We start from the raw sequence: 288,358 nt of genomic DNA on the forward strand, positions 1-288,358 counted from the left end.
TCCCTTGTTTATCCTCATCTATTTCTATTACCAAATCTCTTTCTCATTTTGCTATATACATTGGCTTTGTGTGTGTGACTAACTCAGTGAGAATCTTATAAACCTTAGCTGTGCCCCGTTTCCCTTCTCCACGTGCATCCAACAACCTCTCAAACGAGTTCCCATCCCTTCTCATTCTCAAAGGTTTCGGAAGACTTCCAACAAAGTGCTCTAATTGGTGATATCTCCATTCATCTATTTTAATAAAAATTTCTCCCTTGTCTTTTTTCAAATCCTTAAGTGTTCTCAACTGCTGTCCATCCATAACATCTTTCAGTTGAATATCCTCTTTTTTAAACCATTTTCCTATACTCTCCTCCCTACCTGGGGGAAAAAAATCTGTGTTCCTAAGTGATATTAATTGTGAATTGAAATCCCATTTCATATATTTGTGCAAATTATCCCACACCTTTAAAACATTTAATGTGAAAACACTCGTGGAATCTTTTAAACCTCTATATTTTGCTGGGACCCATATACTTTTACTCAGGGTAGTTCCGCTTAATTCATTCTCAATCCCAACCCATCTTTTCCCCTCCGGGTTATGTGTCCAGTCATATGTTCTCGCTAGGATTACAGCTCTATAGTATCTCTTAATGTCAGGCAGTCCCAAGCCTCCCTTCTCCTTATTTCTACTCAGCAGGTCATATGATAATCTAGGTTTTTTGTTTTTCCATATATATCTTGTTAGCATCTTTTTTATTACTTTAAAGAATACATCCGGGATTTTAACTGGGACCATCTGAAATTTATATAACATTTTTGGTACAATTACCATTTTTATCAGATTTATACGCCCTATCCAAGACGGGTTACCTCTTCCCAATTTCCTCAGTTCCTCCTTAATCTCATTTAAGAGTGGGATATAATTTAGTTTATATAAGTTCGTAAGTGAGGCAGATAATTTAACCCCTAAATACTTTATCTCTCTGTTTTTCCATATAAAAGGGAATTCTTTTTGTATTTTTTCTTTTTCGCTAGTTGGGAGATTAACGTTTAAAATCTCAGTTTTTGATGGATTAATTTTCAGGTTTGATAACTCCCCATATTCCTTTAAGCTCTTCATTAAGTTGGGAAGTGTTATCCTCGGATTTCTTACATAAAACAACAGGTCATCTGCAAAAGCTGCTACTTTATGATCTTCCCCTCCTATCTGCACCCCTGTTATATCTATATTTTTCCTAATTGTTGCCAGCAAGGGTTCCAGCGACAGCACATACAACAATGGGGACAGTGGACATCCTTGTCTAGTTCCATTTGACATTCCTATAGTTTCTGACCTCTCCCCATTAACCACAATGACCGCGGAAGGTTCTCTGTACAACTTTCCTATCCACTCCCTCATTCTTGCTCCCACACCTAAAGTCTCCAGAGTATCTATCATAAAGCTCCAGTTAACTCTATCAAATGCTTTTTCAGCATCTATCGAAAGCACCACTACCGGCATCTTCCCCTTCTAGGCCTTCTGGATAAGCAACAGAGTTCTTAGACCGTTGTCTCTACCCTCTCTCCCTGGCACAAATCCCACCTGATCAGCGTGGATCCAATCTGGCATTAGGTCTTTTAATCTATTTGCTAGGACCTTTGCATATAACTTTGTGTCGATGTTCAAAAGTGATATTGGTCTATAACTTGAGCATTGAGAAGCATCCTTCCCCTCCTTTTGGATTAATACCACATGGGCCTGCAAAGATTCCCGCCTCATCTCCATCTCCCCTCCCAGGGCATTCATATATTTCTCCATTTTTGGTAGTAACAAGTCACCATATTTTTTATAGTACCTCACTGTATAACCATCTGGGCCTGGGCTCTTCCCATTTATGGTACTTTTTAATGCACTTTTTATTTCTTCCTGCGTGATTTCCATATCTAGGGAATTCAATAGATCCTCACTCAGCTTCGGTAGTCCTGCATTTTTAAAATACACTCTTCTTTTTTCTCTACTCTCTTTACCACTTATTTTTACTAGGTCTTGGGAGGCAATATTATACAACTTACTATAGTATTCTTTGAACACCCTAGTAATCTCTTTGGTAGAATAAACCAGTTTTCCTTTAGGATTTCTTATTTTTTCTATATAATTCCTGTTTTTCTTTTTTCTCAAGGCTCTCATTAAATATTTACCTGGTCTATCTGCCCATCTATATCTCTCACTAGCAACTTTATTAAAGACTCTTCTCTTCTCCTCCTCCAACAGTAACCCCAGTTCTTCTCTCTTTTTTACTACCTTCTGTCTTATCTCTTCTGTTCTTTTACTTTTATGTACCTGCTCCAAATCACTTATTTCTTTTAACAGCCCAGTAAGTTTCTCTCTTCTTTCCCTTTTCTTTTTTGCCCCAATCGCAATCAATATATCTCTTATGTAGGCCTTATGGGTCTCCCACACTGTGGCCACCGACACCTCCCCTGTCTCATTCTCCTGAAAAAATCTTTCGATTTCTTCTCTAATTTTCCGATCCACTTCCTGATCTAGAAGGAGGGCCTCATTCAACTTCCATCCTATCCCTCCGGGCGAACATCTCCCCCACCTCACTTTCAATGAAACAGGAGCATGATCAGAGAGAGACATCGCTTCTATTTCTATTTTGTCCACCCTTTCTGTAAGTTGATGGTCAACTAGTATGTAGTCCAATCTGGAATACATCCCGTGGGCATTGGAGAAGTATGTATAGTCTCTCTCTTTTCCATGTGTCACTCTCCAAATGTCCACTAATTGACATTCATGTATCACACCCTTCAGAGTTTTCAAAGCTCTACTTCCCTCTCTCTGCACAGATGATGTCGTGTCCTAAATGGGCAGTGCTCTTGAGGACACCAGCTGGCATCCCCTTGTTTAACACCCATGCTGATTATAGAGCATCAAAGGGGTAGCAAAGCACACAGGTTCCCAAGATCCCAGAGTGTCTGTACTCACAATGCCCAAGGGTAGTATGGTAGCCTCCTTCCAATATTCCAAGTGATGCCTTCCAGTGATCCCAGACAGATCTTTGGTAGACAGCTCCCTTCAGCTAGCTTACTGAAGAACCGGGTCACTCTATTACTTCAGGCCCTCTAGTCGCCCACCTGAAAACTCATAACAGCAGGTGCCTGGGGGACAGTGTGCCTTCCCCCCAGGTTGGTGCAATCCTCTTCAGGAAAGACCCACGGCTCAGTATACCCAAAAAATAAATACCTTCTTCGAGCATTCTTCAGGGCAGCACTCCCTGGGAGTGGCTGGAGTGGCATTAATATCCATACTGTGTTCTGCATGAGTTTCACCTATACATCCAGAGCCTTCGTAGGTTACATGGATACAGCGGAAGTCACAGGCAGAACTAGCAGCACTTGAACACACCGAGCAAGCACTACTAACAATTGCAGCCCTCTGTTAAACAGAAAGTCTAATTAGGTTTTCCTAACAGTTCTCTTGTTCAGCAGAGGAACCAACTATAATCAACTAGTGGGGTGCTGCATACATCTGTTGTATTACTTGAATAAAAGGATCTATAAAGGTAATGCAAAAGGCTGTGCGTCCTCTTCCTTTGTCTTTTCAACATTTTAATTTGGGCTCCGCTAGTCCCAAGAGGGCTGCAAAGTGAATACCAGGGGTGGACTGACTATTTGGAAACTCGGGCACTGCCTGAGGACCCGGGGTCAGTAGGGGGCCCCATGAGATGCTCCTGGTACCTTTTTCGTAGGCTTTTTTTGAGTTTGGGCAAGGACACAGGGGCCCCATGATCCCCTATTGCCCGGGGGCCCCATGAGTTGTCAGTCCGCCCCTGGTGAATACATATATACTGCAGCATCACTTCTGAGCACAGGAGATTGTTTTTTTTTCACCTAATGACACTTCCAGTCCCTGGTTGGCTACACTTCCACCCTCCACTGTATTTATGGAGATAGCCATGGTTGTCACCCTAGGCTTGATTTCAAACATGTCTTCCTTTATTCATCTCCATTACACAAGTATTTTCTAAACAATAAAGGAAAAATAATGCAACCACCACATCTAAGGACGGGTAAGCTAAACTATGTAAAAATCTTTGGTTTTTTTCTTAGTTATTCTTTAGCAGATATACTTTACAAGAAATGCTAAAAATATACTCTAAACAATAAATATTACTTCAATTTTTATGGAAAAGCAGTAATGTAAAGAAAAGCCAATAGAACAAAAAAGTGACATCTTAAAATTAAAACAATACTAGTATTAATGGAAAAAATAGCAGCAAAAAATAATAAAAGTTCCTAATGAATTAAGATTAAGACTATAACAATTGAGTACTGTTTGTGATACTTTTTTAATTTGCACTAACATACAATTTTGAGGACAAGCTTTCGGGGTATGTCCCCTTCTTCAATCACCTCAAGCGATTAAGACTGTGAAATTTCTGCAGAAAAAAATAAAAAGATCAAGAGAAGACCATTTTTCAACTAGTTGAAACTGCTATCAGAAGAAGGAATTACCAAATTAAAATCTAAGTTTAGTAAAAATAAAAATGGTATAATAAATAAATTGAAAGTACAAGAAGACCAAAATTCAAAACTATTAATATTCTTGGAGGATGATGGGTTCAATCTGTGTGGGAAATGTTATTTACCTTTTAGCCTAGTTGTATGGAGCCAGCACTGTCATGTTCCTCTGTCCTTACTTCCTCAGCCCTAATGTCTTGTCTGAAAATTCTGAATAATATCTGTGACCAGATTCTGATAAATAACAGAAGAAGCAAGGGAAGCAGATTGCCAGAGGAACTATGTGGCCAATAACTAGCGTATTAAGTAATAATGGTTATTATTATCTTTGTTACAAAGTAAATAAAAAAATTAGTAACATTAAAATATATAAAATAAAATGACTATTAGACATAAGCCTATAAAAAGTCTCTAGTTCATTTGTATCCTAAATTTTAGTAACCTCAGTTTATAACTCAATTATTTAATTAATGTATACACAAAATATATTGCTTAAAGCTCACACTGCACGTAGTCAACTGTTTATTTTGTCTAGGGGTGAGAAGAAAGCCATTACTCATCAGATCCTTCGTTCCACCTGAAAACAGCGCTCCCTTATGATCCAGTGGTGGATTGTTCTTGTCTATGGAGCCTGCTCTGGGCTTGATGACATCAGGAACAGTCCACAACTCAAGACCGCTCTAGCACAGGGGTCATCTTTAATGTTGATTGGACTCTGGGCAAACATTTTCTTGGGCCCCTCCACCTCCCTCCCTCTGCTCACATGCAATTTCACTCTCAAGTTGATCTAAGACATACAATAAATAGCAGCTACACTCAAAATCAGTTTACTGCAGCAGATCAAGCAGTGGTTTTGATTGCTTTCCAGGGGTTACAGCACATCGTTACAGCTCATTAACTGGTTGCTAGAGTTTACAGCACATATTATGGCTCACTGATTAGTTGCTAGAGGTTACAACACATCATTTCTTGTTGTTGATTGGTTGCTATAGGTTACTGCACATCATTACTGCTCACCCAGCTAGGGCTGCAGGTGTAATCAGTGGCAGTGCTGTGTGGGGGGGGGGATGTGTGGCAGTGCTGGGGGGCGGGATCAATAACACTCACTATCTGTCACCTGTCAGTCAGTGTCCACCCTGCATGTGAGTGTGGGGGGAGGGGGGTAAGAGAGAGGGGGAGTGTGAAAGAGAGAGGTGAGAAAGGGGGGATGAGAGAGAAGGGGGTGATAGAGGGGGGATGAGAGAGAGGGAGCTGGACAGTGAGAGAAGGAGGAGAGAGAGGTGAGGTTAAAGAGAGGGAAATGAGAAAGAGAGAAAGGGATTGAAAAAGAGAGAGAGGTGAGAGAGAGAGAAAGAAAGGGAAATAGAGGGTGAAAGAGAGAGGGAAGGGAGGAGCAGGGAGGTAGGGAGAGAGAGGGGGAGTGAGAAAGAGAGAGGAGCAAGGGGGGTGTAAGAGAGAGGGGGTTATGAGAGCGGGGGTGAGAGAGAGGGAGTAGGGAAGGGAAGGGAGGTAGGGAGAGAGAGGGGGTGGGGGTTGAAGAGAGAGGGAGTGAGAAAGAGAGAGGGGTAAGAGAGAGAAAGAGAAAGGAGGGAGGGAGAGAGACGGGTGTGGGGATGACAGAAAGGGGGAGTGAGAAAGAGAGAGGGTTGAGAGGGGGGATGAGAAAGAGAGGGGGGAGAGAAGGGGGATGAGAGAGGGGGGGTGAGAGATGGGGGTGAGAGAGAGGGAGTGGGGTGAGAGAGGGGGGAGAGAGGGGGATGGGAGAGAGAGGTGGGGTGAGAGACGGGGGAGTGAGAAACAGAGGGGGGTGAGAAACGGGGGGGGGTGAGAAAGAGAGTGGGGTGAGAGAGAGAGAAGGGGAGAGAGAGAGAAAGGAGGGAGGGAGGGAGGGAGGGAGGGAGAGAGAGGGGTGGTTGAGTGATAAAAGGAGAGGGGTGAGAGAGGGGGGTGAGAGAGAGGGGAGTGATAGGGGGGGAGAGATAGGGGGAGTGAGGTGAGAGAAGAAGGAGAGAGAGGGGATGGGAGAGAGGTTGGGTGAGAGAGAGAGGGGAGTGATGGGGGGAGAGATAGAGGGAGTGGGGTGAGAGAAGAAGGAGAGAGGGGATGGGAGAGAGGTTGGGTGAGAGAGAGAGGGGAGTGAGAAAGCGGGGGAGCGAGAAAGAGAGAAGGGTTTGAGAGAGAGAGAGAAGGGGTGAGAGAGAGAAAGGGAGGAGGGGGAGGGAGGTAGCGAGAGGGGGGATGACAGAGAGGGGGAGTGGGAAAAAAAGAGGGGTGAGAGAGGGGGGGTGAAAGAGAGAGAGGGGGGGATGAGAGAGAGGAGGTGGATGAAAGATAGGGAATGGGGTGAGGGAGGGGGGAGTGAGAGAGAGAAGGGGTGAAAGAGGGGGTTGTGAGAGAGGAGAGTGGGGAGAGAGGGGTTTGGGGGGGTGATAGAGAGGGGGGTGAGAGGGAGAAGGGGTGAGAGAGAGAGAGGGGGATGAGAGAGAGGGAGTGGGGTGGGAGAGAGAGGGGGTGAGGGAGAGAAGGGGGATGGGAGACAGAAAGGGGGGTGAGAGACCCCTATACCTGCCCCTGTCTGCAGTCCCTTCTGTGCCCCCCTGTCCCAGTCCCAGTCTGTGGGTAGATGAGTGTTATTCCCTAGTATCTACCTCCTGCTCGCCCTTATCCTCTGTACAGGGCCACCGGTCAGCCTCTCCTCCTGTTGATGTGAAAGCTGGGAGTGGAGAGGAGGTTGAATTAGGAGTCCAGTCTTTGGGAGGTGCCAGGGATGCTGTGCCTGCTGCTGCTCACCTCAGTCAGGGAGGTGGTGAAGGTCTTCTGCCCCCCGGGCTCTCGGTCCTAGCCACCCTTTTGCTACTAGCCTTCCCCGCGGCCTCTGTCTCCGGGGCCGCCCGATCGCCTTGTGGATCAAGGTGCTATCATCCTGCCTGCACCCTGAGGATGCCGCCATCGGCACCAGATTAAGCTGCCCTGCTTCCCGCCACCACTGGATTCTCCATGAGAAGGGGCTCAAGGAGCAGCTGCTTTGGGCCCCACAATAATGACTGGGGCCAGGGCAGCTGCTTCTTTTGCCCCTCGTTAAAGATGGCCCTGGTGCCAAGCCAGTCTTATGCTGGGAGGATTGGAGGATCAGGTAAGTATATCTTCTCTCTCCAGTTCCCTAGACAAAAACAAGTAGTTAACTCTTGTGGTGGGCGCACAGCCTGTAAAAACTGAAAAAAAAATTTTGCCCGGAGTTGGGCTTTAAAGGACAACTTAACTTTTCATTCTTTAACATTTTCCTCCATTAGTGTAAGCCATGAAGCTAAATATTTACCTTTAGCTCTGATTTGTAGAACTTCGCTAAATGGACCTTTCCTGCGGTCCACAACCTGTGCATGAAAAAAATCCAGGCTGTGCCCTGCACATACTACACATGGGTGCTTCAATGTCATTCATTCCAGGCCAATCTATACTCATAGCGGCCCCAGCCAACCAGAGTATGACTGAGCTGGGACTTTCTTGGTCACACATAGTAAAGATCTCCAGAACTTCTGCTGTGTTGGTTACACTAAAGTGGAAAATTTAGATGACAAGTTTACTAAAAGAGAAGTTATACTTTGATAAACTTGGACAAAGAACAGTACGCCATAGCAGCTAGATTTGACTTTTACAACCTCGAGGCGATCACTGATTTGCCCATTGCCCATAGATGTTTTAAAAAATAAACCCAATTCTGTTTCAGTTTTGGTGATTTAGTGTGACCAATGTGTACACTGAGCCAGAGCCATTTTTTTGGCCGGGAATGTAGTGCCCATTCCGTGAATTGAGAATTGACGAAGAGGTTTCCGTCCTCATACTGAGAGCCTGTGACTTGCAGCAGCCAAGTTTGCTCATTAGAATGAAAAAGTCCTTTCGAAAAGCCTTAGTGAAAAAGGCATATAAAAATGGATTGGCACACGAATTAATTGGATAAAACAGAACTAACAGGATCTTGGAATTGGACACTGTTATTAAGGGAACCTTCAGGGATGCAGATATGGCAAAGAATGAAATGGGTGCAGTGCACAGAAAATTGGTGAATATCAGAACCGCCATTCTTAAGGCCGTTTTCGTGTCGCTGTGGGAGGAGACAATGTCAGGATTGCGTACAGTGATATATATATGTGCATAGCAAACACAGATAGCAACAAATGCCAAAACATTAAGCACTAGAATAAAAATGATATAAGCCTGTGAAGGCAAAGATTCAATGTCCATAGGCAAACAAATGCTAACTTTCATGTAGCTGCTTATGCCAACAATTGGTAATAGGGCCACCACGATTGCGAAGATCCAACCGGAAATCATGATGATGAAAGCATGTCTTAACCTAACTTTACGTTGGAGTTGCATCGCGTAGGTTATGGTATGCCACCGCTCAAGGGTAATGGCTGTCAGTGTGTAGACCGAAAGTTCGCTGGCAAACACAGTAAAAAATCCTGCTGCATGGCAGCCCGCTCCCGTTTGCCACTCAATAGCATAATTATAATATTGGCTTTTTGTTTTGATGTCCACAGAAGCAATCAGCAGGAGGTAGATGCCCATGCAGAAGTCTGCAAAGGCCAGATTGCACATTAGAAACTTGGGAACACTGAATTTGGACTTGCTAGTTATCAATATTATAAGCACCACTGCATTCCCACTTATGGCCAGAATGCTGATACACCACATCAGAATACGGAGAAAGTCATAGCCCATGATGTCTTCGCATGGATTGAATTCATCTGGTTTTGGGAAACACATGACGTTCTGCACATCAAAACAGAAATAGTAGTCAAAGTCATCGTGCTCGAAGCTTAGGCCACTGCTCATGTGGTAATCCATCTGTGCGGATCTTTTGTTGATAGGCTTTGAATCTCCATTTAGAAAAAAATTGCTTCTGTTGCACAAAGGATGCACATCCATGCTACAGAAATAACAAAGTGTACAATAAATAAATATACCACAAAATGTGAATTCTCATTGCTTACAGTTGTGACCAAAATTATTCAACCCCCACTGAAATTGAGTGTTTTGGCCAGTTTGACATTGCTTTTGATCATTCAGTCATCTTGCTTACATTTACATTAAAGAGGCACTTGTAGGTCAGACAAATATAACATAACAGTTATAATGAAATAACCACAAATGTCTTTTCTGTGCTCACAGCATTATCAGTTTTATTCAACCCCCAAGTGACATTCAATCTTAGTACTTAGTACAGCATCCTTTTACAGTTATAACAGCTTTTAAACGTGAAGCATAGCTTGACACAAGTGTCTTGCAGCGATCTACGGGTATCTTCGCCCATTCTTCATGGGCAAAGGCCTCCAGTTCAGTCACATTCTTAGGCTTGCGCACTGCAACTGCTTTCTTTAAGTCCCACCAGAGGTTCTCAATCGGATTTAAGTCTGGTGACTGCGATGGCCACTCCAAAATGTTCCAGCCTTTCCTCTGCAACCATGCTCTAGTGGACTTGGAGGTATGCTTGGGATCATTGTCCTGTTGAAAGGTCCAACGTCTCCCAAGCCTCAGGTGTGTGACGGACTGCATCACGTTTCCATCCAATATCTCCTGGTACTGAAGAGAATTCATGGTACCTTGCACACGCTGAAGCTTCCCTGTACCTGCAGAAGCAAAACAGCCCCAAAGCATGATTGACCCTCCACCATGCTTCACAGTAGGCAAGGTGTTCTTTTCATCATAGGCCTTGTTCTTCCTCCTCCAAACATAGCGTTGATCCATGGGCCCAAACAGTTCTAATTTTGTTTCATCAGTCCACAGAACACTATCCCACAACTTTTGTGGTTTGTCCACATGGCTTTTGGCATACTGCAGTCGACTCTTCTTATTCTTTGGAGACAGCAAGGGGGTACGCCTGGGAGTTCTGGCACGGAGGCCTTCATTACGCAGTGTGCGTCTTATTGTCTGGGCTGAAACTTCTGTACCCACATCTGACAAATCTTTTCTCAGTTCCTCAGCAGTCACACGGGGACTTCTCTCCACTCTACGCTTCAGGTAGCGCACAGCAGTCGAAGTCAGCATCTTCTTTCTGCCACGACCAGGTAGCGTTTCAACAGTGCCCTTTGCCTTGAATTTGCGAATGATGCTTCCTAAGGTGTCTCTTGGTATGTTTAACATCTTTGCAATCTTCTTATAGCCATTGCCCTTCCTGTGAAGAGAAATCACCTCTTCTCTTGTCTTCCTGGACCATTCTCTTGCCTTCACCATGTTTGTAACCACACCAGTAAATGTCTAGAAGGAGCTGAGTATCACAGTCATTTTAAAGCTGCCTAATTGGTGCTTATTATGCTTGATTGCTGCTCGGTGACATCCACAGGTGTTTTCAATACCTGATGGAAAGCACCTGTATGAACCTCTGTTCTTCAGAGTGGTAGTCTTTAAGGGGTTGAATAATTGTGGCAATGAAGAAACCACATAAGAACCATTTACTACTGTATTACATAAACAATTGATGTCATTTTAGTTGCATTTGGGTAGTTACAACGTCCTTGTAGGATTTGATTCTGAATACAATTCCAAATGTACACTATAGTCCCTAAACCCCTTTACAGCATTGGGGGTTGAATAATTTTGGTCACAACTGTATGTATAGCCAAAAGTTCTTTTAAGACAAGTTTTTTTTTATTGATGTCCATGCCTACACTAGTTGGATTCACCCTTTCTAATTGTCTTGGTGACCATTGTTTTGCCACAACGCAACGCTAACGTTTCAGTGTGAACAGCACTGTGTGCTGCCATGTGCAGAATTTTCATAGGCGTTTGAGAAGCGTTAAAAACGCTTCCCAAACGCCTGTCTGACGCCTCCTTATAAAGCTAGTGTGAACTGAACCTTATTCTTACTACTTTGTCCTTCACGTAACATCATTTTAAGGATGCAGCGCATTCAAAATTACAGCCCACTATGTGAATTTATGATATATTTATATATATGAAGCATGCATATATATAATATATGTAATATACGTAATATATATATTAGAAATAAGAAATGCACACCAGGGGCATACTGACAATTTGGAAACTAGGGCACTGCCCGAGGGCCCGGGGTCAGTAGCGGGCCCCATGAGATGCCCATGGTACCTTTTTTTTAGGCTTTTTTGAGTTTGGGCAAGGACACAGGGGCCCCATGATCCCCTATTGCCCGGGGGCCCCATGAGTTTTCAGTCCGCCCCTGATGCACACTCTGTGTGTTACTGGTGCTGGTAAAAACCTTTTTGAATTAGGAGTAAATTCACTTTTTTTGTGTTCTTTTTACAAACACAAATTTTACTTGATTTAATGAAGAGGCCCATATAGCTGTTCTTTTAAAGGAAACATAATAAAATAATATAAATAATTTAACCACTTTTAATATTACCAATACCTTTCTCTGCTTTACTGAAAACAATTTACATGAACGTGTCGTATGGTAAGAGCTACACTCTGTACACAGATGCTGTTCCTCTAATGGTGGGAGAATGTCACATTTTGTACTTTATATACTTAGCATGCTGTGTCAAGACAAATGGTATGAAAGTTCTGATTATGTAATTTTTGAGACCTCAGGTGAATGCCATTCCTATTTAACAGGCAGTTTATTTTAATTGCCTTTTCCTGGGACCATGTGCTCACAATCAATACTACACTGGAAGGCTGCTGGTCATATTATTAGGTTAATGACATAGGAGATAGAAGTTAGAATTTTAATCTTTAGGAATACATAACTCCATGTTGGTATTGTATGCAATATATAGCTGGGGGTGAGGAGAGGTTGTAGTCCTCTAGTGTCACGGCACTTTTTGTCTTAGTGAACACTGTGAAAAAAAATATTTTTCAAAAATTCTATAGGTTAATGTCCTATATATATATATACACACACACTATGGGGTTGATTTACTAAAGCTGGAGAGTGTAAAATCTGGTGCAGCTCTGCATAGAAACCAATCAACTTCCAGGTTTTATTGCCAAAGCTTAATTGAACAAGCTGAAGTTAGAAGCTGGCTACCATGCTCAGCTGACCTAGAATTTACACTCTCCAGTTTTAGTAAATCAACCCACTATATCTATATTGTATTTCTGTTCAAAGTGATTTTAAAGGTAATTTTTTTAAAATAACTAATATGTCTATACTTACCTGCTCTTTGTAAAGGTTTTGCACCCTGATCATCTTCTGGGGTCCCCCGCTGGCGTTCCTGGCTCCTCCTTCCATCTAAGTGCCCCATAGCAAGCTGCTTTCTATAGAGACACTCATGTAGGCACAATCCTGAGCCAGGCTCTGTGCATCCTTTGTCCTTTGTAATTGACAGCAGCAGGAGGCAATGGCTCCTGCTGCTGCCTCTGTGTCCAGAGAGGAGAGAAGAGAGGAGAGAGCCACTGCTTCTGGGCACAGTGTTGTATCAAGATCAGGCTCCAGTATGCATCTGGGGGGGTGGGGGTAGCTGAACACAGAAGGTTTTTTTTACACAGGATGCATTAGGTTAAAAATATAACACTTTTGCCTTTGCAACCACTTTTTTGTATTCTGTTTATTTTGCTTTCCTTTGCTCATCTCTCTCCCCCTCATCAACACACCAATTATGTTTATAACCCCTTGGCGCCTTCGCCTCTCAGCCCATTAAGGGGTTTGTGACGCCAGGAGGTTGGGCAGGGTTTAGGGTCATGTGACTGCCGTGATTGGCTATCACGGCAGTCACATGATCGGAAAGGTCCTGATCCCAAGTACCTTTCCATAAGGTGCCAGTAAAATGTGTCGGGAACGTGCAGAAATGCTCTCAATACGTGTGTTCACTTTGGGTACGCAAATATGCGGCCTCTTGGCATCAAGGCCCAGCTGCCAAGAGGCCTCATATTTTGGTACCGTCCACGCGAACAGATTAAAAAACCTTTATGTACCTTAAGACCCTGTGTTTTTATTACTGCATCTCTGTGCTTCTCTAAGCAATGCAGGCAGATCATAGCTGGTGGGAGGGGCTGGCCAGGTGCTGTACATAGCTTCATGAAAACATCAGAACCCTGTGCAAGAACTTCTCTCAAGAGCCCTCAGCTCTGATGCAAGCAGTAAGCTAACTCTTTGTGGGGGAAATTAAATATCAAAATGTCCTGGGTGAGTGTCAGTCTAGAGAAGCAAACATTCCTGTATATACATGCATGTCATATCACCCATCCTGCACCTTCACCTCTCTCACCTGATCCTGGATGAGATCCTAAATCGCAAATTCATAAGCAAAAAATGGCCAGCATACCAAAAATATTTAGGCTAGGTTCACATATGTGCGGGTGGTGCCGCTGCCGATCCACACAAAAAGCAGTGCAGCCGCACCACCCGCACAGAAGAATGTGGACCTGCCGCCCGCACTGGAAATCGCAACTGTACAGGGAACCGAGGTTCCCGTGCGGGCTGCGGTTTCCAAACAAGTGCAGGGACTTCTTCCCTGCATGTCCCAGGGCATGGGAGTCCATTCAAATGAATGGGCTCCTGTGCCTGTGCAAAACGCGGCCCGCGCAGCCGTATAAATGTGAACCCGGGGGTTAAAATGGTTGAGATGGGTTTTTTTTTCACCTTAATGCATTCTATGCATTAATGTAAAAATCCTCCAGCATGTGCCCCCCCCTCCCAAATACTTACCTGAGCCAGATCTTGCTCCACGAAAGCAGCTGCTTTCCAGCTCATTCCTCTGTCATTTGATAAAGAAGCAGTAACAGGAGCTATTGGCTCCCGCTGCTGTCAATCACAGCCAGTGAGGAAAGAGCAGGAAGCGCGCTCTATGTGTTAATGAACACACAGAGCCCGGCCCGTTTGCAAGCATACATGGCTCTGAGGAAGAGGTTGTGTCCTCGAAACGCGTTAGCCAGTTGGTCATCCAGGGTTCAATCGTATGGACTCAGATGTTGTTTGGATCATACATCTTGTTTAGTTTGACATACCTGTGTTATTATGTCCATTGTGAGTATGAAACCTATTTTTTTTCTTTAATAAATTATTTTAAACGATAATGCACTAGGTCGGTGCGCCCTTTTTCTGTTTCTCCATTTGTATCCAGTGTATTCGGACCACCCCGGTCTGTTAAGGGCAGCAAGCAGTGCATATCCCAGAAAATTCCAGAACATTCCTATTGGGTCTACTGAGTCCTTTCCTAGCGCAGGAGTAAAGTGTTTGTTGTGTTACATAGCAAGCAGCTTGCTGTAGGGGCCCTTGGCAGGGGGGGAGGGGCCAAGAGCGCCAGTGGGGAACCCAAGAAGAAAAGGATTGTGGATGCTCAGTACAAAACATAGGGCACATACCTTTTATGTTTCTTCCAGTTTTCAAAGGCACAGCAGTGGCTTGGATACGTAAGATTGGCCTCAATAAGACCAGACAGCCTTTCTAAAGGAGGGAGCTTCTTCAGGTTATAAGCGTGGTTAGCGATAAGTTTCTTCATATGTTCCAGGCCTTGTTTGGGCAGAGAGCTGATCTGGGTTTTTGAAATATCCCTGTTTGTAAAAAATAAAAAAAACAAATACAAGAGGATATGGCAAAGATTACACGGAATAGCAGGTTCTGGATCTAAAGAAAATACAATGGAAGATTGAATGTGTGAGATAACTGGTTTGGAAGGGCCTATAGGAGCTCAATATGATAACGAACATGAAAAACAAAATACATGTTCCGTGCTGTGTGTTCCACTGTCAAGGAGTGCCAGTGATGAAGGAAATGGTGGGAGTACAAATGAGTTATAGAATAGTAAGAAGAGATGTTATAGAGAGGTATTGGGGTACAAAACACTCCCAAGCTGTATTACAATAATGGTTAAATTATTAGAATCCTCTAGATTAGGTTTACTCAACCTTACTACCCCGGAAGAATCCATAAACCAATTATAAGGTCTCATGGAACCCCTGCTAATACCAATTCAGTGGGGTAAGTGGAAAAAATGCCCCTTATAATAGTGATCAGTGGGAAGAATACTCCTTACATTTGTAGGGAATTGCTGCCCTCTACTGTATGTTTTTCTACTGTTGTTTGTTAATTACCACAGAGTTGGTTGGTTATAGACAGGTACTTCTTGTCCCTGCTAGCTCAGTCAGAAACTCCAAAAGAAGGAGGAAGAGAAAGAAAGCGAGAGAGAGTAACTGAGCCACATGACCTTACACACACAGAAGTGGCTGCTGCTGTATTTCATTCAGACCAGAAGCAGAGACTATTAGGCAAGTATTTCTTTGTTCTAAGAGTTTAAAGGAGAAAGAGCTTTGGGTCACAGGAGTGTACTTAGTTTTTCACTCCTGCGATTCAGATTCAGTCGGACGAGGGCTAAAGCCCGCTGATATCACAGAGCCGGTTCAGGCTCTGCAGGAATCCCGGGAATAATATTGGGATTCACCCAGAAGCCTGAGTATTGAACCAACTGCTCCCAACCTCTTCACAGCCTGGTGCTCCAGTGAGTCCTGGAGGGTTAGAGCACAGAGTTGGTGACTAACAGTCACTACTCTCTGCTCAGTGAAGACCGAAAACTTAGCGATTAGCAGACATGTGATCGCTCAGTTTGTGGTCTTAGAGCTGGCTGGGGACAGCTGCAGCATCAGATCAATGCTGCAGCCATGTAGGTCAGTATGAATGTTTTCTTTTTTTTTTAATCCCATACTTCTCTTTTAACTGCAGCTAACTGTAGGTTCTTGAATGTGTATCTGAATCTTTGTGACAGACCTATGTCCATCCTATTGTTATTATCTCACATGCACATTGCCAGATAGCTAGGTCTGTGCTACTGTATGTGTGTAGTGGTCACCTGCTAGTATACTAATAGGTGGACCTGTTCATTGCAATAGAGTTTATATGTCACTTTTGTTGTTTTAGTTAACCCCATTCCTTCTGTTCTGTGATTTGAAAGCTAATTTTAGCTCAGGGCTCAATAAATAGCATAGACTAGAGCCGGGTAAGGCATCTGACGGCTATTTGGTAGTTAAAGGTCTGGTTGCATGACAGATTAGAAGCAACTAGGGACTTATGCAGGCCATAGATGGGTCGAAAATCGGCCGATTTTTCTTTTAAAAAAACGAACAATCGGTCGTTCAAGTGGCCGACGTTACCACCAATGGTAAAAAAAATCGGCCGATTTTCATGCCGTCTACAGCCGGCAAAAAGTGTCCCTGCAGAGAGCTCCGCTATTTCTGACAGTTCTCTGACAGTTCCTTCACATTTACAGCGGTTGAAACATTGTATCTATTTGTTTCCATTTAGGATACAGATGTTTTTATTTGGAAACAAATAGATACAATGTTTCAACCGCTGTAAATGTGAAGGAACTGTCAGAGAACTGTCAGAAATAGCGGAGCTCTCTGCAGAGACACTTTTTGCTGGACTGGAATTCTTCTTATTTTCATCCTACTTCTTCTTCTTCTTCTTCTTCATCCTCATCCTCATCCTCTTCTTCTTCATCATCCTCATCCTCTTCTTCTTCTTCATCCTCATCCTCTTCTTCTTTTTCATCCTCATCCTCGTCTTCATCCTCATCCTCTTCTTCTTCTTCCTCATCCTCTTCTTCTTCTTCATCCTCATCCTCTTCTTCTTCTTCTTCATCCTCATCCTCTTCTTCTTCTTCTTCTTCTTCTTCCTCATCCTCTTCTTCTTCTTCTTCTTCTTCTTCTTCATCCTCTTCTTCTTCTTCTTCTTCTTCTTCTTCATCCTCATCCTCTTCTTCTTCTTCATCCTCATCCTCTTCTTCATCCTCATCCTCTTCTTCTTCTTCTTCTTCTTCTTCATCTTCTTCCTCATCCTCTTCTTCTTCTTCTTCTTCTTCTTCATCCTCTTCTTCTTCTTCTTCTTCTTCTTCTTCATCCTCTTCTTCTTCTTCTTCTTCTTCTTCATCCTCATCCTCTTCTTCTTCTTCATACTCATCCTCTTCTTCTTCTTCATCCTCATCCTCTTCTTCATCCTCATCCTCTTCTTCTTCCTCATCCTCTTCTTCTTCTTCTTCTTCTTCTTCTTCTTCTTCTTCATCCTCATCCTCTTCTTCTTCATCATCCTCATCCTCTTCTTCTTCTTCATCCTCATCCTCTTCTTCATCCTCATCCTCTTCTTCTTCTTCATCCTCATCCTCTTCTTCTTCTTCTTCTTCTTCATCCTCATCCTCTTCTTCTTCTTCTTCTTCATCCTCTTCTTCTTCTTCTTCTTCATCCTCTTCTTCTTCTTCTTCTTCATCCTCTTCTTCTTCTTCTTCTTCTTCTTCATCCTCATCCTCTTCTTCTTCTTCTTCATCTTCTTCTTCATCCTCATCCTCTTCTTCTTCTTCATCATCTTCTTCTTCTTCATCCTCATCCTCTTCTTCTTCTTCTTCTTCTTCTTCATCTTCTTCTTCATCTTCTTCTTCATCCTCATCCTCATCCTCTTCTTCTTCTTCTTCTTCCTCATCCTCTTCTTCTTCCTCATCCTCTTCTTCATCCTCATCTTCTTCTTCTTCCTCATCCTCTTCTTCTTCTTCTTCTTCATCCTCATCCTCTTCTTCTTCATCATCCTCATCCTCTTCTTCTTCATCCTCATCCTCTTCTTCATCTTCTTCTTCTTCTTCTTCATCCTCATCCTCTTCTTATTCTTCTTCATCTTCTTCTTCATCTTCTTCTTCTTCCTCATCCTCTTCTTCTTCTTCTTCCTCATCCTCTTCTTCTTCCTCATCCTCTTCTTCATCCTCATCCTCATCTTCTTCTTCTTCCTTATCCTCTTCTTCTTCATCCTCATCCTCTTCTTCTTCATCATCCTCATCCTCTTCTTCTTCATCCTCATCCTCTTCTTCTTCTTCCTCATCCTCTTCTTCATCCTCATCTTCTTCTTCCTCTTCTTCATCCTCTTCTTCATCCTCTTCCTCTTCTTCTTTTTCTTCTTTTTGTCTTCCTCTTGCAGGTCACTGCTCATGCGCAGATTTTTTATCGGTAAAAAATCGGCCGATTGGCCCATTTATGCCGCAAAAATCGGCCGATCGGCCGATTTTTTTCCAACTTTACCAAAAAAAAAACCGGCCAAAATCCCGAAAAACGGCCGACCAAATCGCCCACTAACGATCCGAAAATCGTCCGATTTTATTTTCGGCCGACAAATCGGCCGATTTTCGACCCATCTATGGCCTGCATAAGGCACAGAGTAGATAGGCTAACTCTGTGTTCCAGTACCACATCACAGTTGCTACCTCTGAGAAGCTGTGTTCCAGGCTGGTTGGACAATGGTTTGATTATCCCCCTCACCGTTCATCTCGTCTTCAAGTTTCCAACACGGTCATCTTCAGGGACCCCTGCAACTGAACTCTGCTGATCATTCATGTGGAGGCCAGCAGTAGGATTCATCCATCCATGCTATTGGATGAGGATGGAGGAATCTGTTAGATTTCCTTTGTTCAGCCTGCAGCCTGAAGGGACAAAATCTAACAGTGCGTGGGCAGCTTTAGTCACTTTGCCCATTCAGGTTCCCTTGTAAGTAGACTCTTTCTCCCACTGCTACTCACATTTTGTCAGGAACATCATGTGAAACGTCATGCCAGTCATCAGATTCATGCGCATAAATGTGCACACGTTTTCAGGCATAGTGCAACAATGTGTGTGAGATCACACATAGGAAGGCATGCACAGCAGCATGCACATAGACGCACAGGCACATTCACTACAGATACTGCACCTAGTGGCCTATTAAAACCTGGGCCCTGTATGAGATCATTGCTGAATGGTCTCTCAGCTTGAGTTCCTGTTATCCCAGATCCTGAACCTGCTTGACGCTATTATTGACTTCCTGCTTCTGGATAATCCTTTCCTGTCTAAATTTGCTGTCTAACTTTCCTCTACCTGGTTCGATTGCGTAGACTGGCGCTTTCTCCGTCTTACCTTGGAACACATTGGTTTGGGCTCGCGGACCCTCACTTGGTTCATGTCCCTCTGCTCCCACCCCTCGGCATCTGTCCTGGTTAACAGTGCGATTTCCTCATCCTTTCCCACATTGAATGGGACCAGACAAGGATGTCTCTTCTCGCCTCTTCTCTTTGTTTTAGTAATGGAACATCTTGCACGAGCCATACGAGCTAACGACTCTATATTGGGCATACATACTCCCTAAGCGCACCACAAATTATCCTTATACGCCGACGACCTGCTAGTTTACATTCAACAACCACTTGTCTCCCTCCCCAGTCTTTTCAACGAATTCTGTAGATTTGGTTCCTTCAGTAACTTAATATCTCTAAAATGGAGGTCCTCAATATTTCTCTACCTGCTCATGTACTGGCAAACCTTCAGCCTAATTTTTCCTTTCAATGGCGACCTAAGGCCATCCCATATCTGGGGGTCCTGATTTCGGCTGATCTTACTGCTTTATATTCTCTCAATTATTTACCCTTATTTTCACGTATTCAAAAAGAATTGCTACATGGGGCACTTCAGCCCTTCCCTGGTTCGGCTGTATCAACACCCTCAAAATGGATACCTTACCTAAGCTATTATACGTTTTTCAGAAGATACCAATCACTGTCCCTAAGAGTGTTTTCCTCTCTTTACGCTCCCTTTCAATTTGATTTATTTGGCACTGTGGGTTTTCTAGGTTAAAGCATAGGTTACTTACTTACCCGAAACCTGAGGGCGGAGTGGGTTTGCTGGACTTTGAGCTTTATTACAGAGCTGCATTGCTGGCCTGGATGCTCGATTGGTTTCCTAGACCTTTTCATAAAGCCTCTTGTATGATTGAACAAGATCTTTCTCAGGTTGATCTTTGGGCTTTACCATGGGGGTACTCTCGGGGCTATCAGCATTTTTCAGCCTTGTCTCCCTTGACCTTAGCTGTGCTACGGCTGTGGTATAAATGAGGCATAATTGCTCTCTTATCTTCCAATATCTCTCCTTTGTCATCCCTATTTGATAACCCCACTCTTCCCCAAGGGTTGGGCTCCTCTATTATTGGACCCTTTACGCGTGTGTCCTGGCTTGTAGCTCGGGACTTTATTTGCCCCCAGTCGGGTCTTCCGCTCCTTCAAGGTGGGTCTAGGGACTGGCTGACCACTCTACACCTATCTTCATTTTGCAAGCACTTACACTCTTCCTCCAACATCCATCATCCACTTTCTACGATTGAACGGCTGTGCTCCCTCCCTGAACCGCCGACACATGTCCTTGCCTCTCTCTCGCTCCATAATGCTCTTTATTCTGAACTCCCTTCCTACACTACGGCTTGGGCTCGAGACCTAGGTAGGGAGGTGTCGGAGGAGGATTGGTCCATGTTGTTCCACTTTACTCATAATCTATTTCTTGCTACCCACAAGAAAATAATTTAAGCTCCTTTTGGATTGTAATTGAATGCAACCCTTTTGGCGGCAGGTCTTTGCTGTATATAACGAGATCTATGGGGAGTCCTTGGCCCCTTCGCCGGAAATTGCTCTTCTTTCTATATTACCGGGCTCACAGGCTTCACAGAAGAAAAGTCTGCTGCGTTTCTTACTGTCTGGAGCCCGCCAATTAATACCTCTCTTTTGGAAATCGGCTGCCCCCCCTCCCGATGTGAGTCTCTGTGCTTAATGATACCATGCATAAGGAGGAAATGCTGGCGTTTACTAATGATACCTATGATAAACATAAGCTGTTGTGGTCGGTCTGGCTTCATTTCTCCTTCTCTACGTCTCTCCGTGATATGTGCGCCCCTGCTGCGCTCTAGTGGAGTTATGCCTGGTCCCCCCGACTCAATCTCATTTTGGATTATCCGCTGGTTGGACCCCGTGGCGCACGCTGTGCTGTGTGCGGCAGGGTTGCTTTCATTTACCCACATAGATCGTAACCACCTCTCTGATGTTTTTCTTTTGTTTACCGTATATACTCGAGTATAAGCCGAGTTTTTCAGCACATTTTTTGTGCTGAAAAACGGCCCCCTCGGCTTATACTCGAGTCAACGTCTGCAGATGTCAGGGGGGGCGCGAGGCTCCGTCAAGGGGGGCGCGTACAGGGGTGGGCAGAGGGCTGCTGTCTCTTACCTGGCTCCCACGATGATCCATCCAGGAAGCGCTGCTCCTTCCGTCACTCCGACCACTCCCTCACTCCTGCCGCTCGGCTCCGCCTCCTCACCGGTGATTGGCCGCCAGAACTGTAGCTCAGGAAAGGTACACAGACGGCCAATCACGGGCAAGGAGGCGGAGCCGAGCGGACCCGCGAAAATCGAGTGAGGGAAAAGCCGGTAAGTGTGCAGTGCAGAGGTGCTGCTGCAACCACATATGCTGGCTGCAGCAGCACCATACTGCAACAGGGGTCAGCAAGTGTCATTGGTGTCAGTGGGAGGAATAGGGCCGCATCATTGGTGTCACTGATACTAATGATGAGGCATTATTCCTCCCACTGACACCGATGATGGGGCACTATTCCTCCCACTGACTCCAATGATGGGGCACTATTCCTCCCAGTGATACCAATGATGGGGCACTATTCCTCCCACTGATACCAATGATGGGGCACTATTCCTCCCACTGACACCAATGATGGGGCACTATTCCTCCCACTGATACTAATGATGGGGCACTATTCCTCCCACTGATACCAATGATGGGGCACTATTCCTCCCACTGATACCAATGATGGGGCACTATTCCTCCCACTGACACCAATGATGGGGCACTATTCCTCCCACTGATACTAATGATGGGGCACTATTCCTCCCACTGATACTAATGATGGGGCACTATTCCTCCCACTGATACCAATGATGGGGCACTATTCCTCCCACTGATACCAATGATGGGGCACTATTCCTCCCACTGACACCAATGATGGAGCACTATTCCTCCCACTGATACTAATGATGGGGCTTATACTCGAGTCAATAGTTTTTCCCAGTTTTTTGTGGTAAAATTAGGTACCTCGGCTTATATTCGGGTCGGCTTATACTCGAGTATATACGGTATATACTTGTACTTGTTTTTTTTATACTTCCTATGCTCTGTTTGTTAAATTTACGTAAAATAATAAAGACAAATTTGCCTTTAACTTTCTTCGGCCTGGACTCTTGAGCAACATTTTGCCTATTGATTCTGTACCTTGCTACCTGCACGTTTCCAACCTCTGCTTGCCCCTGACCTTGATCTTGCTTATGACTTGGTGCCTTCCTGCTCGTCTGTTACTGAACTTGACTTGTGACCCGGCTCTGATCTCTACTAGACTTGGTGTATTCGGAGTACCCTCACCGACGTGCTTCTGCTTATTTAGCACCAACGATCCAATGTTCAAGTCTTTGGTTCCAGCTTTGTGGTACCTGAGCCATTTCGTTGCCTTTGAAGCCCCTGTCCCAACTTTCAGGGGTGCTCAAACAGGAACTGTGCAAGAACCCATGCTTATACCAGTATATGCAAACACGGTATTCCCAATGCACACATTCCTGTAAAATGGCTGTGGGTGTAATTGGGTGCTGTAGCAACTACCGGCTGCAAAGAGAAAAGTATGTCACCAGTACACCAAGGATCTTCAGAATGGTGTACTGGCGACAAGCTTTATTCAGTGATCACATCTTAAATACAGAGGCAACTTTCATAGCCACACAGAACCCCTTCATCAGGCATGAAGGGGTCTTCCTTGGCTCTGAAACGTTGCTTCTGTATTTAACCTGTTGGCGCTGACTGTACACAAATATGCAGCCTTTTGGCGGCTGGGCCTTGATACCGAGAGCTATTTGTGATCGGGAGCTTTCCAATCATGTGACCGTTGTGACAGCCAATCACAGGGGTCACATGACCCTAAAACCCGTCCCACCTTCTGGCATAAAAAAACCCTTAAAGGGCCAGGAGGTGCCGGCGCCAAGGGGTTAATATATGATCTCTGAATAAAATTTTGCAGCACTGCAGCAAGAGTAAAAATTTACACTATGGGAAGCTCTACTTTTGTCTTTTACTGAGATATTGGCTTACACCTTAACCGTACACCTGGAGAGGATATCGCCACCAATACGCATACCCCAGAGAGGGAGGTCGTTGCAGGAAGAGGTATTCTGTGACAGAGGAACCATATACATGGAGGATCCAGTTTTGTGATCCCAAAAGTGTTTTGACCCCTGTGGGTCGAAGCAATGAGGTGAGAGGCCAATCTAGCCACTTACGGATAATCATCTGTGGTCACCCACATTCACTATCCATGAGCACGAGTGTACATCTTGATTTTGGATTGCATGGTGTTGTTAGAACCATTTTGGACTCTTGTTTTTCACATTTATTTTTTCGTTTTGTATTTTGTGTCATGTGTTTTGTTGCATGCTGTATGTTAGATTAGATTACACAGAGATTTTTCACTATTGCATATATATATATATATATATATATATATATATATATATATTTTATATGTATCTGATGTATACACCTTTATATAGAAACACTATCTAGAGTTTTGAGTCTATAATATTTTTGCATTATTTATGCACATCAGGCTTTACAAAAAATATTCACTTGCATGTTTATGCATTTGTTCTTAAATTGAGTCCAATTCTTTGGACGTTTCACTCTTAAATCCTTATCTGGACTATTATTCACCATCACCGTTTAATCCTGTTTAGGATTAACTCATTCTTGTTACTTACCTGTTGTAAATATTTATTACCATTTATGTGATTGTGTATTTGTCACTTCTTATTCACCTTTGGATCCAGTCAGGATCAGATCACGGTCATATATTTTTAAGACCCCATGTGGATCTAATCAATTATTTTCCTTTGCACATTGTGACACTTTATATATATGTTTCTATTTTTTATGCAAATATTAGTATAATAGGTGACTTGATGGTTTGTGAGTAGCGCTGCATCATTTTTCTCATTGCATTTATTTGATCATTGGTATATGATTGGATGTTAACAGCTTCTTTTTGTTTTTTTTTATCATATTGAAGGTAGAAGCGCAGGAGGTTCACACCATTATTATTTAGCAGTTTATATTTACTAAAATAATTGCATTTCCATGTTGTGTGTACTGTGGGAGACCGGATATAGTGAATGCGGGGTCCTGGGAGACCAGATATAGTGAATGCAGGGTCCGGGGAGACCAGATATAGTGAATGCAGGGTCTGGGGAGACCATATATAGTGAATGCAGGGTCTGGGGAGACCAGATATAGTGAATGCAGGGTCCGGGGAGACCGGATATAGTGAATGCAGGGTCCGGGGAGACCAGATATAGTGAATTCGGGGTTCAGGGAGACCAGATATAGTGAATGCAGGGTCCGAGGAGACCAGATATAGTGAATTCAGGGTTCGGGGAGACCAGATATAGTGAATGCAGGGTCCGGAGAGGCCAGATATAGTGAATGCAGGGTCCGGAGAGGCCAGATATTGTGACTGCAGGGTCCAGGGAGACCAGATACAGGGATTTCAGGGTCCTGTGAGACTGGATATAGTGAATGTAGGGTCTAGGGAGACCGGATATAGTGAATGCAGGGTCTGGGGAGACCAGATACAGGGATTGCAGGGTCCTGTGAGACTGGATACAGGGATTGCAGGGTCCTGTGAGACTGGATATAGTGAATGTAGGGTCTAGGGAGACCGGATATAGTGAATGCAGGGTCTGGGGAGACCAGATATAGGGATTGCAGGGTCCGGGGAGACCGGATATAGTGAATGCAGGGTCCAGGGAGACCAGATATGGTGAATGCAGGGTCCTGGGAGACCGGATATAGTGAATGCAGGGTTTGGGGAGACCAGATATAGTGAATGCAGGGTTCGGGGAGACCAGATATAGTGAATGCGGGGTCCTGGGAGACCAGATATAATGAATGCGGGGTCCTGGGAGACCGGATATAGTGAATGGAGGGTCCGGGGAGACCGGATATAGTGAATGCAGGGTCCGGGAAGACCAGATATAGTGATTGCAGGGTCCGGGGAGACCGGATATAGTGAATGCATGGTCTGTGGAGACCAGATATAGTGAATGCAGGGTCCGGGGAGACCAGATATAGTGAATGCAGGGTCCGGGGAGACCAGATATAGTGAATGCAGGGTCCGGGGAGAGTAGATATAGTGAATGCAGGGTCCGGGGAGACCAGATATAGTGAATGCAGGGTCTGGGGAGACCAGATATAGTGAATGCAGGGTCTGGGGCGAGTAGATATAGTGAATGCAGGGTCCGGGGAGACCAGATATAGTGAATGCAGGGTCCGGGAGGACCAGATATAGTGAATGCAGGGTCCGGGGAGAGTAGATATAGTGAATGCGGGGTCTGGGGAGACCAGATATAGTGAATGCAGGGTCCTGGGAGACCAGATATAGTGAATGCAGGGTCCTGGGAGACCAGATATAGTGAATGTAGGGTCTGGGGAGACCAGATATAGTGAATGCAGGGTCCGGGGAGACCGGATATAGTGAATGCAGGGTCTGGGGAGACCAGATATAAAGTACAAGACTTCAATTGGAAAATAAGGAATTGTCCAAATCGATAAAAAGCAGGAGGTGATATTTGTATTCTCAGTGAAGTATGTCTGTATGAACTTCTATGACATTACCACATAATATAATACAAAGAAGCTATATGGTGGTGGTTTCATAAATAGTTTTTTTTTTTTTTTTTTAATTTCCTTGATGTATTCTTTGGTCTATGACGTTGATTGCCTTAAGAGTCACTCCTTGACTTAAATGTTCAATTTGCGTGTCTTTTATTAATTTTAATGAAATGCTTCTAAAAGGAGTAACGTATCATCTTTCATGCTAAAGCAAATTAAAATATAAAGCGAATTGTTAATTAAAAAATATAATAAAATCTACTGGAGTAAAGGAAACCCATAGCAGCCCACAGAGGTAACATTTGTTCTGAATAAAGCAATTTCAACATGTTCCCATGGAAATTACTGAACCATTCCATTTTTTTCAAAACCTGGTTCTGCTTCATTTTTCTCCTGTTTTGCTACTAAACACTTTACACAGTTCAAAGGCAAACCATATGTGTTAGAAACTCTAGACAACTAGAAAAAATGCAAAAAAAAAGGTTTGTGACTTTTTTTCTCAACTGTAAACTCTAAAAAAAACAATATTGGTGTCAACAGAAAATGAAAAAGGACAATAATGCAGTTTTAATCATTTTAAATATGTCTTTAAAAAGCCCAATTTAAATCCTGAATATGTTTATCCTCTGACTATAATCAGTGACTATCACTGCTGTGACTTTGCATGCGACTTTGCATTATATAAAGTCGCATGACAATTGAAAATCAATTTATTTCAATTGCAGCCATTCAGATCAATGCGATTCATGTTGCAGCGACTTTTAAAAAAGAGCTTTACTAATTTGATGCAACTTTCATGTGACTTGAGTGCTCTAGACTCCTCGAGTTGCATGACAGTGACAAGCAAGTCGCACTGGAAATTGCACAACAATGGGGTCACAGCTGTTCAGGGGCGGACTGACAACTCATGGGGCCCCCTGGGCAATAGGGGATCATGGGGCCCCTGTATCCTTGCCCAAACTGAACAAAGCCTATGAAAAAGGTACCAGGGGCATCTCATGGGGCCCCCTCCTGACCCGGGCCCTCGGGCAGTGCCCGAGTTTCCAAATGGTCAGTCCGCCCCTGCAGCTGTGTGAACTGAGCCTAATGCTATAACTTGTTTATCAACCTAAATAATTAAAACAGAACTGAACCCTCCTTTCCTTTACAGCCAAGGAAGTTGCCATTTTAGGGGGTTATTTACTAAAAGTGGAGAGTGCAAAATCTGGTGCAGCTCTGCATAGAAACCAATCAGCTTCCAGGATTTATTGTCAAAGCTTAATTGAACAAGCTGAAGTTAGAAGCTGATTGGCTACCATGCACAGCTGCACCAGATTCGGAGTGCACCAGTTTTAGTAAATCTCCCCCAGAGTCTCTTTTTGATCTGCAATTGCCATGATGCTGCATATGTAATAATAAACTTTATTTTATATAGTACCTTTAACCACTTGCCCTCCAGAGGATTTACCCCCCTTCCTGACCAGGCCATTTTTTTTTTTGCGATACAGCACTGCATTAATTTAACTGACAATTGTGCAGTCATGCAGCGCTGCACCCAAATGAAATTTATGTCCTTTTTTCCCCACAAATAGAGCTTTCTTTTGGTGGTATTTGATTGCCTGTGTGTTTTTTATTTTTTGAGCTATAAACAAAAAAATACCGACAATTTTGAAAAAAACAATATTTTTTACTTTTTGCTATTAAACATGTCCAGTAAAAAATTTTAAAAATATAATTTCGGCATAAATTTAGGCCAAAATGTATTCTGCAACATGTCTTTGCTAAAAAAATATCCAAGTAGGTGTAAATTAATTGGTTTACGTGAAAGTTATAGCGTTTACAAATGGCGGTATATAGACTGGAATATATTTTTTTAATTTTTTTATTTTAGTACTGGCACCGATCAGCGGGACTCTGACACTGAGGGGAACTGACTAACTGTCACTGACATCCCCATTGACACCAATACAGTGATCAGTGCTAATAAAAAGCACTGACACTGTACTAATGGCACTGGGCAGGAAGGGGTTTTACCGCTTCCCAACTGCACTATAGTAAAAGTACTGCTACAGGGCGGCAGGGCTGCGCAAAATAACGTATGTATACATGATTTTGTATGTTGGGGTAGGGGGCGCGCGTGCCACAGATGTTGATCACGGGTCCCAGCCGGACATTCCCCACCGGCACCCGGCGATCTCCGATCAATGCTGACAAAGGAGAGGTCTGTATGTAAACAATACAGATCTCTCCCCTGTCAGTACCAGCACGCTACTTTGTATTGCTCTGCATAGCAGAGCAATACAAAGCAGCATGATTACACAGTGAAAGAAACACACAGACAAAATAGTAAAACAGCACACAGTTAACACTTTACAAAAAAACACAAGAAATACGCAGGATAAAATAAAAAGGACAATTACATGAAAGGGTGTCTAAAGAAAAAAGTTGTTCTATTTGATTTGGATGTGTTTAGAGAAGATGACTCTCTGATGTTCTTTGGAAGTGATTTCCAGAGTTTTGGAGCATAGCATATATATATATATATATATATATATATATATATATATATACGTGATTTTGCGCACCTGTGCCACCCTGTAGCAGTACTACTGCTATAGGGCGGACGGGAAGAGTTTAAGGAAGAGTGTCTAGATGGAAGCCTCTCCTCAATGCAAAACACACCAAAACTTGCTTCGAGTTTGCAAAAATAACAATTCAATTAAACAAATGTAGTATCAGGCTGCAACATAATAAAAATGAAAAATGTGAGGAGGGTTTGAATATTTTACGAATGCACTGTATGTATATATATATATATATATATATATATATATATATATATATATACACACATTGCTTTGTACCGAAAAAAAGTAGTGCATGCCATTTTTTAGTGCCAGGCAAATGCAGAGTAATGCAATGCGCTGATGAGAACTGCTTTCATAGAGAACCATTATTTTTTATTGCCATGCATCAGGAATGCATTCAATAATGCACCCCAGCACATGTCTGGTGTGGTGCCTTTAGGCTGCTCACAGATTCATAGTTTTTTTCATTCAAACAAATTAGAAGAATGAATTCCTCCATCCACGCAAGAAAGGTGGATGGAGGAATCTGTCACACTGTGCCATGTATTCTGACTCCATTATTGTCAGAATATACTGATCTGCAGCTGCAGCCGTCGACCGACAAACATTTTCCAACATTCTTGCTCGCCATAAGTCAATCATCAGAGGGCCATAGATAGATTGAAATTTGACTGGTCTCTGCTGAACTGGATGAATATTGATCCATCTATGGTCAGCTTTAGACGCTCCATCAAGTTTCATTTAGAGACAGATTGTCTAAAAGGAAGCACACTCAGGTGAGCTGTCTTAAAGTGTTACTAAACCCAGGACCCTGCATTCACTATATCTGATCTCCCCAGACCCTGCATTCACTATATCTGATCTCCCCAGACCCTGCATTCACTATATCTGATCTCCCCGGACCCTGCATTCACTATATCTGATCTCCCCGGACCCTGCATTCACTATATCCGGTCTCCCCAGACCCTGCATTCACTATATCTGATCTCCCCGGACCCTGCATTCACTATATCTGGTCTGCCCGGATCCTGCATTCACTATATCTGGTCTCCCCGGACCCTGCATTCACTATATCTGGTCTCTCCGGACCCTGCATTCACTATATCTGGTCTCCCCAGACCCTGCATTCACTATATCTGGTCTGCCCAGACCCTGCATTCACTATATCTGGTCTGCCCAGACCCTGCATTCACTATATCTGGTCTCCCCGGACCCTGCATTCACTATATCTGGTCTCCTAGGACCTTGCATCCACTATATCTGGTCTCCCAGGACCCTGCATTCACTATATCTGGTCTCCCCGGACCCTGCATTCACTATATCTGGTCTCCCCGGACCCTGCATTCACTATATCTGGTCTCCCCGGACCCTGCATTCACTATATCTGGTCTCCCCGGACCCTGCATTCACTATATCTGGTCTGCCCAGACCCTCCATTCACTATATCTGGTCTCCCCGGACCCTGCATTTACTATATCTGGTCTGCCCAGACCCTGCATTCACTATATCCGGTCTCCCAGGACCCTGCATTCACTATATCCGGTCTCCCAGGACCCTGCATTCACTATATCTGGTTTCCCCGGACCCTGCATTCACTATATCTGGTCTCCCCTGACCCTGCATTCACTATATCTGGTCTCCCAGGACCCTGCATTCACTATATCTGGTCTCCCCGGACCCTGCATTCACTATATCTGGTCTCCCAGGACCCTGCATTCACTATATCTGGTCTCCCCGGGCCTTGCATTCACTATATCTGGTCTCCCACAGTACACACAACATGGGAATGCAAGTATTTTTGTAAATAAAAAACTGCTAAATATCTTTTCTCAGCAGGAAATATAGCAGTCTTGTGACTTTTATCAGTGTTCAGCCTAGCACATGTTAAAGCTTGTAGGAAGAGTTTTCATTCTGCTCTAGGAGGATGCAGAACCCCTGACCTCTGTCTGGACAGTGCTGATTGGCCATGTTGATCACATGCACACTCTCAAGAAAAAAAACCCTCTCTAGCAATACAAACCTAACTGAGCATGTGCAGAGTGACTCCACACCTTATGTCTTATCAGGAGACAAGAGGGGGGCACTAGAAGAAGGAGAGGATCAGAGAAAGACAGGATCAAACGGCCTTTTTACACAATGCAGAGGATTAAGCTCTTAGGTTCCATAGTGAGTATATCAAGCTTCATTTCTGCATATACAAACTGGTTTTACTGTTGTGGGTTTAGTAACACTTTAAGAGGATGGATGAAGAACCCCTGACCTCTGTCGGGACAGTGCTGATTGGCCCTGTGTTGATCACATGCACACTCTCAAGAAAAAAACCCTCTCTAGCAATACAAACCAAACTGAGCATGTGCAGAGTGACTCCACACTATATGTCTTATCAGGAGACAAGAGGGGGGCACTAGAAGATGGGGAGGATCAGAGAAAGACAGGATCAAATGGCCTTTTTACACAATGCAGAGGATTAACCCCTTAGGTTCTATAGTGAGTATATCAAGCTTCCTTTCTGCATATACAGACTGATTTTACTGTTGTGGGTTTAGTAACACTTTAAGAATGCATATTTCTCTGGGGATCCATTGTCATATGTGCATATAGAAGAAATACAAAATAGATATAGCATCGGTTTCAAAATGTATAACTTAAAAAAAATGAAATAAACTTCATCCAAAATTGTTAGATTCCCTTTAACTCCCCAACAGGGGTGGACTGACAACTCATGGGGCCCCCGGGCAATAGGGGATCATGGGGCCCCTGTGTCCTTGCCCAAACTCAAAAAATCCTATGAAAAAGGTACCAGGGGCATCTCATGGGGCCCCCTACTGACCCCGGGCCCTCGGGCACTGCCCGAGTTTCCAAATGGTCAGCCCGCCCCTGCTCCCCAACATCTACAAACAACATTCATTTTGGGTGGAGTGAACCTTTAACGCCCCCCCAGTTACAGAGGTTGTCCAAAGAAATGCTGCTTATACCTTGCCAGCATATGATGCAATTCAGTAATCTGGAGTGAATTATGTTAGTAAATGGGTGTCTTACAATTGCAAACTAAACTTCTGTAACTCAGATATTGATTTGTTCTTTCTCATAGATCTTAGCTGCAGACAAAACAAAAGATTTCACAAGTTTAATTTAAACCTCATCAAGGAAAGTTATAACTTACAGCACTTCAGGTCCACTGGCTCCATGGAAAACAAGATCGGGTAACGTTGTTAGCTTCTGATTGCCACTGAGGACTCTATTAGATAAGAATTCAAGAAATGAATATTATACAATGGAAACACGCAGCAGATCAGAAGGACTCCGAAACTCACAATTCATGTACATTTGTTCCATTGAAAGCATGGTTCTCTATTTCTTCTATGTCGTTCTGCACAAGCCATCTAGAGGGAAAAAAAAAGTAAATCATATTCATCTGAAATATTGATGTTCCTAGTAAAGTACATATGAGCTCAGAGCAAGGAAAATAGTGGAGGAAATTTGTGGAGGAAAATTGTGGTTCTCTTAAAGTGACACTAAAGCATGTCCTTATTCTCCAAAAATAATCCATACACATCCACAACATGGCCCTGTCATTTATTTGTAAGGAAATCGTTTCTTACTGTGGTTTTCTGCTCCCAAGCCTCTCATTTCTCTGCTCACTACCGTTTGTATGGCAGGAGCAGCGCACAATAGTCATGTGTACTGTTCTATGCACACTACAAATTCAATAGTCCATCTCAGGAGCAAGCAGGAAAGGGAGCTAAGTTCCTACATACAGTGGGGCCGTGGGGAATTATTGTAGCCATACTCTAGTAGAAATGTTCCCTTCCCCTTCCATCTACCTATCCTGCCAACCTGCATAAAAAAGATGTGCATACTCAGAGAATAGGTGCAGGAACTCCCTCTTTCTGATTCTCCGCCCCCTTGTCTCCACTCCCTACACTCCTCTGAGCACCGTCCCTTTTTTCCACCTCCGAGCACCATCCCTTGGTGCCACCCCCTACTCACCTCCCAGTACCACCCCATTTGGAGAATACAGAGCCATGTATCATTTTGTGGTGCTAAGTAATTTGTATGGAATTTGTTAATGATAACAAGAAAAGCAGTAAAATAAATCCCCTGCAGCCAGCAACAATAGATTCCTCCCCAGCAACAATAGATAAACATTAGGGATTAGGGAGGAGCTACAGCGTTGTGACGTCAGGCCGCCGGCACCGCATGTTTCCCCGTGGCCATCTTTGAAATCATCAGATGGTCAGTGTTTTTGTTGCCCTCACTTTTTGTGCTGTACATTTGGAATAAACACCTCCCGTTTAAAAGATAATACACTATCTGGCCTCCTCTTTTTGGGGCTCCTTGGGAGCTTTTAACACCCACAGAGTGGCAGTACCAAGTGTGGCAGTGGATACCGGACAGTGAGTGGCACCTGACCAGACCAGACTATAAAGGGACCTCCAGTTTTCTAAGATTGGTATTTCTAAATGCGCAGTCCGATTGCGTATCTGGTGAGTGCGCAATCCTATCATATGAATTACATCACCAGGGGCGGACTGACAACTCATGGGGCCCCCGGGCAATAGGGGATCATGGGGCCCCTGTGTCCTTGCCCAAACTCAAAAAAGCCTATGAAAAAGGTACCAGGGCATCTCATGGGGCCCCTTACTGACCCTGGGCCCTCGGGAAGTGCCCGAGTTTCCAAATGGTCAGTCCGCCCCTTTACATCACCATAATACCGGATCAGATCACTGGATTTTGAAGATCATCACGATCTTTCATGCACCTTAATTGTGGACTATTGTTTGGTTAATACGTCTGGCACCTTGCACTTTATTGGTCACCATTAAGTGATACAGTTATCACTTTGCATTTCACTTTATCTAGATACAAGCACTTTGTCACTGGATTTCCATGCTCATCTATGATGCGTTTTTATGATGCGTATATGTAATATTATTTATGAAACTGACACGTTTGCATATCACTACGTCACTTTATTTTAGTGTGCTTCTGTTATGTGATAAAAATGCAAATATTTGTTTTTTTTATTCATATTGATATTTTAGCGCTACACCCTGCTTTTACTATTTCATTTGGAGGTTTTATATGGTACCTTTTGGTGTTTAGCAGCTATTTTAGGCTTTAAGCGCTCGCCTGCTCTTTTGTTTACTATAACAATAGATACCCCACACCAGAAACAAAAGATCCCCCACACAACAGCAATGGACCACCTAGAAGGAAACTTCACCCCCAGTAAAAAAATATCTACCCCTGCACCATTAGAACCCCCTTTCCCCAGCAGCAACAACAGATCTCCCAGCAGCCAGCAACCTCTCCCTCAACAGTAGATCCATACCAGCAACATAAGACCCCACTCCCCCCAGCAACAATAGATCTCCGGCCGGCAACAATAGACCCTCACACAAAAACAGTGATAATAGATGCTCCAGCAGCTAGCGTCAATAGATCCTCTAGTACACCCCACATCCCTTGCCATTACATATATTCAGTGCTTGAGGTGACAGATCTGCGTTCCCCCGTGTTCCCACTGACAAAAATCCCTGTGCATACCTATCTATTTTTAAGTTGCTCAATCCAGCCGCTCCTTCCCTGTGTCAGTCAGCAACCAGCTGCTGCAGGGGAGAGAAGGGAGCACCGACAATGGCTTGGCTATGGAGGTTGGTGGTAGCTGGAGTTGCAGGATGTTGTAACTGAACTGGATTAAAAATAGGTAAGCAGGATAGGTTGGGGGGTGGATTTTTAAGAATAGGCTTTTCTTCTCCTTTAGGAATTTTTTTTTTTAACCAAAATAATTTAGTGTCACTTTAAAGTAGCATTTAGTTTTCATTTTGGATAAAGTAAGGGAGGGTTATAACCCCTGTCAGATTTTTTTTTTTGCTATGTGCAGACCATTGGGGAGATTTCCCTTCACTTCCTGTCTCATAGGGTCACCAGGATCACCAGAACTAGTGTCTCCATTGAACGTTTCCCCCTCTATTCCTGTTCTGGTGACAACCCTAAAATGTGGATTTTTTTTCACTCTTAGGGAAAAATTTACCAGGACAAATAGAGAGGGCAAAGCTCCCTAACAGGGGCACAGACCTCACTAAGAGCCTGACAGGTGTCCTAACCCCTCTCCACAGTATCCTCTCTATATGGAGAGGGGTTAGTTATATTTTAAAGGACAGCTGTACCTTTCAACTTTTCCTAACTCTTTCCCCCAACCCCTTATGATCTCAATTCTGCTAAGACTCCCACTCACTCACCCAACCAACCAACCAGCAAACAGCTTACTTATCTTAGTTCCAGAGCCATGGTCTCCTATGTTCATCCACGTCTTCCTTTGGCTATGGACAGGTCCTGAATGCTGAAGAAATAGGTGCCACAAAATGACACGGTGCAGGCCTCTGCAATATTTCTGCAGTAAGTCCAGGCCACTGTGATGATGTGTCTCTAGGGGGCGGGTCCCTGACAGTCTGGGCTCACAGGAAATGGGTTGAATGATGTTGGCCAAGGGACGACCCCAGAAATAGGGTGAGTATTGCAGCAACAGATACATTTGTATACTGATGTGCAATAAATAAAAAAAAAATGAAGCTACACTTTATACTTACAATCGGACACTTTCGTTACTCAGTCCAGAAAATGCATTTCTCTTGATCTTCTTTATGTTGATATTGTCTTGGATATCCCTGAAACATGTTGCAAATGTTACTATAGAAATAAACAGTGTCTATTTCCAGTGCAGTTATTGGAAAGTAACAAACATGTTATGCTTGTGTAGCACCCTTCTAGTTTAGCTAGAGGAAGCTAGATCCTAATTGTTAGACAGGAGCTGTAACAGCTCAGGAGTAATAGCCAGTGGGATCAAATTGTGGTCAGGGCTGAGAGGCTCTACAGGTCAGCCCCTCTGGAATTTCCCCCTGCTCTGAGGCTTTCAGAGGAGGGCCTTGGAGGCAGTGGGTGGATCTGAGGAGTGGCTGGCTGCACTCTTGAGGGATCTCAGCCAATCCCCAACAGAAGGCGTGGCAAGGGGCTGGGGCTCCCTTAAAAGTACAGGAGTCTGCTCAGTGGCAGGGAGTCTGGTGGAAGAAGAAGAGGCGTGTGGAGAAGAAGATGTAAGGTTGGAGGAAGGAGGCTGCCAGGAGGCCTAGTGGGATGGGGCCTGCCTGTGAGCCTGGTGCTGGAGAGAAGGAAAACTTGGAGCTCACTGGCCCCTTGAGAGAGGACCACCTGTATGGCATGGGATACCAAGCTGATAGGACTGGTAGCAGCAGCCAGCCACCAGCAAGTGGTACAGGAGAGGTTCTAAAGGGAGTACACCTGCACTCCCTGGGCAGATAGGGGAAGGAGCACTTGCTCTGGTGGGAAATCAGATTGGCCCCTACTAGTGACTGTTCACCTCAAATAAAGAAGCAGGAGACATATCCCCTGCACAGGAAGAAAGTCTCTAGATTGTTGGGTGAAGAGGAGTTTATCTAGGGTCTGGGGTAGTACAATTAGGAGCTGCTGACTAGCACTCCAACAGAGACTGCATCAGAGAAAGAGAAGCTTGTGAATAGTTCAGGAAATTGTCCTCAGTTATCAGTTCCCTTTGGCATCCTATACCCCCCTTACCCCATCCAAGATATTATCCCCTCAATAGAATAACAAAACCAACACTCAAGCACTGATTTATGACTCTAAGTGCAAGCTTGTATGGAAAATGCTGAATGCTTGGCTGTGCAGGACTATAGGGGGACCCAGATTCATCAGCAATCCCTAAGGGGGTAGTGCTACACTATCTATCTATCTATCTATCTATCTATCTATCTATCTATCTATCTATCTATCTATCTATCTATCCATCTATCCAATCTAATCAATCTACAGTATATTTGAGCATCATAAGCATAAACGTAGTAATTGAGGCCATGTGATCTAAGAAGCTGGCCAAGTGGAAACATGTTAATGCTAAAATGCAAGGGACTCAAGGCTGAGCCCTGACGAACATTGTACTTGAACCAAAGGTCATTAGTGACTTTGACTAAGTTTTTTTCAACCAGATTAAAGGGGTTCAAACAGATGATTTAAAGTCAGATGATTTTGTAACTGAGACATTACAGCCTCTTCAAAGATCTTGGCAAGGAAGGTTAAGTTAGGGTGAAAGTTGTTTAAGTTGTCCAGAGCCATGTTGGGTTTTTTTAGGTACCAGGGCGATGGCAGCAGATTTGAGGATTGTTGGTACAAAACCAGTGCTAAGGGAGTCATTTATGATATTGAGAATAATGGGGCATAGAGAACTGAAACAGGATTTAAATAAAAGTGTGGGGATAGGATCAAATATGCAGGTGGAAGATTTAATTTTAGAGACCAATTTAATCAGAGATGCCGAGTCAAGTAGAGAGAAGCAGAAGAGAGAAGAACTGCGCATCAGAATGGGGAAGAAAGGTGATTTAAGTGTCTTTGAACATGGCTTGGTTGTTGGTACCAGATGAGCTGGTTTGAGTATTTACAAAAATGCTGATCTACTGGGATTTTCACAAACAACCATCTCTAGGGTTTTCCAGGGAATGGTCCAAAAAAGAAAAAATATCCAGTGAATGGCAGATGTGTGGACAAAATGCCTTGTTGATGTTAGAGGCCAGAGGAGAATGGGTTTGAGATGATGGAAAAGCAACAGTAACTCATGTCAATATGGACCAAAATCACTGAGGAAAGTTTCCAACACCTTGTTGAATCTATGCCATGTGGAATTAAGACAGTTCTAAAGGCAAAAGGGGGTCCAACCCGGTACTAGCAAGGTGTACCTAATAAAGTGGCCGGTGAGTGTATCTAATCAAACAAATGTATCTGAAAAACAGCACAAGCCTAAATAGTAGAATGAAATTATTATATAGGATTTATATAGCGCCAACAATTTGCTCAGCGCTTTACAATATATAAAAGGACTCTTAAACTATGACCCCTTAGTGAATCCGTCACACAAAAACAAGCTATAGGATGCAGGGGTCAGTGAGGCTCTTGTACATTTTTGGTAATGTGTAAAACGTAGATGGATAGTCCACCTTGATGAACTCAAAACTATCTTTATTAATGATACCTCAGCTAAATGCTTTACTAATGATGTTCAAAAATTGCTGGAATGATGTCACCGAGTTATCTATGGATCAGTGCCAATCCCAACTACTTAAGATTTTACAGCACACATTTTGACAGTTGACTAATGGTTACACCATTATTGTGATTACTTTTTATATACGTTTTCTTAGATGGTGATTCATCCTCCCCTTCTCTTTGGATAATGTTAATCGTCTTCCTTGTGTGGAACACTTAATTTTGTATCCAAAATATTTCTCTATAGATTTATGTAGAAGGGTATATATACACTATATTGCCAAAAGTATTGGGGCGTCTGACTTTACACGCACATGAACTTTAATGGCATCCCAATCTTAGTCCTTAGAATTCAGTATTGAGTTGGCCCCGCCCTTTGCAGCTATAACAGCTTCAACTCTTCTGGGAAGGCTGTCCATAAGGTTTAGGAGGGTTTCTTTGGGACCATTCTTCAAGAAGCGCATTTGTGAGGTCGGGCACTGATGTCGGACGAATAGGCCTAGCTCGCAGTCTCTGCTCTAATTCATCCTGAAGGTGTTCCATTGGGTTGAGGTCAGGACTTTGTGCAGACCAGTCAAGTTCCTCCACTCGAAATTCTCTCCTCCATGTCTTTATGGACCTTGCTTTGTGCACTGGTGCGCAGTCATGTGGGAACAGGAAGGGGACCATCCCCAAACTGTTCCCACAAAGTTGGGAGCATGAAATTGTCCAAAATGTCTTGGTATGCTGACGCCTTAAGAGTTCCCTTCACTGGAACTAGGGGGCCAAGCCCAACCCCTGAAAAACAACCCCACACCATAATCCCCCCTCCACCAAACTTTACACTTGGCACAATGCAGTCAGGCAAGTACCGTTCTCCTGGCAACTTCCAAATACAGACAAGTCCATTGGATTGACAGACAGAATGTGATTGGTCACTCCAGAGAACACATCTCCACTGCTCTAGACTCCAGTGGTGGCGTGCTTTACACCACGGCATCCGACGCTTTGCATTGCACTTGGTGATGTGAGGCTTGGATGCAGCTGCTCGGCCATGGAAACCCATTCCATGAAGCTCTCTATGCACTGTTGTGCTAATCTGAAGGCCACGTGAAATTTGGAGGTCTTTCGCTATTGACTCTGCAGACAGTTGGCGACTTCTGCGTACTATGCGCTTCAGCATGCTCTGACCCCATTCTGTCATTTTACGTGGCCTACTACTTCGTTGCTGAGTTGCTGTTGTTCCCAGTTGCTTCCACTTTGTTATAATCCCACTAACAGATGACCGTGGAATTTTTGGCACCAAGAAAATGTCACGGATGGACTTATTACACAGGTGACAACCTATCACGGGACCACGCTTGAATTCACTGAGCTCCTAAGAGCGACCCATTCTTTCACAAATGTTTGTAGAAGCAGTCAGCATGCCTAGGTGATGATTATATACACCTGTGGCCATGGAGGTGATTGGAACACCTGAATCCAATGATTTGAAAGACAGGCCCCAATAGTTTTGGCAATATAGTGTATATCATATTGAGTATGTTGGCTTGATGCTGGATGGCTGACTGGGAATTCTCTGCCCTTAGAAGGCATGGTCGAGCTGCAGTGGTGTCACCCATCTATGGCTTGCCTTCGGTGTGCACCCCCCCCCCCTCTTTTTTGATGCCCTTCTTTCCATTGAGGAGCTCTGCATATCAATTTCTGGCATCTCTTTGATAACTTTTAAACAGTAATATGGTCCCGTCTTGTATGTTAGGATCTATTATATATATATTTTTAAAAATATATATTTTTTAAATAAATTCATCTGATTATTTTTTACATATAAAAAAATAATTTTAACATATATTTTACATATATTTGTAAATGCATTCCAAAATGTAGATTTGTATTTTTAAAGACATACAGTATATTTGAAATGTATTTTTAAAAATATTTCTGAAATATTTTGTAATAAAAACGCATTTCAACATGCAGTATATATATATATATATATATATAAATATATATATATATATATATATATATATATATACTTTTTTTTTTTTTTTTAAATAGTAATTCAAATATATGGCAATATATTTGGGAAGAATATTTTTAAAATATATTCCAAATATATTTTTCTTCTATGTGGGTATCTATCTAATTTGTTAGTCTACTTATCTGCATTTATCTTGGAATCAATCAGAGACTGCATCAGAGAAAGAGAAGCTTGTGAATAGTTCAGGAAATTGTCCTCAGTTATCAGTTCCCTTTGGCATCCTATACCCCCCTTACCCCATCCAAGTTATAATCCCCTCAATAAACTAACAAAACCAACACTCAAGGACTGATTTATGACTCTAAATGCAAGCTTGTATGGAAAATGCTGAATGTTTGGCTGTGCAGGACTATAGGGGGACCCAGATTCATCAGCAATCCCTAAGGGGGTAGTGTTACACTATCTATCTATCTATCTATCTATCTATCTATCTATCTATCTATTTCATATCTATCTATCTCATATCTATCTATCTATCTATCTATCTATCTATCTATCTATCTATCTATCTCATATCTATCTATCTATCTCATATCTATCTATCTCATATCTATCTATCTATCTATCTATCTATCTATCTATCTATCTATCTATCTATCTATCTATCTATCTCATATCTATCTATCTATCTCATATCTATCTATCTATCTATCTATCTATCTATCTATCTATCTATCTATCTATCTATCTATCTATCTATCTATCTCATATCTATCTATCTATCTATCTATCTATCTATCTCATATCTATCTATCTATCTATCTATCTATCTATCTATCTATCTATCTATCTATCTATCTCATATCTATCTATCTATCTATCTATCTATCTATCTATCTATCTATCTCATATCTATCTATCTATCTATCTATCTATCTATCTAGCCATTATAATGCCTCCTGACCTTTCCGTTTGTCCACCCCCACACCTATCCGTTCATTGTATGTCCTCTACATTATATTATTAAAGAGCTGAGGCAGAAGTTTTACTTTTTCTTAAACTCCATGCTCTGCCATTCTTCCCAATTTTCTGACATGATTAAATATTTAGCAAAAGTGCTTAAAACTTACAGAAATACTATTTCCAGAGACTGTATCCTGGAAACCGCAGGGATAATATGTATTCCGGTGTTGTATATAAACCTAAAAGGAACAGATAAAATTGAAAATGAAGTTTCCGAAGAATCCTCCTAAATGCAGCTCATCACTTAATAAGTAAGTATCCTGGCTAAAATGCAATTAAACTGCACAAGCAGTATTTTCTTGATAGGTGGCTTAATGATGAAGTATTAGAGGGTTGCTGATCTTGCTGTATTAGAGGGATCTGCACGGAGAAGGTTATAATGAAATACCCTGAACTCCCTCCTATAATAAGAGTATTACATTTTGGAAAATACCCCAGGTGTTATAATTACAGTATCCATAGGATGGCTGTTAAATTCACAATGTCATCAACTAAATAATTCCCCTCTAGACAACATTAGGAGAATATATACTTTATACTCTCAATTTTCAGTGCGGTAATATCTGTGTATTAATTTGGGCACTGTGGACTCCGCATGAATTATTTAGGAATGAAAAGGCTGAAGCGGCTTGTGCCTTGTGTATTTGGGTTCTTAAGAAACAATTAGTCAGCGTGTGTTTTGAATACCTTAGCCAGGGAGCGATTACACCTAAAATACATAACTTGGTTTCTATAGCATAGCCTGACAACTGGTTATCAATGAACTTCTCTTACTCTAGGTTCACAATTCTGCATATTGCACTTAATGCTCTTTTCCAGCATGGTTTGCGGTGAGTTTTGTGTTTTTGAACACGCATTTTTTACATGGTTTTGATGTATTTTTCTTTTTTTTTTGCCAATAGAAAGTATTGACTTTGATACAAATTTGATGCAACTTTGGATGGATGTGACTTGGATGTGACTTGGATGAGATTTTGGATGGGTGCAACTTGGATGCGACTTTGGATGGGTGTGACTAGGATGTGACTTTGATGCGACTTTGGACAGGTGTGACTATTAGCAAAAAAAAAGTTGCATCAAAGTGCACTCAACCAAAGTTGCATCAAAGTGCACTCAACCAAAGTTGCATCAAAGTGCACTCAACCAAAGTTGCATCAAAGTGCACTCAACCAAAGTTGCATCAAACTCAATTTTTTCCTATTGGCATAAAATGCATAATGAATCAAAGGTGTACTACATGTGATCAGCTGTGTCCTACGGACACAGCTGATCACGTGATGTGGTAAAGTGACACACTGATCACTGGGAAATACAATTTGTAGCTGCTGCACTTTCCTCACGCTGTCACAGCGTGTTATCAGAGGAGGGATCAGCACCGATCATCAGGGCACTGATGATCAGTTCCCTGATGATTGGTGCCCAGCAGTGCAACCCAGCAGTGCCACCCACAAGTGCACAGCAGTGCCACCCACCTGTGCCCATCAGTGTCCCCCAGTGGCCAGCAGTGCCCATCAGTGCCGCCCAGCAGTGCCACCCATCAGTGCCCAACAGTGCCGCCAGTCAGTGTCATCAATCAGTGCCCATCAGTGCCGCCTATCAGTGCCCATCAGTGCCGCCTATCAGTGCCCATCAGTGCCCATCATCAGTGCCGACTCATCAGAGCCAGCTCATCAGTGCCACCTATCAGTGCCCATCAGTGCTGCCTATCCGTGCTTCCTCATCAGTGCCTCCTATCAGTGCCCATCAGTGCTGCCTATCTGTGCTTCCTCATCAGTGCCTCCTAGCAGTGCCCATCAGTGCTGCCTATCTGTGCCACCTCATCAGTGCCTCCGATCAGTGCCCATCAGTGCAGCCTCATCAATGCACATCAGTGAAGGAGAAAAATTACCTGTTTGCAAAATTTTATAATAGAAACAAAGAAAAACTTTTTTTTTGTTTGCTCTTTTTTTGTTTATAGCGCAAAAAATAAAACCCCCAGCGGCGAGTAAATACCACCAAAAGAAAGCTCTATTTGTGTGAAAAAAATTATAAAAATATCATATGGGTACAATTAGGCATGACCGCACAATTGTCATTCAAAGTGCATCAGCGCTGAAAGCTGAAGATTGACCTGGGCAAGAAGGGGGTATAAGTGCCCGGTAGGCAAGTGGTTAAATAAAAAAATGCACCTTGTTGCATTTCAGAAAGTCCTTGACTCTATGAAAAATTCATAGATGTGAATGTGTCCCATAGGAAACCTTTTTAAAAGGACTGTAGTGCATTTCTACAAAATGCACTAAAAATGCATTGGTGTGCACCTTGTGGTCTATTAAAAACATCATTAAAGTCTTTTAGTTTTATCTGTTAGATAAGTGCAAATAAATTCCCGTTGATCCTGCCAGAAATCCAGTGAGTTCATAACTTCCTGTGCTCTCTGTCTCTGCTGCATTAAAATCTCAAGCAATGTGATCAGCCCTGTCCGGTAAGCCTTCAAGTGGTATTAAAACCAAAAGCAAACATTATTTATATTGCAACTTACCATTTCTTGGCTACATTCATTTTCTTCTTTAGGCTTTCTTTCTTCCATCTAGTGATCTGGCCAGTAAGTCTGTTGTTTTAAAAAAAACAAGCTCGACAGCAGAATGTAGCATGTATGTATGTTTGCTGTAACTGATTACAAAGTGTTACCTGGAGTTTAGCTTCAAGATGTTAGTGTATTTAAATCTGCTAGTACAGTTAACACTCCCCTCCTTTCAAACTGACAATGCTTCTGTCTGCTGTGCCTGTGCTCCTTCATCCAAAGTGGAGGTACTCAACTACAGGACGTGTGTTACTGGCTAGATCACCGGGTGAAAATACGGAAAAAAGCCTAAGAAAAGAAAACTAATGCAGCCACCACATCTAATGGTCGGTAAACTACAAAATATTACATTTTTGTTTTTGGGTTTAGTACCACTTTTAGCCTGCAGATGCCACTGCATCCTTTTAAAACTGTCAAATACAATTACAGTGTTAAAAAATTAATTAAATTATTACATTAACCACTTGCCCCCCATAAGATTTACCCCCCTTCCTGACCAGGCCATTGTTTGCGTTACGTAAACTGACAATTGCGCGTTCATGCAACGCTGCACCCAAATTAAATTTATGTCACTTTGTTCCCACAAATAGAGCTTTCTTATTTGGTCGCCTCTGCATTTTTTTGCAATTTTGAAAAAAAAAATATATTTTTGACTTTTTGCTATAAAACATATATACAATGCATATACAAAATATATATATGCTGCCTCTTGAAATGCATTTTTATATAAATATAAAAATATTCAATATATTTCTTTTACAAAGAATTTTATTATAGAATAGGAAACAGCAGAAAATCAGTCAAGAACATATGCAATGACCAGCAAAAATATGGCCTACAGAAGATGTGATGGAAAATACAGAATATGTACTGATGAGAAAACATGAAAATAAACTGCGTACATAAGTGCCATACAGGAAAAAAAATAAAACAATAGATTGCAAAAATGATAGACATTTAGAGACTAATAATATAATAAATTCTCAGGAAAAATTGTTGCAAAATCAACATACAGAATGCGAAATGAATAGGAGAAAGAGCCTCCAAAGAGGTACTTAACACGCAGGGCTCTCATAGGAGTCCAGCACATGGGCGCAGTATGCTGGTACGGGACTCAGAACAGGGATCACAATCAGCACAACTAACCTGAAGAGGACAGATTACACAAGAGAAAAGAAAGGAGCGAAGAGAAAGGAGACAAACATACACACACACACACACACAAAAAAAATATGGGGGGACTCCAGGGGGACCGCGGCAGAGAAAATAAAAAAATAAAATATAAAAATAAGCTGATATATAAGTTTTATATCGACAAGAGGGACTGGTCGACTAAAATATTCAATAGATTTCAATAAATAAATAAATAAATATATATATATATATATACTGTATATATATATATATATATATATATATATATATTTATTTATTTATTCAAATATATTGAATATGGCCAAAATTGTAGTATTTCAAATATATGGCAATATATTTGGGAGGAATATTTTTAAAATATATTTCAAATATATTTTTCTTCCATGTGGGTTAAAACTGCACCACAAACGCCTATAATGAAGTTTAATGGTATTAATGCTCCGCAAATGCCTCGCAACCATCTCGCTAACGCCCTGCAAACGCCTACTAGGCGTTTGAGGAGCGTCACCATAGACTTGAATGTGAGGCTTCAATTCCTCCTGATTTGACATGAGGAGTCCATTTTGCAGCGCCACTAACTCTTCAGTGTGAACAGCACTATGTGCTGCCATGTGTAGAATTTTCATAGGCATTTGAGAAGTGTTAAAAAACTCCAAATGCCTGTCTAACGCCTGCTAATAAAGCTAGTGTGAACTTACAAGTTATATAGTTATTAGTGTAGCACTATCTTCTAGAGCGCCTTTCTCAACCTTCTCAGCACAGACAAACCCTCAAACTAAGTTTCCAGTCTCAGGGAACCCCTGCTAAAAATTGCTATACACTGGGCAGTTTGTGATGTCAGAACTCCACCCCCTGCCTGCTTAAGGGGAAAAACAACATTTGATCTGTGTGTTATAGGAGGCTGTAGAGAAGAGAGGGTGGTACTGAAGAATTGAATAAAGTGGCTCTGAATTGGTATTGATTAAAGTGTCAAGATAAACAGGTACAACTTATGTAGGAGGATTTGTTTCATCTATGTGTATAACTTGAGATTAGATATGTAAGGGTTTACAACAAAAGTGGTTATTAACCCTTACATATACCCAGTGAAGTGACTGGCCTCAGGTAATACAGAGATGAAACTAATCCTTCTACATAAGTTGTACCTGTTTATCTTGACCATAGTTACATAGTTAGTCTGCCTGAAAAAAGACAAAAGTCCATCCAGTTCAACCATTAAAAAAAAAAAGTTATAATCCTACACCTACAGTTAATCCAGAGGAAGGCAAAAAAACCAGCAAAGCATGATCCAATTTGCTCCTGCAGGGGAAAAAATTCCTTCCTGATCCCCCGAGAGGCAATCGGATATTCCCTGGATCAACTTTACCTATAAATGTTAGTATCCAGTTATATTCTGTGTATCTAGGAAAGAATCCAGGCCTTTTTTAAAGCAATCCACTGAGCTGGCCAGAACCAACTCTTGAGAGAGTCTATTCCACATTTTCACAGCTGTTACTGTGAAGAAACCTTTCCGTGTTTGGAGATTATAGCTACACTTTAATCGATACCACTTCAGAGACACTTTAATCAATTCTTCAGTACCACTTTAGTCAATTCTGATTGGTTGCAAGGACAGCGAGCCTTTTTCTAATAAACCCGAGGAGGACTAAGTCATCATTATTTATTATTACTCCTAATTAGCTGTCAATAGGCAGTTTCTGTCTAGCGCTGGAACCCTCCGCTGCTCCTGCCTCTAAGCCTTTTGTTCCAATAACAAAAAATGCAAAGTGGTTTAAATGCTTCTCTCTGTCAGGATGAATACCATGAACATTAATCTGATTTAATAATTATTTGCAGCGGTAGTGCCAAGTTGGCTTCGTTTGTTCAGCTATTTTTGGAGATGACTCCTCGCGTCTCACAGAAGGAATGGAATCTTCCTTCCTCTGCACAGTACCGGCCTGTCTGTCAAGGATGGATTGCGAAGTTCAAGTTTTCATTATTAATATCTTTTCTGCAGAGGCCTCTGGCTAAACTCTTACCCCCTGAGTTATGGGACACAAAATATATATACAGAATTTTGTAATCTCGGGCTATAAATCTGTTTTATTCATTTTTATATTCTAGGGATTTTATTTAAAGGGTAATTCCAACCAAAGAGAATGCTCATATTTCTATTTTGAGAGGAGGGAAATGAGATTCAGCCCCTTCAGAGCAGAACCCAAGAATGCTGTATCATTTAAACCTCATTTAGATGTGCAGTGGGGGGGGGTAAAAATGCATAGTTAAGATGAGTACCGGTATATCTTTCTATAGTGTGCACATGCTTCAGTCCAAAGCACGTAGTGTGATTTCTGTCTCCTCTCTGTTATCTGCATATTGTTATCTGTTATCTTTGTTGTCACTTTTGATAGGTTATCTTCACACCACAGAATCTCAGGATTCTCTCCACCTAGGTCTCAGATTACACCCAGCTCCCTGCTTTATATTGTGCAGTGTGTGACATCAGATCTCCATCCCCTGCCTGCTATCTTCACACCACAGAATCTCAGGATTATCTCCACCTCGGTCTCAGATTACACTCAGCTCCCTGCTTTATATTGTGCAGTGCGTGACATCAGATCTCCATCCCCTGCCTGCTATCTTCACACCACAGAATCTCAGGATTCTCTCCTCCTAGGTCTCAGATTACACCCAGCTCCCTGCTTTATATTGTGCAGTGTGCCGGGGCGGACTGACCATTCGAACACTCGGGCACTGCCCGTGGGCCCGGGGTCAGTAGGGGGCCCCATGAAATGCCCCTGGTACCTTTTATAAGCTTTTTTTGAGTGTGGGCAAGGCATAGGGGCACCATGATCCCCTATTGCCCGGGGGCCCCATGAGTTGTCAGTCCGCCCCTGGCAGTGTGTGACATCAGATCTCCATCCCCTGCCTGCTATCTTCACACCACAGAATCTCAGGATTCTCTCCTCCTAGGTCTCAGATTACACCCAGCTCCCTGCTTTATATTGTGCAGTGTGTGACATCAGATCTCCATCCCCTGCCTGCTATCTTCACACCACAGAATCTCAGGATTCTCTCCTCCTAGGTCTCAGATTACACCCAGCTCCCTGCTTTATATTGTGCAGTGTGTGACATCAGATCTCCATCCCCTGCCTGCTATCTTCACACCACAGAATCTCAGGATTCTCTCCTCCTAGGTCTCAGATTACACTTAGCTCCCTGCTTTATGTTGTGCAGTGTGTGACAGCAGATCTCCATCCCCTGCCTGCTATCTTCACACCACAGAATCTCAGGATTCTCTCCACCTAGGTCTCAGATTACACCCAGCTCCCTGCTTTATATTGTGCAGTGCGTGACATCAGATCTCCATCCCCTGCCTGCTATCTTTACACCACAGAATCTCAGGATTCTCTCCTCCTAGGTCTCAGATTACACCCAGCTCCCTGCTTTATATTGTGCAGTGTGCCGGGGCGGACTGACCATTCAAACACTCAGGCACTGCCCGTGGGCCCGGGGTCAGTAGGGGGCCCCATGAAATGCCCCTGGTACCTTTTATAAGCTTTTTTTGAGTGTGGGCAAGGCATAGGGGCCCCATGATCCCCTATTGCCCGGGGGCCCCATGAGTTGTCAGTTCGCCCCTGGCAGTGTGTGACATCAGATCTCCATCCCCTGCCTGCTATCTTCACACCACAGAATCTCAGGATTCTCTCCTCCTAGGTCTCAAATTACACCCAGCTCCCTGCTTTATATTGTGCAGCGTGTGACATCAGATCTCCATCCCCTGCCTGCTATCTTCACACCACAGAATCTCAGGATTCTCTCCTCCTAGGTCTCAGATTACACTTAGCTCCCTGCTTTATATTGTGCAGTGCGTGACATCAGATCTCCATCCCCTGCCTGCTATCTTCACACCACAGAATCTCAGGATTCTCTCCTCCTAGGTCTCAGATTACACCCAGCTCCCTGCTTTATATTGTGCAGTGTGCCGGGGCGGACTGACCATTCGAACACTCGGGCACTGCCCGTGGGCCCGGGGTCAGTAGGGGGCCCCATGAAATGCCCCTGGTACCTTTTATAAGCTTTTTTTGAGTGTGGGCAAGGCATAGGGGCACCATGATCCCCTATTGCCCGGGGGCCCCATGAGTTGTCAGTCCGCCCCTGGCAGTGTGTGACATCAGATCTCCATCCCCTGCCTGCTATCTTCACACCACAGAATCTCAGGATTCTCTCCTCCTAGGTCTCAGATTACACCCAGCTCCCTGCTTTATATTGTGCAGTGTGTGACATCAGATCTCCATCCCCTGCCTGCTATCTTCACACCACAGAATCTCAGGATTCTCTCCTCCTAGGTCTCAGATTACACTTAGCTCCCTGCTTTATGTTGTGCAGTGTGTGACAGCAGATCTCCATCCCCTGCCTGCTATCTTCACACCACAGAATCTCAGGATTCTCTCCACCTAGGTCTCAGATTACACCCAGCTCCCTGCTTTATATTGTGCAGTGCGTGACATCAGATCTCCATCCCCTGCCTGCTATCTTTACACCACAGAATCTCAGGATTCTCTCCTCCTAGGTCTCAGATTACACCCAGCTCCCTGCTTTATATTGTGCAGTGTGCCGGGGCGGACTGACCATTCGAACACTCAGGCACTGCCCGTGGGCCCGGGGTCAGTAGGGGGCCCCATGAAATGCCCCTGGTACCTTTTATAAGCTTTTTTTGAGTGTGGGCAAGGCATAGGGGCCCCATGATCCCCTATTGCCCGGGGGCCCCATGAGTTGTCAGTCCGCCCCTGGCAGTGTGTGACATCAGATCTCCATCCCCTGCCTGCTATCTTCACACCACAGAATCTCAGGATTCTCTCCTCCTAGGTCTCAAATTACACCCAGCTCCCTGCTTTATATTGTGCAGTGTGTGACATCAGATCTCCATCCCCTGCCTGCTATCTTCACACCACAGAATCTCAGGATTCTCTCCTCCTAGGTCTCAGATTACACTTAGCTCCCTGCTTTATGTTGTGCAGTGTGTGACATCAGATCTCCATCCCCTGCCTAATATCTTCACACCACAGAATCTCAGGATTCTCTCCACCTAGGTCTCAGATTACACTCAGCTCTTTGCTTTATATTGTGCAGTGCGTGACATCAGATCTCCATCCCCTGCCTGCTATCTTCACACCACAGAATCTCAGGATTCTCTCCACCTAGGTCTCAGATTACACCCAGCTCCCTGCTTTATATTGTGCAGTGCGTGACATCAGATCTCCATCCCCTGCCTGCTATCTTTACACCACAGAATCTCAGGATTCTCTCCTCCTAGGTCTAAGATTACACCCAGCTCCCTGCTTTATATTGTGCAGTGTGCCGGGGCGGACTGACCATTCGAACACTCAGGCACTGCCCGTGGGTCCGGGGTCAGTAGGGGGCCCCATGAAATGCCCCTGGTACCTTTTATAAGCTTTTTTTGAGTGTGGGCAAGGCATAGGGGCCCCATGATCCCCTATTGCCCGGGGGCCCCATGAGTTGTCAGTCCGCCCCTGGCAGTGTGTGACATCAGATCTCCATCCCCTGCCTGCTATCTTCGCACCACAGAATCTCAGGATTCTCTCCACCTAGGTCTTAGATTACACTCAGCTCCCTGCTTTATATTGTGCAGTGCGTGACATCAGATCTCCATCCCCTGCCTGCTATCTTCACACCACAGAATCTCAGGATTCTCTCCACCTAGGTCTCAGATTACACCCAGCTCCCTGCTTTATATTGTGCAGTGTGCAGGGGCGGACTGACCATTCGAACACTCGGGCACTGCCCGAGGGCCCGGGATCAGTAGGGGGCCCCATGAAATGCCCCTGGTCCCTTTTATAAGCTTTTTTTGAGTGTGGGCAAGGCATAGGGGCCCCATGATCCCCTATTGCCCGGAAGCCCCATGAGTTGTCAGTCCGCCCCTGGCAGTGTGTGACATCAGATCTCCATCCCCTGCCTGCTATCTTCACACCACAGAATCTCAGGATTCTCTCCACCTAGGTCTCAGATTACACTCAGCTCCCTGCTTTATGTTGTGCAGTGCGTGACATCAGATCTCCATCCCCTGCCTGCTATCTTCACACCACAGAATCTCAGGATTCTCTCCACCTAGGTCTCAGATTACACTCAGCTCCCTGCTTTATGTTGTGCAGTGCGTGACATCAGATCTCCGTCCTCTGCCTGCTGGAAGTGAGAAATAACCTTTTATCTGTGTTTTAGAAGGCTGTAGAGAAGAAAACCTTACACGTAAACAAGTACAACTTATGTAGGGGGATTTGTTTAATCTCTGTGTATCAGTTGGGGGGGTAAAAAAAATGCACGTTTGACCCACGCCCCCAACTGCCCCACTAAAGTATAAGTAAAGTCTTTTTTTTTAACTTGTACCTACAGGTGGCTTATAATAAGGCTTACCTGTAGGTAGCGTGAATCTCCTAAACTTTCACTGTTTAGGAGATATTCACACTGCATGCAGCCGGTGACGTCATACCTGTGCCATCCCTTCAGAGCTCCATGCCGCAGCCATCACTCCTGCGTGCATGCACGGAAGTGACGTCATCGCGGCTCAGCCAGTCAAGTGGCCAGAGCCCGGGTACCCGGACCAGGTGAAGACGGAAGCCCTGTCAGCGGTGACAGTGTTCTAAGGTAAGTAATTCACAATGTGGTAAGTACTTCATAATGTGCTCCTATGTGATGCATACCAGCACATTATGCCATCCCATCCCATCTGTACAAAGGGGACAACCCCTTTGTTTCTTCTCCCTGCTTTGCAGGGAGAAGAAACAAAATGGTCCTTCATAAAAAGCAGCATACACTCTCCGGCCACTTTATTAGGTACACCTTGCTAGTTGCGGGTTGGATCCCCTTTTGCCTTCAGAACTGCCTTCATTCTTTGTGGCATAGACTCAACAAGGTGTTGGAAACATTCCTCAGAGATTTTGGTCCATATTGACATGAGTAATTTTTGCCTTTCTATCATCTCGAACCAGTCTGCCCATTCTCCTCTGACCTCTGACATCAACACGACATTTTCCTCCACACAACTACCTCTCACTGGAAATTTTCGGACCATTCTCTGTAAACCCTAGAGATGGTTGTGCATGAAAATCCCAGTAGATCAGCAGTTTTTGAAATATTCAGACCAGTCCGTCTGGCACCAACAATCATGTCACATTCAAAGTCACTTAAATCCCTTTACTTCCCCATTCTGATGCTTGATTTGAACTTCAGCAAGTCGTCTTCACCACGTCTAGATGCCTAAATGTACTGAGTTGCTTCCATGTGAATGCCTGATTATCAACTTGTGTTTCCAAGCAATTGGATCTAATAAAGTGGCCGGTGAGTATACGTGCTGTGTGTTGTATAGTACAGGGGATGATGCTTGTTTGATAGGGCATCAGCAGTCAGGTGTTACCTAGTGCAGGATGATGATGGGCACCACAGTAGCTAAATGGTTAGCACTTCCACCTGGCAGTACTAGGGTTGTTGGTTTGAATCCCAACCATGGCACCACCTGCCTGGAGTTTGCATGTTCTCCCTGTGCCTGTGTGGGTTTCCTCTGGGTACTCTGGTTTCCTCCCACACTCCAAAGACATGCTGGTAGGTTAATTGGATCCTGTCTAAAAAAAAAAATTGGCCTGCGAATGTGAGTTAGGGACCTTCGATTGTATACCCCTTGAGGGTTAGGGAGTGATGTGAATGTATAATATATATGTAAAGTGCTGCGTTAAGTGACAGTGCTATATAAATAACTAAAAAATAAATAAATAATGTCTAAATAAAGCTGTGCTCATGGATTGGCTATTTAACCCTGAACACACACACACACAGTTGATCCAGGGGATATCCGATTGCCTCTCGGGGGATCAGGAAGGAGTTCTTTTCCACTGCAGGAGCAAATTGGATCATGCTTTGCTGGGTTGTTTGTCTTCCTCTGGGTCAACTGTGGGTATAGGGTTATAACTTTTTTTTTTTTTGTTTTTTAATGGTCAAATTGGATGGACCTTTGTCTTTTTTCAGCCAGATTAACTATGTACCTACACCTGAATGGTTTGACTTGAGTCTGTAACCCGTCCACACCAACCTTCATATCAAGAGATGACAAGCAGAGCGGAGCATCATCCCCACTCCAGATACCTCTGCTTATGGCTGATAGCACTGCCTACATTTATGCAATTTAAAACCATGCAGAGATTATGTATATAGTGTGGCAGACAGACCATCATTGAGCAGTAATCTCACAGTACAGGCATAATATGATTTTATAGAAGCTGACATATATGCGCTATGATGTCCCCCACAATGCTGTGCCCTATAAGCAGATACCTGGACTACCATATCATTACTGTAACAGTAAGTCCACCACTACATCTGGGGGAGAAATCCTTGTCACTTGCAGCATCTGTTACTAAATATATTCAAAACCAGGGTGCATAAAAATCTATGATTTAAAAAAAAAAAAAAAATCTGATTTTTTTTATTTTTACCAAATTTATTTTAATAAAATGCTTTTTGAGTAAAAATCTATCTAAAGGTAGTTTTCTATTTAAGATACATTAATAATTTAGTTTGTTATTATTATATGAAATGGAGCTTAGTTACGTAGCATGAGGCTGTATATTCTGCAATATTTACAATTTTGGTAAACTCATTCAATGAATCCAAGCTCTGCAAGCTGAGATAACATGCACTGCATTGATGCATTCACACAATATCACAGTAACCATGAGAAAAAAACATGAAATTAAAGAATTTGAGTCGTTCTCCAACTATGTATAATATACCTATTGACCTAAAATTGGTTCCGATATCGCTGTTTTACTAACATGACAGATTATTATCCTAAAAAGGAAACCTTCATTTGATTTGCAAATATTAAAGATTCTACCAGCAAGAATGAGTTTGATTCCTTACATTTACCCCCGGTTCACATCTGTGCTGGTGGTGCCGTTGCGGATCCACAGGGAAATCTGTGCAGCCATACCACCCGCACAGAGAATTGCGGACCCGCGGGCGGGTGCCATTAGTTCTAATGGCATGCCGCCCACACTTGAAACCACAACCGTACTGGGAACCGAGGTTCCTGTGCGGGCTGCGTCTTCCAAAGAAGTGCAGGGACTTCTTCCCTGCGTGTCACGGGGCACGGGAGTCCATTCAAATGAATGGGCTCTTGTGCCTGAGCAAAACGCGACCCGCATGGCCGCATAGATGTGAACCGGGGGTTAAAGAGCACCTGTCATTTTAGATCCATCATGGCATTTTAGATCCACCTGATGCCGCCACGTCCCTCACCTCGCTGTGTCACTAGCCGTCGAAATTAAAGTGAAAGGGACTGTCAGTGAGTCAACAGCAGGTCAGAGGAGGAGATGACAGTTGCTCTTTAAAAATTATGATTTAAATCTAGCCTTTTCCCTAGTGATTTCAATCAAATCCACCCTGTTCAAAACTGTAAAACAAAAATAACAATTTCAGCAAAGACTGCATTTATTTAACCACTTGCAGACCAGCAACGTATCCGTACTTTGAATGGTTATACTGGGACGATGCCTGCTGCAGTTAGGGAACAGCAAAAGGCAACTTCCACTGGAACACACACAGCTCAACAAAGAGCCAACTGAAAGCCAGTGATAGTGTGGTCATTTAAATAAAGGTTTATTGTAGAACAATGAAGACTGGTATAGCTGACACTTGTCTTCCTGAATAATAAACTTTATTGAACGAGTAAAATGTGCATATAAAATGGCTTACGTGTTTCAGCAATAAGACTTAGTCATTGCCAATTGTAGAACAGAGCCAGTCATCTGAGTAAAAATGTGATAGGAAAAACTCACTGAGAGAGCCGGGATCATGCAGCTGCGTGACATCAGCACTGAGACTCCGCCCTGACTAGTTTCGTCCAAATGGATATTTTCAAGGGGTCCTGTGGCCTTAGGTTTGAATATATCAAACTTTGTTTGCCAGATGCCACACGTGTTATCACAGCGCAGATTCATCACAATACGCATGTTAGAACATGTCAGGACACGCTTGAGTGTGAATGGCTGTGTGACTCACCATCATAGGGCAATGCTGCAGGCATTCCAGGAATTAAATTGTCACACCTCGTAACGGCAATTGGAATTAGAGTAAATATACACACCCGTCATTCTTTATTCAATTCCCTTAAAAACACTTCAATTACAAGAGCTGCTCCACAATTTTTTTACCATGGAAGTTCTGGATGGGGCCATAGAGTGAAGGCTCCGTGTCACCCTTGGTGCCCTCATGTCTATCTGGCATAAAGGCTCCATGTCACCCTTGGTGCCCTCATGTCTATCTGGCATAAAGGCTCCATGTCACCCTTGGTGCCCTCATGTCTATCTGGTATAAAGGCTCCATGTCACCCTTGGTGCCCTCATGTCTATCTGGCATAAAGGCTCCATGTAACCCTTGGTGCCCTCATGTCTATCTGGTATAAAGGCTCCATGTCACCCTTGGTGCCCTCATGTCTATCTGGCATAAAGGCTCCATGTCACCCTTGGTGCCCTCATGTCTATCTGGCATAAAGGCTCCATGTCACCCTTGGTGCCCTCATGTCTATCTGGCATAAAGGCTCCATGTCACCCTTGGTGCCCTCATGTCTATCTGGTATAAAGGCTCCATGTCACCCTTGGTGCCCTCATGTCTATCTGGTATAAAGGCTCCATGTCACCCTTGGTGCCCTCATGTCTATCTGGCATAAAGGCTCCATGTCACCCTTGGTGCCCTCATGTCTATCTGGTATAAAGGCTCCATGTCACCCTTGGTGCCCTCATGTCTATCTGGCACAGTAATTAGGTTAGTAACTGCTGAATTGCTGAACTTCTTATTTCTGGCAATACTCCTAGCAGTGTGTTGTGTCCTAATAAACTCTTGCTTTCAAATTTTATGCAGATGACACAATTTAAGATATTCAACTATAAAACAAGCGCCTTTCCTTTCCCTGAATGAAGTCTATTGATACAGTTCCAGGAAACGAACATATGTTGTTGCTTGTTGCCCGGATCAAACTTGGCTAGAGGCAATGTTGGGCTACATCTGCACCTCAAGAAAATATTTATTATTGACGTTGACAGCGTCCACGAAGGAAATGTGAGCGATGCAGCAGATGCCAAGATACAGCCCTGTAATTGCTGCATGCTAGCAATCTCCCTATTAATGCCGAAACATGCAATGAATAATTTCATACTGTATCAAAATGTATCGTGACTTTCCAATCTGCAAACAAGGCAAACAGACATCTTCATTTGTGCCCGTCTGCCAACACGGTTTCTTAACACGTGATTCACAGATAAAGAAGAAAACATTCTTTTCATGCTGTAAATGTCTCACGTTGGGATTATTTCTTACCATAGAAAAATATGAAAATAGGCAAAAAATAGTAAAGTATATTGTATATAAATCCAATATATAAAATTTAATGTCAAATTTAGCACACTACTGAATTTTTTTTAAAGTGGTTGTAAACCTCAGAAGTGAAATATGAACAAGGCATATCCCTCTATAGTGTGTACTTGTCTAAATCCAGAGCACTAAGTGTCATTTCTGTCTGCTGCTTAGTTCCTCTGCTATCAGCATGAATCACTTCTGAAAAGTTTTCTTGACTCCAAGAGAAAAAAGGTGACAGGGAAGGGAGCTCCAACAAACAGCCTGTGATTGACAGCTTCAGCTCTGTTCCTGTGAGCTGTGTGAAGGAAGGTGTGTCCATTCTCTAAAATCAGCTCTCAGAGCTCTCCTCAGTGAGCTCTGCACTCTGTCATTTCAGCTCTCTGCCCCCCTGTTTTTGGAAAGCTTAGGAAAGCTGTATACATTCTGGACTTTGAATGGATGTATAGAAGACTGAAGATAAACAAGTACAACTTATGTTGGAGGATTTGTTTCATTTCTGTGTATCACTTGATACAGTCACTTCACTGGTTACATGTAAGGGTTTACAACCACTTTAAGTCATTTTCAAACCTTTTAAATCTGAAGCGTCCATTCAAATAATCCCTGGTGATACTGCCATGAAGGACCTTGTCCAGGCACTTCCTGTTATAGGGTGACAACACTTTGACCCTGTTTCCCAGTTGTGCTTCTGCATTGCCACACAAGCTTCCAATGGAGATTATAGGTGGCTTTTCCAACACAGTACACAGTAATTGACCCCCACTTGTCACCATATGGAAACTTGCCCTGAGAAATGCCATGCACTAATCATTGGAGTGTATGTACGAAGACATGAAGACGCTACAGGCGATCAGCAGCACTTAGGTGCAAAAAAACAGAATTTTATATAAAACAAGGTGTGGCACTCTCCTAGTCAGCTAGAGGGAGCTAGATCACAAATTGTTAGACAGGGGCTAAGTAGCAGGCCAGAGCGGGGTCAAATTGTGGTCAAAGCTGAAGACTCTGCAGATCATTTCTCTGAGACTTCCCCCTGTACTAGAACTTTGGAGAGAGTTCTGGAAGCAGTGAGGGGAGGTAAGGTGTGGCTGATCTGCACTTTTGAGGGATCCTGGCCAATCCCCAACAGGAGGCTTGACATGGGGTCAGGGCAGCCCGTAAAAGTGACAGAGCCTGCTCAGCAGCAGGAAAGTTTGGGTGGAAGATGGAGAAGTGCAGCTGGAGACCAGGAGCCTGGGAGGGAGCCCAGATGGGAAGGGGCTCACCTACAGGCAGGGAAGCTGAAAAGGAGGAAAGCTCAGGACTTCACCAGTCCCCAGAGCGAGGACCACCTATGCAGCAGGAAAGGATCGGGCTAGCAAGAAGGCCTGGTAGCGGCCACCGACTCATCAGCAACATGGGAGAAGGACTGAGTAAGTAGACCTGCACCCCCTGGGCCAGTAAGGGGAAGGAGCACTTCTGTGGTACTACAGGAGATGCTGGCTAGCTCTCCAGAAGATAATTTTTGCTGTAATGACATGTAAATACACTGCTCAAAAAAATGAAAGGAACACTTTTTAATCAAAATATAGCATCAAGTCAATGAAACTCCTGGGATATTGATCTGGTCAGTTAAGTAGCAGAGGGAGTTTTTAATCAGTTTTAGCTGCTTTGGTGTTAATGAAATTAACAACAGGTATACTAGATGGTCAACAATGAGATGACTCCCAAAAACAGGAATGGTTTTACAGGTGGAGGCCACTGACATTTTTTTCCCTACTCATCTTTTCTGCCAGTTTTTCACTAGTTTTGCATCTGGCTAGGGTCAGTGTCACTACTGGTAGCAGGAGGCGATCCTCCAGGATGGCACATCAATAATTGCCATTGCCAGAAGGTTTGCTGTGTCTCCCAGCACAGTCTCAAGAGCATGGAGGAGATTCCAGGAGACAGATAGTTACTCTATGAGAGCTGGACAGGGCCGTAGAAGGTCCTTAACCCATCATGGTCTGGGGAGGCATATCCATGGAGGGACGCACAAACCTCTACAGGCTAGACAATGGCACCCTGACTACCATTAGGCATCAGGATGAAATCCTTGGACCCATTGTCAGACCCTACGCTGGTGCAGTAGGTCCCAGGTTCCTCCTGGTGCACGACAATGCCCAGCCTCATGTGCAGAGAGTATGCAGGCAGATCCCGGAGGATGAAGGAATTTATATCATTGATGCCCCCCACGCTCATCTGACGTAAATCCAATAGAACACCTCTGGGATATCATGTTTCAGTACATCTGATGATGCCAGGTTGCACCTCAGACTGTCCAGGAGCTCAGTGATGCCCTGGTCCAGATCTAGGAGGAAATACAACAGGACACCATCCGTCATCTTATTAGGAGCATGCCCTGATGTTGTCAGGCATGCATACAACCACGTGGGGGCCATACAAACTATTGAGTACCATTTTGAGTTGCTGCAATGAAATTTCAGCAAAATGGACTAGCCTGTTGCATCATTTTTTCACTTTGATATTCGGGGTGTCTTTGAATTCAGTCCTCTGTAGGTTTATAATTTTCAGTAACAAGAAAAAGAGAGGAAGGCGCCTCTAAGTGCAGTATTAACAATTTATTAGTAGACAATGGAAAATTTGCACTTACAAGATAAACGGTTAAAAAGACTCATCGTGTGGTAATTGGATCCAGGTGGGACATCCAGCCGTCCAGCAGCAAGCTATTCCTATAGGATCAGGAAGTAGAGTCCAGGATGTGCCTGTGCATCAAAAATGAATGCATTTTGGAGCATGCTCAATAGGCTCCTTCTTCAGAGGTCTGAAGAAGGAGCCTATTGAGCATGCTCTGAAATGCATTACCGCCCCTTTCACCTGCTACATCTGACTCTGCTCTCCAAGCTTCATTTTTGATGCACAGGCACATCCTGGACTCTACTTCCTGATCCTATAGGCATAGCTTGCTGCTGGACGGCTGGATGTCCCACCTGGATCCAATTACCACACGATGAGTCTTTTTAACCGTTTATCTTGTAAGTGCAAATTTTCCATTGTCTACTAATAAATTGTTAATACTGCACTTAGAGGCGCCTTCCTCTCTTTTTCTTGTTACTGCATTAGAGCCTTGCTTCCACTCTAAGAAGAGCTGCCTCAGTATTACTGCTCCCATCCATCCATCCCTGATATCCATCTGGCACCTTTATCTTACAGCTACAAAGGCTGGGCTCCAACAAGCGCGCCCTATATAATATACATTTTATAATTTTCATTACCCAATCCATATCAGTGAAGATATCCAGCATGATATTTTTTCCCATTGAGATCTGATGTGTTTTCAAAGTGTTCCTTTAATTTTTTTGAGCAGTGTAGTTTCAAGAAAGTTTGTTCTTACCCTATCCAAGTTCTGATTCCCCTAATAAAATCCCAGACAAACAAGCTACTTTCTCCTGAATGCAAGTCTGTTTGGAAAATGCATATTGCTTGGCTGTGTAGGAATATAGGGGGACCCAAAATTTTAGCGACTCCTAAGGGGGTAGTGCTACAAAGGCAACTGTTTATGATCTGCAGCACAGTGGCTAAATGGTTAGCACTTCCACCTGGCAGTACTAGAGTCATTGGTTTGAATCCAAACCATGGCACCACCTGCCTGGAGTTTGCATGTTGTGCCTGTGTGTGCTTCCTCCAAGTACTCCGATTTCCTCTCACACTCCAAACACATGCTGGTAGGTTAATCCTGTCCAAATTGGCCCCAATATTTGTATGTAAGTTAGGGACCTTAGATTGTACGCCCTTTGAGGGTTAGGGACCGATGTGAATATACAATATTTAAAGCCTGCGTAAGTTGACCTCGCTATAAAAGTACCTGTAATAAATAAATATACAAGACTTTAGCAAATTATGATATTTAACCACTTCATACCGAACACATTTATCCCCTTCCTGCCCAGGTCAATTTTCAGATTTCTGCGCGCTCACATTTTGAGTGACAATTACTCCGTCATGCAACACTGTACCGCAATGCATTTTTAAAACACTTTCTTTGAGACAGATAGAACTTTGTTTTGGTGGTATTCAATCACCACTGGGTTTTTCTTTTTGCTATATAAACAAAAAAATACAGAAATGTTTAAATAAAACATGTTTTTCTTAGTTTCTATTATAAAATTTTGCAAATAAATAATCTTTCTTCATTAATTTAGGCCAAAATGTATGCTGCTACATTCCATTGGTAAAAATAACCCAAACCAGTGTTTATTATTTAGTCTGTTGAAAGTTATAGAGTCTGCAAACTATGAGATATATATCTGAAAATTGATCAATCCTGATGTACTGATGGCCGATCTAATTTCTTGAGTCCCTAAAATGCCAGGACAGTACAAATACCCCCCCCCCAAATGACCCCTTTTTGGAAAATAGACAATCCAAGGTATTTAGTAAGAGTCATGGTGAACACAGGGGGTTACAGATCATATGCTGCATACCCCCTAGAGCGCACACAAGGCAAGCAAATGAGAAGACATCATATGACCTCCTACAGTAACAGTGCTTGCACCCGGCCATTTTTTACAATATGTTGGGTGGGAGGCGATTCAATTTGACTTACATCTGCTTTAACAACATTACAGCCCAAAGATGCCCCAGTGCGTGTGTTTACATTGATGTGTGTATGTATGTAGAACTGAGAAAGGGGGGTTCACTCAATATTGTGTGTGTGTTTGTGTGTGTGTGTGTGTGTGTGTGGGGGGGGGGGGGCGCTAGGTGCTTGGGAGAAACTTTTTTTTTTTTACACTTTTTTTTATTTCACTAAAGCTTATTATTTATCACATAGGGGACCAACCAAAAGTCATTTTATGTGATAATATCTTTCTATGACAGGTTCTTTATATGGGACATCATGGGTCTTTTAGACCCCTAATGAGTCACCTGCCCTTCACTAAAGCTTAAGGAGCCCAGGTCGTGCTCTACTAGCTTCATCCCTGCCACTGTGACTGCGGAAAGTCACTTCCAGGTTCCTAATAGGTAGGGACGACCAGTGAATAGGCGTTCACTGGTCTCTTTCCCTTCCACCTAGCAGCACTTGCCATGCCATTTCCACGCCTGTAGATTGGAGCATGAAGCTTGGGAAACATAGCGGGAGCACGCATGGGGGGGTGAACGTACTGGGGGGGTGTAAATGTGACTGCTTCCACCTGGCAGCTGATAGTTAACCTATCAGATTTAAACATGGAGTTACTGTAACTGGTAAATGGGAATCCCGGTAGCATTACTGACCAAATATGGTCACGTCCATAGTCATGTCCATATTTGGCCATTGACATCACCTTGCAGACCCTGACCTTTTGTCTTAGTTTTCATGGACCAGCAGCTCTTGGGATCGGATCATGTCAGTGGACAAAAACCTGTTACTATATACAGGTATGATATTCGGCTCTTGTCAAACAGACTAGGAGTTGAGCATTTGGACAAAAGACCGAACAAGCAAAAACAGTCCAAACCTGTGTTTGGGCCAAACCAGGAGCTCATCCCTAGTGGAGACCCTTGTTCTGGTGATAGTTGTCTAACAGGATTATTCTCACATTACAGAGATATAAACTCACTTTCTGTTGTGTCTCTGGGACAGGAAATAAAGGAGTATTTCTGAAGCAGGACACAAACAGTAAAAATAAAACTGACAGAGAGCTATAGACACATTTTAAACTTGTAAGGTAAAACAAAGAGGGTTTCCATAATGACTAGAAAATCAATTTACAGGTGCACTGATTAGTTTTATTGGTTAGTTAGCAAGTGCAAAAGTTTATATTGCTTACAGATATTTCAGCATTGGAAGATTCCAGAAAGCATTTTGGTCAATATATTCAAGGCTGTTTGCTTTTTCAATTCTTCTGCAAGTAAGACAGAATACAGAGAGATTAATAAAACCACAGTTAGAATAAATATATGTACATTTAGAAATAGATTAAACATTCATATTGACACAAGATTCCATTTACTAATACATGTAGTAGAAAGAAAGGTACCTTGCAGATAAAGAACTTGCAGTACTCAAAAGTGTGTTAAACAGAACAGGCTTCTGTAAAACTTAACATTTTTGTTAGTACAAACATTCAAGTGTACCTGTGCTGATCTCATCCAAAAGCAGGCACCTCTGGGGTCAGCTTTGTACTTAAATTCCTTAGTAGACCCTACAACAAGGAAGCTCCACTCTACAGAGTCAATGTCCTGCCCTGTTCCTCTCCAACCTCTATTGCCTCCCTATTTCCACATCACTATGATGACTACCTCACTGACCAATAATGAATTATTGAAGGCATCAATTTCCAGGGTTACAGGGCCAACTAGGAGAAAGTTATCTCTGTCTAAGGTCACCAGACGTTGCCCACCACTTGATGCCATTGTCTGCTTAGAAATCCAGAAGAGGTTTGTTTCTAGACAAAGTTCTCTACAATTTAACTAAGGCTTGGTTCATACCTACAGGTACTACCAAACACGCATGAGTTTCTGTGTATTTTCAGCGTGTTCCAGTGCAGCAAGTGTAGCTAAACCCATTTATTTCAATGGGATGCCTACATGTGAAAAATACAGAAAAGAAATTGTAATGGCTAGGCGACTGGGTCAGAGCAACTCTACAACTGCAGCTCTTATAGGATGTTCCTGGTCTGCAGTGGCCAGGACCTACAAAAAGTGGTCCAAGGAAGGAGTCATGGGTGGCCAACACTCATTGATACATGTGGTGACTGAAGGTTGGCCTGTGTAGTGTGATCCAATAGATGAGCTACTGTAGCTCAAGTTCCTCAAAGAGTTAATGTTGGTTCCAATACAAAGGTGTCAGAATACACAGTGCATCACAGTTTGTTGTGTATGGAGCTGCGTTGCCGCAGCCCGGTCAGGGTACTCATGCTGACATGTGTCCACAGACAAAAATATCTACAATGGGCACATGAGCATCAAAATTAAAAGACGGAGCAATGGAAGAAGGTAGTCTGATCTGATGAATCACAATTTCTTTTACATCATGTGGATGGCTGGGTGCATGTGCATCACTTACCTGGGGAAGAGAATGCACCAGGATGAGTGAAGGGTAGAAGGCAAGCCAGAGGAGGCAGTGTGATGGTTTGGGCAATGTTCTGCTGGGAAAAGCTGGTCATGCCATTTATGTGGATGTTACTTTGACACGAACCACCTACCTAAACATTGTTGCTGACCTAGTACACCCTTTCATGGAAATGGTGTTCCCTGATCGCAGTGGCCTCTTTCAGCAGAACAATGTACCCTACCACACTGCAAAAATGGTTCAAGAATGGTTGAGGAACACAACAATGAGTTTGAGGTGCTGACTTGGCCACCAATTTCTTAAGATATCAATCCGATCGAGCATCTGTGGGATGTGCTGGAGAACCAAGTTCAATCCATGGAGACCCTACCTCACAATTTTTCATGGGTGGCCAAGACTCATTGAAACAAGTGGGGATTGAAGGCTGGCCTGTGTAGTCCGATCCAATAGAAGAGCTACTGTAGCTCAAATTGCTGATAACGGTAATGCTGGTTCTGATAGAAAGGTGTCAGAACATACAGTGCATCACAGTTTGTTGTGTATGTGGCTGTGTAGCCATCAGGGTACCCATACTGACCCATGTCCACAGCCAAAATCACCTATAATGAGCATGTGAGCATCAGACCATGGAGCAAGGAAGAAGGTGGCCTTGTCTGGAGAGTTCATGAATGGTTTGAGGAACACAACAACAAGGTTGAGGTGTTGACTTGGCCTCCATATTCTCCAGATCTCAATCCAACTGAGCATCTGTGGGATGTGTTGGAAAAACAAGTCTGACCCATTAAGAACCCACCTCACAACTTACAGGACTTAAAGGATCTGCTACTGACGGCTTGGTACTAGATACCACAGCATACCTTCATATGTTTATTGGAGCCTATGCCCCGACAGGCCTGGGCTGTTTTAGTGGCATTTAAGGGGGATCTAAGCAGTTTTACAAACCATTGATTTGTATTTCTGTCCATTCAGCTCATAAGGTTTACAGAGTTCTGCTGCACAGCAGACAGGCAAAACATTATTTTTCTCTGCTGCAGTTAAGTAACCCTTACAGATCTTTTTGCTCCCTAACCCCAAGTTATGAACAGGCAGAGAAAAGAAAAGCAGAAGACTAATGAGCTCATCACTCTGCTCTCTCCTCCTGCCTGCATGTTTTCAGTTACCACATGAGCACTGCAGCATATATGACTGGATCAATGTTCTGCTTCTTCCTCTCCCAGTATGAGCTTTGCTGTATAGGGACTGCAATTTGCTAAAATCTCTTTACATTTGGGTGCTTTAAAAAAATACATTTAGTAATGTTTAAAATTGTGACTAAACCCACAAGAGTAAAACCAGTCTGTAGATGCAGGAAAGCATGAGTGTTATAGTCACTGTGGAACCTAAGGGGTTAATCCTCCGCATTGTGTAAAAAGGCTGTTTGTTCCTGTCTTCTTCAATCCTCCGCTTCCTCTTCTGTCCCCAATCTATCTGCTGATAGAACAGAGCTCTAGGAGTCACTCTGCATATGCTCAGTTTAGTGTGTATTGGTAGAGAGTTTTTTTTTTCATTTGAAGGGTGCATGTGATCAGCACAGGGCCAATCAGCACTGTCCAGACACAGGGTCAGGGGTAATGCAGCCTCATAGGAAAGTCAGAGGAAAATGAAAACTCCTCCTACAAGATTATACAGTGCTCAGATGGACACTGATAGAAGTCTCAAGACTGCTATACACTGCTGAGGAGAAATGGTATTTAGCAGTTTATACTGTATTTACTAAAGTAATTACATTTTCATATTCTGTGAACTGTGGCAGACCAGATATAGCGAATGCAGGATTTAGTAACACTTTAATGCAGAGCTGCATTAATTTCCATCTTTTACGTATGCCTGGAGTTAAAAGGATCAGTAAATCCAGAGATAGACACCCACCGGCCACTTTATTAGGTACACCTTGCTAGTACCGGGTTGGACCCCCTTTTGCCTTCAGAACTGCCTTAATTCCGTAGCATAGATTCAACAAGGTGTTGGAAACATTCCTCAGAGATTTTGGTCCATATTGCCATGAGTTACTGTTGTCTTTCTATCATCTCGAACCAGTCTGCCCATTCTCCTCTGACCTCTGACATCAAAAAAGCATTTTCGTCCACACAACTGCCGTTCACTGGATATTTTCTCTTTTTCGGACCATTCTCTGTAACCCTAGAGACAGTTTGTGTGTGAAAATCCCAGTAGATCAGCAGTTTTTGAAATACTCAGACCAGCCCATCTGGCACCAATAACCATGCCACGTTCAAAGTCCCTTAAATCCCTTTTCTTCCTCATTCTGATGCTCAGTTTGAACTTCAGCAAGTCGTCTTCACCACGTCTAGATGCCTAAATGCATTGAGTTGCTGCCATGTGATTGGCTGATTAGCAATTTGTATTACCGAGCAATTGAACAGGTGTACAGAATAAAGTGGCCGGTGAGTGTACACAGCTGAATTTATATGGAAATCTTGTCTTTTCCTTTAGACCTCTAGCTTGATCTCGCCCTTTCATTCCTTCTAAACCTCCCTATTGGTCAATGAGGCCACCTAGCACATTAAAGGACCAATCAGTAAGGTGGGGCTGGGTTTGTTTTGAAGAGGAAAAGTTGACAATTGCATATCAATTAAGTTTGTTATACATGTGGAACTAATGTGTGTGTTTTTTTTTTTTTTTGGCATGCATTCCTCATGTACTCAGTTGAATTGACTGCTGTTTTGACAGATACACCAAAGAATAGAACATTGGCTTTTGATGGAAAAGCTGGCATGCCACCCTGGAAGCTTCATAGGTGATGGGACAGACAAGCAAAAAGCATTCCTTTGTCACCAGACACATCCTTCAAGAGTCACAGAATGCACTCTGGACCCGCTCACATTGGCGTTCAGCAAAAGATGTGAATTCATGCGAGTTGGCAAACACCTCTTTTTTTTCCGATCACAGCAGTTCACATTAATGCATATGTGATTTAGGCTCTATTGCTGCATATTTTGTATTCCAGTGAATTAAATAAGTTCTTTCAAATCATTAGCACATTGCTTTTACATTGGACGAGTCCTAAAACCTTTATAATGAAAAAAAAAATTAAAAAACAATAACATCTACCCTTTCCTAAAACCCCTTTTGCAGACTGAAATAAACATATCAAGAGAAAACATTTTTTGCAACTAAATAAAAATGCATAAAATGACAGCAAAATCAAGTTAAAAGCTAACTCAGCTATTGTAACCTTCTCTGGCACTGATCCATGAAGAGGAGAAAGGCTTTAATGGAACCGTTTGGATGAGATCCCAATGAATGGTGCAAGTGTCAAGACTCAAGGAGCCTGATGTATCATTCTTGTTTATATGAGTCTGTAAAAGCTTTATTAGTGAAAACACAGCCTTAATAGATCCCATTGGGCCCTATTTAGTTTAAAAGTTGTCAGAGGCTGACCTCTCGGTCATGTAACTTTGTTCATTAGCAAAATGATATGCAGACCTAAGAAATACTTCATAATAAATACTTATTCATACACTTCTTATGTAAGCTTGGTGATTCAACACTGTCTCCATGAGTGCTTAGTGATTGGAAAATACTGTAAGTAGGGGCAATGAAGACCAGACCATATACATTGATTGAGCAATTTATTAGGAACGCGTGTGTACCTATTAATTTTGTTACCTAATCATGTGTTGGTTTGAAATGCATTAGGCTGGGTTCACCTATAGTGGTTCTGCAAGAAGGTCCCTGCTCCATTTTTGAAATTGCAGCCTGCACATCAACCGCAAGTGCTGTGTGGTTCCCAATGCGGTGATTTCCAGTGCATGCTGGTGCCATTAGGATTAATAGCAACCACAGGCATCTTTCTGTGCGGATGGTTGTGGCTGCGGGAACAGTCCCTCAGCAGCAATCACCTGTAAAGATGTGTACTTAGACTTAAATCAGTCACTTACATAGGAGGAGAAGAAGATACACCGCTTTCACCACCTGTGCAGTCCTGTGTGTAGAGGATGGTCTCAGCCATCACGCCAGCCACTCCACTGACGCATTTCGCCTGCCCACCTGGGGCTTGATTACAGAGGGACTGCGCAGGTGGTGAGAGCGGTGTCTCTTCTCCTATGTAAGCGACTGGACTGACACTTGGATATCGCTCCCCTGTATTTGCCGGTGAGGTAATTTCTCTGACACTCAGCTTCTGAGCGGCGCCATGACGTCTTATGCTTAAATCAGCGTTTCTCAACCAGGGCTCCATGGAGGAACTCCAGGGTTCCGCAAGAAGTCCCCAGGGGTTCCAACGCAAACCAACATTATCACAGATGTATACCGCCTACTGTTGTTTCTAGTGTTGTTCGTAATGCGCGCTGACAGTCAGTAGCATCAGCACTCATTGATACCCAATGCCTTCTCTATAGTTGTCAGAAAAGTTAGAGGGTAGGGCCAGGAGTTGTGCAGAGTGTGGGAGCAGATGAAGGAGATGACAGCTTTCTGTGACAGCACAGATCACAGAATGGGAGCACGTGGCTTGCATTGGGTGGTGAAATCCTACAGCTGGGGAGACTCAAGGGGTGGTGGAGGGAGGCGGGCAGAGATCCACTAGCCTCTGGGGCACATGGCTGGATCCGGAGGTGAGATCCCGTTACAGCCGCGGTATTGCAGAGTGTGGGAGGGAGGAAGCAGGGAGCCTCCAGAGCATGTGGGTATAAGGGAGGTGAGATGTTCTTAGAGATGCATAGTGCTGGAGGAGAGGCAGAAGGTGACATCCAGTGTATGACAGCAGTGATGCAGAACGCAGAGGGAGGGAGCACATCGCTGGATCAGGCTGAATGCAGCAGGATGTGAGATGATACTAGCTTTCTGTTATTATGCCATAAATGTACGTAAAGCAATTATGATCTCACCTCCTGCTACATTCAGTTTCATCCAGCCACATGTTCCCACTCTCTGCTGCCCCTCTGCATTCAGCACTGCCATACACTGGATGGTACCTCCTCATCCAGCCATGTACTTCATCTACAGCTCACTGATCAGATCCAATGTTCCATGAGCTATAGATCTGAAAACATTTTCCAGGGGTTCCCCGAGATCTCAAACTTTTTGCAAAAGTTTCCTCAAAGGCAAAAAGGTTGAAAAACACTGCCTTAAATCATGCAGATACAGGTCTGTAATTTCAGTTCATGATGACATCAAAGACCATAAAGACCCCTTTCACACAGGGTAGAATCTGCTTTGCTCAGTGGAGGATCTGTCTGCTGAATCCCCTGCTTAGCAGAGCAGAGCAGACGGATGACAGGTCCATGTTTGCTCCACTTATGCAGAGCAGACACAGATACAGCAGACTCTGCTCTCTGGGAGATTGGGTGTAGAAGGACTGGCTGTCTGTTTACACCTGACTGCCCTCCAATCCACCTAGACATAGAGGGGAACAGATCCCTTTCTGTTTCTTTTTAGCGGATCATATCAGATTGGAGGTAGGTACAAGTCCATTTATCCCTGCTGATCCATAGGAATACATGGACCATCCGATCAGGTCCACCTGAAAAATTGACAAGTGGACCTGAGCAGATCACCTATGCTATTGGAGAAAACAATGTGATCTCAGTGATTTTGACTGTAGCATGATGGTTGTTGCTAAATAGCCTGGTTTGAGTATTTCTGTACCTGCTGATCTCCTGGACATTTTACACACAACACTTTCTCAACCATTTTACTCCAGAGGAACCTTTGAAATAGTTTATGGGTCTCAGGAAATCCCTGCTAAAATAATTTCATTGGAGGTCATTGGGAAAATGTTCCTTATATTGATGGTCAATGGGAAGAATGCCACCCTTACCGACAGCTAAAAAAGATCATTGATGTCACTTTTTTACTCCAGAGGAATCCCTAAAATAATTTTCAAGTCTCGGGGAACCCTCAATAAAACCATTTCATTGGGGTTTAATGGCAAAAATGCCCCTTACAGTGGTGGTCAGAATGCCACCTTTACAGATAGCTAAAAAAATAGTTGGTGTGCTGGCTTTGCCAAGTGGCACTGATCCTGCAACTATGCAGGTGCCATCAAATGGAAGGTCAATCAATCAAAGCTCAAGTAACCTCTGGAGGAACCCTAGGGTTCTAGGGAATCCTGGTTGTGAACAGCTGCTCTAGAGTTTATTCAGAATGATGTGAAAAACAAAAAACATTTAGTGAGCATCAGTTGTGCAGCTTGAAATGCCTCGTTGATAAGAGATGTCAGTGGAGAATGCCCAGCTTGGTTCCAGATGGCAGAAAGGCTGTAGTAACTCAAATAACCACACTTGTGGGGAGCAGAAAAAACATCTCAGAATGCACAACTTGCTGACCTTGAAGATGATGGGTGATGACAGACCTTGCTTGATTCCACCTCTGCTAGACAAACGTAGATAGTGTTTGTAAAATCAAAATTTTATATAAGTAATTTAGAAAGCAAAGCTGGGTAGAAATTAGCCCTGAACCACATAGAACACAAGTGTCAAACACAGGTTGAATTCAGCCCACCAGGCCATGTTATATGGCCTTTGCATCTCTCCTGTAGCTGCAGCACCCCCTCATCTCCACCACCACACGTCTCAGCAGTTGGCAGCAGAGAGGACTCCTCCACCAGATCCTGTGCTTCTTCATGCAGCCACAAAGAGGCTTACCTCTGCCACATCTCAGCAGTGTGCAGAAAGAGGAGGACAGAACTCTTCCTGCAAATCCTGTGCCTCTCTATGCAGCCGCAGCACCCCCTTGTCTCCGCCTCCCCTGGTCTTAGCATTTAGCAGACTCCGGCAGCTGACTCAAACCCTCCTCTGGTCCTCTTCCAGACTCTACACTTTCTCTTTCACAGCTCCACCACCAGATTCTTCCCAGCAGCAGCACAAAGTAAAGGGGGGAGGGTGCACTGTGATCAGGGGCGGACTGACAACTCATGGGGCCCCCGGGCAATAGGGGATCATGGGGCCCCTGTGTCCTTGCCCAAACTCAAAAAAGCCTATGAAAAAGGTACCAGAGGCATCTCATGGGTCCCCTACTGACTCCGGGCCCTCGAGTAGTGCCCGAGTTTCCAAATGGTCAGTCCGCCCCTGACTGTGATGTAAGGGAGGGTGGGGGACTCTTGACCTCTGATGGTACAGGACTTTAAAGGTGCTCAAATACTTATTATAATATTATAATATTTTTTTGGACTTATGGGACTTTGTGCTGATGGAAGGGCTATACCAGTCATGAAATTTTATTATGGTGGGAGGGGGGCTCTTGACATCTGATATAAGTGTGGGGGGGTGTGTGCTCTGGTCATCTAGTATTACAGATACAACCAGCCCTTTGAGGATACCCATAATGCAGATGCAGCTCACAATGAAGTTGAGTTTGACACCCATGACATCGGGGCTTGATGTATTGCCATATAAAAAATAACGGTTGAATTTGGAACTCCTCTAGTTTGTAAAAAATCTTTCATCACTTGGTTATTTAAACAAGACCAAACAAGAGGTTTCCTGGGTTCATTCAGAACAGTTCTCCATTTCTAACAGACAATCAGTTAATATGTCATATCTTATTAAATATTTCAGTTACTTACATTTCCTGCAGTTGAGGGTTGTTTGAGAATACGTTGGCCTCTATTGATTTCAAGTCATAATTTTCAGATATCTCTCTGTATAAAAATGTACGGCAGGCAACTTAAACAATGATTTTTAAACAGACTGAAAAATAATTTCATAATTTAAACAAAGATTCTCTACTGACTCAGCTAACACATGTATATACCATGATTCTACGATCAAAATTTAAAATCCTATATTCATTTCCACATTGTATTTCAATTATTTCTAGCCTGCTCCTATTAACATGAATGATCTTGAAGTTTGTAAACTTACATTGTGAAGATCCCACATATTTACAGCTCTGACTTTTGTGACCCGTAGTCACTATACCCTGTGAGTAGGCACTGCTGTGTCACACATTTCACAGAGTCTGGCTTCTGAACTACAGAGGAGCTGAGAGGAGGAGTTTTAGAAGGTGGAGTCAGGACAGGAGTCCCTGCTTGCAGACAGCAAGGTACCATGGGACATGTAGTCATTAGAAATGGAAAGTAAACAGCAGAGGAGAAGGTGCAAAGCTAGCGGAGAATTCAGGAAATTGAGGAAAGAGATGGCCAGCAGACAGGCAGCACTCACTGCAAAGTATATGAAGTGAACTCTGTATTTCCAAACAGGAAGCAATCATACACTTCTTTTTTAACTCCCTTTCCTGTTCCTACAATTCACCAATTTTTTCTTTAAAAAGTCCTCCAAGGCTGTGTTTTTTGCACCCGAATCACTTCGGTTCCTCCATACCTCCAGTCAGTTTTCTTGCCAGTCCACTTTGTAACCTCAGCATGACCTTGGATTCTTCAGGGCCCTTCTGATGGGAAGCCAAGAGGAAAGGTTCACATCACCAAGTAGTGATGTGGGCTCCCAAAGAGAATCCTCTCATTCCATAGTCCAGAAGGCATGACTCTGGATGGAAGGAGTCATGTGACCACAGATTCAAGTAAGTAGTTGAAACTTTTAATGTAGTTTTCTTTTTTTAATAGCTGAACTCCAGGAATTCAGCTATTTTGTAAACACTACAGGCATACCATGACTTAAGTCCAGTGAGGTGGACTTATCAACATCTACATCTACTATCCACATCTGACAGGTTTATTGTTCTCCAAGAAGATAACTTCTGGAGCTCTGTGGCTGCTCACTGTGGTCTCAGTTCCTTCAAGTTTAGAGTGGCTGGAATTGCTATGCCCACCCCACCACTCCTTCCCATTCAGAGAAGCCTTTGTATTATGTGAATTCACTCACAAAATACAAAGGCTTCTGTGAATGGGCAGCAGAGGAGGGGAGAGGGCATAGCTTCTCTGTGTGCTTCTTTCCTCTTACAGTCAGAGTGTATCCTCCAGGATTGCAATATGTCTCTCACATATATGTAATAGAGATAAGTCCCAGAGGTGACATGCACCTAATTAGAAATAACTCATAGTGTGCCTACACTTCTTGCAATGTTGCTGAATTCCTGGAATTCTGCTTTAAATAATTGTGTGACAAGACAGAGAAGGGAAAATATATCAAATTTTGGTGGGGGGGGGGAGAGATGGTGGTTGGCAAAGATAAGCTTTAAAGCTGAAGTATAACCTACTTTTTCTGGTTGCTCCTTACTCCCGTCGTTAACAAGCTAATGGCACCTTTCTGCTTTCCATGTTTACCTTAATTTAAACTTTGTGATACCATCACTGAGTCTCTTCAATGCAATGCAGGCAGATCATGACTGGCGGAGGGGGGGGGGGGGGGGTGGCTGTCAAGGTGTTACCTGAATACATCATAGCACCCTGCTTCCATACTTTGAAGGTGTTATGCAATTATCAAAGTGCCTTAATGGATGGATATCAGTCTGCAAGACTGATCAGTCTGCAAGATCAGTCTGCAAGACTGCACATTCATAGACCTTGCCAAAACAAGTTCATGGCCTTGCCATGGCCTGCAAATTCATGGCCTTGCCAAAACAAGTTGCAGAATATATAATCCAGTTAAAGTACGCTTTCTCAACCTTTTTTTACCATGGAGGGACCCTTAAAATAATAGTCATGTCTCCGAGAACACTTGTTAAAATTATATCTACAGCTTAATGCCATACCCCATTGTGGATCTATGAGACAAACGTTTCTTCGCACTGGTGGTCATTGAGAAAAATGCCATAAGAACAATACATATTACAATGGTAGCCAGTGTAGAGCCACCATATATTGGGGACAGTGGACAGAATTCCCTTTACATTGATGGTCGGTGGTGAAAAATCTTCACCTTTCCTTTGTATGCATTCCTATGCTGAATGCCCACATGTAATGCTTCCATGGTGTAAAGAACTGAAATTCAGTGAATGAAAAGGGTGGACCAGGGACAATCAGACTGGAGAGTAAAGTTAATCCGGCCAGGAAATGAGTCGGGTTTTGACTAGTCGCAGCTTCTAATGCACACTGCAAGAAGCTCACAGTGTGCAGTTAAATTAGAGTATGAAATTTCACTACAAAAGAAGAGCCTTTAAAACTGTGTAAGACTGAAGACAAGCTTGGAGTTCAGCTTTAAGACCATCTGATACAAGATACCAGATGGGAAGCTACTGCATAAAGATTGGGTTGTGAAATGTGTCCCACACAAGTCTGAACATCCAGTTTGTTCTACTTGCTGTATATTTGTATCTGTATATATGTTATATAAATCAGCCGCAACTTTGCAGAACAGCAACCTTTCAGCTCTATGACATCGTAATATAGTCTGTAGGCAAAAATACCACCAACGTATTTTCCATCGAGCAAATGACAAACATTGTATTTATCACATAAACTGGCAGGTGTTGACATTTCTGTGAAATATTACACTTTGCCTCATTACTAAGGGTTTCTGTACAGCACAGATTTCTTTTTCTTATCACCCACAGATACTTTCGTGAAGAAAAACTAAAGTTTATTCTTTTTAACTTAAATGACTTTAAACTTTCAAGTAGGTGTGCCACTGACACAGTCATTAGTGTCATGAGTTTAGACAGCCGGTGAAATCATTTGTGGCTGTTTCTGGAAGGACCTTTAGCCAAAAGTGATTATTTTTGACAATTACATTATTTTATTTTACAATATTTGTGAAATCTACAGATGGAAATGTACAAATTGAAGCTGAACTCCAGGCAAATAGCTGTTGAGTTTGACACGTGCCAGCTGTTTTACCTGCCAAAGGATTCGTAAATCTGCACAGCCAGGTTTTTGAACCAAGGACTGGGTGTTCTGGGGAGGAAAGTGCCCAAAATAGAACATATATAGTCTAGATTTATTTATATTCGGACTCTTGAATCATAAAGATCCAACACATTTCAAGGGTAGCAACTTTCAGTCATGTCTTAAGCTGTGTAGATGGAGTAATTACCCTATAGGAAGCTCACCCAAGAGTGGTGGCCAAAGGTTGACTCTTTGCTTGCGTAGAGACTTGGTGTGCTAGGAGGAAAGCACCATAAACAGAACATATACAGTCCAAAATTAATCATGTTCAGTCTATTGTATCATAAACATCCAAAATAATTTAAGGGTAGCAATTTTCAGTCAGAACTTAAGTTGTAGACATTTTTTTCTTCTAGACAGCACAACCAAAAGTGGTGGCCAAAGGTCGGCTTTTTGCTTGAGTGGAGACTTTGTGTGCAAGGAGGAAAGCACCAAAAACAGAACATATACAGTCATAATAAATTTACTTTACACTCTTGTATTATAAACATCCAACAAGTTTCAAGGACAGGAATGTTTACTCAGGTCTTAAGCTATGCAGACAGAATTATTTCCTAATAGACAGCTCACCCAAGAGTGGTGGCCAAAGGTTGGCTCTTAGCTTGAGTAGGAGGAAAGCACCAACAACAGAACATATACAGTCCCAATTAATTAACGTCAAACTGTTGTATAATAAACATCCAACATACTGTATTTCAAGGAATTTTCTGTCAGTTCTTAAGCTCTAAGGTCTTAAGGTCTCCATGTAGATAGAGTTATTTCCCTATAGGAAGCTCACTCAAAAATGGTGGCCAAAGGTTGGCTCTTTGCTTGAGTAAAGACTTGGTGTGCAAGGAGGAAAGCACAAAAAACAAAACATATACAGTCCCAATTAATTAACTTCAAACTCTTGTATCATAAACATCCAACATGAAGTGTTTCAAGGGTAGGAATTTTCAGTCAGGCCTTAAGCTCTAAGGTCTTAAGGTCTCCATGTAAATGGAGTTATTTCCTTATAGGAAGCTCACCCAAGAGTGGTGGCTTGCTCTTTACTTGAGTAGAAACTTAGTGCACAAAAACGAAAGCACCAAAAAACCGAACATATACTGTTCCAATTAAATAAATTCAGACCCCTGTATCATAAACATCCAACACACTTCAGGAGTAGGAACTATCAGTTAGGTCTTGCTTGAGGTGATTGTAGCTGTATTATTGCACAAGAAAAAGAAACAATTGAGTACTCTCCACTCTCTGCACTAACATACAATTTTTAAGGACAAGCTTTTGCGATATGTTCCCGTCTTCAAGGTCCAAGCAGTACCAATACTGCTAAAACTTTGTGTATTAGTACTACATGGACCTTGAATAAGGGGACATGTCTAGAAAGTTTGTCCTGAAATATATCACGGACAGTACTCAATTGTTTCAGTTAGGTCTCAAGCTGTGTAGATGGAATTATTCCCATATAGGCAGCTCACCCAAGTATGGTGGCCAAAGGTCGGCTCTTTGCTTGAGTAGAGACATGGTATGCAAGGAGGTAAGTGCCAAAACACAGCATACAGTATACAGTCCAGATTAATGAAATTCAAAGTGTTGCATCATAAACATCCAAGGTGTTTCAAGAGTAGGATTTTTCAGTCAGGTCTTTGTATATGGAGATATTTTCTTATAGGCCACCCAAGAGTGGTGGCCAAAGGTTGACTCTTTGCTTGAGTAGAGACTTAGTGTGAAAGAAAGAAAGCACCAAAAACAGAACATATACAGTCCTGATTATTACATTCAAAGGATTGTATCATTAACATCCAACATGTTTCAAGGGTAGGAATTTTCAGTCATTGGCTTAAGGTGTGTGGATGGAGTTATTTCCCTATAGACATCTCCCATGAGAGTGGTGGACAAAGGTTGGCTCTTTGCTTGAGTAGAGACTTGAAGGTGGATTTACTAAAATATTTGAGAATGTTCACACAATAATATATGTGAAGATACACTTTAATTATTCAGGCATGTGAAAAGAAATTCCATCTTTACTTGTTTTATCTACACATGAATGGATAATTGATATGAATCTCCACACATATTGTGTGGGCATTCCCAAATCATTTAGTAAAAAAGCCTCTTCTTTTGCAAGGAGGAACCCATCAAAAATAGAATATATGCAGTCCAGATAAATTAAATTCAGACTCTAGTAGCATACACAACCAGCGCGTTTCAAGGTTAGACATTTCTAGTCAGGTCTTGGACTGTGTAGATGGAGTTATTTTGTATAGGTAGCTTACCCAAGGGTGGTGGTCGAAGGTCAACTCTTTGCTTAAGTAGGGACTTGGTGTGAAAGGAGGAAAGCACCAAAAGCAGAATGTGCACAGTCCAGATTAATTATATTCGGACTCTTGTATCATAAAATTCCAACACATTTCTGGACTGCAAAGGGTCCCCCTTCATCAATGCTTGGTACAAATGAACAAAGTGTGTAATGCACTGATAAAATTGGAGAGATGTTGAGGAGTAATTAGTCTGATTAAGCACTTAAGCAGCGCTTAAGTGCTTAATCAGCAACTGGGGCAATTATAATAATTACCCCTTAGGATTCCTTCAATTTTGTATGTCCATTACACACTTTGCTCAACAATACCAAGCCCTGATAAAGGGGGAACCTTTAAATTCCACAAAACATGTTGTATTTTAATGATAAAAGAGTCAGTATGAAACTAAATTTGGATTTTATGGGGGAGATTTACTAAAACTGGAAAGTGGAAAATCTGGTACACCTCTACATAGAAGCCAATCAGCTTCCAGGTTTTATTGTCCAAGCTAATTGATGCTGACAATAGAAGCTGATTGGCTACCATGCACAGCTTCACCAGATTCTGAGTGCTTCAGTTTTAGTAAATCCCCCCCTATATGGTCTGCTTTTGGTACTTTTCTCCTTGCACACCAAGTCCCCACTCAAGCAAAGAGTTGACCTGAGAACCTGAGTGAAAATACCTACTTAAGAGATCCAGCACTCTGCACCTTTTTTCAGCTTCCAAGGATTTTGAACCAGACATTATATCCAAATCTGTAACCTCCTTGTTTTTTTTAAAGGATTGTTCAAACAGTGTGATGTCATTATTTACTTAAATTTTTTTGTGAAGGAGTAGGGCTGCATCACCCCTAACTCACTCACATGGGGAATCCTAAAGGTGTCTTCCAGTTCCATCCACAGACCCCCAGAACCACTGGGCTAGGGTGGTGGGAAGTCCAATTCCTCATCAACATGGGGACAAGGAGCTTTGTCAGGGGATCCTCCTTGGCAAGGTAGCCCCTCATGTTGAGGACATGCGACCTAGTATAATTCAAGAGTGGGGGACTGAATGCTCACCGCCCTTTTTTTTGGGGGGGGGGGGGGGCTTTTTTTCTTGTTGTTTGCATGAGGCTCTTCCTTTAAATTCACACCAGACCCAAAAGGTCTATCATGACATTTGGGAGGAGGAACCCAATGTTTTTTTTGCGTGGGGTCCTCTTTGATATTCTTAACCAGACCTTCCTCATGTATAAGGGTCTGGTATGTATTTAAGGGGATTTTGTTTGTGTCAGTTCCTCCATTAACATATCTACAGTATCTTATCTAGGATAATAGTTTGGTATACATGAAGGGCATTTATGGCCATTTTGTTTACAACTAAAATGAAGCAGCTGGGAACGGTCATTTGCCAGCAAATTAAACAGTATTTTCTTTCTTTGTAAATGTCTGCTTTTCTGAAGTAGGCTGAATACACAGGCAGGTAAGGGCACCTCGCAGGCATGATGTTTTAAGGACATTTTCAATTTTAATTTTGACCTTAAAGCATTTGTAAAATTGCTGCTGTAAGCTAAATTGATTTTTTTTTCTTTTGTCAGTTCCCCATGCCATTCGTTTGACAATCATTTGCCTATTAGCCTAGAAAATGCCCCTTACCTTTTTAACATTTGGCTCCCATTGACTTTAATGGGATTCAGGTTCTGCACCCAAACTTTAGTCATGTTCTGCAAATCTGCCTCGAATGGGAAACCAGGTACAGTATATTTGGCACAGCAAGTGCACTGTTGTTTTTCAGGATAAATTCAAAATAAAGGGTCACTTTTCAGGGTATTCTAGCAAAATTTCTAAATGTTCCATATAAGATGTCTATAAGAAGATACATAAAGCATATCCTAATTTTTTTTAGTTCAGATCAACTTTTAAGCCACCATACATGAGTAGAAAAGCACTGCGTGTTCCCAGTCTTTTATTCTCACTTGTGCCTTAATTTTCCCACATATGGAGACCATATCAGTGGACAGCAGGAGATCGCTGTTGTTTCCAATTGGATGAATATAACCTTTTCAGGAAATATTTTACATAATTATGATGTATATATTTGCAAAGGACAACGAACACCTATTATGTGTATGATGGATTGTTGGTTTAGTATTCTTGCTTTTGGCTATTAGACTTATTGTTGGCAGTATTTAAGATTTATTTCATGAGTGATCATGCTTGATATGTGTATATTTAATCATGTCCTTAGAAAGGGTCCCTGTTGAAGTTCTTGTGTATTTTTAGGCAAATTAGATCATTTATTTCATATAACTTTTTGACTGCTTTTATTGCAGTTATTCAGGTGTTCTTAATAATTGTTTGTTGTTGCCCTTGAAGTTGAACACTTCCTTGATGATCTTTAGTTGTTGTGTAGTGATATAAAAAAAGTCCAAGTTTCGAACTTTTAAGACAGAAACAATTGAGTACTGTCCATGATACTTTTTTTATTTGCACTAACATACAATTTTGAGGACAAGCTTTCGGGGTATGTCCCCTTCTTCATGTCCCCTTCTTCAAGCGATCAAGAGCACTGTATCAGTAAGTTTCTGTGATAGTGCCAAAAAGGTAATGACCGTATGAAATAAAAATATCTTCAGGATGGAATCTGCCTTGGCATTGTGGATCATCGACTGCAGGAAGAACAACATCCCTTTGGACGGTAACCTCATCCATGAGTAAGCACGGAAATTGTACCAGCAGTTCACTACAGGAGACAATGCAGTAGGTACCGAAGAACCGCAACCAGGACCATCAACAGCACAGGAGCGTGAAGATTTTCAAGCCAGTAAGGGATGGTTTGATCATTTTCATAAATGATTCGATTTGAAAAATGTTTCTTTACATGGAGAGGCAGCATCTACTGACAAAGAAGCCGCAGAGAAGTATCCCGAGACCTTCAGGCACATCATAAAGGAAAAGGGATACAAGCCCGAACAAGTTTTCAACATGGATGAGACTGGCTTAGTCTGGAAGAAGATGCTGTCCAGAACTTACATCATGAAGGATGAAGCCAAAGCTACAAGGTTTAGGGCACAGAAGGACAGAGTGAAGCTCATTATGTGTGGCAATGCTGCTGGTTACATGATCAAACCAGGCCTCAACTACAAAGCAGCGAACCCTAAGGCCCTCAAAAACAAAACTAAAAACCTTCTGTCTCTCTACGGTATGCCCATCCCTAAGGCCTGGATGACCAATGTCCTAGCTTCAAACTGGTTTCACGAGTGCTTCATCCCTGAAGCCAAGGAATACCTCCATGACTTAGGTATGGACTTCAAGCTGTTGCTCACTATGGATAATACATGTATATACAGTATATATATATCTATCTATATATAGATATATATATATATATATATAGTGCATTCAGACTCAATTCACTTCTCAATTTTGGTATGTTGCAGCTTTATAATACAATTGTTTAATTCCATTCTTTTCTCCTTAATCTACACTCAGTACTCCATAATGACAAGGCAAAAACAGAATTTTCGAAGTATTTGAAAAAGAAAAAACTGAAATATCACATTGGCATAAGTATTTAAACCCTTTGCAATAACACTTGAAATTTAGCTCAGATGCCTCCTATTTCTTTTGATCATTGCTGAGAAATTTCTACACCTTGAATGGAGTCCACCAAGGGTAAATACCTGCAGACACATTCAGTTCTGTGGGAATTGTAGTATGGATAGAGAGGAGCATGTGACCTGAAATAACGGCACTGCTTGCTCTACACTAGTACAGTGAGGTGCATCAGTGGAGGGTAGGGAGCATGTACTGTATAGGACAAAAAAACGAAGCCTGAAAACAATGGTAAGAAACTTAAAAAAAATAGAACCATGGTATACTTGTTATTTTAGAACAATTGATATAAACAAAAATCTGAGTTTAATGTCACTTTAAACCTTTCATGCACAGAGGCCATTGATGCCTTGATGCCTCATTCACATTTATCACCATCAACACGTATTGGTCAGCCTAAAGCATATCTAAACCCAAGCATAAAACTGTAATATACTGCAGCTTGCTAGTCCTTAGATGTGGCATCTGCATTGCTTTCTTTTTTTGCCTTTTTTTGCCTTTTGTTTTTCACCCCTTCCTTTTCCTCTGGCAATCCTGTAAACACGCTTCTTGTGCTTGGATGTCACTCACTCCCCTGTATCGATAGAAGAAACCAGGCTGCTCTCCTGATTTGGACTGTCAACATGGCCTTATCTCTTCATCTCCATTTCATATGAAAGGTAGACGGGATATTGGTAGTTTACAGAAAATAGCTTTGAAAGAAAATAAGTTCAGCTCACAGGACAAGGACATTGCAATTCTGGTAACAATTTTATTCTAGGGTTTGGCTATCCTTTAACCACTTTATGCCAGTCGTACACATATATGAGGCCTCTCAGTGGGTGGGCCTTAATGCTGGGTGGCTGCATATATGCGGCCATGTATAAACACCTTACCGTGCTGAGACCACACTCCCAGCACGATAGCCGACAGGGAACGGTACGCATCTGATGCATACTTGCCATTGGGAGTTTTCTGATCATGTGACAGCCAATCATAGTGACCACATGACTTGAATGCCCTCCACCCACTGGAATCTAGAAGCTCTTAAAGGGCTAGGAGGCATCAGTGCGAAGGAGCTGTGTAGGGATAAATATGATCCTTGCTGAAGCACATATATAGAATGTTATAAGATGGCTGCATACTTCGTTTTGACTATGTTTTATAACTTCATATATTGTAAGTTGTTTATTGCAAAACATATATCTTGATTGGAAGTGTGCCATTGTGTGTGTTGATCTAAAAAAGGCATAATGTCCACTTTGGACCTTCCAGGGTGATCTGTTTCTGTTTGATAAGAAGAGCTATATAAGCAGGGAAGGACTCTATGAAAAGTGGAATGCAGGAAGGATGGACACTGTATTCCACATATACATATATGCTCAATAAATATAATTCGGAGCCTTATCTCGTCTGAAGGTAAGTATTCAAGTTTCCTTTAAAATAGAGGAACTTCCCTGTGGGGGCATGTTTTGTCGCCTCTGTTTTATACAGCTTAAAACTAATAAAAACTATTGAAATACAAAATAGAGGAACTTGAACAGGAGGCTCTATCCTCCCTACACATGGTAATGATAACTCAATAACTAATTTGTCTGCCTCAATCATTTTCATCCATATTTTTAAGGAGACTTATACAATATAAAAAAACAAAAAAATACACAAAAAAACTCCACAAGCTTTGTTTATTAAATAGGCTGACAAACATGCAAAATGTTAAATACAAAATAATTGTAAATTTTATATATATATATATATATATATATATATATATATATGTATTTTTTTTTATTCATTTATATATTATTAATATTAAAACAGTATCTGAACTATTAAATAGATGTCCCTGCAGATGAACACTCCAGCTTTCACTTTTGTCAATGAAGCCTCCAGCCATCTGGTGATCACAGCTGACAGCGATCACGTGATCGGAAACGCTCTGATTGGTTCCCCATCATCAGTAGGGAAGGGACAGCCAGGATTGAGAGCAAGCAGCCAAATGCCGATGAACACTAATGCAAAAAATGCTAAAAAAAGCTTAATGTGACTTTACACAGCTAGGAAAGGAAAGAGTGCACCCGCTGGTTCTAAAATGGGGGATGACCAAGAGAGTGGAGGAACTCCAATTTACTTCTTATCTTCAGCGCATTCCAATTGATTTAGTCCTCATGCACACTGGACATTTTTACAGCGGCTGTTTTTGACTTTTGGCATTTTTTTCTACAGCCAGTAAATTCCCCAGCATGGTATCCTATGTGTCCATACACACATAGGCTTTAATCAGCATTTTTTGGCAGGAGCGTTTTCTGGCTGGAATAAAAAACCCAGAACTAGAGGATTTCAAGAGGAGTTTTTTAGCTGTAAAAATGCTCTAATGCTGATAAAAGCTGAAAACACCAATAGAAGCTGAAAAACGCTAAAAAACTTGGCTATCTGGTGTTTATGAGTGTTTTTAAGCCTGAAGATTTTGTGAGAGCATAACTGCTAAAAAATGCAAATGCTGAAATCACTAAAAAAAGCTGAAAAAAGCTAATGCAAAAAAGCTAAAAGATAAAAACAAAACTCACGTTTTTATTGCAGCATTCTATAGCTAACACTACTGGCATTTTTTATAACGTCCAGTGTGCATGAGGCCTTAAGGTGAGAGTTCTGTGAGCACTGAGGTGGCACAATCTGCATGTTTTGCAGCACTCTAATGCAGGCCATAGACGGGTTGAAAACCGGCCGTTTAAAAAAAAAAAAAAAACGGTTGTTCAATAGGTCGATGTTACCACCAATGGTAAAAAAAAACAGCCGATTTTCGTCCCGGCTCCGCTATTATATTTGACATGAAAAAGTATTGCGGTTGCAACAATGTATCCATTTGTATCCATTTTGGATACAGATGTTTTTATTCGGATACAAATAGATACATTGTTGCAACCGCAATACTTTTCATATAAAATATAATAGCGGACTGGAATTCTTCTGTTTCTTCTTTTTCTTTTTCTTTCTCTTTTTCTTCCTCTTCTTTTTCTTCTTCTTTTTCTCCTTCTTCTTTTCTTCTTCTTTTTCTTCTTCTTCTTCTCTCTTCTTTTCTTCTTTTTCTTCTTCTTCTTCTTCTTGCAGGTCATGGCTCATGCGCAGATTTTTTATCGGTAAAACGATCGGCCGATTTGCCCATCATTGCCGGCAAAATTGGCTGATTTTTTTCCAACTTTACCAATTAAAAAATGTGCCAAAACCCCGAAAAACGGCCGACCAATTAACCCACTAACAGTGTGAAAATCTGCCCTTTTTTTTTTCAGCGGACGAATCGGCCGATTTTCGACCCGTCTATGACCTGCATAAGAGATGGTATTGGTTATATGAGCACGTGAGAAATCCTATGGAGTTGTGAAGGAAATTGATGTAAAGTTATATCCACAATTCACCGTTCTAACTCATATTCACATGGACTTGTTTTTATGCACGTTTTTATGTATATTTGATGTTTTCATACTTAATTGTTTGATGGTTTGGTATGTATATTTTACATTAGCAGTGCAGAATTAAGTTATTATTTACTTGCTGTTTGTATACAGATTGCAGGTGGGAAGGGGTTAATTAAATGTAATCCTTTACGCTTCTCAGATTTATTCTATAACTATTAGTTTAAAAGGGAAACAATCAATGGTTTGTTTTCGATAAACATTATGCTTTATTTTCAACTAAGAAATATTAGAACAAAGTTATGAGACTGAATAAAAAGAAAATAAATCAGCAATTTATGTTTCCACTTGTCTGATTATAAAATGTAGCCTCGCTCCATAGTTCTTGGTCCTTCAGAACACTAACAAGCATTGCCATAGTAACATTCTCTGCAATTAGTTTGCAGCTAGTGCCAGTCCATAAGGTCAGCATTCAAATAGAAGAAAATAGTTTGAAATCAATTCTTGTTGTTCTAACAAGAAATGTAGCAGGTGGGCCCGAGAATTAAAGTGTATCTGAAGACAAAACTTTTATTTTAGTTTTACAGATAGTGGTGAGAGGTTAGGACCCCTGTAAAGTTTTTTCTGGCTGTCTGTGACCCCACTACGAAGATAAACTCTTTTTATTTGTCCTAATAATAGTTATCATTGTGTCATCATTACTACATCTTCAGTTTCTGGCTTTCTACTGGCATCTTCTCCAACCCTCTAAAACAGCAGTCTCCTAATTGCGGCCTGGATGCAGCTCTTTGCTTGCCTTTTTTGGTCCTTTGGAGCACTTCTGCTCCCAATGATATGAGGCACTATTCCTCCCATTGACACTATCAATGGGGCACTGTTCATTCCACTGACACCAATGGTTGGTCACTATTCCTCCCACTGACACCCATGGTAGGGAATAATTTCTCCCAGTAACACCATGAATAGGTGCTGTTCTTCTCATTGACACTGACAATGGGTCACTATTCCTCCCACTGACACTGATGATGGGGCACTAATTCTTCAACTGACACCAACGATGGGGCACTATTCCTCCCGCTTACACTGGCAATGAGGTACTATTTCCCCCCCCCCACTTACACTGGCGATAGGGCACTATTCCTCCCACTGACAGATGATGGGGCACTATTCCTCCCACTGACAGATGATGGGGCACTATTCCTCCCACTGACACCCATGGTAGGGCATTATTCCTCCCAGTAACACCAATGATAGGTGCTGTTCTTCTCATTGGCACTGACAATGGGTCACTATTCCTTCCACTGACACTAACGACGGGGCACTATTCCTCCCACTTACACTGGTGATAAGGCACTATTCCTCCCACTGACAAATGATGGGGCACTACTCCTCCCACTGACACCCATGGTAGGGCATTATTCCTCCCAGTAACACCAATAATAGGTGCTGTTCTCATTGGCACTGACAATGGGTCACTATTCCTTCCACTGACACCAACGACGGTACACTATTCCTCCCACTTACACTAGTGATAGGGCACTATTCCTCCCACTAACACAGATGATGGGGCACTATTCCTCCCACTGCAGTATTTCTGCCACTGACCATCAAGTCTGAGGTGTTTTTTACTCCAATAACACTGAGGCATTTTTTACTCCCACTGACCAGTCCAGCCCTCCTAAATTCTGAAGGACAGTAAACTGACCTTTCTATAGAAAGTTTGGAAACCCCTGTTCTAAAACGTGCACTGATCATTCCCATTCTTAAACAGCCATTGCTAGAAACCACCAGTCTGAACAACCTAAGGAAACATCTCCTGTTGTGCCTACTGACCATTAAGTAAAGGGAAATGTCCCCAATGGGGCACAGAAAAGAAAAAAAAAACCTGACTGGGGTTTGCAAATCCCTACTTCATCCAAAATGAAAAGAAAAGTTTTGTGTTTAGTTATCCTTTAATTTTACATGATAGTGAATAGTTTTTTGTATTGTAATTACATTGGCAGATACAACCACTAGCAACAGGGAGCAAGTATCTATATTTATATTGTGCATACCGTATGTCATTGACTGACTGATGTATGAATAGAGGGGTATCTTCAATCAGGGCTAATGGTCTACCAAATCATTATTATTACTAGCCCTGTCATCTGAACCGCTCCCATGTGTCATTGACTGATTTATTAGTCATTATTAGTAGTTTTATGCCTGACGAGTATCTCCAACCAAGGTCTTTAACCCAACATGTCAATATTTGTACTGGCCCAGGAGGCAAATGCCCTTCTTCCCAGTCCTGAATCATTCCTACGTGTCACTGACTGATTTATGTCTGAATGGAGGAGAATCTCAATCAAGGCCTTCAACCTAACATGTCAATATTTTTACTGGCCCAAAAGGCAAATGCCCCATTCCCAGTCCTGAATCACTATCACATGCCACAGACTGTTTTATGCCTGTATAGATGAGTATCTCCAATCGAGGCCACCATCCCAACATGTCATTATTGGACTATCCTAGGAGGCAAATGGCCTCTTTCCCAGTCCTGAATCACTCCCACATGTCACAGACTCTTTTATGCCTGAGAAGATGAGTATATCCAACCAAGGCCTTTAACCCAACATGTCTTTATTAGTACTGGTGCAGGAGGCAAATGCAATCCTAAATCATTCCCACACGTCAAATGCTGTTTTATGCCTGAATAGACGACTATGTCTAACCAAGACCAACAGCAAAACATGTCATTATTAGTATTGGTCCAGGAGGCAAATGCCCTCCTTCCCAGTCCTGAATCATTCAAAGACTGGTGTAGGCCTGAATAAATGAGAATATCCAACCAAGGTCACCAACCTAACATGCCATTATTAGAACTGGCTCAGAAGGCAAATGCCATCCTTCCCAGTCCTGAATCATTCCCACGTGTCAAAGACTGTTTTATGCCTGAATAGATGAGTATCTCTAACTAAGGCCACCAACCTAACATGTCATTATTAGAACTGGTCCAGAAGGAAAATGCCCTCTTCCCCAGTCCTGAATCACTCCCACGTGTCATAGACTGTTTCATGCCTGAATAGCCGAGCATCTTCAACCAAGGCCAACTACCCAACATGTCATTATTAGTACTGGCCAAGAAGGTAAATTCCTCCTTTTTCAGTCCTGAATCACTCCCACATGTCACAGGTTGTTTTATGTCTGAAAAGATGAGTATATCCAACCAAGGCCTTCAACCCAACATGTCTTTATTAGTACTGGCCCAGTAGGCAAATGCCCTCTTCCCCAGTCCTGAATCACTCCCACGTGTCACAGACTGTTTTATACCTGAATAGACGAGTATCTTCAACCAAGGCCAACAACCCAACATGTCTTTATTAGTACTGGCCAAGAAGGAAATTCCTCCTTTTCCAGTCCTGAATCACTGCTACCTGTCAAAGACTGTTTCATGCCTGAATAGATGGGTATCTCCAACCATACATAGATGAGTATCTCCAACCAAGGCCTTCAACTCAATACTTATTTAATAGTATTGACCCAGGAGGCAAATGCTCTCCTTCCCAGCACTGAATCACTCCCACGTGTCACAGACTGTTTTATGCCTGAATAGATTAGTATCTCCAACCAAGGTCTTCAACCCAACATGTCATTATTAGTACTCGCCCAGGAGTCAAATGCCCTCCTTCCCAGTCCTGAATCATTTGAAAAGAGTGATGTTGCGCCTTCCTCTCAATAAATAAATACATGCATTTCATATACCATATGTGAGTATTTCACTTTTCAGTATAATATAATAAACATAAATCTAAACAAATATCCTACACTATAACAGCGTAAACCTAGTTTAACACGTCCTTTATGAATAAATGAAAGTAATCAGTCTCTTCCAATATCATATTGATCTCGTGACTTCAACGGTGTGTGCAATTTTCTCCACTTGAAACTATACAGTACCTCCTATGTTCAATCCACACCATGCAAGTTGTATCCAAAACCATTCACCACTGTGCTCACCTCCAAATGTGGACCTGTCCACTGGCAGGTCATATGCACCTTTTTTCCTTGTGTGGGGTTCTCTTGATGATTCCCCTTTCCGACTCCTGCTGCTTCTGGGTTTGGAGTTTATGCCTCCGCTGATTTAAAGTCCCTCTGGGATATGGTTCTATCCAGGGGCGGACTGACCATTTGGAAACTCGGGTACTGCCCGAGGGCCCGGGGTCAGTAGGGGGCCCCATGAGATGCCCCTGGTACCTTTTTCATAGGCTTTTTTGAGTTTGGCAAGGACACAGGGGCCCCATGATCCCCTATTGCCCGGGGGCCAATGAATTGTCAGTCCACCCCTGGTTCTATCTCTACAATAAGCTCATGCAAAACATGGAATTCCCATAGTGTAGTATGTAAAAAAGTTGTATTTATTAGATAAACATTATACTCACATTTAGGTAGGAGCAGGGCCAAGGCTCCCACGTCCTTCCGGTTTCAGCTCTCTGACACCCGGCTCCTCCTACACACGTATCATTACACCACGGGACTTCCTCCTGGGCCAGTACTCATAATGACATGTTAGGTTATTGGCCTTGGTTAGAGATACTCGTCTATTCAGGCATAAAACATTATTTAACTCGTGGGAATGATTCAGGACTGGGAAGGAGGGCATATTCTTCCCAGGCAAGTACTAATCAGGGGCGGACTGACCATTTTAGCACTAGGGCACTGCCCGAGGGCCCAGGGTCAGTAGGGGGCCCCATGAAATGCCCCTGGTACATTTTATGGGCTTTTTTGGATGTGCTTTGAGTGTGGGCAAAGACACAGGGGCCCCATGATCCCCTATTGCCTGGGGGCCCCATGAGTTGTCAGTCCGCCCCTGGTACTAATTATTAATATTTTTAATATTACTTTCATTCATTAGTACTGGCCTAGGAGGAAAATGCTCCCCTTCCCGCCACCCCAGTCCTTCCCTGCATCATTCTGGTCTATCACTTTATGCAATGTACATTCCATCTACCTCTTCTTGTGCCATACTGGTCCAATTAAAAGCACAGAGAAAATGCTAGCATCCAGTTATGTGAAAAAAGCTCTATTTTTTCTCCTTTCAATAAATTTCTATTGAAAAATGTTTGGTTTTAGAAGATACAATTACAACCGCTATCGTGTGTACAGGAAATGGTGTAACATCAAGAGTCAACAGATCGAAAGCGGTCATGCACAAAATAACAGAACTGTAACAAGTGACAACGTAGATGGTGTGTCAAGAAGTACATTGACCATATTGTATCAATGAATCAGTGAAATGAACCCGAATGGATAGTTAAAATTTAACACAGGTGAATTTAATGTTTTTTTCTTGTAAACCTCCCCTTCTTATCTGTCAGAATGTCGGCAGTCAGAGTCTTTCTATCTTACACATTGTCATCCAGCTAACAAAGTAAAATTAATACAGACTTATTTTTAGAAATATATAACAGTTTCTTCTATTCAGTGTATACAGAAATTGTCAATTAGAACGGATGACACCTAATCATCTTATAAACAGATATGGGTTCATTCAGCAAGGTATGGAAAGAGCAAGGATGAGATGATTTGTTTAAGATGAATTCTAGGCAAACATATAAATGCACTTTTTGAATACAAACACCGATCAGCCATAAAATTCTGACCACTGACATGTAAAGTGAATAACATTGGTTGTCTCATTACAATGCCATCTGAAAGTGGGTGAGATATATTAAGCAGCAAGTGAACATGTTGTCCCTGAGGTTGATGAGTTGAATGCAGAAAAAAAACGGGCATGGGTAAGGATTAGAGGGACTTTGGCAAGGGCCAAATCGTAGTGGCTAGATGATTGGGTAAGAGAAGCTCCAAATCTGGAGCTCTTGTGGGATGTTTCTGGGCTTCAGTGGTCAGGATCAATCAAAAGGGGCCCAGGGAAAGAAAAACCGATGACAGGGTCATGGGTGGCCAAGGCTCTATGAAACATGCGGGGAGTGAAGGCTGGTCTGTGTAGTCCGATCCAATAGAAGAGCTACTGTAGCTCAAATTGCTGATAAAGTTAATGCTGGTTCTGATAGAAAGGTGTCAGAACATACATTGCATCACAGTTTGTTGTGTATGGGGCTGTGTAGCCATCAGGGTACCCATGATGACCCATGTCCACAGCCAAAATCACCTACAATGAGCATGTGAGCATCAGAAATGGACCATGGAGCAAGGAAGAAGGTGGCCTGGTCTGGTGTTTTCAACAATGGCTTGAGGAACACAGCAACGAGGCTGAGGTGTTGACTTGGCCTTCAAATTCTACAGATCTCAATCCAATTGAGAATCTGTGGGATGTGTTGGAAAAACAAGTCTGATCCATTAAGAACCTACCTCACAACTGACAGGACTTAAAGGATCTGCTATTGATGGCTTGGTGGCAGATACCACAGCATACCTTCAGAGATCTAGTGGAGTTCATGCCTCGACAAGTCAAGGCTGTTTTGGTGGCAAAAGGGGGATCTACTCATTATTAGGTGGATGGTCATGTTATGGTGGGTGTCAAAATATTATGGCTAATCAATGTGTGTGCAAATTTTAAATGCCAGAGTATCTGTAATTCCACTGGTGTGGTTAGCTGCTGATTTACAAGCCAGAGGCTTTTTACTCAGTGACTATGCTTAAAGACATGTCCCCTGTAATGTCACTATTCCGTGCTGTAGCCTAGTGGTCTCCAAACTGTGACCCGGGGGCTGGATGTGGCCCTATGCTTGCCTTTATCTGGCCCTTGGGACACTATTCCACCAACCCAACTGCCACCAATGATGGAGTACCATTCACCCTACTGACACCATCAATGGGGCATTATGCTTCTCATTGATATCAACAATAGAGCACTATTCTTCTTACTGATATTGACAATGAGGCACTATTCCTCCATTTGAAATCAATGATGGGGCACTGATGGAGGGGCATATTCTACTCCCACTAAGTTTCTGAAGGACAGTAAATTGGCCCTTTGCTTAGAAAGCTTGAAGACCCCTGCTGTAGTCCAAGAGGATACAGAAGATTCTAGGGTGGCACCATTGTCACCTTAAAGTTGAATTCTGTCCAGTTATAATAGGCACAAGGTAATTCAGTTCTGTAATCATTATTGCATAATTTCACCTTTTAGACAAAAATAATAAATACACATTTTTTTGCAGGTAAAAAAATGTGCATTTATTATTTTTGTCTACGGAAGCCTGGAAAGCATTACACTAGCAATCAGTAGATCCACGCTGTTTCCAAATTTGACAGATAGTACGGGGAGACTTCTCCCTGTACTACCTCTCGGGGGGGGGGGGGGCAGCGGCTATGGGAATATGTTACATGTTCCACCCTGACAACGGGTGGAACATGTAACATATTCCCAAAGGTGAACTTATCCTTTATCCATGTATAAATAAAAGTCAGTTTGACAAATTACTTGAGACCTACACTCACCGGCCACTTTATTAGGTACACCTGTTCAATTGCTTGGTAACACAAATTGCTAATCAGCCAATCACATGGCAGTAACTCAATGCATTTAGGCATCTAGACGTGGTGAAGACGACTTGCTGAAGTTCAAACCGAGCATCAGAATGGGGAAAAAGTGGATTTAAGTGACTTTGAATGTTGCATGCTTGTTGATGCCAGATGGGCTGGTCTGAGTATTTCAAAAACTGCTGATCTACTGGGATTTTCACGCACAACCATCTCTAGGGTTTACAAAAATATCTAGTGAGCGGCAGTTATGTGGATGAAAATGCCTTGCTGATGTCAGAGGAGAATGGGCCGACTGCAACATTCAGATGGAAGGGTCAGAATTTGGCAGAAACAACATGAAAGCATGGATCCATCCTGCCTTGTATCAATGGGTCAGGCTGGTGGTGGTGTAATGGAGTGGGGGAGATTTCTCGGCACTAGCAAGGTGTACCTAATAAAGTGGACATTAAGTGTAGTTACCCTTTAATATAGCTAAATCATTTCTCTTTTGAGGCTGCCACAGGGGCAGACTGACAACACATGGGGCCCCCAGGCAATAGGGGATCATGGGGCCCCTGTGTCCTTGCCCAAACTCAAAAAAGCCTATGAAAAAGGTACCAGGGGCATCTCATGGGGCCCCCTACTGACCCCCGGCCCTTGGGCAGTGCCCGAGTTTCCAAATGGTCAGTCCGCCCCTGGGCTGCAATATATATATTTTACAGATAGTTCTACATAGCATTCCAAGTGTGGACACTAAACCATTTGGAATGCTGTGTAGAACTAAAATGTGCAGTATTGGTTATAGTGGGGTCCAATTTGAGCCAGGGTCCTGTGGCATGTGGCAGCCAATCCCATTTCTGATATATACTGTATATATAAAATAAAAAATCTAAAAACAAAAATGTTATATAATATATATATATATATTTATCTTTTCTTCTTCTTTTTTTTTTTTTTACAAAAATACAAACCTCCTAGCCACAAAAACTGATCAGGTACATTTCATTTATGTCTGACTAACAAATAGTACTTGTGACTAACAACACACGGAAGGGAGAGACACATGAAATAGATGAAATAGACTGCAAAGAGCCTGACTCATCTTCAATTAGCTTTCAAAGCACAAACGTTAGCTGAACCTTTGTCTTCATAAATCCTATAAAGTCACTGGCTGTTTTGGAGATATTTAGGCATTTAAGCTTTTACATGTGAATTATTCCCTTCAGCGGATGGAGAAAATGACATCTAAAGCAAGGTGGGTTGTAATAACAAAAAATAATTATTTCGGTAATAGTTAAGGATGTGTAATAAATATTAAAAGATATAAAGAAACCTGGAAAGGTGACAATAGGAATGTTTAATACCAGAGTAAAGAGTAATTGTGTGCAGCTATGCAAAGTAACCAATCAGAAACCAGCTTTCAATTGGTTTGTCGAACCAAGATTAATGAAGGCAGTTGGGGGGAGATGGGGGTTAGGAAGGGGCGGACTGACCATTTGGAAACTGGGGCACTGCCTGAGGGCCCGGGGTCAGTAGGGGGCCCCATGAGATGCCCCTGGTACCTTTTTCATAGGCTTTTTTGAGTTTGGTCAAGGACACAGGGGCCACATGATCCCCTATTGCCTGGGGGCCCATGAGTTGTCAGTCCGCCCCTGGGGTTAGGTCTTCTAATGGGCCAGTACAAGTACATAGGGACTGCAAAGGCTACATTGTAAGGTTAATCATCCCTAGTTCAAAGAACGTGTGTCAATTTAAGACTATGGCAAAGACTGTTCAGTTGGTCTTTGAAGCAGTATTAAACACAAAAAGAAACATTTAATACATCACAGCTTACCAATTCTTAGATGTGACGGCTGTATTAGTTTTCTTTTTTTAGGGCTCGCTCACACTTGACTAATTTCTAACGTTTGCCAAATGCCCCTATAGCATTTGACAGGCATTAGACAGGCATTTGGGAAACTCCTCAAACGCTCCCCAAACACTCCCCAAATGTTCTATGAGCGTTTTTGCGGCATTTGATAAGCATTATCAAACGCCTCAATAACGCTCATAGGGCGTTTGGGGGGTGTTTGGGGAGCATTTGAGGAGCGTTAAAAATGCCTCAAAAACGCTCATAGGGCATTTGGGGAGCATTTGAGGAGCGTTAAAAACACCTGTATAACGCCTGTCAAATGCTATAGGGGCGTTTGGCAAACATTAGAAATTAGTCAAGCCCTAAAAAAAGAAATCTAATGCAGCCGTCACATCTAAGAATTGGTAAGCTGCGATATAATATTTATTTGATTTATTTATTTCAGGTACTTATATAGCCATGTCAATTTATGCAGCGCTTTACATATATACAGTGGGGCAAAAAAGTATTTAGTCAGCCACCAATTGTGCAAGTTCTCCCACTTAAAAAGATGAGAGAGGCCTGTAATTGGCATCATATGTAATCTTGCTTGTTTGTAGGTGACCAAATACTTATTTTCCACCATAATTTGCAAATAAATTCTTTCGAAATCAGCCAATGTGATTTTCTGGATTTTTTTTCTCATTTTGTCTCTCATAGTTGAGGTCTACCTATGATGCCAATTACAGGCCTCTCTCATCTTTGTAAGTGGGAGAACTTGCACAATTGGTAGCTGACTAAATACTTTTTTGCCCCACTGTATATTGTACATTTACATCAGTCCCTAACCCTCAAGGGGTGTACAATCTAAGGTCCCTAACTCACATTCATACATACACATACTAGGGACAATTTAGACAGGAGCCAATTAACCTGCCAGCATGTCTTTGGAGAGTGGGAGGAAAGCGGGGCACCCGAAGGAAACCCACGCAGGCACAGGGAGAACATGCAAACTCTAGGTAGGAAGTGCCGTGGTTGGGATTTGAACCAACGACCCTAGTACTGCCAGGCGGAAGTGCTAACCATTTAGCCTACTGTAATATAAATGTTTCTTTTTGGGTTTAATACTGCTGCAAAGACCAACTGAATTCACAGAAATAGATATTATTAATAGATAGATATTAAGTGTTAAAACTGCACCACAAATGCCTACAATGAAGTTTAATGGTATTAACGCTCCTCAAACATCTCGCAACCGCACCACAAATGCCCCACAAATGCCTTCTAGGTATTTGAGGAGCATCACCATAGACTTGAATGGGAGGCTTCAACTCCCAACATGAGATGTCAATTTTGCTGCGGCGTGCCGCTAACGCTTCAGTGTGAACAGCACTGCTGCCATTTGTAGAATTTTCATAGGTGTTTGAGGAGCGTTAAAAACGCTTTCCAAATGCCTTCCTAATGCCTGCTGACAAAGCTAGTGTGACCTTACCCTTTAGGCTTTCTTTCTTCTGGTTTCATCTGGTGATCTTGCCAGTTATGCCCATACACGCGATAAGAAAATCGTACGAAAAATTTTGCTGAACAGCTGATCGAACAATTTTCTCTTTGTTGATGAGCAGGATGTTTTAACTGATAATGATATTGTGAACGAAAAAATCCAGTTGAACAATAGTGAAAAATGTTGTCGTTTCACATATGAACGACCGATTTTGTATGCGGTGGTATGACGGTCGTACGAAAAAAATCTATCAAGCGCTATCACGCATGAATGGAAACAGAAGATGACTCGGATGTTTATGTCCAAGGAATCTTCATAAACACGAACAAAAATCCAAATGTTAAAAGTAGATTGTCCTAATGAGATAATGAAATTCTGCAGATTATATTTTATGTATCACTATTTATGTATATAGGTCATGTAATAAACGATATTATACTCATTGCTGGTAATCGTTGTGTATATCGCTCATTCTGGCCGGAAGGGCGTGGCTACAAGGTCACATGCACACCGCATCACTTCCACTTGTATAGAAGACGTCAACACTACGTATTGCCTGACTAATTATTTTTTTAGATTGGTTAATGTGGGCCACGATTTCGACCAATGAACAAACGCCTCTCGGTCGTCGGATGACCAATCGGTCGATTTTCTAATCGTGTATTCCCACCTTAAGTCTGTTGTTTTTCAAAAAAACAAGCTCTCTTCCAGATGTAACAGATTACAGGGAAGAGCCCAATCATTTAACACTGACAGTGCTAACAATGATCAGTTTTTATTTATTCATGCAAAACCTTTAACCCGAGAGGAAAAAAAACATTTTCTGTAATTGATTATAAAGTGTGAACTGGAGTTCAGCTTCAATTTGTTAGTGTATTTAAATCTGCTAGTGCACCTAACACTCTCCTCCCCCAGACTGACAAAGCTACTGTCCAAAGGTGGCCCCCGTGCTCCTTCATCCGGAGTAGGGGCACGCTAATACAGGAGGTGTGCTACTGGCAAGATCACCTGGTGAAAACTAAAAAAATAAAGCTAATGCAGCTGAAAAAAAGGGCTAGTGAGCTGCAATACGGTACATTTTTAGTTTTGTTTTAAATACCGCTTTAAAGTGACACTTAATCTTGTGTAATTTTGATGGAGTGAACACCATGATTTGCTTTTCTCAGTGGATATTCCCATCCCATCTGGTGTTCATTGGACCCTTCACTGGATCCTTTAGTAGTTCATTCACAGAGTAGCATAGCTCCAACTTCTTTCCCTAGCCTGGTACCCATTGGATGCCCATGGTATCCAATGGGCATTCCACTTTTATTGGGTTGCAGAGAGTTCAGGGGATTATGGGGTAAGATTGATTTATGCCAGATATTAAAGTAGAATTATGGGCTAAATACAAAAAAAATGTAATGTAGCAGCACTGGTTAAAGTAGAACTAAACTGTATCTGCGCTCCACAAACTGAAAACACAATTTAATTAATTTTTTATATTCAAAGAAAACCCACCCACCTATCCATGTCCCCATACTTTATTTTGTTTTTTGTTGGAAAATTACTTTGAACCCTTCCCCCCGTCATTTCTGAGCGTGCTCTTCTTGAATAAGGGTAGATGATTCATGTAGCTTTTACTTCTTGGAAGCCATCTGCGCTTAGCTAAGGTGTGCAGGCCTATGTACAAATCAAGCCTTACATCAATGTCAATATTAGATATTCTGTATATAGTCCTACAGAACATACAGTGCACAATTCATGTGCTTTTCTGCTTTACTGCAACCAGGAAACAGGAAACTATTCAGAGAAAAGACATACAGAATACAGATGCAGCTACAAACATATAAACACTGCCATCTATTGGTTGACGATTATATCTCTACTGATTACTGAAGTAGTTGTGGCACAAAATACATGAACACTGTATTCCAACATCTCAACTCAACAACTACTCCTTATATTAGTTCCATTTTGGATCTCAATTCCATAAATCAGTTTCTTGTAAGCAGTTTTGCCAAAGCATCTGCAATCATGGTATTAGTTTCACAATACGTAAGCACAATTGAATTTTGTTCAACCAGATCACAAATGTAATGATGTCTGATGTCAATACTGTATGCTTTGGTCATGCATTGATCTTCTCATTGGTGGCAAGTTTAATACATCCTTGATTGTCCTCATATAAGATTGTAGGTTGGGACAATGGCTCTCCAAGATCTTCAAGCAAATGACATAACCCCACATCTTCTTGACTGGCATAGGCAGTAGAAATGTATTCTACCTCTGTAGTAGACTAAGCAACTGAGATCTGCTTCTTAATGGACCAAGATATAGAACTGTGTCCTAATTTGATCAAGTAAACACTTGTAGATTTGTAAATGCTTAGGTCACCTGCCCAATAAGAGTCCACATAACCTATGAGGTTCAAACCACCAACTGCAGACAGCTTCAGACTCAAGACTTTCATTTGTTGAGATATCTCATGACTCTCTTTATTGGTTAGGTCACCTGCCCAATAAGAGTCCACATAACCTATGAGGTTCAAATCACCAACTGCAGACAACTTCAGACTCAAGTCTTTCATTTGTTGAGATATCTCATGACTCTCTTTATTGGTTAGGTCACCTGTCCAATCAGAGTCCACATATCCTATGAGGTTCAAATCACCAACTGCAGACAGCTTCAGACTCAAGTCTTTCATTTGTTGAGCTATCTCATGACTCTCTTTATTGGTTATGTCACCTGTCCAATAGGAGTCCACATAACCTATGAGGTTCAAATCACCAACTGCAGACAACTTCAGACTCAACTCTTTCATTTGTTGAGATATCTCATGACTCTCTTTATTGGTTAGGTCACCTGTCTAATAAGAGTCCACATATCCTATGAGGTTCAAATCACCAACTGCAGACAGCTTCAGACTCAAGTCTTTCATTTGTTGAGATATCACATGGCTCTCTTTATTGATGTCCAGTTTTATTTTTACGTGGTTCACTCATGCAACTACAAAGAAGAGACCTGGCAGCTGCGATGCCTGGACATGTAGTGGTTGCAATATAGCAAAGCCCCCACTGCTTGTCTGTACTGATCATCAGGAAGAAGAAGATCCTCATTCCATTTTTAGATATGCTATGTCCATGAGAGTACTTGCTTCTTTGGCTTCAGTCATGCCTAACTGGTGAAGCACTGCCTCAATTTTAGATTTCTGATTTAACAGGAATCTGTCATCTTCTGTATGGTAATTCCTAGGTAATATGTCACATCCCCAAGACCTCTAGTCTCAAAATGCTGGTTAACCTTCCTGGCGGTATTCCCGAGTGTAGCTCGGGGTAAAGTTTCAGTACCACAAGCGGTAACCCCGAGCTACACTCGGGCTTACCATGCGCCGCTGCTCCGGGATCTCTCTTACACTTACCTTGTCCTGCGCTCCCGCAATGTCCCCCCTGCAGTGTCCCCGGTAATGTCCTCTGGCGGATGCCAGCATCTGTCATCTGGGTTCCGTCCCCTGCGATGTCGGGACATACGGGGGATGGAACGGCGGGAAATTTGAAAATGACAAAAAGTAACATTCACTAAATACACTAAAATCACATAGTATAACATTCCTGTATCAAACCATTTCACATACATTTTGTCCCGAGTGCTTTGTCCGGCGCCCTGCCTGCATTTTTACCGTTGTTTCTGCCTGAAAACTGAGAAACGTCCATGGCGTCCAAAAAGCGTCCCTTTAGGTCAAAAGCGGTTTTAGACCGGCTAGAGAACAGCGATAGTGAATGAGAACCACTTGCAGAATTGAGTGATAATGATTCGTGGGGGAAATTCATCATCAGACACTGAAAACGATTTTGCGACTTTGCTCAGTGATGTGCGAACTTGGCGCTATATTTCAAATTTCAGTGTTTTTGGTTTGATTTTATTATTGAATTAAATTTATTATTATTATATTATTATTTTTTATGATTATTTATTAAATTATAATTTATGATTTCGTGTTTCAAGTTTTATCCTACCCGAGATGTTTACTAGACTCTTGTTCGGACAGATTTCAGGGAGTTATTCCTAAAAATTACAGCCTACAATATAAAACGCGAAATTTCCATGCAAAATAATGGTACCGCTTTCAGCAGCAAAAATCTGAAATAATCATACCGCCAGGGAGGTTAAGCACTACAGTCAACTTTGCAACCTCCTCATCCTTTTTGTGAGCAACAATTAAGTCATCCACATAGAGTAAAATGTACATATATTCAGAATCTACACATTTTGAGTATAAACATGGGTCAGCTCTGCTTCTTATGAATCCTTCATCTAGCAAGACTTTGTTTATTTTTTAATTCCATGCTTGAGTTGATAGCTTGAGTCCGTATTTCTGCAACTTGCACACAAGATGCTTTTCTCCTTTTTTACGTATCCTTCTGGCTGTGTCATATATACAGTATTTCTGCTTCAATGTCACCATTAAGAAAGGATGTTGTGATATCATGGTGCTTCACAACCATTTTCTGAGAAGACGCCACTGTCAACAGTAGTCTGAAAGCACTTTGTTTTAGAACTGGAAACTTTATTCAGAATATAGAGTATATCTCTACTGAATACTGGTGTAGTTGTTGCACAGAATATATGAAAACTGTATTCCAACAGGCAAACACCTGTAAAATCTGTACAAAGGTAGGATCAGAATTCAGAGTTGCTGGTCCTCCTTCCAAAAGTCACATTTTTAGTTTTGGGTTTTATACCACTTTAAATTGCCTCAAAACAAGTTTTTGTATAAGAATTAATTATGAGCCAAAGATGGAGTTTCCTTTTCTCTTTGAGTGATGCTGCCAGGGGCGGACTGACCATTTGGAAACTGGGGTACTGCCTGAGGGCCCGGGGTCAGTAGGGGGCCCCATGAGATGCCCCTGGTACCTTTTTCATGGGCTTTTTTGAGTTTGGGCAAGGACACAGGGGCCCCATGATCCTCTATTGCCCGGGGGCCCCATGAGTTGTCAGTCCGCCCCTGGATGCTGCATAATGTAATTTTTTCTTGTCAGGGACCAGATAACAGCACTATGTTCTGGCCATTAAAAGCTCCAACTTCACTGTAGATCTGTATGTAGCAAGGAGGAAAAAAGAGCAAGCTTCAAGGTCTCTCTCACAGCCATGACTGACCGCAGGAATAAAACAGCAAAAGGAGAAGTTGTGTGTTCTTAGCATGATGCTAGTTGATAAAAATGTATCATATAAAGGAACTCTCATGAATTACAGGGATTTGTGGGATTGATTCTACACTGGTAGAAAATCATTTTACTTTTACGTTTCATCAAATGGGTTTTATATTATATACAATTATCTGAAATAAACTGATTGTGCTTGCATTTTATAGCATAACATGAAAAAAGGAAACGGAGAAGATGATCAGTTGACTCAAGCAACACAAATTCATTTTTTTAGGTCCATAAGCCAAAGAGCAGTAAACCTCAGCAACCATCCAGCGTTCATTATGACCAGGGGTCTCCAAATTCTCTAAACAAAGGGCCAGCTTACTGTCCCTCAGATTCTGGGGTGGGTGGGGGGGGTGTAGACTGTGGCCAATTGGAGTAGAAATTGTCTTGGTGTCAGTGGGAGGAATAGTGCCTGTTAGGGATCCGGGTATGACCAGAAATGTGTGGACTGACACAGGGAAGTAGCAGGCTTCAGGAACACAGGCGTAGTCAGGCTGGAGAGGTGGAATGGTCAGGCAGGCTGTAAGGTACTGTCAAGTGCCGCCTGGCAGTGTCTCTAGCAGCCCACAGCACGGATTTCCTCAGGGCGCGGGGTCTAAGTCCCAGCCTGCTATTCACCAGGGCCCCTGATGGTGGGGATGGACTTGGTGCAGACTGGAACCAGGTTGGGACCCCTGAGTGTGTCTGCCTGTGGTAGAGAGTACTGGCAGGGGAGTGCAGGAACAGAGTCTGATGGGAAGAGGCAGGCAGACTTACTAAAGGTGATCCGTGCGGGATGGATGGATCGTCGGGTGAAGTAAGCGTAGTCAGACAGGCCGGGTCTCGTGCGGGCAGCGTGGTACAGGAGGAGCAAGCAGATAATGGTTGGGGTCACAAGCCAGGTTCAGCAGGTAGCGGGTAGCGCGGTACCAAGGATCAGGCAGAAGGATGGTCAGGCAAGCCAGGGGTTCAACAGGAGACGGTCAGCAGAGGTCAGGATCAAAGCAGGGTCAGTAACGAGGCAGGAACACAGGATACCAGGTACAGGGGCTCATGGGAAACATACACCAAGGCCCTGATCACAGGCCTGGTCATTCCTTAAATACACCTCCTGCAATCAGCTTCAGGTGTTGGCTGACTGCAGGAGTGAGCTTCTGGCTGCTGAGAGCACCCGCTGGTCACTGCAGCCCACACGGCAGGCGAGTCCCACCACCAGTGCTGAGTACATTCCTGACAGTGCCCCATCTTTGGTATTAGGGGGAGAAATAATGCCTCATCATTGGTGTCAGTCTCGTATCAGTGGGAGGAATAGCGAGCGGAATAAAAGCAAGCAAATGGTCACAGTTTGGAGATCACTAATTTAGACTGATAAAAGCTGATGGCTGATTGCAGTGAATTAGTAAATGCCACTTCTCTTTGAGATACCATGATATTTCAATCCAATTTGCAGCTAAGTTGTTATTTAACAAAAATATACCCTGAATTAGTTAAAGTGGTTGTGAACCTTTAAATATACCCAGTGAAGTGACTGGCCTCAGATGATACACAGAGATGAACCAAATCCTTCTATGTGAGGTGTACCTGTTTATCTGCAGCCCTCTCTCCTCTACAGCCTTCTAAAACACCTACCAATGGCTATTTCTGAACTCCAGAAGGCAGGGGGTGTGGATCTGATGTCACAGAGTGCAAAACACAGGGCTGAATGTAATCTGAGACCTAAGTGGAGGGAATGGACTTAACCCCCTCTACACAGTCTCATAGGTAAACTTCCACAGCTGTCAATCACAGGCCGTGTGCAGGAGCTCTCTTCCCCTGTCCCCCTGATTCCTTGGAATTGGCATTACTTGTCAGAAGTGCCTCATGTAGATAGCAAAGGAATGAGAGAGGAGACAGAAATCACACTAGTTGCTTTGGATTGAGGCAAGTGTACACTATAGAATGATATGCTTTGTTCATTTCTCATTTCTGAGATTTACAACTATTAAAAAAAAAAACAGCTTAGGTGGCATCACTCTCTTTCATTCAAAGTTGTCTCTCGCAGTACCTCATCTTCAGCACAAGATGTCCTCAGTCCTGGTAGACTGAGGACTTTACTGTGATTGCAAGGCAACATAAGCCCTCCCCCTGAGGAGCTGTCACCATAGTGCACTTCATTTACAATGCAAAGAACTGCCCAGTCCAAAGAAGAGATGAAGCGCAAGAGTAAGCTGATACATTTATTTATTTCAGTTACTTGTATAGAGCCTTCAATTTACACAGTGCTTTACATTTAAATTGTACATTCACATCAGTCCCTAACCCTCAAGGGGTGTACAATCTAAGGTCCCTAACTTACATTCATACATATACTAGGGACAATTTAGACAGGAGCCAATTAACCTACCAGCTTGTCTTTGGAGTGTGGGAGGAAACTGGAGTACCCAGAGGAAACCCACACAGTCACAGGGAGAACAAGCAAACTCCAGGCAGGTGGTGCCGGGGTTGGGATTCGAACCAGTGACTCTAGTACTGGCAGGCGAAAGTGCTCACCATTTAGCCACTGTGCTGCCTGATACATTCTTGTACACTCTGCCTGCTCTGTACTTTTATCAGTTGCATTGTTCCCAGCTCTTTCTTTGGACTACAGAGCACTTCCCTCCTATGTTGTGTATAGGAGGAAAGGGGAGTGTTCTGTAGTCTTAACCTCCCTAGCGGTATTCCCGAGTGTAGCTCGGGGTAAAATGTCTATACCAAAAGCGCTATCCCCGAGCTACACTCGGGCTTACCATGCAGCGCTGCATAGGGAGTCCCTGCAGCACTTACCTTGTCCTTGGCTCCCGCGATGTGTCCCCTGCAGCGTCCCCGGCCGATGCTGGCATCCGCCTCCTGTGTTCTGGTCCCTGTGACGTCGGGACGTACAGGCTCCGCCGCCGCCGCCGGCGGGAAATTTGAAAATTTAAAAAAAATTTCATTTTTTTCAAAACGATTTTACATAGTAAAACATTGCTGTTTCAACCCATTTCACATACATTTTGTCCCTAGTGCTTTGTCCTGCGCCCTGTCTGCATTTTGATTGTTCTTTCTGCCTGGAAACGTAGAAAAGTCCATGGCGTCCAAAAAGTGTCCCTTTAGGTCAAAAGCGGGTTTAGATCAGCTAGAGAACAGCGATAGTAAATCAGAACCACTTGCAGAATTGAGTGATAATGATTCGTGGGGGAAATTCCTCATCAGACACTGAAAACGATTTTGCGACTTTGCTCAGCAATGTGCGAACTTGGTGCTATATTTCAAATTTCAGTGTTTTGGTTTAATTATATTATTGAATTAAATGTATGATTTAGAATCTTGTTCGGACAGATTTCAGTGAGTTATTCCTAAAAATTACAGCCTACAATAAAAAAACTACATATTTCCATGCAAAATAATGGTACCGCTTTCAGCACCAAAAATATGAAATAATCATACCGCCAGGGAGGTTAAAGTGGTTGGAAACTCTTACACACACCCAGTGAAGTGACTGGCCTCAGGTGATACACAGAGATGAAAAAGGTCCTTCTATATACCATGTACTGTTTATATGCTGCCACCTCTCCTTTACATCAATTGAAAGTACAGAACTTACACAGCATTTTTCACAGCTTCCAGAAGTAAAAAGAGAAAACGGAAGCGCCAGCTAAGTGCAGTATTAACATCAACAGTTTATGCTTAGGGATTAAAAACACTCACAAAATGTGACGTATACAAATTGCTCATCATAATGTCGGGAGCATCAGCCCCTCATCTCTGTCCTGCAGGCACAGCCAGAGGATCCTGTCAGCTGTAGATGGTAAATAAGTGCATTGATGCCTTGTGAAGACCAGGAAGCCCAGGCACCCAGCATGGAACGTACGGGTAATGTGACGTCACCAAGAGAGAGAAAAGACTGGAAGGGAGATAAGCAAAGCTAATGGCTCCTTCTACAAGCCTCTGTTATATAATGACTATGAATTATTGAATTTTATGGAATGTTTAGGTCAGCTGTTTTTTACTCCCAATACTACCCAGTGTATTTATGTGCAAAGCAGTCACTCTTCTCCATGCTCCAGAATACTCAGTTTCTAGAAGGCAGGGGGTGGGGACATCACACACTGCATAGCATACAGCAGAGAGCTGAGTGTAATATGAGACCTGAGTAGAGGGAATGGACACACCCACCTCTACACAGTCTCACAGGGAAATATGCACAGCTGAGGCTGTTAATCATCTGTTATTGCTAGAAGGTTGCTGGCCATCTCCCTGGATTGCTTGGTGTTGGCATAGACTGTCAGAAATGATTCATGCAGATAGCAGAGGAATGAGAGAGGAGACAGAAATCACACCAGGTGCTTTGGGTTGTGGCAAGTACACACTAAAGAAGGATATGCTTTGTTCATTTTTCATTTCAAATGTTTACAACCACTTTTATACATTTCCTGTCCTAGGATCACGACACTGCTCCTCCACAGATACAGTATGATGATGCTTTGTCACACAAGGAGAGGAAGTGCATTACTGGCAGGATCACCAGGTGAAAATAAAGAAAACTTTATATAAAGCTGAAATACACTATATTGCCAAAAATATTAGGATGCCTGCCTTTACGCGCACATGGACTTTAATGGCATCCCAGTCTTAGTCCGTAGGGTTCAATATTGAGTTAGCCTTCCCTTTGCAGCTATAACAGCTTCAACTCTTCTGGGAAGGCCGTCCCCAAGGTTTAGGAGGGTGTCTATGGGAAGGTTTGACCATTCTTCCAGAAGCACATTTGTGAGGTCAGGCACTGATGTCGGACAAGAAGGCCTGGCTTGCAGTCTCCACTCTAATTCATCCCAAAGGTGGTCTATCGGGTTGAGGTCAGGACTCTGTGCAGACCAGTCAAGTTCTCAGTCAAGGCTGTCAAGGCAAGTTCAGTGAAGGCTGAAATTGCTGCTCGGCCATGGAAACCCATTCCATGAAGCTCTCTACGCACTGTTGTTGTGCTAATCTGAAGACCACACAAAGTTTTGAGGTCTTTAGCTATTGACTCTGCAGACAGTTTCCGACTTCTGTCATTTTACATGGCCTACCACTTCATGGCTGAGTTGCTGTTGTTCCCAGTTGCTTCCATTTTGTTATAATACCACTAACAATTGACCATGGAATATTTAGTAGCCAGGAAATTTCCCGGATGGACTTATTGCACAGATGGCAACCTATCACGGTAATCACTGAGCTCTTAAGAGCGACCCATTCTTTCAAAAATGTTTGTAGAAGCAGTCTGCATGCCTAGGTGCTTGATTTTATACACTTGTGGCCGTAGAGGTGATTGGAACACCTGAATTCAATTTATTATTTATAAATCAATAAATATTAGTATCCAATGCTTTTGGCAATATAGTGTATATTACATTTTTGTTCCAGGGTTTAGACATGCTTTAAAAAAAATTCTATTGAGTACTCCACAGCCACCAATCAGATGCAGCCTTTCAGACCCTGACAGTGTTTTCTACTCTTGTTCTCTCCGTTGTCCATACTCCCGAGAGATCCTGCCACAAACCCTTACCAGCTGTATGTGGGTTCATTTGTGGTGCCTGCACTAGTAATATATAATCACACATACTGTATCTCCAGTTCATTCAATCCTAACTACCTCTAATAAAAAGAAATTGTTTTACCAAAGCCTAGAATATCAGTGCAGAAATCTTTTGTAAATTTGTTTATAAAGCTCACTCAGACACATTTGTGGTTTATGACAATTGACGCAGACACAGATTCCGCTTATAACTTGGAAACGAATTGAGTGTTTTATTAGACCCACTTGGCTGCTAATCTGATTTAATGTGGTTTATATTTTGTGATGTATCAAAGCAGAGAAGGAGGTTTTCTTTCACAGTAAAATCAACATTATAAAGATCTACATTACGAGCGATGGAATAATTATATTAGACAATGATTGTACTTCCTTTTATTTATATCTCTGTTACTATCTACTTTGATGGTCTAATTTCCAATATTATGAAGGAATGATTGCCCTGTACTTCCTGTCTTGCTGATACCCTTAACTGGGACAGAAGGTAGGGGAAATCATCCTAATGAAGACACTGCAGTAAAGACCTGAGAGGGGTCCTTACACTTCCTTCAGAGGCGTAACTAGAACCTTCCAGGCCATAGTTTAAGAAACCATGAAGGTCCCCTCTAGCCCATCCCAAGGCCCTTCCCACTGATCCCGGGACCTTTCCATTGATCCTGTTCTCTTTCCATCAATCCCATGGCTCTTTGCATTGGCCCCGGGGCCCTTCCCTCCAAGCCTGGGGACCTTCCTACTGATCCCAGGGCCCTTTACTCCCATCATGAGGTCGTTTATTACAGTCTCAGAGTCGGACCCTTTCAAATGTTCTGCAGTGGGCTCCCTTCCTGCTGTCTTGGGATCTCTCCCTAGGGTGGCAGAACGCCTAGGCCAGGTCGCAAGTGTGACCTTTGTGACCCTGGTAGTTCCGCCATTGACTTCACTACTGGATCTGAAACTAAAAAGAAGCTTTGGCTTAGAATGTATCTAAACCCTAAAACAAAAATGTTATCTATAGCAACCTATCAGTTATTAAAGATGATCTCATGGCTTTTGCTAGAATTACTGTAGGTTTTATACATGTAACCAGGTGCTTGGATACGAACGGAGAGTGAGAAGAACACTGGCTGCAGCTGCGCATTGTAGTTGCTGCCCTGCGGTGCTGAGCTCATTAACAGCTATATCAGCAAGAGGAGGAAGCTGCTGAGCAGGAAGAGTTCAATAGACTTAGGGCTCATGTACACGGGGCGTTTGAAAAACGCTTCTGAACGATGGAAACTGACTACTGGAAAATGTAGGTTAAAAATGTCAGTTTAGCTGCATTTGCATACCGCATTTAGCAGCATTTGCGTTTAGAAGCGTTTTTAAAAGATAACCTCAGGAGACCTTCCAAAATGCCCAGAATGCACTAAAAAATAGTAAAAAGTTAACTATTTCAGACATTTTGAGAGGAATAGAGAGAGCAGAAGCAGAGAGAGCAGTATGTGTTGAGATGACCTGTCTTTTCTGGTTGTATTCACTATGGATCCCATCATGAGCATAGTGCGGCACACTCTACCATTTTTCCTTCATATAAAACCTGGAACTGACTGCACTGGTGTACCGGGTTCATTTGAATTCATGCAAAACGTTTTGCATTCATTTCTGATGATGAAAAAAGGCTCTGGACAGCTCTGGATATGGAACAGTTAAAAAATTCTTCTAAACTCAAACTCTTATAAATGTTAACCGCGTTTATAAGCATTTGCAAGCATTTGCCGTTTGAAACGCTAGTAAACTCTACTACTGAACGTTTGGTGCGTTCAAAAAAATGACTGTAAACTCAACTGCCTGTAAACGACGATGTGTACATGGACACATAGGAAAACATTAGGGAGAGTTCAGGGGCTGCTGAAAAAAATGCTGAACAGCTCCTGAACGTCAGTTTAGGAGCTGCAGTGTACATGAGCGGCTAGTCAGGTAGCACTGCACTGTGGGAACTGTAGTCCAGAGTAGAGAGACTCTACTGTAATCAAGAGCTTTTGAACTGCATTTCGCAGAGAGAGACTGCCTGGAAGAGGGGAAAGAACAGTTTCTCAGGCTGTACAGAACACAGCATCCTCCTGCAATGAGGGAGACCGAAGAATGCACATCACTGTCCAGTGTGCACCACCACTGCTGCACAATGGCGGCCCACCTGAGCAGGATCCAGAGAGATGAGTTCCATTGGCTTCAGTATTTTGAATCTCTGGGCTGGAACTAGTATACAGACCCAAAGTCCTTATCTGAACATTTATTCTGGGTCACTTACTCAAAGTACTAAAAAAAAGGACCTGCATGATAGCCAGGCAGCTAGCATCTTCAGCATCTTCTGGCAACACCTGTGTTTCTCTTATGATAGGTTTTCTTTAACGGTAGAATTGAGCTGAACATTGATACTCTGAACATACCGCTCACTGCGTTTGCATATTTAATGTGAAGGTGAACCACTTGCTGGTTTGTAGAACCTTTTGCACACCAACTGTCATCACTCACTAATAACAACAATGTACAGAAAGTTGGCAAAGCTCTCCGAGAACAATATTAGCACATTTGTAAGGCAAGAAAAACAATATGAAAGTAACTAGATAAGTAGGAAGGTCAGCATCACATTAGAAGCTTAATAAGGACATATTTTAGGCTAGAACAAAGAAAAGAGAAAATGAGGGAACCAGAGCAGTATGGTTTGATTAAAAAAATAGCCGGGGATAAGATTTTTAAATATATGACATCCTTGGTGATAAACCTGGCCTAAGACAAACCACAATTATGTAAAAAAACCTATTATCCCAAAACCTAGGTTTGGACCTATAATGGACTGGAATTGTAGATGGACCAGCAGGCTTGCAGGTAAAATATATATCTTTGTGTATTATTATTATTATTATTATACAGTATTTATAAAGCGCCAATAGTTCGCTCAGCGCTGTACATTACAAAGGGAGACAGAACATGTGACAGAACAATACCAATACAATGCAAAACATGAGGGGATCGAGGGCCCTGCTCTTTCGAGCTTACAATCTAGGAGGGAGGGGGTGGTGGCACAGGAGGAGATAGCTGTGGGGGATGGAGTGGTAGGAAGAGTGGAGGAGGGAGGCAAGTTAGCAGGGGGTGGGGTAGGCTTCCCTGAAGAGATGGGTTTTCAGGGTGCGCCTAAAGGAGAGGAGAGTAGGTGATAATCTGATGGGTTGGGGCAGGGAGTTCCAGAGGATGGGTGACACCCTGGAGAAGTCCTGGAGGCGGGCATGGGAGGAGGAGACCAGGGAACTAGAGAGAAGGAGGTCTTGTGAGGAGCGGAGTGTGCGTGCTGGGCGGTACTTGGATATTAGGTCAGTGATGTAGTTCGGGGCAGTATGTGTAGCATCACCTCACCCATGAAAGGCAGTTAGGGACACCCAGGTGGCTTGGTGAGCTAACATTTCAATACTGGGTTGGATCCTTAAAGGGTTCCTAAACCCAGGACCCTGTATTCACTATATCTGGTTTCCCCGGACCCTGCATTCACTATATCTGGTCTCCAAGGGCCCTGCATTCACTGTATCTGCTCTCCCCGGACCCTGCATTCACTATATCTGGTCTCCCCGGACCCTGCATTCACTATATCTGGTCTCCCTGGACCCTGTATTCACTATATCTGGTTTCCCCGGACCCTGCATTCACTATATGTGGTCTTCCAGGGCCCTGCATTCACTGTATCTGCTCTCCCCGGACCCTGCATTCACTATATCTGGTCTCCCCGGACCCTGCATTCACTATATCTGGTCTCCCCGGACCCCGCATTCACTATATCTGGTCTCCCCGGACCCTGCATTCACTATAACCGCTCTCCCCGGACCCTGCATTCCCTATATCTGGTCTCCCCGGACCCTGCATTCACTATATCTGGTCTCCCTGGACCCCGCATTCACTATATCTGGTCTCCCCGGACCCTGTATTCACTATATCTGCTCTCCCCGGACCCTGCATTCACTATATCTGCTCTTCCCGGACCCTGCATTCACTATATCTGGTCTCCCAGGACCCTGCATTCACTATATCTGTTCTCCCCGGACCCTGCATTCACTATATCTGGTCTTCCAGGACCCTGCATTAACTATAACTGGTCTCCCCGGACCCTGCATTCACTATATCCGGTCTCCCCGGACCCTGCATTCACTATATCTGCTCTCCCCGGACCCTGCATTCACTATATCTGGTCTCCCCGGACCCTGCATTCACTATATCTGCTCTCCCCCGACCCTGCATTCACTATATCTGGTCTCCCCGGACCCTGCATTCACTATATCTGGTCTCCCCAGACCCTGCATTCACTATATCTGGTGTCCAACAGTACACACAACAGGGAAATGCAATTATTTTTGAAAATATAAACTGCTAAATACCTTTTCTCATCAACAGTTAGAGCAGTCTTGAGAATTCTATCAGTGTTCAGCAGAGCACTGGTTAAAGCTTGTAGAAGGAGTTTTCTTTGTGCTCTAGGAGGATGCAGAACCCCTGAACTCTGTCTAGACAGTGCTGATTGGCCCTGTGCTGATCACATGCACTATCCCAAGAAAAAAAAAATTCTCTAGCAATACACACTAGACTGAGCATGTGCATGTGGCTACGGGTTCAGTCTGTCTTATCAGTTGGACATCTAAACAGGAGGAGCGGCAGAGAAGACAGGATCAAATGACCTTTTTACACAATGTGGATGATTAACCCCTTAGGTTCCACGGTGAGTACAACAAGCATGCTTTACTGCATATACAGACTGATTTTACTGTTGTGAGTTTAGTAACACTTTAAATTATCAACCCTGCAGAATCAACTACTTTAAAGGGCTACCACAGAAGTCATAACAGTGTAGATTCAACAAGGGAAATTTATTATTTTTAACTAAAGAAAAAGAAAAAAACAAGTAAAAAAATGTATGCAATCATCTGCCTAAAAATATCTTTTTATTGCAGCTTTCACTTTAAAAAGACCAAACACACATTAAAGACATATAGTTATACCCATAAAAAAACTCCCTCGTACAGATCCATAATTATGAAGTGCATGTGAACATCCCAGACAAAGAATGTAAATAAATGTATGATTCATAAAATAAATACATACAGTATTATCATGTTATTTATAAATCAAAGGATGTACTGGCTACATAAAATATATAGGGATAGCAGTGCTTTGTTATATTGAAAAAGTTCCTTTAGTCGTATAAACAGAAGGTACCATATACACTATATTGCCAAAAGTATTGGGACGCCTGCCTTTACACGCACATGAACTTTAATGGCATCCCAGTCTTAGTCCGTAGGGTTTAATATTGAGTTGGCCCCGCCCTTTGCAGCTATAACAGCTTCACCTCTTCTGGGAAGGCTGCCTACAAGGTTTAGGAGGGAGTCTATGGGAGTGTTTGACCATTCTCCCAGAAGCACATTTATGATTTCAGGCACTGATGTCGGACGAGAAGGCCTGGCTCGCAGTCTCCACTCTAATTCACCCCAAAAGTGTTCTATCAGGTTTAGGTCAGGACAGTCAAGTTCCTCGCTCATCCATGTCTTTATGGACCTTGCTTTGTGCACTGGTGCGCAGTCATGTTGGGACAGGAAGGGGTCATCCCCAAACTCTTCCCACAAAGTTGGGAGCATGAAATTATCCAAAATATCTTGGTATATTGACACCTTAAAAGTTCCCTTCACTGGAATTAACGGGCCAAGCCCAACCCCTGAAAAACAACCCCATACCATAATCCCCCCTCCACCAAACTTTACACTTGGCACAATGCAGTCAGGCAAGTACCGTTCTCCTGGCAACCACCAAACCCAGACACGACCATCAGATTGCCAGACAGAGAAGCGTGATTAGTCACTCCAGAGAACACGTCTCCGCTGCTCAACACCACTGAATCCAACACTTTGCATTGCACTTGGTGATGTAAGGCTTGGATGCAGCTACTCGGCCATGGAAACACATTCCATGAAGCTCTCTATGCAAAGTTTAGAGGTCTTTAGCTATTGACTCTGCAGACGGCTGGTGACTTCTGTGCACTGTCCGCTTCAGCATGCGCTGACCCCGCTCTGGCATTTTACGTGGCCTATCACTTGGTAACTGAGTTGCTGTTGTTCCCAGTTGCTTCCACTTTCTTATAATACCACTAACAGTTGACCATGGAATATTTAGCACCAAGGAAATTTCACGGATGGACTTATTGCACAGGTGGCAACCAATCACAGTACCACGCTTGAATTCACTGAGCTTCTGAGAGTGACCCATTCTTTCACAAATGTTTGTAGAAGTAGTCTGCATGCCTAGGCACTTGATTTTATACATCTGTGGCCATGGAGGTGATTGGAATACCTGAATCCAATGGTTTGGAGGACTGGCCCAATACTTTTGGCAATATAGTTTATCTTGCACTGAATGTTCATAGCCAAAGATGGTTCGATCACAGAGATATGTAAACTAATTCAACAACAAGATTCATTGAAGAGCTGCAGCTTGAATAGGTCTCAGGATGTCCAAGTTGGTCAATATCAGGACCTTAAGGGCTCATTAAGGTTGTTATAAACTGCTCTAGATCATCATTCATAGCATGCAAATATGTAGTGATCAATGTAAGCAACCTCAGGAGCACACATTAGATCCACTTGTCATATAGTTCCAAAATCATAATCACTATTTAGATAATGAAAGTTCAGAATGTTGGAGTAATGCCAAATGGTAATGGTAATTCCAAAGTATGAACTATACTTTTCTCATGAGTTCCTGGCACTTCAAGTATTCAAAAGTCTCCAGGTGAAGAGGTGCATCCTCTGAAGAAGTTGGGATACCAACAACACTGGTCAGGCTTGCATTTTCTCCATCAGCAATCCTAATGGCAGTACCTTCTTGGCTGTTTGGATGAAAGAACTCTTGGTTCTATATTATGAATGAAGGCCTTTCCATCTAAAGTTCTATACCAGTAAGTGGACTTTGGCTTTCTTATATGGTCATCTATGCAACTGGGCTCTTATCTCTACTGTGTAGTCAGTACATGTGGTGTCTCGGTGGTCCCCCTAGAGATTTATATGTGGATACTTATCCCTTACTACAGATTACAGGTTAAGTCTGCCTGGAGATTTTTGAATACTTGAAATGTCAAGAGCTCCTGAGAGATGTATGTATAGTGTTCATGCGTTGGCTTTACCACCCCAACATGTTGAACTTTCATTATCTACTTAGTGATTACAAGTGGATCTAACGTGTGCTCTTGAGTCTGCTTACATTGATCACTACATATTTACGTGCTGTGAATGATGATCTTCAGCAGTATATGACAACTTCAATGAGCACTTAATTCCCTGTTATTGACTCACTTGGAAATCCTGGGACCTCTCCAACCTGCAGCTCTTCAATGGATCTTGTTGATGACCTAGTTTACAAATCTCTGTTACTGAATCATCTATTGCTGTTACCATTCACTGCCAGATATTTGGTGCCTTCTATTTATAGGAGGCAGTTTTGCATTATAAGAAAGTGCCGCTATCACTTTATATTCTGCGTAGCCAGTACATCCTTTGATTTATGATTTACAGGATATATGTATTTAAAATGTTACCAAACCCACAACAATATAATCAGTCTGTATATGCAGTAACGCATTCTTCATATACCTAAGGGGTTATTCCTCCGCATTGTGTAAAAATTCTGTTTGATCATGTCTTCTCTGATCCTCTCCTTCTTCCAGTGCCCCCCTCATTTATCCTGATAAGACATATTGTGTGAAGACACTTTGCACATGCTCAGTTTAGTGTGTACTGCTAGAGAGGTTTGTTTTTTTCCTGGGGGAGTGCATGTGATCAGTACAGCCAATCAGCACTGTCCATATAGAGGGTCAGAGGTTCTGCATCCTCCTAGAGCAGAAAGAAAACTCCTCCTACAAGCTTTAACTAGTGCTCTGCTGAAAACTGATAGAATTATTAACACTGCTCCAACTGCTGATGAGAAAAGGTATTTAGCAGTCTTTATTGACTAAAATATTTGCATTTCCATGTTGAGTGTACTGTGGGAGACAAGATATAGTGCATTCAGGGTCCTGGGTTTAGTAACACTTTAATTCATAAATCATAACTGGGATGTTCACATGCATCTATTAATTATGATCAGTTACGGGGGGAACGTTGTTTTTAATGTGCATTTGTTTGCTCTTTTTAAATTGTAAGCTATATTAATAATATGTTTATTATTTCATATACAGTATATATATATATATATATATATATATACACATACACACACACACATACTCACTGGCCACTTTATTAGGCACATCTGTTCAATTGCTTGGTAACACAAATTGCTAATCAGCCAATCACATGGCTGCAACTCAATGCACCCGACTTGCTGAAGTTCAAATCGAGCATCCGAATGGGGAAATAAAATAATTTAAGTGACTTTGAACATGTAATGGTTGTTGGTGCCAGACGGGCTGGTCTGAGTATTTCAAAAACTGCTGTTCTACTGGGATTTTCATACACAACCATCTCAAGGGTTTACAGAGAATAGTCCGAAAAAGAGAAAATATCCAGTGAGCGGCAGTTGTGTGGAAGAAAATGCCTTGTTGATGTCAGAGGTCAGAGGAGAATGGGCAGACTGGTTGCTTCAACATTCAGATGGTAGGGTCAGAATTTGGAGTAAACATCATGAAAGCATGGATCCATCCTGCCTGGTGGTGGTGGTGTAATGGGGTGGGGGATATTTTCTTGGCACTAGCAAGGTGTACCTAATAAAGTGGCCAGTGACTCTGTGTGTGTATGTATATATATATATATATATATATATATATATATATATTCTATATTCCTACATGTAGCTTACTGGTAACTATCTGCAGTAACTTTAAGTGAAATGTTAAGCCTAATGGTTAGATTAGAAAGACAATGGCGGCCCATATAGGAATAGTGACAGTGCCTCCTAACAGCCCTGCCTTCCCCCCCAAGGTATATTAACCCATCGATTTTCTCCAATGTAGGGGGATTTCTGGATATAGGGGAGCTATCCCCCCCCCCCCAAGTTACAGTACAAGGAATTAGTCTGACTAGTGCAAAGGTTCCACATCCCTAATAATGTTACAAAGAATAAGGAATGTGGATATTCATCAGACTTTTGTATACAAACCCCCAATGAGTTTCGATTTCAATAAATCTTCATCAAGTAGGACAGTGGTTGATATAGAAACTAATACATCATCAACTAAGAAGTCAAGTAGTGAGATGTGTCCAAATGTCTTCAATCACCCCCACATGGCCACTTTATTAAGGGTGCTCTGTAATTTAATAGCTTGAAGAAGAAAGTTCTTTGATGGGTCTTCTGACTAATGTCCATATGTTAGCTCCATAATCCATCTAGCCCTTTGGGGTTGCCTCTTTTGTTGTTGTCTTGGAAGTCTGTTGGATATCTTATTGGCTGCCTTTTTCTTGTATTTTGGCGGTCAAAGCATAGGCCCTCTTTATGCTTGTCCCCTGATTAGTCTCACCTATCTTTGGAAACTTTCTCCCTTGCCTTATTCATTTGGATTCCCATAGGGATCCTTAGCACCCTTTGTGCTCTTCTGGTGATTGAGGATATTTGGACACATCTCACTACTTGGCTGATTTAGTTGATGATGTATTAGCTTCTATAAGAACTACCATCCCACCCTAATGGATATTTGGTGAAATCAAAGCATGTTGGGATTCACATACAAAATTGTGGCGAATATAATAGCCTATGTATTAATAATTAAGGTGGTCTTTATGCATTGGGTAACATCAAGCTATTCATCAGGTGCATTGTTTTTATTGAGTGTCTTTTTATCTGATGATTAATAAAGTATTTTTCTATTTTTAATATAATTGGTGATTTCATTGGTACCTGAAACATCCTAGTCGAGATTTCTTACTCTTTGCCCCATGTGACAGTACTTGAGCCTCAGCAGCCAATAACTAGAATTGAACATTTTCGCAGAGGGGAAGAGTGACAAAATCCACCCTAAATAAGTTCTAGTTTCATATGTGTTGGAGCTTACATGATTGGATGATATTAATGTTCCCCTTTCCACCCCAAGACTGTTTAGATGTAATAGTTGGCTGCTCAGGGTCAAGCACTGTCACATGGGGAGACCACATGCTCCCCTATATTCAGAGCACCCCCTCCACTGGAGCAAAGAAGCAAAGCAAAGAAGACCCAAATCCAATCACTGTCCAAATTTTGCAGACTTCAGCTCTGGAACATCTCCAAGATAGGCCCGTTTTTAACCACCAAAACCACTAAGCAACTTATTCACTCCCTGGTTATCTCTCATCTTGACTATTGTAACTCCCTCCTCATTGGCCTGCCTAATTGCAGACTATCCCCTCTTCAGTCTATCATGAATGCAGCTGCCATACTCATCCACCTTACCAATCGTTCCATATCTGCCACCCTTCTCTGCCAATCCCTCCACTGGCTTCCCATTGCCTAACAAATAAAATTCAAAACATTAACAATAACATATAAAGCCACTTATAACTCTACCTCCAATGACATCACCAATATTGTCTCCAAATATCACCCAAACTGTCCTCTCTGCTCCTCGCACGACCTCCTGCTCTGCAGCTCCCTTGTCTCCTCCTCCCATGCATGTCTCCAGGACTTCTCCAGAGCCTCACCCATCCTCTGGAACTCTCTACCCCAATCTGTTTGACTATTGCCTACTCTGCCCACTTTTAGGCATTCTCTGAAAACCTATCTCTTCACGGAAGCCTATCCTGTCTTCAGCTAATAACCGAATCCTATATTTCTCCTATCCATTCATCCCCCACAGTTATTATTATGTACCACCAGCCTCTACCTTTTAGATTGTAAGCTCCAAGGACCAGGGCCCTCCTAACCCTCTTGTATTAAACTGTATTGTTGCTGTGTTGTCTCCCTTTATATTGTAAAGCACTGAGCAAACTGTTGATGCTATATAAATCCTGTATAATACTAGGGGGATTATACCTTGCTGAAACAGGAGGTTGCACCTATGCCCCAACTGAATGGGCAGGTAAAGATGTTTTGTGTTATGGGTAAAGTGTAAAGGTTAAGTTAAGGGTTACGTAATAATATGCTTGTTCAATAAATTTATTTTTTGGCCAAGAGATTGGGATTTGGTAAACATTATTTAAACAAAATATGAAGTTCAGTCACTATATGATCACTTACCATCAAAAATTAATATAATGAATTATACTTTATTAAATTAAATTATAGAACCTATCATTGATCAATTGTTTATTTTTGCACGTGTGCATTACCTCTATTTCGATAATAGAGGACTATATGACTTCTGGAACAGGTGTATCCTGTAGACTCAAATTTTAAGATAATCAGATTTTTGCTACCTAAAAAATAGCTAGCTTTAAATACGTACATATTTGTAAGCTCTTCAAATCCAGAGAAGACACCGGTAGGGATAACTGTAATTCTTGTGTAGACGATTCTTCTGTAGGAAATAAAAATGAAAGAAAGGAAGGCTTATGAAATCAGTGGTAAAAAAGGAAATAATATTTTTCCAATGCTCAGGTTTGATTTACACGGACATACAGTATGTGTATTTTCTGCATGGAATGCAGGTTTTTGCTGGTAGAGCTAGCAGAAGATCCTGCATAACATACATGCCTAAAATATTTGTGTTCAGGTGCAATTAGATGCATACAACTCTCCTAATGAGTCTGTCAGGCTCCGCCCAACGGGATCTCTAGTGGTCCACAGCACGGGGTTTCCCAGGACGCGGAGTCTAAGTCCCAATCTGCCTTTTCACCAGGCCCCCTGATGGTGGGGATGGACTTGGTGCTAGACTGGAACCAGGTCGCACCCCTGGGCACCCCCGGCGGTGGCAGAGGGGTCCCGCTGAGGGTATGTGCCCGGGATGAGCCTGCTGTGAAGGGGATGACAGGTCCGATCCGAGCGGATGGATGGGATGACAGATCTTGATCCGAGCGGGATGGACGGATGACAGATCCCGATCCGAGCGGGATGGATGGCTGACAGCTAGGAGTGAGCAAGGTCAGACTAGCCGGGTCGGTATCGTGCGGGCAGCGTGGTACAGGGGGAGTAAGCGGAGAATGGTCGGGGTCACAAGCCAGGTTCAGCAGGTAGCGGGCAGCGCGGTACCGAGGGTCAGGCAGAAGGATGGTCAGGGACGAGCCGGGGTCAGAGCAGGAGAGGGTCAGCATAAGTCAGAACAGGCAGAGTTTGGCAACAAGGAAGCGTACTTACAGGATCAGGAACAAGACCTTGCGGCAACCTGGAGATGCACAGGGCAGCTTTAAATAGAGCGCCCTGTTCTCCCATTGGTGCGGCCGCGATAGCTACTGCGCATGCGCGGCCGCTGCCGCGATCGCCAAGGACTCTGCGCTCGCCGGCTGGGACGGATCGGCCGTCTGCACATGCGCGCACCGCCGAGGACCCGGGATCCCTGACAGAATCTATATGAGTATACACATGTAAAATGAGCAGATATGCTCTATCTTGGATGCCGCTGTCTCCTCCTTCTCTTTTTATGCTGCTAATCATGATGTACATTTTCATTTGTAGGCACATTGATTCCTATAGTGCTACATTTGGATGCATAGAAAACTATAGGTTGCATGCATCCAAATGTGGTGTTTATGACACTTGTGTGAATGATCCCTAAAAGAACAGCTTAGCAAGTGTAAATTTCTCAATATCCTAGTACAGAAACAGTTGAGTACTGTCCGTGATACTTTTTTTATTTGCACTAACATACAATTTTGAGGACTAGCTTTCGGGGAATGTCCCCTTCTTCAGGTCTAAGCAGTACTGAACACAAAGATTTAGCAGAATGTTAGAAAAGATGTAGGGGATGGGAAAAAAAACAGAGATAAGACACAGCAAAAGCAAAGTCTGGAGGGGGGGGGGGTGGAAGACAACACTCACAGAGGCAGTCATGCTTGAGCTGATAGTCATAAAACTGTTGGATAATGATTGAGGAATCCCATGTCCAAATTCAGGCCATTATCTCTTGTGTTAAGTAGAATTATCATTCTTAGTTCGAGGTGATTGTAGCCGTATTAGTGCATTTGGGACAGAAACAATTGAGTACTGTCCGTGATACTTTTAATGTATCTTATCTGTAGCCTTTTTTTTTTTCCCAATCCCTTCTAACATTCTGCTTAAACTTTGTGATTTGTAATAGTACTGTTTGGACTTTGAAGAAGGGGACACTCCCCGACAGCTTGTCCTCAAAATTGTATGTTAGTGCAAATAAAAAAAGTATCACGGACAGTACTCAATTGTTTCATTCTTAGTTCAAAAGTTTTTCTTTCCTGAATGGATTTGAAATTTCCTTTAAGAACTAAAATATTGAGGTCTCCCAAAGTGTGGTCTGGTTGTGCGAAATGGTGTCCCACAGGTGTGCAAAAGTCATCTTCTTTATGTTCCTTGATGGTATGTCTGTGCAAATTCATCCTTGTTTACAACTTCTGTCCTGTTTCACCAACATAAGATCCTTTGTTACATTTTCTGCACTGGATAAGGTACACAACATTACTGGAGGTGCAGCTGTATGATCCGGAGATATTGAAGTGTCTGACACTTTTTGATGGATTGATTTGGTTGCAGTTTGCAGTGTTTCTTATTGCAGGGTTTGCTTCCATTATTTGTGACATCATAATCAGAAGGAAGTTTCCTACTGATTAGTTTATTTCTGAGGTTGGGGGGTTGTCTGAAAGCTAGTATTGGTGGTTGCTGGAATATTTCTTTCAGAGTTCCATCCTCTGTTATGATGGGTTGTAAATCTTTGATTATTTTTCTTATTCCCTCTAGTGCTGGGTTGTATGTGGTTACTAGAGGTATACGGTTGTTTGTTTTTTCTCCTTGTACTGAAGCAGATTTTCTCTTCGGGTTCTCAAGGCTGTGTTTATGTTGGTGTTGATAGTTTTGTCCTTGTAACCTTTCTTATGGAAGGCGTCTGCCAGTGTCTCGAGATGTTTATCTCTGTCTCTTGGGTCAGAACATATTCGGTGGTATCTAATGGCCTGACTGTGTATGATGGCACGTTTCATGTGTTGGGGGTGGAAGCTAGAACTGTGGAGCTAGTTGCATCTGTCAGTGGGTTTCCTGTATATTGAGGTGTGAAGCGTATCATCCCTTATGTATACTGTGTTGTCTAGGAAGTTGACGTGTGTGTTTGAGTATTCCATTTTTACTTTGATTGATGGATGAAAAGTGTTGATCAATGAGTAAAACTGTTTTAGTTATTCTTCACCTTCTGTCCATATGAAGAAAATATCATCAATATAGCGATAGTATCTGTATGGTTTTTGTTCCATGCTGTTCAGGAATTTTTCCTCCAGGTCAGCCATAAATAAATTGGCATATTGGGGTGCCATTTTACTTCCCCTCGCAGTGCCCATACATTGAAGATAGATGTCTTTATTGAAAGTAAAGTAGTTGTGTGTAAGTATGAATTCAATGATCTGTGTAACATCCTCAGCAGTGTATGTGTGGTTTGGTAAGGATGATATGGATCTGTGACATGCAGCTAATCCATCCTTGTGAGGGATATTACTATACAGGGATACTACATCCATAGTCACTAGAAGTGTATTAGATGGTAATTGCTGTATGTTGTTGATCTTGTTCAGAAAGTCAGTTGTGTCTTGCAGGAAACTAGCAGTATTCTTGACTAACGTCAAGAATAATATCCTAATATCCTAGTATAATATAATATCCAGTGAAATGCAAATAGTTGGTGGTCTGAAAGTGAGAATACAACAGAAAATCCATTGCTGAATGCATGCAAGTAGGTCAAAAGATATCGGCTTTAAAATGGTTGTAAAGCTAGGTTTTTTTTATCTTAATGCATTGTATGCATTAAGGTAAAAAACCTTCTGTGGTCTGCTAATGGTGAGTGATTCACAAAGTTGGAAAACAGTGACACCCAGGCAAGAATGACTCCTAAAACAATATCAGATAGATTCTTCCAATATTTCTATTGGTACTTGTCTTTAACACATTTCAGTAGTATTTTTAAAGATGATTCAAGGCAGCTAATAAAGAACTTGCTTTTGGCATCTCCTAATAATTAAATAATGAAATTAAATGTTAAAATAAAAGAGTTAATTTGTTTAGCTCTCCTTATGGGATGAAACAAAAAGGTAACCCAAAAGGAAAATTATTATATCTGGAGGAATCAAGTCATTAGTTTGCAGTGTAAAATGACAAACCCAAACTAACAAAAGTCTTCAAAAGTCTGCAGGTAAATCTGTACAAAGGGCAAGATAGCACTTGGCAATGGTATGGAGCACAATCAGAGGCAGAAGTGAAGTCACAGATCAAGCTGAGGCTGCATAATGCAATATCAAACCAGAAGCAGGATCAAGGTCAGGGGGACGAAGCCATGGTCAAAACTGGTTGACCAGTAGTACAAAGCAGAACACAATGTAGAAGTACAATGTAGAATACAAATCAGGAAGCAAAGAACATGCTGAAGACCAGTTAGCACTGACATTGAGTTAGGGCATCCCTTAAATAGGTCATCAGCAGGGGCGGACTGACCATTTGGAAATTCGGGCACTGCCCGAGGGCCCGGGGTCGGTAGGGGGCCCCATGAGATGCCCCTGGTACCTTTTTCATAGGCTTATTTGAGTTTGGGCAAGGACACAGGGGCCCCATGATCCCCTATTGCCCGGGGGCCCCATGAGTTGTCAGTCTGCCCCTGGTAATCAGGTACCAATGCTGACTCTAGGGGTGCACACACATCCACACACACACTGTGAAGCGCATTTACAAACTCGTTCATTCCTGCACACTTGCGCACCCCTAGACATCTTTGTACGTGCACAGCTACAAGCAGGGATATACGCATGTGCAGATGTCTAAGCCACTTGGCTAACAGGAATTCCCTGACATATCCCTGTGACAGACCCAACGGGGACAGGGGCTTTTGGAGGGTACTAGGGGCTAGCCTTCTACCCACTGATTATGGCCCATGGAGAAGACCAGGGATTTTGTCTTCTTCCCCCGGTCAGAGCATGGACAAGAGCTCAGTTCAGTTTCTGATCACATGGAGAGAGCAGATTAGTCTGTGATGATGACTAATAACGTGATGAATGCTGAGAGCGAGGCTTGGATTCATTCTCTGAATCAAGACAATAAAGCTTTCCTTCTGGATTGGATGGAAAGGTGTAATATTATTCTTATACAGGTTAATGGTTAGAGGAAATATGGTGGCCGTCTTGCAGATTGAGATGGAGAAGCTCCTCCACTTGGGACAGAGATGTTTGTCGGCAATCCCTCTCAAAAAAATCTATGAAGATAAATGAATTCCACTTTTCAGACTGTAGGAATACTGCATGAGTTGCATGAGTTTTGTCTCATGATGGACAGATTGCATAGGTGGGGGCCAGGCACCTGAAAGACAGCATGTGTAATGTACTTTGTGTATTCAGGATTGGAGGTGCCAAGCTCTCTGGGGTGGTCTCTTGGCTGGTCTGGGTGCCTGGCTGTTGATTAGCTTACCATTAATTAGATGACTATTAGCTGTGGACTGTTCATTAGATGTACTGAAGATATTACTGTTTACCCTTTGCAATGTTTAGGATAATGTGATCAATGTGGGATGTTATCTCAATGTATAATATTTGTGTTTATTGTTCATGGGGGGGAGCTGCCCTATTTCTGAAGTGTATAAAAACCTGTATTTCTGTTCAATAAAGAGTTCCAGTTGCACCGCAAGTGTTGTCTAGTCCTTGGGTGCAATACCCAGCTATAATACCTTGGTCCTGTGTCCCAGCAGTGAGGAAGCATTTCTCTGATGGAGGCACACAAGCGGAGTGCCAGGCAGTCCATCACAATCCCTTCCTTTCAGGGATAGGAGGATTGCTGGTCCTAGAGGGGACCCTGCCACTATTACAAAATATGGCAAAGAGGTTCATACACACCACGTCCTCAAAGTGCTGCATTTTGAGCTCTTGTATGGTGGCAGGAGATTGGCCATCTTACCCTTTACCCTTACCCTTTACACGCATGAGGGCAATTATGTGAATCTATGTGGACCCTTAAGGCCAATGTTTTCAAGAGATTCAAACGTTCACCTTGCAGGCTTCCCTACGTTTGCAAAGCCATCTTATTTTAGATGTATTTTATTTTTGTAGCAGCTTGTAAAGCTTATCTGAGATGCTCTGGTAATTCTTTATAGCAGATGTGTGCGTAGGGAGATTATTTCATGTAACAATCCCTCCTACAAAGTCCAGGGAAAAACATACATGAAAAGCCTACTGATTGTACAAGGTTTTGCTGTTTGCTTTGTTTTTGTTTAATATGTTCATCTATTGCAGTTGATTTGAAAGGTGGACGGAGCAAAGTGATTATCAGCTTGGCTGCCTAACCTGGCTAATGCGAGGCCAATGGAACGTCTATAAGTCTGCTCTCTGTTTATTTTAAGTGGGGAAAAGTTATTGGACGTAGTAAGCTATTTTTAACAAATATGTGATGCCAAGCCCAGCTGTCCAGAGGAATTCTGAAGCTCCCACTGCCCTCTCCAACAACCCAGCTGGAGTTCAGTAAACTATTGCCAACTTCACAATAATCTAGTATCCATGTAGTATCCAGTAGCCTCCCTCACTAAGGAAAAAAAACACCCTATGGGGGATGCTAAGCAAGTAGTAACATTTTGTTCAGGGTTGTTTTCCTTGTACTGTGGGTGTTATTCCACCATGACACCTGTCCAGTTATAAACTAACACGTACTGTAAATCAGGGGTGTCAAACTCAATTTCATTGCGGGCCACATCAGCATTATGTTGCTCTCAAAGGGTTGGTTGTACCTGTAGATATACTGTAGATGTCCAAAGCACCTCACCCTCCCTTATATCAGATCTCAAGAGCACTCCGCCCCCACACCATCTGAAGTCAAGAGTCCCTGACCTTTCCTTACATCACAGTGTATCCCCATTAAATTGTGCTGGTGCTGGGAAGAAGCTGGGGGCAGATCTGGGAAGCAGAGAGTGCAGGGTCTAGAGGAGGACCAGAGGAGGGCTGGAGTCAGCTTCTGGAGTCTGCTGAATGCTGAGATCAGGGGAGGTGGATCTAAGGAGGTGATGGAGCAGGACCTGTAGAAGTTCTGTCCTCTTCTTTGCTGCAACTGCTGAGACAGGGGGCAGAAACAAGTCTCTCTGTAGCTGCAATGTAAAGTGCAGGATCTGGCAGAGGAGTTCTTTCCTTCTTTCTGCTGCCGACTGCTGAGACAAGATGGGGCAGAGACAAGGGAGATGCTTCAGCTGCAGGAGATGTGCGAGGGTTACATGGAATGACCAGAGCAGACCAGATTCAGCCCGCGGGCCTTGTGTTTGACATATATGCTGTAAATGCAAAGACATTTTACCTATCTTTATTTTTTTTTTACGTTGAGTCCTTTTTTGAATTTCTGTGATAAATCTAGTAGTAGAATTGGAGATAAGGGAACTAGACTCTATTTGAGGTAAGGCAGCAATGGGCAAACTACGGCCCGCGGGCCGTATACGGCCCGGCGGACCTTTTAATCCGGCCCGCGGAAACAGCCAGGGCAGGCAAACATTGGCTGTCAGGATGTGTGTAGGTGGGGCAGCGTGACGAACGTGAGGGGAGCTAGGCTACTCTCACAGTCCACCCTGAAGACCGGAACGGCGCGGGAACACGGCGAGAGGAACGCGCGGAGCAAAGGTAAGTAAATTGACACAGGGGGGACTTGGCTTACTACTTGGGGGGGAATAGTACTATGGGGGATGAAATACTATATGAGGGATGAATTAATATGGGGGATGAATTAATATGGGGAATGAATTAATATGGGGAATGAATTACTATAGGGGGGATGAATTACTATAGGGGGGATGAATTACTATATGGGAGATGAATTACTATGGGGGATGAATTACTATATGGGGGATTAATTACTATGCTTATTATGGGGGAATATTACTATACTTACTATGGATGGCATGGTAGTGGCTGGGCCGGCCAGCAGCTAGTGGGGGGCATAAAAGTTTTGTAAAATAACTCTTTTTATGCTTTTCTACCTTAAATTAATCTAAACATTTAATGTTACACATTTTAATTTAATTTATATTAATTCACACATACACATCATTCATCTACTCTTGGTCCGGCCCCCGGGTCCAATATATGAACCCATTGCGGCCCTCAAGTCAAAAAGTTTGCCCACCCCTGAGGTAAGGGAAGTAGTCCCTGTACAGAGGAATCACAAGATTCTATAGGAAACTTTCATGCAGACATCCTCATCTGCAGGCTTTAGAAGAGTAGACTGTAGAGGCTCTGCATGTAAACCAAACAACTCTTGATATATTTTTATGTTTTTGGAAAAATAACATGTTTTATCACAAGAAGCAGTTAATCACATCATTACTTTGGACATTTGTTTTGAAGTTGGACTTTAGGAACACAATTTAAAACTCTAATGGCTTTGGCTCAGTTTTATTTTAGTTGCTTTTAAATCTTTTCAAGCATGTAGAGCTCAAACCTGAGTTCCATTCAGCATAGCTAAAAATTGAAGTAGCTGAATATGTGAAAAGGAGATTAGAGCATCACCTACTGAGTTAAAGAATGCATCATATTAAAATGCAAGCTTTCATACTTGCAAGACTAAAACAAACAAACCATTTTACATTTTTTTTGTTCTAACCATGTTTAACGCCCTCTAGGTTTAGCTACATAAAATTTTTGTTTTGTTATCTAGAGGCTAGGTAGCAGCCTGGGGTGAGTAAGCCTGGGAGAGAGGCAGGCGTTCACCTCAGGTCAAGCTGGGATGTTCTAAAGTTCAGGCTTCTGGAGCCCTCCTACCTTTCCATAAACTTAGAGAACTTTCTGGAACAGGGGTGGGGGAGGGGAGGAGGCCCATATCTGCATGTTTGAGGGACCTTGTCCAATCCCCTGGCAGGAGGCTGGGCACATTGACAGAGGACCAGCAGAAGAGAGTGTCGGGTGGAAGATGGACTGATTGGAGTCTTAAGCCTGGGAGGTCGCCCCCAAGGAGGGGAGCCTACCTACAGGCTGGTTGCTGGAAGGGAACTGTTCTACCATCTCCTTGGGAGGACAGCTTGTGCAGCAGGGAAGGAGCCAGCCTGAAGGCAACCACCAACCAACCAAGCTCACAGGACAGGACAGTGTGAGCACCCTTACACCCCCTGAGCCAGATAAGGGGAAAGGGCGGTCAGGTGCAAGACCCAAGTAGTTCTGATCTGGGACTACTTCACTGTTACTTCTCGGGACCCCTTGCCCAGGGATACCCTCAGTGCAGCTAGGTGAAGAGCAGGAGTCATCTGGGGTCTGAGGAGGTACACCAAGGGGACTTCAGAGTTCCCTAAAGGGGCAGTGCTATTTTTGCAATCTACATTTTGTACAGTGTACAGGTTGCTAAGAAGTTTGTTCCCAAGTTTGAAGTTCCTTGGGCATCACATATACCCCTAGACCCCATCCAAGTCGTTAACCCCTTAATAAAAACAACTAGCTCAAGGACTGTTTACTGACTCTGAAAGTGTGAAAAATGCTTCTTGCCTGGCCGTGCAGAGCTTAGGGGGACCCAAAACAAATTCAGCCTTCAAGTGGGTAGTGCTACACATGTATAAATACTGGAATAACTCCTCCCAGACTAACATTAAATGGCCTTATTGGTCTTATTTGCTTGCCCAGTGCAGACACAAAATTCCTTTTTTCCTATTAGGACAAGTGTTGCTGTGGTCTACACTGAAAAAGTACTGGACAGAGTACTTTTTTCAGTGCAGAGGTTGTAATGCAAATCACCAAACTGGAATGCCACTGCAGTGACTAGAACTGCATTGAAATGTCACTTGAGATATTTAAAAAAAAAGTGTATTGGCACCACCAGACATGCATTCAGCATGCAATCTAAAAGTACAAACAAAACCAACGCTAAAATCTTCATACAGACTAGAAGGAATTTTGAATGTCAAACGTTGAGGTGTAGCCCTCCAAAGATAGGGAAATCTTGGTACTGGTAAACAAAAGCAAACAAGGGCGCACTCTCATCGTGCATTACCGTGGTGCACCATAAATTTATTTGAAAAACATATAGATGTATACACATGTACTCACAAACCAAAGAGAATAAAAACAGAACAGGTAATCCATAATGTCAGTCCAATAAAATACTAGACCCTTGTAGGGATAGGCTAACACGTTTTGGGAGACGGACTCCCTTCTTCATGCATTCAGCATGGCTCATTGGTGTGAATGAGCCCTGAAGGGGGCATATCAAGGTCTAGATTGCAGCAAGCATTAGAAATTATTATAGAATATGGTCTTCTAGCTGAATTATTTTGTGTAGATGTGGTGTTTTTACTCAACACATGCTTATGCAGATAGCATCAGGAATTTATTTTCACGGGAACACAGTTCCAGCACCTCCAGCAATGAGTGTATGTAATGGCCAGGGGTGCTGGAATGTGCTGGAAGGTCTATTGATGCTGCATGTAGGGGATCTATTGTCATTGGAGGGGATCCTTTTTTTACATGGGGGTATATTGTTGCTGGTGGGGAAATATTTTGTTGCTGGGGGGGCTCAATTGTTGCTGAGAGGGATCTCTGTTGCTGGCTGCTGGAGGATCCATTAATGCTGGTGTAGTATTTTGTTGTGGAGGTCCATTGTTGAGGGGGGGGGGGTCTAAAATTGGTGGTACTGGGAGGTGAGTAGTGATGAAATCAAGGGACTGTGCTGAAAGGTACGTAGGGGACAGAAACAAGGGGTGAGTTAGAGGGGGGGGTTCCTGCACCTGTTATCTGAGAAAAAAAGCCCCGGATAGCACTATACATTCCATGCATACTGAGAAGCCATCATTGCAGATAATGATTTTATTGTGCCCGATGTTCTGCTTTAATGAAACCTACAACGATTGCAAGATGGAAAGAAGCCTTTAAAATTGTGACCTTTTATCTGAAGTAAAGGAATGTTACAGTCGTGTCATTACAATGTCGTCCGCTCTACACCTAAGAAGACAGCTAATTGAATCTTGAATTAGAAAAGTGTCTTTGCTCTAGGAAACTTATATAATAAATAGCCAATTCATCACTTTTATCATTCAAGCAACGACGTGCTTACTAATGCTTGTTTTTAATCAATTTCCCATTTAAGCTCTTTATCTTAGCATCTCTAGTGAACGGAACACAACTATGGCTGTTATTACATGTCATATATTACTTCTGGTTTTATCTCCCTTTTCCATCATTTTTACTACAGGCTTATATCTGGCTGGGGCTGTTTTCCTTTTCTTCTATGTACTTGACTTTTTGCCATCGTTTGACGCAAACTATATTTGTATAATACCTTGGAATAACTTGGAGTGGTAGGCACAGGCAGAAAATAAAAAGAAAAGATGCTAAATCATTTCATATATTTATATGTGAAATGTATAAAATAAAAAAATAGCCATTGGAATGTTTTCAGTGAAGATATTGAAGATATGGTATATACTCGTGCTATAAGGCCCAATGTACACAGGGCACTTCTGAACGATGGAAACTGACTGTTGGAAAACGTCTGTTTAGCCACGTTTGCATAGCGCGTTTATGCGTGTTTATGTGCGTTTGTGTTTAGAATCGTTTTTTAAAGATAAGCACAGGAGAAACTCTCCAAATGCCCAGAATGCACTGAAAAGTGGTAAATTATTAATTATTTCAGACTGTTTCCAAGAAATACAGAGAGTAGAAGCAGAGATAGCAGTATGTGTTGAGATTAGCTAGGTGTGAGTTGCTCATTAACATTTCTTTTGCTTCCAAGGGTGGGAAAGGTATCTGGTGGAGGGAGTCACTAAGGCCGCCTGGCAGGAGGTCCTCATGAGGAATTTGAGGTGTGAATGGTCCTTAACATATCTTTTGTTTCCAAGGGTGGGAAAGGTGTCTGGTGGAGGGAGTCATTAAGGCCACCTGGCAGGGGGTCTTTATGAGGAATTTGAGGTGTGAATGGTCATTCACATATCTTTTGTTTCCAAGGGTGGGAGAGGTCTGAGGTGTGAATTGGTCATAACAATGTGTAACAAGCTTGGTAGGAACATCCTGTGTTCAGTGTTTTGTCCATGTGAGTACCTTGAAACCACTTTCCATGCATTTTTCATGATGAAAAAAGGCTCTGGACAGCATTGGGAACTGGAAGGGTTAAAAAAAAAATTAAATCGCAAACACTTATAAACGTTTAGCCACGTTTTGCATTTGAAACGCTGATAAAATCAACTGCTGAACGCAAGTTTTCTGTGTTCAAAAAAACTACTGTAAACTCAAATGCCTGTAAACGACTGTAAAGGAAGATGTGTACATGGACACATAGGAAAACATTAGGGAGAGTTCAGGGGCTGCTGAAAACAACTCTGAACAGCTCCTAAACGTGAGGTTATCAGCTGCAGTGTACATGAGCCCTTAGGCCTCATGCACACTAGACGTTAAAAACGCCAGTAGCGTTAGCTGTAGAATGCCGTGTTAAAAATGCATCTAGCATTTTTGCATTAACCTCCCTGGCGGTATTCCTGAGTGTAGCTCGGGGTAAAGTTTCAGTATCACAAGCGGTAACCCCGAGCTACACTCGGGCTTACCATGCGGCGCTGCTCCGCGATCCCTCGATCACTTACCTTGTCCTGCGCTCCCGCGATGTCCCTCCTGCAGTGTTCCCGGCAATGTAATCCGGCGGGTTCCGTTCCCTGCGACGTTGGGATGTACGTGGGACGGAACGGCGGGAAATTTGAAAATGACAAAAAGTGACATTTACTAAAATCACATAGTAAAACATTACTGTATCAAACCATTTCACATACATTTTGTCCCGAGTGCTTTGTCTTGCGCCCTGCCTGCATTTTTACTGTTCTTATTGCCTGGAAACTGAGAAAAGTCCATGGCGTCCAAAAAGCGTCCCTTTAGGTCAAAAGCGGTTTTAGACCGGCTAGAGAACAGCGATAGTAAATCAGAACCACTTGCAGAATTGAGTGATAATGATTCGTGGGGGAAATTCGTCATCAGACACTGAAAACGATTTTGCGATTTTGCTCAGTGATGTGTGAACTTGGCGCTATATTTCACATTTCAGTGTTTTTGGTTTGACTATATTATTGAATTCAATTTATTATTATTATATTATTATTTATTATGATTATTTATTAAATTATAATTTATGATTTCGTGTTTCAAATCTTAACATACCCGGGATGTTTACTAGACTCTTGTTCGGACAGATTTGAGTGAGTTATTCCTAAATATTACAGCCTACAATAAAAAAAATACATATTTCCATGCAAAAAAATGTACCACTTTGAGCACACAAATATGGACATAATCAGACCGCTAGGGAGGTTAATGTTTTTAGTGTTTGTTAGAGTTTTTCAGCAATTGCATTTTTTTAGCAAAACTATACTCCCACAAAAGCCTGAGGCTCAAAAACGCTTAGAAACGCCGGATATCCGCGTTATTTCAACAACTTGTATCTTTTTGCAGCGTTAGAGCATTTTTACTGCTGAAATACTCCTCCGCAAACACAGTAGTTCTAGGGGGTTTTTTTTGTCTCCAGGCTGAAAATGCCGCTGCCAAAGAAATGCTAGTAAAAGCCTAGGTGTGCATGGACACACAAGATAACATACTGGGAAGTAGAAAAACCCAAAACAGCAGCTGTAAAATGCCCAGTGTGCATGAGGCCTTAAATGTATTTAAAGTGGAACTTCACTCTCTCAGTCAGCATGGACTATTTTAATTAGTAAATAATTAGGAAAGTAAATCATATTTGCTTGTTTTAAACTTTTTTTTACATTTCTTCAGTTACTTCCTGTTTACCATGCCTAGGCAAATAATGTCATACATCCCAGGAGTCTGCAGGAGGGGAGGAGGTTTTTTTTAGCTAAGCACACCCTTCTGCCTGCATGCCTGAGCTAAGGGCAGATGGTTTCCAGGAAGCAAATGCAACATAATTAAAAATTAAATATGGAGTTTGGCTTTAGGTAGCATGGTGCTACCATTGAACCGTACCTGCTCCCAATTTATGGATTGCTACATGTATGTTCCTTTTTGTAAGCTCAGATAGTTTAGGGACTGCATTTTTCATGGATGTCTTCACATGGCAGTGTGGCTTTATACATATTAGTAGATCTATGTGTAGCACTACCCTCTCGAGGGCTGCTGGATTTGTTTTGGGTCCCCTAAGCTCTGCACGGCCAGACAACACACATGCACATCCAGAGTCAGTAATACAGTCCTTGAGCTGGTTTTTGGTTGTTTTCATTAAAGGGTTAACAACTTGGATGGGGTCTAGGGGTATATGGGATGCCCAATAAACTGTACAACTTGAGGACAAACTTCTTAACAGCCTGTACACTGTACAAAATGTAGATCTGCAAAATAGCACTGTCTCTTTAAGGAACTCTAAAGTTCCCTTAGTGTACCTCTTCATATTCAAGGTTACTCCTTCCTCTTCACTCAGCTGCAATGAGAGTATCCCTGGGCAAGGGGTTCCAAGAGCTAACAATGAAGTAGTCCCAGATGAGAACTAGTTGGGTCTTGCACCTGACCGCCCTCTACCCTTATCTGGCCCAGGGGGTGAAGGGGTACTCACACTGTCCTGTCCTGTCAATGTGGTGGGTCGGTAGCTACTTTCAGGCCTTTTGCTGGATTGGCTCCCTCCCTGCTGCCTAGGATTCCCTTCCTAAGAGACAGTGGCACAGTGTAGATCCTTCCTTCCAGCAACAAGCCTGTAAGTAGGCTCATTTCCCTGGGGCTCCCTCTCAGGCTGCACACTCCAGCCTTCTTCTCAGTCTATCTTCCACCCAACTCCCCTGCTGCTCAGGATGTCCTTCCTAAGAGACGGTGGCACAGTGTAGATCCTTCTGTCCAGCAACCAGCCTGTAAGTAGGCTCATTTGCCTGGGGCTCCCTCCCAGGCTGCACACTCCAGCCTTCTTCTCAGTCTATCTTCCACCCAACTCCCCTGCTGCTCAGGCTCTGCCAAATTTAAGGTAAATGTAAGCTAAAATATTGATATACTGTAGGCTCAGTTGTAGGACAAATTAAGAACATGCACACTGGGCCTGGGTTACAAATATCAGAGACCTTGACAAGATGATATCAGGACTTACTACAAGCCCAGCACACCATGCTTTCTCATTAGCTTTTGTAATTATCCTCTGATATTCCAGCTGGGGGTGATCAAATGAGTAGAAATAAAATGAAGTATCACTAATTTTGCAGATTTTTCAGCAGAAGAAAAGAAATGGAAATGTGAATATGTGAAAAACATAAAGAATACACTTCTTCCTTTTCCCTCTTGAAGGATGAAATATGTTCTTTTTAATTTAGTTTAATCAATAATTAAATTAATAACCAGGATCAGTAGAATGGATATAAAAGTATTTTCAATTTAATTTATTATCAACTCTATGATTTATTATAGAGCTTTGACCATTCCATTAATTTCAGTGGAGTATTGTGTTTAACTGTCCTCGCAATATTGTTTTCAGGTTCTACAAAGAGTAGATTTATTGAACAACGTTGGTCATGTTTCAAAAGACAACATTTGTTGACCATATTAGGCCCATTTGTCAAATCAGAAGGGTTATGATTTACTTGCAAGTTTGATGAGCACCATATATTGTTTGCATAAAGCTCCATATTGCCAGAAGTGGGTCAGAATGAAAACCTGCATGCAAAGAACCCTAAACCCACAACTGATCCAGTAGAAGTAAAAAAAACCCTTATCAAGTGTAGCACTACCCCTTTAGGAGTTTAAAAAGATTTGGGGCCCCCTAAAGTCCTGCACAGCCAGGCGACATGCATTTCCTTCCAGCCTTGCACTCTAGAGACAGTAAACAGTCCTTGAACTTCTAGACTCTTCACCAAGACTCTAGAGCAGGGGGAGGTGTCAAGGAACTGACCTGCAGAGACTCTCAGCCCTGACCTGAAAAAAACCCGTCTAACTCAGCCCAGGCTGCTATTCAACCTTTCTAGCTGAAAACCTAAACTAGCTTTCCTAGGAGGGTGCTACACAAGCATGGTCCAATTTTCTGTGGTAGAACATAAATTCCTGATCCCCTAAGACAATTGGAAGTTCCCCAGATCAAGGCAATGTGTGAAAAAGATTCTGTATAAACTGTTCACGCACACATGATTGCTCATAATTAAAGCGGAATTAAACTCCATGCTTTATTTTGGTGAGAAATCACTTTGAAAAAAAAAAAACCCTATCATTTTAGTGAGAAACTAAGCGCCTTTTCTTTACATGCAAAAAAAAGATATATACTGCCTTACACAAACAGTGTATCTTCTATGCAAAAAAATATAAATTACGCGACCATTTAGTGGGCCAATAAAAATAATACAAAAATGTTAGATGCCCCTTGAAGTGGAAAATCACTTGTGACCATTTAATAAAATAATGTATGGCGCTAAACATACATATCAGATGAACAATATTCCAACTGTGATAGAAACATGTAAAAACCTAAAAGTGATATATATTAATGAGTCCAAAGTCAAGAACAAAAACAAAAACCCTTGCTTCAGTTGTCTATAGTTGGCATCAAGTGTGCATTGTACAGGTGTGACCATTTGCTTTCTTTCCAGCAACCAGAAGGTAGTTGCACATGCACCATGTACTTTTCCTAACAGGGTCAAGAGTGGGCATGTTGGACCACAGTGTGACAGCAGTAGCTGTCAGAGCAGACATAAAGCTGTGACCCACTGGTTGCTAGCCATTGATCTGCAGCTTGCATTCAGGAAGGGGATACCACCCCTTACCTATGCTCCCTAGGCAGCTCCCCCTTCTGTGCACCCCTTGTCCTGGCCCTAGTTTACAAACTCCAGTATTCTATGCAAATGGCCCACCAGCTAAGGCTGATCAAGGCTGATGGAAGCACATGGCCATGTATGGGCCTGTGTTGGAAGTTATTAGGCAATAACAGCCAAAGTTGAGAGAAAATATGTACATTTAGTGATATTACAATTGGAACATTTTCAGCTTAGCCTTCTGGGATCATTTTTTATGTCTGCACATGAGCAAATGTCACAAATATCACATTTTGTACAGTAATTCAAGAAAGGAAAAGCATGATGGAAAAACACAGATCCACCATCGGTTGGTCAATGGATAGCTGTGGTACACAAGATTAATGATCATGGAACATCTAACAGCGGCTATGAAACATTAAAAGGAACAATTCTGTAAGACGTGGTATTACTGGCAAGACTTCCAGTACTCACTGGACTTTGCCTCGTACCTATCCTCTCAGGTCATAAAGGCTCCTTCACAGTAAATATCAGACTGTCTACTCCAGGGGGTCTCTCAACTTTCCAAACAAAGGGCCAGTTTACTGCTCTTCAAACTTTAGGGGGGCCAAACTGTGGCCAGTGGGAGTAGAAAATGCCCTGGCATCATAGGGTTAGTGGTCAGTGGTGGTCAGTGGGAGTGAAAAAATTGCATCATTGGTGTCAATGGGAGAATTAATTTCTCATTTCTGGTGTCAATGGAAGGAATAGTACGTCATTGTTGGTGTCAGTGGAAGTATTAATGCCCCATCTTTGGTGAAGGAATAGTAGCCCAAGGGATGGGTAAAGGCAAGCAAAGGGCCACATTTGGCAGTTTGGAGACCCTTTGACTTTCTTGATGGGCACCAGTCTCGGTCCCCCTTCCCCCCTTTTTTTCACTACTTTTCTTTCCCTCCCTTTCTCTTTGCCCATCTCTCTAGGCATGTTCCTTGGTTAAAAAAGAAATATGCTCTTTTGGTGTAAGCATGACTTGGTCGGACCCCCCGCTTACATACCAGTGATCTGTGTTTAGGAATATTGCATTCCAGGGGCTTTGTTTGCACTGATGTTTTCCATGTGGATTGATCACTAATGTTTCAAGAAATGGCTAATATCATCCTTTTCTGATGTAAATTTAATCTGGTATTATTCTCATTTTAATGTACTCTATGAATGTCATTGCTTTGCCTGTTTTGCAGACTATTTCCTGTTGTAATGTACTAGGTGCTTTGCTAAAGAACAAAATAAATAAGAAAAAAGAAAAAAAAAGAAAAAAGGAAAAACATGGAATGGAGTATAAATCAAATGCATTGCTCTGTGACCCCATTATTATATTTTCAAGTGTCATACAAGATGGGACAGCACTCTAATATAGCTTGTCAAAAATATAATACATTTTAAAGTTTAAAAAGTGTTAAAAAATGTATTACTTTTAAAACTATTAGGACCTGCTCACACAAAGTGCAAAAAACCTTGTTTCCTATCTTGTAGCAGTTGTAAAAGCCCAAAAGATTTTATTTAAGATGCTGATAATTTTTCTTTTCTAACTACTATAAAAAAAAGTCTAAAAAAGGATAACTTTTTTTAGGCTATCAAGTGTAAGATTAACTTTCAAATACTGTTACGTTGAAAAATGTTAAAGTTGGGTTGGGCTCATTTTTGGAGGATCCTGAAAGATGAGCAGCCTTTTGGCTTTTAAAAAAACAATTAGGTACATAGTATACCTGCCAAAGACTGTATAATTATGAAGTAAAGCATCTAAATTCCAAAACAACGCAGTTATAAAGTGCCACTAAACTAAAAAAAAAAAAACCTTCCTAAAGTAACAATCACTATAAAGGTTTAGTGTCCTTTGTTTAGGGCTAAAATCTTTATTTCCAAATAAGTTGTTTGGGTAACCTGCTGGTCACTTATACTTCGTTGTTGGTGATGGCAATGATCTGCAAACTCACAGAGCCTCTGAACTATTGCCACCACACTGCGCATGCTCCTTTTCTTTGATTTACATAAGCCATATCTATAGATGGCCTACTGTGGAGGAAATTCCCTAGCTAATTGATCTTATTATGGACAGATTGGGGATGACATTTGTGTTGGACTGCCTGACACCCTGACTGGGTATCTCCACCAAACTACAGCTTCCTCCACTCTGGAACCAGAATATTATTAATATATTATTATTATACAGGATTTATATAGCGCCAACAGTTTGCTCAGTGCTTTATAATATAAAGGGAGACAATACAGAAACAATACACTTCAATACAAGAGGATTCCTTGGAGCTTACAATCTAAGAGGGATAATAACACATTTACCCCAAGCATCAGACAGAACAAATGTTGGAGTAAACCAGGATTGACTTACAATCAACAATAGTTGATGCCAGGAAACCTGTAACAGAAAATAACGTTTCTTAACCCTACATATGCTGGAAATCACCCCCTACACATAACACATTGCTCTTGGATAACAGTTCCACTATGCACAGTATGCCAAGGGGTCCCAGAAACAGTCCCTCCAGCCCTAATTGCAAGGTAGTAGGTCACAGCCAGCCAGGTACCCAGGGAAGTGATATAACCCTCTTGGAGAAAAGGTTCCTTGTACACGCAAGAGGGGGGTCTTCTTAGTCCTGGGTCCATAGTCATTGGGAAGGAAGCTGGCCCCTGGCCCCTCCAGGAACCCAAGTCACAGTGATTTCCGTGACACCACTAAACCAGAGCAGGTTACATGTCCTGTGACATCCTTCAGCTTCTTCAGGCCCTTCACCCCATTCCTTGCAAAGTTGATTGGAGCTGTCAGTCAAAGATCTAATCTGCCCCAGGGTGTTGGTGGGTGGATCACTCTGGGGGGAGGGCCTGAAAAAGCTGAGGTGATGTCACAGGACACGTGACCTACTCCAACTTAGCCCTGCTTCCAGCCCAGGGCATGCCAAGTCATTTGACCCCTTTAAAAAAAAAAAGGTATTTATTGTTATACATTGAAAGTGCTTCCCATGTGAATCAATGCCTGCTGGTGTGCCCCATCATTTAGGCTTACATGCCCTCAATCTATTCATTATTATACATGTGCTTTTACTATGGTGGCTCTCAAAATGTATAGAGTTAGGACTGCAGATAATACTGGGGTGCCCTGAAGAGGCTCTGCAGCTTACGCATGTATTTGCAAATGTGTGCAAACTAAACCCCTGGTTTTAATGTGAACTGTTAGACAGGACAATTAGGCTGGTGGGTAAGTTGAGCTGGGAATTTTTATTTGTTGTTGTTTGACATGTGTTGCCCATCCATGTGTTCCTTGCTGCAAAGGCCAGTTATAGGTTGGGGCAGTTGCCATTTGTTTGTATCTTCATGTTTAGGGTAAGGCTACAGGACCAGGCAGGGAAGGGGCCTACCTACTATCAGGGTGCTGGAAAGGAGGATCTCTCTGCCTCAATGCCTCCTGAGAGAGGACAGCCTGTGGAGCAGGGAAAAAGTCAGCCCAGCGTGAGGCCAGAAGGCAGCCACCAACCCACTAAGCTTGCAGGAGAGACGGTGTGAGTACTCCTACAGTCCCTGGGCCATGTAAGGGGAGAGGGCAGTCAGGTGGAGAACCCAATTAGCTCCTCATCAGGGACTGTTTCAAGTTAGCAGTTTCTGGGCCCCTTGCCCTAGAAATATCCTTAGTACAGCTGGGAGAAGAGGAGGATTCATCTGGGGTCTTAGGAGGTACACTGGTGAGCTGGAAAGCTCACAGAGCTTTAGAGGGATCCAAAGCTCAGCGACTTCCAAGGGGTTAGTGCTACACTTCAATAGATGCAGCTCCACAAGGCAGCAGGGAAGCAAATGGGAAGTAAGTACAATGTATACAGTATGTTGCTGGGAAAACCTAAGACATAGGGAATCAGTTGCTTTGCAAAACCCAGGTTCACGCTCAGATTTAGCTAGAATTATTTAAAGCCTAATTCCAGGCTCAGGGTGGTCTTGCTCATTCTCCGACCCCACCCCATTTGAGAACCCTTGCACTCCAAAAATATGTCTTTGGTCTGATCCAGTGAGAGTACAAGTTCACACCAGCATCTTCTTCCTCCGGCAAAGAATGGATCCCAAACTCTGCAGTAAATGGGACCATGTAATGTATTGGAGCCAGGGGCGGACTGACCATTCGAACACTTGGGCACTGCCTGAGGGCCCGGGGTCAGTAGGGGGCCCCATGAAATGCCCCTGGTACCTTTTATAAGCTTTTTTTGAGTGTGGGCAAGGCATAGGGGCCCCATGATCCCCTATTGCCCGGGGGCCCCATGAGTTGTCAGTCCGCCCCTGATTGGAGCCACTCTGTGCAGCATTCTCCTGTTAGTCCTGGACTGGGTTTGGAACCATGATACTCCACAGAACATTCATAGGAAGTGGGATGAATGAGGCTAGGCTTCATTCAATCCAAAAGATGAATAGCTTTGGAACGGTGAGTCTGTGTTGAACAGCGCTGGACACTGGGTGAGTGGTTTTGGACTTTTTTAAAGTGATACTAAACCCAGGACCCTGCCTTTACTATATCCGGTCTCCTACAGTACACACAACATGGAAATGCAATTATTTTTAGTAAATACAAACTGCTAAATACCTTTTCTCATCAGCAGTTAGAGCAGTCTTGTGACTTATATCAGTGTCCAGCAGAGCACTAGGTAAAGCTTGTAGGAGGAGTTTTCTCTAGGAGGATGCAGAACCCCTGACCTCTGTCTGGATAGTGCTGATTGGCCCTGTGCTGATCACATGCACTCTCCCAAGAAAAAAAAACTCTCTAGCAATAAACATTAAATGAGCATGTGCAGAATGTTTCCACACAATATGTCTTATCAGGAGATAAGAGGGGGACACTGGAAATGGGGGAGAAACAGAGAAGTCAAGATCAAACAGCCTTTTTACACAGTGCAGAGCATTAACCCCTTAGGTTCCACAGTGAGTATAACAAGGATGCTTTACTGCATATACAGACTGATTTTACTGTTGTGGGTTTAGTAACACTTCTGGAGCCGACAGAATCTGGAGCAAATGTGCATCACGTCCAGAAATAGCTTAGCAAGTCATTTCAAACTTTCAGCACAATGTATTGCTATCTGGTAGTTAACCAATCAGCTTATATCTTCAGTTTGTTTAGTTAAATTTTGAAAATGAAAGGTAAATGCTGATTGGTTGCCATGTATAACTGCTCCAGTTTTTATAAATCCACATTTCTTTTTGACTTTTCTGACTAATTCAAGTAAACTAAAAAGCCCTATTTCTAATATGGATGCTACCTCTTTCTTTAACCGGTGCCTCCCGGCCCTTTAAAGGGTTTTAGATGCAGGGGGATGGGGTGGGGTTTGTGATCGTGTAACCGCTATGATTAGCTGTCACAGGGGTCACATGATTGGAAAACTCCCGATTGCAAGTAGAGATCAGGAGCTTTCTGTTAGCCGGCCGCTGGTAACTGTGCCGTGCGCACTCTTGGCAAGGTTCTGTTTTTTGTGGGTGCACATATATGCAGCCTCATGGTGTTACGCCCACCTGCCAAGAGGCATGCGTGCAACAAGAAGGTAATAGTCATACATTTTCCGATCACTTTTTTCCCCACACTAAGGCCCCATGTACACGGGACACTTCTGAACGATGGAAACTGACTGCTGGAAAACGTAGGTTAAAAAATGTCTGTTTAGCCGCGTTTGCATAATGTGTTTATGCGCGTTTGCGTTTAGAAGCGTTTTTTAAAGATAAGCACAGGAGAACCTCCCAAATGCCCAGAATGCACTGAAAAGTGGTAAATTATTAACTATTTCAGACTGTTTCAGAGAAATACAGAGAGTAGAAGCAGAGACAGCAGGATGTGTTGAGATTAGCTTAGGTGTGAGTTGCTCATTAACATTTCTTTTGTTTCCAAGGGTGGGAAAGGTGTCTGCTGGAGTGAGTCTATGATGGAGTCCAATGGAGAGAGGGCTTCCCTTGCGGCTAAGTTCCGGACTCCCCTGAGAGTGGGACAGCGGGAGTCAGGCCCAAAGTTGCACAGGTCGCCTATAGGAGTGCTGGTTGGTGGTCAGAAGCAAAGCTGGTGCACGGAGATAGGTCTGCAGACAGGAGGCACCTGTGCATGGTATGCAAGCCCTTCCAGGATTTAGATGTTTACTGGGTTGTTGGGTCACGCCAAGGTCAGGTACCAGGTGGGAATCAGAGCAGACGTAGTCAGATGGGATAGCCGAGGTCATACACAGAGGAGCGAGAGAGAGTATCCGTAAGCCAGGCCGAGGTCAGATCAGCGGTAAAGCAGAGTAGGCAGGTCCAGGAGCAAGCCAAGTCGGTAACAGGAAATCACGGGTCAAGTCACAGGAAACAGGAAACAGGGCACGGGGAGCTAGAGATCATCCAGCAACTTGAGGAAGTGATGAGCCTCCTTATAAAGGCCACCTGGCACCAAACTGAGGCTGATGTGTTCTTCTGCGGCCATGCAGAGTACTGGCAGAAATGCCAGATCTTCCAGAACTTCTGCTGTGGACAGAACCCTGACAGAGTCATTAAGGCCACCTGGCAGGGGGTCTTCATGAGGAATTTGAGGTGTGAATGGTCATAAACATATCTTTTGTTTCCAAGGGTGGGAGAGGTCTGAGGTGTGAATTGGTCATTACAATGTGTGACAAGCTTGGTAGGAACATCCTGTGTTCAGTGTTTTGTCCGTTTGAGTACCTTGAAAACGCTTTGCATGCATTTTTCATGATGAAAACAGGCTCTGGACAGCATGGGGAACTGGAAGAGTTAAAAAAAATTTTCAAAGTAAGAGCTTATAAACGCGATTTGACATGTTTAGCCGCATTTTGCGGTTGAAACGCTGATAAAATCAACTGCTGAACGCAAGTTTTCTGCATTCAAAAAAATGACGATCCAAGGGTGGGAGAGGTCTAAGGTGTGAATTGGTCATTACAATGTGTGACAAGCTTGGTAGGAACATCCTGTGTTCAGTGTTTTGTCCATTTGAGTACCTTGAAAACGCTCGATTGCATTTTTCATGCTGAAAAAAGACTCTGGACAGCATCGGGAACTGGAAGAGTTAAAAAAATTTTTCAAAGCAAGCACTTCTAAACGCCATGTTTAGCCGCGTGTTGTGGTTGAAACGCTGATAAAATCGACTGCTGAACGCACGTTTTCTGCATTCAAAAAAACTACGGTAAACTCAAATGCATGTAAATGACTGTAAGCGACGATGTGTACATGGATACATAGGAAAACATTAGGGAGAGTTCAGGGGCTGCTGAAAAAAAAACGCTGGACAGCTCCTAAACGTGAGTTTATCAGCTGCAGTGTACATGAGCCCTAAAACTATATGGATGATAGGACGTCGTCCTCAGTTCGCTGTTCACGGTAATTTCTGTGTTCTGAGTTCTGTGCTTGTTTTTTACTTTACTTCTTGTAGCTCTAAGTGTCATCTTCACTGTATGAAGCTATAATTAGACAACCTGCAACATATGGATCTGAAATATGGAGTTTAACACAAGTGGATGAGAAAATGATTCAAGTACGAGAAGGGGAAGTGTTGAGGAAAATCTATTGAACAGTATGTGAAAATGGGTTATGGAAAAAAAAGAAAAAGTGAAGTACAGGGGTTAGACAGAGAAATATAAACACTACATGATTTGCAGGTGTGGAAGTGATGACATGTTTCACGTAGACATGTGCAGAACTAAAATGTTTGTTTTGTTTGAATTGGTTATTATAAATAAATACAATTTTAAATACATTATAATAAACAATTTGTTTAGTTAAATTAGTTTTTCCAAATTCAGTCAAAATGAACTGAATTCGACCGAATTGAAAAGTATCACATTGACATTTGAATTTCAATTTATTCTATTTGAAATTTGAATTTCAAAAGACTATTCTTTCTATTTTATTTTTTTCTATTCTATTCTTTTATTTTCTATTTTATTCTTTGACATTCTGCTCTTTTCTACGCAATTCTAATCTATTCTGTTCTTTTTTTTCTGATCTATTCTAGTCAAACTTTGAATTTTGGAAGACAGCTATGTTCATTCTCTTTTATTCTATTGCTTTCTCTATTCTATTCTTTTCTATTTTTTTTTATTCTATTCTATTCAGATTTTAAATTTATTCTATTTGAAATTTGAATTTCAGGAGATGGTTATATTCTATTTTATTTGATTCTATTGTATTTTCTATTCTTTTATTTTCTATTATCTTCAATTCTTTTCTATTCTATTCTAGTCTATTCTATTAAAATTTGAACTTATTCTCTTCAAAATTAGAATTTCAGGAGACGGTTATATTTTATTTTATTCGATTCTATTGTTTTGCTATTCTATTCTTTTCTTTTCTATTCTGTTCTATTCTATTCAAATTCAAATTTATTCTATTTGAAATTCAAATTTCAGGAGATGGTTATATTCTATTGTATTCAATTCTATTGTTATTTCTATTGTATTTTTTTCTATTCTTTTATTTTCTATTCTAACCTATTCTATTCAAAATTAAATTTATTCTATTGGAATTTCCCATTTATTCTAATCAAAATTTGACTTTATTCTATTTGAAATTCAATTTTATTCTATTCAAAATTCAAATTTCAGAAGATAATTATAGTCTTTCTATTATAGTCTATTCTTTTTTCTATTCTATTCTATTATCTTTTATTCTATTCTTTTTTGTTCTCTAGTCGGTTCTCTTATTTTCTATTCTATTCTTTTATTTTCTATTCTATTTTGTTCTGTTTTACTCTATTCTTTTTTATTATTTAATTTTCTGTTCTATTCTTTTATTTTTTATTCTGTTTTACTATATTGTTGTTTTCAAATTCGATTTTGTTTTTGAATTCAATTCAATTCAAACTTTAGACGAAATTTTATTTATTTATTTTAGATTCCTTTAAATTTGTCACTATTGTAATTCAGAAATTCAGATACATCTGAATCTCCGAATAACAGAAAATTTGTCTGAATTTCGATTCAAAGCAAAATGAACTTCACATGTCTAGTTTTCCATTGAAAGAGGGAGTGGTGCAACATTCTTTTGCTTCCACTGTGTGATGAGACACCTAGCTAACAGGTGGGAAGCTTCACTTTCATCATTCACCATGTCCCCACTGCTAGTAATAAGGAGTCATATAAGAGCTTACTGAGCTTCAAAAAGGGCAAATTGTTGGTGCCGCTTGGCTGGTGCCTCTGTGACTGAAGTTGCCAAATAATTTGCCATGTCGCGAGGTACAGGATCAAAGGTTATGACGGCATATACAGTTTCCGGGAAAACGTCGCCTGATACACATAAACGCGGTTGACATGGATGTAGAACCCCTGACCTCTGTCTGCGCAGTGCTGATTGGCCCTGTGCTGCATCAGCTGCAGTGTACATGGCCCTAAAATTATCAGCTGCACTCTCTCCCTAAAATTATCCTGTACCTCGCGACATGGCATCCCTAAAATTATCACATGCACTCTCCCAAGAAAAAAAAAAACTCTCTAGCAATAAACATTAAATTGAGCATGTGCAGAATGTTTCCACACAATATGTCTTATTAGGAGATAAGAGGGGGACACTGGAAGAAGGGGAGGAGCAGAGAAGACAGGATCAAACAGTGTTTTTACACAATGCAGAGGATTAACCCCTTAGGTTCCACAGTGAGTATAACAAGCATGCTTTTCTGCATATGCAGACTGATTTTACTGTTGTGGGTTTAGTAACACTTTAAGCTCCACCTCATAGCAGAAATACTGCTACAGGGCGGCAGCTGTGCGCAAAATCACGTATATATACTGTGGCAGTACGGTATCGTGCCACGGTAGAAAGCATGATGGAGACCCAGGATTCTCAACCATGCAGGTTGAGGGGCTCCAGGCAGATCTCATAATGCAGAGGAAACTGGTTTATCAGTTTCCTCTTTGGTTTGTAAAGCCTGTTTTGGGACCTGTAGCCTGGAGATTTCTTAGAGATTTGGGAGGGATGAAATCTCCAATCCTGGGCCCATATTTTGGGAGCGGCCAGCGTGCTGATTGCACAGGTGTGTGCAGGCCTTTTAGTGGAGGCCAGACCATGATTCTGGGCTCCACCCCGGCAGACAGGAGTCAGGAGGGCTCCGCCCCGGCAGACAGGAGGTCTCTGCTGTGGAGTCAGGTGGGCTACACCTAGTAGAGGTGGGAGCCAGACTAGCTGTGTGCTAGTGACATATTTTGGGAAGAGTCTGCAGGAGGCAGACTTAAAACTGCGTACAAGCCAGGAGGCGGAATACTGTTAATTTGCTTGATGGTGGATACCCCTGCGTGGGAAGCATTTGTTATTTGAACTTTCTTGTAAATTAAAATTGGGCAAAAAGGCCCTTAAAAAGAAGCGAGTTGCTGTGTGCTTTGAAGAAGCTCTACCACTCTGAAGTGAGTTCCCACAATACATATATGATTTTGCAGTCATGGGTAGGGGGCGCACGTGAACTGTGCCACCATTCACGGCAGTGGCTGTCAATCACTGGGTCCTAGCTGGTGATTACTCATCGGCGCCCAGTGATTGCCCACGATCTCCAACGGGGGAGTACTGTTAGTAAACAAAACAGTTCTTCTCCCTGTCAGCTCCTGCACACTGCTTTGCATGGCTGTGCACAACACACTTTGTAAAACAGCACACAGTTAATCCTTTGATCACCCCAGATGTTGACCCCTTCCTGCCCAATGCCATTAGTACAGTGTCAGTGCTTTTTATTAGGACTGATCACTGTATTGGTGTCACTGGGGATGTTAGTGACACCAAGTCAGTTTCCTCCAGTTTCAGAATGCCCACCGCAGTGCCGCTATAAGCCGCTGATCGTTGCCATTACTAGTAAGAATTAAAAAAAAAAACTCAGTATATATACCGCCATTTGTAAATGCTATAACTTTGACGTAAATCAATTAATTTACACACATTGGGATTTTTTTTTTTAGCAAAGACGTAGCAGAATACATTTTGGCCGAAATTTATGATGAAATTTGATTTTTTAATTTTTTTTTACTGGACACGTTTAACCCCTAGATGCTGAGCACACACAAATATGTGGCCTCTCGGCATCTGGGCCTTGACGCCGAGTGGCCGCATATTTGCGTGCCATTGAGAAAATACATATGTGCTGAGAGCGCGCGCCCCTCCTGCTCCCAGCACATATGTCCATGACTCACAGAAAGGTACCGATCTCCCCTTGCTATTGGGACCTTTTCCGATCATGTGACCACCGTGACAGCAAATCACGGTAGTCACATGACCCTAAAACCCCGCCCGTCTCCCGGCTTCTGAAACTGTTAAAGGGCCGGGAGGCACCGGCGCAAAGGGGGTTAATAGCAAAAAGTCAAAAATATTGTTTTTTTTCTCAAAATTGTCTGTCTTGTTTTTTAATAGCGTAAAAAATAAAAAATGCACAGGTGACCAAATATCACCGAAATAAAGCTCTATTTGGGGGAAAAAAAGGACGTACATTTCATTTGGGTGCAGCATTGCATGACTGCGCAATTGTCAGTTAAAGTAATGCAGCGCTGTAACGCAAAAAATGGCCTGGTCAGGAAGGGGGGGGGGGAATCCTCTGGAGGGAAAGTGGTTAAGAACATATAGGTTACACTGGATATCAAATAACTGTTTACATGATTTCTTGCATGAATGGGCTGGATAATAATTAACCCTAATCCAGGTGTTAATATTTCATGGAATTTGACTCTAATATTTTGCAAATAGTTGAGGAAATATTCCTGGATGGTCCGGTGATACTGTTATGGTGAGATTGTTAGTGTGGATTTAAGAGGAAAGGCTAGCCTAGGTTGCATACAATATTAATGTTTGTATTTTGATGTATTTCATATGATTCTAAAGCTAAAAATGTTTTTCTTTTCCTTTAATGCATTCTTTGCTTCTTCTTCACACATGGACTCAAGCAGCAGCAGGAGCCAATGGCCCGAGTGCTCTAATGGTCAGTCCGCCCCTGCCATAGACACACTCCTAAAACTTGTGGACAACTTTCCCAGAAGAGCTGAAGCTGTTATACCTGCAAAGGGCGGGGCCAACTCAATATTGAACCCTACGGACTAAGACCAGGATTCCATTAAAATTCATATGCGTGTAAAAGCAGGCGTCCCAATACTTTTGGCAATATAGTGCATAAACTCAAAAGTCCCAGTTTGACTTGAACGCCCCTCGTATTATTTATATATTCCGTTCTTAGTCTTTTGGCTTTCCTCCTCTCTTGATCTGGTTAGCTCAAATGCCCCTTTTTGTGTCCATTTAATAAAGGACCCTACACATGGTAACCTTTACTCAAAGACTGAATTACACTTGAAATGTGAACGAAAAAATAGGTAGTTGATCCTATCACTCTATAGCCCTTAGAGCAGTAAATAGTTTGTCGACAGAAGAGTAGAAGAAAGAAATGCAATTTCCTTCCCGTGAATGTATGAGCCCTTCACAGTGAGACAGTAAGACTCGGCTACAACGGCCTAATACCCTGTATCTGTGCCGTGTGACACCGGGATAAGGTAATACATTCAGCACTGTTCAGCGACAGGACATCTGATACTGTTCAGCTTACACCTGAATCTCACCAATGACACCCACTTTGTAAGTTATACAATTTGTATTGTTTGACATCTCGCACAAGAATGTTCCAGTTTTGTGCCAAAGAGTTTAAAGAAGAACATGACAGAAAAGGAAGCATTCATTGGTCAGCGGCAGTTTTATTTTCATGTCTTTAAAAGGAGGGGTTTTCTAATAATATTTGGCTCAGTTAAAGCTGAACTCCGGGAAGACAGCTACATACTGAAATCAAATACGTATACGGGTGTGGTTTTACTTGTCAAAGGATTTACATTTTTGACCATCCAGTCCTGAGATTTGCACAGCTCTGCCATACAGGCACAGACCTGCTTGACATGGAATGGGGCCTGATTTCACTTTAACCACATGCCGGCCATCCCATGCAGATTTACTGCGGCCGGTAGGTCTCCTGTACCTGATCTAGAAATCCTGGGAAGGGGGCGCGCATGTGTGCCCACCTCCCCGGCTGTGCTGTCATTCCCAGCCAATGAGTTATGGTCGGGACCCGCTGATTGGCTGAGCAAATGACAAAAGAGAGCCCCGTGTTGTTTAACAACAGGCAGCAGAGATGTGGCTGTTTTTTTTACCCCCCGCAAAGCAGGGAGTAAAAACCGGCACATCACTTAGTAAAAACAGCACACAGTACACACAGTTAACTTTGTTGGGCACGCAGTTAACCCTTTGATTGTACTGAGAAGTTAACCCCTTCCCAGCCAGTGTCATTAGTACAGTGACAATGTATACTATTATCACTGATCACTGTATTCGTGTCACTGGTGATGTCAGTGGCAGGTAGTCAGGTCCCACAAAGTGTCAGTGTCAGATTGCCCACTGTACTATCACAGTCCCACTAAGTTACTGATCACCACCATTACTAGTATATAAAAAAAAAAAGAGAAATGCAAATACTGTATATACCATTGTTTGTAGACGCTATAACTTTCACACAAACCAATTAACACACAGTTGTTTTGTTTGTTTGTTTTTACCAAAGGCATGTATCAGAATACATTTTGGCCTACATTTTTAAAGACATTTTGATTTTTTACATTCTTTAATTGTAGATAATTTATAACAGAAAGTTACAAAAATTATCTTTTTTTTCCAAAATGTTGTTTTGGTACAGCGTTGGATGATTGCTCAATTACTAGTTAAAGTAGCACAGTGCTAAATAGGAAAAAAATGGCCTGGTCATGAAGGGGGTAAAATCGTTTGGAGCTGGTTAGTACGGATCCTCTTCAAATTTTATTTCATAACTCAGCAATATCAGTCAAAAGATATAAGAAATGTGTATTACCTTTCCTTCTAGATGCAGCCAAAAGATTTAGATACTGATATTGGAGGTGTGATAAATGCCCCACATTGCATGCATGGAGGGTAAAGGTAGACAGGATTATGGAGGCTGATTGCTGGGTTCACCAGTGTAAGGGCGCGTTCACACATGGCTGTTTTACCAACGCTTGCCAAACGCCCCTATAGCATTTGGCAAGCGTTGGTCTGGCGTTTGCGGAGCGTTTGTTAACACTCGACAAACGTTCCGCAAACGCTGCATGCGCGGTTTAGAGACGGTTGCTAGGCGTTTGCCGAGCGTTAAAAATGCCCCACAAACGCCTACAATGCAGTTTGAATGGTGTTACCACTCAGCAAACGCCCCACAACCGTTTCCGGAGCAGCACCATAGACTAGAATAGGAAGCTTCAACGCCGCCTGACTCGACCAGAGGCGTCCGTTTTGCCGCGACGCAAACGCTCCCGTTAGAACAGCACCATGTGCTGTAATGTGCAAAATTGGCAGAGGCATTTGGGAAGCGGTAAAAACACTTCCCAAACGCCTCTCTGCCACCTGCACACAACGCTAGTGTGAACGTAGCCTTAGGGGAGTTATGAGAAATTTTATAAGATGTGTGCTATGTGGATGCAATATGCCTCACAGACAGTGGCGTTACTATGGGGGTGCGGGGGGTGTGTGTGTGAATGTGTACCGTACTCGACTGACACCCCTCAGAGGGGTGACACCATCCAGGGCCGCCATCACGTGGGTTAAGCCCGAAGGAGGCAGCACAGGAGTTTACTGCACCAGGTGACACTAATCTTAGTGACACCATTGTTCACAGATGTAACTTAGAGAGAAGGTATAGGAATTCAGGAACATTATTAATGAATGCCAATACTCCCTTACTGAAGAAGTTTATTTTCATGGTACATTTATAGGGAAATTGCTTTAAATCGAATGAAGTATTTGCAATGTAAGGAGTATTTATTGTATCTACAGTTGCAAGAAAAAGTATGTGAACCCCTTGGGATTACGTGGAGTTTTGCATGAATTGGGCATAAAATGTGCTCTGAATGTCATCTAAGTCACAACAATAGAAGAACACAGTCTGCTGAACATAATACTACACAAACATTAGATGTTGCCATGGTTTAATTGCACATAACATGTAAACATTCACAGTGCAGGGAGGAAAAAGTATGTGAGGCCCTAGCTTAATGACTTCTCCCAGAGCTAATTGGAGCCAGAAGTGAGCCAACCTTGACTCCAATCAGTGTGATGATATTGGATGTGTTGCTGACAGCTGTCTTGCCCTTAAAAAACACACACCTGTTTTGGGTTTACTGGTTTCAAGAAGCACTGTCTGATGTGAACCATGCCTCGCAGAAAAGAGCTCTCAGAAGACCTACGATCAAGAATTGTTGACTTGCATGAAGCTGGAAAGGGTTACAAAAGTATCTCCAAAAGCCTTGATGTTCATGTGTCCATGGTAAGACAGACTTTCTACAAATGGAGAAAGTTTAGCACTGTTGCTACTCTCCCTAGGCATGGTCGTCCTGTAAAAATGACTGCAAGAGCACAGCGCAGAATGCTGCATGAGGTAAAGAAGAATCCCAGAGTGTCAGCTAAAGACCTACAGAAATCTCTGGCACATGCTAACATTTTTGTTGACACATCTACAATAAGGAAAACATTAAACAAGAATGGAGTACATGGGAGGACACCACAGAGGAAGCCATTGCTGTCCAAAAAGAATATTGCAGCACGTTTGAAGTTTGCAAAAGAGCACCTGGATGTTCCACAGCACTACTGGCAAAATATACTGTGGACAGATGAAACCAAGATTGAGTTGTTTGGGAAGAACACACAACACTATGTTTGGAGAAAAAAAGGCACAGCACACCAACATCAAAACCTCATCCCCACTGTAAAACATGGCGGAGGGAGCATCATAGTTTGGGGCTGCTTTGCTGCCTCAGGGCCTGGACGGATTGTTGTCATTGATGGGAAAATGAATTCCAGAGTTCATCAAGACATTTTGCAGGAAAACGTACGACCATCTGTCCACCAACTGATGCTCCGTACAGGATGGGCGATGCAACAGGACAATGACCCAAAGCATACAAGTAATTCAACAAAACAATGGCTGCAACAGCACAGAATACGCCTTCTGGAGTGGCCCAGTCAGAGTCCTGACCTCAACCAATTGAAATGCTGTGGCATGACCTTAAGAGAGCGATTCACACCAGACATCCCAAGAATATTGCTACACTGAAACAGTTTTGTGAAGAGGAGTGGTCCAAAATTACTCCAGATCGTTGTGCAGGTCTGATCTGCAACTACAGGAAACGTTTGGTTGAGGTTATTGCTGCCAAAGGAGGGTCAACCAGCTATTAAGTCCAAAGGTTCACATACTTTTTCCTCCCTGCACTGTGAATGTTTACATGTTATGTGCAATTAAACCATGGCAACATCTAATGTTTGTGTAGTATTATGTTCAGCAGACTGTGTTCTTCTATTGTTGTGACTTAGATTACGTTCAGAGCACATTTTATGCCCAATTCATGCAAAACTCCACGTAATCCCAAGGGGTTCACATACTTTTTCTTGCAACTGTATAGAGGGGCTGGATCTAGCCTGTCTGATGTGGGGATGCAGTGAAAAATGTCAGGTGGGGTACGAGATGCAAGGTTAGCAGGGCAGTATATAGGAGTCAGTAGGGCAGTTTACAGGGGTCAGCAGATAAGAATCAGCAGAATGGAGGACAGGGGGCCAGTAGTGCAGTGTACAGGAGTCAGCTGGATGCAGGATGGGGGTCAGTAGTGCAGTGTACAGGAGTCAGCTGGATGCAGAATGGGGGTCAGTAGTACAGTGTACAGGAGTCAGCAGGATGGAGGATGAGGGGTCAGCAGGACAGAGGAAAGGGTCAGCAGGACAGAGTACAGGGGGTCAGTAGGGCAGGGTACAGGAGTCAAATCCCTCAATTATCCCTCTTAACCGCCCCCCACCCCCTCCTAGCACATATCCCCCCATTACTCCTCCAAGCACAGTCAGCAGGCTGGAGGACAGTGGTCACAAGGGCAGAGGACAGGGATCAGTATGGCAGAGGTGAAGGGCCTGCAGGACAGAGTACAGGGGTCAGCTGGATGGGGACAGGGGTCAGTATGACAGAGGAGATGGGTCACAAGGGCAGAGGATGGGGACCAGCAGAGCAGAGGGAAGGAGGTCGGAAGGGCAGCACAGGGATCAGCAAGATGGAGGACAGGGGGTCAACAGGACAGAGGATGGGTGTCAGCAGGACAGAGGACAGGGGGATCAGCAGGACAGAGGATGAGTCACCAGGACGGAGGACAGGGTGTCAGGAGGATGGGGTCAGAAGGAAGGAGGATAGGGGGTCAGCAAGGCAGTGTACAGGGGTCAACAGGGGAGGGTACAGGGGTCAAATGCCCCACCATCCCCCCTCTTAACAAAAATCCCCCCACTCCCTCCTAGCACAAATCCCTCTAATCTCCACTCCTAGCACCCCTCCCCACCAAATTATGTTCCCAGCTCAAAGAATTTTGGGGCATTTTACCAAGACACCCCTGAAGAAACCTGAAGGCACCCCTCTGGGTGCTTGGGCAGCCTGGTTGAAAAGCAGTAAGTGATTAATGTTTGTAAACCTAAAAAAAAAAATCATGTCCTGTCTCTTCATGGTAGGATACATTACATCTTGGACTTACATGGCTACTTTCACAGTGATCTGTAGCAAAAACGTGCTTAAAATGCATGTGCATTTTTGCTGCATTTTTACCACGTTTGCGGTGCATTTTACACAGGACTTGTGAAGCAAAAACTGCATAAAAAGTGGGTGCGTTTTCGATGCGTTTGGGAAGAGCTCATCCATCTCTCACTTTGATCTCTTCTCCTATCAGCATGCTCCTTATACTGCAGCACAGGTGAATGGGTCATTCTCCTCCTTCTCCCCCTACATTTTACTGTACCTGGACCACAAGAGGCTGGCACCAAGTAAAATTCAGGCATTTGCATTGCTTACATTAAAAAAAAATACATTTAAAATGAACGAATGATCACAGAGTCGCATTAATTTGTGTTCAAATATCTGCCTAGATTTAATCTTTTATGTAGCGCTACCCTCTTGAGGGACGCTGTTTTGTTAGGTCCCCCAAAGCCCTGCACATCTAGGCAACATGCACTTGCATCCACAGTCAGTGAACAGTCCATTAGTTTGGTTTTTGTTGTTTTATTAGGGGATGTAACTTGGATAGGGTAATAGGGATTATGGGATGCCCAACTTGACTGAATCAACTCACGGGGACAACTTCCTTCCTATTTACAGAAACAGATCCTGGACTGTTCTTCTCCTTGAAAAGGGTGCCCATAGCAAAAGAAAGAAAGAAGGAAAGGGCATCGCCCACCTCCTAAACGACATATCAGACTGGATGTTGCTCCATTTTCTCAAACTTAACCTATCCAAAACCAAGCTCCTGGTCTCCCCGCGCCCCGCCATCCTCTCCATCACTACTAACAATGCCACCATCTCTCCCACCCCACACGCCAAAGTCCTGGGTGTCACCCTGGACTCCCACCTCTCCTTCCTACCCCACATCCAACTGCTATCTAGATCTTGCAGGCTCCACCTTCGCAACATCTCCAAGATACGTACATTCCTCACCCCAGACACCACCAAACAACTCGTACACTCCCTCATCACCTCACGCCTGGACTACTGCAATTCCCTTCTCACTGGCCTACCCAAACAAATGCTATCCCCACTCCAGTCGATCCTAAACTCAGCGGCTAGACTCATCCACCTCACCAACCGCTCCACATCTGCCTCCCCCCTCTGCCAATCCCTTCACTAGCTCCCGATTGCCCAACGCATCACATTCAAACTGCTAACTCTGACCTACAAAGCCATTCACAACGCTGCCCCAAACTACATAACTGACCTGATACCCAAATACTACCCTACCTGTGCCCTCCGCTCCTCCCAGGACCTCCTGCTCTCTAGCTCCCTGGTCTCCTCCTCCCACGCCCGATTGCAGGACTTCTCTAGGAATTCCCCCATCCTCTGGAACTCCCTACCCCAATCCATCAGACTGTCACCTACCCTCCTCACCTTCAGGCGCACCCTGAAAACCCTCCTCTTCAGGGAAGCCTACCCCAACCTCACCTAACACCTGACCTCACTTAACAACTAACCTCCTCCACTCCTCCCACCACTCCATCCCCCACAGCCATTTCCTCCTGTACCACATTCCCCTCCCTCCTAGATTGTAAGCTCAAAAGAGCAGGGCCCTTGAACCTTCGTGTATTGTATTGTTACTGTCTTGTCTCATGTTCTGTCCCCCTTGCTACTGTACAGCGCTGAGCATACCCTTTGGCGCTATATAAATACTGTATAATAATAATAATAAGAATAAGAATAGCGCAGGGCAGACATGACTAGGTGAAGAGGGAGAAAAGACAGGAAAGGGTTAAGTTAAAGGGGAAGGGTTAAAAAAGATAGTAAGGTTACCTGATTGGTGTTAGTAAGTTTGGGTGGGATCATCAAGAATCTTGGGGGAGTGCTGAGGGTTCGGACGAGCCAGTGCTGGTTAGCAGCTGAAGAGAGAAGTTCCCGCCCTCCCCTGGGGTGGCTTGTTTAGTTTGGTGGCAGTTGTTGGTCTTGGTAGGTTGTTAATGGTTTGTGATGATAAGTGTATGGTTGGGACCCATCTGTGGTATGGTGTGCCCGGGTAAATTCCAATTAATCGAGGTTTAACTGGAAGGTGGAGGTCTACTTGCGGAAGGTGTGTCCTTGTCTCCAAGTCGGTGCGTTGCGGATGGAGGCTTAGTAGGAACAGTAACGTGAAGGTTCCGCAGGGGGAGATCAATACTGTTTTGGGTGCCTGCCTAGACCAACAATTCATTCCATAAGTTTATGGAGGTTTCTGTTTTAAGGAATGTTTTCTGTATATTTAAGTTAAATTGTTAATAAAAGGCAGTGAAGGCCATTTTACTCCAACAAAGTGTGGTCTCCTTTTATTGGTGGAGGGAGTGTTGGGAAATGGGTTTTTTTTCGGAAGTTGGGTAAGTATGTTTTTGGGGGTGTTAGTATTTGACAACACATCTCTTCTAAACTAGTCAAGCATTCAGTATTTACGGATTAGTAGCAACTGTCCCTTACAGGCCAGGAACTCGCAGCCCCTCTGAAAGCTAGCTTAGCTTGCTGCAAACTACATTTAGAGATGTCTCCTCTCCCCTGCAGAACTGCTCCCAGCTCCACAGTCTGCAGACACTGCCAGCCCTACTGGCTGCTCTGCGGATCTTCCAGGACAAGGATAAAGGATTAAGCACAGCAATGTCCTTTGAAGGCTTGCTACATGTGGTGGTCTCTCCCCTTGCAAATCCCTGGGTGTGCTGATGTACTCACTCTATCCTCCTTGCTCCCACTGCTCCCAGGCCTTGATCCTGTTCATGCCGTGATGCTGAATGGACCCTCCTTAGCCACCCCAAGCCCAGCCTGGAGGGCAGCGCCCCCCCTAGACCTAGGGTACCCCTCCCAGGCCACCGACAGTCCTCTCAGCACTCCATCATCAACTCGACTCCCTTGCAAGCCTGTCTCTCTCATATTTATGCATTGGTCTCACCACTCTACCAAGGCCTACAAACCTTGGATTGGTTAGAGACCCATAAACATGCAAATTAGGTCTCCACCCCTTCCGCCCACTGGCTTCTGGAAGGTTCCATGGTCCTCCAGAACCAGGTGAAGAAGAAAGGATGTACATAGTCCAAAGAGCTGAACTGGTTAAATCAGAACAAGGAAAAGTGCTTCCATTCAAAAAGAAGTTTCCCTTGTGTGGGTATCTGCTGTCTTAGTGGAAATCTTCTGTCCTTTATCCTCCCTCATACCCCTGCAGCATAACTATTTCAGTGCTGCAGGAGTTAACAGGAGCTGCTGGACTGTCATAGGCACTCGTCAAGAGTGTTGACTATGCCCACCTTTTCCTCCTCCTCCTCCATTCACAGAAGCCGTGCTAAAGCTTCCAGCAATGAAAATCACTTTATGAATGAAGGAAGGGTAGATGAATGAAAGGTCCACCCAGGGGCGGACTGACCATTTGGAAACATGGGCATTGCCTGAGGACCCGGGGTCAGTAGGGGGCCCCATGAGATGCCCCTGGTACCTTTTTCATAGGCTTTTTTGAGTTTGGGCAAGGACACAGGGGCCCCATGATCCCCTATTGCTTGGGGCCCCATGAGTTGTCAGTCCACCCCTGGGTCCACCTCATCCATTCACAGATCAAATTCTAGGTGGACGGTCAAGAGGCATTAAAAATGTGGGTCAACCACCTGTTTTTAACCTTAAAGAAGAACTCCAGGAAAGGAAGAAAAAAATCGCCCATTAGCACCCCCCCCCCCCCCCCACCTGCACAAAACTAAACAGTTAATCAAATAAAAGTCTAATTGGATTTTCATGACCTCATCTCTATAATTCAAAAGATAATAGTATTTGCTCTGCCAAGGTAGAGGTGTAACAGCAGGGATTACATCATATCCTCTCCTCTCTCTCAGCAGTAAAATGAAACTACAGTTCCCATCAACCACAGGGAATTGTAGTGAATGTGAATGGGTACACTAAACCTGTACATGTTGAATGTGTCTGTGAGTCCCGGTCCACCACTGAAAGTGGGGCTGAATTATATCACTGCTTCCTGAAGAAAGAACTACAGGATGGATGTGCCAAGACCAGTGGCTGGGGGAATAGGTGGCATAGCAGCCACCAGTCTTATAAACTGGAAACCAAAGAGAATGAACTGTTTGATTTGAAAATGAATAGTGCCATTTATCTTATAGTCTTTGAAAGTAAAATCACACAGAAGTGGAGAAAAAGTAATGCAGGAACTATTTTTCAAATCAAGCTACTGGAAATTGCACCTATTAAGACAGTGTCATAGAAATACATTAGATGGGACTTCAGTCGAAGCGGTGTGAACCAGCATTAAAGTGTTACTAAACCCAGGACCCTGCATTCGCTATATCTGGTCTCCCACAGTACACAGACCATGAAAGTGCAATTATTTTAGTAAATATAACTTTCTAAATACCTTTTCTCATCAGCAGTTAGAGCAGTCTTGTGACTTCTATCAGTGTCCAGCAGAGCACTGGTTAAAGCTTGAAGGAGGAGTTTACATTTTGCTCCAGGAGGAATGCAGAACTGCTGAATGAATGGCAGAATGTTCAAAACTAGAGTGTGAGCTGACAAAAGCTAGAGTGTGAGCTGAAAAATCAGGACATGATTTCTAAACTGCCATCACTCCCTCATTTTCAAGCTCACCTACACAAATCGTATAGCAAAATGTTAAGCTATCCCTGCTGCCACTACAAATGTCCACGGCTAAGCCATAGTCCAGATAGTTTTCACAATATGACCATTTGTTTGCAACTCACGCCGCCCATTGACATTCATGGAAACTCCACTCTAGACACCTCAAATTTGAAGGGCAATTTCTAAACTGCGACTGTGCCTTCATTTTTAATATTTCAGAGACATACTATGCATCAAAATGTAGGTCTGGGTCTTGTGATTCTCACAATATAAAGCTCTTCACTGTAGGATTTATAGTTTTAAAACTACAATCGTTTGAATATGGCAACCACCAGTGAAGTGAGCAAGTTGGAGCAGTTTGTTTTTAACCACTCTCCTCTGCCCTTGCTGTAGAGTGAGTTGCCATAGGAACCCAGGTGTGTGAGCAGGCAGCAGAGTGACAAAAGCTACTCCGCCCACTCCAGTTGTAGACTACTGGTGGAGGCAAGAACACTTCACACAATTTCCCCAGAAATTGTAGATTTTATAGTTATTATTACTTGAGGTGATTGTGGCTGTATTAGTGCATTTGCGACAGAAACAATTGAGTACTGTCCGTGATACTTTTTTTATTTGCAGTAACATACAATTTTGAGGACAAGCTTTCGGGGTATGTCCCCCGAAAGCTTGTCCTCAAAATTGTATGTTAGTGCAAATAAAAAAAGTATCACGGACAGTACTCAATAGCTATTATTATTATTTAATTATTTATTTAGTAATTTATGTATTGTGGTATCTGCATGTAAAGAGGCAGTTCAGAAAAATTTTTTTTTTTTAAATATTTCTATTTTTTCTAAAATATTTTTAGCGTTTTACTGCTAATTACTGTGTAAGGTGTTTATGTGGAGAAGATGTAACTACTTAAGGTGAAAATAAAATAATGATTCATTAGGGTGAAAAAAACCCCTGAGAAATGAAGACCTATCTACAACAGATAAATACATATTTCATGCAAAGAAAAAATATTTCATACAAAGAAATAAAAATGACTGCACGCCTGTACAATTATTTGGTGTGCAAATTAAACATTTTCAATGAGAAAATTATTGTTAGAAAAAAATGCAAAACGCAATTATAATGATTCATACTGCTTTTGTCAATTGACCCTAAACCTGGCCATCGTTCAGCCAAATATTTCCTAGCGGATCCTACAATAAAATGTGTATTAATGATGGAAACTCAGTCATGGCTCTCTGATTTATGAACATACCTAACCTTCAACTTCAATCAGTCACACATGGCCACTAACCCTGCTCCCCCCCCCCCCACCCCCTCAAGAAAATCCAACTTGAAGGGTATTATTAGATTTATTACTAACCCATCCTCTGTGTTATATCCTTTCATAATAAAACTAATTTGTTCTTTCAATAGGAGGAATAAATCAACAGCATGATGGTCCCATGGCAAATGAAATCGCCCCGATTGTAAAACATATTTCGGAATAAGTTGGAGAATGGAGAAGGATGGTCTGAAGACCTGGTGACAAAGAAGATCCATCAGAGGTCAGGCAGAGGAAATCATACGTGAAGATATCAATTTTCTTTCTATGTTGGACACCAAGGAATGAGACAAAATAAATAATGATACATGTGTGCTGCAAAGATAACAGTGGCTGGATGGAAATGAATACGAAGGCTTTGCATTGTTAAACTTTAGTCAATCATTTTGGCTATTTTCTTCTGCAATTAGCTATCTGGACAAACTTGCAATTCTGTATTATTATTATTATTCAAGATTTATATAGTGTCATCAGTTTATGCAGTTTTTTTACAACATAAAGACAGACAGTACAGTTACAATACAATTCAATATAGTCAATACAGAAGGAATCAGAGGGCTCTGCTCATTAGTGCTTAACCACTTCCAGTCCGGACACTTTTACCCCCTTCCTGACCAGGGCAATTTTCAGCTTTCAGCACTATCACACTTTGAATGACAATTGCGCGGTCATGCAACACTGTACCCAAATTAATTTTTTACCATTTTTTTGAGACAGATAATGCTTTATTTTGGTGGTATTTATTCACCGCTGGGATTTTTTTTTTTTTGCTATGTAAATGAAAAAGTCCAAAAATTTTGAAAAAAAGTGTTTTTTTAAATAAAATTTTGCAAATAAATAATATTTCATCATAAAGCTTGGCCAAAATGTATTCCGTTATCTTTTTAGTAAAAAAAAAAAATCCAAATTAGTTTATAACCAAAATTATAATTTTTAAACATTTTTGTTTACATTTTTATTTCATTTTTTTATATTATTTTTTATTTATTTATTTATTTTACATACTGTCACCCTAGCAGTACAGTGTCACCATGGTGACACTGTACTACTTGTGGGGGGTGATGAGGATTTTTTTTTTTACACTGATTGCTTGTACACCCATATAGGATGCAAAAGCAATCATTTCTCTTTTTCTCTGTCTGCATTCTTGCAGTCATTGAGAAGTACTGAGTGAGCTGTGATTGGTCACAGCCTGTCACCTGGTACAAGGCTGTTGTGAATAGCCTTGTACCATGTGACCTCTGTGATCATTCACAGATTTCACACGTAGTAAGCAATGATGTCACAAGTGACATCTTGCTTACTACTTTGCATGTGATCACTGATTGGCCAATCAGCAATCACATGATCGGGACCTCGTACAGAGGTCCCGTCCGACGATCGGTGTTCCACTGTGTCCGGAGGACACAGCGGGCACCGGATCGCGGTGCTGTGCGCTCCCAGGGAGCGCGCACAAGCAGGGTGCGGGGAGGCCGTTTAAAAACGGCCACCCGACCCTGCACTGCCACCGTCCGGCCGTTTATATACAACGGCCGGTCGGGAAGTGGTTAAGGAAAGGGCAGGGTCAAGTGATACAATAGGTAATAAATGGGGTTGGGGGATGAGCTGATGGAGAAAGTGGAGATACAGTTGTTAGTCTTCTCTGAAGAGAAGGGTTTTCAGGGATTGCCTATAAGTGGACAGAGTAGAAGATAGTCGAACAGATTGGGGTTTCATAGGATGGGGAAGGCTCAGGAAAAGTCCTGAAGGTGAGCATGGGAGGAGGTGACAAGGGAGCTAGACAGCAGGAGGTCTGGGGAGGAACAAAGAGAACGATTTGGTTGGTATTTTGAGACTAGGTTAGTGATATAGCTGAGAGCAGAGTTGCAGATGGCTTTGTAAGTTATTGTTAGTATTTAGAATTTTATTTGTTGGGTAAGCGGAAGCCAGATGAGGGATTGGCAAATAGGGGTAGCAGACACTGAATGGTTGGTATGGTGGAAGAGTCTAGCAGTAGCATTCATGATAGACTGAAGGGGGGATAGTCAATTTGAAGGTAAGCCAGTGAAGAGGAAGTTGCAGTAGTCATGGCAAGAGATGACCAGGGAGTGGACTAGGATCATTGTGATATCATTGGTTAGGAAGAGGCGTATTTTGGAGATGTTTCGAAGGTTCAAGCGGCTTGGACAGTGATTGGATGTGGGGCCAAAGGGAAAGTTCAGAGTCCAGGATTACACTTAGCACCCTGGCATGTTGGGATGGGTTGATAGTTGAGCCATTGATTTTATCAGAGAAGTCAGTGGAAGGGGCACGTGAGGGAGGGAATATTATGAGCTTGGTTTTAGATGGATTGAGTTTGAAGAAGTGGTGTGACATCCAAACTGATATGTCTGTTAGTAAATTAGTGATTCGTGAGGAGACATGATTTTGTGAGCTGAGGGGTAGAGAGATAGATTTGGGTGTCGACAATGTAGAAATGATATTGAAAGTCATGGGAGGCTATTAACTGACCCAGGGGGGAGGTATAGATTGAGAATAGGAGAGATCCACAAACAGAACCTTGGGAGACCCTGACAAAGAAAAGAAGAGGAGAGGTGTGAGCTGAAGGGTAGAGAGATAGATTTGGGTGTTGACAATGTAGAAATGATATTGAAAGTCATGGGAGGCTATTAGCTGACCCAGGGGGAGGTGTAGATTGAGAATAGGAGAGGCCCACAAACAGAACCTTGGGAGACCCTGACAAAGAAAAGAAGAGAGAAGAAAGTAGAATTGTAAGGGACACTGAAGGTGCGGTGGGGGAGGTAGGATGAGAACCAGTGAAGAGTATAGTCATGGAGCCCAAAGGAGGAAAGTATTTTAAGGAGGAGGATGTGGTCAACTGTATCAAAGGCAGCCGAAAAGTCCAGAAGTAAGAGTACAGAATAGTGTCAATTGTTTTTAGCTGTTAGCAATCCATTTGTGAGTTCTAGGAGAACAGTTTTTGTGGAGTGTTGAGGGCGAAATTCAGACTGAAGGGGATCAAGGAGGTTACTCTTAATGAGATGGTCACTTAGTTATAAACCAGGCATTCAAGGAGTTTGGAGGAAAAGGGGAGCAAGGAGATGTGAAGTAGATTGGTGGGTTCCATGGAAGGCTTTTTAAGTATGGGGGTGACTGTTGCATGTTTTAGAGAGCGCAAGGACACATAGGATAACATGGAGGGCCATTTGGAAGCAATAAGAAAAAAAAAACCACCAGAAGCCCCTAAAAGTGACTGCAAACATGCCCTGTGTGAATGAGGCCTTAAGTTGCACATCAGCAGAAACAATTGCAGTGGGTGGTAGAAAAGGCAAATTAACAAGATTTAAAATATCAGTTTTTAGACTTCAAAAAATAGAAATATAATAACATTAATAATATAACAATAATACAGGAGATTAAATACCATAATGCCCCATGGACACAGTGTTTGCTTTTCCCCTATGAATGCAATTAACTCCTGGCAAATAAAAATCTGCTTAAAAAACATCCCCCAAGTCATTTATTGCATACATGTATAGGTGTGTTTAGATGCGTTTAGGCACGTCAAGCTTTTGGATGTTAATGGATTCCATTTATTAATTTATTCTGGCCATTGGAATGCTTTAACACTCAAACACACCTAAACGCATCTTAGCACGTTTAAACGTGTTTAGGTGTGTTCAGCGTGTAGCGCCCACTAGGTAAATAGGATTTGTTGTTTTTGTTTTAGTTAGTGGCTTGCTAGAAGCCTGGGATGAGTCAGCCTGGAAGTGAGGTAGTGAGTTCACCTCAGGACAGGCTGGGAGGCTGTACAAGTTAGGGCTCTGGAGTCCTCCCACCCTTCCAGAAAATTTTGCCACTTCCTGGAAGAGGGGCGGGGGAGGGGAGGAAACCCAGATTTTCATGTTTAGAGGAACTTGGCCAACCCCCAGGCAGTTGGGTGGAAGATGGACTGAAGGAAGTTACTGGAGAGTGGACCCTGGGAGGGGAACCTACTTACAAGCTGGTTGCTGGACAGAAGTATCTCCACTTTGCAAGTCTCCTAGGGAGAACAAGAAGGGAAGGAGCCAGCCCAGTGTAAGGCCAGAAAGCAGCTGCAAGACACCAAGCTAACAGGACAGGACAGTGTGAGTACTTCTACACCCCCTGGGTCAGATAAAGGGAGAAGGGGCGTCATGTGCAAGACCCAACTAGGATTCATCCGGGACTACTTAAGTGGCAGATTTTAGAATGCCTTTCCCAGGGATACCCACAGTGCAGCTGGGTGAAGGAGGAAGGATTCATCTGGAGTCTGGGAAGGTACATCAAGAGGACATCAGTGCTCCTTAAAGAGACAGTGCTATTTTTTGCTGATCCACATTTTTTTTCCACGATCGCTGTGTGGAACAGGCAGGGGAGAGACCTGTATGTAAACAACACAGATCTCACTCCTGCCCAGGGGTGGACTGACCATTTGGAAGCTCGGGCACTGTCCTAGGGCCTGGGGTCAGTAGGGGGCCCCATGAGATGCCCCTGGTACCTTTTTCATAGGCTTTTTTGAGTTTGGGCAAGGACACAGGGGCCCCATGATTCCCTATTGCCCGGGGGCCCCATGAGTTGTCAGTCCGCCCCTGCTCCTGCCAGCAAGGACATGCTGCTGTGTATTTCTCTGCCGTGCGAAGAAATACACAGCAGCATTTCTCCCTTGTAAAACAGCACACAGTTAATCCTTTTGATCGCCCCAGATGTTAACCCTTTCCTGCCCAGTGTCGTTAGTTCAGTGTCAATGCTTTATATTGGCACTGATCACTGTATTAGTGTCACTGGGGATGTCAGTGGCAGTTAGTCAGTTCCCCTACAGTGTTAGAAGGCCCGCCCAAGGGCGGACTGACAACTCATGGGGCCCCTGGGCAATAGGGGATTATAGGGCCCCTGTGTCCTTCCCAAACTCAAAAAAGCTTATGAAAAAGGTACCAGGGGCATCTCATGGGGCCCCCTACTGACCCCGGGCCCTCGGGCAGTGCCCGAGTTTCCAAATGGTCAGTCCGCCCCTGTGCCCGCCGCAGTCCCACAGTCCAGCTATAAGTCACTGATCGCTGCCATTACTAGTAAAAAAAAAAAAAAAAATCCAGTATATATACCGCCATTTGTAGATGTTATAACTTTCACGTAAACCAATTAATTTACACGTATTGGGATATTTTTCAGCAAAGACATGGAGCAGAATACATTTTGGCCTAAATTTATGACGAAATTAGATTTTTAAAATTTTTTTACTGGATATGTTTTAAAGCAAAATGTCAAAAATATAGTTTTTTTTTTTCAAAATTGTCCATCTTCTTTTGTTTACAGCGCAAAAAATAAAAAAACGCACAGGTGATCAAATACCACTGAAAGACAGCTCCATTTGTGGGGAAAAATGGACATACATTTCATTTGAGTACAGCGTTGCATGACTGCGCAATTGTCAGTTAAAGTAATGTAAAGCCACATTGCAAAAAATGGCCTGGTCAGGAAGGGGGGAAATCCTCTGGAGGGCAAGCGGTTAAGTTTTATCTCCCCAGAAACAATTGCAGGGCTGTGGCACCTGTTGTTTGTTCGGTACTCCCAGCATGAGAACACAGATGAACGTGCTGGCAGCCGTTACCACTATTGAACGCGCTGCACTACGAAAATCATTTCCATCTCAGATCACTCAGGACAATTTCTATTGCTGCTGAGCCTTTAGCCCAGGTTCACATATGTGCCGTGCGGTATATCGCATGTGATTCTCACAGGAACCGCACCGCATTCCTGTGCAAATCACATGTGATTGGATCCGTACATTTTATATGGGTCTATCCGCACCGCACCAAAAACATGCAGGACCCTTTTTTGGGTCTGCACTAGAATCGGATCGCATGGGTATTAACACCTATTCGATCCGATTCTGCCAGGGGCGGACTGATAACCCATGGGGCCCCTGGGCAATTGGGGATCATGGGGCCCCTGTGTCCTTGCCCAAACTCAAAAAAGCCTATGAAAATGGTACCAGGGGCATCTCATGGGGCCCCCTACTGACCCCGGGCCCTCGGGCAGTGCCCGAGTTTCCAAATGGTCAGTCCGCCTCTGGATTCTGCACTTCACACCACGTGCAGGACTGTTTTCGGGGTGTTGTTAACTTAACATACAAACCCACAGCAGTTCGCATGAATGGGGTGCGATTCTGATGCAGTACGGAATTTGCACTGAAAATGATGAGAATTACGCATTAATGTGAACCAGGGGTCAATCTTCAGGAATGTTCATCAGGTAAACGCAGTACCAGGGGCGGACTGACAACTCATGGGGCCCCCGGGCAATAGGGGATCATGGGGCCCCCGGGCAATAGGGGATCATGGGGCCCCTGTGTCCTCACCGAAACTCAAAAAAGCCTATGAAAAAGGTATCAGGGGCATTTCATGGGGCCCACTACTGACCCCGGGCCCTCGGGCAGTGCCCGAGTTTCCAAATGGTCAGTCCGCCCCTGCGCAGAACATGAAAAATTTATTTGTTAAGATTCTCAGGTCTGCTCTAAATGGTTTCCTCATATTCAACCAATCTGTTATTTTTTTAATCTATTTATTTCACAAGAAGCAGCTGTGTTTCTAGGACAAAAGTCTTCAGGCTATGCTGGTGGTCCAGGTGCGGACATTCAGACGCACATTACTGAAAGGGTCAAAATTCCACGCCATTTCCTAATATAGTATTTGAATGTTTACAGTGAAATAAGGTCTTCAGAATAAATCATTTTTGTATTGTTTTTTTTTGTCTGATTTTAACCACTAGTCCTCCAGAGAATTTACCCCCACTTCCTGACCAGGCCGTGTTGTTGGAGGAGGGAGACCTCCCCTCCCAAGGAAAGCACCTTTTCTCCATGTTAATGAGGACAAGGGTCTCTTCCCCACAATCCTGGCTCATTTGTTGGGGTTCGGGGGGAAGGATGCGAGCTCATCAGTATCTGGAAGCCCCCTAGATCCCAGCCCCCCAACTGAATGAGTATGAGGTACATAGTATTCACGACTCTTGGTTCCCAGCAACTGACACGCAGCTTCCGGATTCCATTAATTCCCCCCCCATCCCGTGCACAACCACCAGGCCAGGGTTCTGGGGAAGAGGTCCTTCTCTTCCTCATGAGGACACAGCAGACTCCAATGGTTGAAGGCATTATAAACATAACTATCTTCTCTCGTTCAGAATTGTTCAATAAACTGAAGCAAAAGAACAACATGGAGAAAGTCAGTTGGTGGATCGCCATCTTTTGGGTTCATGCCCTGGGGGAGATGTGGAACTGTTTGACCCAAGACAGGCTAGAAGGTCCTAGTACAACCAACAGCTCCTCTAGGGTAAGCACTATATTCCGATTACAATACACTAAAAGTGGAAACCTCCTGAAATGCTTTAGTGATAAGTTAAGTGGTGCTAAATTACCCCCCTTGTTTTTCCCCAGTTACCTGTATTGCTATGTTCTCACATACTTACCCACACAGCAAATACAATGTTGTCTCACTGCAATTCGCTGTTCAGATGCCAAACAGAGGGTCCTGGCTGTCATCTTGGTTCTCTTCTGCTGACTGCCTCTTCAGGATGTAACCAACCAACTCCGGACTGTCCTCTGGCAGCTTTATGTGCTTTAACTACCTGCCGACCGCAGATAGCCGAATGACGGCTGCACTGCGGCCGGCCAGTTCTGGGTGGACGTCATATGACGTCCTCCCAGAACGCACTCTCCTGTGCACCCCAGGGGGCGCGCACCCGGCGATCTCCGTGATCGCTGTGTCCTACGGACACAGCTGATCACGTGATGTGGTAAAAGGCCAAATCACAGCGTCCTTTTACCACGTGATCAGCGGTGTCCAATGACACGCTGATCACAGGGAAATGCAAGTGCCGGTTCTCGGCTGCACTTTCCTCACGCTGTCAGATCGTGAGGAAAGTACTGCCGAGAACCAGCAGTTGTCAGAGCAGGGATCGGCACCGATCATCAGGGCACTGATGATCAGTGCCCTGATGATCGGTGCCCAGCAGTGACACCCGCAAGTTCCGCCCAGCAGTGCGCCCACTAGCTCCGCCCACCCGTGCCCAGCAGTGCCCCCACCTGTGCCCAGCAGTGCACCCACCTGTGCCACTCTGCAGTGCCACCTACCTGTGCCCAGAAGTGCCACCTACATGTGCCCAGCAGTGCCACCCACCTGTGCCCACCAGTGCCACCCACCTGTGCCCACCAGTGCCACCCACCTGTGCCCACCCACCAGTGCTGCCCACCAGTGCCACCCACCAGTGCAGCCCAGCAGTGCTGCCAGTCAGTGCCCAGGGGTTGTGCCAGTCAGTGCCGCCAGTCAGTGCCCAGCAGTGATGCCAGTCAGTGCCGTCTATCAGTACCCATAATTAGTGTCACCTATCAGTGCCGCCTATCAGTGCTGCATATCAGTGCCGCCTATCCGTGACCCCTAATTAGTGCTGTCTATCAGTGCCGCCTATCCGTGCCACCTCATTAGTACTGCCTATCAGTGCCCTTTAGTGCTGCCTATCAGTGCCCATCAGTGCCGCCTATCAGTGCCCATCAGTGCTGCCTCATCAACGCACATCAGTGAAGGAGAAAAAATACCTGTTTGAAAAATTTTATAAAAGAAACAAATAAACTTTTTTTTTTTTTCAAATTTTTTGCACTTTTTTTATTTATAGCGCAAAAAGTAAAGTGCCCAGTGGCGATTAAATACCACCAAAAGAAAGCTCTATTTGTGAGAAAAAAAATGATCAAAATTTCATATGGGTACAATGTTGCATGACCGCGCAATTGTCAATCAAAGTGCGGCAGCGCTGAAAGCTGAAGATTGGCCTGGTAAGGCAGGGGGTATAAGTGCCCGGTAGGCAAGTGGTTAATGTGTCCTGCAGCTTCCCGGGAGATGTGATGTGTATACAGGGATGTTAGAAACCATGGGGCCCCATACAGCCAACCTGACAGCCCCCCCCCAAAAAAAAACTGTTTACTATGCTTCAGTTATGAATAAACACAGTGAGTGATTGGTTCTGAGATACTCAGTGTGTTCATTCAAGAAAGGATGGGGCTGGTAAATGTGACATGTTTACTGGACCCTTCCCCTACTCTCCATCCTATTGTGTGCTTACAGCTGACAGAGGGAAGGAGAGGAGGGAAGCCTGTGGTACCACGGGGTTGGAAGCACACAGGGGGGCCTGGGCAGAAGGGAAACTTATGGTGCACAGAGAGGATGATGGCTTCGGGGGGAGGGGGCAATTACTGGAACCGATCCCCTGTATGCCTCTCTCTGCAGCAGTTGAAAGCCAGCAGGAGGGAGAGGAGAAGAAGCCAGCTTTCAGCTCCTGTACAGAGAGCCATACAGGGGTTTTTTTTTCCCCCTGTTCCAGTAACTGCCCCCCCACTGTACCGATCACCCTCCCTGCACCCATCTGATTCACCCAGCTGGTCTGGGCTCCGTAAAGGAGGATGGTGGTACCCCCTTATCCATGGCCCTGTGTATATCCCAGTAAGTCGCAGGACCAGGTACACAACATTCTGGCCTAGGCCTGTGGGGGGCAGGGCTAACAATGACAAAAGTTCAAAAATAGAAATATTCCGCAATTTCGCATGTGTAGAGTTAAAGGGGAACTATCTTCATTTTAAGCCCAGGTTCACATATATGTGGTGTGGTATATCGCATGTGATTCGCACAGGAACCGCACCGCATTCCTGCGATTTGTGTGCGGTGCGATTGGAGCAGTGGTGTATTTAGGTTTTGTGCTGCCCTAAGCAACATAAAAATTGTCTTCCCCTACGGACACCAACCAACACAATCTCCCGCTTTCGGGGTGTTGTTAACTTAACATACACACCCGCAGCGGTTCGCATGAATGGGGTGCGATTCTGATGCAGAATTCGCACTGAAAATGCTGCAAATTCCGCACCGCATCAATGTGAACCCGGGCTAAGCGTTTAGTTCAGCTTTAAGAGACCCCCACCTTACCTATGAGTATTTTTTTTTTAACAAAGCAAACAGAAGAGCAGCCAAGAACACAAGAATCTTACAACACAAACTAACCGTGAGTCATCCTGCCTGGCAGCTGTAATCTAGCGAGTGTAGAAATCAGGAAAACAATGCATAGTAAACACGCTGCTGATAGAAAGCCAAGCTGAGTATTACAAGAGAAAACATTCCCACATCAAATGTCCACGTGTCCTTAGCTGCATCACATAAAGCATTCTATATCTAACGTGGAAAGTGGTTTCTGTGGGTTAGGTCTAAGCTTCCACGGATGGAGAGCATAGCAAAAAAACAGGCCTTTGCGTTGCGTTAGACCCCCATGTACACAGGACACTTCTGAACGATGGAAACTGACTGCTGGAAAACGCAGGTTAAAAAACATCTGTTTGCATACCACATTTATGCGCGTTTGCGTTTAGAAGCGTTTTTTAAAGATAACCTCAGGAGACCTTCCAAATGCCCAGAATGCACTGAAAAACAGTAAAAAATTAACTATTTCAGACATTTTGAGGGAAATAGAGAGAGCAGAAGCAGAGAGAGCAGTATGTGTTGAGATTAGCTGTCTTTTTTTTGTGGTGTTTGGATGTGTTCCAGCTCATTTCTGTGCAGAAATTATTGCAGCAGTGTCTAACATATTTTCTTTCATGCGAAACCTCAAAGTATGGTGTGCCGGGTCCATTTGAGTACCGGGAAAATACTTTGCATGCATGATAAAAAAAAGGCTCTGGACAGCATCTGGAAATGGAAGAGTTAAAAAAAACATCCAAACACAAACGCTTATAAACGCGATTAGCCGCGTTTACAAGCGTTTGGCATTTGAAACGCTGATAAAATCTACTCCTGAACGCATGTTTGGTGCGTTAAAAAAAAGGACTGTAAACTCAACTGCCTGTAAACGACTTTGAACGATTATGTGTTCATGGACACATAGGAGAACATTAGGGAGAGTTCAGGGGCTGCTGAAAAAAATGCAGAAAAGCTCATAAACGTCAGTTTATCAGCTGCAGTGTACATGAGGCCTTACAAGAGAAAACATTCCCACATCAAATGTCCACGTGTCCTTAGCTGCATCACATAAAGCATTCTATATCTAACGTGGAAAGTGGTTTTGTGGGTTAGGTCTAAGCTTCTACGGATGGAGAGCATAGCAAAAAAACAGGCCTTTGCATTGTGTTAGGCCCCATGTACATGGGACACTTCTGAACGATGGAAACTGACTGCTGGAAAGCGGATGTTAAAAAACATGTGTTTAGCCGCGTTTATGAGCGTTTGCGTTTAGAAGCGTTTTTAAAGACAACCCCCTTTAAAGAGACCTTCCCAAATGCTCAGAATGCTCTGAAAAATAGTAAAAAATTAACTATTTCAGACATTTTGAGGGAAATAGAGAGAGCAGAAGCAGAGAGAGAGCAGTATGTGTTCAGATTAGCTGTCTTTTTTTTTGTGGTGTTTGGATGTGTTCCAGCTCATTTCTGTGAAGAAATTATTGCAGCCATGTCTAACATTATTATTATATTATTATACAGTATTTATAAAGCGCCGATAGTTCGCTCAGCGCTGTACATTACAAAGGGGGACAGAACATGTGACAGAACAATACCAATACAATGCAAAACATGAGGGGATCGAGGGCCCTGCTCTTTCGAGCTTACAATCTAGGAGGGAGGGGATGGTGGTACAGGAGGAGATAGCTGTGGGGGATGGAGTGGTAGGAAGAGTGGAGGAGGTCGGCAAGTTTGCAGGGGGTGGGGTAGGCTTCCCTGAAGAGATGGGTTTTCAGGGTGCGCCTAAAGGAGAGGAGAGTAGGTGATAATCTGATGGGTTGGGGCAGGGAGTTCCAGAGGATGGATGACACCCTGGAGAAGTCCTGGAGGCGGGCATGGGAGGAGGAGTCCCGGGAACTAGAGAGAAGGAGGTCTTGTGAGGAGCGGAGTGTGCGTGCTGGGTGGTACTTGGATATTAGGTCAGTGATGTAGTTTGGGGCAGTATGGTGGACAGCTTTGTACGTCAGCGTTAGGATTTTGAATTTGATCCGTTGCGCAATCGGAAGCCAGTGGAGGGATTGGCAGAGGGGGGTGGCGGAGATGGAGCGGTTGGAAAGGTGAATGAGTCTGGCAGCCGTATTCAGGATGGACTGAAGCGGGGATAGCCAGCGGCGAGGCAGGCCAGTGAGGAGGGAGTTGCAGTAGTCGAGTCGTGATATGATGAGGGAGTGGATGAGCTGTTTAGTGATTTCTGGGGTTAGGAACGTGCGGATTTTGGCGATGTTGCGGAGGTGGAGTCTGCATGAGTTTGTTAAAGATTGGACTTGGGGCTGGAAGGATAGGTTGGAGTCCAGAATGACACCAAGTACTCTGGCCTGCGGGCGGGTTTGATGGTGGCGTTGTTGAACATGATGGAGAAGTCAATGGGGGGTGGGGTCCGGGCTGGGGGGAAGACAAGAAACTCGGTTTTGGAGAAGTTCAGTTTAAGGAAGTGGAGCGACATCCAGTCTGATATGTCGCTCAGTAGGTGTGTGATTCGGGCAGAGACTGAGGGGGTGAGGTGGGGGGTTGAAAGATAGATTTGTGTGTCGTCGGCATATAGGTGGTAGCTGAAGCCGTGAGAGTTTATGAGTTGGCCAAGGGAGGAGGTGTAGATGGAGAAGAGAAGGGGCCCGAGGACGGAGCCTTGAGGGACCCCAACAGAGAGGGGGAGTGAGGGGGAGGTGGTAGCATTATAGGTAACGCTGAAAGAGCATTGTGAGAGGTAGGATGAGAGCCAAGAGAGAGCAGAATCTCTGAGGCCGAGGGAGTGTCATTTTTTGAGGAGGAGGGGGTGGACGACTGTGTCGAAGGCCGCAGAGAGGTCAAGGAGTAGGAGCACTGAATAGTGGCCATTAGCTTTGGTGGTTAGCAGGTCATTGGAGAGTTTGAGTAAGGCAGTTTCGGTGGAGTGTAGGGGACGGAAGCCAGACTGTAGGGGGTCGAGGAGGTTGTTGTCGTTGAGGTGAGAGCATAGGCGGTGTAGACTAGGCGCTCGAGGAGTTTGGATGTAAATGGGAGCAGGGAGATGGGTCTGAGGTTGTTCGGGTCATTGGGGTCCAGGGAGGGGGTGATGTGTGCATGTTTCAGAGGGGAGGGGAAAGTGCTGGAGGAGAGGGAGAGATTAAAGATGTGGGTGAGGGAGCGTAGGATGGAGGGGGAGGGAGGTCGTAGGAGTTGTGAGGGGATTGGGTCGAGGGGGCAGGTGGTGAGGCGGGCATCAGAGAGGATCTTGGAGACTTCCTCGATGGTAGTAAGGTCAAAGGTGTGAAGTGTTGGGGGGGCTTCAGTATGAGGAGTGAAGGGTGGGGTGGAAGTGGAGGTCAGAGCAGTGGTGGGGCCGTGGGAGAGGGGTGATGAGGGGGTAGCTGAGTGAGGGAGAACGGGGTTGGAGGGAGTTTGAGCAGCGACGAAGTCCCTGTGGGTTATGTCGAGGGAGAGGGGGGATGAGGGGGTAGCTGTATGAGAGGGGACAGGTTGAGAGGGCGTGCGAGTTGCGGCGATGTCCTTGCGAATTGTGTCAATCTTGTTTTTGAAGTGATTGGCAATCTCAAGGGCAGTGAGTGAGGTGCTGGGTGGAGGTGGGGGTGGCGAGAGTAAAGAGTTGAAGGTGGAGAAGAGTCGGCGAGGATTGGAGGAGAGGGCTTGATGAGGGTCAGGAAGTAGGCTTGTTTGGCTTTTCTTTCATGCAAAAACTCAAAGTATGGTGTACCAGGTCCATTTGAGTACCGGGAAAAAGCTTTGCATGCATTTTATATCATGAAAAAAGGCTCTGAACAGCATCTGGAAAAGGAAGAGTTAAAAAAATGTTGCAAACGCAAATACTTCTAAATGCGTTTACACGCGTTTAGAAGTGTTTGGCATTTGAAACGCTGATAAAATCTACTCCTTAATGCAAGTTTGGTGCGTTAAAAAAAAAACGACTGTAAACTCAACTGCCTGTAAACAACTGTAAATGACATAGTGTACATGGACACATAGGAAAACATTAGGGAGAGTTCAGGGGCTGCTGAAAAAAACGCAGAAAAGCTAATAAACGTGAGTTTATCAGCTGCAGTGTACATGGAGCAGGGGCGGACTGACCATTTCAAAACTCGGCACTGCCCGAGGGCCTGGGGTCAGTAGGGAGCCCCATGAGATGCCCCTGGTACCTTTTTCATAGGCTTTTTTGAATTTGGGCAAGGATACAGGGGCCCCATGATCCCCTATTGCCCAGGGGCCCCATGAGTTGTCAGTCCGCCCCAGACATGGAGCCATAGTGGTGTCCATTGATTACGTTACTGCCAAATGAGGAAGACCAGAATAGTGAGTTTGCATTGCTTTGCAGCATGGTGTGCTATTTTGTAACTCTGGACTCTAGGATTGTGGAGGTCCACAGAGATCCATAGGGGTTCGGCTGCAAAGGCTGGTTTCAGTCAGACAGAAGGGGCGCCAATCTCAGAGTAGAGGGTTAATAATTTATTGGTAACAAAAGGTGTAAAAACTACTCACAAATGTAAGAAGTAATAAGGTATGGTAAAAAAATTCCTTAGGTCTTTTACCATGCCTTATTACTTATGTTTGTGAGTAGTTTTTACACCTTTTGTTACCAATAAATTATTAACCCTCTACATCACAGGTGTCAAACTGGTGGCCCTCCAGCTGTTGCCAAACTACAAGTCCCATGAGGCATTGAAAGACTGACAGTTACAAGCGTGACTCCCAAAGATAGAGGCATGATGGGACTTGTAGTTTTGCAACAGCTGGGGGCCGCCAGTTTGACACAACTGCTGTACACTGAGATTAGCGCCCCCTTCTGTCCAATTTTTATCTTCTGCAGAGTACTGCTTCAGTCTATGGGGAGATGCCTTCTCCTATCATCCTCTACCTAGGACCCCTGGACTATGGACTTTTATGTCTTGTTTGTCATTTTTTTGCCATATCGCTAGTGATTTTTTGGTCTTATTATCATTGTATTTTTCTATATACTTTTATTTCTTCTGTTTTATCCGCATTTGTCATTAACCATATTTAGATATTTAAACGTGTGGTCCCCTCCCAGCGCCAATTTGTTATTTTTCTGTAAAGGCTGGTTTTATACCCATGGGAAGGTTTGGGATGTCCATCAGAAAAGCGGGAGGTGGGAGAGCACTTATAGTGTAGTTGATGACTCAAATGTAGATATTAGCTCAAAAAGGTTAATTATGATTCCTATCTGCTGAGGTTGCAGTAACCTTGTAGGGTAGAAACATGCAATCTTCCATGGGTGCAGGTGGAGAAAACCCTGACCCCGTGTGAGTTAAAATAAGGTCACTCTCAATGCTATGTGGGTTTGAATCCTGGATCCAGGTCCGGGACAAGGGGTGGGCAGGAAGGGCAGCCACCCAAGGAGCAGCAGTAGGGGAGGGTGCCAGCAGTAGGGGAGGGTCACCATATTTAAGCTCAAGATCAGGGCAACCAGCGTGCCTAAGCTTCATATCTGCTCTGACCGTTACTTCTGTCACACTGTGCTCAAACATGTCCACTCTCCACCCCATCCATCCATGGCTGAAACAAGAACAACATGTTTGCAGCCAGCTACCTTCTAGGCACAAGAAAGCAAATAACTGACCATGCATGGGCAGTGCGCACTCCATGCCAACCATGGACATTTGAGACAAGGAGGAAAAGAATGTATTTAGGAGGAGGTTGCAGTTCTGCATCCTTGTCCTGGGTGCTGGACAAACCTGTTCTGGAACCGCCTGAATCTTCAGGGTTCTCAGGTAGGTGCCTAACTAGGTCTCTTGGAGAAGGTCTATGGAGGACCTACTGTACATCAAGGTCCTCCATAATATTCCTTTGGTGAAATAAAGCAATTTGATGTTCAGTAAACCTGATGACTCCGACCCTTCCTTAGACACCTGACAATGGGTGCTTCTGCCACTTGGACCACCAAAAGGCCCAATTCAGACCTCTTCTAACCTGTTTTATACCTATTTTTAATTCTTCATGTCAAGTTCAGTGGGCATTATGCCTGCAAACATGTCCTCTAAATGCAATGGGATCATGCTACAACTTCATGCCAAGCACAGTTATGGTGGTTGTGGCGCGGTATTTCAATGTAAACTCCCTACTGGGATCGAATAAAAAGGCATTCAGGAGGCGGCCTGTAAATCGGCTCTAAACTGCGTTCTGAAAAGCCATCTAGCACAGACCATTTTTCAGAGCCTGCTGCCCATGTGAAAGAAGATTTAGGCTCGCGTTCACACCTGTGCGTTCTAAGTGCGATTAGGTGTGGCACATTACAAAAATCCTGTTTGCTGAGTCTTTGATGAGCTTTCATGAAAACGCACAATATATAAAATCTAATGGTAACACACCTGAAACCCAACTAAAATGCACCACACAGATTGGACATTTGTTGTAAGTCAGACGGTGCTGATCTGTGTTAGACATTGGGGAAGGTAGCCAACAACTGCACAGGCATCAGGATTTACATGACTACCTGCATGTCAGTCCAGAAAATAAATGCTGACCTGGATGATGCCTGAACAAAGATGGTGCCGTCTTCTAGAGGGGAAAACAGAGGTTTTTACCCCTAGAAGACGGCTATTTACTATCTCTCTGTGAGAGATAGTAAATAGCTGGCAGTTTTACACTTACACATCACGTAGCATGCATTCTCCTAAATATGTCTCATTCTAGGTCCATTTTAATTAGTCTACTCACTTAGATGTGTTATTTAATGCATCAGTAACCCGCCCCAAAAACCCATTAGAGTCAGGCTCCTAGGCACATGAGGCTCAATGCCAAGTTCCGTTAAATTCCCTGTCCTAGGGGCCACAGGGGCTACATAGACATTTGTGGTTTGTTTCATTCCAAATTGAAATTCATTATTTGGATGTATCCAAATCTCTGAATTACAATAGTAACGAATTTAAACAAATTCGAAGTAACAAAATTTTGAATCAATTTAACGATTCTTCCAGCCAGGGCTCAGCAAATTTGTTCTAGCTGGAACAATGCTAGGAACCAAGTAATATTCATGGTGAAGGTCATAGTTCCCGGTTGTAGATTTTCATTCTATGACTGCAATGGTAATTACTCCTTAGTTCTAGCGTTAAGGCCCATGTACACCTATAAACTTTAATGTATATGGGCAGCACAGTGGCTAAATGGTTAGCACTTCCACCTAGCTGCACTAGGGTCATCAAATCAAATTCCAACCACTGCCTAGAGCAGGGGCGGACTGACCATTTGGGGGTCAGTAAGGGGCCCCATAAGATGCCCCTGGTACCTTTTCATAGGCTTTTTTGGGTGTAGTTTGAGTGTGGGCTAGGACACAGGGGCCCCATGATCCCCTATTGCCCGGGGGCCCCATGAGTTGTCAGTCCGCCCCTGGCCTGGAGTTTTCATGTTCTCCCTGTGTCCTTGTGGGTTTCCACCGACCCTCCAAAGACATGCTGGTGGGTCTAAATTGGCCCTAGTATGTGTGTATGATTGTAAGTTAAAGTGTTGTAAGCCATCAACAGTAAAACCAGTCTGTATATGCAGTAAAGCATGCTTGTTATACTCATTGTGGGTCCCTATGGGGTTAATCCTCCGTATTGTGCATGCATGGTTTTCCTCCGGGTACTCCGGTTTCCTTCCACACTCCAAAGACTTGCTGGTTAATTAGCGCCTGTCTAAATTGGCCCTAATATGTGTGTGCATGAATATGAGTTAGGGACCTTAGATTGTAAGTTCCTTAAGGGCAGGGACTGATGTGAATATATAATATATCTGTAAAGTGCTGTGTAAATTGAGAGCGCTATATACCGTAAGTACCTGAAATAATTAAAAGTAAATAAATATCCATGTGAAGAACCAAGTTTGACCACACGGGATGCACAGGTGTTCCAAGCATCCTTGTGCAGACAGTCCCATTCATGTCTACTGGAACACAGCCACTGCTCCTATTTGAGGAAAATGGAAAAAGTAGTGCTGGACCCATAGGGACATCTCACTGGTGTTGTTATCTTATAGTATTGATCTTGATGTAAATGACCTAGTACTTGGGCAGGTGTCTTCTACACCCAGGGGCGGACTGATAACTCATGGGGCCCCCGGGCAATAGGGGATCATGGGGCCCCTGTGTCCTTGCCCAAACTCAAAAAAGCCTATGAAAAAGGTACCAGGGGCATCTCATGGGGCCCCCTACTGACCCCGGGTCAGTCCGCCCCTGTCTACACCTCAAATAGAGAAGAGCGGGCGGTGTCAGCAAGCGGAGCAGACATGGACCCGTCACCTGCCTGCTCAGCTGGAGCGGTGAGTGAAGTCAGGTAGGTGTTTAGTGATGGGGGTGGGGAGGACAGGTAGTGGGAGTTATTTTTACCCGAATGCAGGGAATGCATTAAGGTAAAAAAAAAAAAAAAAGTTATAATTTAGAACTACTTTAGAGGGAGTGGTGAAGGTCTGCTGTAAGCAATCAGGCCCAGGCCAGTTTTCAGCTTTCAGCACTGTTGAATTTTGAATGACAATTGCGCGGTCATGCAACACTGAACCCATATGAAATTGTTAGCATTTTTTGAGACAGCTAGAGCTTTCTTTTGAAGTTATTTAATCACCAATGCATTTTTAAATTTTTGCTAAACAAACAAAAAAAGACCAAACAAACCCCAACAGTTTTCTTAGTTTCTGTTAAAAATTCTGCAAATAGGTAATTTTATTCTTCACTGATGGGCACTAATGAGGCTGCACTGATGGGCACTGATGAGGCTACACTGATGGGCACTGATGAGGCTGCACTGATGGGCACTGATGAGGCTACACTGATGGACACTGATGGGGCGGCACTCATGGACACTGATAAGCTGCACTGATGGATATTGATGAGGCTGCACTGATGGGCACTGATGAGGCTGCACTGATGGGCACTGATGAGGCTACACTGATGGACACTGATGGGGCAGCACTCATGGACACTGATAAGATGCACTGATGGGTGTTGATGAGGCTGCACTGATGGGCAATGATAGGGCTGCACTGATGGGCACCGATAAGCTATACTGATGGGTATTGATGAGGGTGCACTGATGGGCACTGATGAGGCTGCACTGCTTGGCACTGATGAGGCTACACTGATGGGCACTGATGAGGCTGCACTGATGAGGCTACACTGATGGACACTGATGGGGCAGCACTCATGGACACTGACAAGCTGCACTGATGGGTATTGATGAGGGTGCACAGATAGGCACTGAAGAGGCTGCACTGATGAAAATGATGGGGCTGCACTGAACGGCACTAATAAACTGCACTGATGGGTATTGATGAGGGTGCACTGATGGGCACTGATGAGGCTGCACTGATGGGCAATGATGAGACTGCACTGATGGGCACTGATGAGGCTGCACTGATGGGCACTGATGAGGCTACACTAATGGGCAGTGATGAGGCTTCACTGATGGACACTGATGAGGCTGCACTGATGGACACTGATGAAGCTACACTGATGGACACTGATGGGGCAACACTCATGGACACTGATAAGCTGCACTGATGGGTATTGATGAGGCTGCACTGATAGGCACTGAAGAGGCTGCACTGAGGGGCAATGATGGGGCTTCACTGAACTGCACTGATAAGCTGCAATGATGGGTATTGATGAGGGTGCACTGATGGGCACTGATGAGGCTGAACTGATGGGTACTATTATGGTGGCATTGATGGGCACTGATGAGGCTGCACTGATGGGCAATGATGAGACTGTACTGATGGGCACTGATGAGGCTGCACTGATGGGCACTGATGGGGCGGCACTCATGGGCACTGATAAGCTGCACTGATGGGTATTGATCAGGCTGCACTGATAGGCACTGAAGAGGCTGCACTGAGGGGCAATGATGGGGCTTCACTGAACGGCACTGATAAGCTGCAATGATGGGTATTGATGAGGGTGCACTGATGGGCACTGATGAGGCTGAACTGATGGGTACTATTACGGTGGCATTGATGGGCACTGATGAGGCTGCACTGATGGGCACTGATGAGGCTGCACTGATGGGCACTGATGGGGCGGCACTCATGGACACTGATAAGCTGCACTGATGGTTATTGATGAGGGTGCACAGATAGGCACTGAAGAGGCAGCACTGATGAAAATGATGGGGCTGCACTGAACGGCACTAATAAACTGCACTGATGGGTATTGATGAGGGTGCACTGATGGGCACTGATGAGGCTGCACTGATGGGTACTATTATGGTGGCATTGATGGGCACTGATGAGGCTGCACTGATAGGCACTGAAGAGGCTGCACTGAGGGGCAATGATGGGGCTTCACTGAACTGCACTGATAAGCTGCAATGATGGGTATTGATGAGGGTGCACTGATGGGCACTGATGAGGCTGCACTGATGGGTACTATTATGGTGGCATTGATGGGCACTGATGAGGCTGCACTGATGGGCAATGATGAGACTGTACTGATGGGCACTGATGAGGCTGCACTGATGGGCACTGATGAGGCTGCACTGATGGGCACTGATGGGGCGGCACTCATGGACACTGATAAGCTGCACTGATGGGTATTGATGAGGCTGCACTGATAGGCACTGATGAGGCTGCACTGAGGGGCAATGATGGGGCTGCACTGAACGGCACTGATAAGCTGCAGTGATGAGTATTGATGAGGGTGCACTGATGAGCACTGATGAGGCTGCACTGATGGGTACTATTATGGTGGCATTGATGGGCACTAATGAGGCTGCACTGATGGGCAATGAAGGGACTGCACTCCAAGACCGTAGTGAACGGCTCCCACAAGGAGAACCTCCATTCCCTGATCTCCCCTGCGACTAATGGTCCGTGTCATTAATCTGCTACTGTAGCCAAGGATGCAGCTAACCAAGCATGATCTGTGGAAGATTAGCTACAGTGGAGGACATGTGAGGTCTAATAGACACCCGATGTCTCAATAAAGAGGACTTGTCACCTGCCAAATACTATCACACAGGGGGCTTGTTAACCACTTTCTAACCGCGCTATAGCCGAATGACGACTACAGCGCGGTTATCCAGTTCCGGGAACGCATCATATGACGTCCTTCCAGAACGCACCCCGCAGTGGCACACAGCCAGCGATCTCCGTGAACGCTGTGTCCTATGAACACAGCTGATCCTATGATGAGGTACAAGGCCAATCACAGTGGCCTTTTACCACGTGGTCAGTTGTGTCCAATGACACAGCAGATCACGGAGCAAATACAGTTGCCAGCTATTGGCAGCACTTTCCTCACGCTGTCACAGTATGAGGAAAGTACCATCGATAACTGGCAGCCAGGGGCGGACTGACCATTTGGAAACTCGGGCACTGCCTGAGGGCCCGGGGTCAGTAGGGGGCCCCATGAGATGCCCTTGGTACCTTTTTCATAGGCTTGTTTGAATTTGGGCAAGGACACAGGGGCCCCATGATCCCCTATTGCCCGGGGGCCCCATGAGTTCTCAGTCCGCCCCTGCTGGCAGCTGTCACACAGAAGATCAGCACTGATGATCAGTGCACTTCAGTGCCACCCACCAGTGGCTCCCACCAGTGCCCATCAGTGCCCCCCATCAGTGCCTCCCACCAGTGCCCAGCAGTGCCTCCCATCAGTGCTCAGCAGTGACAACCAGCAGTGCCCATCAGCAATGACACCCATCAGTGCTGCCCAGCAGTTGTGTCCGTCTATCAGTGACCATCATTGCTGCATATCAAGGCCGCATCATCAGTGCCCCCTCATCAATGCCCACCAGTACCGCCTCATCAGTGCCGCCCTCCTCAGTGCAGCCTATCCATGCCCCTCAGTGCTGCCTATCAGTGCCCATCAGTGCTGCCTATCAGTGCAGCCTATCAGTGCCCATCAGTGCAGCTTCATCAACACACATCAGTGAAGGAGAAAAATTACCCGTTTGCAACATTTTATAATAGAAACAAAGTTTTTTTTAATTTTTTGCTCTTTTTTGTTTATAGTGCAAAAAAAACAGTGGGGATTAAATAAAACCAAAAAAGCTCTATTTGTATGAAAAAAAATTAAAAATATTTCATTTGGGTACAGTGTTGCATGACAGTGCAATTGTCATTCAAAGTGTGACAGTGCTGAAAGCTGAAAATTGGCCTGGGCAGGAAGGGGGTAAAAGTGCCTAGTAAGCAAATGGTTAAATAAAGGTTTAAAAAAAAAGTGTAAAACAGTATAAAATATAATTCAAAAACATTTGTAAAGCACCTCCGTCACCCTGTATATAATGCCATACATGTGAGGTATCGCCATGAAGGTCAGAGTGACAGCAGTAATTCTATGGCTCTAATTCATGGATAATTTTAAATAGATAATAAACTACTGTATAACAGTATTTAAAGCGTCCCCTATGGACAATTTTGGGTACTATATATTTTTGCGATTTCACAGATGTGTGCAGTTTTAGCCCTGATTCACACTGATGCAAATTGTCATGCGATTTGACCGCTTAAATCCCATAAAAAATCACATCCTATGATCGGGAATGGAATCATTCTAACCGATGCGACTCCAAGTTCTTCGGAAGTCGCACCACTTTGAAAAGTATATCCTGCACTACTTTTGCCGATTTTGGGTGCGACTTGCATAGACATGTGTGCATGAATGAAGTCACACAGATGTCTCTCAAGACGCACCTGAAGTTGCACTGCCACCTGACTTTGAAATTGTGCAACTTCAAGTGAAGTCTCAGGATTTCAAACTCGGATCCAGTGTGAACCGAGGCGTAAAGTGTTACTAAACCCAGGACCCTGCATTCACTATATCTGGTCTCCCAGGACCCTGCATTTACTATATCCGGTCTCCCCGGACCCTGCATTCACTAAATCTGGTCTCCCCGGACCCTGCATTCACTATATCCGGTCTCCCCGGACCCTGCATTCACTATATCTGGTCTCCCCGAAACCTGTATTCCCTATATCTGGTCTCCCCGGACCCTGCATTCACTATATCTGGTCTCCCCGGACCCTGCATTCACTATATCCGGTCTCTCCGGACCCTGCATTCACTATATCTGGTCTCCCCGGACCCTGCATTCACAATATCTGGTCTCTCCGGACCCTGCATTCACTATATCTGGTCTCCCAGGACCCTGCATTCACTATATCTGGTCTCCCAGGACCCTGCATTCACTATATCTGGTCTCCCAGGACCCTGCAGTCACTATATCTGGTCTCCCAGGACCCTGCATTCACTATATCTGGTCTCCCCGGACCCTGCATTCACTATATCCGGTCTCCTTGGACCCAGCATTCACTATATCTGGTCTCCCTGGAACCTGTATTCACTATATCCGGTCTCCCACAGTACACATAACATGGAAATGCAATTATTTTATTAAATATAAACTGCTAAATACCTTTTCTCATCAGCAGTATATAGCAGTCTTGTGACTTCTATCAGTGTCCAACAGAGCACTGGTTACAGCTTGTAGGAGGAGTTTTCATTCTCCTCTCACTGTCCTATGAGGCTGCATACCCCTGACCCTCTCTCTGAACAGTGCTGATTGGCCCTGTTCTGATCACATGCACCCTCCCAAAAAAAAAAAAAGAAGCTTTCTAGCAATACACACCAAACTGAGCATGTGCAGATTTGACACTGCTGCTCTGTATCAGAAGATAGATTGGGGACAATAGAAGAAGGGGACGATCAGAAAAGACAGGGTCAAACAGCTGTTTTACATAACGCAGAGGATTAACCCCTTAGGTTCCACAGTGAGTATAACAAGCATGCTTTACTGCATATACAAACTGATTTTACTGTTGTGGGTTTAGTAACACGTTAAGGCTTGACATGTTTGGTATCTATTTACTCCCAGCAATCCAATCTTTTATATTGTACCCAGAAAAATGGACGTAATGTTGTGTTTGCGCTAAAACTCATTTTAGTGGGTTTTTTATATGCATTTGATAAATAGCAACATAAAATTCAACTACCTCCATTTTATTCTCTAGGGTCTCTGTTTTCAGATAAAATATCATTGCTAGGGTGATATACGTTTTTTTACCTTCATGCATACTATGCATGAAGGTAAAAAACCTTTTCTGTGCAGTGCCCCCCCTGCTAATACTCACCTAAGCCCCCTCCCGATCCAGCGATGTGCACTGGAGTCTTGGCAATTCTGGGACTCCCTCTCCTCATTGGCTACTGGCCATTGGCTACCACTGCTGTCAATCACAGCCAGTGAGCCAACAAGAAGAGAGAGGGGGTGGGGCCGAACCATGGCTCCATCTGTGAATGGATACACGGAGCAGAGGCTGAGGAGCGCACATGCTCGGGTGCAAGAGCGGACTGACAACTCATGGGGCCCCTTGGCAATAGGAAATCATGAGGGCCCTGTGTCCTCGCCCACACTCAAACCACACCCAAAAAAGCCTATGAAAGGTACCAGGGACATCTCATGGGGCCCCCTACTGACCCCAGGTGCTTGGGCAGTGCCCGAGTGCCTAAATGGTCAGTCCGCCCCTGCTTGGGTGCCCCCATAGCAAGTTGTTGCTGTGGGGGGCACCCAACAGGAAGGAGGGGTCAGAAGTACCAGCGGGGGACCCGAGTAGAGGAGGATCCGGGCTTCTCTGTGTAAAACCTCTACACACAACAGGTAAGTATAGACATGTTTGTTACTCCAACAAGTACCAGAAACCAGCGCTCAAATCTTCACGCTGCACAGAAAACACGGAATGTAGCGCTCGCTGAGGTGCCGCTCTTGATAGATCTTGACACTGGCGAAAGTCAGTCGACTCCAGAAACGCGTTAGAACTTTTTCCACCCAAGGACCTCCGCCATCTGGTCACCTTTGGCTCCTTGTCTCTGTTTTTATGACCTTTTTTGGTTTGCGAGTATTTGTAATTTTACAATAAATTTCCTAAATATCACGGTAATGCACGAGGAGAGCGCACCCTGTTTTATTCTTTTTAGCCATGTTTGTTATTTAAAAAAAAAACAAAAACCGTAAGCCATTAGAATCACTTTAAAGTAATTTCTAGCAAAAAAAAACAGATTTTTCAAATTTGTGTAAAAAATGAAAAAAGAAAAGAAAAAACCACCCTGATACACAAGCAGTTAAACCATTACTGACCTCATTACCAACCCCACCAATAAAATTTGGACTTTTTCCATACTGTGACCAGATCAAAAGAAAAAGTCCATTGTCTTTTTCGGAGACTTTTCAACTTACAGTTCTGTGGCGTTTTTTGGGATCTCCTCCGGGACCCGCTCCACGTCTCTCCCTTGGCAGATAAATAGGCTTCCATGGTGGTGGCAGGCAGAGCCGAGGTGTAGGAGAACCAGGGTGCCGAGATATAGAAGGATCCTCATGGCTCTGCACACTGCTGACTTCCCCATTCACTGAGAAGTCCCAAAGTTTTGTGACAACTTTTGTAATCTGGTCCGCCTTCAGATTCAGACGAGCCTCCCGGGGAAATAAATCATTTTGAAACATTTAGCAGTAAAAGCTGTAGGTGGCAACAATGTGAGGACATTAGAAGTCCAACATCTTGGTGACCTTGGAATAAAACGTCCAATAGATAGCTGCACCAAGCACGCTGAACGCAGCACTGAACTCTTTTTTTTTTCTTGTACCAGTCTGTTTATCTGAGGTTACAGATGTCCTTGAATCTCTTGCCTCACTGGTGTTGTTAAAGAGACACAAATATGGTCAGGATTTAATAAAACCGGAGCCAAGCTGAAGGTGGTTCCTACATCAACCATAGTTTATTAACCACTTGCCCTCTGGAAGATTTCCCCCCCTCCCCACCTTCCTGGCCAGGCCATTTTTTGTGATGCATTATTTTAACTGGCAATTTTGAAAAAAAATTTTGAAAAAAAGCCAAAAAACAGTATTTTTTTATTTTCTGCTATGAAACATATCCAATGAAAAAAAAATATTAAAATTAAATTTCTTTATAAATTTAGGCCAAAATGTATTCTGCTCCATGTCTTTGCTATAAAAAATCCCAATACGTGTAAATTAATTGGTTTACTTAAAAGTTATAGCATTTACAAATGGCCTTTTTTCTCACAAATAGACCTTTATTTTGGTGGTATTTGATCACCTCTGTGGTTTTTACTTTTTGCGTTATAAACAATTAAAAAAAAACAAAAAACATATTTTTTTATTTTCTGCTTGAGGTGATTGTAGCTGTATTAGTGCATTTGCAACAGAAACAATTGAGTACTGTCCGTGATACTTTTTTATTTGCACCAACATACAATTTTGAGGACAAGCTTTCGGGGAATGTCCCCTTCTTCAAGGTCCAGTACTGCTTGGACCTTGAAGAAGGGGACATTCCCCGAAAGCTTGTCCTCACAACAGGGGCGGACTGACCATTTGGAAACTCGGGCACTGCCAGAGGGCCTGGGGTCAGTAGGGGGCCCCATGAGATGCCCCTGGTACCTTTTTCATAGGCTTTTTTGAGTTTGGGCAAGGACACAGGGGCCCCATGAGTTGTCAGTCCGCCCCTGCCTCACAATTGTGTTAGTGCAAATAAAAAAAGTATCATGGACAGTACTCAATTGTTTTTATTTTCTGCCATAACACATATCCAATAAAAAAAAAGTAAAAATAGAATTTCTTTATAAATTTTGGCCAAAATGTATTCTGCTAAATATTTTTGGTTAAAAAAAATCCCAATACATGTAAATGAATTGCTATGCATTACTATAACTGACAATTGTGCAGCCATGCAACGCAGTACAGAATTGAAATTTATGTCTTTTTTCCCCACAAATAGAGCTTTTTTTCAGTCATATTTGATCACCTCTGCGTTTTTTATTTTTTGCGCTATAAAAAAAAAGACCAACAATTTAAAAAAAAAAAAAAAACAATGTTTTTGACTTTTTGCTAAAACACATATCCAGTAAAAAAAAATGTCAAAATCAAATTTCATCATAAATTTAGGTCAAAATGTATTCTGCTCCATGTCTTTGCTAAAAAAAATCCCAATACGTGTAAATTAATTGGTTTACGTGAAAGCTATAGCGTCTACAAATGGATTTTTTTCCCCACAAATAGACCTTTATTTTGGTAATATTTGATCACCTCTGTGGTTTTTACTTTTTGCATTATAAATTTAAAAAAATGACAGGCAATTTTGAAAAAAAAAACTACCGTATTTTTCGCTCCATAAGACGCACTTTTTTCCCCCCAAAAAAGGGGGAAAAATGTCAGTGCGTCTTATGGAGCGAATATAGAGCGACCGGTCCGGTATTTCCACCGCCGCCGTGCAGAATACCGGCCGCTCAGCTCTGCAACGGGACCTTATGGAGAGGACTGCTGACCTTTGGGGAGGTGGGGAGCGGGTACCTGAATTGGACAGGTACCCGCTCTTACTTCTTTGTTCTTTGATCTTACCTGTTCCTCTATCCAGCGGCGCGCTGTCTTCCCGACTTCTGTAGTGCGGGCACTGGGCATGACAGCCAGGTGCCAAGTGCGCATGCGCAAGAAGTGGTGCTTTTTGTGAATGGTAAGGCGGTACCTGGGACACATGACCGATCCCAGAAGCCGCCGGACCAATCACAAAGCGCAAGTGCTTCTCGCTCATGCGCACTGGGCACCCGGCTGTCATGCCGAGCGCCATTACAGAAGCCGGGAAGACAGCGCGCGGCTGGATCGAGGAACAGGTAAGATCAAACAAAACTCTGCGGAAGTAAGAGCGGGTACCTGTCAAATTCAGGTACCCGCTCCCCACCTCCCCAAAGGTCAGCAGTCATCTGTACTGTCCGCAGTCTCTGGTCATCCCTGTGCTGTCCGCAGTCTCTGGTCATCCCTGTGCTGTCCGCAGTCTCTGGTCATCCCTCTGCTGTCCGCAGTCTCTGGTCATCCCTGTACTATGTCTGCAGTCCATTAGTTCAGAATTTTTTTTTCCTGTTTTCTGCCTCTAAAACCTAGGTGCGTCTTATGGTCAGGTGCGTCTTATGGAGCGAAAAATACGGTATATTTTTTACTTTCTGCTATAAAACATATCCAATAAAATAAATTAAAAATCAAATTTCTTTATAAATTTAGGTCAAAATGTATTCTGCTACATATTTTTTGTTAAAAAAAATCCCAATAATTGTATATTGGTTAGTTTTCACAAGTTATAGTGTCTACAAGGGGCGGACTGACCATTTGGAAACTCGGGACTGCCCGAGGGCCCGGGGTCAGTAGGGGCCCCATGAGATGCCCCAGTTCCTTTTTCATAGGCTTTCTGAGCTTGGGCAAGGACACAGGGGCCCCATGATCCCCTATTGAGGGCCGAGGTCAGTAGGGGGTTCCATGAGATGCCCCTGGTTCCTTTTTCATAGGCTTTTTTGAGCTTGGGCAAGGACACAGGGGCCCCATGATCCCCTATTGCCCAGGGACCCCATGAGTTGTCAGTCCGCCCCTGGTGTCTACAAACTATGGGACATATACCCCAATTTTTTCTTTTTTTTTTATACGATTAATGGCGGCGATCAGCGACTTATAGCAGGACTGTGATATTGCAGCAGACATTTTTACACTAACTGGCAACCAATGACACTAATACAGTCATCAGTGCATATTTTGACAATGACACTGGTTGTGAAGGGGTTAAAATCTAGGGCAGTGGTCTCCAAACTGTGGCCCTTTGCTTGCCTTTATCTGGCCCTTGGGGCACTATTTCATCCATAGAGACCAACAATGGGGCCAGGGGCAGACTGACAACTCATGGGGCCCCCGGGCAATAGGGGATAATGGGGCCCCTGTGTCCTTGCCCAAACTCAAAAAAGCATATGAAAAAGGTATCAGGGGCATCTCATGGGGCCCCCTACTGACCCCGGGCCCTCGGGCAGTGCCCGAGTTTCCAAATGGTCAGTCCGCCCCTGAATGGGGCATAATTCCTCGCACTGACATCAAAGTAAATTCGTACATGGCCAGGGGTGGACTTACAACTCATGGGGCCCCCGGGCAATAGGGGATCATGGGGCCCCTGTGTCCTTGCCCAAACTCAAAAAAGCCTATGAAAAAGGTACCAGGAGCATCTCATGGGGCCCCCTACTGACCCCAGGCCCTCGGGCAGTGCCCGAGTTTCCAAATGGTCAGTCCGCCCCTGCACATGGCTCGGGGCCAAAATTTGGTCTCTGAGCTTCTCTGCTGTGACAAACGTGCATAGGGCAGCCCTGTGTGCGACAGGCAGAAACGCATTCAAATCTCGCACGCAAAAGCACTAGCGGGAAGTGATATGTGAACGGAGCCTCAAGGAAAAGCTTTTTTCTCAGCTTTGGATAGATTGGAGAAGGATTAGAACACCTGTTAGTTTTTTATTGCTGTCTGTGACCCCGTTAGGGAGATTCATACTGATTCAGTGCGGGACACCGCATGTAATTCGCACAGGAATCGCACCAAACTCCTGTGCAAATCACATGCGATGTCTGTGCGGTGTGATTTGAGCCATACACTTTGCATGGCTCAAATCGCATCACATACACACCAAAAAGATGCAGGACTCTATTTTTTTTACCCACACCTGAATCGCATCGCATGGGTGTTCTCACGCATGCGATTTCTGGCAATAGCAGTGCGTTTTGCAATCTGTTTCGGGGTGTCATTCATTTACCATTGACACCCGCACCAGATCCATGACGTCATGCGATTGCAATGCAGCTCTGGAAATGCACAGAATTCGCTGCGTTTCCAGCCCCGCATCAGTGTGAACCGAGACTCACTCGCTCGCTTACTGGTATCATCGGCAGGGTAAGAAAATCCCACATTTTGGGTTGTCACCAGAGCAGGAATAGAGGGGAAATCTTCCAGTGGGAACACCCGGGGATTCCCTCACATTGGTACTGTGGCACTATGCCAACACACTGCGTTTGCAGTCTGCATTTGGGGTGTGGTTAGGAATATATCTGCTTTGGCTATGGGATAGGAAGTGAAGGGAAATCTCCCTAAATGTACAGGAGTTATAACCCTCCTTCACTGTATCCAAAATGTAAAAAAAAGAAAAAATTGCCTTTTAGTTACATCTTAAGAGCAGTGCTGAAGCAGAGTGTTGTGATGTTTCCAGGATGCTATGTACAGTACCCTACCAGCCCCTCCCTCCGGCCATGATCTGCCTGCACTGCATAGGGGAGCACAGAGAGCCAGTGATGACATAGCTAGCTTTCAAATAAAGTATGTAATGAAAGTAGAAACGTTTCATCTAAGGATTTCATTAGCATGTTGATGGGGAAGGGGGGGATGTTGTGTGCATTCGGCAGCAATCACCACAGGTAATCCAGCAGTAATCACCGCAGGCAAGTGCACCTAACCACACTCATCCTCAGCTCTAAACAGAAGATTCCTGCCGATACAATTCTCACTGGCCTTAAAGTGTTACTAAACCCAGGACCCTGCATTCACTATATCTGGTCTCCCCGGACCCCGCATTCACTATATCTGGTCTCCCAGGACCCTGCATTCACTATATCTGGTCTCCCAGGATCCTGCATTCACTATATCCGTTCTCCCTGGACCCTGCATTCACTATATCTGCTCTCCCCGGACCCTGCATTCACTATATCCACTCTCCCCGGACCCTGCATTTACTATATCTGGTCTCCCTGGACCCTGCATTCACTATATCTGGTCTCCCCGGACCCTGCATTCACTATATCTGCTCTCCCCGGACACTGCATTCACTATATCTGGTCTTACGGACCCTGCATTCACTATATCTGGTCTCCCCGGACCCTGCATTCACTATATCTGGTCTTCCGGACCCTGCATTCACTATATCCGGTCTCTCTGGACCCTGCATTCACTATATCTGGTCTCCCCGGACCCTGCATTCACTATATCTGGTCTCTCCGGATCCTGCATTCATTATATCCGGTCTCCCAGGACCCTGCATTCACTATATCCGGTCTCCCCGGTCTTTTGATATTCATTATATCCGGTCTCCCAGGACCCTGCATTCACTATATCCGGTCTCCCCGGACCCTGCATTCACTATATCTGGTCTCCCCGGACCCTGCATTCATTATATCTGGTCTCCCCGGACCCTGCATTCACTATATCTGGTCTCCCCGGATCCTGCATTCATTATATCCGGTCTCCCAGGACCCTGCATTCACTATATCCGGTCTCCCCGGACCCTGAATTCACTATATCTGGTCTCCCCAGACCCTGCGTTCACTATATCTGGTCTCCCTGGACCCTGCGTTCATTATATCCGGTCTCCCAGGACCCTGCATTCACTATATCTGCTCTCCCCGGACCCTGCATTCACTATATCTGGTCTCCCAGGACCCTGCATTCACTATATCTGGTCTCCCAGGACCCTGCATTCACTATATCTGGTCTCCCAGGACCCTGCATTCACTATATCTGGTCTCCCCGGTCCCTGCATTCACTATATCTGGTCTCCCACAGTGCACACAACATGGAAGTGCAATTATTTTAGTAAATATAAACTGCTAAATACCTTTTGTCATCAGCAGTATATAGCAGTCTTGTGACTTCAGTGTCTAGCAGAACACTGGTTAAAGCTTGTAGGAGGAGTTTTAATTCTGCTCTTACTGTCCTATGAGGCTGCAGGACCCCTGACCCTTTGACTGGACAGAGCTGATTGGCCCTGTGCTGATCACATGCACTCTCCCAAGAGAAAAAAAAACCTCTCTAGCAATTCACACCAAACTGAGCATGTGCAGAGTGGTTCCTAAAGCTCTGTGCTATCAGCAGATGGATTGGGGACAGTAGAAGAAGGGGAGGATCAGAGAAGGTAGGATCAAACAGCTTTTTTTTTTTACACAATGCGGAGGATTAACCCCTTAGGTTCCACAGTGAGTATAACAAGCATGCTTTACTGCATATACAGACTGATCGTACTGTTGTGGGTTTAGTAACACTTTAATCTCCAGTATGAATGTAGCCTTAGGGCCTGTTCACACCACTTGTGATGCTGGAAACTCACATTTCTGTGCACATTTCCCACACTGCACAGAAACGCACTGCCCTCTTTAGACGTGCGCGGGTGCTGTTAATTGTTCATGGCACCCTAATTGCATTTGCAGCCACCAAAACACACGTTACCTCAGTACCATGCAGTTTGGTGCAGCACAAATGTAAAAGTCGCACCTGCCATTTTGTGCGCTCACGCATGTTTGACATCACATTGAAATGGATAGGATGATAAAAACGCATGTGGGAACATCCAAATACCTGCATGCGTAAACTGAGGACTTGGTGTATGAACCGGCCCTGATGCAAAAAAAAAACGCAGCACTGTGATTACACTCCTACGCCCCCCCCCCCCCCCCATGTAGTCAGATATGAGATTATTCTAAGAAAGGAAAACACATGGTAGACCTAGTTGTACCTCCCAATTTACTGAGATGAGAAAGGACACTTTTTCCCCAAAAGCACGTAGACAATTCCTTCTATCAATCTTTTCTATCCTGCACCCCCCCCCTTCAATGTGTGTGTGTGTGTGGAGGGGGGGGGGAGGAAGACACTCCAGCAACCCCTCCTCCACCTTTAAATCTATTGTTGGTGTGCAGAACTCCTCTAAAAATGTTCTGCTTGTGTGACTGGTTTAAGATTTTTCCAACTGCATTACAAGTCAAATTTTAGGCATCCTCTGCGATACAAATTTCAGCTTTGGTGAGATACTCCCCAAAGGTTAAATATTTCTACAGGGATGCAGACACTGCAACGTTTTTCATTAGAACACTGAGAGTGCGCCAGGTGATTGTAATGATCCAGATCCTCCCGTTCAGAATCACTCTGCAATGGACATGGTAAAACAAACAGCTATTTCCTCAGAGCAGAAACAGGTTGGAATCTGCTACAAAGTTTGTTAAATTCCTTCCGATCAGCATAGATCAACCAGAAGGGAATGTTTTTCTTACTAAAAATAAGAGTGACTTATTAACTACTTGACGACCGGGCTATAGCCGAATGACACCTACAGCGAGGTCGTCTAGTTCTGGGAGGGCATCATATGATGTCCTCCAGAGCCGCGTCTCCTGCGTGCTCCCTGGGGCGTGCACCTGGCGAGCTCTGTGGTCGTTGTGTCCTTTGGACACAGCTGATCACATGACATGGTAAAGGGCCAATCACAGCGGCTTTTACCACTTGATCAGCTGTGTCATTGGACACAGCTGATCACAATGTAAATACAGTTGCCAGTTATTGGCTGCACTTTGACAGCGTGAGGAGAGAGGAGAGCAGGTAATCAGAAACTGTATATACACATCAGGACATCAGTGCAGCCCCAGCAATGTCCATCAGTGCTGCCAGTCAGTGGCCATCAGTGCAGTCCCAACAGTGTCCATCAGTGCTGCCAGTCAGTGGCCATCAGTGCAGTCCCAACAATGTCCATCAGTGCTGCCAGTCAGTGTCCATCAGTGCAGTCCCAACAGTGTCTATCAGTGGTACCAGTCAGTGGCCATCAGTGCAGCCAGTCATTGTCCATTCATTTCGCCAGTCAGTGTCCTTGGAATAGTAGAAAAGAAGGAGCACCCAATGTCCAAAAGAATGCAGTTTTGATCGTAATTTAGGAGGCATTTATTGAGAGTAATGACAAGTACATCAATCTAATGAGTCTCGGGAGAAAAGATTCTAATTTCTTCAGGGCTATTAAACAAATATGAAAATTATACACAGAAAGAAATATATAAGAAAGAATAAAACAAGCATATATATATATATATATATATATATATATATATATATATATATATATATACATACAGTTGCAAGAAAAAGTATGTGAACCCCTTGGGATTATATGGAGTTTTGCATGAATTGGGCATAAAATGTGCTCTGAACGTCATCTAAGTCACAACAATAGAAGAACACAGTCTGCTGAACATAATACTACACAAACATTAGATGTTGCCATGGTTTAATTGCACATAACATGTAAACATTCACAGTGCAGGGAGGAAAAAGTATGTGAACCTTTGGACTTAATAACTGGTTGACCCTCCTTTGGCAGCAATAACCTCAACCAAACGTTTCCTGTAGTTGCAGATCAGACCTGCACAACGATCTGGAGTCATTTTGGACCACTCCTCTTCACAAAACTGTTTCAGTGTAGCAATATTCTTGGGATGTCTGGTGTGAATCGCTCTCTTAAGGTCATGCCACAGCATTTCAATCGGGTTGAGGTATATATATATATATATTTTTAAAACATTTGAAAATTGTGTTGATTATGTAGAAGCAAAAATACCAAGGTAAAATATGTCTTAAAGTTGCAAAAAAATACTATATATATATATATATACATACCGGTATATAAAAATATAACAAAATACTATATACTGTATATACATATATAAAAATGTAAAAGTGTATGTATGTATATGTATGTATATATACATATAAAAAAAATACAAATATATGTATATATATATATATATATATATATATATATATATAAAATTTGCCAGTCAGCCAGTCAGTGTCCATCAGTGCCGACAATTAGTGTCCATCAGCACTGCCGGTCAGTGCCATCTATTAGTGGCCATCAGTGCTGCCTATCAATGCAGCGTTATCATTGCCACCTTATCAGTGCCCATCAGTGCTGCCTATCAGTGCCCATCAGTGCTGCCTATCAATGCAGCCTCATCAGTGCCCATCAGTGCAGCCTATTAGTGTTCATCAGTGCTGCCTATCAATGCAGCCTCATCAATGCTGCCTCATCTGTGGCAATCAGTGCAGCCTATCAGTGCTCAACAGTGCAGCATATCAGTGCCCATCAGTGAAGGAGAAAAATTGCTTGTTTACAAAATTTTATAACCGAAACTAAGAAAAAAAAATTTCCAACATTTTTGGTCTTTTTTTCGTTTATTTAGCAAAAAATAAAAAACCCCAGCGATGATTAAATACCACCAAAAGAAAGCTCTATCTGTTTAAAAAAAACCTAAAAAGATAAAAATTTAATATGTGTACAGTGTTGCATGACTGCACAATTGTCATTCAATGTGCGACTGAAAGGTGGGCCTGGGCAGGAAGGAGGTGAAAGTGCCCGGTAGGCAAGTGGTTAATGCACTATAACATTTTTGGTAGTTAAATAGCAGATTTGTTCTAGCAGGCTATAGACTGGATACAGACGAGGAAAACTGAGGAGGAAAGAGGGACAGAAGGATTTGGTTCCAAGGAGGAAGAGTCCCATCCACCAGGAGACAATTGGGAGCTCTGTGCATAGGATGCAGAGAAAATAGACGGCTGTTATATGTGTGCCGTTTCTGTCTTTGGGCAGTTTTAACATTTCACATAGTTTTACAAAAGTTTATTTTGGAAAGCATGAATAAGTTTCTTGCAATAAACTCTGTACCCTTTGGCAAGATAAGGTTTGCCTTTCACTGATTCAGATACGGCTCTCCTTAGCTAGCTGGTACATTGTACTGTATATAGACTAAAAGAGGAGAAGGATAGCAACAAATATAGAAAACATTGATTAATCCCTTAAATACCGTACACTTTCACCCCCTTCCTGCCCAGGCCAATTTTCAGCTTCTAGCGCTGTCACACTTTGAATGACAATTGCGCGATCATTCAACACTGTACCCAAATTAAATTTTTATAAATTTTTTTTAGACAGATAGTTTTCTTTTGGTGGTATGTAATCACTGTGATAATTGTGCGCACAGATATAGACAATGACAACCATAATTTGGATCATACTCTGCAAATGTCATTCTCACTCCAAATCAGTCCCCCTCCCTTTTTTTGAATGTCATGTGGTATGTGTGTATGCTGGGGTCACAAGGGCATCGGGCACAGCTGGATAAGCATCATGGTTGTAAACCCAGTTAGTTGTTTCCATGATGTCTGACAGACCCTTGCCTTGGCCGGGTCGTAAAGCTATAAACCAGTCAGTCACTGGACATAACAGCATTCCAGAGGGGCAGTAAAACATACATCCCACTTAAAACCACTTTTTCATACAATTTCATAAATCCTGGCAGGAATGAGGTACTATAAATCAAAGCATATATTCAGAGAGGTCAGTTTAATATGAGTCATCTGACACCTTACACCCCTAGATAACGTCTACCAGAGAGCAGAAAGCTATATCTCTTTAACCGTCACAGCCAGATATGTCATATTTGATGTCTGGACGTTCAGGATATCATTCTGCATATTAATCTACCAGTGGCTAGGCTGCTGCATGCACCTAGGGAAGGTTATTGACCATGGTATAAACGTGGGAGGGATTTGGTCATAGCCAGGGTCCCCGCCCAAACACCACTCCCCAAATGAGGCGATTGGTTCTCTGCTTTAAGGTGACACCCTGCTAGGTTCCTAGAAAACAGTCTGTCATGCCTAGAGAGAGAGATGAAGAGATTCTACCTTTTAACATCAGGAACCAACTTTTGTTCGGACACTTGAATGCTGCTTAAACCAGGATTTCTTCAAGTATTCTACCTTCTTAAACTTTTTTCTTTATTTCTCTGTTGTTTTATTGCTCTCTCTATTTATATATATATATATATATATATTGGTTACATCTTTTCTGTAAATATTTTTATTGCACCATTTTGACCTTTTTAGTAATAAATCCTATTTTCTGGAAAGTGTTGATTTGTTTCTAAAGCTCTTTAATGCAAACTAAGAATCCCTGTCTCTGAAGAGTGCTACTGTGTGATTTAAAACCTCTGTCTGCGGTGACAGTGTGTATACAGACACTTATTCAAACATCATAGTGTTACTGCTAAGATTTGTGAGTTTCCTCCTTTTCTGTAAAAAGGTGGTGGTGGCAGTGTGAAGGGTTAATTGCGTAATTAACCTGACCCAGTAACAATCGCTCTCAGGCTGTTGGCACCTAGATTGGGATCCAGTGAGCTGGAAAATCTTTGTGCAGGGTGCAGCTGAGAGTGGCATTGTTACGCAAATGGCAGCGTGGTTTTAGATTGGCTAGTCCTTCGGTCACAAGTTGGTGAGAAGGGCTGGGGGTCTGACGCAGCGCCCGTCACAATCACCACTGGGTTTTTAATTTTTTGCTTAACAAAAAAAAAAGAAAACTTTTTTTTTAAGTTGCTGTTATAAAATTTTGCAAATAAGTAATTTTTCTCCCTCATTGATGAGCACTGATAAAGTGGCACTGATGGGCACTGAAGAGAAACTGATGAGGAGGCAGTAACAAGGCAGCACTGATAGGCAGCACTAATGGGCGGCACGGATGGGCACTGATGAGGCAGCACTGAAAGGAGGCACTTATGAGGAGGCACTGATAGGTAGCACCGATGGGCAGAACTGATGGGCACTGTGATCAGCCCAGAGGGTTCAAGGGGGTGTGGTTTTGGGAGGACATCCATGGAAGCCCTCACAGAACTGGACAATTGTGCTGTAGTCATCTTTTGGCTATATTGCGGTTGGGAAGAAGGTAAAGTATATGTGAACCCTCACCTTGTAAAACAACCCATTCAGTTTAAAACAGAAATATAAGGCAAATCATTTGTGTATAGATATAAAAAGGGGGAAAAAAGTATTTATAATGTTTTTTTTTTATAAGTGATCACATTCCCTCTGTTCTCAGCTGCATAAGAGCTGTGGGGAGGAGCAACAGCAGGACACTGATCTTTTTAGTGAATAGCTGTGCAGGGCAGAAGAAGGTGGGTGTCAGAACAAGTCTGATTGGAGGAGAGCTGGATGAGTTCCCAGCACAGCTAGAGAATTAACAATGCTGTGCTCCCATGCCTAGTGTTCTGTCTCTGCAATCTAAGCATTGAAAGTGTGATCTCTGTAACGTAAGTTGTGATGAGATAGTGATAACTCCAACCTCAGTTGATTGACACAGCCAGTGACTCAATCCAGAAGACATCTTGTAGATCTTGTGAAGTTTATTCCATAAACTGAGAGAATCTTACAACAATGAACAATGGATAGGTCAAAAGATCATAATGTGTCCTGCTTCATGACATGAGGCTAGAGCAGCAATGCATTTCTGGGAAAAAGGGTGGGCTGACTATACAGCATTAACTAAACCAGAGGAGAGGGAGGAGCAGAAACAAAATATAGAAAACACTTAAAGGCATATAACAGTCATGTGAAACATGACATCTAGTGTGGTCAGTTTTTAATAGGAAAGCAGAGAGATTGGCAGGAACACCAGGGATTTCACACAAAGGAAGCAATACAGGAGAACAGGAGACGTTTTCATACAAGTACATGGTACAGCAGGCACATATCGGGAATGTGAAATGTTGGGTTGACATATTTTTTAAAAATGTAAAATGGGTGAGGTTTTACAGTACAGAAGTGCTTTCATTGTTAATTCGGGTTTTAAAAGTGGAACTTTCAAGTCTATCGTCCTTTTCCTTCCTTGATCACTAGGTTAGTCTATGGCCTGGAGCTGCACCAAGTAGAAAAGAAAGGATAAGGTTGAAGAGAGCTGCACCCTCCGAATCAAGATAATCAATAGCAGCCAGCACAGCTTTGTTCTGACAGGTTCTCTTTACTTCCATTACTAGGATTGTGTAGATTTATTGAAGGCAAATAAGCTGTTCTTTTTGCAAGGGAATTTTCCCTTAGCTTGGCAAATGAAGTACAGTTTTACTGGCGTATTTTTTTTGTTCAGTATTGGGGAATCTTTGCTAAGTGAATTTTCACTGCATTCACTAATCTACAGGAAAATTCTCTTGCAAAGTGAACGGCCGATTTACCTTTAGTGAATTAACCACACGGTATCATAAATATGTAAGAGTAGAGATGAGCTTCATGTCAAGGTCCACACTCAAGTTCAGACCGAACCCCAGACGATCAGGCATTCACACAAACACCCCAATATTTACCCGTTCTTCAGGAACTGAACACCATGTACAATATTGGTATTACCGCCTTAATTATACATGACCGTTTTCCTTTGTCAGTGGTTGCTAAGGACATGGGTGGGTGCAGGCACTGCCAAGCTCTTAACCTCCCTGGCGGTATGATTATGTCAGGAATTTTGTACCAAAAGCGGTACTTTTTTTGCATGGAAATATGTATTTTTTTATTGTAGGCCTGTAATTTAGGAATAACTCACTGAAATCGGTCCGAACAAGAGTCTAGTAAACATTCCGGATATGATAAAACTTGAAACACGAAATCATAAATTATAATTTAATAAATACTCATAAAAAATAATAATATAATAATAATACATTTAATTCAATAATATAATAATATAATAAAACCAAAAACACTGAAATTTGAAATATAGCGCCAAGTTCGCACATCACTGAGCTCAGTCGCAGAATCGTTTTCAGTGTCTGATGACGAATTTCCCCCACGAATCATTATCACTCAATTCTGCAAGTGTTTCTGATTTACTATCGCTGTTCTCTAGCTGATCTAAAACCGATTTTGACCTAAAGGAACTTTTCTAAGTTTCCAGGCAGAAAGAACAGTAAAGATGCAGGCAGGGCACAGGACAAAGCACTCGGGACAAAATGTATGTGAAATGCTTTGATACAGGAATGTTATACTATGAAATAATTGTTTTTAAAAAAATTTAATTTTTAAAAAATTTTCAAATTTGCCGCCGGTTCCGGCTCCCGTACGTCCCAACGTCACAGGGACCGGAACACGGAAGCCGGATGCCGGCATCGGCCGGAGGAGATGGCCAGGGACGCTGCAGGGGACACATCGCGGGAGCGAAGGACAAGGTAAGTGCTGCAGGGACTCCCTGAGCAACGCTGCATGGTAAGCCCGAGTGTAGCTCGGGGTTACCGCTTTTGGTACAGACATTTTACCCCGAGCTACACTCGGGAATACCACCAGGGAGGTTAAAGGCTCTATTCACAAGTGCGACTTCAAAATCGTGTGATTTTCATTGTGACTTTTAGAGATGAGCGAATCAAACATGGCGAAGTGGAATTCGTTCCGAAGATTTGGAAAAATTCTATTCGCGACGAATCCGAAGATTAGCAAACTTCGGATGCACGAATCAAATTTTCCCAAAAATGGCGGCGACATGTGTGGCGACAGGAGAAAATGGACAGAGAAGATGGGGCGGGGATCTCTGGGAAGGCGCGCAGACAAGGCGCGCTGACCCATAATGCATTCATGAGTCATGAATCATGACATGTGATCGCATTAGCCAATCAGCAGCCAGCCAGCCAGCACTGTGTAATGGTGGAGCTATAAATCGCGGCCATCTTAGAATTCTCCATTAGCCTCCGGTCATTCAAGAGAGACAGACCTCTGTGTATTGAGGGACAGAGTTAGGGCCACAGAGACTTTAGGGCCACAGAATCGTTACTCAGGGACACAGAATTGTTACTCAGGGACACAGAATTGTTACTCAGGGACACAGAATCGTTACTCAGGGACACAGAATCGTTACTCAGGGACACAGAATTGTTACTCAGGGACACAGAATCGTTACTCAGGGACACAGAATCGTTACTCAGGGACACAGAATCGTTACTCAGGGACACAGAATTGTTACTCAGGGACACAGAATCGTTACTCAGGGACACAGAATCGTTACTTAGGGCCACAGCTATCAAAGAATCGAAAATTTAAAGTGACATACACCATTTTTTTTTTTTGGTGGCTGTCGTGCACAGTTGGTGCTGCAGTTTGCCGATTGTGTACAATAAACTGACTTTCTGCTTCACAACCACTATTGTACGTTCAAAGAGTTAAATCCATTTACACGCCGGCTGGCGGTAATATTTTTTGGGTGATTAGTGCATTCCAGTGACAGAAACGTACAGTTTCCAGCCAACGGCAAGCTGCAATTGACCGATTGTGTACAATAAACTGACTTTTTGCTTCACAACCACTATTGTACGTTCAAAGAGTTAAATCCATTTACACGCCGGCTGGCGGTAATATTTTTTGGGTGATTAGTGCATTCCAGTGACAGAAACGTACAGTTTCCAGCCAACGGCAAGCTGCAATTGACCGATTGTGTACAATAAACTGACTTTCTGCTTCACAACCACTATTGTACGTTCAAAGAGTTAGATCCATTTACACGCCGGGTGGCGGTAATATTTTTTGGGTGATTAGTGCATTCCAGTGACATAAACGTACAGTTTCCAGCCAACGGCAAGCTGCAATTGACCGATTGTGCTAAATAAACTGACTTTCTGCTTCACAACCACTATTGTACGTTCAAAGAGTTAGATCCATTTACACGCCGGGTGGCGGTAATATTTTTTGGGTGATTAGTGCATTCCAGTGACATAAACGTACAGTTTCCAGCCAACGGCAAGCTGCAATTGACCGATTGTGCTAAATAAACTGACTTTCTGCTTCACAACCACTATTGTACGTTCAAAGAGTTAGATCCATTTACACGCCGGCTGGCGGTAATATTTTTTGGGTGATTAGTGCATTCCAGTGACAGAAACGTACAGTTTCCAGCCAACGGCAAGCTGCAATTGACCGATTGTGCTAAATAAACTGACTTTCTGCTTCACAACCACTATTGTACGTTCAAAGAGTTAGATCCATTTACACGCCGGGTGGCGGTAATATTTTTTGGGTGATTAGTGCATTCCAGTGACCTAAACGTACAGTTTCCAGCCAACGGCAAGCTGCAATTGACCGATTGTGCTAAATAAACTGACTTTCTGCTTCACAACCACTATTGTACGTTCAAAGAGTTAAATCCGGTTTTATTTTTGGGGTGCTTATTGAATTAAAGAGTATGTCAGACAACACGCAGAGGAGTGGCAGAGGAGGCAATGTTTCAGGAGCGAGCAGACGTGGCAGCAGAGGAAGGGGTCGAGGCAGCACTAGTCGCAGCCAGAGGCCAGTGCTCCCGGTGTCATCCAGCGGTCGTGTCTCCACCGACAACCCTGCCGTCATCGATTGGTTGACTCGGTCGTCTTCCTCTTCCCAGGTCACCTCTGACACCTACAGCCAACGGTCGGTGGGTACGTCAGACACAACTGTTAGTTGGCATGGCCCGGGAGCAAGCCCACTGAAATCACGTGTCCTCGACCTGCCCCTGTCCTTTGGTGTTCCCTCACCAAGCGAAGTATCGCATGCTGTGGGCTCAGCCCCACTGTACAGTGAGGAAGATCTAACAGAGGGCGGTCAGGAACGGGGGGAAACATCCGCCTCTTCAGCAGCCAGGCGAAGAAGTACTGGCGAGGAGAGTGGCGCGGTAGCCGGTCTAGAGACAGGTCTGTCTCCTGACCCACACGCAGCCGAGGGGGCTAGTAGTGACGCGGAGACCCTAATTGATGATGATGAGGCTGATCGCACTTGGCAGCCTCGTCGTCATCAGGCTATTGCTTCCGCATCATCAGGAGAAGAGGGTGCCAGCTTGCCAGCGAGCAAAACAGTCGGTGGATTGCCCAGGAGGCAGCAGGGTCGCAGCAGTGTCAGTGGAGCCAAACGGCCATGGAGTAGAGCACCAGCTCCACTGCAGCCTACCACCACGGCCAGTAGTGGTGCCGGTGTGCACGGAGGAAGTAGCAGTCAGCCAGTGAGGAGTAGCGGGGGCAAAGTTTCCTATTCGGCGGTGTGGCAATTTTTCGTCAAGCCGCCCGAGGAAGTAAACGTAGCCGTATGTCGACTATGTGGCCAGAAAGTCAAGCGTGGCCAGGAGGCCAATGTTGGGACTACAGCATTGCGTCAGCATATGCAGCGTCGCCATTCGGTGGCCTGGGAAAACCGTGATAAAGATACGGCGGTTCTGCCTGCCCCAGCCCCCGCTCCATCACCCGCTCCGTTACTTGCTCCGTCACCCGACGTCAATCGCCCTCTATCAGCCAGTCAAGGCTCCAACACCTCTGCTGAGGGGAGTTGTCGCTCGTTGGCATCTTCCGCTCGTTCAGATGCTCCTTCTCCTGCTACTCCTCTTCACGGATTCCGTCAGCAGTCTTTCTTGGAATCCGTTTCCAAGAGACAACAGTTTGCGAGCACGCACCCGACGGTGCAGAAGCTGAACGTCCTCCTGTCCAAGTTGCTGGTGCTGCAGTCCCTCCCTTTCCAAGTGGTGGACTCAGCACCTTTCCGAGAAATGATGGCTTGTGCCGAGCCGCGGTGGAGAGTGCCAAGCCGGCATTTCTTCGCCAAAAAGGCAGTGCCAGCCCTGCATTCACATGTAGAAGAGATGGTGGGCCAGTCTTTGAGCATGTCGGTCTCTGCCAAAGTGCACGGCAGCGCCGACGTGTGGAGCTGTAACTACGGTCAGGGATAGTACATGTCATTTACGGCCCACTGGGTGAACGTGGTGCCGGCACAGCCGCACCAGCAACTTGGACAGGTCACGCCGCTTTTGCCTCCACGTTTGCACGTCCTTGGTCCAGCAAAGATGTCCGCCTCTACCACCTCTTCTTCCGCCGTGTCCTCAGCCGCCACCCCCGTGCCAAGTCCCATTACCCGACGAACATATCACATGTGCAGGGCGCAACGGTGTCACGCTGTGCTGCACCTGGTATGCCTTGGCGAACGTAGTCACACAGGGGAGGAACTTCTGAGTGTAATGAACAGAGAAATCGACAGATGGCTGTCTCCGCGCAAACTGAAAATCGGAACCATGTTGACCGACAACGGAAAGAACATGGTGTCTGCTCTGCGTCAAGGAAGGTTGTGCCATGCGCCATGCATGGCTCACGTGTTCAATCTGGTTGTTAAGCGGTTCCTAAAATCCACCATCCCACTGCAAGACATCCTTAAAATGTCACGTAAACTTTGCATGCATTTCAGCCATTCCTACACCGCAAAGCACACCCTCCTTGAGCTGCAGCGGCAGAACGGAATTGCACAGCATCGCCTGATCTGCGACGTTGCAACAAGGTGGAATTCAACCCTACATATGTTAGACCGCCTTTACGAACAGCGAAAGGCCATCACCGATTTCCTGATGTTACAAGCGGATAAAGGTACTCCCCTGTGTAACTTAGATGTCAGCCATTGGCAGCTCATGCGTGACACCTGCCACTTGCTCAGGCCCTTTGAGGAGGCCACGCTATTCGTGAGTCGGCAGGACTATGGGATGAACGACGTCATTCCTCTGTTGCACGTCCTGGAACAAATGCTGTTAACAATGGCTGGTCAGGGTGCGGTAGACGTGGCGCACAGATCTCAACGCCACATGACCCCTGTGGGGGCAGGACAGGAAGAAGAGGAGGAGGTAGAGGAGGACATTAATGCTCAGGAATTATTGAGTGAAATGGGTGGTTTTTCCACTCAGCGGACAGGAGTGGAGGAGCAGGAGCATCTGGTAGAGAAGGAGGAGGAGACAGAGGACCCAGATGCACCGTGGCAGTATGCTGTGGAGATGGAGGCAGGGAGTCCCTCGCATTCCTTGGCACAAATGGCCCATAGCATGCTCGGTTGCTTGCGTAGCGACAGCCGAATAATAACCATCAGACAGAGGGATGACTTTTGGCTGTCCACCTTGTTGGACCCTCGCTACCGTTCAAAAATGGTGGCCTTTTTCACACCTGCTGAGAGGGAGGCCAAAATAAAGTACTATAAAAACCACCTATGTAGTCAGTTGGTCTCTGCCTTTCTGCGCCAACGTCCATCCTCAGACACTGTGGGCCCTGTGCGCTCGCGTTCCGCTGCCATGGCAGCAGGGGAGGGGTGGGGTGGTAGGAGCAGTGGCAGCTCCACCAGCAGCGGCTGCCTCAGTCTGCAGTCGATGATGAGTAGCTTTCTTCACCAGCGCAGTGAGGAAACTACTAACCAGCCGCAGCAGCAGCAGCATCAGGTGGACCTGGAGCAGGACCTCAAACAACAGGCTTGGGCCTACTTGGACAGCACCCTGCCAACCGAGGTAGACAATCCCCTTGACTACTGGGCAACGAAACTTGACCTTTGGCCCCAACTAGCTGAATTTGCCCTTGAAAGGCTGTCATGCCCGGCCAGTAGCGTGGCATCGGAGCGCGTGTTTAGTGCGGCAGGAGGTATTGTAACTCCGCGGAGGACACGACTGTCCACCCAAAGTGTGGAGAGACTCACGTTTGTAAAAATGAATCAGGCGTGGATTAGTCTGGATTTCAAACCACCAGTTCCTGACACAACTGACCTAATAACCTAGCCGTTCAGGCCGCTCCCTGAACACCTCGGGAATTGCTTTGTATATCTGTCGCCTTAGAGGCCGCTGTCTGAACAGCTCATGAATTGCTTTCTATATGTGTCGCCTTTGAGGCCGCTGGCTGGACAGCTGATGAATTGATTTGTATATATGTACTTATTGTCCGCTGTCCGGACAGCTCATGAATTACTTTTTGTATATAGCCTTCCAAACCACTCTCAGAATAAGTCATGATATTCATGCTGTGTATAGCCTTATAGGCCAATGGTCAATCAAGTCATGATTGTTATAGTGTGTATAGCCTTATAGGCCGCTGTCTTTACAACTTTATAATTACATGCAGTATATAGCCCTATCGGCCACTTTCTGGCATCCAGTTGCTGTAGCCCCCATCACCACACTGTGCCACGGGCCCCTGTACCGCCTTCTCATACTGCTGCCAGATCCATCCTCTGCCATGTGTGTCTTTGTCGTCTGCTCACGCTGCTGGGTTCCAGTTTTAAACCTAGGCCTGTGTATGGCTTCCGAATACTGCTGCCTCCACCGCCACCCTGCGCCATGTGCCTCTGTCGTCTGCTCACGCTGCTGACGGCTTCCGCTTTTTAACCGAGGCCTGTGTTTGGCTTCCGAATACTGCTGCCTCCACCGCCACCCTGCGCCATGTGCCTCTGTCGTCTGCTCACGCTGCTGACGGCTTCCGCTTTTTAAACTAGTCCTGTGTATGTCCTCCGAATACTGCTGCCTCCACCGCCACCCTGCGCCATGTGCCACTTTCAGGTCTCCTTACACTGTTGGTGGGTTCCATTTTGTGATAGGGTGCTGTATGGCCTTCCATTGCTGCTGCCTCCACCGCCACCCTGCGCCATGTGCCTCTGTCGTCTGCTCACGCTGCTGACGGCTTCCGCTTTTTAACCTAGGCCTGTGTATGGCTTCCGAATACTGCTGCCTCCACCGCCACCCTGCGCCATGTGCCTCTGTCGTCTGCTCACGCTGCTGACGGCTTCCGCTTTTTAAACTAGTCCTGTGTATGTCTTCCGAATACTGCTGCCTCCACCGCCACCCTGCGCCATGTGCCTCTGTCGTCTGCTCACGCTGCTGACGGCTTCCGCTTTTTAAACTAGTCCTGTGTATGTCTTCCGAATACTGCTGCCTCCACCGCCACCCTGCGCCATGTGCCACTTTCAGGTCTCCTTACACTGTTGGTGGGTTCCATTTTGTGATAGGGTGCTGTATGGCCTTCCATTGCTGCTGCCTCCACCGCCACCCTGCGCCATGTGCCTCTGTCGTCTGCTCACGCTGCTGACGGCTTTCCGCTTTTTAACCGAGGCCTGCGTTTGGCTTCCGAATACTGCTGCATCCACCGCCACCCTGCGCCATGTGCCTCTGTCGTCTGCTCACGCTGCTGACGGCTTCTGCTTTTTAACCTAGGCCTGTGTATGGCTTCCGAATACTGCTGCATCCACCGCCACCCTGCGCCATGTGCCTCTGTCGTCTGCTCACGCTGCTGACGGCTTCTGCTTTTTAACCTAGGCCTGTGTATGGCTTCCGAATACTGCTGCCTCCACCGCCACCCTGCGCCATGTGCCACTTTCAGGTCTCCTTACACTGTTGGTGGGTTCCATTTTGTGATAGGGTGCTGTATGGCCTTCCATTGCTGCTGCCTCCACCACCACCCTGCGCCATGTGTCTCTGTCGTCTGCTCACGCTGCTGACGGCTTCCGCTTTTTAACCTAGGCCTGTGTATGGCCTTCAATTGAAGCTGCTTCTGCTCCGCCACTCTGCCATTGGACTCTTGATAGTTGTCTCCCCACGCTGCTGCTGGGGGGACTTTTTAACATAGGCCTCTGTATGGCCTTCAATTTTAGCTGCTTACGCTCCGCCACTCTGCCATGGGCCCTTGTACCGCCTCCTCATGCTGCTGCCAGGCCCGTAATCTGCCATGGGCCCCCGTACCGACTCCTCATGCTGCTGCCAGGCCCGTAATCTGTCATGGGCCCCTGTACCGCCTCCTCATGCTGCTGCCAGGTCCAGAGTGTGTCATGGGTCCCTGTACGGCCTCCCATTGCTGCTGTCTCCATCGCCACACTCTGCCATGTGCCACTTTCAGGTCTCCTCACACTGCTGGTGGGTTCCATTTTGTCATAGGGTGCTGTATGGCCTCCCATTGCTGCTGCCTCCACCGCCACACTGTGGCTCCACACTCTGGTTTTGGCCCCGTGACTGCCCAAATGAGTGAAGTGTGCGGTGATTCTAAGATCGACGGCACTCATCTGCATGTCATACTGACTGACAGTATTATTTCTCTTTCCCAGCAGACTCCAAGGGCATTTAAATTAAAGGTACAGTGTTCTGCACTAATATAAAGGCTCTCTGAAGCCTATAAACACCCTTTTTATAAGTTAAATTCACAGCGAATATATTCGGCACGAAGCGAATTTAATCGGCGAATTCGGCGAATCAGCCGAACCGAATTTTTGAATAATTCGCTCATCTCTAGTGACTTTACTATGATACTTGATACGACTTTGAGGCGACCTTGACACAACTTTGATGAAACTTTGGATGAGTGCGACTTTGGTTTTGACCAGGGATGATTGTTTGTGCTGTGCAAAGTCGTACTCAAGTTGTATGTATATCATTCAGGTGCAACTTTTGTGTGACTTTGGAGGGTTTACATTGAAGTGTATGGCCCTCAAGTCACAAGAAAGTGACAGGAACTAGTAGTACAGGAACTACTTTCAAGTTGCTGAGACTTGAAGTCGCACAGATATGAATGGTACTCACTGGGAAACATGGGCTGCCACTTGTCATGCGCCTTTGGTGTTTTACTGGGTTGAGGTCAGGACTCTGTGCAGGCCAATCAAGTTCCTCCACCCCAAACTTGCTAATCCTTCTCTTTATGGACCTTGCTTTGTGCAATGGTGCGCAGTCATGTTGGAACAGGAAGGGGCCATCCCCAAACTGTTCCCACAAAGTTGGGAGCATGAAATTGTCCAAAATGTCTTGGTATGCTGACACCTTAAGAGTTCCCTTCACTGGAACTAAGGGGCCAAGCCCAACCCCTGAAGAACAACCTCACACCATAATCCCCCCTCCACCAAACTTTACACTTGGCACAATGCAGTCAGGCAAGTACCGTTCTCTTGGCAATCACCAAACCTAGGCACATCCATCTGATTGCCAGACAGAGAAGCTTGATTTGTCATTACAGAGAACACATCTCCACTGCTCTAGAGTCCAGTGGCGGCTTGCTTTACACCACTGCATCCAACGCTTTGCATTGCACTTGGTGATGTAAGGCTTGGATGCAGCTGCTCGGCCATGGAAACCCATTCCATGAAGCTTTCTACGCACTGTTGTATCAATCTGAAGGCCACATGAAGAGCTGCAGCCTGAATCCAATGATTTCGAGAGGGTGGGGGGACTATTAACATCTATATGAGACCCTCAGTTAGGATAATGCCGGCTGTAGACGGGATGAAAATCGGCCGATTTTTTTTTACCATTGCTGGTAACGTCGGCCGCTTGAACGACCGATTGTTCGTTTTTTTAAAGAAAAATCGGCCGTTTTTCTCCCCGTCTATGGCCTGCATAAGGATCTGTTACAGATGAATGGAATCCCTGTCCAGTGATGGTTTGTCAATGTTACACCTTTGTTTACAGAGTACAGATTCACCACTATGCAGGCAGAATCAGGGCATCTCCAGGCATGTTATTTAAAGGAGTTTTGAAAGTTTCACTTTAAGTATTAGTAAAATTGTTGCCCCTCCAAACAGAGTTTTTTTGGTTTTTTTGCGTTAGTACTTGTTCCCCAGGACTATGGCCAGGCCCTTCATGTCATTTGCTTGACCAACCCTTGTCTATTAGTCTAGAACAGCCTTTCTCAACCAGGGTGCCTTGAGATTTCTTCAGGGGTGCCTTGGAAAAATGTCTAAAAATTGCCCAAAACTTGTATACAAGCCAGTGGGTGGAACACGCCTGCCTTTTAGTTACACAAAGGCACATATTTTCATTGTGCATCATTACAGCCTTCTAGCCACCGGCATCCTGACAACCAATTACATCATCAGTTGATAAGGAGTATGTCGGTTGCCTGCACAGCATCCTAGTTTGACCCTCCCCTGCCCCTTTCATTCAGTGCTGGGGTCACATTAACTCAGTGATGGAGAAAAACTGAGGGAGAAGAGAAACAATGGAATACTAGTCAGTACCAGTGTGCAAAAGTGTATTTGCTTTGGAAGAATAAATCACCTCTAATGTTGGGTGTCCTACATGTGTGGTTCTTGCTGCATTATATAAAGCTATTAGAATCGTTTTTCACATTTTAGAGTGGGGTGCCCTTTTAAGACTATGGACAGTCTAGGGGTGCCTCGGGACTGTCCATAATTTTAAAGGGTGCCTTAACTGAAAAAAAATTGAGAAACACTGATCTAGAAAATGGCTTTCAGCACCTAAATTTAGTAATGTATGCCGAACCTCCTCTGAACCCCACCCAGGTACTCTCAGCTTATCACTATATGAAACATTATCTCACACTATCAAGTACTGCTTTCTATGGGCCAACACTGACTGTTTATGGATTATTAACCAAGGACAGACATCAACGCCATATTCTAAAAAGCACATCGCCATCTCATTTGTGAAGCATTAGTAGGACCTTTATGCTTCTTGAACGTCTTGGAATGTGGAGTCTGGTATTTTTAATTGCTAGAGGGTACTTGGTGTTCTGTTTGATCTCATTGTGTTCCTCCTGGTATTTTCATGTATTCCAAGCAATTAAATAGAAATTGTTTTTAGTCCTGGGCATTGTTCATTACTCCTTGGCTGATCCATTGCCAAGTATACATCAGGAAAATCCAGCTGCAGTTTCTATCAGATTCTCGGTGGATGCCAAAACGAAGCTGTTGATCTGTTGACAAAAATGATTTAATAGCAAGAAAAGGACATATATTTTCCTATGTTATTTAAACATGAAGTCTAGGTAGACATCTGCGGTTCATTTCGTATTGAATCAAAATCATATCCCAATTTTCGCATGACATTAGTAACGAGTAAAAAGAAACCCTGTAAGCAAAGAACTCACTGGGAAAAGGAGTCCCTGAGACTGTTCTCTTGATGACTTCTTTGCCAGTGAGTTCTTTTTACTGCATATTTTGGTTCTGAGAACACCGCCCTCGATTTTGGGTGAGTCGCTGTATCATTAATACATAGATTGGAACTTTTTTGTAGGGGATCCCATTTTTGTTTTTATTTTTTTATTATACACTAGTAACGAACCTGAAATAACGAGACGAAATTCAAATCAAATTCGACTTGAGTTTGAATGCGAAAAGAATAGAATAGAACATAAGAGAATAGAGCAGATTAGGAGAGTATAGAAAATAAGATAACGGAATAGAAAAGAATAGAATAGAAAAAACCCCGAATAGAATAGAGAGAATATAAACGTGCCTCATAAATGCAGGAGTATCAGGTCTATATTTTAGCTCTGAAGAAGGGCGTACCTCTCCCGAAACGTGTCAGACTACTTCATCATTTTTTTTTTTTACTGAAATATATTTTGAAATATATTGAATACGGCCAAAATTGTAGTATTTCAAATATATGTTAATATATTTGGGAAGAATGATTTTAAAATATATTTCAGCCATGTGGGAAGTCTCACAAATACCTATTGATCCTGCCAGTGAAGTCCATCTACTGTAGCTTCCTTTGATAGGAATGCTGAGCTAATTCTGCCCTCTGCTTTCTGGATTTACAGCACTGCCTCTGTTTGAGACCCTCCCAGTGTGAGCTGCAGTGTCTAAGGGGGGGGGGGCATGTGAGACCAGGGGCAGACTGACCATTTGGAAACTCGGGCACTGCCCGAGGGCCTGGGGTCAGTAGGAGGCCCCATGAGATGCCCCTGGTACCTTTTTCATAGGCTTTTTTGACTTTGGGCAAGGACACAGGGGCCCCATGATCCCCTATTGCCCGGGGGCCCCATGAGTTGTCAGTCCGCCCCTGTATGAGACACAAATGAAGGAAGATTTGGCTCAGGAACGGTAAAGGAAAATTTCTGTTTACTTTATGAGGCTTTATATAGATGTAAATTGTTTTATTCTGTACTGTTCAGTCCAGTGCTGGGACCTGCTGGTGACCTTAAAATGCTTGATTTGGCAGATCAATAATGTTTTTTTTTTTGCTTTTTCTTTGTTAGAATAATTGACCTCTTATTTAGCCTTTTTTTTTTTTTTTTTCACCATTCTAGAAAATCATTATAATAGAAGGTCCACCCTAGATGTGGTCTACCTGTCATCTAAATCAAGCTGCTCACTGTACTTAATGGGATTTGAATACAGAACAAAATAACTACCTAAATTGCATATAAATGTATAATTGTACAAAATACAAGTACTTCAGGTGGTCAATATCTTTCACTGTTTACTGTGTCTTTTTAATTTGCTTAAAATATTGTATAATTTACAAACCTTGCTCTCATAAATAAATGCATTTAAACATAATGGCGTTTGCCTTAAATGCTTTGCAAAATATGACTTCAAATTTAAGTTAGCGCAGGCAAAGCCGCTGAGAATTAAAATAAATGTTGTATGCTGAGCTGACAAAAAAGGATAATCTCTCTGATAAATTACTATGTATGTTGAGTTATGTTGTGAATTACAAGTAGGTTCTTTTAACTTTAATGTATTTCAGCCACATTCTAGGCAAAAGTTTCAGCAAGTAGAATGAGAGAGCAGGCAAATCCCTCCAAGGTGGTCCTGTGTCCCGCAGCAGATAAATCAGACGGCACTTTTCTGCTTTCCTGCTGGTTGGCATTCCTTTAAAGCGTATCTAAACCCCAAAACAAAAATGTAATATGTTGCAGTTTACCAGTTATTAGATGTGGTGACTGCCTTAGTCTTCATTTTACAGGCTAAGAACTTTTTTAGGAAGTATAGAAAATCCCTGATGATCCTCCCAGAAATGTAGTGTCCTTGTTGCTTCTTGTGAGCTCAACTGCAAGCACAAAGAACTGTATTTTAAAGTGTTACTAAACTCATCAGTCTGCATATGCAGTAAAGCATGCTTGTTATACTTACTGTGGAACCTAAGGGGTTAATTCTCTGCATTGTGTAAAAAGGCTGTTTGATCCTGTCATCTCTGATTCTTCCCTACATCTGCTGATAGAACAGAGCCTTGGGAGAAAGCTGCACATGCTCAATTTGGCGTGTATTTGCTAGAGTTTTTTTTTTTCTTGGGAGAGTGCATGTGATCAGCACAGGGCCAATCAGCACTGTCCAGACAGAGGGTCAGCGGTTATGCAGCCTCATAGGACAATCAGGGGTGAATGAAAACTCTTCCTACAAGCTTTAACCAGTGTTCGACTGGACACTGATAGAAGTCAAAAGACTGCTGATGAGAAAAGCTATTTATCAGTTTATCTTTTTGAAAATCTTTGCATTTCCATGTTTTGTGTACTGTGGGAGACCAGATATAATCAATGCAGGGTCCGGGCAGACCACATATAGTGAATGCAGGGTCAGAGGAGACCAGATATAGTGAATGCAGGGTCCGGGGAGAGCAGATATAGTGAATGCAGGGTCTGGGGAGATCAGAAATAGTGAATGTAGGGTCTGGGGAGAGTAGATATAGTGAATGCAGGGTCCGGGGAGACCAGAAATAGTGAATGCAGGGTCTGGGGAGATCAGATATAGTGAATGCAAGATCCAGGGAGACCAGATATAGTGAATGCGGGGTCCGGGGAGACCAGATATAGTGAATGCAGGGTCTGGGGAGACCAGATATAGTGAATGCAGGGTCCGGGGGGACCAGATATAGTGAATGCAGGGTCCGGGGAGACCAGATATAGTGAATGCAGGGTCCGGGGAGACCGGATATAGTGAATGCAGGATCCGGGGAGACCGGATATAGTGAATGCAGGGTCCGGGGAGACCGGATATAGTGAATGCAGGGTCCGGGGGGACCAGATATAGTGAAGGCAGGGTCCGGGGAGACCAGATATAGTGAATGCAGGGTCCTGGGGGACCAGATATAGTGAATGCAGGGTTCGGGGAGAGTAGATATAGTGAATGCGGGGTCCGGGGAGACTGGATATAGTGAATGCAGGGTCCGGGGAGACTGGATATAGTGAATGCAGGGTCCGGGGAGAGTAGATATAGTGAATGCAGGGTCCAGCCATTTTCAGTTAGCCGCGGCTAACTGCGCATGTGCCGGTTTCCCTATTTTTGGCACTGACGTCGGTCACGCTTCTGTACAGCCTCCCCTCTGATGATGTGCCTGTAGCACGAAAGGCCTAAGGAGGAGCTGTGCAGAGCGTGATGTCATTCCACCGCCGGAGCCACGAGGAGGCCCGGCGGCCATCACTAGTGGGGGTCAGTACTGCTGCTTGTTTATGTTCTCACATGATATATAGTATGCACACTGCCCTGCTGTGTTTTTTATGAATAAAAATATTTTTTGGAAGTACTACACTATCTTTGGCATCTGTTTTCTGGGGCTCCTGTTTGGAGCTATCATCCCCACAGAGAAAACACTTTGCCATCCTGAGAAGAGGTTTTTGTATGGAGCACCTGGCTGACCTTAAGGGGACCCCTGGACCTGATTAAAGAGTCTGTGATGACCCACCATGAGGGAGATGCCTGCTGCCTAACCTCTGATGTATCCATTGCTTGTGATGCTTCATCACACATGCGCATAACCCATGCGTTTCCGGTGAGTGCGCATTTCTGTTATTTGACGGAGTGAAAGCCTTGGAAATTCGCATTTCTTCAGTGAATCACTGTGGATACTTCATTATTACTTCATTGACTCTTTTACTTTGCACTACTTATTTCTCTTAGCGCTGCACTCTGTTGTTTTAAGATATAGTGAATGCAGGGTCCAGGGAGCCCAGATATAGTGAATGCAGGGTCTGGGGAGACTAGATATAGTGAATGCAGGGTACGGGGAGACCAGATATAGTGAATTCATGGTCTGGGGAGACCAGATATAGTGAATGCAGGGTCCAGGGAGCCCAGATATAGTGAATGCAGGGTCTGGGGAGACTAGATATAGTGAATGCAGGGTCCGGGGAGACCAGATATAGTGAATGCAGGGTCCGGGGAGACCAGATATAGTGAATGCAGGGTTTGGGGAGAGTAGAAATAGTGAATGCAGGGTCCTGGGTTTAGTAACACTTTAACTACTAGCCAATCAAGGAATTCCTATTATCCAGCTGGTGCGTACAAACATTATCCAGGCTTTTGTATGTGTTCAAGAATGCATGTGATTGTGCACGTGCATCATGATGCGCATGCTCAGGGTCAGTATTGGTGCTAGATGGCCTGTATAAGGCAGGCTTTAACTCTTTGTCAGAGCTAACTGGTCTTCAGAGTGTTCCTTGCTCCCTGACTTGTGTTCTGCATGTCATTCCTGTTATCAACCTGGCTTCCTCCTGTCCTGATTTGAATTCTGCTCTGTATCACTGTTCTACCCATTCCTGACCTTGGCTTCACCCCTGATATTGATCTGGCTTATGAATTGGTAATAGATTGTCTGCTCGTTGCTGATTTTGATCTTGATTACGCTGCTGACTCTGATCTACCCCGTTATTGAATGTCTACCTACCTGATGTGCTGATGCAGCTGCCTGCTCCTATGCAGAGTCCTGCTACATGCCTGCTGACATCATCCATGAGCTCTGCCATCCTGAGCCTTCTCACCAGCCAGAGTTCCACTTTAACTTCTGCTGACACACCTGCTCACACGTCCTTCTGGATCTTCTTGGTCAGCATCTCCAGTTTGAGGTTCTGCAAGCTGGAGATGTTCCTCCTGTTCCTTTACACCCTCTATTCCACCTTCATGGGTTTTTGGTCAGGAGATGCAAGAGAGGCTGTCCTCGTCATCTCAGTCTCCTATTAGGTACATGATGTAGTCCCATAAATCCACCATGTGATGGAAATGAACAAAGGAACTTATTTCTGAAGCCCAGCCTGTGTGACAACCACGGCTGCCTCATAGATACAATGGAGAAACAAGTTTTGTTTGAAGGATCACAAGGTGAAAATAAAGGGAAAGTGTCATGAACAAGAAAACAAATGCATCCACAAAATCAAAGGATTGGTAACTGACAATGTATTATATTTTCGCTTTTGTGTTTGGATAATCTTTAAACCTCCTGCACTAAATGGATATCCACAAACCTCTCAGATATGAGAGAAGCAACGAGTAGACTAGTGCAGTCTGTATTCTCCACTAGTGATTGACCACAGTGCCAATGCAGGTGGGAGAGGATGTTGAGAGAAACTGTATTTCTTTATCATTTCCTCCGTTACCTGGGGCCGTGATCCAGTTGGATGTTCATGTCCCATGTTACCCTGGTGGCCATCTTGGGTCAGACAGAGTCTACTTAAGACTCTGACCCCTGGGTTTGGCACGCTTTAGGTAAGTGGTTAGTGTAGGGACAGGTTCCTCGTCTGTCAGGGACAGTGCTAGTGATAGGGAAAGGTTCCGGTGAAGTAGGGAGCGAGCAGGAACTATGTCTACCTTCTCAGAAAGCTTCCCCTTTGGGTTGGACTGGCCAGGCTGCACTCCGCTCCTTGTAGCAGACACTGTCAGCATCCCTGAGTCTTTAGACTGCTGTCTCTCCACTGGCACTGGACAGGTAGCCTCCCTGCTGAGCCTGTTTGTATTGTTGACCTGCTGTTTCAATATATCATTCTTTGCAAATTGGGATTCTGTGTGCTTACTGCCCGCCACATTTTGCTGCAACCCAACAAACACCTGGTATATTCTGAACCAGGGACGGACTGACAACTCATGGGGCCCCCGGGCAATAGGGGATCATGGGACCCCTGTGTCCTTGCCCAAAGTCAAAAAAGCCTATGAAAAAGGTACCAGGGGCATCTCATGGGGCCCCCTACTGACCCCAGGCCCTCGGGCAGTGCCCGAGTTTCCAAATGGTCAGTCCGCCCCTGTTCTGAACACTAGTGTCTGCTCACATTGTAACAAGTGAAACTGTATGGTGACTGATTGGTGGCAACTCTTGCCATAATGTATACCACTACCAATAGCGACATATCGGATTGGATGTCACAACACTTCCTCAAATTAAATCTTTCCAAAACTGAGCTCCTAGTATTTCCCCCAGTCCATGCCCCCCCCCCCCCCCGACTTCTCCATCAAGACCAAGAAAACTATCATCAGTCCCTCCCCTAAAGCCAGAGTACTATGTGTAATCCTAGACTCCAATCTGTCCTTTCAGCCCCAGGTCCAATCGCTGACAAACTCATGTTGACTTCACCTCCACAACATCTCCAAGATACGACCGTTCCTAATCCCGGAAACCACTAAGCAACTCATTCACTCCCTCATTATATCACGCCTCGATTACTGTAACTCCCTTCTCATTGGCCGACCTCATCGCAGGCTATCCCCTCTTCAGTCTATCATGAATGCTGCAGCCAGACTCATCCACCTTACTAACCATTCCGTATCTGCCACCCCCCTCTGCCAATCCCTCCACTGGCTTCCAATTGCCCAACGGATAAAATTCAAAACGCTAACACTGACGTATAAAGCCGTTCATAATACTGCCCCAAATTACATCACCGATCTTGTCACCCAAACCGTACTCTCTGCTCCTCACAAGACCTCCTACTCTCTAGCTCCCTTGTCTCCCTCTCCCATGCTCGTCTCCAGGACTTCTCCAGGGCTTCCCCCATCCTCTGGAACTCCCTACCGCAATCCATCAGACTATCACCTACTCTGCTCACCTTTAGGTGCACTCTGAAATCCTATCTCTTCAGGGAAGCCTACCCCGCCCTCAGCTAATACTGAACTCCTCCACTCTTCCAACCACTCCATCCCCCACAGCTATTTCCTCCTGTACCACTATCCCCTCCCTCCTAGATTGTAAGCTCCAAGGAGCAGGGCCCTCGAACCCCTCGTGTATTGAATTGTATTGTTACTGTACTGTCTCGTGTACTGTCTCCCACCATAATGTAAAGCGCTATATAAATCCTGTATAATAATAATAATAATGAATGCACTTTACAGAAATCTACCTTCGAGTTTGTCATCCCCCAATGCTAATAGCTTTGCTATCCCTATTGCTGCTCCATCTTCTGCACCACTTTTTATTTTGGCCTAGAACTTTCTCTCCATCTCTTCATCTTCTTAGCCATTGATGATGTCACTCTTGCGCACGTGTGCTGGAATTACCTTTTCCCAGCATTTGGCTCCATTCTTAGTATCTTGAAGTTCCCATATGTATAGACTGCACTGCACATCTGCTGTAAGCAGTTTACATACACAGAAAAAAAAACTGTTTTTGGCAGAAGATACCTTGAAAGGTTCTTCTGCCAAAAGCTCTACTTTCTATGTTTGTTTGGTTTTTTTTTTTTTGGGGGGGGGGGGTGTTAGATCTACTTTAAAGTACATTAATCATAAAATGTCTGTCTAAAATGTTTTCAAATTCTCATTTCTGTTTGGTATGTTATGTCTGTATTTTTTTTATTTTCTACTACTTCCTCAAAGTGAAATACTTATCTGCTTGAGTCTGTGCTTGGCATTTTACCATCAGCTCCTGTAAAAGGAATCATTCCATCCACTTCACAAGCATCACAAATTGCTTTTTTTTTTTTTAAATGTTGGCACCCACGACTTCACTCTATCCCTTGTATTGTGCTTTTCACAGACTCAATGCTGAGTATAGTTTAGTTTGCACCTAAAGTGGTTGTAAACCTCAGATATGAAATATGAACAAAGCATATCCCTCTATAGCAGTGTTCTCCAAACTTTGGCCCAGGGACCAGATATAGCCCTTTGCTTGCCTTAATCTGTCTCTTGGGGCACAATTTCTCCTACTGACACGAACAATGAGGGCATAATTATTGCCAATGATACCAAGAATGGGGCACTATTCCTCCCATTGATACCAATGATGGGCACTAGTCTCCACCACTGACGCCAACAATGGGGCATAATTTCTGTCACTGACACCAACAATGGGTCACTATATCTCCCATGGACACCAGTTATTGGACACTATTCCTCCCACTGATGCCAATGATGGAGCACTATTCCTCCCACTGACACCAATTATGGGGCACTATTGCTCCCATTGCCACCAATGATGGGCCACTATTTCTCCAAATGACACCAATGATGGGGCACTATTTCTCCCACTGATGCCAATGATGGACCACTATTTCTCCTACTGGCACCAATGATGGGACACTATTCCTCCCACTGACACCAATGATAGGGCACAATTCCTCCCACTGACACCAACAATAGGGCACTATTCCACCCACTGACACCAATGATGAGGCATGATTCCTTGCACTGATAGCAACAATTGGGCACTTTTCCTCCCACTACAGAGTTGGCATGGTTTACTCCCTCTGACAACAGGACATTTTCTACTTCCACTGGCCAAAGGCCGGCCCCCCCTAAAGTCTGAAGGACAGCAAACTGGCCCCTTGTTTGGAAAGATTGGAGACCCCCTGATCTATAGTGTGTACTTGTCTCAGTCCAAGTGTCATTTCTGCCTGCTGCTTCCTTCCTCTGCTATCTCCATGAACCACTTCCAACACATTTTCCAGACACCAAGTGAAAAATGGTGACAGAGGAGGGAGCTCTAGCACACAGTATGTGATTGACAGTCTCAGCTCTGTTCCTGTGTGCTGTGGGAAGCGGGTGGTGTCCCTTCCCTCCAATCAACTCTCAGAGCTCCCCTCACTGAACTCTGCAGTGTGTCATTTCAGCTCTATGTCCCCTTTTTTCTGAGCTCTTGGAAAGCATTATAAATTCCAGAGTTTGATAAACTGCATGAATATATACGATATACTGTATATATACATTGATCAACCATAGCTTTACTCTACTCTAATATTTACTTTACTCTGATATTAGGTAGGCCCCCTTTTTCTGCCAAAACAGCCCTGACCCATCAAGCTATGGACTCCACCAGACCTCTAAAGGTATGCTCTGGTATCTGGCACCAAGCCATCAATATAGCAGATCCTTTAAGTCCTGTAGGTTGTGAGGTGGGGCCTCCATGGATGGACTTATTTTTCCAGCACATCCCACAGATGCTACATTTGTTTGAGATCTTGAGAATTTGGAGTCCCAGTCAACATTTTAAACTCATTGTTGTGGTCCTCAAATCATTCTTGAACCATTTTCAGTGTAGTAGGGCACATTATCTTTCTGAAAGAGGCCACTGCCATCAGGGAATACTGTTTCCATGAAGAGGTGTACTTGTTCACCAAGAATGTTTAGGTAGGTGTAGGGGCGGACTGACAACTCATGGGGCCCCTGGGCAATAGGGGATCATGGGGCCCCTGTGTCCTTGCCCAAACTCAAAAAAGCCTATGAAAAAGGTACCAGGGGCTTCTACAGGGTTGTACTGCATGAATCCATTATCATATCATTGGGGTTATTTTCCCCTTTTCATTCAATGTTTTACCCACATTGCCTTTTATAGGCTCAGGTTATGCTTCTCTCCAGATGGTAACTGTATCTGTCTTGTGTGCTTGCTTATTATATACCTATGGTATAATTTTTGGAAAAATCTCCTTTAGGGAGTGTTACTTATATGACAACAATATGTGCTTTTATATATAGCATGTGATATTATATACCTTTGGTATAATTTTTTGAATACACCTCCTACAGGGAGTGTAACCTATGTGCAGGTGCTGCAAATGCTTTAGACTATTGAGGTCATAGCCTTTGCAGCACGTATATCTAGACCAGTCTTGGTGTGATTTTAATGGTTTTAGGTCTGTGTGTATTGTCTCATACTGGGGTGATGGTAAACCAGGGCGATTGCCCAAGTGTCAATCATTCATGTGTAATAAAGCATAATTTTTGGAAATTTTTCTGAGTATCGCATTCTGTTCATAATGTAGACACTTTTCTGTGAATCTCTTTTCACAAATCCCCTTTTTTGGTCTGCATCTCATGAGGTCCCCTACTGACCCCGGGTCCTCGGGCAGTGCCCGAGTTTCCAAATGGTCAGTCCGCCCCTGGGTAGGTGGTATGTGTCAGGCTCCGTTCACACCGTTCACATGTGTTTTTTAGTGCTTTTTACAGAAACGCACTACAGTCCATTTAACATGGTTTCTTATGGAACACATTCACATCTACGCTGTTTTGAGATGCTGCGTTTTTGCTACAATAAAGTTCAATGTAGAAGCTGCTGAAATGCATGGTAGTGCGTTTTTGGCGTGTTTTGCGTTTAGCATTTTTATTCTGCCCAGCAACAAAGAAAATTCCACTTTAACAAAAAAAAACAAAATGCAAAACGTGGTAAAAACACGTCAAAAATGCATATAGAAAAACGCACAGTAAACTGGAAAAAGTATCAAACGCAAAATGCATATATGTTAACCAAGCCTCAAAGTACTGTCCACATGAATGGCGGGACCCAAGGATTCCCAGCAGAGCATTGAATAAAGTATCACATTGCCTCCCCAGGCTGCTTACCAGGAGCTGTGAACTTGATTTACCCACTTGTCTATCAAGATGTTTATAATTCTACCTTAATAGACAAGTAGTTAAAGTGGTTGTAAATCCTTACAGATACCCAGTGAAGTGACTGGCCTCAGGTGATACACAGAGATGAAACAAATCCTCCTGCATAAGTTGTACCTGTTTATCTACAGTCATCTCTCCTACATAGCCTCATAAAACACGCCAATAAAAGGCTTTTTCTCAGCTCTAGAAGGCAGGGTACAGAGATCTAATGTCACACACTGCGCAGCATAAAGCACAGATCTCTATGAGTGGATGGAATGGACACCCACCTCCCCGCCCCCTCCTCTACACAGTCCTATAGGGAAACATGAACAGCTAATGCTGTGAATCACTTGTGTTTGTGTGTTGGAGAGGGGGAGCAGACTTTCTCCAGGGACTGTGTGTGGTGTCGACTTATTCAGAGAAACGTGACTTATGCAGATAATAGAGTAAGGAGATAGAAGAGAGAAAAGACACTCAGTGCTTTGGATTGAGGCAAGTACACACTATAGAGGGATATGCTTTGTTTATTTTTCATGTCTGAGGTTTACAACCACTTTAAGGTACACTATATTGCCAAAAGTATTGGGCCAGCCCTCCAAATCATTGGATTCAGGTGTCCCAATCACTTCCATGGCCACAGGTGTATAACATCACCTAGGCATGCAGGCTGCTTCTGCAAACATTTGTGAAAGAATGGGTCGCTCTCAGGAGCTCAGTGACTCCAAGCGTGGTCCCGTGATAGGTTGTCACCTGTGCAATAAGTCCATCTGTGACATTTCCTGGCTACTAAATATTCCACGCTCAACTGTTAGTGGTATTATAACAAAGTGGAAGCAACTGGGAACAACAGCAACTCAGCCATGAAGTGGTCGGCCACATAAAATGACAGAGCGGGGTCAGCACATGCTGAAGCACACAGTGTGCAGAAGTCGCCAACTGTCTGCAGAGTCAATAGCTAAAGAACTCCAAACTTTGTGTGGCCTTTAGATTAGCACAACAACAGTGGATAGAGAGCTTCATGAAATGGGTTTCCATGGCCGAGCAGCTGCATCCAAGCCTTACATCACCAAGTGCAATGCAAAACATCGGATGCAGTGGCGTAAAGCACGCTGCCACTGGACTCTAGAGCAGTGGAGATGTGCTCTCTGGAGTGACCAATCACACTTCTCTGGCTAGCCAATGGAGCTGTCTGGGTTTGGCGATTGCCAGGAGAACGGTACTTGCCTGACTGCATTGTGCCAAGTGTAAAGTTTGGTGGAGGGGGGATTATGGTGTGGGGTTGTTTTTCAGGGGTTGGGCTTGGCCCCTTAGTTCCAGTGAAAGGAACTCTTAAGGCGTCAGCATACCAAGACATTTTGGACAATTTCATGCTTCCAACTTTGTGGGAAAAATTTGGGCATGGACCCTTCCTGTTCCAACATGAAAGCAAGGCCCATAAAGACATGGATGAGCGAGTTTGGGGTGGAGGAAATTCACTGGCCTGAACAGAGTCCTGACCTCAACCTCATAGAACACCTTTAGGATGAATTAGAGCGGAGACTGTAAGCCAGGCCTTCTCATCTGACATCAGTGCCTGACCTCACAAATGTGCTTCTGGAAGAATGGTCAAACCTTCCCATAGACACCCTCCTAAACCTTGTGGACGGCCTTCCCAGAAGAGTTGATGCTGTTATAGCTGCAAAGGGCAGGCAACTCAATATTGAATGCTGCGGACTAAGACTGGGATGCCATTAAAGTTCATGTGCGTTTAAAGGCAATATAGTGTATGTCTCAAATATATGTCATAGCCAGGGGCGGACTGACCATTTGGAAACACGGCACTGCCCGAGGGCCCAGGGTCAGTAGGAGGCCCCTTGAGATGCCCCTGGTACCTTTTTCATAGGCTTTTTTGAGTTTGGGCAAGGACACAGGGGCCCCATGATCCCCTATTGCCCGGGGCCCCATGGGTTGTCAGTCCGCCCCTGGTCATAGCTGGATAGTGGCAAAAAGGATGTGTGTCTAAGTGGTTAAGAGGGCAAGGATTCATGGTCTGAGAGTCGGGCATGTATTTCAAGGAAGGGTAGCAATCATGATATAACATGTAACCACACGTAATATCTACAGGAAAGCAAGTCTACAATCAACATCATTCTCACTGGTATGGGACTGGTAAGACTGGAATGCCATTAAAGTTCATGTGCATGTAAAGGCAGGCGTCCCAATACTTTTGGCAATATAGTGTATATCAATTACTCTTTTGCATTTACAAAAAATATTTCCAACTCCACCATGTATATTAATAATTGTTACTTAGCACAACAATTCAACATCACTTAAAAATCCACCCAAGATGTATTTCCATTGCAGTGTATATCCTTATGACTTTTACTGAAGACTCATTTACATTGATTGAGATTCATAAGAGCTGTTCCTTGACGCATGGATTATATGAACTCCAGATGGAATAGGTTCTCCCTGTACAGAATAACTCCAACAACCAACAGATGTCTCAGATTTTCTCAGAAGCTATTACCACCGAAGCATCTTATCTCACCTGAAAATACAGAGAATACTTCCATGTCATCAGGGATGCAGCAACTCCACTAAACACAGCTTACATGAGGTATTTACATTGCTCTGTGATATCAGATCTGGCACTTTAAAAATATATAATTAGACAATTTTCGCTTCAAGTGATAATTGCCGCCTTATGAGATTAGGTTGTTTCTGATGGAAAGATTGATGACTAAAATCAGAGATGAACTTGTATAGACAAGTATATGTTGCTGCGAGTAATGCAAGATATCCATCAAGTCCTCATAAATACCAATTCCAAGTATAGGGAATCCCTGACCATTTAAGTGAATGAGCCGTGTGACGTCAATGGTTGCTAAGGATGTGTCAGGTGCAGGCATCCCCTGTGTCCCCAGCAACTATTGATGCCACATGGGCCATTTAAGCAAAGGAGTGGTCATGGAATGATGACATCATTGTCTAAATATTTACACAGAGCCAATGATGTCACCACTGTTCTGCCCCTTCCCTTATGTTGCCAATGACAGCTTGGGGAGCTATCATTCGGTGAGTGGCCAATGTCGCATTAGGATCATAAGGTCTCTTTTTTGCTGGTTGTCTTTATCCTGATTGATGAGGATCTACATTGCTGGATAATTCAAATGATGGTGGATTTTTTTTTTTCAATATGAGAAGGTTAGTCCGGAACAGTGTAAGAGTCCATTCACACTTTGGGGTCCAAAGTCGTATGAGAAGTCTCACCCCATGTTTCCCAATGGGTACCATTGAGTACCAATGAGTATCTGTGCGACTTCAAGTCGTAGCAACTTGAAAGTAGTTCCAGCACTACTTTGGTCAGACTTTCATATGACTTGAGGGCCATAGACTTTAATGTAATCACTCCAAAGTCACATGAAAGTCGCACCTGAATGATATACATGCGACTTGTGTGCGACTTTGTAAAGCATAAACAATCATTCTTGGTCAAAGCCAAAGTTGAAATGAAGTTGTAATAAAGTCACATCAAGTTGCACTGTCTCCCCTCTTTCCCGGCCAGCCAGGCTGCATTCTCAGGTTAAGGGTCTGGTACGGACCTTGGGGGTGTCCCCATATTTATTTTTTTTCACAGCAAAAGTGACATTAAAAAAATAAATCAATCAATCAATAAAACAGTTGCAATTAATGGGAAATGGCATGGGGGACACCCCCCCCCCCCCAAATCTCCTCCAAATAACACTTACCAGACCCTTAAGGGTTTGGCAGAAAAGCTGCTGACAGGGATCTGTCATTTACTGGCATTTAGATTTTTTTTCTTTTTGTCTTCTTCTAAATGTCAGTTTTGCTGTAGGTGGCATACATCCTACAAATGTGCCACTTCACAGGTAAGTTTAGAGAATCCCCCCTCAGGCAAGTTATTTAAAGGGTAACTCTGCTTTTGTTAAAAAAAAAACATTCCCCTCTGGGTGATCAATGTACATTGTACATTACAAGGATTTTAACAAAGGTTCTTGCAGATTCCTACCTTTTTTATTCTGAAATAATAGCTGTTTGTTTCTCTGTGTCCATGTCCAAAGTGAATCTGTATGGGAGTGATTTTATAATTATCAATCAGCTTCTGCACCTGCAGGGTTCTATTGGGGAAAACGGCAGGGTCTGCATCCCTTCAGATGTGATTTCCCTTTGGGAGCATCTCACCACAAAATGACATTTTTGTTGCAGGGAATGCTCAAAATCTGACTTGTATATTAGTGCAGACCTCTGGGAAAATCAATGAGCCAATCACAAAAGCAGTAAATGACATTTCTGGGGAGCGTTCTGTACACCATCTGTGTACAGAATGCCTCTAGGTTGCTGTATTGCATTTTACAGAGAATTACAGCATTGCAGAGTGAAAAGGAAAAGTCATTTTTATTAACATTCAATTACAATATGACTTGTGCAGCAATTGTATACTCTGTATGTTTTTTCTTTTTTGTTTTGCAAATTTTTTCCCATTAAGAAGGAGTTACCCTTTAAAGGAATTGGACATTTTTTAACGCTTTGCTTTAATTAAAAAATGCTGTTCCTGGCCACTTAAAGGTTTACATGTTTTATTTTTACTTTTTTTTTGCATTAGTACATGTTCCCCAGGTCAGTGCTCAGCCCCAACCCCCCCCCCATGCCATTTGTAGACAACCCCAGCTCTGTTTCAGCTTCAAGCCTCGGGACTGGGGACTTGTTAACACATCTGCATATGCATTAAAGTAAACAAAGATCTTCCTATGGGAAGTCTGTAAAATGTAAGACACTGCAAGGCCTCGTTCACACAGACGGTAAAAACACACATATTGGACACATTTTAACCCCCCCCCCCGACCACTCCCACTGAAAGCCAAACATGGCAGCCGGATCGTACACATGCCGTGACCATGATGCTTTGCAGCAAATTTAACTCAGCTTGCCAAGTTTGACAGGTGGCACCACCTGTCAGACTTGCCTATTGAAGCCACTGGCACCATTCTGCAAAGTGGCACAGTAGTTCAATGCCCACTTGGCATTGCAAAAAAAAAAAAACAGGCATTCAGGGGGCAGTAATATCATCTCCTCCATGTCAGACTGGCCTATTGAAGTCACTGGGACCATTCTGCAAAGTGGCACCACCTGTCAGACTCGCCTGTTGAAGTCACTGGGACCATTCTGCAAAGTGGCACAGTAGTTGAATGCCCACTTGGCTTTACAAAAACAAAACAGGCATTCAGGAGGCAGTAGTATCACGTTCTCCACCTCAGACTTGCCTATTGAAGTCACTGGGACCATTCTGCAAAGTGGCACAGTAGTTCAATGCCAACTTGGCATTGCAAAAAAAAAAAAAAAATACAGGCATTCAGGGGGCAGTAATATCATCTCCTCCACATCAGACTGGCCTATTGAAGTCACTGGGACCATTCTGCAAAGTGGCAGCACCTGTCAGACTCGCCTATTGAAGTCGCTGGGACCATTCTGCAAAGTGGCACAATAGTTCAATGCCCACTTGGCATTACAAAAAAACAAACAAACCAGGCATTCAGGAGTCAGTAGTATCACCTCCTCCACGTCTGGGCACTGCTGCTCTACTGCCCTCTGAGAAGTGATCCACCATAGCTTACTTTCCAGGGGAGCAGTAGTATCACTTCCTCCACCTCAGACTTGCCTATTGAAGTCACTGGGACCATTCTGCAAAGTGGCACAGTAGTTCAATGCCCATTTGGCATTACAAAAAAAAAAAACAGGCATTCAGGAGGCAGTAGTATCATCTCCTCCACCTCAGACTTGCCTATTGAAGTCACTGGCACCATTCTGCAAAGTGGCACAGTAGTTCAATGCCCATTTGGCATTACAAAAAAAAAAAACAGGCATTCAGGAGGCAGTAGTATCATCTCCTCCACCTCAGACTTGCCTATTGAAGTCACTGGCACCATTCTGCAAAGTGGCACAGTAGTTCAATGCCCACTTGGCTTTACAGAAAAAAACAAACAGGCATTCAGGAAGCAGTAGTATCATCTTCTCCACCTCAGACTTGCCTATTGAAGTCGCTGGGACCATTCTGCAAAGTGGCACCACCTGTCAGACTTTCCTACTGAAGTCACTATGACCATTCTGCAGAGTGGCACTGTAGTTCAATGCCCACTTGGCATTACAAAAAAACAGACATTCAGGAGGCAGTAGTATCACCTCCTCCACGTCAGACTTGCCTATTGAAGTCACTGGGACCATTCTACAAAATGGCACCACCTGTCAGACTTTCCTACTGAAGTCACTGGGACCATTTTGCAAAGTGGCACAGTAGTTGAATGCCCACTTGGCATTACAAAAAAAACAGGCATTCAGGAGGCAGTAGTATCACCTCCTCCACGTCTGGGCACTGCTGCTCTACTGCCCTCTGAGAAGTGATCAACCGTGGTTTACTTTCCAGGGGAGCAGTAGAGACTACCACCTTTGTGATCCTAACCTAAAAGTGGAACAGACCGTGACGCTCATTATGTGCTCTTGTGTAATGTTAGTATTTATTAATAAACCATTGTACACACACTATAATTAAATGTCAGCCAAAATGAAAACATATGGTGCCATTCCTTCTACTCATTGATTCCCCGAAATGATTTATGGTCTCTGCATGCAAAATACAACCAATCATTCTGCTGACACTATCAGTAGCTTTAACTAGATTGTCATTTCACCATATTAAAGGTAATGGATGGTGAAGAGTTTACTGTAATATTTCTAATCACTTAGTCTAAAATGGCTTAGAAGTTGTCAAAGGATTGTAGGTTCATAATTCATCAAGGCTGAGTTTTGCGTCCGTGCTATAATTCATTTGATTGTTTACAATCATCAGCAAAAAAACAGTGAGACAGAACTGTATTAAAGATGAAAACCTGAACTGTGTCAGGAAATAGATCCGAGCATATATCAGAAGGGAAGTTGATGAATAGCCCAAGTTTACAATATTTCAGCAGGCAACTATATACAATAAAATAATATAATAAAAAATAATGCATTGTAATATTATCCATTTGCCCTCCAGAGGATTTACCCCCCCCCCCTTCCTGACCAGGCCATTTTGTGCATTATGGCTTATGGCGCCGTGTTACTTTAACTGACAATTGCGCGGTCATGCAACACTGCACCACAATGAAATGTACATCCTTTTTTTCCCACTAATTGGTATTTGATCACCTGTGTGTTTTTTTGTTTTTTTTTTGTGCTATAAAAAAGAAAACAACCGACAATTTTGAGAAAACAATATTTTGGACTTTTGGCTATTAAACATGTCCAGTAAAAAAAATTAAAAAATCAAATTTCGTTATAAATTTAAGCCAAAATGTATTCTGTTACATGTTTTTGCTAAAAAAATCCCGATACATGTAAATTAATTGGTTAACATGAAAGTTATAGTGTTTAAAAATGGCGATATATATACAGAGATTTTTTTTTTTTTTTGTTACTAGTAATGGCAGTGAGCACAACTTATAGGACTGTGGTGGGCATTCTGACACTGGGGGAACTGACCTGGTGTCACTGACAATCCCAGTGACACCAATACAGTGATCAGCACTGACACTGTACTAATGGCACTGGGCAGGAAGGGGTTAACATGAGGGGCGATCAAAGGGTTAACTGTGTGCTGGGAGTGTTACTAGGGGGCGGTGTCAGTGTGCTTCAATGTAAGCTGACTTATAGGAATGGCTGTACTGTGCACAGCCATCCAAAGCAGTGTGCGGAGCTGACAGGGGAGGAGAACTGTTAGTAAACAAAACAGTCGGAGATGCTCAGCAATCACTGGGTGCCAGCGAACAATCACCGGCTGGGACCCGGCGATTGACAGCCACGGCCGCAAATGGTGGCACAGATAGGGAGCATGCATGGCGCGCGTGCGCCCCCTACCCAGAAATGCAAAATCTCATATATATACAAGATTGTGCGCACCCGTGCCGCCCTGTAGCAGTATTTCTGCTATAGGGTGATTGGAAAGCAGTTATATACAGTAGGTGAAGTGGTGCTTTATTAGCTATGGGATGGATCTAGGAGCAGGCCTTTATTGGCTCAGAATAAAAAAGCAGACATGGACAGACTGGCAAAAGTGAGGTTAAAGTTACAACAAGAAGGAGAGGAAGTCCTGGGTGGCAAATTTGTCCTCCTGTCTTGCACAGTTGGAAACCCAATTTAAGGCATTCCACTCTGTCTCTATACGTATTCCACTAGGGTGGAACCAGGGGCGGACTGACAACTCATGGGGCCCCCGGGCAAAAGGGGATCAGGGGGCCCCTGTGTCCTTGTCCAAACTCAAAAAAGCCTATGAAAAAGGTACCAGGGGCATCTCATGGGGCCCCCTACTGACCCCGGGCCCTCGGGCAGTGCCCGAGTTTCCAAATGGTCAGTCCGCCCCTGGGTGGAACTAAATCTTCTCCTCGATGATAAGGACGAAAAACAGCACAGATGGTCCCAACACATATATTATACCTGTGCCAATGAGCCAGATCCAAATCCAGCCAACCTTCTTAACCACCTCCTACCCGCCATATAAGGAAATGACAGGAGGACGGCGGTTCTCTCATTCTGGGAGGATGTCATATGATGTCCTCCCACTCTAGCTGCGCATGCGTGCCCGGGGGGCGCCTGGCAATCAGTGGTGCGCTGTGTCCCTGTAAAGAGTAAAGAGCCGATAACACAGGCTCTATCATGTGATCAGCTGTGTCCAATCACAGCTGATTGCATGTAAATAGGAAATGCCGGATATCAGCAGTCCTCTCCTCACAATGAAGGCACGTGAAGAGAGGAGAGCTGGTAAGTGGCATTCCTCAGAGGGGACATGTACACAATGATCAGTGCCCTGATTATCAGTGTAGTCCCATCAGTGCCACCTGTCAGTGCCCATAATTGCCACCTGTCAGTGCCCATCAATGCAACATACCAGTGCCCATCAATGCCACATATCAGGGCCCATCATAACTGCCTTTCAGTGCTGCCTATCAGTGCCAGTCAGTGCCGGCTATCATTTCTGCCTATCAGAGCCACAAATCATTGCCGCCTTTCAGTGTTCGTAGTGCCGCCTAACATTTCCAATCAGTGCTGCCCATCAGTGCCAGTCAGTGCTGCCTATCAGTGCCATATATGAGTGCTGCCTTTCAGTGCCCACCAGTGATGCCTGTCAATGCCCATTAGTGATGTCTGTCAATGCCCATCAGTGCCACCTATCAGTGCCTCCTCATCAGTGCTACCTATCAGTGCCCATCATTGATGTCTGTAAATGCCCATCAGTGCCACCTATCAGTGCCCATCACTATAGCCTCATTAGTGCACATCAGTGAAGGAGAAAAAGTACTTATTTACAAAATTTTATAACAGATAAGAAAATTTTCAATATTTTTTAGTTTATTTAGCAAAAAAGGGAAGGGGGTTGCTAATAGAAAAGAATGACAGTTCTGTTCATGTAGTGCAACTTTGATATGATTTGATGCAACTTTATGCTCTCTGGCACTCAAGTAGTGATTTAGTTGAGGACTAAATTGTCCAGTGCTTATCTGCTCCCGTCCTAATTTATGACGCTGGCTTGCTCTGGAATGTGCGCACATAAAGAAACTCACACTGACACGTTTGGTCTGTGAAAACTTCTCTAATTTATTGAAATGAAAACGTGAGTTTATATATGAAAAATGATGCGAATATCACGTGAGAACAGCATAAGTATTATATGAGTCTTTGATTGGTCATTTCCACACGAAAACAATCTCCGTCATGGTATAGGTGTGATCTTCTTCCAAGTCTTATCTATAGAAAGAAAAACATTCCTTTGTCTTCAAAATCACAAGATGGGAGGGGGTCGGTGCGTGTGAGCAAACATTTCTTAAGCAAGGATTTCTTAAAGTACCACAAAGCCCAGCAGGCAGAAAATATACACACAGCATATGTATTCATACTAAACATTTATAAATATGAAGAAAGAAATAGTATTAGAGTATAAAAGTAAATATGTATAAAAATGTGTATAAAAAGCGTATATATACATATATATATATATATATATATATATTTATATATATATATTCAATAGGAAACAAAATAGGCATTTTACCATACCCATCACAGTAGCATCAAAGACGCATCAAAGTAGTACAGGAACCTTTATGCGACCAATATCGAATGTTAGGGTTAAGGGCTAGGGTTAGGGTTAAATGTTAGACTTAGAGATAGGGTTAAAGGTAATTGTTAGGGTTAGGGGTGAAACGCTAACCCTAACTCTAACCCTACCCCTAACCAGGGGCAGACTGACCATTTGGAAACTCAGGCACTGCCCGAGAGCCCGGGGTAAGTAGGGGGCCCCATGAGATGCCCCTGGTACCTTTTTCATAGGCTTTTTTGAGTTTGGGCAAGGACACAGGGGCCCCATGATCCCCTATTGCCCTGGGGCCCCATGAGTTGTCAGTCCACCCCTGCCCCTAACATGTGACTTTGGTCACATAAAGGTTCCTGCACTACTTTGATGCGACTTTGGGGTTGATTTACTAACGCTAAATAAACTGTGCACTTTGCAAAATGCAGTTTCTCCAGAGCTTAGTAAATTAACAGATAGTTTGCTGATTTTCCATCATCCAATCATGTGCAAGCGAAAATGCATTTTTTTTTCTTTGCATGTGATTGGATGTTCTTTGCAAAGTGAATCTTCAACTCATTCACTAAGCTCTGGAGCAACTGCACTTTGTAAAGTGCACAGTCTGTTTGCCTTTACTAAATCAATCCCCTTGATGATACTTGAGTGTAACATAGTATAAATTCACATCAAAGGCACACTGTCATTCTTTTCTATTAGCAACAAAAAAAAAAGCAAAAAACATCAAAAACGTGTGTTAGGGCTCGTTCACACTTGGCTGTTTTGCCAACGCTTGCCAAACGCCCCTATAGAGTTTGGCAAGCGTTGGTCCGGCGTTTGCGGAGCGTTTTTTAACGCTCGGCAAACGCTCGGCAAACGCTCGGCAAACGCCGCATGCGCGGTTTAGCAGAGGTTGCTAGGCGTTTGCCGAGCGTTATTAATGCCCCACAAACGCCTATAATGCAGTTTGAGTGGTGTTACCGCTCCTCAAACGCCCCGCAACCGCGTCAAAACCGCACCGCAAACGCTGGCCGGGCGTTTGCAGAGCGGCACCATAGACGAGAATAGGAGGATTCAACGCCTCCTGACTCGTCCAGAGGCGTCCGTTTTGCCGCGACGCGACGCAAACGCTCCCGTTAGAACAGCACCATGTGCTGTAATGTGCAGAATTGGCAGAGGCATTTGGGAAGCGGTAAAAACGCTTCCCAAACGCCTCTCTGCCGCCTGCACACAGCGCTAGTGTGAACGTAGCCTTATAAAAGCAAAACATGCCAGAAAAATGCATCAGCTGCAACCTGAATAGATGTGAGCCTAAAGAATTAATGGCACCAACTTGCGTCTGCTAACAGCTGAACGTTTTTCCTACGGGTGCAGGAAAGTGCTTTTTAAAAGTGTTCCAAGGCCACAGAAATGTGAACCTTGTGGAAAGGTGTCTTTTTTTTCTTATTCCAGTAACCTAATAGGGAAAAGGACATTCTTTTAATGGAAAAAAACCAGCAATAAAAGTCTAACAAGGGTTCTGATTCCCTTCTTACTCTGACCAATAGCAAAAAAAAAAATTAATTAAAGTTGGACCACAGGCAAAATACACAATTCTGCAGTGATTATCAGCTTGAGAGTAAGGAATAGTTCTCGGTATCTCACAAAAAATGCAACTTTTTAACCGCAGAGCGTGAGAGAAATTCTGAAGTTTGCCTCAAACATGGGAAAACCAACAATATGAAACTCGTTGTCTTCCAACAAAGCCATTGTCTCATATAGCATGTGAGATCCAACACATCTGAAATAATTATAAATCAGTGAAGACAAAAACAACTTTTTTAATCCATGGGGGTGGATGTAAATCGATGCTCTATTATGGTGAAGTCTATTTGGGTGTCATGTAACGAGTCTAAAAGTAAGACTTTGGGGGAGATTTCCTAAGACTGGAGCACTCGGAATCTGGTGCAGCTGTGCATGGTAGTCAATCGGCTTCTAACTTCAGCTTTTTCAATTAAACTTTGACAATAAAACCTGGAAGCTGCTTTCTCTGCAGAGCTGCACCACATTTTAGCAAATATCCTTTGTGCTGCCCACAGTAGCCACATTCTTTGTTTCATTTTATATATATATATATATATATATATATATATATATACAGATTAAAGGGTCACTTTGAAAACACGTCAAATCTCAATGGGGAAAAATCTCATGCTGGATATCGATACTGCTATGGACGGTGTTAGGAACGTAAGGATGCCCCATTGTTTGATGGAAATGAAAATTATCAACCTATAGAGGAAAAATGATGCAGCAGGCGAGTCCATTTTGCTGAAACTTAATTGCAGCAATTCAGAATGGTCCTCAGTAGTGTGTATGGCCCCCACGTGCTTGTATGCATGCCTGACAACATTGAGGAATGCTCCTAACGAGACAACGGATGGTGTCCTGGGGGATTTCCTCCCAGATCTGGACCAGGGCATCACTGAGCTCTTGGACAGTCTGAGGTGCAACCTGGTGGTGTTGGATGGACTGAAACATGACATCCCGGAGCTGTGCTATTGGATTTAGGTCAGGCGAGCGTGGGGGCCATTCAATGGTATCAATTCCTTCATCCTCCGGGAACTGCCTGCATACTCTCCCCACATGAGGCCGGGCATTGTCATGCACCAGGAGCAACCCAGGACCCACTGCACCAGTGTAGGGTCTGATAATAAGTCCAAGGATTTCATCCCGATACCTATTGGCAATCAGGGTGCCATTGTCTAGCCTGTAGAGGTCTGTGTGTCCCTCCATGGATATGCCTCCCCAGACCATCACTGACCGACCACCAAAACGGTCATGCTGAACGATGTTACAGGCAGCAGAACGTTCTCCATGGCTCCAGACTCTTTCACGTCTTTCACGTGCTCAGGGTGAATCTGCTCTCATCTGTGAAAAGCACAGGGTGCCAGTGGTGTTCAATGGCAAATGCCAATAGAGATCTATGGTGCAGTGAGCACAGGACCCACTAGAGGAAGTTGGGCCCTCAGGCCCCCCTCATGGAGTCTGTTTCTGATTGTTTGGTCAGAGACATTCACACCAGTGGCCTGCTGGAGGTGATTTTGTAGGGCTCTGGCAGTGCTCATCCTGTTCCTCCTTGCACAAAGGAGCAGATATCGGTCCTGCTGATGGGTTAAGGACCTTCTACAGCCCTGTCCAGCTGTCCTAGAGTAACTGCCTGTCTCCTGGAATCTCCTCAATGCTCTTGAGACTGTGCTGAGAGACACAGCAAACCTTCTGGCAATGGCAAATATTGATGTGCTATCCTGGAAGAGTTGGACTGCCTGTGCAACCTCTGTAGGGTCCAGGTATTGCCTCCACCTGTAAAACCATTCCTGTTTTGGGGGTTGTCTCATTCTTGCTCATCTAGTGCACCTGCTGCCAATGTCACTAACACCAAAGCAGCTGAAACTGATTAACAACCCCCTCTGCCACTTAACTGACCAGATCAATATCCCAGGAGTTTGATTGCCTTGATGCTATACTCTGATTAAAAAGTGTTCCTTCAATTTTTTGAGCAGTGTATATTTTTTAACTTAGTTTTTTTCATGTTATATTTCACACTAGAAAGGATAAAGCAAGAATCTTCTTTTAGATCAGCCTAAAACCCAAACTCTTTTTCTTTCTTTTTTAAAAAATGAAGGGGTTATCTCTGTCAGTTTTTTTCCTTAAACTGGTTGTAAATTCTTACATATACCCAGTGAAGTGACTGGCATTAGGTGATACTCTGGTGTAAGGGCAGGTCATGTCCTTTCAGGGCGGCTCATCCATCTTTGGTCCCCACCTGTCACTCAGCTCTCACCTGTGGCTCCAAGTAGCTGTAGCATGCACAGCGGCCACACCCCAGGCAACAGCTTCGACAGGCTAGCCAAACCAGGTTGAGAGTAGCCGTTGGGTCAGTGACCTTCGGTGAGATAGGGACTTGTCTATCCCAAGCATGTGAAGACAGATTCTGGCCAATTGAGCAGATGACACCTACTAGAATAGGACAACGTTCATGAAAGTGGTCTCTGCAAGTGATGTGGTACGCTAAGAGCACGGCAAGACACAAATGGCGCCCTGGTCAACCACTGCACCCAGTCCATCTCCAACTGTCTTGGCTCTTGACCTTCCATTGGAGCAAGATGGAATCTGAGAAGAGTAAGTGAGGCTGTCTATGCGCACTTCTCCCTCACTTTAATCCAATTCACACGCAAGTCTTGACTACATAAGCAAAAAGTCATTTAACCTCCCTAGCGGTATTCCCGAGTGTAAAATGTCAGTACCAAAGGCGGTAACCCCAAGCTACACTCGGGCTTACCATGCGGCGCTGCAAAGGGAGTCCCTGCACCTTGTCCTTCGCTCCCGCGATGTGTCCCCTTCAGCGTCCCCGGCCATCTCCTCTGGCTGATGCCGGCATCCGGCTTCTGTGTTCCGGTCCCTGTGACATCGGGACGTACGGGTGCTGCCGCCGTTGAAAATTTAAAAAAAATTCATTTTTTTCCAAACAAATTTTACATTGTAAAACATTGCTGTTTCAACCCATTTCACATACATTTTGTCCCGAGTGCTTTGTCCTGTGCCCTGCCTGCATTTTGTCTGTTCTTTCTGCCTGGAAACTGAGAAAAGTCCATGGCGTCCAAAAAAGCGTCCCTTTAGGTCAAAAGCGGGTTTAGATCAGCTAGAGAACAGCGATAGTAAATCAGAACTTGCAGAATTGAGTGATAATGATTCGTGGGGAAACACTGAAAACGATTCTGCGACTTTGCTCAGTGATGTGCAAACTTGGCGCTCTATTTCAAATTTCAGTGTTTTTGGTTTGATTATATTATTGAATTAAATGTAATATTATTATTTTTTATGATTATTTATTAAATTATAATTTATGATTTCGTGTTTCAAATTTTATCATACCCGGGATGTTTAATAGACTGTTGTTCGGACAGATTTCAGTGAGTTATTCCTAAAAATTACAGCCTACAATAAAAAAACTACATATTTCCATGCAAAATAATGGTACCGCTTTCAGCACCAAAAATCTGAAATAATCATACCGCTAGGGAGGTTAAACAACCCAGCCACCGCTCAGTCTGATGGTGTAATGACGTCAGCACAGGCTCCACCCCAACGTGTTTTGTCATAGAAGACATTCTCAAGAAGCTGGTCAAAGGAAATTATAAAAGCAAAGGAAGACTGCATTTTTAACTTTAAAGGGAAGATCTCCATGGTGCACTTCGATTCCCATACAAATTTATAGGAATTTAAATGTAGCTTTAGCAGGTCAAATGCAAGTCACAAAAAAGGTCAACTGCACTCTCATTTCAATCAAATGCATCTCAAACTGATGTCAAAAGCACACTACATTTGTCTGTCTGTGACAGACGCAACCAGGGCAGGGGCTTTTGAAGAGGACAAGGGGCTAGCCTTCTAACCACTGGTTATGGCCCATGGAGGAGCTTCTCCAACCCATTTTGCAAGAGGTCTCCATATTTCCTTTGACCATTAACCTGTATAAGATTCCTATTACACCTTTCCACCTTCTCCAGAAGGAAAGCTTTATTGTACTCAGAGAATTAATACAATCCTCGCTCTCAGTGTTTATCATGTTGTTGTCCATCATTAGAGAATGATCTGCGCTTTTCATTGGATCAGAAGCTGAACTGAGCTCTTTTCCAAGCTCTGATCGGGAGAAGAAAACAGAATCCCTGGTCTCCTTCATGGGCCATAATCAGTGGGTAGAAGGCTAGCCCCTAGTCCCCTCCAAAAGCCCCTGTCCCCGTTGGGTCTGTCACACTACCCAATCCCTTCTACACAGGTCTATAAGAAGGTGGTGAGTGAGCTGTTGGGTGTCCACTCAAAGCCTAAATATGCGTTTGGGGAGGAGGTAATCTTCTTGCTCTCCAGAGCATTTACCCCCCTTCCTGAAATTTATGTCCTTTTTTTCCCCACAAATAGAGCTTTCTTTCAATGGTATTTGATCATCTGTGCATTTTTTATTTTTTGCGCTATAAACAAAAAAAGACTGACAATTTTGAAAAAAAATAAATATATTTTTGACTCTTTGTTATAAAACATATCCAGTAAAAAAATGTAAAAATATCAAATTTTCGTCATACATTTATGCAAACATGTATTCTGCTACATGTCTTTGCTAAAAAAAATCCCCTGTAAATTAATTGGTTTACGTGAAAGTCATAGCATTTACAAATGGCGGTATAGATACTGGAAATTTTTTTTTCATTTTAGTAAAGGTGCCGATCAGCAAATTATAACGGGCCTGCGGTGGGCATTCTGACACTGGGGGAGAACTGACTAACTGCCACTGACATCCCCAGTGACACTAATACAGTGATCAGTGCTAATAAAAAGCACTGACACTGTACTAATGGCACTGGGCAGGAAGGGGTTACCATCTGGGGCAAAAGGGTTAACTTGGTTATCTGTGTGCTGTGTGCTGTTTTCCATCCTGTGCTGTGTGTGTTTTACTAGGGAGACATGCTGTATTGTATTTCTCTGCTGTGCAGAGAAATACAAAGCAGCATGTCCTTGCTGGTAGGAGAGAGACTTGTGTTGTTTACACACAGGTCCCTCCCCTGTCAGCTTTCCCCAACGATCGTTGGGTGCCAGCGGAGAATCTCCAGCCGGGACTCGGTGATTGACATCCCTAGCCACCAACGGCGATGCGGGAGGGCAGTGCGCGTGCGTGCACTCCCTACCCGGAAATGCAAATCATGTGTATATATGTGATTTTGCACAGCCCTGCCACCCTGTAGCAGTAGTTCTACTATAGGACTGCGGTAAAGTTGTTAAACAAAAAGTTTCATTCCAAAAAAACTACTTAACTTTCCTAATTTCATGTGAAAGTTCTTTAACTAGGGGCAATTTTACGAATAAGTGGCACCATGTCAAGGCAGTATGACATATTGCATGGGATTCAACCTCCAGTAAATGTTTACTAATGACTGGTGAAATGGAGACATTTGGTAAACCGTGTCTATCAGCTCCTTTAAAAGTAATTATTGTACAGTGATCCTATTGTCATTTTGTATAATTGGTTTATGGCTGTGCTTCTTTCCATTTAATTGTTTTTCGCTAGGCTATTATAAAGATAAAATGACAACTAACTCAACAAATGTCTAAGGCAATTAGGAATTCCACTCTCAGTAAGTACACTTTGCATGACATAAATATGCATTACTTCCTTCACTTTATACAATATTATAATTATTAACATTATTGTTACCATGGAGCCTGTACATGACCGTAATACCGGATAACACAGCAATCCTAAAACACGGCTGTGCTGATATAAAATGTTCTACTTCTCAGGTAAATTTAAAAGCAAAATTCGGGATTTAAAAAAAGAAACATTTATACTCACCTAGGTGAATGCAGCATTGATCTGATGCTGCATCTGTCCTCCACCGCCCCTAAGACTGAGAACCCAACGATCACATGGCTGCTGATTGCTCAATTCTTGGTCTTCAGTAAGCAGAGATCAGTGATTGTCAGTTATCGCTCCCTGCTCTGCCCCCCAGTGCTCATTGAGGACAGGGGGCAGGAGCTGCAGGCTCAGGCTCTTAGCAGTACATAGAGCCTGAGCCAGGTACCAGGAAGGCATCTGGGTGGATCCCAACATCAAAGCTGTGTTACTTCAGCTGATGGCAGACTTTCACTCGCTTAGGTGTTGATCATACCACTCATTTACTTATACTGACATTATTCTAACATGGGCAGCACAGTGGCTAAATGGTTGGCACTTCCTCCTGGCAGTATTAGGGTGGTTGGTTCATATCCCAACCACGGCACCACCTGCCTGGAGTTTGCATGTTCTCCCTGTGCCTGCGTGGGTTTCCTCTGGCTACTCCGGTTTCCTCCCACACTCCAAAGACATGCTGGTAGATTAATTGGCTCCTGTCTAAATTGTCCCTAGTATGTGTATGTATGAATGAATGTGAGTTAGGGACCTTAGATTGTACGCTATTTGAGGGTTAGGGACTGATGTGAATGTAAAATATATATGTAAATCGCTGTGTAAAATGACGGCGCTATATAAGTACCTGTAATAACAAAACAGTGATCTCCAAAACCTTTGATTACTTTAATCCAGTCCTTCAAGTATTACTCCCCTCACTGTCAGAAACAGTGGGGTATAGTTTCTGCCACTGACACAGACAATGGAGCACTATTCCTCCCACTGACACCAATGATGGGGCACTATTCCTCCCACTGACACCAATGATATGGCACTATTCCTCCCACTGATACCAATGATGGGGCACTATTCCTCCCACTGATACCAATGATGGGGCACTATTCCTCCCACTGATACCAATGATGGGGCACTATTCCTCCCACTGACACCAATGATGGGGCACTATTCCTCCCACTGACACCAATGATGGGGCACTATTCCTCCCACTGATACCAAAGATGGGGCACTATTCCTCCCACTGATACCAATGATGGGGCACTATTCCTCCCACTGACACCAATGATGGGGCACTATTCCTCCCACTGACACTAATGATGGGGCACTATTCCTCCCACTGATACCACAAATGGGGCACTATTCCTCCCACTGACACCAATGATGGGGCACTATTCCTCCCACTAACACCACAAATGGGGCACTATTCCTCCCACTGACACCAATGATGGGGCACTATTCCTCCCACTAACACCACAAATGGGGCACTATTCCTCCCACTGATACCAATGATGGGGCACTATTCCTCCCACTGACACCAATGATGGAGCACTATTCCTCCCATTGACACTAATGATGGGGCACTATTCCTCCCACTGACACCAATGATGGGGCACTATTCCTCCCACTGACACCAATGATGGGGCACTATTCCTCCCACTAACACCACAAATGGGGCACTATTCCTCCCACTGACACCAATGATGGGGCACTATACCTCCCACTAACACCACAAATGGGGCACTATTCCTCTCACTGACACCAATGATGAGACACTATTACTCACCCTAATGCCAAAGATGGAATACTACTCCTCCAACTGACACCAGCAGTGGGGCGCTATTCCTCCCACTGGCACTAAAGATGGAGAACAAAAACAAAGAAAAATTCCCAGCTCAACTTACCAGTGAGCCTGCAACAAACAGTAAATAGCTTCAAACATGCTTGGGACAAGCATAGATCTATGCTCCGACAAAAAAAAGTTAACAAAACAAAAAAACAAAATAAAAAAACAAAATAAAAAAACAAAAAAGCAAAACAAAACAAAAAAGACCATACAAACAAAAAAAAGCAAAAAAAAAAAACCCAAAACAAAACAACAAACAAACATCCCCCCCAAAAATCTAAAAAAAACAAAAAAACAAACAAAAAAAAGCGCAGACTCCATGGACCACTCTGTCTTTTTCAGACGTCACTTTTCTATATTTCTATGATTCTCTTTGCTAATGTTCTGTTGTTTTTCATATATAGCAATGCCCTCCTAACTTGTTTGGGTCTTGAAATAGACAAAAACTATTGAAACACGTTGACTTTGATTCACTAGAAGAGCGTGCCTCTATATGGAGTATTCGGACATATGACATTAATGTGACCAAGCGCTTTACTTCCAGTGTTAACGTGTATCACAACAACATAGAGGGCTATTGCTCCCTTGCTTTTTTTGGGAGGATTTATTTTGTTTTTATATTCTGTTTTTATACTCTGTGAATAAAGTTTATGTTTTTATGATAGTTATTGGTGTCTCTTAATTTTTTTACCTTTTTTTTTTGGTACACTAGTTTCATTTCTAGTCTGCACTTGTTTCTTTCTATGTTCATGGACGAGGCCACTGAAAGCCTTATATTTCTAGATTTATTTGACGCAAGCGCTGCCTAATATTGCAGATGGCTTGCAGCCATTATTGTTAGGATTAGCTTTAGGCTAAACTCCTTTGTGACTCTAAAACTTCTATTTATTCCTATGGAGGATCCGGAATTGGGAGTGTGGTAGTCATTGTAAGCATACGGCTGAACAACACAATGGAACACGGAACACCTCAGAAATAAATCTTTGCTTGACTGGTTACGTATTTAAAGCTGAACTTCAAGCCGGTACAACAACACAATTCATTCTAGTTTAGAATGAATTAATAAATGTATTATTACAGAACAATCTAGTGTACGTACCTGAATGTCCTTTGAATTCCACCTCCTATCTGAACTCCAAGCCGATCGGGGTATTTCTGCTTTGAAAGGGGCTGTCAGTCTCCCTTGCTAAATTGGCTTATAGGAGGGAGATCAGAGGGACGGATTTATTATTGTCCTTCTGGTCCTTTATTGTCAAATCTCAGGCTGGGGGGGGGGGGATTTGGGGACCAGGCTCTGTTGATTAAAGAAGTATGGCCAAAGCTGTTTGGACCTACATCTCCAGTGGATAACAGGACTGCACTTAGTTCTGCACTCTTGTCACCAGTATTCAACTTATAGCTGGCTAAAGCCCACTGTCATCTCACATCTCTCAGCCAGTCCAGACTCTGGATGGATCCCGGTTTTAATGTTGGCGTCTGCCCAGATGCCTAACTGGCAGCTGGCTCAGCCTCTCAGTGCATCGCTAAAAGCCTGAGCCAGCTGTTCCTGCCCCCTCCACAGCCCAGTGCTCCAGTGGCACTGAAGATCAAGAACTGAGCAATCAGTGGTCTTTAATCGCTCAGATCTTGGTGTAGAGCTGGCAAGGAACAGATAGAGCATTAGACTAATGGTGCATTCACCTAGGTGAGTATGACTGTGTTTTTAACCACTTGAGCTCCAGAGGATTTACCCCCCTTAACCACTTGCCTACCAGGCACTTATACCCCCTTCCTTACCAGGCCAATTTTCAGCTTTCAGCGCTGCCGCATTTTGATTGACAATTGCGCGGTCATGCAACATTGTACCCATATGAAATTTTGATCATTTTTTTCTCACAAATAGAGCTTTCTTTTGGTGGTATTTAATCGCCACTGGGCGCTTTACTTTTTGCGCTATAAATTAAAAAAGTGCAAAAAATTTGAAAAAAAAAAAGTTTCTTTGTTTCTATTATAAAATTTTTCAAACAGGTATTTTTTCTCCTTCACTGATGTGCGTGGATGAGGCAGCACTGATGGGCACTGATAGGCGGCACTGATGGGCACTGATAGGCAGCACTAAAGGGCACTGATAGGCAGCACTAATGAGGTGTCACGGATAGGCGGCACTGATAGGCAGCACTGATAGGTGACACTGATGATGGGTACTGATAGATGGCACTGACTGGCATCACTGCTGGGCACTGACTGGCGGCACTGACTGGCACAACCGCTGGGCACTGACTGGTGGCACCGACTGGCAGCACTGGTGGGTGGCACTGGTGGGCAGCACTGGTGGGTGGGCACAGGTGGGTGGCACTGGTGGGCACAGGTGGGTGGGCACAGGTGGGTGGCACTGCTGGGCACAGGTAGGTGGCACTTCTGGGCACAGGTGTGTGACACTGCAGAGTGGCACAGGTGGGTGCACTGCTGGGCACAGGTGGGTGCACTGCTGGGCACAGGTGGGCGGAGCTAGTGGGCGCACTGCTGGGCGGAACTTGTGGGTGGCACTGCTGGGCACCGATCATCAGGGCACTGATCATCAGTGGCCCTGATGATCGGTGCCGATCCTCGCTCTGACAACTGCCGGTTCTCGGCAGTACTTTCCTCACGATCTGACAGCGTGAGGAAAGTGCAGCCGAGAACCGGCACTTGCATTTCCCTGTGATCAGCGTGTCATTGGACACCGCTGATCACGTGGTAAAAGGCCGTTATGATCGGCCTTTTACCACATCTCGTGATCAGCTGTGTCCGTAGGACACAGAGATCTTGGAGATCGCTGGGTGCGCGCCCCCTGGGGCGCGCAGGAGAGCGCATTCTGGGGGGACGTCATATGACGTCCACTCAGAACTGGCCAGCCGCAGTTTAGCCGTCATTCGGCTATCTGCGGTCGGCAACTGGTTAATGACCAGGCCTCTTTTTGCTACTCGGCGCTGCACTAATTCAACTGATAATTGCGCGGTCATGCAATGCTGCACCCAAACAAAATTTATGTCCTTTTTTTCACACAAATAGAGCTTTCTTTCGGTGGTATTTGATCATCTGTGCGCTTTTTATTTTTCACGCTATAAACATAAAAAGGCCAAATATTTTGAAGAAAAACAATATTTTTTACTTTCAGCTATATAAAATATATAGTAAACTCAAAGTTGGTTATAAATTTAGGCCAAAATGTATTCTGCTCCATGTTTTTGGTAAAAAAAATCCCAATGAGTGTATATTGATTGCTTTGTGTGGAAGTTATAGCGTCTACAAACTATGGTATAGATACTGCAATTTACGCCATTTTTCTGCTATACAGCGCTGCGCTAGTTTAACGGACAATTGCGCGGTCATGCAATATGGTACATAAATGAAATGTACATCCTTTTTTTCCCCACAAATTGAGCTTTCTTTTGGTGGTATTTGATCACCTGTGCAGTTTTTATTTTTTGCACTATAAAAAAAAAGGCTGACAATTTTGAGGAAAAAAAACAATATTTTGGACTTTTTGCTATAAAACATGTCCAGTAAAAAAAATGCAAAAATCAAATTTAGTCATAAATTTCTGTCAAAATGCATTCTGCGACATGTCTTTGCTAAAAAAAAAAACCAATACGTGTAAATGAATTGGTTTACGTGAAAGTTATAGCGTTTACAAATGGCGGGAAAGATACTGGGATTTTTAGGTTTTTTTTATACTAATAATGGCGGCGATCAGCCAATTATGGCGGCGATCAGGGACTTATGGTGGGACTGCGGCGGACATTCTGACATTGGGGGGTACTGACTTGGGGTCACAGACATCCCCAAAAACACTAATACAGTGATCAGTGCAAAAAAAAAAAACACTGACACTGTACTAATGGCAATAAGGAGGAAGGGGTTAACTTTATTTAGCAGGGAAGGGTTATAGGAGTGAGGGGAGTGTTTTACTAGGGGGCGGGGGTGTGTGCTGGATGGGACAAGGCTGATCGAGAAAGAGAAACTCTTCTTTCTCGATCAGCTCAACCTCGAGCTGACATGGAAGTGACAGACAGCACAGCTACTGCAGCTGTGCTGTCTGTCACTGTTTGCCGCCGATCGCCGGAACATAGCCACTACGAGCGGCTGTGACCCAGCAACTGACATCTGCGGCGGTGATCCGCGGGACAAATAGGGCGGCGGCGCGCGCGCCCCTATTTGTTTACAAAACACACGTCTTAAAACGTGGTTTTGCCTGTGAGTGCCGCCCTGCCGCCGTATATGTACAATCCCACACTTCTCTTTTACTGCAAGAGAAATGTAGCAATGTGCTTGGATAAGAATGGAGAGTAAGAGAAACAACGCTAAGAATTGCTAAGCTGCAATATAATAAATGTTTGCTTTTGGGGTTAATACCATTTTAAAGTGTAACATTGAACATTTCATGTTTTCTTTCTTTTTGCCTGTTTAATAACATTTCTGAAGCTCTGAAATGTTGTGTAAACTCTGTACTTTGAACAACTGTAGAGAAGAAATGGCAACAGATAAACTGGTACAACTTATGTAGGACAATTTGTTTCATCTCTGTGTATCACCTGAGGCCAGTCACTTCATTGGGTATATGTAAGGATTTACAATCACTTTAAAAAAATTATATTTTAATAAAGCAGATTAAAAAGCACCTTACATTTTTTAAAGGCGCCTGCCCCCACAAACGTGCATATACGAATGCAGATATGTGCATCAGGAGCACTTACTTAAGAATACAATCGCTACACATCTCAGGTATCACCATGCATGCCAGAGTGAGCGGAATAATTCTAGGGCCATTATTCACTTTCAACTCCAAATTGATGGGCTGTAAAAGCTTTTAAAGCATCACCTATGGACAAATTTGAATGCCTTTTTTGTGGTTTCTTGAGGGCGCCCAATATGTAAACCCAGAATTCCATATTCCTGATACGTGCCTGCTGTACCATGTACTTGTATGAAGAAGTATCCTGTTCTCTTTGTATTGCTTCCTTTGTGTTAAATCCCTGGGTTTCCTGCTAGTCCCTCTGCGTTCCTATTAAAAACTGACCACTCTAGGCATGAGAGCATAGCATGGTCAGTTCTCTAGCTGTGCTGAGAATTTAGCCTGCTCTGCTCCAATGGTCAGACCTGTCCTAACACACCTTCCCCACCACACAGTCATTTACTGGGAAGACCAGTGTCCTGCTGTTTCTCCTCCTCCAGCTCTTTGGGCTCTGTATGCAGCTGAGAACAGAGGGTAAGTGATCACTTAGAAAAAATAAAAAAAAGAAGGTATTTATAATGTTTTTTATATCTATACATAAATGTTTTTCCTCTCTTTCCTATTTTAAACTGAATGGGTTGCTTTACAAAGTGAGGGGTCATACATACTTTAAAGTGTTACTAAACCCCGGACCCTGCATTCACTATATCTGGTCTCCCCGGACCCTGCATTCACTATATCTGGTCTCCCCGGACCCTGCATTCACTATATCTGGTCTCCCAGGACCCTGCATTCACTATATCTGGTCTCCCAGGACCCTGCATTCACTATATCTGGTCTCCCCAGACCCTGCATTCACTATATCTGGTCTCCCAGGACCTTGCATTCACTATATCTGGTCTCCCAGGACCCTGCATTCACTATATCTGGTCTCCCCGGACCCTGCATTCACTATATCTGGTCTCCCCGGACCCTGCATTTACTATATCCACTCTCCCTGGACCCTGCATTCACTATATTTGGTCTCCCCGGACCCCGCATTCACTATATCTACTCTCCCTGGACCCTGCATTCACTATATCCGGTCTCCCCGGACCCCACATTCACTATATCTGGTCTCCCCGGACCCTGCATTCACTATATCTGGTCTCCCCGGACTCCACATTCACTATACCTGGTCTCCCTGGACCCTGCATTCACTATATCTGGTCTCCCCGAACCCTGCATTCACTATATCCAGTCTCCCAGGACCCTGCATTCACTATATCTGCTCTCCCTGGACCCTGCATTCACTATATCTGGTCTCCCAGGACCCTGCATTCACTATATCTGGTCTCCTTGGACCCTGCATTCACTATATCTGGTCTCCCCGGACCCTGCATTCACTATATCTGGTGTCCCCGGACCCTGCATTCACTATATCTGGTGTCCCCGGACCCTGCATTCACTATATATCTGGTGTCCCCGGACCCTGCATTCACTATATCTGGTCTCCCCGGACCCTGCATTTACTATATCTGGTCTCCCCGGACTATGCATTCACTATATCTGGTCTCCCCGGACCCTGCATTCACTGTATCTGGTCTCCCCGCACCTTGCATTCACTATATCTGGTCTCCCAGGACCCTGCATTTACTATATCTGGTCTCCCCGGACTATGCATTCACTATATCTGGTCTCACCGGACCCTGCATTCACTATATCTGGTCTCCCCGAACCCTGCATTCACTATATCTGGTCTCCCAGGACCCTGCATTCACTATATCTGGTCTCCCCAGACCCTGCATTTACTATATCTGGTCTCCCACAGTACACAGAACATGGAAATGCAATTAATTTAGTAACTATAAACTGCTAAATAACTTTTCTCATCAGCAGTTAGAGCAGTATTGTGACTTCTATCAGTGTCCAGCAGAGCACTGGCTAAAACTTGTAGGGGGAGTTTTCATTCTGCTCTAGGAGGATGCAGAATTCCTGACCTCTGTTTGGACAGTGCTGATTGGTCCTGTGCTGATCATATGTACAAAAAAAACCCTTTCTAGCAATACACACCAAACTGAGCGACTCTACACTATTTGTCTTATCAGGAGATAAGAGGGGGATACTGAAAGAAGGGGAGGATCACAATTGTCCAAACTGAGCATGTGCAAAACGCCTACTGTTCTATCTGTCTTATCGGGAGATATGAGGTGGTCACTTAAACAAGGGGAGGATCAGAGAAGACAGGATCAAAAAGCCTTTTTACACAATGCAGAGGAATAGCCCCTGAGTATAGCAAGCATGCTTTACTGCATATACAGACTGATTTTACTGTTGTGGGTTTAGTAACACTTTAAGGCTCCATACATGCTAGCATTTTATTTAAGCTCCTAGAAGCTAACTAGTGTTCCCCTATGTGCCCACGCATACTACTTTAGGCTTTTATAATTCTTTGAGCTTCAGCATCTAGGAGAAGAAAAAAATGAGTTTCTGTAGAGTAGAAAAAAATGCAAAATGTTCCTAAACGCTGCTAACAGCTTTTCTATAGCTTTTTTCTTCCTCTACGTGTACTGTAAAAACGCTCATAAAACACTAATGCTCCTAAATGCTTCTGAATGCTACTAAAACACTACTAAAAAACACTATTATCAACGTTTTTTATCTAGCATTTTTCCCAGTGTTTTTTTTTTCTTTAACCACTGCTACAGGGCAGCAGGGGTGCACAAAATCACATATATATACATGATTTTGCATTTTCAGGTAAGGGGCGCACGCCCTACCCTCACCACCATTTGCGGCCATGGCTGTCATTCATTGGGTCCTGGCCAGTAATTACTCACTGGCGCCTGGTAATTACCGAGCATCTCTGGCGGGGAGGAGGACTGTTTTGTTTACTAACAGTTCTCCTCCCTGTCAGCTCGGGCACACTGCTTTAGATGACTGTACACAACACAGCCATCCAGAGCAGTGTGCTTACAATGAGCAACACTGACACCGCCCCCTAGTAAAAGACTCCCTGCACACAGTTAACCCTTTGATCACCCCTCATGTTAACCCCTTCCTGCCCAGTGCCATTAGTACAGTGTCAGTGCTTTTTTTTTAGCACTGATCACTGTATTGGTGTCACTGGGGATGTCAGTGACACCAAGTCAGTTCTCCCCAGTGTCAGAATGTCTGCTACAGTCCCACAGTCCCGCTATAACTTGCTGATCACTTCCAGAAGTCACTGATCGCCACCATTACTAGTAGAAAAAAAAATCCCAGTATCTATACCACCATTTGTAAACGCTATAACTTTCACGTAAACCAATTAATTTACATGTATTGGATTTTTTTTTTAGTAAAGACATGGAGTAGAATACATTTTGGCCTAAATTTATAACGAAATTTGATTTTTTTATTTTTTTACCGGACATGTTTAATAGCAAAAAAGTCAAAAATATTGCTTTTTTCTCAAAATTGTACGTCTTTTTTTTTTTTTAGAACGCAAAAAATTAAAGAACAGGTGATCAATTACCACCAAAAAAAAGCACAATTTGTGGGAAAAAAAGGAAGTAAATTTCATTTGGGTGCAGCGCTGCATGACCGCGCAATTGTCAGTTAAAGTAACGCAGCGCTGCAATGCAATTTTTTTACTGGACTTGTTTAATAGCAAAAAAGTCCAAAATATTGTTTTTTTCTCAAAATTGTCAGTTTTTTTTTTATATAACGCAAAAAATTAAAAAAGCACAGGTGATCAAATACCACCAAAAGAAAGCACAATTTGTGGGAAAAAAAAGGAAGTAAATTTAATTTGGGTGCAGCGTTGCATGACCGCGCAATTGTCAGTTAAAGTAACGCAGAGCTGCAATGCAAAAAAAATGTCCCGGTCGAGAAGGGGGGTAAATCCTCAGGAGGGCAAGTGGTTAAAAAAATGCTAGTGTGCATTGAGCCTAAGACTTTACATGTTTGGTATGTATTTACTCAACACAACCACATCATTTATATTTTAACAATTGATGGGTATTATATTGGGCGGCACAGTGGCTTAGTGGTTAGCACTTCCGCCCGGCAGTACTTGGGTTGTTGGTTTGAATCCCAAAGGCACCACCTACCTGGAGTTTGTATGTTCTCCCTGTGCCTGCGTGGGTTTCCTCTGGGTACTCTGGTTTCCTCCCACACTCCAAAGACATGCTGGTAGGTTAATTGGATCCTGTCTAAATTGTCCCTAGTATGTGTATGTATGAATGTGAGTTAGGGACCTTAGATTGTACACCCCTTGAGGGTTAGGGACTGATGTGAATGTACAATATATATATGTAAAGCGCTGTGTAAATTGATGGCGCTATATAAGTACCTGAAATTAATAAATATTTTGTTTTTGTGCACTAAAATTAATTTGGGTGAATTGTTTACTGACAATAATGATTTGATAAGCATCATTGTAAACATAATGAGTCAGAAAAAAAATTGCAAGTGCTGCCATTTTATTCTGCAGGATCTCTACTTTTTTAACATACATAATAATGCGGGGGGGGGGGGGGGTTTAGGCCTAAAATGTGCCTTTTAACCTCCCTGGCGGTATTCCTGAGTGTAGCTCGGGGGAAAAGTTTCAGTACCAAAAGCGGTAACCCCAAGCTACACTCGGGCTTACCATGTGGCGTTGCATAGGGAGTCCCTGCAGAGCTTACCTTGTCCTTCGCTCCCGCGATGTGTCCCCTGCAGGGTCCCCGGCCATCTCCTCCGGCTGATGCCGGCATCCGGTTTCTGTGTTCCGGTCCCTGAGACGTCGGGATGTATGGGCACCGCCGGCGGCGGGAAATTTGAAGATTTTAAAAAAATGTCATTTTTTAAAAAAACAATTTTACATAGTAAAACATTGCTGTTTCAACCCATTTCACATACATTTTGTCCCGAGTGCTTTGTCCTGTCTCCTGTCTGCATTTTGACTGTTCTTTCTGCCAGGAAACTTAGAAAAGTCCATGGCGTCCAAAAAGTGTCCCTTTAGGTCAAAAGCGGTTTTAGATCAGCTAGAGAACAGCGATAGTAAATCAGAACCACTTGCAGAATTGAGTGAGAATGATTCGTGGGGGAAATTCCTCATCAGAAACTGAAAACAATTTTGCGACTTTGCTCAGTGATGTGCGAACTTGGTGCTATATTTAAAATTTCAGTGTTTTTGGTTTGATTATATTATTGAATTAAATGTATTATTATTATATTATTATTTTTTATGATTATATATTAAATTATAATTTATGATTTTGTGTTTCAAATTTTATTATACCCGGGATGTTTACTAGACTCTTGTTTAGGCAGATTTCAGTGAGTTATTCCTAAATATTACAGCCTACAATAAAAAAACTACATTTTCCATGCAAAATAATGGTACCGCTTTCAGCACCAAAAATCTGAAATAATCATACCGCCAGGGAGGTTAACATGTGTGCAAGAAATGGGAAAAAAAGTGAAAGGGTTAAATCAGGGTTTTTTTTTTTTTTTCTTTTTTGGAATCTTGTTATTTTCAGAGACTCTCACATTCTGTATCAAAGGCTGCATTACCTGTACCTTGTTAGAAACCTATACGGCTGACAAGTCCGACAATGCATTTCCTACTAGGTGTACATCCTCTCGATGACTATTAAGACACAATCTGGCTGTGCTAGGAAAGAAAAAACTAATTGTATTGGTGAAAACTGTGCAGAATAAAATAAAATTCGACAGCAACTGAGACAGATGAGTCTTCTCTACACAAGCATATGCCGAAGCTCTCACATTCTGCAAACTTTTCTAAATTTAATATAGATAGCTGCTATCGCTTATTAATGTGCTACCAAGCAAATACATTGTTACTTGATGCTGCGAAAAAAAAAGCAAATTATATTCGATTAGGACCCACTGCGCACAGATGCCAGTGTTCTGATGTATTCTTCAATTCTCCAGGCACTCTTCGATGCCCAGGGGACTGAAGCGCTCCATCTCATTGAAGGTGCAGCGGCTGGTAATTTAAAAAGCTGGATGTAGACTATGCCAAGCTTGGTACGGGCAATCGGGCATGGGCTCTGCCAATTCAATGGAACAGCCGATGTCTTCTTTTCAAGGAACCACACAGAGAATGTAGAAGACGGCATTAATAAAGTGATATGGGGGTTATTTACACCTTTTATTGTGCGCCCCTTGAGGGTTAGGGACTGATGTGAATGTATAATATATATGTAAAGTGCTGCGTAAATTGACAGCGCTATATAAGTACCTGTAATAATTTACTAAAACTGGAGAGTTTAAATCTGGAATAACTCTGCATGGAAACCAATCAGCATCCAGGTTTTATTGCCAAAGCTTAACCAATTCAATACCGGGCAATTTTACACCTTCCTGCCCAGGCCAGTTTTCAGGTTTCAGCGCTCTCACACTTTAAATGACAATTGCGCGGTCATACAACACTGTACCCAAACTAAAATTTTATCATTTTCTTCACACAACTAGAGCTTTCTTTTGGTGGTATTTAATCATCGCTGGGGTTTTTATTTTTTGCTAAATTAACAAAAAAAGACCAAAAATTTTGAAAAAAAACACCTTTTTCTTTGTTTCTGTTATAAAAGATTACAAATAAATAATTGTTCTTCATAAATTTAGGCCGAGATGTATTCTGCTACATGTCTTTGGTGAAAATAACCCAAATTAGGATGTATTATTTAGTTTGTAGGAAAGTTATAGAGTTCACAAACTATGGTATAGATCTGAAATTGATCAATCCTGAAGTACTGACGGCCAATCTAATTTCTTGAGGTCCAAGAAAGTCAGAATAGTACAGATATCCCCAAATGACCCCTTTTTGCAGAGTAGACAGTCCGACGTACTTCATAAGAGGCATGGCGAGTTTTTTGAAGTTGTATTTTTTTTGTCATAATTTTTCGGAAAATGAAAAAATTAAAAAAACTATTTTCACTATTTTTTTTTAACATACTGTCACCGTCATCATATAACTGGCATGGCGGTGAACAGGGACACTGACTGGTGACAGTATGAAAAATATATATATATATATATATATTTTTTTTTTTTTATTATTTTTAATTTTTTATTACTTTTTTTAAATTTTTTTAAGATTTGTTTTTCATATTTTACTATGACCAAAGTAGTACAATGTTACCATAGTAACATTGTACTACTTTGGGGAGGTGATCAGTATTTTTTTTTTTTTTACACAATTTGCTTATAGCAAAGAATTACTTTGCTATAAGCAAGCATTTACCTGAATGACATCGATTCATTCAGGTTTTTTTTTTTTTTTGTGCTTAGCTGTGATTTGGCCACAGCTAATCACATGACATGTGCATGTGACCTGCTGTGACCTGCTGCGCGGCTCTGCAACCGCGTGAACTGCGCATGTGCGGGAGGACGCCAAATGGCGTATACCCCGGAAATCTGCAGCATTTTTGCAGCCGCCAAACAGCTATAGGCCGGGCGGCTAATGGTTAATTGAATAAGCTACAGGTAGAAGCTGATTGGCTGCCATGCACAACTGCTCCAGATACTGAGAGCTCCAGTTTTAGTAAATCTATCCCGTAGAGTTTACAGTTTAGCGTTTACCTCAGCAAAGACAAGAAGGGGGACTGGAGGGACACCTGCCCTGGTCGCAGAGCCAGTGCTTCCACTAGGCAAACTAGGTGGCTGCCTAGGGTGCACTGCCACCTAAGGGCGCCTGGGCGCAGCACAGGCCGGCACTCTCTCTGTGTGAGATGCCGCCATGTCATAAATGATCCTTCAGCTGAGAGGAGAGGCGGCAGAGGGGAGAAAGAAAGGACAGAGGAAGATGCCGAGTGTCTGAGGCAAGTGTAGCAGCTGAGCTGCTGCTCCTTCCAGTGTTCCTCTCAGACTCAGTCCCTTACTGCAAGCTGGCTGGCAGCTGCTGATCACTGCGGAAATCCAGCCCTTCTCTTCCCATTCATGAGAGGAGGCGGAGCTGCACCTGTGGAGGAAGGTAATGTCTGACTCTGATGTCTGCGTGAGTGTGTCCTCCTGGCCAGCCAGCCATCCATCACATATGCAATGTGTCAGTGATCACGATCCCACAACTTCCTTTTCTAGTGCCTGCTGATCTGTGTCAGTGTGGGTGGTGGTGTATATGGTCAGATCTCGCACTGTGTGGGATTGCTCAGTTCAGCTGCCTGCTGTCACAGCGTTTATCACCCCCCCCCCCCCCCCATCGCCTGGGGAATTCCAGCCTGGGATCTGTCAGAGTGTGGATCCATCAGCCTCCACTCACTGCAACTGTCACCCTGCCAGAGGAAGAGGACTCCTCCCTAGGACTAGAGAAATTCCACCCTTGTCACTGACACACTGTCACGGTCCTATACTTGAATATAAGAGGGAACCCCTTTGAACTCAAGCCATTAAAAAAAAAGTAGGGAAGAGTTTGACAGGTTTTATTTTCTCTCTGTTCCCCCATTGAGAAGACTTCCTCTCACATCCTGTCCATGTGACTACCAGACAAAAAAATGGGGTGTGCTATTGTCAGTGGGACAGAAAGGGGCAGTCAGCAATAGTGTTGCGGAGGGTGATGGCAATTGGGGGGCTGTTGTGGCAGGCGGCAGTGGCGGATGGTGGTTCCCGGGGGAAGGGGGGGTTGTGGTGAGTGGCGGTGGCGGACAGTGGTTCCCAAGGAGGGGTGCATGTGTTACCAAGGGCAGCACAAGAAATAGTCAGAAGTTCAGACCTCTCCTCACTCTAATGAAAATGTTTTTTTTCACTTTGCTTCTATTCTTTTTCTTTTAAACCTAGCATTTTTTTTTCTGGGTGGTAGTTAACGGGGAATCTTACATTTTCATCAAAGATTGGTTTATACAAAGTATGGATAGAGGCTGGCATTCTATAACTAAAGGGGTTAGTAATGTGAGGGGGGGGGGTTATTTAAGTATAACTAAAGGCAAACATTTTTTTTGTAGATTTGGATGGAGCGGTGAGGGTTTGAAACCACTATCAGAGTTTTATTGCATTCTGTGTCCCTATTAGGGTCACTCTCTTTTCCCGATCACTACTGTCACTGGGAATGAAAATCCCAAATTTTGAGTTGACATCAGTGCATTAATAAAGAGGAAATCTTCCAAAGGGGATGCTTGTTCCAGCGACAGCTGTCTAAGGGGGGATCTACTTCACATTGGAAGAATATACTTGTACTTCGTCTTGGATCTACAGGACATAAACTGAACAAAAATCTCCCTAATGAAAAGAAAATGGCTAAAAAGATAACAGTGGGTTTAATGTTTTCCTAGTCTATCCAAAAAGAAAAACAAATTGCTGTTGAATAGTCTACATAGTTACATAGTCCAGCTTAGACCAAAGGAACTATGCTCTTACCATACCTGGCTGATCCCCCTGGAAGCTGGAAATCGCTGAAGTAGACAACATTACTCCAGTGATCTTTACTTGTTTTCAGGTCCCATGCTGATTGGCTGCAGTGCTGCCTGTTGAACACAGCAGGTTTCCTGTTTGACACAGGCACCAGAGAACCCTTTGCACCTTCTCAGTGAATGCAGAGCATTGGATAAGGTGGAAATCATGACGTTGCTATCCCGTCTCTGTACTTCATCCAATCGGAGATAGCTTTTCATTCATTATAATAATAATAATAATAATAATTAATTGAGAAAATGTAAAGCGATATCTCAATGGCACTTGTGTCTAGTGGTGAACCTCCTGTGTTCATAATGCAGCAGGGCAGCCATTCGGCATGGGACCTGGAAGCTATTGGAAGATCACTGTAGTAGTGGTTCAGACTAGAATGATTTACATCTTCCATGGGATCAGTCAGGTATGGTATATGTATAGTTACATGCATAGTTCAAAGCTGGACTATTGTAACTATACAATAAAGATCATGCCTAATCTTCAACTTTCCATAACTGTATGACAGTATCTTATTACTAAGCAATTATTTAGACCTGCAGTTGGGGGGTGTTAAAAAGCTGTTTTTTAGTGCTCCTCCAACTGCTCACCCTTAAACTGCAAAGGGTGTGTTTACATATCATGGTCATGATACTTTGCTTCATGCCCATGGCCAAAATTATCCCTCTTCTTGCATTTGGAAGACAGTAAGCCCACCGAATGTAGCCCATTTACCTGAATAAGAAGAGTCAAGAACACTGCGTTGATGCAATTGCAAGGTTAAAAGAGTAGGCAAGGAGGCATTATTATTATACCGGATTTATATAGCGCCAAAAGTTTGCTCAGCGATTTACATTATGGTGGGAGACAGTATATGAGACAGTACAGTAACAATACAAATTCAATACAAGAGGGATTCGAGGGCCCTGCTCCTTGGAGCTTACAATCTAGGAGGGAGGGGATAGTGGTACAAGAGGTAGTCACTGTGGGGGATGGAGTGGTTGGAAGAGTAGAGGATTCCAGTATTAGCTGAGGGCAGGGTAGGCTTCCCTGAAGAGATAGGTTTTCAGAGCACGCCTAAAAGTGAGCAGAGTAGGCGATAGTCTGATGGATTGGGGTATGGAGTTTCAGAGGATGGGGGAAGCCCTGGAGAAGTCCTGGAGATGAGCATGGGAGGAGGAGACAAATGAGCTAGAGAGTAGGTCTTGTGAGGAGCGGAGAGTACGGTTTGGGTGATATTTGGAGACAAGATCGGTGATGTAATTAGGGGCAGTGTTATGAACGGCTTTATACGTCAGTGTTAGCGTTTTGAATTTTATCCGTTGGGCAATTGAAAGCCAGTGGAGGGATTGGCAGAGAGGGGTGGCAGATACAGAACGGTTAGTAAGGTGGATGAGTCTGGCAGAAGCATTCATGATAGACTGAAGTGGGGATAGCCTGCGGTGAGGTAGGCCAGTGAGGAGGGAGTTACAGTCAGGGGCGGACTGACCATCTGGAAACTCGGCCACTGCCCGAGGGCCCGGGGTCAGTAGGGGGCCCCATGAGATGCCCCTGCTACCTTTTTCATAGGCTTTTTTGAGTTTGGGCAAGGACAAGGGGCCCCATGATCCCCTATTGCCCAGGGGCCCCAGGAGTTGTCAGTCCGCCCCTGGTTACAGTATCATTACATTTCAAAGGTGTGGCAGTTTAGATGGAAGTCTACACTTAGCCTAAATCATTGTTTTCAACAGATGAACAGCTTCTTTTTTACATCAACTGAGAATATGATAGAAATTGAAAGAAACTACTTCAAAGTTTTCTTCATGCCTACTTGGCAATGGACCAGTCAGAAAATAATGAATGCCCGTGAATAAAAAAAAAACATTTGTATTTAATTGCTTGGAATACATGAGGAACACAATGGGATTGAACAGAACACCAAGCACCCTCTATTAATTAAAAATACTAGTCACCACATTCCAGGATGTTCAATAAGCATAAACGTCCTACTAATGCTTTAAAAATGAGATGGCGATGTGCTTTTTAGAATATGGAGTTGATGTCTGTTCTAGGTTAATAATCCATACAGACCAAACATTCAGTGTTGGCCCATACTTCAAAAAGAAAGCATTACTTGATAGAGTGAGATAATGTTTCATATAGTGATAAGCTGAATGTAGCTGTAAAATTACAAATACCTAGAATTCTTCTTTACGCTTTAGAACAGTGGTCTCCAAACTGCTGCCCGCGGGCTAAATGTGTTCCTTTGCTTGCCTTTGTCCAGCTTGGGGCACTCTTCCTCCCACTGTTATGAAGCACTATTCCTCCCACTGACACCAACGATGGAGCACTATTCCTCATACTGACACCAGAGATTGGGCACTAATTTCCCCACTGACACCAAGTATGGGGCAATATCTCTCCCACTGACATTACAATGATGTAAATTGTTTTTACCTCCAGTGAACACCAAGCCAATGGTACTGTTTAGTCTCACCAATACCAGGGCATTTTCTACTCCTGCTGGCTACAGTCTGGACCCCCTAAAGTTTGAAGGGCAGTAAACTGGTGCTTTATTTTGAAAGTTTTGAGACCCCTGCTTTAGAGGGATGAGGTCTACTGAACAGGATGATTTTGTTGACCAGGGCTGTTCAGTCTTTCCAAAATAAAGTACCAGTTTACTGTCCATTAGACTTTAGGGTGTCTGGACTGTGGCCAGTGGGAGTAAAGAATGCCCCATCATCATTAATATAGTGGTAAGATAAATGCTCCATTGTCATTGTCAGGATGAGGAATCAAGCCCCAAAGGCTAGATAAAGGCAAGCATAGGCTTCATCTGACTTGTGGGGTGCAATTTGAAGACCACTGTTGTAGACTATTGACAAGTACCCATGTACATACCCATACTCTCCCCATATTGCTTATTGACAATGCTTTAGTGGTGGGCTTTACATTGCCAATTGCTTAATGGTCTATTTGTTATGCCCCCTTTGCCTTTTGTTAGTCAAATGTCTGTCTGGGACTGAAGGGTAGCACAAGCATTTAGTCGAGGTTCTGAGTTTAATGCCCATAGTTGTTTGAGGTTATAATAGTATAAGTATATGATATATTAACTCCAATAAAGCTGCCCCCTTTGCCAATCTAACATAATTGGCTTCAGAATCTTCGTTGGGAATTGGCTGCTCCCAACGAATTGTTTGTTCATGCTTATGCTTCTCAGCAGTCAGTTGTTTAAGATTGAAAAGTGGGACCAATTCCAGGAACAATATTTCAAAACATAGGACTAATAAAATACATGCTGGCAACATTAAATACATGATAGAATAATGTAATATTTTCTATTTTTTACTGCACCAGATTACAAGATTACAGTGTAGTGTTGCCGATCATATCCATTCTTTCAACTAGAGACCACAGGGTGGCATCAATGCTCTTTATAATTAACATAGTGAATAATAGATCACAATTCACTGATAAAATGTCAGTGTGCGGCTTTCCATCAAATTTCAGCTTTTTAATTGTTTACAGCTAACAGTGTGTGGAGAGAAATAAAACTTGTATACAGCGTCTAGTAAAAATTAACATAATTCTTTCTGCAAAAAAAAAGGAGGAAGTGTTGAAAACCCTGCTTATGTTAGGCTGCCTGGTCTGTATATAAAACAGAGCAGAAGGCAGAGCTGCAGACAGGGTAAAATACCCGGCAGATTAGAAAGAAGAGACAAACTGGGCATGTGTGGAGTAAAGAGCCAGGAGTTCTGGAGTCAGGAAGCTTCATGTTTTAGGACTGAGTGAGTATTTAATTCAGCCATTTATGTAGAGAAGTGACTGTGGAGTGCAATACCCTTCAAATCAGCACCAGGTGTAGATAGGAGCAGTGCAAGACAGACAGGGGCACACTACTGCTCAAAGACTGAGCTTAATACACTCTGGTGAAGTGCAAGACAGCCAGGAATTGTACTATTACTACTACTACTACTACTACTACTATTACTACTATTGTGTGAGATACCGGACATTGCAACCTGTGCAGAACAGCCAGAAGTTTAGCAGTCCTCAACTTTGTTCAAGTTCTACAGTTTTACAGTACAGGGTATCCCATGCATCCCTCCCTATCCAAGTTCATTGTTTTCCAATAAACCACCAAAACCAAACCCACTAGACTGTGAAGCTGTAAAGGGAGCAAATAGGCCTAATTGCCTGAGGCTCCTTCGGGGGTAGCGCTACTTATAGGTGCATGGCCAGCTTTACCATGCACAGTGTATGGCTGTATGAGGGCCCTCCCTCTTGATCAGGTGGTGGCCCTAAATTGGAAAGCACGCATGCCATGTGAGTGCCAGGCACAGTGGGATCCTGTGTAGTGTTGGTTCCCCCTTCCAAGCAGATTGCATGTGTAGTGGACTGCTTGGATTGTAAAGTCTGGCACCAACTCAGTGACATCAAATGTTACAAATGGATTTCTCCATATCAGTGCCAGATCTCATCTCATCAATGTAACATTTGATAGAGTCATTACAATGCCTTCAAGCAGGGGCGGACTGACAACTCATGGGGCCACCGGGCAATAGGGGATCATGGGGCCCCTGTGTCCTCACCCACACTCAAACCACACCCACAAAAGGCTATGAAAGGTACCAGGGGCATCTCATGGGGCCCCCTACTGACCCCAGGGCCCCTCGGGCAGTGCCTGAGTTCCCAAATGGTCAGTTCGCCCCTGCCTTCAAGCCTACTTTCACACTGATCCACCGCAAAAACACAGCAAAAATGCATAGGTGTTTTTACTGCGCCATTGCCGTGCTTTCTGAGCGTTTTTAAAGGACACGTGACTTAAAAACTGCTCCAAAAACACTTCCCAGAGGCATTTTTGAGGCATTTTCCATTGATTTCAATGGGAAGAGTTGTTTCTGGGGCACTTTTTTTTAACTCACCAAACATTTCCCAAAGATGATGCAAGCATGAGTTTTTACACCTTACCGCAAGCGCAATGCCTGAGTGTGAAAACATACATAGATATACATTCACATACATAGGGAAGCAGTTTTATTGAGCTTTTCAGGCGTTTTTTTTAATGCAAAATGCTTCAAAAACTCCTCATTGTGAAAGTAGCCTTAACCATTTAGGACAAGGACTTTGATACTGGAGTAGACATTGGAGGAGTGTGTGTTTCACTTGGGACTGAGATCATCACATCTGTCTGTTAGATTGCTTTTGGTGCTGTTTAAAGTAGAGGTGCAAGCATACCCATGTGTCCCAGAATATGGGGTGCAGGCTTGTCCTAATACCAATCCAGGGGGCTAGTAAATTTAAAGAGGAAATAATCGCCGCTACTCCCGACCAGCCCAGGTGAAGAAATGATAAAGAGAGGCCTCAACTCGAGGCTGAGTCTGCTCTTTATTGTCCATTCACCTTGGTTGGTATGGAGTAAGGATGATGCAATCCTCTTTACATCACCAGTCATCAGACATCACAGGTTCTGGCCAATAGGGCCAAATGTCCACTACTGTAACTATCACACAAGGGTACAGTATCTGGAGAGGAGCTTCTTCCTCCTGGACAACCTTACAGTCCATACGTTGGCTCCTTCTGGTTCCCTCTACATAACCTCGGGGATACTACAGCCAAATTATCCCAGGTGGACTTGTAAGTGTCTCCTACACCCATAACAGACACCAGGACCTCCAGCCCTTGCTGTAACATCTGAACTAATCATCCCTTTCCCTCTTCATCTCTCCCCAGCACAACAATAAAAGAATGTCTAGTTGTGTTTAGACAAATAAAGCTCAGTCTTTACTCCAAAAATAATGCAATGAACAAAAGATTGACAAAACGGAAACCTTTTGAATCGTCTCCAACTAAGTGGCAGAACAATCCATGCAAGTCGGTGCAGAACATCACTAAATGTCTCTTTAGACATAACCCAATGCTTAATTAGTCCCATAATTAGGTGGATCTGTCTTCCTACCTCCTTTCACAAACACACACAAAAATATTGTATTTGCTCATGTTAAGCAGCACTTACACTTAGCTGGGCAAAATCCTTATTTAAGATCTTTGATGTGCTGCCCCAAATTATGTCACACAACATCCTCTTCAAAAGTTCCTCAGCCAGGCTTCTCCATGCACCAGAATGCCCATTTATTCCTGAGGAAAGTCTACTGTTGGAATGAACAATGGGCATCTTTTTAGTGAAGCGGTCTCTAAACTGCAGTCCCGGGGCTGGATGTGGCCCTTTGCTTGCTGCCATCAACCCCGTAGAGCCCTATTCCATCAGCTGACATCAATAATTTGACACACGTCCTCCCATTGACACCAACAATTGGGCATATGTCCTTCCAACGACACCAATGAAGGGGCAAAATTCCTCCCAATGACACCAATGATGGGGCATAATTCTTTCTACTGGCACCAATGATGGGGTACAATTTCTCTCAATAACACCAATAATGGTGCATGATTCCTCACAATGATACCAACAGTTGCGTGTATATGTCCTCCTATTGACACCAGTGATGCAACAAAATTCCTCCTAATGACAGCAACGATGGGGCACTGTTCCTACCACTGACACCAACAATGAGACATTGTTTACTCCACTCCCACTGGCATTTTCTACTCCCACAGGCCCCATTCCAACCCCCCTCCTCCCCACAGTCTGAAGGACAGTTTGGAGACCCCTGTTCTAGAGGAAGGAATGGAGATTGTAGTAGGCATGCAGGGAGGAAGAACAGCCTTGCTGGGAGACTTTTAAAAAGGAGACTCTCCCATGCTATGTTGAAGAGTTCTTGAAGAGCGGAGTACAAGATGCTGCCAGTGGACATTGCAGGAAGCATGGTAGCCCAACTGAAAATAGATGTGTGTCCTGAACCTACTCAACAGTCTGAAGACTATAGATTGCCAGTCCCAGTTTAAGATTCTCATTTCTGTATTGATTGTTGCTAGTGATGCTAGTACAGAGGCTTTATGGGTATCTCATTCCCCATCCCTAAGTTAATTGAGCCTTAATAAATGTTCTAAATTGACTGGTGCCAAATTTCTTCCACCCCACAAAGAGCAATAATTCCACCCTGAGGTTTGAGAGGCAAGTCCACCAAGCTACTGGGAGGTACTCATCTACCTTCCAGGGATTAAAGGGTGGCTGCTACAAATATATGATGTAGTCTGAATGTATTGCCAGTTTGTTAAAACTGCATTTAGTTTAGTTTTTGTTGTCTGTGTCCTGTCCTGGAGATTTCCTACACAGCAGGAAATGAGGAAAAACCCTATTTTAAAGCAGATCCTCTCTGTATCTGATTACCAAAAACAAAACGAAAAAAGCAAACTCCCCCATCCATCCATGTCTCCATGCTTTATTTCTCTGAGAAATCATTTTTTAAAAACACTCTCCTAGCATTTCTGGCCATGGCCATCTTGAGAAAGGGCAGATGGTTCATGTAGTATTTAATTCCTGGAATCCATCTGTGCTAGATTAGCTCCAGTGGAGAGCAGGGGATACATTAGGGGTCTAATAAACCCCTGAAGTCTCTTTGAATTGAACCTGTTGCTCCATATATGCTATCACATAAGGGATTTGTCAGCCCCCCTGTGTGATAGCAATAAACTAAAAGTAACTCTAGTTAAAAAAAAATAGAAGTGAGGGGGAAAAGGAGAGAGGTATGGGAGCTAACAGAGGATGTTCTAAGGAGACAGAAAAATACAGATCATGATAGATTATAGGTCTAATAAGTAATAGATGTGTATGAATTATATTTGGAGAATAAGGACATCACTTTAGGTAAAAAAAAAGTTTACAAAATCGATGTAACATACAATCACAATAAAATAAAAATAAAGCCCCCCCCAAAAAAACAAACAAACAAACATGTACATCCCAATATAAAGTGTCATGTGTATTTATATACAGTATCGAAATGAAGATTGTGCTACACATATTAGGCATTGCTACAGAGTTATCATTTGAAGACCCGTAAAGTCTTTTAAAGCGCCTCCTGTGGACAGTTTAGGTTAGTGATGTTGGTCACTGTTTCATGGGCACAATTTTAAAATTTGCCGTGTTTGGTATCTACTTACTTGACACAACATCATCTTTTATGTTTTACCTAAAATGGGTGCTCTATTATAATTTTGTGCATTAAAATTATCTTTAGAGATTTTTTCTTCTAGAAATATGGGTTTGATAAATTGATAGACTGATATCACATGACATAAAAAAAATACTGCTACCACCATTCTTCAGGGTTTGTGCTTAGAGAAAATCTATAATGCTTGCTGTTAAATTAAATTAAATTAGTTTAAACTAACCTTTAGGCCTAACATGTGCATTTAAATATGTGTGCTGATTTATTCTATGAACAGCATTCGAAACTGATGGCCATTTATGAGCCACACTATGAATCTCAAGGGGGTTACTTTACTAAAGGCAAATATTTGCCTTTAGTAAAGTAACCCCCTTGAGATTCATAGTGTGGCTCATTTGCAAGAAAAGTTGCACTTTGCAAGGAAATTTGACCCAGAGCTTAGTGATTGTGATGAAGTTTCACTTTGCAAAGAATACCCAGTCACATGCCAGGTAAAAAAACATAATTTTTGCTTGCACATGATTGGATGATGGAAGTCAGTAGAGCCTCATGTCATTGGCTAAGCTGTGGGGAAAAATGCTTTCCAAATCGCAACTTTCCTTGCAAAGTGAGCAACCTATTTGTCCTTAGTAAATCAATCACTTGATGTCGCTCAGCACCCCTTAAGCATTAGAGCACATAGGAAGAGTTTCCCAGTGAGGATCTGCAATCCCAAGACGTATGCAGCGCCCACCTTGACCCCCGGCATCAGGAAAGGCTGACATTTCACCTCAGGGTGCTGGTTGCTATGCATGGTGGGCGTGGACGGTTGCAGAAAAATGGGCACCAGTCTGGTACTTCATCTCAGAACTCAATTCCATCTCTCATGCCTCTAGGTAACAACCAGGCTCTTCCTTGCAGAGCCCATGGCTAGACCTTAAGTGTCAGTTATACCCAACACAGCTGTTCCACATACACCCACACCTGACCAAAGTCTGGCTGGGAGGACCCAGATCACTTGACCTCCCAAAATATATATATATATATATATATATACACATACACTCTCTCCCAGCATGCATTTGTGGCCAGAGAAACTCGTACTGATTGGTTAAGAGAAGTATGCATATTCATAAGCCGGATTTACTGTAGCATATCACACTAATGCCAAAGGTACCAGTGACACCTACTGGCAAAAGGGAGGAACAACAGCTATACTAGACTTAGGGCTGAATCCAAATGACCAAAAGACTATAAATCAGCCAGGTTAAAGTGGTTGTAAAAGCTGGAGGTTTTTTACCTCCATGCATTCTATGCATGAAGGTAAAACCCTTCTGTGTGCAGCAGTGGCCCCAACTCCCACAATACTTACCTGAGCTTCATCATGATCCAGCAATGTGAATGACAGCCTCGGCTGTCCCGGGTCTCTGCTTCCTCATTGCCTAAGACAGCAAGCAGGAACCATTGGCTCCCGCTGCTGTCAATCACTACCAGTCAACCATTGAGGAGAGAGAGGTGGCGGGGCCAAGCTGCGGCTCCGTGTATGAATGGACACACGGAGCAGCGGGTGCGCCCATAGCAAGCCGCTTTCTGTGGGGTGAACCCAACAGACAGAAGGAGCCAGGAGAGTCTGCGGAGGACCCGAGAAGGGGAGGATCCAGACTGCTCTGTGCAACACCACTACACATAGCAGGTAAATATAGCATGTTTGTTTTTTTTTTTAAAAAATGAACCTTTAGAATCTCTTTAACTACAACCAAACACAGCTAAATGTATTGGTAGCCCCTGTTTAAAATAAGGGGGCTACGTATATATAGCATTGGTGGAGGGTTATCAACACCATGGATGCAATGGGGCTGATTTACTAAAGGCAATAGACTTTGCACTTTGCAGGTTCAGAAACTCCTTTTCCCTAGAGCTTAGTAAAAGTGGTAAAGCTCTACTGATTTCCATCATCCAATCATGTGTCATTTTCCTTGCACCTGATTGGGTATCCTTTCCAACATTAGATGGTGTCGATGGTAAATGGCTGGCAACTTCCAGTGCTGTTTGCTGGACAACCAGAGTGTGGGCAGATGTCACGCATTGTGCTATACATTTATCAAGGTACATGTGTTGCGTAGCTGTTTAATGTACATTCGTTTAGTTACAAACTGAAATTCAGACAAACTTTTTGTTATTCACTTGTAGCACCCATCTAGTTAGCTAGGAGAAGCTCTAGCTCAATCGCTAGTGAGGTGGGTTGAGTAGTAGCCTGGGTGTGATAACCAGGTGCGTGAAATTGTGGACTCTGCTCTGCAGACCAGCTCTCTGGGACTTCCCCCTGCTGTAGAACTCCAAAGGTCTAGAAGCAGTGAATGGAGGTGAGGAGTGGATGGTCTGTACTCTTAGAGCATCCTGGCCAATCCCCAATGGAAAGTTTGGCAAGGCGCCAGAACAGCCTTAAGAGTAACTGAGCAGCAGGAGAGTTGAAAGGAAGATGGAGAAGAAGTGAGAGGAAGTGAGGCTGGAGATTAGGAGCCTGGGAGGGGGCACAGATGGGAGAGGGACTCACCTCCAGGCAGGAGAATCTTGGAAGGAGGAAAGTCTGGGACTTCACTGGCCCCAGAGAGAGAACCACCTGTATAGCAGGGAAGGAGCAGCCCAGCTAGAAGGCCTGGTCACAGCTACTGACCCACCAGCAGCACAGAAGAGGAACTGAGTGAGTAGACCTGCACCCCCTGGGCCAGATAGGGGAAAGAGCACTCTGGTGGCAAACCAGATTAGCAACTACCTTGAACTGTCTTACTTTAAAGTGACAGGCACTGGATCCCCTGCTCAGGGATTCACCCAGAACAGCTAGATTAGGAGAATCTAGGGCAGGGGTGTCAAACTGTTAGCTGTTGCTAAACTACAAGTCCTATTATGCCTTTGGGAGTCATGCCTGTAACTGTCAGTCTTGCATTGCCTCATGGGACTTGTAGTTTGGCAACAGCTGGAGGGCCGCCAGTCTGACACCCCGAGGAAGCAGTTCTCTGACAGAATCACCCAATCAGGGCGACTGGCGGTCTGTCACAAAATTATTCTAACATAACGAATAGAGATGAGCGAATCGAACATGACGAAGTGGAATTCGTTCCGAAGATTTGGAAAAATTCTATTCGCGACGAATCCGAAGATTAGCAAACTTCGGATGCACGAATCGAATTTTCCTAAAAATGGCGGCGACATGTGTGGCAACGGAGAAAATGGACAGAGAAGATGGGGCGGGGATCTCTGGGAAGGCGCGCAGACAAAACGCGCTGACCCATAATGCATTCATGACATGTGATCGCATTAGCCAATCAGCAGCCAGCCAGCACTGTGTAATGGTGGAGCTATAAATCGCGGCCATCTTAGAATTCTCCATTAGCCTCCGGTCATTCAAGAGAGACAGACCTGTGTGTATTAAGGGACAGAGTTAGGGCCACAGAGACTTTAGGGCCACAGAATCGTTACTCAGGGACACAGAATCGTTACTCAGGGACACAGAATCGTTACTCAGGGACACAGAATCGTTACTTAGGGCCACAGCTATCAAAGAATCGAAAATTTAAAGTGACATACACCCTTTTTTTTTTTGGTGGCTGTCGTGCACAGTTGGTGCTGCAGTTTGCCGATTGTGCAAAATAAACTGACTTTCTGCTTCACAACCACTATTGTACGTTCAAAGAGTTAAATCCATTTACACGCCGGCTGGCGGTAATATTTTTTGGGTGATTAGTGCATTCCAGTGACACAAACGTACAGTTTCCAGCCAACGGCAAGCTGCAATTGACCGATTGTGTACAATAAACTGACTTTCTGCTTCACAACCACTATTGTACGTTCAAAGAGTTAAATCCATTTACACGCCGGCTGGCGGTAATATTTTTTGGGTGATTAGTGCATTCCAGTGACACAAACGTACAGTTTCCAGCCAACGGCAAGCTGCAATTGACCGATTGTGTACAATAAACTGACTTTCTGCTTCACAACCACTATTGTACGTTCAAAGAGTTAGATCCATTTACACGCCGGGTGGCGGTAATATTTTTTGGGTGATTAGTGCATTCCAGTGACCTAAACGTACAGTTTCCAGCCAACGGCAAGCTGCAATTGACCGATTGTGCTAAATAAACTGACTTTCTGCTTCACAACCACTATTGTACGTTCAAAGAGTTAGATCCATTTACACGCCGGGTGGCGGTAATATTTTTTGGGTGATTAGTGCATTCCAGTGACATAAACGTACAGTTTCCAGCCAACGGCAAGCTGCAATTGACCGATTGTGCTAAATAAACTGACTTTCTGCTTCACAACCACTATTGTACGTTCAAAGAGTTAAATCCATTTACACGCCGGCTGGTGGTAATATTTTTTGGGTGATTAGTGCATTCCAGTGACATAAACGTACAGTTTCCAGCCAACGGCAAGCTGCAATTGACCGATTGTGTACAATAAACTGACTTTCTGCTTCACAACCACTATTGTACGTTCAAAGAGTTAAATCCATTTACACGCCGGCTGGCGGTAATATTTTTTGGGTGATTAGTGCATTCCAGTGACAGAAACGTACAGTTTACAGCCAACGGCAAGCTGCAATTGACCGATTGTGTACAATAAACTGACTTTCTGCTTCACAACCACTATTGTACGTTCAAAGAGTTAAATCCATTTACACGCCGGCTGGCGGTAATATTTTTTGGGTGATTAGTGCATTCCAGTGACATAAACGTACAGTTTACAGCCAACGGCAAGCTGCAATTGACCGATTGTGTACAATAAACTGACTTTCTGCTTCACAACCACTATTGTACGTTCAAAGAGTTAAATCCATTTACACGCCGGCTGGCGGTAATATTTTTTGGGTGATTAGTACATTCCAGTGACCTAAACGTACAGTTTCCAGCCAACGGCAAGCTGCAATTGACCGATTGTGTACAATAAACTGACTTTCTGCTTCACAACCACTATTGTACGTTCAAAGAGTTAAATCCATATACACGCCGGGTGGCGGTAATATTTTTTTGTCTTTGTCGTCTGCTCACGCTGCTGGGTTCCAGTTTTAAACCTAGGCCTGTGTATGGCTTCCGAATACTGCTGCCTCCACCGCCACCCTGCGCCATGTGCCTCTGTCGTCTGCTCACGCTGCTGACGGCTTCCGCTTTTTAAACTAGTCCTGTGTATGTCTTCCTAATACTGCTGCCTCCACCGCCACCCTGCGCCATGTGCCACTTTCGGGTCTCCTCACACTGCTGCCAGGTCCATACTGATTCATGGCCCCCTGTACCGGCTCCTCATGAACGTAGTTCAGCGGGTTTGCATCACTTAACGGCAAATCGTTGACAAATGCTGGGACGTTCAGTGTTGTGCGCATTAAGCCAGACACCAAAGGGCAGCACAGACCTGTTATTACTCGCTCAAGCATGGCTGAACAAAACCAGTCTCTACCACAAATTGGACCCAGACCTGCCCAGGGTCTCGTAACTAGATTGCACGGAGGAGTAGAGTCCGTTATCGGAATTAAATAGACAAAACGCCACACCAAAAAGAGTGGCCATTTCCAACACTTATTCCAGAAAGAGGAACAACCCGTTTCATATACGGCCCGTAGACGTTTCACGTCTGCCACATTCAGTCAATTTAAGACGCAAGCTCCACTTCCTGTGGTCTCTGACCGTCGATATACCTTTAAGTGTCAGCTTTGAAGCTATATTCCCTCCGGAGCACTGACACTGGTGCCCTTCCGTCAACATGCCTTTAAGTTTCAGTTTTCAACCATATTCCCCACAGAAGCCAAACTCTTGGGTATCCCAGAAGCTGCTCAGCGGGTCAGGGCAATAAAGCTCCCGGTTCGCAGGTTGTTCCGTCTTATGGATGGAAGTACGACGGTATATGATCTTCTTCGCACCCACGGCATTACCTCATAAAATTTCTGCATTGCATCTGCAATCACAACGCTGACTTCCCGGATCGCCACTCAGCCATTGGACTCTTGATAGTCGTCTCCCCACACTGCTGCTGGGGGGACTTTTTAACCTAGGCCTGTGTATGGCCTTCAATTGAAGCTGCTTCCGCTCCGCCACTCTGCCATTGGACTCTTGATAGTCGTCTCCCCACGCTGCTGCTGGGGGGACTTTTTAACCTAGGCCTGTGTATGGCCTTCAATTGAAGCTGCTTCTGCTCCGCCACTCTGCCATTGGACTCTTGATAGTCGTCTCCCCACACTGCTGCTGGGGGGACTTTTTAACATAGGCCTCTGTATGGCCTTCAATTTAAGCTGCTTACGCTTCGCCACTCTGCCATGGGCCCCTGTACCGCCTCCTCTTGCTGCTGCCAGGTCCAGAGTGTGTCATGGGTCCCTGTACGGCCTCCCATTGCTGCTGACTTCATCGCCAGACTCTGCCATGTGCCACTTTCAGGTCTCCTTACACTGTTGGTAGGTTCCATTTTGTGATAGGGTGCTGTATGGCCTTCCATTGCTGCTGCCTCCACCGCCACCCTGCGCCATGTGCCTCTGTCGTCTGCTCACGCTGCTGACGGCTTCCGCTTTTTAACCGAGGCCTGTGTTTGGCTTCCGAATACTGCTGCATCCACCGCCACCCTGCGCCATGTGTCTCTGTCGTCTGCTCACGCTGCTGACGGCTTCCGCTTTTTAACCTAGGCCTGTGTATGGCTTCAGAATAATGCTGCCTACACCGCCACCCTGCGCCATGTGCCTCTGTCGTCTGCTCACGCTGCTGCCAGGTCCATACTGATTCATGGCCCCCTGTACCGGCTCCTCATGAACGTGGTTCAGCGGGTTTGCATCACCTAACGGCAAATCGTTGACAAACGCTGGGACGTTCAGTGTTGTGCGCATTAAGCCAGACACCAAAGGGCAGCACAGACCTGTTATTACTCGCTCAAGCATGGCAGAACAAAACCAGTCTCTACCACAAATTGGACCCAGACCTGCCCAGGGTCTCGTAAGTAGATTGCACGGAGGAGTAGAGTTCGTTATTGGAATTAACTGTGAGGGACTTTTAAACCTAGGCCTGTGTATGGCCTTCAATTGAAGCTGCTTCTGCTCCGCCACTCTGCCATTGGACTCTTGATAGTCGTCTCCCCACGCTGCTGCTGGGGGGACTTTTTAACATAGGCCTCTGTATGGCCTTCAATTTTAGCTGCTTACGCTCCGCCACTCTGCCATGGGCCCCTGTACCGCCTCCTCATGCTGCTGCCAGGCCCGTAATCTGCCATGGGCCCCCGTACCGACTCCTCATGCTGCTGCCAGGCCCGTAATCTGTCATGGGCCCCTGTACCGCCTCCTCATGCTGCTGCCAGGTCCAGAGTGTGTCATGGGTCCCTGTACGGCCTCCCATTGCTGCTGTCTCCATCGCCACACTCTGCCATGTGCCACTTTCAGGTCTCCTCACACTGCTGGTGGGTTCCATTTTGTCATAGGGTGCTGTATGGCCTCCCATTGCTGCTGCCTCCACCGCCACACTGTGGCTCCACACTCTGGTTTTGGCCCCGTGACTGCCCAAATGAGTGAAGTGTGCGGTGATTCTAAGATCGACGGCACTCATCTGCATGTCATACTGACTGACAGTATTATTTCTCTTCCCCAGCAGACTCCAAGGGCATTTAAATTAAAGGTACAGTGTTCTGCACTAATATAAAGGCTCTCTGAAGCCTAGAAACACCCTTTTTATAAGTTAAATTCGCAGCGAATATATTCGGCTCGAAGCGAATTTATTCCGCGAATTCGGCGAATCAGCCGAACCGAATTTTTGAATAATTCGCTCATCTCTAATAACGAATATGACGAAACAAAATTATTAACTTAATAAATGAATCCGAAACTAAACAAAACACATTTTTTCGTCATGCACATCTATAGTTCATACCTTAATAAATACATACCATGTTTGAATTCTCTCTGCACTCTGGTTCTCATACAACCAGCATTGGAAACTGACAGTAATTTACAAGCAACACCTTGCAGCTCATGGTGTCGCTCAGCCCTCCTCATGCTATCTATGTCTTTGACAGCAAAAGACAGCATTTCTCAGCCAGGCTCTGCAATTAGAAGCCATAGATGGCATGGGTGGGGGAAGTTAGCAACACCATGGATTCAATGGGGTTGATTTACTAAAGGCAAATAAGCTTTGCACTTTGCAAAGGAATGTTTCTCATAGCTTAAAGTGTAACTCCACTTTTGTTGAGAAAAAAACTTTCCCTTCTGGGTGAGCTATATACATTGCAAGAATGTTAACACACTTTGATGCAGATTCCTACCCTTTGTTATTTTGAAGAAAGAGATGGATGTTTGTCTGTGTCCTAGGGTTGCCACCTCATCCCTTTAAACCTGAACACATGTTAATTACACAGGTTCTGTGGCTGATTAAGGTGGTAATTAAACTCACCTAGTGCCTTATCTGCATTAAATTAGCCTCAGAACCGGCGTAAATAATGTGTTTGGGTGTAGCCACCCTAGCAGACCACTTGTGGTGCTGAAACTTTACCCCGAGCTACACTCGGGAATACCGCCAGGGAAGTTAAAGTGATGATGTGGCAACCCTACTGTGTCCATGTGCAAAATGAATGGGAATGGTAGTGTTTCCTAAATATCAATCAGACCGATTATGTCCATATTTCTGTGCTCAAAGCGGTACATGTTTTTGCATGGAAATATGTCGTTTTTTTATTGTAGGCTGTAATTTTTAGAAATAACTCACTGAAATCTGTCCGAACAAGAGTCTAGTAAACATCCCGGGTATGATAAAATTTGAAACACAAAATCATAAATTATAATATAATAAATATTCGTAAAAAATAATAATATAATATAATAATAATAAATTTAATTCAATAATATAATCAAACCAAAAACACTGAAATGTGAAATATAGCGCCAAGTTCGCACATCACTGAGCAAAGTTGTAAAATCGTTTTCAGTGTCTGATGATGAATTTCCCCCACGAATCATTATCACTCAATTCTGCAAGTGGTTCTGATTTACTATCGCTGTTCTCTAGCCGGTCTAAAACCGATTTTGACCTAAAGGGACGCTTTTTGGACGCCATGGACGTTTCTCAGTTTCCAGGCAGAAAGAACAGTAAAAATGCAGGCAGGGCGCCGGACAAAGCACTCGGGACAAAATGTATGTGAAATGGTTTGATACAGGAATGTTATACTATGTGATTTTAGTGTATTTAGTGAATGTCACTTTTTTGTCATTTTTAAATTTCTCGTCAGTTCCATCCCCCGTACGTCCCGACGTCGCAGGGGACGGAACCCAGAAGACAGATGTCGGCATCGGCTGGATGAGATGGCCGGGGACACTACAGGGGGGACATCGCGGGAGCGCAGGACAAGGTAAGTGCAGAAGGGATCCGGAGCAACGCTGCAGGGTATTCCCGAGTGTAGCTCGGGGTTACCGCTTGTGGTGCTTAAACTTTACCCCGAACTTCACTCGGGGATACCGCCAGGGAGGTTAAAGTGATGATGTGGCAACCCTACTGTGTCCATGTGCAAAATGAATGGGAATGGTAGTGTTTCCTAAATATCAATTGGCTGATGCACTTGCAGGGATCTAATGAGGAAAGTGGCAGGGTCTGCACCCCTTTAGACAGGATTTCCCTTCAGGAGTATCTCACCAAAAATGACATTTTTTTTGCAGGGGATCCCTGAAATCTGACATGTGTCTTAGTGCAGACTTCTGGGAAAATCAGTGAGCCAATCACACAAGCAGGAAATTATGTTGCTGGGGAGCGCTCTGTACATAATCTGTGTACTGAACGTCTCTAGGTTGCCATATTGCATTTTACAGAGCTGCTGATTGAAAAGCATTTTTAATAACATTCAATTATAATATGACTTGTGTCGCAAGTTATAATATGTTATATTATTTTTTTGTTTGCTATTTTTTTCCCACCAAAGTGGAGTTACCCTTTAATGAATGTGGTGAAGTTTTACTTTGCACTTCACTACCCAATCCCATGTAAGGAAAAATTAAAAAAAAACAATATTTTTCTTGTGCATGATTGGATGATGGAAGTCATCAGAGTTCCACCTCATTCACTAAGCTCTGGGGCAAATTGACTTGCACAGTTTTTGTTCTTTCTGCAAATATCTTTGATTTTGGGAATGTGGTGTCAAAGATGATATTAGTAAAACGCATGTCCTGAATCTTATGTGTGCAAAAAATGCAAAACTGTCTCTGGCATAAAAAGGGTTAGGGTTGGAAGGGGACATGTGCAAAGTTCGGCCATCTTCATAGTAATTACAGTCACCCGCTAACATTTACTGCCAAAGTTGTACATCCTCATGATGATGAAGAGTTGAGAAGAGCCTTCAGATTGGCAGTCCAGGGGTGCCAGAAAAAGTCCTTTTGTTGTAACTCATTGTGTTTAATAGGGCACCATGGTCACAGCACATCTGCATGCTCTTTCACACCTGCTTCCTGGGCTGGGACTTTTGGCTGAGACTGGAGGAATTTTTACATTGGCCAGAAAGCCCACCATAGTTAGAACTTTGAGACCCTTAGCACTTATTCATTTATTTTTCTGCTTTTTGCACTTTATTCACTTATAATTAGTAAGATGTAAGTCCTCGAATGTATTCTGAAAGCCCTGGGCTGGAGGCCTAATGGTTAGGTTCTCCCCCTCCCATGGGGTCTTCCTTTAGGAGAGCCCCCACCAGGGGTGGACTGACCATTTGGAAACTCAGGCACTGCCCGAGGGCCCAGGGTCAGTAGGGGGCCCCATGAGATACCCCTGGTACCTTTTTCATAGGCTTTTTTGAGTTTGGGCAAGGACACAGGGGCCCCATGATCCCCTATTGCCCGGGGGCCCCTGAGTTGTCAGTCCGCCCCTGGCCCCCACTTAGCACTTGGGTGGACCCAGGGGCACACTGGCAACTCATGGGGCCCCCGAGCAATAGGCGATCATGGGGCCCTGTGTCCTTGCCCGAACTCAAAAAAGCCTATGAAAAAAGTGCCAGGGGCATCTCATGGGGCCCCCTACTGACCCTGGGCCCTTGGGCGGTGCCTGAGTTTCCAAATGGTCAGTCCGCCCCTGGATGGACCTTGCCTTGGCAGGTCCCATGAAGAATGTGGTCCATCTGGTGTTAGCCAGTCAGACCACAAGTCCCCATCAGTCTTGTGCCTTGGGACATCAGGGTCAGGATTCTTTTTTTTTTTTGGAGGGGGACCATATGTGCATTTCTTTTTGTGGTTCGCTTTTTTATTGCACCTAGTGTTTAGTTTTTGCACCACAGAAAAACAGTAAACGTTGTACATCTTTATTCTTACTCCTATAATAGGCTGCAGTCTCTGTCACTCAACAAGCCTGTACTAATCTTCCATCTTCTCTGACTGATTGTAGAGGCGGTTTAACCGCCGTTTGAAAAGCCATTGTTATGCAATGCTTTACGTCTTTAACCAGCAGGTGTGATGCCGCTATTATTTTCTTTTTGCACTAATCAAATGAAATATCTAATTTTCTGCTATGGGTGACACAGAATGATGTATTTGCCTGCAGTCATGCTCATCGCTTCCTTAGTGGGCGCAATTATCTTACAAATTAAATCCAAAAATGCTTAATTCACAGCAGCCTGAGCAATACAATTTATCGTTTTGATATTTTGCGAGATAACAATGCAATACCTTAAAAACGCATCAGGCATTTTGAAAAAAAAAATGTTTTAAGTTGACTTAGCAAACTCTTGACTTAGCAAAGTCCTGCAAACTCTGCAGTAAATAATTTGTAGTTTCCATGGAAACCTGAAAGAAAAATACCACTTTCTCAGTAGAGGACCTGGGAACACATAGCTAAACATAGTACTGACATCTGTTGAAATAATGATAAGGGCGGCCTACACATGCTTAATAGTGCAATAGAACGAGTGATAATTCCCGGTACAAATACATAACTAGGCTATATATATATATATATATATATATATATACACACACACTTTGAAAACACATGAGATCTCAATGAGGAAAAATCTCATGCTGGATCTCTATACTGATATGGACGGGGTAATGTGTTAGGAACGTAAGGGTGCCCCATGATTGATGGAAATGAAAATGATCAACCTACAGAGGACTGAACTCAAAGACACCCCGAAAATCAAAGTGAAAAAATGATGCAGCAGGCTAGTCCATTTTGCTGAAATGTCATTGCAGCAACTCAGAATGGTCCTCAGTAGTTTGTATGGCCCCCACGTGCTTGTATGCATGCCTGACAAAGTCAGGTCATGCTCCTAATGAGACGACGGATGGTGTCCTGGGGGATTTCCTCCCAGATCTGGACCAGGGCATCACTGAGCACCCGGACAGTCTGAGGTGCAACCTGGCGGCGTCGGATGGACTGAAACATGATATCCCAGAGGTGTTCTATTGGATTTAGGTCAGGCGAATGTGTGGGGGCCATTCAATGGTATCAATTCCTTCATCCTCCAGGAACTGCCTGCATACTTTCGCCACATGAGGAGGGTATTGTCATACACCAGGAGGAACCCAGGACCCACTGCACCAGCGTAGGGTCTGACAATGGGTCCAAGGATTTCATCCCGATACCTAATGGCAGTCAGGGTGCCATTGTCTAGCCTGTAGAGGTCTGTCTCTCCATAGATATGACTCCCCAGACCATCACTGACCCACCACCAAAACGGTCATGCTGAATGATGTTAGGCAACTTAACGTTCCCCACGGCTTCTCCAGACCCTTTTACGTCTCACATCTGCTCAGGGTGAACCTGCTCTCATTTGTGAAAAGCACAAAAGTACTCATTTTTGTTGCCAGCGGTTTAGACATTAATGGCGGTGAGTTGAGTTATTTTGAGGGGACAGCAAATTTACATGTTATACAAGCTGTACACTCACTACGTCACATTGTAGCAAAGTGTCATTTCTTCAGTGTTGTCACATGAAAAGAGAGAATCAAATATTATAAATATAATATATAAATATATATTCCTTGTTGTATACAGTTGAACTTCGCAGGAAGAATATTTCATAACTGCTAATTAAAATAAAGGCTTAAAGGAGACGTTTTGCTACCTGTTCCATTTAAATTTCAGCCACCATACTTGCCCCATCCATATGAATGGAGGAAAATGTAGGAATGCAAAGGATGCTTTCTTTCACAATAGAAACAATTTTATATCTGACTCTCGTCCCCTACTTACTGCAATTCTCTTCTTGCACATTATTGCAGACACTTCACATGAGCATTTGGAAACTTGGGCACTGCCCAAGGGCCCGGGGTCAGTAGTAGGCCCCATGAGATGCCCCTGGTACCTTTTTCATAGCCTTTTTTGAGTTTGGGCAAGGACACAGGGGCCCCATGATCCCCTATTGCCCGGGGGCACCATGAGTTGTCAGTCTGCCCCTGCACATGAGGCATGTGCTGTGTAGAAATATTGATTTAATGACTTCAGATGCTAAATCAAACAAGTACATGAACCAGCATACCAACTAATTTTTATCTTGAAGGCAACATATTCTTCAAAGAAAAACCACACTTAAATGGTAACTCCAGGTTCCTGGGAAAAATATAACAAATACAAAAAAAAAAAAAATACAGCATATACAAATGCTAAAGAAGCCATGCTTTAATTTAAAAGAGAAGTATGGATAAAGTTTTTTCCCGTCCAAACTTCTCTTTTGGGTGACAGGTATGTCTTACTTTTGTGCAAATGATACAGAAGCAGCTGGTAGTGGACTATTGCCTGCTATCAACTGATGTGGCAGAGCCACTACCAGCTCTGGAAGGGTCCCAACAATATTGTCAGGATACACCCAGCTGCCTGTTTGAGTTAGAAGCTGATTGGCTACCATGTAAAGCTGCTCCAGATTTTGTACTCTCCAGTTTTAGTAAATCAACCCCTTGGCGTATGGAACTTGTGTGATTGACTCACTTATTTTCTCAGAAATCTGCACAAGTCAGTTCTTTGGAATCATCTACAAGAAAAATAATTTTTGGTGAGCTTTTCCAAAGGGTTAAAGCAGAGCTCCACCCAAAAGGGGAAGTTCCACTTTAAGGCCTCATCCCCATCTTTGGGGAGCGGAGGGGGGGAGAATCCGATTTTGACAGGTACTTGCTCCCACTTCCACCTAGGTGATCGGAAGCGGACGTTCTTCTCCCTCCCCACCCACCCAAAAAAAGTCTTCTGGGTCACATGATAGATCCAAGTGGATTGTGGGACCATTCAAAATTAGCAGCACGCTTGCGCATGCACAGTGGGCACCCAGCTGTGAAGCCACAAACTGTCACAGCCAGGAGCCCACACTTAAGATGCTGGCACCAGGAACACTGGGCAGTTGGTGAACCCGCTGGATCCTACGACTGGTGAGTGGCTGTTTTTTACAAAGTCAGCAGCTACAGTTTTTGTAGGTGCCAACTTTTCTTTTTTCACTGAAGACTGGATCTCCACTTTATTAACTTCTAAAGGCCTTAAGGGATGCAGACACTGCAACTTTCCTCATTAGAACACTAAAAATGCACAAGTTAAATAATAATGAAAATGCCACTCCCATTCAGATTTACTCTGTACACAGCAAACAGCTTTTTCATTAGAGCAGAAACTGGTATGAATTTGCAACAACTTTTGTTAAAATCCTTGCAATGTATATAGATCACCCAGAGGAGATTTTTTTTTTTCTCAACAAAAGTGAAGTAATTCTTTAGAACAGATTATGTATTCGTTTTCATTGATGTCTTCATCATGTCTCCGTTACAATTATAGACAGGAGATCTGCAAGTTCACGAACAACTTCTCCAGTGCTCAAAATAAAAGTCACCAGACTGGAATATATAGTAGGGTTAATATTCCTCCGGGATAATGATTAGGTGGTGCAGCCCTTCTCAGACAGGGGAATCCAACCACAAACCAAAAAAGAACACACAGGGGGCCAAACGCCTAGCACATTACCCAAGATTTATTGGAATAAATCAATAAAGAACTCTGAGGAAGGGACACGTCCCCGAAATTAGTCAGCCTGCTGACACTACCAGCAGTTGGGAGCCCACCACGTTGGTTGACCATCAGTCATTTGTGTCATGCTTTTTACCTTTGATGTTTGTGAGTATGCATTTAGCTCTTTGTTAATTTCTTCCAATAAATCTTGGGTAATGCGCTAGGCTTTGCACCCCCTGTGTGTACATGAGATCTGCATGCAGGAGTCCCAAACAACCGTAAAAACAATAAGCTTTTGAAATAACCCCATTGGTGCTATTGAGCTATTTCCCTATAGAACTCACATCACTTTGTAATAAAAACATTCTTTTATTAATGAAATAAACTAGTCTTAAAAACAGATGTGGGAGCAGTATAATTACACAGACACCCTATATACTTCTTGTGTTGTGGTCTCCGGTGCTTTGGTAATGATGCTTACCATGTAATACCCTAAGGCCCCAGACAGCATCATAGTCAGCAGAACAATATTCACTGGCAAGTTGATGGATGTCACATAAAAAGCTCATACTTCATACCACACATTTTTCACTGCATACTATGGATTATTCATTACAAACACACTAAAATATCACTAAGATGCACCAAAGAACACATTGCTGCAAGGACTCATAATTACACTAATGATTACAAATCAGTAATGATAAAGTGGTGACACACCTTAGGTTTTGATCAGTAAGGACATATGGTACAACTTTCTATACCATTGTTGGAAAATATTTACCATGCCTCTAAACCCAAATACCGAAATGTCATGTAGAGATCCCCAACCCCCTGGAGGCAATTTGGGACCACCAGAGGTTGGGTAGACTGACATTTACTTTCCACCCAACTGTCCCTCATTTGGAGGGGTTGTGTCTGCTTTTAAACCAAATCCCTCTGCCCCTCTTTCTTCCTCACTATCAAAAGTGTTTTACTGCACTAAATTTTTTATCTGTAATTTTAACTACATAACTAGAGATGAGCGAATTATTCAAAAATTCGATTCGGCTGATTCGCCGAATTTGCGGAATAAATTCGATTCAATGCAAATTTATTCGCTGCGAATTTAACTTATTAAAAGGGTTTCTAGGCTTCAGAGAGCCTTTATATTAGTGCAGAACACTGTACCTTTAATTTAAATGCCCTTGGAGTCTGCTGGGGAAGAGAAATAATACTGTCAGTCAGTATGACATGCAGATGAGTGCCGTCGATCTTAGAATCACCGCACACTTCACTCATTTGGGCAGTCACGGGGCACGACGAAGAAGAAGAAGAAGAAGAATGAGAAGAAGAAGAAGAATGAAAAGAAGAATGAAAAGAAGAAGAATGAAAAGAGGAAGAAGAAGAATGAATAGAAGAAGAATGAAAAGAAGAAGAAGAATGAAAAGAAGAATGAAAAGAAGAAGAAGAAGAATGAAAAGAAGAAGAAGAAGAATGAAAAGAAGAAGAAGAAGAATGATCGGAAGCGGACGTTCTTCTCCCTCCCCACCCACCCAAAAAAAGTCTTCTGGGTCACATGACAGATCCAAGTGGATTGTGGGACCATTCAAAATTAGCAGCACGCTTGCGCATGCACAGTGGGCACCCAGCTGTGAAGCCACAAACTGTCACAGCCAGGAGCCCACACTTAAGATGTTGGCACCAGGAACACTGGGCAGTTGGTGAACCCGCTGAATCCTACGACTGGTGAGTGGCTGTTTTTTACAAAGTCAGCAGCTACAGTTTTTGTAGGTGCCAACTCTTCTTTTTTCACTGAAGACTGGATCTCCACTTTATTAACTTCTAAAGGCCTTAAGGGATGCAGACACTGCAACTTTCCTCATTAGAACACTAAAAATGCACAAGTTAAATAATAATGAAAATGCCACTCCCATTCAGATTTACTCTGTACACAGCAAACAACTTTTTCATTAGAGCAGAAACTGGTATGAATTTGCAACAACTTTTGTTAAAATCCTTGCAATGTATATAGATCACCCAGAGGAGATTTTTTTTTTTCTCAACAAAAGTGAAGTAATTCTTTAGAACAGATTATGTATTCCTTTTCATTGATATCTTCATCATGTCTCCGTTACAATTATAGACAGGAGATCTGCAAGTTCACGAACAACTTCTCCAGTGCTCAAAATAAAAGTCACCAGACTGGAATATATAGTAGGGTTAATATTCCTCCGGGATAATGATTAGGTGGTGCAGCCCTTCTCAGACAGGGGAATCCAACCACAAACCAAAAAAGAACACACAGGGGGCCAAACGCCTAGCACATTACCCAAGATTTATTGGAATAAATCAATAAAGAACTCTGAGGAAGGGACACGTCCCCGAAATTAGTCAGCCTGCTGACACTACCAGCAGTTGGGAGCCCACCACGTTGGTTGACCATCAGTCATTTGTGTCATGCTTTTTACCTTTGATGTTTGTGAGTATGCATTTAGCTCTTTGTTAATTTCTTCCAATAAATCTTGGGTAATGCGCTAGGCTTTGCGCCCCCTGTGTGTACATGAGATCTGCATGCAGGAGTCCCAAACAACTGTAAAAACAATAAGCTTTTGAAATAACCCCATTGGTGCTATTGAGCTATTTCCCTATAGAACTCACATCACTTTGTAATAAAAACATTTTTTTATTAATGAAATAAACTAGTCTTAAAAACAGATGTGGGAGCAGTATAATTACACAGACACCCTATATACTTCTTGTGTTGTGGTCTCCGGTGCTTTGGTAATGATGCTTACCATGTAATACCCTAAGGCCCCAGACAGCATCATAGTCAGCAGAACAATATTCACTGGCAAGTTGGTTTTGATCAGTAAGGACATATGGTACAACTTTCTATACCATTGTTAGAAAATATTTACCATGCCTCTAAACCCAAATACCGAAATGTCATGTAGAGATCCCCAACCCCCTGGAGGCAATTTGGGACCACCAGAGGTTGGGTAGACTGACATTTACTTTCCACCCAACTGTCCCTCATTTGGAGGGGTTGTGTCTGCTTTTAAACCAAATCCCTCTGCCCCTCTTTCTTCCTCACTATCAAAAGTGTTTTACTGCACTAAATTTTTTATCTGTAATTTTAACTACATAACTAGAGATGAGCGAATTATTCAAAAATTCGATTCGGCTGATTCGCCGAATTTGCGGAATAAATTCGATTCGATGCGAATTTATTCACTGCGAATTTAACTTATTAAAAGGGTTTCTAGGCTTCAGAGAGCCTTTATATTAGTGCAGAACACTGTACCTTTAATTTAAATGCCCTTGGAGTCTGCTGGGGAAGAGAAATAATACTGTCAGTCAGTATGACATGCAGATGAGTGCCGTCGATCTTAGAATCACCGCACACTTCACTCATTTGGGCAGTCACGGGGCACGACGAAGAAGAAGAAGATGAAGAAGAAGAAGAATGAGAAGAAGAAGAAGAATGAAAAGAAGAATGAAAAGAAGAAAAAGAAGAATGAAAAGAAGAAGAATGAAAAGCAGAAGGAGAAGAATGAAAAGAAGAAGAATGAAAAGAAGAATGAAAAGAAGAAGAAGAAGAATGAAAAGAAGAATGAAAAGAAGAAGAAGAAGAATGAAAAGAAGAAGAAGAAGAATGAAAAGAAGAATAATGAAAAGAAGAATGAAAGGAAGAATGAGAAGAAGAATGAAAAGAAGAATGAAAAGAAGAAGAATGAAAAGAAGAAGAAGAAGAATGAAAAGAAGAAGAAGAATGAAAAGAAGAAGAAGAAGAATAAAAGAAGAAGAAGAAGAATGAAAAGAAGAAGAAGAAGAAGAAGTAGGATGAGGATGAAGAAGAATAAGAATAAGAAGAAGTAGAAGAAGAAGAAGAAGAAGAAGTAGGATGAGGATGAAGAAGAAGTAGAAGAAGAAGAAGAAGTAGTAGGATGAGGATGAAGAAGAAGTAGGATGAGGATGAAGAAGAAGAAGAAGAAGTAGGATGAGGATGATGAAGAAGAAGAAGAAGTAGGATGAGGATGAAGAAGAAGAAGAAGAGGTAGGATGAGGATGAAGAAGAAGAAGACGAAGTAGGATGAGGATGAAGAAGAAGAAGAAGTAGGATGAGGATGAAGAAGAAGAAGAAGTAGGATGAGGATGAAGAAGAAGAAGTAGGATGAAGAAGAAGAAGAAGAAGTAGGATGAGGATGAAGAAGAAGAAGAAGAAGAATGAGGATGAAGAAGAAGAAGTAGGATGAGGATGAAGAAGAAGAAGAAGAAGTAGGATGAGGATGAAGAAGAAGTAGGATGAGAATGAAGAAGAAGAAGAAGGATGAGGATGATGAAGAAGAAGAAGAAGTAGGATGAGGATGAAGAAGAAGAAGAAGAAGAAGAAGAAGAAGTAGGATGAGGATGAAGAAGAATTCCATTCCAGCAAAAAGTGTATCTGCAGAGAGCCCTGCTATTTTTGACAGTTCTCTGACAGTTCCTTCACATTTACAGCGGTTGAAACATTGTATCTATTTGTTTCCGAATAAAAACATCTGTATCCTAAATGGAAACAAATAGATACAATGTTTCAACCGCTGTAAATGTGAAGGAACTGTCAGAGAACTGTCAGAAATAGCGGAGCTCTCTGCAGGGACACTTTTTGCCGGCTGTAGAAGGGATGAAAATCGGCGGATCGAGGAAAATTCGATTCCTGCATCCGAAGTTTGCTAATATTCGGATTCAACGCGAATTGAATTTTTCCTAATATTCGAAACGAATTCCACTTCGCCAAGTTCGATTCGCTCATCTCTATACATAACCTCCGATTTTAGCCCCTTGATGACCAAAGCATTTTTTTTGCTATGCAGCATTGTGCTACTTAACTGGTAATTGCACGGTCATACAACACAGTACCCAACTGAAATTTATAACTTTTTTCACACAAATAGAGCTTTCTTTTGATGGTATTTGATCACCACTGGGTTTTTTTTAATTGGTTTTATTATATAGATAAAACAATTTTGATGAAAAAAGTTTTTCTTTCTATTTTCTTTTATTATAAAAAATCCAAAATAAAAAAAAATCACATTTCTTTATAAATATAGGCCAAAATGTATTCTGCTTCATGTCTTCGGTAAAAAAAATCCCAATAAGTGTATATTAATTGGTTTGTGTGAAAATTATAGAGGCTACAAACTATAGTGTATATACTGGAATTTACGCAGGTATGATGCTATGCTAGTAATGGCAGTGATCAGCAACTTATAGTGGGACTGTGATAGTGATGGTGAGCAATCTGGCACTAGCTGATGCTGGTTGGGAGCAGGGGCGGACTGACCATTTAGGCACTCGAGCACTGCCCGAGGGCCCAGGGTCAGTAGGGGGCCCCATGAGATGCCCCTGGTACCTTTCATAGGCTTTTTTAGGTGTGGTTTGAGTGTGGGTGAGGACACAAGGGCCCCATGATTTCCTATTGCTCGGGGGCCCCATGAGTTGTCAGTCCACCCCTGGTTGGGAGGGACACTGACTGACTGACACTGACATCAATAGTGACACTAATACAGTGGTCAGTGATAATACCATACACTGTACTGGCTAGGAGGGGGTTAGCATCATGGGTCAATCAAAGCGTTCACTGTATACCTAATAAGTGTAATTTGTGTGATATGTGCTGCTTCTACTTACAGATCTGGCTGTTTTTTTCACACATCTGTGTACAGAACTCTGTGTTGTTTGTAAACACGGGGCTCTGTCCTTTCATTGGCTACAGCCGATCAGCACGTCTCAGTCATATGTCATTGTCCAGGACCTGCTGGCAAGATCCGGCTGTAGCCAATAACAGTGGGAGGTAGTAGTGGGGGTATGCATGCACTCCCCTAACTCAGAACAGGCTGGATGACTCACATGTACATGATCTAGCCTTTTCATGCCTCCCACCTGTAGTAAATGTACTTTGGATGGGTGGGAAGTAGCTAAAAAGCAAAAAAAAAAAGTAAAATATTAATAAACATTGGGTTAAAACAACTATTTGTGTGCATTAGTCCTCATGGTCTGTGTTACTGGAGGCATGGGTTGGGCATGTCCCTCTTTCTCATCTCAGAAAGGTGGGGGGTTTTCATTGGTTCTTGATTGGTAGACGGGGATGTAAAATAATGGGCACCACTTTTGTGACAATTTTTATTTTATTATACCATTAAAGTAAGGAGAGTGGGGAAAGACTCCTAATACCTGTGGTTCCATATAGACTCCAGACTCAACGTCCTACCATGATGAGTTCTTCTCTGGCACACAATGGTGGGACCAGCTTCCATGCAGAGGATCATATTCAGACCTAAGGCTCAGGTTTAATCTCTCAAGCACGTTTAAATCCTCCTTAACCTCCCTGGCGGTATGATTATTTCAGATTTTTGGTGCTGAAAGCGGTACCATTATTTTGCAAGGAAAATATGTAGTTTTTTTTATTGTAGGCCTATAATATTTAGGAATAACTCACTGAAATCTGTCCGAACAAGAGTCTAGTAAACATCCCGGGTAGGATAAAATTTGAAACACAAAATCATAAATTATAATTTAAAAATAATCATAAAAAATAATAATATAATAATAATACATTTAATTCAATAATATAATCAAACCAAAAACACTGAAATTTGAAATATAGCGCCAAGTTCGCACATCACTGAGCAAAGTCGCAAAATCGTTTTCAGTGTCTGATGACGAATTTCTCCCACGAATCATTATCACTCAATTCTGCAAGTGGTTCTGATTTACTATCGCTGTTCTCTAGCTGATCTAAACCCGCTTTTGACCTAAAGGGACGCTTTTTGGACGCCATGGACTTTTCTAAGTTTCCAGGCAGAAAGAACAGTCAAAATGCAGACAGGGCGCCGGACAAAGCACTCGGGACAAAATGTATGTGAAATGCATTGAAACAGCAATGTTTTACTATGTAATAGTCATTTTAAAAAAAATTACATTTTTAAAAAATTTCAAATTTCCGGAATATGTAAAATTCGTTTTGAAAAAATGACATTTTTTTTAAATTTTCAAATTTCCCGCCGCCCGCAGCGCCCATACGTCCCGACGTCACAGGGACCGGAACACAGATGCCGGCATCAGCCGGAGGAGATGGCCGGGGACGCTGCAGGGGACACATCGCAGGAGCGAAGGACAAGGTAAGCTCTGCAGGGATCCCTATGCAACGCTGCATGGTAAGCCCGAGTGTAGCTCGGGGTTACCGCTTTTGGTACAGAAACTTTACCCCGAGCTACACTCGGGAATACTGCCAGGGAGGTTAAGCAGCAGGCCTAAGGGACAGCAGAACTGACATATCCCTTTCCCAGGTCTAGAAAAAAGATCCCCTTCACAAGGTCATCTCAAATATTAATACATAGTTACATAGTTAGTCAACTTTAAACAAAAATACACCATAAGTCCATCCAGTTCAGCCAACAGATCAGAAACAGTTGATCAAGAGGAAGGCAAAAAAACAAGAAAGCATGGTCCAATTTGCTCCAGTAGGGAAAAAAAATCCTTCCTGATCCCGAAGAAAGCAATCAACTATTCACTGGATCATAGGAAAAAAAACCTCCCACGCTACCACTACACACTGATAATAGGATCTAAGAAAGCAGAAAAACACCCAGCTATCTACCAAAATAGAGAAAATGCAGAAGAAGGGGGAGAGGATGCTGTGCTAACAAACACAAGGGAATCTAAATAAACTAAACCTAGTGCATGACCACAAAAACCATAACACATTTATAAGACTATATAAACACCATAATGCAACTAGTGCATTAACAGATGTGAAATAAACACAAATATGCACGTTTTAGACTCCAAATACAGTATGTGCTGGGAAACTAAAAGAAAAAACAAGCAATATAAGAGTCAATTAATGAAATATAATAGTGGACAATGAACAAATAATAGGAGAGCCCAAAAGGTGATGTCTAATGGTGGAAAATAAAAAGTGGATGACATAAAAGTCAGGACAAATCAATAATAAGTGAGCACAGACACAAAAATACACAGCATAAATGATATGAAATAGTGCCACAAAAAAACATGGAAAAACGTGGATATCAAAAGTGCACTGCCTTAAGAAAAAAAGGTCCTCAACTCTACACCCTGTTCCAAATTAATATGCAAATTCTATTTAAGTGTCACAAAGATTAAATATTTTGTTTTTCAGTTTAACTCATGGATGGCATTGTGTGTCAGGGCTCTTTTGATCACTGAAAACAATCTCGGACACCTGTGATAATTAGATTGGCCGGTGAGCCCAATTTAGGGAAAAACTACTAAAGGAGGGTGTTCCACATTATTAAGCAGAGCACCATTTTCAAGCAATATGGGGAAGAAAAAGGATCTCTCTGCTGCTGAAAAGAGTGAAGTAGTTCAATGCCTTGGACGAGGTATGAAAACATTCAATATTTCACGAAAACTTAAGCGTGATCATCGCACTATTAAGAGATTTGTGGCTGATTCAGAGCACAGACGGGTTGGTGCGGATAAAGGCACATTGAGGAAGATTTCTGCCAGATCCATGCATCGGATCAAGAGAGCAGCTGCTAAAATACCATTACATAGCAGCAAACAGATATTTGAAGCTGCTGGTGCCTCTGGAGTCCCACGGACATCAAGGTGTAGAGTCCTCCAGAGTCTTGCAACTGTGCATAAACCTTCTATTCGGCCACCACTAACCAACGCTCACAAGCAGAAACAGCTGCACTGGGCAGAAAAATACATGAAGACTAATTTTCAAACAGTCCTGTTCACTGCTGAGTGCCGTGCAACCCTGGATGGTCCAGATGGATGGAGTAGTGGATGGTTGGTGGACGGCCACCCTGTTCCAACAAGGCTGCGACGTCAGCAAAGCAGTGGTGGAGTCATGTTTTGGGCCGGAATCATGGGAACAGATCTGGTCAGCCCCTTTAAGGTCCCCGAAGGTGTAAAGATGACCTCTGCAAAGTATGTGGAGTTTATGACTGACCACTTTCTTCCCTGGTACAGAAGGAAGAACTATGCTTTCCGTAATAAAATCATCTTCATGCATGACAATGCACCATCTCATGCTGCAAAGAATACCTCTGCATCAATGGCTGCTATGGGGATAAAAGGAGAGAAAGTCCTGGTGTGGCCTCCATCCTCCCCTGACCTCAATCCTATTGAGAACCTTTGGAGCATCCTCAAGCAAAAGATCTATGAGGGTGGGAGGAAGCTACATCCAAACAGCAGCTCTGGGAGGCTATTCTGACATCTTGCAAACAAATTCAAGCAGAAACTGTCCAAAAACTCACAAGTCCAATGGATGCAAGACTTGTGAAGCTGCTATGAAATAAGGGGTCCTATGTTACAATGTAAAGTGACCTGCTAAAATGTTTAAAAAGTTAAAATGTTGTTAAAAGTTTGATTGAAATAGCTTTTGATTTCAGTAAATATGCTGCAAACACAACAAATGACAATTTACAGTTCTTTACAACCTATAAAGTGTTTTGAAACTTACTGTGAGTAATAATTTGGAACAAAAGTCCTGTTATCATTAGGAGGTTTGTTCAATAAAATGTGAATTGTACTCTTAATAGTTGATAACATGAGAATTATGCTGACTGTTATTTACATCAATTATTTAGGTAAATTAAAAAAATATCATTTGCATAATAATGTGGAACAGGGTGTATAAGTGAACTGTAAAAGTATGGCCAGCAAGAAAGTATAGTGAATAATACAAATAAAGTATATATATAAACTCAGGGTGAATATATCTCAAGAGGGAACTGAATGTGGAATAACGAAGATGTCACAATAAATGGTGGAAGAAAATAATGCATATAAAATAAACACAAAAACCACATAATAAAATGGCATATGTATTGCCACGGGTAGTGCATAAATCGAAAGTATGGTGCGATAGTCCACAATACATTAATACATGTAAAGTCCGATAATTAGACTCCCAAGTGAACTTGATCGGTGGTAGTGAAAGTGATCAGTATGACAAGCAATCCATCACCAGTTAAATTGCATCCTCACCTCCACATTGCGACCCCAATGGGCTAACGAACTTTCAGGGCGCTCAACACCAAACAGATCAGCAAAGGAGCCTTTGCGCTCTAATCCTGGAGCATCAACTGTCAGCAACAGTGGGGGTATCCCCCTCATGGAAAAACATGCACTGCACAGCCAACTCAAAGGATCCCAACAGAGGAGAAAAGGAACACTTCCATAGTGTAGTGCTTAATAAAATTTGTTAACCTCCCTGGCGGTATGATCATGTCAGGAATTTTGTGCTGAAAGCGGTACCATTTTTTTGCATGGAAATATGTAGTTTTTAATTGTAGGCTGTAATTTTTAGGAATAACTCACTGAAATCTATCCGAAAAAGAGTCTATTAAACATTCCGGATATGATAAAACTTGAAACACAAAATCATAAATTATAATTTAATAAATAATCATAAAAAATAATAATATAATAATAGTAAATTTAATTCAATAATAGAATCAAACCAAAAACACTGAAATTTGAAATACAGAGGCAAATTCGCACATCGCTGAGCAAAGTCGCAAAATCGTTTTCAGTGTCTGATGACGAATTTCCCCACGAATCATTATCACTCAATTCTGCAAGTGGTTCTGATTTACTATCGCTGTTCTAAAACCGCTTTTGACGTAAAGGGACGCTTTTTGGCCGCCATGGACTTTTCTAAGTTTCCAGGCAGAAAGAACAGTCAAAATGCAGGCAGGGCACAGGACAAAGCAGTGGGGACAAAATGTATGTGAAATGCAGTGAAAAAGCAATGACAGCAAAAATGTCATTTTTAAAAATTTCAAATTTCCCGCCGGTTCCGCCGCCCGAACGTTCCGACGTCACGGGGACCGGAACACGGAAGCCAGATGCCGGCATCCACCGGAGGAGATGGACGGGGACGCTGCAGGGGACCCATCGTGGGAGCGAAGGACAAGGTAAGTGCTGCAGGGACCCCCAGAGAACGCTGCATGGTAAGCCCGAGTGTAGCTCAGGGTTACCGTTCTTGGTACAGAAATTCTACCCCGAGCTACACTCGGGAAAACCGCCAAGGAGGTTAAGCAGCATATTGCCAAATGCCCACTTCCATCAAATCAATGTAAACCAAGCTCAAAGAAGCATGTACCGATTTGGGTGTACTTGCACGGGTGTAGCAAGATGGCGGCTGCTGTCCACCCCGAAACTGATGTCACCATGCTTCCGTCTTAAGCGTTGCGTCAATAATCATGTGACTTTTTCAGATTTTTAAATGTTGGTTGACGCTTCTTGTGGGATGGCCAGGACCTTAGACCTCAAATATAGATACAGATGGCCAGTAAAATAGTATTAACGAGATGCAAATTAGCCAAAAATCATCCACAAAAGGAGGGAGAGAGGGAAGGAAAAAAGGAAAGGGAAGGAGGGGAAAAACTATATGAACCACTGATGTATTTATACATTTTGATCATATCTCCACTTAATCTCCTCTTCTTAAGAGAGAATAAATTCAGTTCCTCTAATCTTTCCTCATAGCTGAGCTCCTCCATGCCTCTTATCAGTTTGGTTGCCCTTCTCTGTAATTTCTCCAGTTCCCCAATGTTCTTTTTGTGAATTGGTGCCCAAAACTGAACTGCATGTTCCAGATGAGGTCTTACTAATGATTTACACAGGGTTAAAACAATCTCTCTCTCTGCAGTCCGTACCTCTTTTAATACAAGTAAATACTGTATTTTGCTTTCTTTAGAAACTGCATCTTGGTGTTGAATGCTATTATTAAGCATATGATCTACCAGAGCTCCCAGATCCTTCTCCACCATTGATTCCCCCCAGCTGTGCTCCTTCCAGTATGTAAGATGTTTGTGTGTTTTTAGCCCCCCAAGTGCATAACTTATATCATCATTAAACCTCAATTGCCATATAGTTGGCCACTGGCCATATTTGGTCAATAATATCACCACCATCACTGTCCCTTCAATTATATAGCTGATGACAGCTCAGGGAGCTGTCATTCGGCTATGAGTCCTGTTAGAGTCAGTTGTGTGTGCTGGATCATCAGATTTTCTTTAGATAAGTTTCCGGGTGACAAGTATTGTGATTTATGATGGATTTACAATGATGGATATTGTTAGGAGATTTTTAGATTTTACTAAAATATTTGTCAAACATTTGGATTTGACAGAGCAGAGATGTGAAGCTAAAGCAAGTACATGTAGACAGACAGTGGCTTGATAAGATCAGCAACTTCAAGATGCCTAAAAGGAAAAAAAAGAGAGGCAAAAACAGTACTTTATGAAGCTTGACAATTGTTTTTAACCACTTCAATATCAGACACTTTCTTCCCATTCCTGGGCGGGCCAAGTCTCAGCTTTCAGCACCATCACACTTTGATTGACAATTACTCATGCAACGATGTACCCAAATGAAATTTGTATTATTTTTTAAGACAGAGCTTTCTTCTGGCGGTACTTAATCACTAGGTCACTAGGTTTTTTATTTTTTGCTATGTAAAAAATTTAACAAAAAACAGAAATTCTTAAAAAAAAATTTTGCAAATAAATAATCTTTCTTCATAAATTTAAGCCAAAATTTATTCTGCTACATTTATTTGGTAAAAATAACTCAAATTGGTGTATTTTTTTCAGTCTGTGCGAAAGTTATAGAGTCTACAATTATGGGATGTACAGTATTTTTTAAAATTGATCAGTCCTGAAGTTCTTGAGGCCCTAAAATTCCAGGACAGTACAAATATCTCTAAATGACCCCCTTTTGGAAAGTAGACAGTCCAAGGTATTTAGTAAGAGGCATGGTGAGTTTTTTTTTAATTTTAATTTTATGACACAATTTTTTGCAAAATGAAGAAATTCAATTTTTTTGTTCACATTTTTTTTACATGTTGTCAACAGAGCAGTACAGCATCAACATGTGATTGGCATGGCAGTGATCAGGGATACTGACTGGTGATAGTATGTAAAAAAATATATTATTATTATTTTTTAACATTTTTCTTCATTTTTACAATTTTTTTCTTTTTTTACAATTTTTTACATACTGTGACCAAAGCAGTGCAGTGGTACCAAAGTGACAATAAACTACTCTAGGGAAGTGATCAAGATTTTTTTTTCTACACTATGATTGTTTATAACAGTGATGATCACTGTTATAAGCAATCACTTTTATGAATGGCACCCATTCATTCATAGCCATTAATTGATCACTATTGTGAGAGCTCTGATTGTTATAAATACACTCTGATTGGCTCTGTCTGTACCATGTGATCACTGTGACCAATCATCAGGGGTGGACTGACCATTTGGAAACTCGGGCGCCACCCGAGGGCCCGAGGTCAGTAGGGGGCCCCATGAGATTCCCCTGGTACCTTTTTTATAGGCTTTTTTGAGTTTGGGCAAGGACACAGGGGCCCCATGATCCCCTATTGTCCGGGGGCCCCATGAATTGTCAGTCCGCCGCTGCCAATCATAGATATCATCACAATAGTACACAATGAATGGCTATGAATGAAAGCCATTCGTTGTTCACAACTGTCATGTGATCACTGTGACCAATCACAGATATCATCACAATAGTACACAATGAATGGCTATGAATGAAAGCCATTCATTGTTCACAACTGTCATGTGATCGCTGTGATTGGTCTCAGAGATCACATGGTACTGGGGCTGGCTTGGTACAGTGATCTGTCATCTACTGTGTTCAGTGGACTCAGTGGGTGACAGATCACACTGAAGCATGGCCCTTAGGACACACGCAAGGCACGTGTCTGGGAGGACATCATATGAAATACACCTAGGATGGGAGAGCTTCTGCTCAGCCTTCATTTGACTATAGGAAAGGCAGGAAGCAGTTAATATATCAAGAAATATGTTATGATTTGAATCTACTTTAACCTACTGCAATGTGCATTTGAATAGTAAAGACATTTTAAACAAGATTAGAATTTTAATATGAACAAATGACATCTACATTGGGTCTATGTTTTTGCTGCCTGATGCTAATAGGTTGTGGCACATAGGTTCACTCCCAATAGAGACAGTTGACAATCAGGCAAATAATGCACAATATTAAATAAAAAAGGAATAGCATAGTCCAAATGCAGGGCAGTTGGTGTCCACCCACATGGAGAAAAAATATATTTGAAAGATATTTTAAAAATTTTCTTCCCAAATATATTGACATATTTTTGAAATGCTACAATTGTGGCCATATTCAATATGTTTCAAAATATATTTCAATAAATAAATATATGTATATTTTTTTTTAATTTTTTAACTTTTTCATTTATATAGAAAAAAAAAATCCCAGTGGTGAATAAATACCACCAAAATAAAGTTTTATCTGTCTCAAAGCTAAAAATTTCTTGTTCAAACATTTTACAAGGGATTGGGAACATAGGTAGAAGACATTCTGCATACATACATGAGTGTATAAACATTAGTGGTTGCGGCGGTAGTGTCTTTATAAGAAAGGGGAGGAAGGCACAGATACATGAATGTTGCATTTCAAATAGCTGGAGATGAGCAATATCAATATGTTCAGATACAGACAAGATATTTTCCTAGGTATAGAAACAAGCTTCCCAAAGTATTGTAGGGGATTTGGGGTAAAAAAGCACGTAAGCCTATGGTAGAAAGTCAAGGGGAGGGAGGTCGCGGGGGGGAGGAGAGGAGGGTACTAATAGGGAGGGTCTGCATGGGGATAAAGGAGGGAGGTAAGTGACTCCGAGAGTGATAAAGTGATGCTTAAGATTAAATGCAATGTAGTTCGACCTGGTATCGAGGCAGTACAGGGATATCAATGGAGAAGGAGTGAGTCATCAAAGTTTGACGGGAGGAAGCATTCTACCCATGGGTTCCAGATATTCAGGAATTTGGGGACAGTGTCCAGTATTGTGGCTTCCACTTTAGCGTAGATCATAACCTGTGTGACCTTGTTCTTTACTGTTATGATGCTTAGAGAGGGAGATTTCCAGGATTTGGCTATGATCGGTTTAGCTGCTGTAGTTACTTGCAAGAAAAGTTTGAATTGTGGTTTAGTGATGTCAGGGGGGCGCTGGTTGAGGAGGGCTGTGATTGGGTCAGGCTTGAGTGTTTTAGCGCTAAGTCTAGACAACAAAGCTAAAAATTTCATATGGGTACAGTGTTGCATGACCGAGCAATTGTCATTCAAAGTGTGACAGCGCTGAAAGCTGAAAATTGGCCTGGGCAGGAAGGGGGTAAAAGTGTCCAAAGTGGTTAAAGAACAAGCCCTAGTGACACAAGTGCACCCATTCCCCGGTGCCAACTTTATGCAAAAGTCACTTCACATAGCCATGTGTCTTTGGACTGTCACAGCAATTCAGGACACCCAGTGGAAACCCATGCAAACAAGAGGAAGATATAGACTATGGATATGAAACAAAAACTTAACTTGTTCTAAGGTAGTCTCCAGAGTTGAACAGATCATTTGTGACCTGTAACCATTACCTTCTTAATCAGATCCTGCAATATATTTGGCAGCATACATTGTATTTGGATTGCCAAGTTGGACAAGAACTATCAAATGGATCCACTGGTCCGCAAGTTAATCTTTGAGGTAACTAGTCAGAATGCCATATTTATTCTGATTATGGGACTTACATAAATTTCATATCCTGTCCTAGAAATAATGGTATTAAACTGTGCTAGAAATGTTAAGTTTGGCTTTCATCACTTCCATCATTTCTAGAAAGGTGACACCTAGATCACATGAAAACATATATTTTTAAAAGGAAGCTTGAAGAAAGCTGATAACATGTCAACTACATTAGGCAAAAAGCAAGTTGGAGCAAAGCAGGTTTCATGGCTCAGCATTATTCACGGTTTATTTAAAATGTGAAAAGGACAAAAACATACAAAGCGTTACATACATGCTATGTTTGTAATACAATGGAGATGGCCACAACAATGGGCAAGGTGTCCGACTGTCAGTGTGGTCGGCTTGCTGATGTATTTCGGGAACGAGTCCCTTTCCTCAGAGCTTAGGACACCTGTTTTGCTCTTTTACAGTTGTTGATTTCCCCATCTGAGGAGGGTAGCATTCCCAAAATGCAATCCATAGGCCACCTTTTGTTCTGGTTCCCTTGGCCTTCCTTTGGCATTTGATCCCTGGAGCACTGGAGAGTATACACTGTTGTTCGTGACTCAGCTTGTGAGAAGGATGTAAACATGGATACTTTTGAATGATCCATGGACAAAAGTTTTGATCCATGGACAAAAGATCCATGAACAATGGGCAAGGTGTCTCACTGTCGGTGTGGTCGGCTTGCTGACACGTTGCCGGGACG

General features: G+C 43.4%; 1 protein-coding gene across 2 annotated transcripts; it reads right to left on the reverse strand.

Moving 5' to 3' along the window:
• Positions 1-8,208: 8,208 nt before the first annotated feature.
• Positions 8,209-180,804, reverse strand: LOC149462753 (follicle-stimulating hormone receptor-like). 2 transcript variants are annotated; one of them, XM_089676475.1, is made up of 11 exons: positions 180,665-180,804; positions 115,686-115,757; positions 70,284-70,358; positions 61,479-61,553; positions 40,682-40,753; positions 35,107-35,184; positions 31,828-31,896; positions 31,677-31,751; positions 14,773-14,961; positions 12,626-12,628; positions 8,209-9,415 (listed from the first exon to the last, which is right to left on the reverse strand). In XM_089676475.1, exons 1-11 carry the CDS (start codon positions 180,802-180,804, stop codon positions 8,209-8,211), a joined length of 2,055 nt encoding a protein of 684 aa, XP_089532601.1. The 2 variants fall into 2 exon arrangements, with proteins under 2 accessions (XP_089532601.1, XP_089532602.1); XM_089676476.1 differs by lacking the exon at positions 12,626-12,628.
• Positions 180,805-288,358: the final 107,554 nt, after the last annotated feature.

This window comes from Staurois parvus, unplaced genomic scaffold (genome assembly GCF_062004578.1).
Source record: "Staurois parvus isolate SC_StPar_1 unplaced genomic scaffold, SC_StPar_1.0 ptg000169l, whole genome shotgun sequence".
NCBI lineage: Eukaryota > Metazoa > Chordata > Amphibia > Anura > Ranidae > Staurois > Staurois parvus.

Bases quoted from the DNA above. Each gene is read 5' to 3' on its own strand.
- LOC149462753 (XM_089676475.1), bottom strand. From the start codon at position 180,804: ATGAGGATCCTTCTATATCTCGGCACCCTGGTTCTCCTACACCTCGGC. The intron at 31,897-35,106 runs GTAAGTATAAAG...TTTTCCCTCTAG, and splicing joins AGTAACGAAAGTGTCCGATT to ATGGCTTGTGCAGAACGACA. The intron at 14,962-31,676 runs GTAAGTTATAAC...TTTTACAAACAG, and splicing joins GCCAGTGGACCTGAAGTGCT to GGATATTTCAAAAACCCAGA.